We start from the raw sequence: 282,783 nt of genomic DNA, 5'->3' as shown, positions 1-282,783 counted from the left end.
CCATATACACGCAGTCAAGTCAAACTCTCCTCCTTCCTAGATTGCACCCATTTAGTCACAGTCTAGAAAAGGGATTGCATTTTCTTCAATCTCTTTCTGATGGTACTTTAAGAAAAGGATTTCAAATTGGTATGGAAGCATATGAACAGTATCTTGAAGTTCATTACACTCATGAATATGATGAGGATGTGTTCCAGGAGAACTAGAAAATAACTGCATAAGTGGTTTTCATCTAATCTAACTTTAACCATATGTTTTTGTCTCTACTTTCACATCCTTGTTAAAGGTAATGGAGAAAGACAGATAGTAAGGAGAATACACTCTACGATGGAAAAATGTATATCCACATTAGTCGTCTTCTGGATGCACGTAATTCTCTTCACTGAACTTGGAGGGAGATTAGAAGCAGGATTCTTCTTCCCTAATTTCCTTGCTGTTATATATACGTGTCTACATTTCAGTTAGGGTTTATGTATAGTCAAAAGGGATAAAGGAGTGTTTCTTCAAGCGATTAATCAAACACTAAATTAGAGACACAAGTAAGGTGAACGATTTTTTCTTTCCATATAAGCACACTGGAAGGTTATGGTGTTCTACACAGTTGAGATAACTACATTATAGGCATGCAAAGTTAGGTGAAATAGGAATTTCAGTGAAGTGGAAACTAGATGACTTGTTTAAATGGATAAGCTTGATTCCATGGGAGATCAATTCTATACGATCTTTTCAAGTTCCAGTCCACAGTCCATATTCCATACATAAGCAGGTTAATAATATTTGCAACCTTATTTTAACTCTTTTCACAATACTAGTGTGATTATTGATTACTAGCAGAACAGAGAGGTCTGAAAATACTTTAGAGAACACTTATGGAAAGAAAATCCTGTGTTTGAATGTCTGTAGTAAAAAAATAATAGAGTTAGGGAAGGCTATTTGAAGGTTCATCCCAGAACGGAAGATGGAGAGTCCAAATTCCTGCTGTTGTGTACAAGCAACAAAAGGACCATGCAAGACAGACCATGCAACGCAGGTATCCTACTTTCCTTATGGGATGCTATCATAATGAGACAAAAAGTCCTTTATAGCTAATGGGCACTATAAATATTATAGATTTGGGATTACTGTTTGGATCCCTTTTAAATGAGAAGTAAGTTCTAAATGGTAAAATTTGGAGAGGATGCACATGTGGCTAGAGGTGGCCTTTTCTGAGCAGTATAGGTAACTCTCTCCATTGTTGGAAGTCTTCTTTCCTCATGGTAAAAACAGCCCCTAGGCATAACACTGATATGTTAGAGGCTAAGGAAAGGGGAGTGTAAGCAACAGCCATCAGGTCTGGAGAAGGATAGCTAGAGTATATCTACAGTTTAATAAGTGGATTTATCTCTAATACATTTCAGCCATATTCTCTTTCCAAAGATCAGGTTTGATAAGTCAAGATTTTGTCCCCACTGTACATTTTTAGTTATCCTCTTTAGAGGAAAAAAAAACCCCTTTAGTTTGTTCAAAATGCTGATCAGTGGCTTTCTTTTCATGTACAGAATAGGGTTTGATTTGTTGAGAAATTTACAGATCTTTTGGCAGATGTATTAGAGGACATGAGATTCCTGCCTTACATGTCTTTTGGCCCATTTATTCTGTACATCACATTTTTCTACTTAAAATAAAGTGTTAGCTTTTTCTCTGATGTATTCTTCTTAACATAACTTTCTCAATATTTAAGAAATAACATGGTCCACTGGCTGAAATCTGACCAAATGAAGTGTACCTGGATACCAGGACTTTCATGTCAATGACACTACTCTGAACATTTTTTTTTATGGAAAATGCATGATAAGGGACTTATCTGACTTCATTTCATTGACAAATATATCACTTATTTCTACATCAGATGACATTTCTCAGCATCTGGCTAACAGCTGTCAGCAATGAGGGTATGCAATTATTAACATAATGGATTGGTTTCAGAGGAATCCATAGCAGAATTAAAAGATCCATAACCTGGGCAATGAAGAAATAGCTCAAAACTTAACATAATGTATCCATATTTTTCCATAAAGGATTTCTGTTGTTATAATGACTCAATATATAGTTTTGAAAATTGTTAAAATTATCAAGAATTTTCAATTTCAATGTGCAACAATTAAATAAGATGTTTAATTGGAAACAGGACTAATGAACTGAAGCTACCTGAGCAGCTGTGGCTTGCCATATTTTTCCCTCTACAGTTAGGCCTGCTGTGTCCTCAGCACCAAGGAACATTGGGGACGGCAATGGCTTGTCTGGAAATTGCTCATTTCCTGCTAGCAGTTGCCAGATGTTGGTTTGCCAAATCCATTTGTTTCAAAACCCATGGTCACTCCTTTCAGGTAAAGATGGAGTGATACCATGTGCAGGTGTGTTGCCTGTTTCTTGGTGGCTGTCAGCATCATTGTGCAGCAAATGAAACAACAGTGGAGGAAACAGAACCATTGGGAACCAAAACCTCCGTTGGTCAGAGGAGCACATACAACCAGAGACACACTTTTAGGGAGGCACTGCATGCTGAAAGAGGTAGGAACAGCCCCCAGGGGGCTGTTGCCACGGGTCACTCAGTGTGTCAAAGACAAAAAGGGATAAAACAGCAAACCCTGTTTCAGACAGAGTGACAGGAAACTGCTGCTAGGGACAGCCAAAAGCACCCTGCGCACTCCTGTGCTGCCCATCCCCTCCTCAAAGTGCAAAAGAAAGGAAAGTTGGTCTGGGGAAGAGAGAATACAGGGCAAGAGTTTGTGCTCTTTTACTTAATGTGCAAATCAGCTATGGGAGATTTGTACTGGTTGTCAACCAAACAAGAAAAATGACCTGAGCCTAAGCTATTTTGCCTTAAAAGGCAAAGATATTCAAGAATACCTCTACAGTGATTTGAGTAAATATGCTAATTCTTATTACAATAATTGAGATTAAAATATATTTACCCACTGCTGAAAATTTCCAGTCATTTGCTGAAACTTAAGAAAAACATTATGTTGAAATCTATTAGGAAATGGAACATTTTCTAGTACCTTTAGATTCTCTGGAATTACTGCTTTCACTTTAGCTGCCATAGTCCCTGAAATCAAAAGTTTTACTAGCACCAGGTCAAAAAGTAAAGGCACACAGTGTTATTTAAATATCAATAACATCAGTGCAAGGCTCACAGGTTAGCTGCACATGTGAGTTTAATGAATTCTAGTTCAGGCAGATAGTGGATTTATGGATGGTAATAGAGACAGTCATGTGCATCCCAAGGACTGCCACAAGCCAGGAGGGCTTATGAAGTACTTACGACATGCTGACTGAAGGTGGAGAAAACAGAGATAATAAGTATGGGCTCTGATTCCAAAGTCCTGACTAATGAAACCATTGAAGCTCTGCCATCCTACAGTGAAGCTAAAATCAGATGTGAGCTAAGTGCTGAAGGTGTTTACAGAAACTTGCTGCTCCTGATTGCTGTTCTCATGGGTGCTGCCTCCATTGAAAGACGTTTAATTCAAAGATTCTGCAGCACAGTGTCTGAATAAGGAGCAACCATTTTAGCAGTCTCTATAAACAGAGAAAAAAACTTATTGTTACACCAAATACACCAAAATTATTGTCTTCTCTTATAGAAAAGTTTGATTCATTTTGTTTTGCTCAAACTGACCAAGTTTTAGAATGCAAAGAACTTTGCCTAAGCACAGAACACTGATAGAAAATCTGACCAAGTAGAAGACAATGAGTCATAGAAATAAAAAAGAAGTTCTCACTGCAATTTGGTAGATTTTAATTTATAAAATCAGCCTTATTCCTTTGCAGAAAAGTGTATAAAAACTGGAATTTCTGTTCCTTTAAACTATATAAAATCAGACAATTGCAGTATGATAGATCATAGCATAAAACTCTCCACCATGTTGTTCTGTAAGGCAGAACCATTTTTAGATGCAAAACTGATCAAAATAATTTTCTGGATGAAAATTATTAATTTTTTTTTTTTGGTTTTCATCTTTCCCACAAATATGATTGAATATTTTTGTTTACTCATACTTTTGATAATTTTTGAAGTTCTCTACAATTTTTCCAAGTTCTACTTGAAAAATGTCTTCCATGTTACATTGATATCTCATTAGTAATTACATTTCTGCAGCTCTGCTTACATTCAATAATTCATTGTTTATGTACTTATCATTTTCCAATCAATTCATTATTGCCTTATTTACCACACATGTAGCTATCATGGGTCCTTTCCAGAAAAACTGAATCCCAGTGCACTACCATCATTAACCTATGAGAATTACATTTGTTACTTTTATATTCATGTCCTTTCTTATAATTCGTGATTGCACTTCACTAAATGATCCGGTCAGTCAAATATAGCCCTATAGGTAGCTAGCTGTGACTCCAACATACTTTGAAATTATTGGAAAGTTTTACAAGTAACAATTATGTATCTATAGCTGGTCTTCCTCTACTGATTTATTGCATTTTTCTACTTTTCTATTTAATTTCTGTATTTGTCATAAAGATAATAAACCATATCACATAAAAATAATAGCAATATCTAAAAAAATTAAATTACAGAATCATAGATTGTTTTAAGTTGGAATGCACCTCTAGAGGCCACTTATCTTTTTCTTTTCCCAGAGTAAGGCCATATGAGACAAGATTCCTCAGGGCAATATTCTATAAGAAAATTCATAGTTTGTCTGGTCAAGTTATTCCAGTATTTGACTATTTTCCTTCTGAGAAAATTTCTCACAATATTTTCTAGAAATTTTCCCTTTTGTAAATTTTGTCTACTCACTGTAAATATATGAGAACAATCCAGTTGTCATTACATATCTAAAACCAGCCTCAGTTATAACCAATATCAGACAACCAAAATATCAAATTTACACACTATGTAAAGATATAAGTTATTTAATCTGTAAGGAAAAGTATTATCATATAGTCTTATGCTTCAATTTTGACACTGAAATTTTCTAGAGGACAAAACCAAGTGATAGAGAATCCAACCACATCTAAACCTGAGAACTCATTAAAATATTGTCTATCCCTCACAAGTTTAATTGTCATTGTCCTTTTCTTCTGTATAGCTTTTTCTCCTGAATTTTAATTTCAGAAGCAAATCAATTTTCCTTTAGCCCTACTTCAGCAATTACAGACCAGGGTTGTACAATATCCTTTGCATGAGAGACATTGAAATTCAGGATTTGGATACTCTCACACAGCAGGATATCTGTGAAAATCTGGTGCATTAGGTGACCTGCTGAAATTTAAAGTACTATCTATGGCCTATAAAATCTTATATGGTTTGGAACCATTTCACTTGAGAGATTATCATGCTCTCACTGCTGCTGATGTGCGTGGCAGCAATGTTTTACCTGTTTTCCACTCTTTACAAAGGAAAAGTATGCATCCATCTGAACATTGTCTGCAGCATTTCTTGCATGCTCACATTTCTTCAGATTTCTTTCTGCAACAACCTCATTTTACTCTGGAGAAAACTGAATGTGCTAAGTAGGTACACAAAGAGAATAGGTGTTTGTCGGATTTGGGAGCTGATTTAAATGATGATGGGGTGTAATTTAGTCATATTTAGTGTATAATTAAATATCAGACCACCTAGAGCCTTGTATAATGCCTTTATTGTATTAAACTGAAATGAATAAAAAATATAATCAGCACCATTACTAATTTACTGGTGATTTATTGAGGTAACAGCTTTGCAACGCCACAGGTGCACACGCACTGCAGGGAAGTCTATGTAGTTCAGGTCTGGGAGTCCTGATTAGATTGGGAAATATGCTGTGCAGGGTGTGCCCATCTTGGCTGTGCCTGTGGTGCTAAAGAAAGACAGCTGGGGGCTCATAACTGCAATGGCCAAGTGTGGTGCCTAGCTTGTGTCCATAAAAATAAGGCACCACTGTTGAAGCAGAAAAAGATGGATCATTCAAATATAGAGAGTGAGCTATCAGTTTAACTGGCTGATGAGAGTCTGTTATTTCAATTCAGTCACTGGCTCTTTTTTGTTTAACATTACAGGTATATTTCTCTGGATATATTAAAAACTTGATTAAATAAATCCACAAGGAACCTGATGCACTGGATCTACTCCGAGCAAAACTGGATTAGGTGGTCTATAGTAGTCCTTTGTAGTTTAAACCATTCTAATATTCTATGCATTTTATTTCTAATGATTACTTGGTCCTATATAAACTAGTTAGTCATATGCTGGCTTGCTCTTGGGTGTCAAGGTCAATCAAAAGAGAACACTGTACCCACCTAAAATCCTCTTAATCTGCCTGTTGGAGAACGATACCTTACCCATTGTAGTACCCATCTCTGTGCTGTACTTGAGAATTGCTCTGTGATTCTGTGGAAGACACTGGACTAGGTCAAAACACAGCCTTTGAGAGATCATGTGAATGATTTCAGTGAGTTCTCTAGCCTTTTTACTTGACTTCTACTGAAATAGCACTTGCATCTGAAAGTATCTTAGACAGTTCAGACAAGTGTTACAGATCTGGGCAGGCTTCTAGCCAGCTGTTGTATGATTGGTCTTTTCCCTTTTGTGAGCTCTGCCATTGTCTTGAAGTCAGGGCAACTCACAGTGCATTCTTTGAAAACTAAACCAGACCAAGCACTGTGGTTATCTACAGTGGTACTGTTCTTTTAACATGTTGGTATAGTTTTGACCTGGACCACCTCACACTACACAGACAAAGCCAAGTGACCACTTTGGATAGCACTAGCCAAGGGCTGCTCCTGATGGAGGTAAGTTCAAGGCTGTCTTACTCAGAGGACAGGAGAGGCTTTAATCATGAGGGCCTGTGTCTTGTTCTCCTTGCCTTCAGAATGGCCCCAGCCCATTTTATTTATGAACATAAATATAGTTCTAATGTTATTTGCTTAGAACTCAGAAGCGTTCCACACTCATTAGTTTCTTTTCATTGAGAATTTTGTAATGCAGATAGAAGGGCTGAGTTTTACTGAAGTTTAGTATTTCTTGGGATGATTAGTTCAAGAGCTGTATGGTGAACAAGAGAAGTTTGAGTCTTGCAAAGATGTACAGCTCAAAATACATCTCATAATAGATCATTATCTAAAAGATGGGTGTGTATTTCCAAACTTGCAGCATTACAAATCAATGTACACTGGCTGCTTCTGAGATACCTCTTTTCCTAGAACACATTTTTCCTAAATTTTCTTATATTGTGAGCTTGATGTCTTGCAAAATAACTGATGCCTTGTAAAACAACTGATGTAACAAACATCATTGTGCCTTTAAACACTCTCTAAAGCTGTAATGGGTCTTTTCTTTTGGACTTCCTGATTAAATCTTTCATTTTTAACCTTGAAGTTACTTTAAACTGTTCAGAACTCTGTTCAGAAACAGAAATATTTTGACTTGTCCAACAATATTTTTATATTATTTTGACCACACTGTGAGAGATTATTACAAGGTTAAAGTGTTATATGCCTTAAAATTTTTAAAAACCTTCAGCTGCAAAATCTTGAATTATGTTTTCTGTCCTCCTAAACATGCTGTTTAGAGCCCCAGAATAGCAGCAGTACATTTTGTTCCACTTGGCAGCTGGGTGAACAACATGAACAGAGAGTAGACACTGAAAGGGGACTCATGACCGAAAATAGACTTTTTAATTTTTCCTAGTTATTTGCTGCCAGATGGTTTCCAATAGTGTTCCTCAAGTGTTTCCTCTGATATTACAGGGAAGTAAGAATTCAAAGTGCCCTTAGACCAATCTTTGTGCAGTGGATTGATGTGTTCAAATAGCAGGTATGACACATTCAAATAACTCTGAAAATATGTTTACAGGAATCAGCAGTTTGGTTGACTATGCATCATAACAATTCCAATCATTCTGATGTTTATTTCTTACCCCTTTTTTCATTTTTGGAAAGGAGTTTATGAAAGACAATGAACAATTTTAAGTCATTGGTGTGAATATTCAGCTAAAAAGTATTTTACAGAGAAAGTAGTGCAACAAAGTGCTGTGTTTGCTTGCTTATATTTTCATTTAGTTAGACATGGTAAGACACCTGAAATAAAAACTTGCAAGACACTGATTGCTGATCACAGTTGAATTCAAGTCTGCATTATTTACAGAAAACCAAAATGCAACTCAACCAATGAAATTACAAACTTTAGTTTATTCGCTTGCCAAATTTACTTCAATAGTAGATTTCTACAGAGCTAATTGAACCTTCCTAATGTGGATGAAAGTAATGACAATACCAAGCATTCTCTTAACCTTAAAACTGAATGGAGTGATATCTGTAGAAACATAACTCCTGAACTGTAATAACTTGGAATCAATGATAATGACATTTCAAGACAGGAATTGTAATGCTGGTGGAAATATGCAGAAATAATTTAATTTAAACCCATTTCTTCAGTAGGATGTAATTTTTAAGCCCTTCTACATAATGTATTAAATTAATTGAAAATATTTGTTCTTTCTTTTCATTTCACTGCATTTATACTTAATAGATAATATGCTTTGAACTACAACAAAGTCCTTTTTCAAAAGATTTGATAGGGTATTGAAGCACTGTCATATCTGAGGGCAGCAAGTTTCAAAATATATAATATGTCTCTAAGTATTAATAAAACCTAGCAATACTTCAAAGTTTTCAAGTAAATCATAGAATAGTTTGGGTTGGAATGGATCTTTAAAAATCATGTAGTCCAACCCCCCGCCACCACCAGCTGGATCAGGTTGATCAAAAAGTTCCATCCAATCTGACCTTGAATATTTTCAGGGAGAGAATATCCATTATTTCTCTGGGTAACCTTTTCCACTGTCTCACCAACTTTGTTGTAAAAAATATCTTTCTATATCTAGTCTGAATCGACCCTCTTTTGGTTCAAAACCAATACCCCTTGTCCTGTCACAGCAGGCTCTCCTAAAAATCCTGTCCCCGTCTATCTTGTAGCCTCATTTAGGTACTGAAAAGTTGTTGCAAGGTCTTCCCCAAACATTTTGTTTTCCAGGCTGAACAGCCCAAGCTCTTCCAGCTTTTTGCCTTGGGATAGGTGCCCCAGTGTTCCTGTCGTCTTTGAGGACCTTCTCAGAGCTTGCTCCAGGAAGTCTGCTCCCTTGACCAGCTGGTCACTCTTCTTTTCATGCAGTCCAGTGTACCACTGGCTTTCTGGGCACCAGTGCATGTCCCCAGTTCATGCCCAGAACCCCCAAGCCCTCCTTGTCAGGGCTGCTCTAAATCCCTTTATCTATCTCTCTTGAATACCTGGGATTACCCCAACCTACATGCAAAACTTTTACACTCGGCATTGTTGAACTTCATGAGATCCTCATGGGCTGACCTTTTGAGCTTATCCAAGTGCCTCTGAATGGCATCCCGTCCTTTGGCCATGTCAACCAGTCACTCAGCTTGGTGTCATCTGCAAATTTGCAGTGTGTACTTATACTGCCTATGCCATTGATGAATGAATGAAAAGTCACACCAGTCAACTGAAATAGCCAGTGACTGGAAAACAGGATGCACTGTACCCGTTTTCTCAAAGGATAGGAAGGAGGACCTGATCCCATTCCTACACAACTAGTGCATCCCTATACTCTTCCTAGGACACCTGTCCCCATTTCCTCTGCCTGTGCATTTCTTTGTCCCCCTTTAGTTTGACCAAAAGTGTGCTCAAACTGCCTCATTATGCCAGTCTTATCTTCCTTTCCTGATTACTTTCAAGCAATTGGGAGATCTGAAGATCACAAGCTCTTAGCCTGTCTAGAAGATGTCCTTAAAATCTCCTACTCTATTCTACTCCCTTGTCCCTGAGGGCAGCTTCCCAGAAGGTCTTCTTGTCCAGCTTTGCAAAGAATTGGAGTTCTGCTTTCCTAAAATTCAAGGTCCTTGCTTTGTTCTCACCTGACTCATATCCCTCAGGGCTGACTCCACCAGTGCTTAAGACACAAAGTGAAAGATATTATTTAGCATGCACTAATACAGATGAAATGCAAACGTACCTACAAAACTAGAAGAAATTTAGAAAAGAAGGTACATGTGTCACAGTTCCAAAATTTTTACAGATTAAAGAAGGGACATAGTAGTTTACAATGTGTATGAATAACTAGTGGCATTTGGACTCTAATAAGGTGAACTGCAAATAATTTTGTGGCTCAAAATTCAGATCCTGGACTCATAAAAACAGGGTTTGATGTGAATCTTCAGTTAATTGCAGGCATTTTAATCTTCAGTTTCTTGGAAATCAAGTTTGTTTGGGAATAAAGAATTTTCATTGTGTTTAGCTGTCATGTTTAATACCTTTGATTAATACAATTGACATTGATGGTCTCGTTTTCTGGATTCCTAGACAGTAAAATTTAGGTCCTTTAGGTACAACTAAATAAAACTATAGCAAAATTACATCTTTCCTTATAAATATCTACAGTACCTACCCTTTAGCCCCTCAGAAAAAGATTTGCTTTTGGGAAGAGTACTGATGCTCCCCTATATACATAGGTGCATCAGTTCGACCTATATAATATGAGAGAAACATGAAATGAGACAGCACATTGTGAAAAGACATGATTTTTAATTTTCACAGTACTGCAATAAGTACAGCTTTCAGCTACATCAAAGCAGTAAATCTTGAAGCTAGAAGCAGAAAGGAAATAGTGCCATACTAGTTTAAAGAAATAATTTTACACGTGCTAATAGACATACCTTAACATACAAAATTTGTTTGGCTGAAATAATAAAGTAATTAGAAAATTCTTAAATGTAAGGGTGCAAGATTGACTTTCCAGCTATGCAGCTTCCTCCTGTTGTCTGGGAAAAGATGATGCCTAACATCCTGCTGCTGAGATCAAATGGCTTTTCAGCATTGAATTCAATAAAAAGAGGAGTTTGATCACTGCTTTGAGCAGTATTGCAGCTGCACATTCTGTGAAGAATTGGCAACTAAAGGTCTTGGTGATTTGAAATAACACTGTGGCATTTGTATTACTGCTTTCTATTGACTTCAACCAATATCAGTTGGTATAAGGTGAAATACCTAGATTTAAGAAATAAAGTTATAAACTTGTTATTAAGGAGTAAAATCAAAAATTCCCTCTAAGAAACACCATTATCACAGACTTGAATTCCTTATTTACATATCAGTGATACAGTGTTAAAGCCTTCTGGTAATAAAATGACCATTCAGCTATAAACGAGACAGAAGACATAAAACATTTTTAAAAGAGACTAAAATGCTTTTTCTCAAAGAACATTCTCTGTCTTTTAATTGAAATTAAGCCATGATTTCCCCATTTTGCTATCAGCTAATATAAGCAGCAGTTATGAGTCAGTCAGCTACATAATGTGAGCAGGCATAAGTTCATCCAACTAAATTATTTGAATGTAAGACTTTAAGAAGACAAAGCTCTACAAAACTTCACTCAAGCATATGGAAATGTACATGTAGAAGGATATTAACATGTTGTCTCCTCATGCATCATGATGGCAATTATGGCTCTTGTTAAAGTCTTGCAATTTTTGCCAACAGATCTTAAAATGTTTTGAGGTTTAAAAATACAAATTAACAAGAAAACAGTTCTTTATTCTTGCTTTGTATCAATATACAGTACAGTCAGGTCAAATTGCTGCCATTTTGAAACACATAGTTATTTGGCCTGTGTAAGCTTTTCTGTTCTTCCTTTCCTCTTCAGATTTTCTATCATTTTCCATAATAATAATAGCCAAAATGTTCAAGATTGATGTATTGAGTTACATAGGCATTTTAATAACATGGAAGTGTCAGACAATTTATAATTTTCTTCCTCTCATCTGTCTATTAAAGCAAGACATATAATAAATTTAGATTCTTATAGAAGAGCAGTGGTTAAATTATTTAGCAGGCCAGGAGAACTTAGCTGTGGATCACTTTAGCAGAACAAGATATGATATGCAATGGTCTTTTAAAATAAAATAAAAAAAAAAGTAAAACTAAGAAAATTATTAAACTTTGAGACTGAGTGCCATTAATAAGCTGAAAGATTGGTTAAGAAACATAATCAAAGATATTGATTAAAATAATTATTATAAAAGAACATTTTAAATGGATTCAGGATTTTGTGTTATCTTTTCTCCAACAATTTGTCAGAAAGGAACTTCATTATCAATGTCAAAGAGGAACTTAATGACTGATTCAGATCTTGGTAAATCAAATGATAACAAAATAATAACAAATGAAATTAGTAAGAAATTAAAATAAATTAATATTTAGTACAGAACCTCTGCAATCTCTCACAGATTCAAATTATTTTATATGTGTAAGTTAAGAAAAGTGAAGCTTATTAAAGCATCCAGTCTAGAATGTTTAATTTATAGAAACATTATCTAATAATCTAAATACAAACTTATAAAATTTCATCTTTACAGGAGCAACAACATTAAGCATCTTTTGATTTTTGCATCTCATAGTTTATATATTTATTATGTAAACAATTATTATGTGAATTACTGCAGAAAAAATGCTAACAAAATATTGTTCCTCTGTGTATATACCAAACATAGAAAATTATTATTCAAAAATCAAGAAAAAATATTAAAAGTGATAAAAAATTCAAAAGAAAAATATAAATAAAGAGTAGAAAATTAGTATTGTAGGAGAAAAATATTGACACTGGTCTTACTAGCAAAAATTCTTTTTTTGAATCCCTTGTTAATGTCCATTCTCACAATGTCTACTACAAGAATAGGTTTACAGGCTTTGGGGAAAGTATGATCACCTCTTTTTTTATAATTAAACATATTTTAAGTTTAACTTTTACACAACAACCCATGTTTTTTGGAAAAGGTCTAGCAAAATCTAGGGTTTCCTAGTATAATACATTTGCAACAATGAGTAAAGGCATATAAGTCTATATTTCTTCACTTGAATATACTTCCCAAGGCAAAACGAGTGGAGAGGCTGTTTGTCAAGAGTCCTCCCATAAGGTGAAGTTCAGTTGTTTCTGTCTGGGACATGATCCCATGTTTTTAAAGCTTTTCTAATTATGCAAGTATCAATACATAATCTTTTTAAATCTGACAGGAAAAGCAACAGAGGTATGTTTGGATTTAAAGTTTAATTCCGAACACAACAGAGTATTGTGGCACCAGGCCGTGGAGCACAATATGGGATGGCAACATTCACCCTGTGGTAGCTGTGCTGCTGCAGTGGGGAGAGGAGCCCATAATGAGAATCTGAAACAGGGAACTGGGAGGAAGTTTCTATGGCTCTGTAGATGTGCTGCTGGTCTGTGAGAGGGCAGATACAACTTCTTGATCATGCTCTCGGTGCTCTCAGTAGTGTTTTTATTGCACACACATTTGTAATATTTCTGCTACATATTTCCACTGTAATTGTTGCTAACCAGAAGAAACACAGTGAGGGGGCACCATAAGCTCCTGAGCAAGAAGCAGGACAGAGTCAGGCATCATTGTCACAAAGCTGCATTCAAAGTAGAGATATTTTAAGTATTACTGTCTTGGATTTAAGGTCCTACATTTTACATTCATCCCATTTGGTGAGCTAAAGCCTTCTCTCTGGATCATAATCTCTGTAATAATATATCCCATCTATGTGAAAGGCAAAGAACATCTTTTCCTTGCAGCCTTTAAATCCTTTGAAGAAAATTCAACTGAGTACAAAGGGATCCAGACTGAAGATACCTTGAATGCTAATAGTACTATTTGTATTGTTTACTTTCAGTATGTTGATATAATTTTATTATGCAAAACATGAACTAAAGAAGAAAGAACAAAGGAGTAAAAAACCAAGAGCAGAACTGTGAAAAATATCGGTTAATTTTAAATTAGTTGAATGTTTCAGCTTCAGCGTTAGTTTTTTAGAAGACTTGGAGAATGAGTAAACAAAATTTTTCAATCATATGATTCTGTCACATAGAGTTTGATGACTTTTTAAATTACATGGCTCTCTCCGTCTCAAAGGAGAAAATGACAGTTAAAATTTGTTTTCATCATGTGAATGATGTTTTTTCCTCCACAGCATTAACTGCATGGCATCTACAGTACTGACAACATGCTATTTGAATACCCAGCATTTCAGTGCCAAAAGAAAATGAATATGTGTTATTAAGAAAATCCCCAAAGTTCTCTTTACCAATGAGGGACTACAAACATGGATGCTGTAATTATGTAAATAATAATTTATATTCAATATTGCCCAAGTGCCACTAAGCTGTTATATCCTCATGCTTGTAGATATATCTTCAAACATATCTGCATGCAACTCATTCATAATCAGAATATGTATTTGATCAGTTGAAGTGCATTTTTGGAAGGCAAATGCCTTGTTTATTGGTAATGAAATGAAGGCCCCAGAGTAGCTAATAGAGACTTAGCTAAAGCTTTTTTTTATACATCCATGTGCCCACAGAACTCCTGATGAACTGTGTGGTCCAGATGATCAGACAGTGTCACACAGGCATTGACTCACACTACTTGTGATTCTTCCCACAGGCTTGACTTGCTCCTGTATTAACCCTTCTCACAGCCCCAGACCTTTGGGAATTACATCTTCCACTAACATCTTATTGTGAGATATAAAATGAATGTCTTTTTACCCTGTAGATGAAATTTTAAACTTTACCTTCAATAGCATTTGAGAAATCCTTTAGAGAACCTTGTATTGCATACTACATCCTGGCCTGTGGACGTATAATCATGATTCAGTTGAAAATTTGACTATTTAAATGTACCTGTTTAAGTATAACTGTAACTGTCTGCACAGCAGTATTGGGTTTGTGTGGAGAGGTTCTGGTAGCGGGGGATCAGTAGAGGTATTTTCTGTGAGAAGTCACCAGAAGCTGCTCCTTCATCCAACACAGCCAAATGCCAGCTGGCTCCAAGACGGGTCCTCCACTGGCCAAGGCTGAGCCCATTGGCAATGGTGGGAGTGACACTGGGATAATAGATTTAAGAAAGGGAAAAAAAAATACTGCACAACAGCAGGTGGGAGAGGGCAGTGAGAATGTGTGAGAGAAACAACCCTGCAGACACCAGTGTCAGTGCAGAAGGAGGGGAGGAGGTGCTTCAGGCACTGGAGCAGAGATTTTCCTGCAGCACGGGGTGCAGACCATGGAGTGGCAGCTGCGCCCCTGCAGCCCACGAGGCAGCAGAGATCCACCTGCAGTCTCTGGAGATCTCCACACTGGAGCAGGTGGATGTACCCTGCAGAAAGTGGGATCCTGTGGGAAGCTCACGCTGGAGCAGGCTGGAGCAGGACAAGTGGACCCAAGCAGAGAGGAGAGCATTCTGGAGCAGGTTTTCTGGCAGGTTCTGGGATCCCGTGGTGGGAACCCATGCTGGAGATTTTTCTGAGGGACTGCACTGCATAAGAGTCCCCATGATGAAGCAGTTTGTGAAGAACTGGAGGAAGGAATCAAGGAGAAATTTGTGGAGGACTGTCTCATGTGGGAAGAATCCTATGCTGGAGCAGGGGAAGAGTGTGAGGTGGAAGCAGCAGCAGAGACAAAGTGTTATGAACTGGCTAGGAGCCCCATCCCCTATCTCCTTGCACAGCTTATGGTAAGAGGCAGAACAGTCATGAATAAAGGAAGTTCAGCTTGGGAAGATGGGAGTGTTGGGGAAGGGCTTTTTAAATTTTTTCTAATTTTCTCATTATCTTACTCTAATTTACTGGCAATAAATTTCATTATCTTTCCTTATTCAAGACTGTTTTGTTTGTGATGGTAACTACTGAGTGATCTCCCTACATTTATGTTGTCCCCATGAAATTTTGACTGTATTTTCTCCTCTTGTCCTGTTGAGGAAAAGAGCAATGGAGAAGGTTGGAATGCACTCAGCAGTCAGTCAAGGTCATTCCTTGTCTCTTTCACATTATTCTGTATTGCAGCAGTTATTTTGCACTGGGATTTCTGATAGGGAATATGATCATAATATATATAATAGTAAATTTCCCCATCAATTTTAATTTTAATGTTAATTTTAGTGTTAATTACAATATTAAGAGCATGAGACTCTAAAAATACTTATTGCTATTTTTGTCTCTATAGTTATTTTTGTCTTTTATCATATTTTTTCTCTGTGAAATGCTTCCTTTCCCCATGTCCAGTTTCCCTTCTCTCTTCTACTAATCAACCAATCTATCATGCATATTGGACCACTACAGAGTTCCTTCAAATTAGTCTATGGGACACAAGTAGATTTGTGTGCATTTACTTGATCATATTCTTGGCATCCACAAAGTAATAACTTTTTTAAGGATTGCAGTTATCCAAATGACCAAGTAGCATTAAGATCTTCAGACTACGTCTGGATAGAAAGTACATGGAAAACAATATTTTCTGAGAAACAGAGCCACTAAATTCACATCATTGCTGACTGTGGAAAGGAACACCAATGACTTCTAAGTTGAAGGGTAAAAAAAGGAATACCAGTTCAGTAGGATAGTGTCCTATTTTCAGCGGTTTCTCTGAGTTGACCCAGTGAAAATATGTTCTGTGCAAGGCCATGTCTTGTGAAACAGCAAGGTTCTGTGCCTTATGTGTTCTTCTTCAAAACAGAAATAATTTATAACAGCAGAAAAAAATGTATTACTGTTATGAGCAACCTTGTTTAATACTAACCACTTTAAGACCCACAGGGAAGAGGGAAACATTAATTTTTCTTCTCATGTATCCCAAGCATTAATGTATAGCTTCACGACACTTAATCTTTCCCTTTTTTGCTCCTGTCAGTCCTGCAACCTTTTTTAGGGAAAGATGTATTGCAACATCAGCCAGGAAAAATGAGTAAGTCATTTCTTTTCCATGCAAGAGGAATGAGCAATCTATCTGGATAGGCTCAGGAAACAAAGATGAATAATGAAATGAATAGTTAGTTCACGAAAAAGTGTAGTGTTGAGGTCATTGAAATGTCATTATTTCTTGAAATGATTTTTTAATAAAGATTGTTTTGAAAAGCTCACATTTTGATCTTGATCTTTTTAAAACAGCATTTTTAAGCTTTTCATTTTAACATTTAATTTCAGGATTTTGTCAGTTCTGGTTAAGAATGTGAGAACTGATTATAAAAAAATATGTCTTCACATTAAATGAATTGATTTTTTTTCTACATTATTTAAGAAATCAACAAAAAGTTTTAATAATGGCATAAAAAAAGTGTCACTGAATGTATCTCAAGCAAAAGTATGTGTAAATAGCTCACCAATCTCAAGCAAAAGTGTGTAAATAGCTCATCAAGAAGTACTGTAATGCAGTTAAATGTATAATACACGCAAAAATTTTCATTTCTCTAAAATGTTGACAGCAGAGGAGACAAATACATGTAAACAGATAACAACGTAAAAATAAATTATATTGGTTCTATCTTACTAATTTCATAATCTAGTTTTTATAAAAAAATATGTTCATGTACAGAAAAATGGAGCAGATAAAGACCATTAATTCAGCAGAAAATTAATATGTCAGTACAATAATATCTACAGCAATAAAACCTTGGGGAAAAATTATTTGCCTGTATATTGACTTCAGAACGCTTGATAAAGGCTTGAAATGCTGCTCTGTGCATGAAGATTTGGCTGATATTTCTGAAATCTGATTGGAGGATTTCCTTGGTGTGTTAAAATCACTAGGCTTAAATCCATTTAATAAGAGTGAAACATAGCAGAATATCAATGCATTGTTACCATTTTTTTTCTGAATCCCTGACAAGGTGGAAGTGACTGGTCTCTCTGGCCTTGAAAATAGCCTTCTAACTGTTAAAAGAGAGGATGGAGTAATCTGATGTCAGACAAAGCAAGCCAAAGCAGAACAGAGAGAAGGAAATAAATCATCAAGCAGGTCTAGAAACTATGACTTAAAAATACATTGGAGCTGCAAATGTAAACATACTGGAGTTGTTTTCTCTTTTAACATTTACAGCAAAATGTTTTATTTAAATTATTACTGACTGTTTTCTTTACTTTAAAATATCACATTGAAAGTGCTCAAATTCTAGAGTAGTCCTCTCTTGTTTTTTTGGGATTTTTTAAAGGTACTGAAGATCTGATTCAAGCCTAAAATTAATGATGATTATTGTGAGCCTTCATGATTTTACTATGCTTCTGTGGAAACCAATAACACATTCTCTGGTGCATACCATGAGCTACTTTCACAGGCATACAGATAATTATAGGCTTAGTCAACTGGTAAATAGCAACTAAAGAGAAAAACGTAAATAATTATTGGAAACTACTTAAGAAGACTTATCAGCTCCTTAAAATACAGAACTGTCTAAAGTCTTGTGTATTATTTACAATTATTTGCAGAGAATGAAGATCTCTACATATATTTCAATCAAAACACTCAATTGTTCACTCTCACAATATCCTCCTACTCCAATCTAATTTTTTCTATCTTCAGTTTTCACACTTTCAGCTTCACATTTTCTGCTGGAGTGGAAAGTCCACTGTTATGGGTCTCTTTCCTGTAGAATGTGGTCTAATTACCCACTTATGTTGTTCTTGTTGGACTGAGCTCCTCAGATTTTTCCTTCTAAGGCTTTGTTCAACCCTTTAATGAGCCTTGTTGCACTTCTCTGAGTCCTCCAGTTCACCAGCTTCTGAGAAATGCCATTCCCTCAGCCAGCAACAGCAGAATTAATACATGCAGGGACCACCTTAAGTGTTTGGACTGTGCCACCAGAGTGGACACAGATCTTTCAGAACATCATCCACCAGTATTTTAAGTCTTTTCAAGTGTCACTGCTTTCCCATGAAAATCTTCTGTGTGCTGCTGTGAGAGATATTCCAATATTTGGCCACACTGAAACTCAATCCTACACATATGTATATGTTTACATTAAGTTGATCTGTTTTTTGGTTTCTGCATCTGTCTGACTTCCTCCTAGCTAAACACTTCTCTTTGATGCTATCTGTGGATGCCAAAATCTCCTTTTTTTAACTTACAATGATATTTTTTTTCAACAAAAGCTGACAAATCTTTAAATTATTGTCTGATTAATTTTTTTGTTTTCTAGACTCTCTACTAATCACCTAATTGAGGAGTTATTAAAAACTAAAAAGAATATTGACATACAGATCCGTTTTTTTAATACCCTGTTTAACTAGTGTTTAAACCATATGGAAAGCAGTACACTAATTTTGTGTTGCTCAAGTTTCTTAACCCTAAGGTGTGATGTAGAATGCATTACAAAATTCTAATGCATTATCACTTGTGCATCTACCAGATAAACTATTTTCACATAAAAGTGAAATTAAGCTGTTTTGGAATACCTAATTCTCAAAACTATGTGGGAAGTAACATTTATTACATTAACATCTTATTAAGAACCAGATGCTCAATTTCTGAAGCAGCACAACAATCATTACTATTTTCAAATTCAATGAATAAACAGGAGTTAGGAGCTCATCTTTGGAAGTCTTTGCTGACAGTATATATGAGGTTAGATTAGACAGTTGCAGTTACTTTACATTGAGGTTAAGAGGAGCTGCTTAGATGGAAGAATCTATAAAACAGTTTTAAAATTTCTGAGTAGACAGTAAAAAGCCCCTACACCAGGACACATTGAGCATACAAACTATCACTACAGGTTCAAATCACTAGCTAGTGATCATGGGACAAAGACTCTTTCAGGTAACTGAGATGTTTTAAAACAAACAAACAAAAAAAAATCCCAGCTGATTTTCAATGGGTCTTGTGTCACGATTTTACCATACATTAAATGTACTTTCATACATTAAATGTACTACAGTAAAATTAAGTGAAGTTTATGAAGCACTACAGGAAACAGACTTTGAGAGGAGGTGAAATGTGATGTGTCATGACTCCTTCTCCAGATTTTCCCATGGCAGGATACACTGAATACACACTTAAAACAAGATAGTGGGCAAGTTCAGTTTTTTTACAGATCTCCTGGCTAAATTCAGCTCTATGGGTATGACTGAAAACCTATTATTTTAATTTCTGATTGAGAGCAGCAGTGTTGCAGGCAGCTGGACAACTCTGAGCTCTTCCTGTTTTACTCATCAATGTCAATCAAGGCCAAGCACTGGACCTGCAGAAGCTGCAAGAACTTGTGTGTACTGACCAGCTGTGCTTTGGCAGCTGTATCCCAATGACACTTTCCAATGTTTTGGTCTGGAACTTTTGGCCACAAAATGGTTTTGTACTGATAAACTCATAGAGGTTTTTTTTCCATATACTTTTGAATTTCACCAGCAGTCAGAGTGATTTCCATGCATTTGTCCATCTGATGCATTCCAATGCAGTGCTCTGCTACTCTAATCCCAATACATTAGACAACTGCTTTATTACATTAGTGAATATTAGACCCATAAATTTAATGCAAATTTAATTTTTCCCAAGAACAAGCATCTTCTGTGTATTGTCTAACCTAAAAGCAACAGGCTTTCTGCTCAAACTATTTAAAACTTTGATTCCATCAACAATTTAAACATAGTCTTTAATCCATTTTTAAAGTCAAATTATACTTTTTGAACACATTTATGGCTTAAAGGGTTTTTTTTCCCTAACTGATTTCAATTTTCAGGACAGGAAAATTCATTCCTTATGGGCAGTTTTATCTTTGAATCTTCTGCCTATCTGTAAGCAGGAGAGTGTCTCATGGATTTTCTTTAATTCCAATTCCTTACTGAAGTTATACATTTAAACTAAAAACAATCCTTTCAGTGCCAATTTAGATCTAACTTTTCCAGACCTAGTGAAATCTTGATGTGAGGTGAATGTATACTGGTATAAGAAATTAGTCACTTTCTTCAGTATTCTTCCTGACGAATTTTTCTTTGATCCTATTAAGACTTTCAAAGCTTTAACATTAGTTAAAGATCTTCAGAAGAAAGCAATCAGAAATTACATATAAAGGAAAATTATTAGACTTTTTCCTAATTATGGTTTGAGGCTCATTTAACAGGCATCAGGGGAATGAAGTATTTTAAAATAAGCTGAGAGGAATTACAGCACTTAGAGGCTGTATTTTTGCCTGCTAGAGATTTAGTTGTGATTTCAGTGAACTCTTGTGGCAAGTAAGAAGATGTTGCATATGTACCAAAGGGACAGAGAGCCCAGGCAAAATACTTTGGCAGAAATCTTGTGGGAGAATTGTGTATGTAGCATGGGAATGTGCCCTGACATTCAGTGCACAGTCTGAAAAAATCCTTTTTCTTATCTAACCTGAGATTCCTGAAGGAACAACTTCTTCAGAAATGAGTCGTGTCTCTGGAAGGACACTCATGAGATGTACACTGCCAAAAGCTGCAGCAGGGTATCTGTAAGTATCTGGGAGGATCATGGAAAAAGAATAATTTTATGGAAATAAAAAGCTTTACCATGTGAATTTTTTTTTTTTTTTTTTCATGTGCTGAAGACACAAATTTTCACAGAGAAAAATCAAACAAAAAATTAAAATTTGTGGCTGGAACTTCATTATTCTATCAATTTTGCTTTTCTAGACTAATGTCTAATATTGGTCCAGTTATTAAAAGTTAAAGATAATTTTGACATACAAGCTGGCTCACATCTTCTGATCCTGAAACTCCATGGAGATATCTAGGTAAAATTATATTGGTTTTATGTATTTTCTCAGATACAGTAGAATACTCAAGGTGTTTTAATAGTATGCTGTATTTTCAATTTTATTTTCTTTCATCATTATATTTTCCCTGGCATCAGAATTCTATCTCTTATTGAGGTTGAGTTTTTTTTGCTATATAGAATTCCATTTCCATCTTCCGTGTTACTGTTTTTCCTGACCACACCTATGTTTTCCTTTTTCTCATATAGTTTGTAGTTTGCAATCTCAGACTGTCTTTGCGAAAAAAGTTTCAAATTGAGATGACTCTTATCCAAAGATTAATTGCAATATAATATTGTTGCTTATCTTCTTTAAAACATTTGTAAATAATAGTGATGGCATTGGAATGGACCTGGGACAAGAAGAAATACAACAGTCTCCACCCACCTTGAAAGAAACAGTGGATATTTCAGGACAAAGAGAACATACATATGGGACATAAATTATCTGGCATAATTCATGGCAAATGCTTTTTCCTGTTTTAATCATATGTAATAAATTTGCAGTTAATTCCTTATCCTAAAAGTCCTTGAAATAAAGTTTTATTACAGAAAAGAGGAGTGAAAATTACTTACCTTAGCTCCTTTCCATAGTACTCAGCTGCATTTTCTTTAATTTTCTAATATGCAAGGCTTATTCCAATCTCTGCAGCTGTTAGCCTAATTGGATGATTTCCTGTTTGAAATGCAGAATAATTTAAAGTGACTAGCAGTTGTTTAGGGAACCTCCCTTTCTAGGACATAACTTAATCTGACATATTCAACGCTCATCAGAGATTCAACATCTTTTCAAACTGATTGCTGCTTCCTTCATCACACTCCAAGTTCCTTGACTTCCATTTAAGTCCTCCAATTCAGAGTCTGATTATTCAAATGAAACTAAGAGGAAAAATCAGCCCTTTTTTCTTCTTTGAATGTGCTTCCTCAAAATGTATACTGCATGCAGTCCTCTGTAATATTTGCTAGATAGCTCATCTTCTGCGATGCAACAGCAAGCTCTGTGTGGAGGGTTTTATCTTTGATGAGATTAAGAAGAGTGATGTGGGAGAAATTTATGTTGCATATGGCTAATATCCACCAGAATTTATCACCAAAGCTTAACCATCAAAATTTAATTTTTTACAAAAAAGGAACAACAATTTCTCTTGATTCATGAATTTCATTAGGGCATAAGTTTTGCAGGAAGAGAAAGTAATAGTCAAATATTATTTCTTTAATAATTTTTTAGAGAAATTTTAGAGAAATGAAACATAAAAATTTGAGTCTGATTTTCCAGGCCCAAAAATTCAGGTGAGTCAGGTCACTGTGAAATCTGAAAATGCTGATTGTGTGAGAGATTATTCCCCTTACTCAGACAATTACTCAAGCACATGTTCCTCCAAGGAACCTAATTATACTCCTGACAAAATACTTCTTACCTTCTGACTTGTTTGCTTGTTTTAGTTAATTTTTTATTTGATTTTGTATTTGGCTGTTTTTATTATTTTGCTGTATTGTTGATGCCTACAGAATTTTTCTCTTGGTAGGATAAGACACAATTTTTCTTGAGATCCCCTTGAAAAAAATGAAAGATTTCCTTAAGTAATTTTTCATTATTGTGAAGGATGTTACTTGGCTTAAGAATTATACCTGCAGAATAAGATTTGAATAAAGGAAAAGGAAATTTGAATAAAGGTAAAATAATAGATTTGAATAAAAGTAACGGAAAAAACATTTGCAAACAGACTATGTCATAAACTCCAAAGGAGGAAATTAGGTTTCTTCTGTGTGGAAGAATCTGGGAGGCATTTACTGAACCATAATGGGAACAGTTCGCTTAAGATTTCATCTGGAAGATTTCATGCTTTTTAAGAATGTCTGTGACATGAGCAGCTCACTCATAAAAATGACTGGAGGACAGAAGAGACAAGTAATATTTCTTAAGATGTACACTGAATCCATGGATATCATTTGAACTCAAACAAATACAACACATTAAAAATTCAAAATAAATAAGTGCATTCTAATACAATGCTTGCATGTGTGCTCATGGTGGAGGAGATCAAAACACCTCTTCAAGGAAAATTTTCTAGCTGGTAATATTTTCTGGCTGTCAACTTGGCAGACTTATGATGAAAAGCAACAATCCTCTCCTGTTTCAAGCTGCCATTCCCTTTTTACCTTACATTGCTATGAGGCAAGGTTTTCCTCAGAGGTAGCAATGAAAAAGAAGTTCAAAAGTTGAGAATAAAAGCTGCCTGGGGTATAAAATATTGAGGGTGATTTTCTTTGTTATTCCTGATAGGTAGAATGTTTCAACTGTTGGCCATAAGTGGGCGAGTATATATGCAGTTGCACACAATTTTCTGATTATTTTAATGTATTTATTTCTGACTATCATGACTAAATTTTACCAGGTCAAAGCTATAAAAACCCACAAAAACCCAAATTCCTTTTGTTGATGCTCAAGCATAGTGTCTGCCTGAATAATGCACAGGCAGAATGTGTGCAGAAATCTCACTGTCTCTTTGTCATCTTGAGAAGTCAAACTTTTTTATTTAGTTTTCCATTTTTATTGATTTCTACATGAACTCAATTGTGGCATCATGCATAATGAAAGAAAATGTTCATGCAATATTGAGGCATGGATTAAAATGCATCCCATGTGATGTACTAAGTACCTTCAGGCTCCTATGAAGGGATTGCACCTTGCTACTCCAAGAGGAGAAGCACAGAGCTGTGCCTACGTTTGGACACAGTGACAAGATCAGCTGGAATGCACCATCTGCAAGGAAAGCAATTGACAGTGAAGTTCCAGAGAGTTTTTTGTTTGTTTGTTTGTTTGGGCTTTTTGTTGTTTTTTCTTTCTTTACTTCAGGCTAATTCTATTTTGGCCGATGGACTGAGTGACCACTGGTTCACAGAGTGCACCAGCCATTCTCCTGGAGCTCCTCTTCCAGTTTAACTTCCTCTAAGGTGGTATGGTTCCAGATCTCCAAAGACCACTCCTTGAGAATCCAGAGAAGAGCATGAATTTCACTTTGGAAGTGCACTGCTGACCCAGTCTATTTAGATCTAATCTGTTAGTCCACTGTTCTACATGATAGCAATAATGCATTGATACTGAGAACTCTATATAAAATTTCAGGACTGTTCTTGTGAAATAAATCATTCTTTAATACTCTGCTATATTCTCTTTTCACCACAGTCAAGTGTCAAGTGAACTGGATTGATACCCTTACTGATGACTGGGGCTAGTATTTTGGCTTTCTATTTCTGGAAAGGAGATAAATGGCATTTTCTTAGGAAAAATTCTTATAAAATAATTGGCTTTTAAAAATTTTCATAAGTTTCTTTTGTACCTCATAATTTTTATGAAGCATATTTAAGATGTGGTGGTGTCTGGCAAGATTAGTCACAAGATATTTAGAACTAGTTAATTAACACTGCTTTACAGAGTTTTTATTTAGTAAAATTAGAGGGCATTGCTTTAGTGTGTTTAAAGGATCCATTATCTTGCAGCTAGAGTCCAGTAATTTGTCTTACATAAGCAGTTAAAGTGAGTTAGAATCTCAATATAGCAGTTTGGCAGAAGTGTTAAATATAGGTATCATCTAAACTCACTGGAAATGGTGATTGTTTTTCCTAAGAACACAGTCCAAAAGTGAACAAAAATGAAAGGGGAAAATTTCCAGCAGGCCTTCTTGGCTCAAATCATAACAACTATGTTAATCAGAGCTTTGTTTTGTACTGCCTGCAATTGCCTTTCCACAGTCAGTACAAAAGTTAGCAAAGCATAAGCATTCATGTGACAAGAATAGCTCCCCTAGGAGTAGGAGCTGAAGCTGACCTTCTGAGGAGAGGACACTGAACAACTGCAAATATAAGTACTTGGGGAAGGCTTGTAGCATGGTAATTTTTGTAAAAGGCTACAGGTATTTGTGTCCAGTTCTCATGGAGAAGTACTTAATTTGTTTCTGTGCACCATGCAGTCTGAAGAAAGAAAGAAAATATCAAAATAACTGTCACATATTTTTACATGAACACTATTTCAGATACCATTTTGTGTCTGTTTTCCCTCAAGTCTCTGAAGTTCCTTGTTATTACCAGAAATCCCTGACTTCAGAGATTACTGACATCACTATTGTGAGGCCACACAAATTGATCAGAGCAGAGACACAAAAAATCCAAAAAAGACTGGGGACAGAGGCATAGAGTGTTGAGGAATGTTTTGGTTGAGCTCCTTTCTTGTCTCTCAGCTATTGAGTGGGTTTCATAATAAGCTGAGAAAATACTATTTTTATAATATCATAAATATAATAAAAGGACCTTGCTCTGAAAAATCAAGATGAGAACAGTACTGATCCTAAACTGGCTGCTGTCAATAAACTTGTGCATGCCGATAACAAGGTATGCTTCTGAAAAGTGATACATCTCAGTGCTTGAAATTAGAATTTAAAATCCATTGTAAATAAAGCAAAAAGAATCTGCAAGGTAGTAAAATAACACACTCAGAGATGCTTGAATAAATAATGAAAAAAGCAAGTGCAAGATAATAAAATAACCTACTCAGGGACATTCTAATAAAATTAAAAAGGCACAGATAGCAAGCTAGACAAAAATGAGGCATATTGTCTGCAATGAGGTAATTATGTTTTAACATATGAGGTGGGAATCCCTATTCTGAACATGATGGAAGTATTCCAAGTTCCCATAATAAATTCCCTCCTCCTTTTGTGTGTGTAGTTGTTTCAGGAAGGAACATTTCCCGAATGAAGAGAAGGGGATTCAATCTAAAGCAAGTAATATAACAGATAAGCAAGAAAAACTATAATCAGAAATACAGGTTTTCAGAAGGAAAGGTGGTAGAAGTAGAAAAGATGAACAAAGACAAAAGAAGAAAGGTACTCTGGGTGGAATAGACAGCAAAGTTTTACCAAATAAAACAGCTTTCAAAATAAAATTCTGATGGAAAAATCTCAAGAACTTTATTAACTACTACTAGGAAAGGACCTATATTCACTTTACCAAAAATTGTGTGGCATTTATAAGGTATGCAATTTCTGCACTTTATACACAGAGTAACATCAAAAGTATGTAGTGTCCTGTTGATGGTTCTTTACTGCTTAAACAGTGTCTGGTTGTTCTTAGGTGAAAAATAAAAACATGCAGGGAGAAACAGTCCCTGAAAATCACCTCTGAAAGAAAGATGATCTCTTGTGCATGAAACATATTAAACACCAAACTGAAGAACAGGAAGATGTTTGCAGCAATAAGAGTTCAAGAGTACTTCTGTTCATCAGCTTTCTCTGAGCTACTTTCCCAAATAGCACAACAAACTTTTAAATAAGCAGAAATTAAAATATTTGGTATTTTTTTCCTTTTTGTTATAATTGATCCAGGATTTTTTCCTTTTTCTCACTAAGCTATTGGAATACTATATCATTAATGTCTTTTTTGAAAAGCAAAATTAAAGGTTTAAGCCTCTAAATCAAAATTAAAGGTTTAAACCTCTCAATCAAGCTATACATTTATTAATTTACTTAAAGACTGAAATCTCCTCACAAACTTATTTTCTTTGACTGCAATTCATTATTTTCCTAACGGACTCCTCTGTATTTGTCATTTGAAGACTTCCACAAAAAATGTGTCCCTTAGACTTTTGCTGAAGAAGCTACTGAATGTTCCCATGACAATTTGCAACAGCAGGATCTCTTTTGGCCTCTGTTTTTGATATTGAGCCTAAACTGCATTATTACTTAGTAAATGGAGCTATTGTTAGAAATTGCTGGAATATGACAGCTCCTATGACAATTTCTGAGACTTTAAAATGCAATTTTTCAACTTCAAAGAGACAGAGAAAAATCTTGCTTTTCTGGAAAAAATGATTGGTGTAAAAAGGTTTATTTTTGTTTTCAGTTTTCATCCTGACCTCTACCTGTGTCTTCAGCAGTGATCAGAGAGCCTTCCTGGAAAGGCAAAACATTTCTTTGGCTAACACCACCAAAATCTTTGTGTCTAAGAAAAGGCTGTCTTTGCAACCTTTCTTTTTGACAGTCAGAGGAACAATATTCTTTAGCAAAAACATTGCTGCAACTTTTTCACAGTTTACTATTCTTCTGCTGGAAAGCAAGTTGCTTTCAAAACTTTATAGAAATTTCTCTTCAAAAGAAAGACTTGTCAATAATCTTTTAATTTAGTAAAATCAAATAAAAAAAATAACAAGACAAAGGTTTCTATTGCATAGTCTGTTGGTCCCTGGGTACTTGTTGGGGCTAAAAGGAAGCAAGATATACTGAAGGAAAAATATACTAAATGGTTAGTATGAGGAATATCTCAGCACACCCAGAAGGCAATCTCTCTAGGATAATTTGCAAGAGTTCTCCTCTGAGAAAAAAAATCCAGAAAATTAATTATTTATGTTATTCTCAAGAGATTAGGGCTTACTTGGAATGTGGAGCATTCCTGCAAACTCTTTACTATTCAATCAATTGATTTAGACTCCAGTGTGATCATAGAATAAATCTGTCTTCAGGTCTTATGGTATGAGATCAAAAGAAAATCCCATGAAGCAAAGTAAGAAGCCAATTTAAACTCATTCTGTATGGTCAGTTCTGCTCAAAAGATGTTGCTGTGCTGACTTTGAAGTCTCAGGCTTTCTCCAGGAATAAGTTTCAATGCATTATCTCTTTTTCTACAAACCTGAAAATAAAAGGGCTTAAACACTGTATTGTATGCTTCAATGCTCATTTGAAGAAATGCCAGCAAGCCTTCATTTCTGTCCTTCCCTGCCCTCAGTCTGGATAAAATTTGTATTTTGAGTTATCTGGTAGCATACAGATGCAACATTAATGGTTATTGAAACATGCAAGAAAGGTATATAAATTACTATTCTTGCTATATTCTTAGGCTTTATCCTGTTTTGAAAACAGAACTAAGCAAAAGCCTGTTTATGAGGTTGGGGGAATATAGGCAATGATTCTGTCTTGTTAATTTTTTTATATTGCATTTTAGTTTTTATTCATGAATCCTGTGACTTGTCTCATTTGCTTGTTAATGAAAGCTAGTATTAGAATTTTTCCAGCCTAGTGATGTATTTTTTTTATTAGTTCTGCAGTGTCTTGACTAAAATAGGGTATTGTGTATGCCTTCACCATAGTGTAGAAAGAGACAGGTAATGAGAAATGGCCAGCAAATGAAGAAAGAGCAAATAAGCACTGCTGCCAAGCTGACTGCAGAAAAAAAAAATCTCTCTTTTAAAATCTGAGTAAGGAGAAAAGTGGTATGAGTGCTACAGCTGGGGTTGTCAGAGAAAAGCCACTTCAGAAAGTAAAACATACTGCAGAGATAAGGCTTTTTTTTTTTCTAACTCATCAGAAAGGAGTTCCAAAAGGAAAATGCAGACCTCACCAAATAAGTAGTCAAAAAGAAAGAGAACCATCTGTTGTATCCCTTTCTATCTGTCCAGGGGGAAGGGAAGATCTTCATAATCAGAGTCAGAAACCAACAAATAAGAGACCTATGGAAGGGGCTTTATTTCCTACTCCAGCTTGGAGAATTTAAAACAGGATGGGAAGAGAAGAAATAAATGCAGAGGGAGAGCATGAAAAAGTAATGAAACAAAAAGAATACCATAACTATTTTAGTTCCTCTTTACAGATATTTGAAGATGTTATTTATAGAGAGGAGTATTTGCAAACCAGTATCAAAAAGCATATACTAGGAGATGTATCCATTGGTGCAAATTTCACAGGAAAACCTGTAATTTTGCTAAAAAATTAATAAAACCATGGGCTTACCAGTTTACAGTGAATTAATGTCATCAAAGATGGATTTCTGCTGAGAAAACACATTTCTTGATCACAAGACCATTTGAAGATGTAGGTAATACTATTCCACTTGTCTTGAACATTCTTTAAAGATTAGGATAACACATATTTTCTGGAAATAGTAGTCAAGAAAAAGGTCAATATTACTGAAGTGTGAAACAATCAATCAATGAACACTGCAGAGTGACTGTAACCTCCATTTCACCTTGAGGCTTCTGTAGATGAAATTTCAGAGCATAATAAGATTAAATATTTTTCTTGAAGAGCTTTCAGCTTATGTCCCATAACTACAACCAGGTCCTACAGGGCAGCCTGGTTTGAAGCTAATGGAACTCTGCAAGGATGCCGAGGTCACTCCTCGCCAAGCCTCTGGGAGAAACAGCCTGTGTCAGGTCTGACAACAGGAGTGATGACAGTAGACAAAATAACCCCGAGGCAAAGCCTGAATCAAAACCAGGTCGCATGTAAAGGAATCATTGGGGTTGCACTTTTTGCATCAGCTGGGAATCTGGTCCTCAGGGAAAGAAGGTTGATGGCAGATGGTGGAGGTTCTGTGGCAAGACTTCAGAAGGGCAGCAAAGCCACATAGCAATGATAAAGATCTTAGGAGTAAAAGTGAAATACTGGATCTTGATTTGACACACTTTTCATTCTTGTCTTCATTCCCTTCTTGCACAAACCTTTTATTTATTTTATATAGTTTTGCTATTTTTCACTCCAAGATCACTCCAAGATCTATTTAAATGTAAATACTTAGACCGATGTTAAAAAGATGTGATATTTTTCACAGTGAGCTCAATTAATATGTGGAGTCCTTCAAATGCTGCTAAAACAGCAGGAGAAAATATAGTTCTGCTGGAATGGACTTAATAAATGACAGCTCTGCAATGTGGTCAAAATCTGTGCTAAGCTATTTGAAAATGAAAGTTAAAAAGTGGTAAAGAGCATCTATTTTTTCTTCCAGAGCAGAGTAAATTAATATCATATTCCCATCCTTACAAAGCACAAAACTAATGGTATTCAATTAAATCAAATCCTCTTGAACCATAGATGGCTAATTGGCAGGACTCATGATCAAGCAAGTATCTGCTACTAAAAATCTGCATAGTATGGCCTAAAATCTAACCTTGAATAAATAGTGTGTTTAAAAAAAAAAAAAAGTTCAGTATTTGAAATTATATCTAGTAGGAAGATAGAAAGGACACTGGCAAGGGCATGGACCCTGGCAGAGCTGGAGAATCTGGTAGGTAGAACACAGCAGCAATGACACGGAGCTGCTTCCCGACAATAAACCCATACCAGCCAACTAAAGAGATGAATGCAACTGAAAGCAAAATCCTTCTCTATCAGATCTTTGTCCTGAAGAATAATAAAAAAAAAAATTAAAAATTACAGGAAAGCAATTTGGGTCTTGTATGGTGTCTCTTGTGAAGGATTTTCGGATTCAGTCTTCAGTAATAAATTCCTCATAATCAACAATATCTATTTAATGATGAGACTGAGGGTGGTATCAGAGGCATCTGTAAAAGTGGTTTTGGAGTTTTTAAAACTACATCCAGATTAAAAAAAGGACCAATTTATCTTCTGGGGTATGCTGTACATGAAGTCCGAAGCACATGAAAACAATAGGAACTTAACTTTGCAGGCACCACATGATACATTTGTCAAGAGCTCACTATATGCAATCATGCAACAGGAAATCAAGGCCTGAATGAAAAATGTAGGTCTGCCTCAGGAAAACTATGGTACCAAAAATCCCATTGTGAACACTGGGAGCCAGGACAGAATTACAATTAACAACCAAAAAACTGTCAAGTAAGATCTTCTTTTTTTACATTTTTTTCTCCCTCATATTAAGTCTTTATCTTTCCCTTGTGAGATTTAAACTTTAAAGACTCTTGCTTAGAGTCAGCTTCCCACACTAATTACAGACACTAAGCATCTGTCGGAATGTCCTCTGGTTATCACTGGAATTTAAACTACCACCATTCCCTACAGTATAGTAGTTAAATCTTAGTGTTTTAAGTCTATATCCCCTTGTACTTAGTATGCAGTGAACCAGTAGATACATCTGAAATATGCAGCTGGGTTCTAACACACGCTGAAAATGAAGGAGATAAAGCAATCATTCACAGGTCTTTTCAAATGAAATACCTCAATCACTCTATTCAGATATGTAACTTCCAGTTACTGTTTGCCTGAGAATTCTCCATACAATACAAAGTCCTCCTTTTGATTTAACCAAAAGAGAAATACCAAATCTCTATTCAGCACTGAAGCTTCATTCTTCACATCTGTTTGATGTGAAGTCTCTGAAAGTTGTTTGCTTTCATTTTGGAACTGCATACTGATTAAAGAAAGCCAATTTGCTCAGAAAACTCACTGGTTTGTCTTTCTGATATCTCTGCAAATTTTATTCTGCTTTTAGAACTGCAATTCTCAAAATATTCAATCTTGGCTTTTCTGTTTTATTCAGATAGGGAAATAATAAGAGCTCTATTAATTTACTCAATTCCAATTCTATTCCTTGGAGTTTATCTGCTTTACCTGAGCATGCAATCTTTCAAAATAAATGTTCCTAGCTACCAGCCTATCAGGCATTAGACTTTGCATTTTGGACTTACTGTTCAGTTCTCCAGCTTCCTTCACTCCCAGATTGATTCATTATCTCTGCCCTAAGCTCATTCAGATCCTGCCATCTCACTAGCTCTTTCTAGTACACTGTTATGAAATATTGTGGTCTCTTCATTTTATTTTGTGTGGGAGCTTGACTATTACAGTGATTGTGTTGGTTTTGGCTTCTTATAAGACATGTATTTTGAATAAAATAATTTGACCAAAGTAATTTTTTGAGGGGGTGAACTAATATTTCCAACAAACAAGTCCCCTCACTGTATCACCCAAATATCTATCTTAATGGAGCCTTTTCATCTCAGCTACACAGGGTCTCATGCAAAATGAAACTTAGGTTTCCTAAGTCAGATTTCAAAATTTTCATACCTGAATACAGAATCAGGATTTCCCCAACCACTCATTGAGTTGATAACTTATCCTGGGACCATACAGCCTATATTAATATCACACTTTTTAACATTTTTGTCTCTCACAATATACTGGAATATTCTCATCCTAAAAATGAAGATTTTTAAAATGGGTAAGATTGTCCTATGTCAGTTAAACCCTCTGCAAAAGCAACAGCAACAAGCATTTCTCTTTTTATCTAGCTAGAGGAACTTTATTGTGACTGTTTCTGTTCAAGGATCACCATCTGCCTCCCCTGTCCCAGGCAGAACTGGGGGTCTCACGTGTGCCCTGCCCGGGTGCAGCCCTGTGCTCCTCACACCCACCCAGCTCAGCGAGGGGCAGCTTGTTTGTCAGAGGTGCCTGCTTTTAGCTATGAATTTGTTTACTTAAGCCTTGGGTGGTGATACCTACCCAATTACATCCTGCTCTTCACAGCCCTTTCCAGAGCCATCAGCACAGAGATAATTAATTAAAAATTACTTTGAGTAGTTTTGAAAGTTACTTAATCTCCTCACAAAGTAGTGACCTGCATTTTGAAAGCTCCTGAACTTTGCTCTGATTAATTTTATAGCCACTAAAAAATGGCTCTTATAAAATGAGAAATAGTACATCACAGTAACTTCCTGCAGCTAACTTTGACAGGGTATTGCCTAGCTATATTCTATAGCTGGAGGTGTAACTGTGCTTTGCTGTTCCTGTTTCCTGTTCTTTAAAGCCAGAGCTGCTTTTTTCAGTGTTGGCCTTTGGATAATGAATGACAATAATATCTGTGAAAGAATCCTAACCTACATAGTGAGGCCCAAGTTAGGTTTGTTTCTATTTATATACATTTAAAATTATTCCTATTATTTCAGCTGTAAATGAGTGCAAAAAAAAATCCATGGGAAAAATATATGAAAAAAGCTTTTTCTTTAGTCTCTTAATTGTTAAATGAATTTTAAGTTTTGTTTATGAGGTCTCCTAAATGCATAATCTGTTCTCATTTCTTGAAAGCAGGAAGATATTTAAGGTTTAATGACATAATAAAACATTTGATGGAATACTTCTGTCTGTTAAATGTATTATCTTTCTTGTAATAAAATTTAATAGAACTGAAGAAAATATTTCTCTCATACATTTTATGTTTATAGAAAATAATTGTTATATGCTTAAATCAGTGAGGTAGACTGTGATTCAGTGAAATCTGAGCTATCAGTGAGGTTTAATGATGTTGTAAAATTGTCATAAAATGACTGAATCACAGTTAAAGGCATGTTCACAAAACTATGATTTCTGTAATGCTGTGTATATGTGGAAAATGGTAAGTCTATAAAAGAAATCAATAAAAAGAGACAAAAACAAAATATGCTACATTCACCCCTCTAACATTCATAAACAGTTAAGTTTAAGCTGAATAACAGTTTTGCTATGAAATTCAATGGATTCATGGTCCTCCCTGTCAAGATGAAATCAAGGGTCACAAAAATGCCATTTTGGCCCACCACTAAGAGGTTTTTACCACTGAGAATTACAGCCCCGCCAATGTATCACTAGAACTCTGATAGAACAATTTATTTCCTAAATACACTGGGGTTTTGTAAAATTAAGAGACTTAGAAAACATGTGCAGAAGCCTGAACCAGAAGAGAACAGCAAAAGGTCAAATTGTGATGCTGAAGGTGTGACAGACATTCTCTAGGCTTAGGACTGTAGAACAAGCAATTTCTGCACTTCAGAGAGAAATGCATATAGGGAATAGTGGATATTCTTTTTTGTCTTCAGAGGACTAATTTTCCTTATCCTTGGGGAGCAGAAGCTGTTGAACACAAGAGGAAGAGCTACAGCATAGGAGAAGGTGAATGCAGGTGAATCCCTCCTCCAAGTGACTACCTGCACTGCACCTAATTACCCTGGATTATTCTGTTTCCTCATTTTTTGCCTCTGCCACAAAATAATTTGGAAATTTCTGATACACAGAGAACTTAAAAAAAATTCTCATTGGAATCTGCAATCCCCTACATTTAGAGCAGAGAATGAATAGTGTTTGAATCAATATGCCTTATCACACCAGAAAAATCTAAACATTTAGATATCCTCTCCTACCCATCTCTTTAGGAATGAAGTGACGGGAGAATTCTTAGACCCTTTCAGTGAAACTGAAAGGCACTGTTGAGTGTCAGAAATAAGTGGAAAGAGACAAAATGAACCAAATGTCTAGAATGTGTTGATTAGAGAACTCAGCTAGAAAAGGGAGGCAAGCCTAATTGTCTGTCATTTCCATTGAATGCTTACTGTAAAATTAAAATAATAAAACAATGGCAAAATTTCAGGTTTTCCTCCTCCTCATATGTCCCAAACACTTAATTACAATTACTATTGTGCTTATTTTCCCTTGGGTCTGATGCATATTTAGATATACAAAGTAGAGAGATTTTCCAACAGCAGCAACTGAATGTATTTATTTTCACCCTATCCTGACATACCAAACAGTTCATGTACAAAAAGATATAAAAAATTACGAAAGGCCTGGGTAAAAGTAGCTTTCAAGCAAAGCAGCCACCTGAATCTAAGATGTTCTTAATATCGGTAGTGCCCCAGATACAGTGCAATTGGCAGATGGGCACATGTGCAGACACATTTTAGACAGAGCAGAGTTCTTAGGCTAGCTCTGAAACCACCAAACAGAAGAGGCCCTGCAGGCAAGGACATGATGGCTCTGGAGAGAGAGATCTTCACCTTCTTCCAGGGTCAGATGACATTTTAAGAAAGCAAGAGAGATTATCATAGAATCACAAAATCATAGAATGATTTGGGTTGTAATGGACCTCAAAAATAATTTAGTTATAAGCCCCCTGCATGGGGAGGCTAGGAGAATTAGGGTTATGTATCCAGGCTGTTTGCCTTCTGCATAATTTGGGACTTTGTTTGAAGAGTGAATACACTTTCTGACAATCCTAAGCTTTTATTTCAGGTACCTAAAATCATTCAGTTCAATGGCTTCATTCTGAAATAATTCATAGTCCGTCGCAGCAATTACCTATAGATGTTTGCTCTAGGTGATGGCATAGACACTGCATTCAGTTCACTTCCAGAATTCTTTCTCTGGGGGGAAAAAGAATCAAAATATAAATCCTAGGAAATTAAACAATGGATATCAGCTTTTTACCTTCCTGGCTGAACCTCCAGGCCACTGAATCAGGCCCTACTTTCTGCAGGACCATCATACCCTCCAAACTTCTACAAGATGCATTTTATTGCCTACTTGCTTTAGGAATTGGCTCACAAAATTTCAGATAATGGCCAGAAAAGATATGCAAAATGCATAGGTCATCTGCCACCTGTTTGCTCTCTGTCCAATGCAGAACATATCTCATATGTGAGGTCTGGACCTGCAAGAGTTATTGGTTGCAGTTCTGGAGCTGAGCCATCATTTCCATATATTATATTGCACAGTGGATTGGCTCCAACAGGAGGGGTGGAACATGTACTGTTACCAGGAACACAATATAGACTTCATGCAATCTTCTGAAAAGCAAATGTGAGCTGCAATCCACCCAGGAATGAAGACTTCAATAATAGAGTCATTGTATGGTTTGGGTTGGAAAGAACCTTTAAAAATTTTCTAGTCCAGGCTCCCCACAGAGGCAAGGATGCTTTTTATCAGACCAAGTTACATAGACCCCTGTCCAATTTGATGTTGGATACTTCCAGGGATGGCACAAATTTTCTTGGCAACCTGCTCCTGTGCCTCACCACCCTCACAGTAAAGAATTTTTCCCAATATCTAATCTAACTCTACCAGATTCTCATTTAAAATCATTATTCCTTTACCTATAGCTGCATTCCCTGATAAAGAGTCTCTTACTGTCCTCCTGTAGGCCCTCATTATGCAGAAGATTATGTAGAAATTCTTGCCAGAGGCACGCCTGAGCTTTGGTTGAAAAAGGGGTTAGATGAATGCATGGAGAATAGGTCCATTTGTGAAGTGGGTTAGCCAGGTGCAGTCTCCAGCTCAGGTGTTGCCAGACAGGGTCTGGAGACCACCAGAGGCATTAAGAGCCTTGCCTGGCCTCCTCCTGCCTCTGCCCACAGCCCCGGACCTCACAGCTGTTCCTGCAGGATGTCAGGTGTTGCCCAGCAAACCACACAGAGATGGTCCCAGCTTCCACCTGTGCTTGGGCCCTCACCGGAGCCAAGCCCAGCCTGGACTTGACCAATCCCTATCCCTATCCCCAGGGTCCGTGCTGGGGGCTTGGGCTGCCCTGGCTGTCCTGGATGCCCTGGTCCCTGTCTGGGGCTGTGGGACCAATCCTGACTGCCAAGCCCTGCCCTGTGTCCTCAGGAGAGGAGCCACAGATTGCTTTAATTGTTCTCAGATGCTTTGGTGTGACAAGAGAAAAAAAAGGGGATGCTGGCTCTTGTGTCTTCACAGCAAGAACATACTTTTTTCAAGCAATAAGGACTTTTCATGAGTCAGTGGATTTACAGTCAGATTGATTGCCTCATCATTTCAACAAGGAACTATCAAGGTGTGATGGAAAATCTTTTCTTTAAAGAGCTTAACACAGAACTGATCATAATTTACGAAGACTCAGGACTCAAGTTAAATTTTCAAGTAATAAGCTGCCTGTAAATATCCTCAGAGCTCATTCTAACATTGACAAACTGAAGAAATAATAGAAAAATAAAAATCTTTCAAGCATTATATACATGAAATAATGGAAAAACAGAAATTGTGTTAGTCAGATTCTGTTCAGATAGCACAAATCAGAAAGGTTACACTATTTTTCATTTCTCTGAAGCTACCACAGGAAAATCTCCTGCAGAAATAGTCCACAGAATAAGGCAGGCATCACAAGGATTATATGAGCAACAGAGGACTCCAAGGCCATAGCCATAGACAGAAGCATAGTACAAAATATTGCATTACAAGACACAAGGTCATAACAATAATTAAAGTGTTGAGAGAAAATTGGCTCACACAACTATGCTGTAGCATACCGAATTCTTCCTCATCAAATCCATGTAGGAAGGCTACCACTGAAAGTTCACTTCAGTTGAAAAAAAAGTGTTATCTTGCTAATACTGCTATAAGGAATGCCACAATTTGCAGATTATGATCTGAGCCAGAGGGGAGACAGGAAAATATCTAGGCAAAGAGCAAAATGCATCGTGGTAGTGGTTTGATCACTGAAAAATACCTCAAAAAGGTACAAAATCAAAAAATAGTAAAAAAAAAAAGAGAAAACTCTTAAAAAATACTATGAACTTGCCAAAATTATTTGGGAGCCTGGAAAATGACCTGAGACTAGAGTAGTCTCTGATGATTTCTAATAATAATTAGTATTTCCCCTAAGTATTGGGACTAATGAAACTTGGAACCTGGTATTCTCTCTCTTTCCTGTGATTTTACACATTATAAAGGCTTAGTGTCTGAAGGATCTTTCCTCTACCTAACACCCCTTTGCATCTTGACATCTTTGAGACCTCTACCTCTTCAAATTTTGGCCAAATCAGAAGAAAAAGGAAATAAAATAATCAAGAATCATACTTGAGGGAGCATGAAGAAGAAAAGGTAGTGGTAGAAGGGCACTCATAGTCTTTCTGCATTTCCTTAGAAGCTCACGCTTAATAAACAAAGATATTCTGAAGCTTTCTGCTTTTAGTAGGGGAGACTGCCATGTGTTAAATACACTTTCTGTGCAATAACACAAGGATTTTACAGCATGAGTGTAATGATATTTGGTACCGTCAAGATGACCAGATAAATAGAATTCAAATTCCTTATACACTTGATCTGATAGATGGGTGAGAATTACTGACCTGGTCTCTCAGTGTCAAGGGCCACAAGGAACACAGTAATGTTCTGAGCTAGAGAGCACTCAGCATATGCAAAAATCATAGGACAGGAGGGAAATAGTTTGTGAGATTTCCATGTTAAAACATGGAATATTTTTAATTTTTTAAATTTAATTAATTTTAATTTTTAATTTTTAGCCTTACAGAACAAAGAAGCTAAATCTTCAACCAAATTTTTTATGCTGAGTGGTGAATATGATTTTATCAATAAAGGTGTGGTACTTTAGGGTGTCTTGTATGGAAGAACCACCTATGAATAAAAGAAAATCTCTTTTCTGTGTGTTGAAGGGAATTTAGGTTTGATAAATTTGCTGCTCTACTAACTACAAACTCCTACACTTTTAAGAAGGGAACTTTCTCCTATTGCTATCTGATACTGTCAGCATTATATGCTAACTATAAAAGCTTAATATGTGTGTGACCCTACTGAATTTGATTAAGGTGTTGTTTTGTTTAACAAAAGAGGTTTAAAATTGCCTATTTGTGATCTTGCATTGATTTGTAGCATTTTAAGGAAACAAAACCTTTCTTGAGAAAAAGTCAGACTGCTTGAAATAAGACATAAAAGCTTAAGTACCCATAAATTCTTCAGCATTTAGAATCGAGGGAAGTAAGCTTTGTTGCTAGGAGACTGTGACTAGAAGGAGATTGCTTTGTTTTAAAGATTAGAATATGTAAGCAAAATACTTAGGAGATAAAATAGCTATATATAAGAGTTCAGTGCAGACCAGGTGAAGTATGAGGCAAGTACTAGAAAGCTTATGAGAAGTGCAAATCTTAAAAAACTCTTCAGCTATCATGACATAATGGCCTGATAAAAGAAGCTCATTATTTGCCTGCTAATAATTAGGATGAAATTTCAGTTGAACAGTTGAAACGTGAATTAAAGAATAAATATTGATGAATCTGTCAAGAAGAGACTGTGATTTAATTTACTTTTTGTATTTACATGGTACTAATCTGCCAGTCTCTGAAAGTTTTTTTAAATTAATAAAAATCAAACATGTTGCATCTATAGAGAAAGCAAGCTTGTTGACAAGAAAGAAGGAAAAGAAGGAATTATTCTCTGTTATCTCAGATTTGCCAAGTAGCTTCCAATAAAGAAAAGAAGTTTGAAGAATTTTAAGATTTTCCTACCTACAATAAAACACAAATAGCTTTATAATATTTATAGAAAGTTTTGACTTTGTAGAAATTAAAAATAAAAATAATATTTGCAATTTAAAATGTTAGAACCTAATTGAGAAGTAATAATGTATTTAATTTTCTCCTAAAAAAAAAAAGCTCAAGGTTTTTGAGGGCTTTTTTGGGTGGAAAAAGGTGTTATTTTAGTTAAAGTACCTCAGTTCTATTTCAGTGTGATTCAATCAATAGAGAGGCAGAGTTTTCATGAGGTATTAACTATAGAATTACTTTAAAAAAAAACAGTATCTTTAGTTAGTAGCTGTGACACATATCTTGCTGGTGTCCACATCACTTTGTGGCAGAAAATTTTAGTGTGGGAACTCTGTATATGTAATTAATGATTTCTAAAGTTGAAATATTTTTAATTATTAAAATATTATCAAAATAATTTGGCATAAAGTTGTGTTTTAAAATTGCATTGTTTCTGAAATGTTAGAACAAATCTTTTGTTTAATTGTAATTAGGTGGCCTTTTTTCACTCCTACTTCATTTTGAGTTTCCATCTGACATTTCAGTTATTTCACTGGACGATGTTACAGAGGAGTTTGTTCTAAAGATACCATCAGAAAACTTGTTCACATATGAAAGCGCTCCTGAAAGAGCAAATAAAACCTGAGCGTGGCATATGACTTCCCTTGTGCAGTCAGCCATCCTGAAGCACCGGGGTGGTTACTCATGTTTGCTGGTGGGTGGACACCCTTCTGCAATTCCTTCTTCCGTGCCAAGCCAGCCTGCTCAACACAGCAGCCACTCCGCTACACCGAGGCCCCCTCATGTACGAGTCAGAGATTTTAAGTTTGCAGTGTCAAGCCCTCATTCACAGCAAGCCAGATGATTTTCTAGCACCACATGGTAGTCTGGTAGCTCATTTTCAGTTGTGTTGTACAAGGTGAAAGCTCCTCTTTGATTTGTTGTACTTACATACCCATCTACCTTTTGGAAAACACTTGGAAGTTCCCATTAGGTTGAACAATGGAGATAATTGAAGACTAGTGGAATTTACATTTAGTGTTCTTTCATCCTTTCCTATCCTTTAGCATTATTTTTCAAATGTTACCAGTTGAGAAATATCAGAATTAAAAAAAAAAACAAAACAAACTAACAAAAATTTAAATTCTCTGCACTTCTGAAAATCAGAGATCTACATGTCCAAATTTTCTTCTCTGGTCATTAAGTATGCTATGATTTTATGATATCCTCCACCTTCTGCTTTCTGAAAGTATTCATCAGGAGGAGACACATTCTCAGCAAACTATGCAGAGTCAAAACCACTCAGGTATTTTGTCTTAGTGCTAATTCAGACAGTGCTTCTTTACAGTGGCAATAGCACCTAATACCAAAGTGCAGTACCTGCATTCTTAAGGAGGATGAAATGATTGAAAAATATTATTTTTTGCTTTAAAGTGTGGTTCTAGTTGGTGCAATTGACAAAATTGGTTGAGTGTTACAAAGTATGTTTTGACACTGAAATACCACAGCAACTTGCATATATATATATATATGCCACTGAAGAGAAACTATGTTATTATCAGCAATAATAAAGAAACCCCAGTATGGATCAGGAAAAGAACTTATTAAAATCAATTTAGTGGTTTATTTATTAAAAATTTGAGCACTTTTGTACCAATGCAGTGGCTGAACTGTTCCACATTGAAATGTGATTTATATAGAAAATGAGAGACTTGATTTTGGGAACATGTGGTCCATACAGGCTTAGAAAAAGGAAACAACTGTAAAAATAACATAGTTATCCTCAATTTATATGCATCAAATAAGGCACAAGTACACAAATGGCAGGATTTATTCAAGGAGTTGTAGTTTTCCACAGTGTAGATATTCACGTGTAAGCCAATAACTTCAGGGTCCCTTTTAAATCAAGATTGAGAAACGGGCATTTCCAAGATGTAATTCTACTCAACATAAACCAAGTGTCAAAGGTATATCAAAAGTATATAAACTACACCTAAAACTATATTTTTCTCTCCATTGACTATAAAGACAATTTAATTCATTTATCCCTTTTAACATTTACTCTTCACAGCTAGCTGTGGTCCAATTAATTGCTTCTGTATGAGTAAAGTTACCTTACAAAGCTATGACAGACTTGAAGACTGAGTCAACCTTGCTGGAAATACTTGTCAGCTCCCTGTCAAACCCATCTTTTTCTTTGCAAATGATTCTTGATCATTTGAAAGGCAAATTTGACTGCAATGTGTGAATCCCTGTGAATTTTGTCTTTCACAAGATCATTTAAAGATTCTTTAAAATTTTTGCTAATTTCTTAGGAAAACTACAAATTAATTTTTTTTTCTTCATCAGCAGGTAGCTACCAAAGCCAAGATTACTCTTCCTAAGAAAAAACAAGAAGTTTTTTTTAGATTCATTGTGTTTGAAATATTTCATGCTCTCTGCTCAAGGCTCTTAGGCCTTAAAATGAGTACATACCACACGTCCACACTAGAATGTGTTTTTCAGAAACTGCAACTAGACATATAGCTGCAATACAATTTGTCTTTAAAGGTGTTTACCTGAGATAGCATGTTAAATTCAGTTGTTAACATACAGGGCAAAATTCCTGTCATTTTCATTGTTCATCGACTTTTGTGAGGACTGTAGCATTTTGACAAAGAATTAGGGCTATTGACCTGTGCAGACATTTACCAAGAGTGGGTTTTGGGCCTCAGTAAAGTATAGCACTCATAAGAAATCTTTCTGTCTCAGCCATGAAAGCATTGTGTTGTGATCAGCGTTTAAGGCCAGCCTGTGACAGAGGAGTCAGTCTCAGACTGTTAGTGTTGCTGTCATATATGCATTTTGAGTCTGTAGAAGGACAAGTGCAACAGCAAGAATAACAACCTAGCTTGTATGGTTTTGATTGTTTTTGCTTTCCAAAAAACCTGATATGGGGCCCACCAAACAATCAGATATCTTCAGTTAGTCCAGTTAAGGAGGAATTTAAAGAGTCCACTAATTCTCTTCAGTCACTTTCAGTGAGAAATTATGCCAGAGTAATTGAAAATCTGTAGGAGTGAATTTTCCTTCATTACCTCCAATGTACCATTATGTCAAGAAGGTTCTGTCAGGTAGTCTGAAGTAATTGCATTGCAAAGAACAAAGGTTTTAAGATGAATGAATTAAGGTATTAAGTCATCAAAATATATTGTCTGCAATTTCCTAACTTAAAAGTTGTATTTTTTGACTCAAAGGAGCTGAGCTGATAACAGGAACAACTGCAGGTTTATGGCAGTAAGTATTTGTTGCATTGCTTATGTTTGAAATCTAATAAGACTACCCAAGTTGTGCGGTATTCAGAAATTTAAAAAATATAAATTTTGATCTAACTTGCATCTCAAAAGTTTGCTAGTTGATATATTGCTTATTTTATAATTACTTTATTAGAAAATGCTTTGAGGAAAGAACTTCTTTAAGCAAGTTCCCTGGAGCAAAATGCTTCTTTGAGTTGCATTGATGTAAAGTTAATCAACAGACTGCAGCTCAGTAGCTACTTCAGATTTTGTGATTTATTGTAGAGAAATGTTTTCCAAGCCATGTTAGGGGTTTTCTAACTTCTAGAGGACTCAACTCCAGCTATGGATTATATACTAAAAAACCATACCAGTATTATTGCTGTAAGTGATTGAAACTGACAGTCAGCAGTTATCAGAGCACATTGTCCATGTTGCTGCTTTTGTAAGATGTACTATTAATGGCTCTAGGACAAGGATGTATGTGGCACTGTACTGAGCTAATAAAATATTAGTTGCATGAGCTGAGAGAAGCATAGAAGATGCTGAAAAAAAAATTTCAATGGGCAATTCTTGTGTTTCAAAACACGAGATTATAAAGCCTTAAAATGATAAACCCAAAGTGATGAAAAGATCACAGAGCTCTAAATGCAGGTCACAAATGATTGATCATTCCCTGATTGTTAAAGGGGAATTGCAAAACTGGAGAATCCACTTTTACCCAGTTCCTAGTTTGCGTTATTAATGCAACCCGGAAACTGGGTAACACTGGATTTAGGACAAATAGAAAAATAACAAGTTAAGATGATTTTTGCAAAAATATAAATAATTACCTGAAACAGACTTAGTATCTAAAATGAAGACAACATCAGTATGACAGTTCTTTAAAAAGTGCAGTAAGGACTTGGGTTAGAGATGACTCACCCTCACTCCAGTTCTTGACAAAAACCTTTTTCAAGCCTAGGATCTACCGCAGAAGTGAAAGACTGAGCATAGTATCAGGGAAAGAGGGGACAGCGGGAAGTCTGTTTGTACCAATTTAGGTTAAATTATTTTGGAGAGTGGGAGGTAAAAATCAGGTTATTTGAATTGTAAGTTTTACTGTCATTATAATCAGGATAATAATCCTTTTTATAAGACTAGTCTGATTAGAAAAAATTATTGTGTTCATATCCAGGGTTTAATACTGTAGCCTATATAAGTTGTACATAATGTTTGGTATGGTATCCTATCCTTGAGGCCTGACTGTTAAATCTGAATGCAGAAATTTATGGAGACTATAAGCATTCCAGGCTTTAACTTGCATGTAACAGCTGGTGGAGGACATGGGTATCTTCAGCTGATAAAGTTTGGATGACAATCAGGAAGAATCTCTCTTTGGCCCAGTGCTAATCAAGTACTTTACTGGAAACAAACATAAAACTGTAATGAAATTTGCAGATGAATGAAACTGGTTGAGAGAAAATGAATAATCATGTGTGAAAAACAGTTCCTAAGAGCCCCTTGATGTGCTTTTCTCATTTTAAGCCAACTATAAGTCCATATGCCTAGTAACCTAGAATATAGGTCACACGGGCCTGGTATGCACTTTCCCCAGTTGTGGCTGAGGTAATTCCTGGCATAGAAAGGGAATGTTATGTACAGAATTACTAGGCCAATTTCTGTGCCACATAAACTGATTAAATCAATGCTTCAATGGCCCCTATTAAAGGAGGTCAGAACAAATGTAGAAAAAATTCCAATTTTTTATAAATCCTTGTAGGGTGAGACATCTCCCTCCATTTAATTTAATTTAACTTATCAAAGAAGTGATTTAGTAGCCATGAAATGATGACAGTAGTACTGTGCAGAGCTATCTCACAAAGCAAAGGCATACTGGCATCCAAAGGCTGACAAGAGAGAACTAGGTAAGTTCAGGCCAGAAATCAACATCTATGAGACAATCAGTATGATTAACTCCTAGAAATACTGCAAGGAGTTCAGACAGAGGTTCTGCTACTAAAGTTTAAACTAAAGCTATTTGTCTATTTAGCAGAGTAGCTCATCCAGAGATCATAAAATTACTGGGTGAATAGTTATAGTCTGTGTAAAGTAGGAGATCAAATAGATTGTATAATAGGCCCTTTTGTCCTTAAACTCTGTGATTTATATATCAGATTTTTCATTAGCTGCTATGAGTGTGTTACTAGACTTCAATTCTATGTGTCTTGATTTTAATGTATTTGGTTCCTATCATAAGTTTTCATAAAAGTTTTGCATGGCTGCAAATCCTGTTAGACATATACATTTGAATGAAAGGTTTGGCATGCGCTCTGACATATAAAGGTCAAGAAAATGAATTCAAGGTACTGCATGCCAATAAAGACATAAAACCCCCCACAGATTTTCTCAGTAGTCAGAATTAAAGACTATGAATTTCACAGAGGATTCCAGACAATTCACATCACATTTAAAACAGACTTCTTTCAACTTCTAGTAGCTAACCATTAGCTCCCCAAGTCTATTTGTCTTTGTGTTCACTTGTTGCCCAGGAATTGTGTCCAAGTTCTAATTTTTAGTGTCCTTTGAAGGCATTGCAAGCCACCAATTATTCGTACAATGCACACAAAAATTTTGCTACTAAGCTGTGGAAGATTTTTTTGAACACTTTCATGCTTTGTCATCTACAACATGCCATAATTTTCCAAAGATCATCTAATGTATTCTGTAGAACTGCTTCATAAATGTAAACATTTTATTTAAAAAAACGTCCTGTTGATCTATATCCATTTCAATCTAAATTATTGAAGACAAATTTGCTCTTCATATATGAAGAAACTATTTTAAATACCTCCTTCCTCTGCTTTTAGCTGAGATCTATTTACTTTTTAATATTATGTGATGCTGAACATTTTTGAAATACACTGGATCTTGTTGCAGGAAGTATAATCAGCTATACTTCAAAATATGTTATAAAGGTGGTGGTTTTTTTTAATTTCACATTGTTTTGGAAGCATATGGAAAGTCTGGAGGATTGTTTTTGTCATTTGCTTTAAGCTTTTCTGTGGTTAAATGTATCAAATCTCCAGTATGAAAAAATCAACTTGATCAATACAGAAGATCTGATCTGAGTAATGTTGCTACACATTATAGCTTCCATTTAATTTTTGATTTAAAGAAACTAAAATTCAGCTGCTCAAAAATTTCATGTGTTGTATGTATAAAGTGTCATCTATCTTGGCTGATAGGACAGTATGTCCTAAATATAGGACACATCATTCTGGATCCTGCAGACTATATTGGGCTTCATTAAATATCTGACACCTGTTTCAGAGAGGGAGAGAAAGCTAAGAAGGAAGCATAGCATGCAACAACACATGGCTGCTGACATTGCTCATATTTCTTTCCTGTTCCATCAGGAAATCAAGGAAATGTGAGAATGGACCATGGGGTGGACCCTGAATTCTGAAGAGCCCTTTGAACACTATTTTCTTATTCTTCTCTCAAAGACTGGTGATTTTAATGATTACTGAAAAGGACAGGGATGAAGATGAAATTCATATAGCTTTAGTTAAAACAGAGGTTTCTATTCTTCTGAATCTCCTTTTGCAAATAACAGAAAATCAGATCCCTCTGGTGGGCTATTCAAATAATTTTTCTCATTTTTGCCCTTCTGATTGTTGCCTTACCCTGCTGGGGTTTAGCTGCCAACTGTGGGTAACCCTCAGCAGTCCTTTTTAACATGTGGGGGATAAACCCATCCAATTTCAGATTTCAAGAACCAGCAAAGTATTTGAAAAGCTGATAGCCTTATGATTATATTAATGGACTGCAGGAGCTAGGTTCAAGCAGAACTGTTGTGGGAAATTGGTTTGCCCACAAAAATGCTAAATCCAGCAATTTATTGGCTGATTTTCCTTTTTCTCCTGCATATGACCTATTTTAAACCTGAGCTGATCTTGTTTCCAAGATTTGGATTTCATCTGATCAAATACAGTCATCTGCAGTGTAAATTTTAATTTTCTCCTCAAACTCTCTCCATTCCACCCCTTATAGTCAGGGTATGATTATAACAGAACCAACCATATTTAGACTGGCCAATTGTCCACCTACCTCAGGGAAGAGTGAGCATATACATGACCCTTTTCCTGTTTGCTTTTCTGGTCTCTGGCTATTTCAACCAAAAGAGTTTTCATCCTGTGCATATAATTTTGAGATTTTAGCAATTTGCAAATTATTTATTTTATATCTACTTGTACAACCTTCTTTTAACACCCATACACTCTTTAAGCAGCCACACAGCCCTTTGGCATGGAAGGCTACAGATACATTTTTAATTCCACTTCCTTTTGTTCATTTTCAGTGCCATTAATTTAATGAGGCTACAGTCATCTTTGCTTAATGTCTTCTATTTTTTTTTTTTTTTGCAACGCTAAACAGATTATCTCATTTTACCTTTTTGCATTCATGATTTTGTAGGTCTTAAGCATTTCACATCCTTTCTCCCTGTTGCCAGTTTTCCAGACTGAAGAGTACTAATCTAAAAAATTATTCTTGTTCTCAAATATACATCTATAGCAGATAAGACAAATCACACTTCAAAAGTGCTAATTTCTCTTTACTGATTTCTGAGGGAGCCTAGGATGAGTAAACCAAAAACCAGACATTTATACTGGGTACTTTTAAATTTAGATTAAATCAGTCTCTTTCTCTGTTTCTGGGAGTTATCACATTGTAAATGAGAGATAAAATGTAGAAATTGATGAAAAGTTCCCAGCATGCAAGAAATGAATAGACTTGGTAAAAAAAAAGAAAAAAGAAATAATGTAACTATTAAGCAATAAAATTGACTCATGTGTTGTGTACAGAGATATGGAAATGAAAAATACAGGCTCAGACACTCTATCAGCTATAGGTATGTCTTTTTCCTTTATGATTTTTGCTGCAGAATTATTAAAAAGGTTTTCAGCTAAAAATTCAAAATAAATATGAGCATTAGAATAGAAATAGATTTGTTAAGTATTATTCATAACTACTAGATATTTATTTAGATTTACGCTGCTATAATTGTGTTCACTTTTACTCTTCCAGTTCTCTCCCCATCCCACCCAAGGGAGTGAGAAAATGACTTCATGAGGCTTAGTCAGTGTCTGAGATTAAACCCTTACAAAAAGTAAAAAAAAAAAAAATGGAAAAAGCTGCAATTCTCAATTAATGAATCCTTTTATTTAATTTGGGGAGAAATAAAATTCAAGCAAGCTGAATTTTCTTCTATTTGTTTATTTTAAAAAAATCAGTTTCCTAATGACTTAATACTTTCCTTGTCTTCTCTAGTCATTATCTAGAGCTGCATGTGATGCACAGAACTACCTGGAATCCCAGATGTCAGGCGGTGATATATGTCCTACCAGTGCCCGTGTCTGGCCACTTGGCAGAGTCCTACATTATCAGCAGTCAGTCATGCTAGCAACTCTCAAAATTGCCTCTGGGTCAGTCATGTGCTCTTGGCTTTTATTAAATCTGTGAGGGGATTTGAGTTCTCCTGGTGCTGTGTTCCATTTAGATTCATAGATGTTAAGGCCAGAAGGGACCATTGTGATCATCGAGTCTGACCCCCTGCTTAACACAAGCTACAGGATGCTCCTGATTTTATTCCTGTTTGAAGTGTATATATTTTAAGGGAGAAAAAATTCAGTCTTATTTAATATTTCCAGAAGAAGATGCTGTGACCTAAGGCAGGTTATTGGAAACATTATTTATCTCCAATGCTACAGTGTACACCTTATTTCTGGCATGAATTAGCATTGTTTCAGCATTAAGCCCTGGGCTTTTGTTGTGCTCTGCTGGATCAAAGAAGACATACATATTTTGTCCTCCTGATATCAGGTCATGCCATAACTTTTCCTTTGTTAAACTATGCACATAGTGCTTAGCTATGAAGCTGTTTTGTATTAAATTGACATGATGCTCATAGATATTATGCATAGGTGCCACCAAAATCCATACAGAACATCAGTGAATATGATGCTAAAATGGTTGCTGATGGAGGTTTCTCTCTATTTAAGCAAACTGGCTATTTTTTATGTGCAAAATACAATGCTTTATTGTGATACAACACTTAACACCCTGAACCAAAACTTGAGGTTTCAAGGAGAAGGAGCAAGGCAGTGTCAGTGTCATTTCAAAATTCCATTCAGGCTGGATGGAGAAAATTTCTTCTATGAGGACACTCAGATAGTGGCAAAGGCTGCCCACATTGTGCAGTCTGTGAACTTGAGGGCTTTTAAGCCTCAACTGGACCAACCTGTTCTGACCCAACAGCTGACCCTGCTGTGAGCAGGAGGTTGGACCAGGGACCACCTGAGGTCTTTTCCAGTTTGAATGACTTTATGATTCTACAGTGTCATAAGATGCTTCAGGACACAGTGATATAAAAGTCTTTTTCAGCTTTTTATATGCTTTTAAAAGCATAAAAATTATATAAGTACCATAGCAAAATGGTTTCTAAAATTATATTTGCATTAAATGTTTAAACATTTTGGTAGCATTGATAATTTAGTTTATGAATAAATAACAAAATGTTTTCTTACTTAGATTTTTTTATTAAAAAGCAAAAAAAAGTTTATTTTTAATGGTGAGACAAATTTAGCAGCAACATATGTGCTGTTTTCTTTTGCACAGTGTAATGTCTGTATATTGTTATTGATTAATGTAATAATTAAGAAAACAGGAAGAAATTGTTTCCTAAGGGAATATAGGGACTAGTTGATTATAACAGAATAGAACAGTTCAATTTGGAAAGAACCTACAGCAACCATGTAGTCCATTTGTCTGACCATGTCAGGGCTACCAAGAGTTAATTCATGTTGCTGCTAAAGGTAGTGTCCAAATGTCTCTTAAACACTGACAGGCATGGACACCTTTCTAGGAAGACTGTTCCAGTGTTTGACCACCCCCTTGGTGATGAAATATTCCATAATATTAAAGCTTGCCTGATACAGTTTTGAGCCATTCCCATAGGTCCTGTCATTGAACACCAGAGTTAGCACCTTATGTACAACTATGTAGAAATTACACTCCATGCAAAGAAAAATCCCAGGATGAAGTTTCATTATCAAAACTACCTTGTGCCGAAATTTTACTGAGTTTGATTCATTCAAATGAGACTATCAATGCACATTTAAAAATGTTTGGATTTTTGGACCTTGAGGTACGAAAATATCTGCTGAGGTGTGCATTGCAGCTTTCTTCCACCTGTCTTGATTACAATTAACCAGGAGTGGCTTCACTTTACTAAATATAGTGGTAAAATGGAATGTGTTATCTTGATATTTTGCTGTTTAGATGGCCATGGAGGAAGAATCAAATCAGAGGGTTACCATCAGCTGGACATCTGATATATCAGACAAATCCCTTTGAAAGTCCTTTGTAAAAAGTCCTTTTCAGAGCAGACAAAGATGGCTTCATGTTAACTACATTAACTTATGTGCAGACAAACAAATAATCCAGATATTTCTACAATTATAACCCTCCCCTAAATTTGTGAATCTCTAAATTTGATCAATAGTTGATCTTTCTTTTCTTTAAAATTGAATTTAAAAAATTGTTTCTTTGACTGTGGATTTTTATGTGTTCAGTTGGAAACCTTTCCTCCAGATGATTCCTTCTTTAAAATTCAAAGTAAAGGCAAATCAGCAGTTTATTTTGTATATCTAATCTGAATCTCTTAATTTTATCATGTTTTGTTTTATCATTCAATATTTTCTTCTACATGGGAAACAAATAAAGGGATTGCTGAACTTATTCTGATGATTGTTACGCCATATATGTCTATCACATTATTTAGTGGATGGAATTTGCTATATATTCAGAATTGAAACTTCTTCATGAAGGCCTCAATCCTGATAACAATAAATTGTCTCAGGATGAGTCCACAGCCAATATGGGACTGCATGTGCCTCCTGGTGTGCAGAGCCTGTGAGGGATGTAGGAGATGGTTGGAGGAAGACTCAGTGTTTTTGGAGAAAGCCCTGCCCTCCATATACCCCCAGACTGTTCCAAAGGCCTCACAGAGCTTGTACCCAGGGAAGGGCTGAGCAGGAATCACAGCAGGGCAGAATAATATTTTGGTCTCTTTCCTTATGCCTGTGCAAGGCTCTGCCTGAAGGAGAAGGCTCTTTGAGACAAGCTGAAATGAAAAAATTATTAATAGAGTCAGCATTTCTTCTAACAAATGTATTTGAACAATGTCATCATATGCTTGATTGAGACTAAAGCATAAATTTATTGCAGATTTAGACATCATTAGCTTGCTCCAGTGGTATCAAGATGAAGTACTAGATAGCAGAGGCTTAGTACCTGCTGAGCACTTCACTAATTTATACATGTTATTTTCATACTGTAGCTGATTCAATGCTGTTTGCACTTGTTTGTTTGACAGCCCCTTAAGAATTTCTCAAATTTCATTCAAGGGAGTATTTATATTCTTAAATGTATTTTGTGGGAATAATACCTGGTAATTATGAAACACTGTCATTTAAAGTTGGCTTTCAGGGAGAAAGATTGAAAGGAAGGAAAGAGTTTATTCTCTGATTTAGACTTTGGTTGGAAATAAATCTTCACAGCCTCTGTGAGCAACCAGCAAATTAGGATTATTTGGAAAAATAACTGCAATAGCTGACCATACATCAATGTCCAAACCAAGACTGGTACATGTGTGTAAACACATCTGGATAATATTGTAATTTATGTTTCTATGTCTTCTACTACCTTTCTCATTAAATTTGACTGATTGATTTAACTCAAAAGACGATGACAGATAACTGATTGAACTCAAAAGATGATGAAAAGTAGTACCAGGATAGTACAGTGAGGTAGAGATAAAAAAGTACTTAGTTATTTACTAAAAGTAATTTAAATTCTTTCAGAATGATGTCAAAGTACATTTCAATGAATTTTCAAAGGAAAATAAAGACTTTTACTTAGACTGGAGAAAGACAGCTAAATAGTATAAACCACTGTATTTACAAGGTGGGAAAACTGAGCTTTAATGGTGTAGAATATTTCAATTGCTCGAATTAAATTCTGAGAAGCTCTGGTGTTTGGATTTAAAATCTGAAGGACACTATTATGAAAAAAATTTAAATCACCACAGCTGTTTATTTGTAAGTGTCATTTATGCATTTTAACCTGATCTAGATTAATGAATAAATATCTGCGCTGATCTGTCAGATCTGAGGGTCTTAAAAGTCAGTCTGCTTAGGGGTACCCTGCTCCTTTATCACATCCTTAAAACAGTCTTTAAATTTCCTAAAATATTTTCTATTTGATAGCTTATTTGATAGTGGTGATGTGGGCACTTGGAAAGTATGTGGTATGGAGGATATTAAAAGAATCTACACTCATAAAATATAATAGTGCTGTTGGGGTTTTTTCCTTCTAAGATAAACATGTGTCTTTAGTCTTTAGAAGATAATTTAAGGATTTTTTTTTCTGCCTTTGACTAATAAGTCAAGAGAAAATGTACCATTTACCATAATGGTACCTGTATTCAGTAAAGCATCTGAATTTAATTATTTGGATGTTGAGAAACTATTCCTTCTACAGACATCTCAAAGTCAGTTTAGGAGATATTTCTGTGTTTTTCATTTTAGTTACATTTATAATAACATTGCTAGTGCATCAACTCAAACTGATTGTGACTTTCAACAGACTTGCAAACTGGGACATTTTCTGAATAGGGGAGCAAAGATATAAAGACAATTTTATCATCTATGTGTGAATAATTTTTAAAACTCTATAAACTGGAGTGATAAAATTTCATACACATTATTCAAGAATGATGTGAATTACTTTTAATCCTTAGAATTTGTTTTCAATAACAATACTGACAAAACACATTTTCATAAATAAACAGTCACACTGTTGATTTAAAATTCTAGGATGTCTGTTACTCAGATCACCCAATTTCAAAACTCCATGATAAAGATTCATTTTGTATAACTTTAAGACCTTGTACATGCATACTGGGGGTGGAGTGTGTATGTGGAGGAGATAGGGGTAGAAAGAGAGTTTAGATTTAATTGAAAAAAACAGGTACTCTCACAGATAGCTGACCCATTCCTTGCCCACATATTTATAGTTCAAGACGTATCAAAGCTCCAGTGCCTGAAGACTGGATGGAAGTTAGAGGCATTTCTGTGACCTGTGATATAACAATTATTATATTTAATTTTGAAAAAAAATGAAATTGATATGCTGTTAAAAAACCCCAGTTTTGCTTTCTTGGGCCCTGCTTCCTATCCTACCCATCTCCAACACAGAAGCAGCAAGAGGACTCTAAACCCAGACAAGAGAAGTCAGACGTGTCCTTACACATGTAACCAGGTGGCACTGGCAGACTCTTCTCCATTTTCTTGTTTGTTCTTGACATACTGCCTGACTTGGTAGAAGAGATCATAAATTGCAAGAACACTCTACTTCTGAACCTTTGCTTTGCATAGACTAAGTAGGCTAAAATTCACGAGTGTGTCAATAAAGGGATGTTTTCTGGAATTCAGATAAATGTGATCTATTTGCCATTTTTATGAACTATTTCAAATCCAAAAAATACTTATTTGGAACTTAGAAATAATGATATTCCAGTAATGTCACTGACATTAGCAACAATAATATCACCATATAATATGAAATCTTCTTTCTATTATACTTTTGTTACAGATATATTTTAAACCTGTGTGGATGCTCAGCAAAATAAATTCCATGAATTAAATTCCATTTAATTTGATAATTTATTAGATTGCTGCTTGATTTATTTCAGGTTATGGTGCAAACTGAAAATCCAAGGTTTATTTATTTTCTCCTGTCCTTTGCTGTAAAGCTTCCCAAATTTCAAAAGTGGACACTAATTTTAAATACCTTCATTTTTACTTACTTACACTGATATGCCCAGGGGGAATGGGAGAGGATAATGTTAACCATTTCATAATATATTTCTGAGTCTAAACTCATAATTTCCTTCCCCTACAGACAGTAAAGTCAAATAGGCACCTCTAGAGCCTGGAGGCTATAAGATCTAGAATATGCCTGGAAATACCTACATATAAAAATCTTTGTATTTATATCACACATGCAGAGTGTATTTTTATTTAATTAAGGTAGATGAAATTAAGAAATGCTGAGTATCAATAAACCACATCAGGACATCAGGATATGTTCAATGGTTATAAAAATTATGCTGAGCTTTGGTCTCCATAAATAAGCAAATTAACAATTAGCCTATTTCACTATCAAAACTCACAGCTGTGATATTAGTCACAGCATTACCTTCATATTTTAGTTAAAAACAAGTTTACATGTTCTACTTTTTACTTTTTACAGAAACAATGTAATAATACTATATTATTATGAACTCAGAAAATACATATTATGATTACAATATGAAAAATGGAGACTCAGCATCTGAGATCAATATTATCCAGGATGTAGGGCTGTACTGTATCTATCTGTTCTGGCAACAAATCCTTCAATTGATTTTTTAAAATACCTCTGGGGCTGTGGGGTGGGCAGGATAAAAATCCTCTCTTTAACTTCAGCTCAAAATTGCTGGGTCTGTGTCTCAAAGTCCTTTTGCTGTCCTATAAATCAGTGGAATGAATGCTTCAACGACTGTGTGTAAATAAGCCTCACACTGGTTATTTGCTGTGCAGCTGTCTAAAATAATCCCCTAAAGGAAGAATTTGGCCCATATTGTCTGCTTTAGAGAGCTATTTGTTTATAATCTTAAAATGGAGGGGTTCACAAAATAGAGGTACAGTATCACAACAATGTCAAGAACTAGGACATTTTTCATAATAGGAATATGCAATGAAACAAAAAAAAGGATTGAGGTTAGAACATTTCATCATAGGAAATCCTTAGAAGAAATGTTGTAGGTTTGAGGAACATTTACATAGTCAATGATATAAATCAGAAAAGTTCAGCTGTTCTACAGACACACAGCAAAAATATTATTGATTTAAATTTCTCTATCAAATAGATATTACAACAAAGTGAATCATTACAATATTAAAGGTTTTGCTTAAACCTATATAAAACCTCATCCACATTAAAAATAACTATATATACACTTTTTTTTCAGAAAGAAAAACACCTGAAGTGATCAGGCCTTCTGAATATCAAAAAACCCCTGAAGCATCCTTTAAAATAATGTTATTAAGGTACAACAGACTTTGGATCATATGAAAGTATATCAAATTGTGGCTAATCCTGGAAATCAAGTTGGATGTTGTTTTTCATAAAAAATAACTGTGAAAGAAGTAGCTGGCAAGATACCTTGAGAAGTCTTCATATTTTAGAAGCAATTATGAAACAGAATTTTTCAGTACATGAAGGGCATGATTCCCAAAATAAAGGAAGAGTTGCAATGAGGAGAAATTATTCCCTTCATGGTGTGCTCCTCTTATTTACAAGCTCCATGTTGTAGTCCCAGGAACCATTTTTACTGCTGTAAGAATTTTACTGCTATTTCACTCGGTCAATATTTGTTTAGTATTTACAATATAAACACATGCTGAAAAACAAGATGTGATGTTCTAATGAAGATTCTGCAAACCCAACTTTTAAACTTTGCCTAAAATTAGAATACTATATTTTTTCTACTATTATTATTTTTTTTAGAGACCTATTAGTACATAACCTTAATTGGTAATTTTCTGGTCAATATTTATAATTTAGATTATATAACATTGACTTATTCTTTACTTTAGATTAAAGGTCTAAAGTTGAAGCATTCAGCTCTTTCATGGACTGCCAGTAGAAGTAATTACAGATGTACTAATCATCCTTGCTTATGTAAACAGTTGTGACATTGAATATAATTTAACAAGGGCAAGCTTCAGAGCCAAGATTCCTGTAAATACATTGCTAAAATCCAAATGCTTCTAGACCTTCAAAGAAAGATAATGATTTTCCCAAAAAATTTCCCATCATATTTTTTTAACTTTTTACATGTAAGAAAAATGACAAAATATGGTCTCTCATATTCACAACCATTCTTTCCCTGATACAAAAAAAAAAAAAAAAAAAAAAAACAAACAAACAAAAAAAAAAAAAAACAAAAACAAACAAAAAAACCCACAATGTCAAACTTACACCAAATCAGGACTCCTCTCTACAATAGACAGTCCCTTTTGGCCATATTTATACAGTATCTATTTTTTGGGAAAAAAAAAAGTTCATGTGGTATGTAGATGAATTGCAGTAAGTTTAGCTGAAATTAGAAAAGAATGGTAGCAGTTTAAGACAATATGACAAGTGAGAAAAGACTGAAGTATTTGAGTTTGTTTCTCTTAAAGAGGACACAAGGGTTTCTCCTAATAGTTATAAAGGATACTAAAGCAACACCTTTTTCACTGTGTCTGGGAGGAACATCAAAACTAGAAAGCATCCTAACCTGTGACAAATAAAACTTGGTTAAATATTAGGGCAAATGTTCTCACTATAGGGACACAATAGAGGATACAATGAAACCTCTTAAGTAGGTCATTTTAAAGAAAAGTTGAGAGAAAAGTATTTCCAGATGCCCTGTTTAAAGTCTATTCAAGGGATGGACATTGTCAGACATGGACAGGCTTTCATGGGGTCTTTGCCAGCCTGCATTTTTATTTCCCACATTACAGGCCATTTGAGCTGACAGAAATTCAGAGAAAGCCAGGAGACCTTACCACAGAGGGACTAAATGCTGGCCACCTTTTTGAAGGCATTGTGTTGCTGCATTAGATACCAATTTCATACGTTATCCTGAGTCAGCAGCTCAGACAGGAGCCAGGAAGTGGAAAAATATCACCTCCGTTGCATTTTTCTCTTGCTGACTCTTAGAGCTTGCCCTAATCCCAGGTGCATGCTGTGTGAAGTCTCTAGTTGCTGCACTGTGAAGCCAGGATGGGTGGAAATGACACTCGGAGTGAAAGACCTCATCAAATCTCTTGTCTTGCTCCCCTTGTATAATTCGGTGAATATACTGAACAGCAAAAGAAACAAGTGCTCTGCAGATATACAGACTGTTAGGTGGATTGATGCAGCTTCACTTGGTTTTCTCCATCCATGGCCCTCCTAGCCCTGATCCAAGGTTTGAATCTTATTATTAAAGCTGTCAGTTTATGAGATTGAGTATTAAAGGTCCATCCTACCCCTCACTCATAGATATGTCCTAGAGAACCCACTGTGACCATTGCAGAGACAAAACTGTGGTCATGAGGCAAAAAACATCTTTATGAGCACTAGCTCTGGCACACAATAAGTATAACTTTTGATTTTCCATGGTAAAATTGTGTTCAAATCTTCTTTTCTCCACAGTATTTAATAATTTAATAATCCCTTATTAATTTAATAATCCCTTATCATCTGTGTCAGAGGGAATATGGATATAATATGGAATATAAATTCTGCAGATTTAATCTAAAGAGTTCTTAAGTACTTATTTCTGAGTAAAACTTGCAGACCTAAATAAACTTGCTTTTCAGAGGTCCTCAACTAGGAGACAATAAATCAACTCACCTGGGTAAATATTCCATAATGCCGCTGGAAAGTCTGATGAAACCCATTTATTATTTTCTAGGACTTTCACTTAGATCCAGTATTTACTGAATCAAATAAATATTTTGAAATCATCAAAATAAATTTAACAAAACAGCATTTTCTCATGCAGTGGAATTTTGATAAAAAACTCACATCAAGTTGTAATAGCAGAAGCAAAATGGTCTTTGTCTCTGAAGTGCTTAAATGAGCTAAGTCTACCTGTATGGACACATTTGCACTGGCATGGGTTCTGCAAATAGAATGCACAGATTTTTCAACTTCTAAAATGCTATTCTTTAGATACCAGGTTGCATTCTATTGTGTTATAAATGATCCCTTTAACCAATGCTGTAACAACTCTTGAAACATTTTCTTCTGCTTTAATGTTTGGCTGAATTTTGTGCAGATGAAGGCTATGCTATCTTGACTACAAATTATGCCACTTTACTCCATCACATAAGGGTATTTGTTCTATTACACTATTTTAATGCTGTCATACTTTAGGATTTCTTTTCTCTTTACTTCTGACCACTGTTCACTGTTTAAATGCATGCAGCTCTTCCCACCATATTTCAGCTATTTAGTTCTCTTAATGCAATATACGTGTTCACAAAAATTATTTCCTAAATTAGCATAGATAACTTCCAATTGAGAAGTACTGTGATTCCAGTGCAAAGAATTCTCAGTAGAGCTAAAAATGAGATTCAAAGAGGGAGGTTATTTTCTTTTTTTATGCTACTTTTATGAGCAAAGGCATAGTAGATATTACTCAGACAGTATGAAATCTAACAGTACTAGAAGTACATAGCAGGTAATCTAAAGAAAATCTTGGGAAAGGATTTGATTTCTTCTGTCTTAATAAGTTACATCTGATAATCATTCCTGAAGCATTTTTTTCTCACTGAGGGAACTAGATTTAAGCATGACTGTTTCTGTAGTTAGCCTTTTCTATTAGTAATACTCTGAGTTAATGCCACAGAAACTTCCAAAACCGAGCAACAATTACTGGTGGACTCTTCTCACTGTATCTTTGATCCCACCCCAGGAAGGCCAAAAGAGAAAATGACGTGATTCAGGTGCACAGTGAAGGCAACTCAGAGGTCTGGTCCTTACTGGCTAGGGTCACTTATGACACATACTATGTAGACATAAAGGTTTCATGTAACAGTGGTAGTCTGAAATCACATCTTAGCTTCATCTTCAGTGCAGCCAAGTGCATTAATTATAAGATCTGTCATGCAAATTTTTGGAGTAGTTTACCCATTCCCATAGCTCTTTTTTGACAATGCCATCTTTCCTTACTGCTATTTTACTACATTTCAACTCTCTTTAAAGAAGTGATTCCCCAGTGTTATTTGCCCTGCTTGGGAGCAGCAATCAGTTACCTATCTCTTACCAGAGATCTTCAGTCTTGACCATTGAAGATCAAGATTGAAGATCTGCTTCAGAATCAACACCTTCCTTCTCAAATTGCCCCAAGAAATGAGTACTACAATTCTTATTCATTTGCATTTCACTTATATTTTGAAGTCTCAGCCATATACTGGAATCTTGTTTGGACTGGGTCTGTAAAAAATGTAGAACAGCCCCAGGGATTACTAGCCAGCCCAGGACTTAAAGAATTATTGACTCATGTAGGACAAGATTTGTGTTCCACTCCACAAGTCTCAGACAGCATTGTCATCAGACCCCAAGCTCACAAGGAATCTAGACCCAGAAACCACTCCATTTCCCTTCCTAACCTTCAGTTCCCCAGAAAGCCATGTGGGTTCAGAGGCTAGGATAGTCCTTCAGCAAATTCAATCTGAGTTCAGATGTGTACAGGCTTTTCACCTTCCGGGGCACTGAGATGAGAGTCCTGTGGCTGGAACACAACTATGCACAACCACTTCATTACAATGAAGTACAATTTCCTGAGAAATTCAAAACTCAGCAGTAGCACAGCTTCAATTTTGACCTCATTTTCTGCCTCCTTGATCCATCCCAAATCATACTAAATTATCCCAGTATAGGCAACTGGGTAACTTTCTGGTGTATTAAAGAAAAAAATACGTGTACAAGAAGGAGGATGTGCACTGTGTAAGTTGTAGTTAGCCATAAGCGCCATCGCTGCCGCAGATAAAGCCACAGCATCAAATTCTTTCCTGTCACTTCTGGGTTTCCAGGCACTGATTAGCTTGTGTCCTTTTTCAGATAATAAAGATTGGCTTGGTATGGAAAATATTAAGTGTGTTGCCAGGGCCACAGAAAGGTATTTTCATGTAGCAACTTCCACTTAGCATGCATTCATTTTCTCCTACCTGTTTTCCAGCCTCAGTGAAATGAACAAAAGGTTGGAAAAAGGTTGAAATAAGTGGGCATCTGGGACTTTGGAGCATCACTTCTACCACTACAAAGCAACAGTGGAGAGCTTATAGAACGATGGTGAGGGAAATGGTGAAACTCAGGTGCGGGCTAGGCCCTCTCTTCCCTCTAGCACATCTCACAGTGAGCTGCTACTTCAAGTAGGAGGTAACCTCACTATTTCAGACAAGATTTATTCTACTGACATACAAATTTCTTTAGGATTATTTCACCTAAGCGGTTACAAATATTTTTGATTTGCTGGGTACACAGAATAATTAGTCAGCTGTAAAAACAGCTGGTTCACAATGTTCCAATATTAGTTATTTCCATGATTTTGATTTAAATTGAAGGGCAGACTATGGAGACCAGGGTTGTAGAAAGAGGATTTTTTGTTGTTGCTGTTGTCGGCTCACTTGTTTGTTTCACTTCTTTTGCAAAACCTTTATTTGATGCCTATTCATAAATTATATTGCTATATTATGGTATCTCCTTATCCTTTATTAGCAGAACACTACTAAATTGAAGTTGGAATTATATATCATGCCCTGCATATGGAACAGAGCAGCATATGGAGACTATGCCTACTGCAGTTTTCAAGCATAAAAAAGCAGGAAATTATACAGGATATTATACATATTTCAAAGACTCTCTGCCAAGTGCTTCTGTGCTGTATCCTGTAATTCAGAGTAATGTTTATCTCTACTGTGTCATTTAAAGTTCATATAGTAGAAATACAGTCAGGTCATAATCCATATAGAAAGGAAGGAAAGCAAATTATTTTCCTGAACCTACTTAAAATAGAACAAATCCTAATAGAACTGGTTGTTACATCTCCAGCATCAATCAGAATTACTTCAGAGGGTATTTTCCAACTGGTAGGAACAAATTATTTGTTTAATATCAAAGTACTCTGAGCAATTCAGTCTGACTGACAAAATATAAAGGTGGGAGTGATGCATCCTCTGTACTATCATGAATGTGTTCGGGAATCTCTCCTTTAAAGGGACTGTTGTCTCAGTAGAGACATATTCAGTTCTCAAAATGAAAACATTTAAAAGTGTTTACATGTTAATGATCTTGATTAAAGCATAAAGTGAATCATATCTTACGCATTCTGGAAAGGAGTGAGGTTCTTTTCTTTGCAAAAAAAAAACATTTTTGCCAAACAACAAAATTCAAACTTGAGCAAAATATTTCAGTTGTGTAAACATTTCAGATAAAACAATTTTATCTCATAATATATATTTGTTGGTAATTTTACCATCTTAAAATTTTATTTTATTGTGTATAACAGAACATATAACAACATCATACAACTTCCCGTGAAAAACAATTTTCTTTGCATTTCTCCTTTTCTTGCATGAACAGAGAATAAGATTTTATACTTACTGTGAAAAAATACCTACCTTTAAGACAAACATCACCATAACAAACATGGTAACATAAATACTGGTTTCACTATGTCCCATTTCATCTATATTCAGTAGCAGAGACAGATGGGGGAAATATACAGAAAAAAAAAACACTCTGTAGATTAAAATCAGAAGCATCTTAATCCATAGTGACAGGATGTGGTTAATGAATAATGTCAGATCAAATTTTACTGTGCAATGGACTGTCCATCTATTTTTAGATTGATGGACTCACAGTGAAATCATGCAGTACTATCACCTTTTTTCTGAGACAAGTATTCAGTGGCCTTTAGAATAATTGGTGGGGGGAAAAGAATATATATACAAGCAAAAGAAGTAGAAGAAGAAGAAGATGATGACACATGACAGTATCTCCTTTGATATTGGGCTGAAAAGAAATACCAGAAAAATCAGCACCAGTTTCCTGTACTGAAGAATCCTGCAAGATTTTCTATTTTGGGATTCATCCTTCACCTTTTCCCATGACAGTCATAAAGATCTTTCTTCTTGCAGAGCCTCCTAGGGACACCTCAGGGAGCAAGGGTCCTCCTACCAACCAGGGCTCCTCTCCAGATGATTAGGCCTGTGCTGGCACTCACTATTCACAGGGGGCCAGTCCAAGCGGCACATTCTTACTTTTTTCTCAAAAGCCACACTTCCATCTCAGGAACCTTCTATGCATGAATTTTATGTTTAAAAGTAAAAAGCATTATAGGCATACCAGGATAGGAGTATTTCTATTTATGTCAATATGGAGTGAAGAAAAATATGCCTTCTTGACTTGCTCCAGATGATCCTACAATGATCTGCTCTACAAAATGGTGGAGAGCCTTCACTTCTTTGAGCAGTTAGAAGGAGATTAATCTTTTTATCCTCAGGGAAGAAGGTCATCAAGGCCTGCAGAAGAAAATTGTGGTTGAACAACCATTGAGCTCAGGGAACTGCGCTATGACTGTTACTATGGAGTCACTCAGAATTTAAAAGAACATATGCAAACACTATCAGATGATAATGTGAAGATCTTACATTTAATAACCCTAAAATATATGTTGAATCCTTTCATTGCAATCTTTTTTTCTGAAGCCTCTTGCACAATGAGAATGGCCACCACTCCAGTGCTTTCCTTCAGAGAAATTAATCAGCATTCTCCTCTATTTCAGGTTCGGACTGTGTTCTTATGACAGTGGAACAAGTAATTTCTTCTTATAACAGTTATTGCTTATTCAAGATTCTGGAAACTAGGAATTGCAGAATTGCCACTGGCCATTGTTTCCTCAGCTAATGTTTTATTTTTTTTTTTTTTAACTGAGGAAAGGGCCAAGAGTTTCACAATGATGAAAGAATTAACAACTCTTTGGCAAGTGTCAGCTCAACCTTCAGGAAAACAACCCTGCTTTGAATAGTTTCATTTATTGTGGTAACAGAAGTAGACAGGGATGTTTCCTTTTCTCTCAACAGCCAGAGGTATTTTGGAAGAAAAGAAAGAGAGAAAGCCAACATCAGTTTTACAATATAAAAGAAGGAATCCCAAAATATCCAGCAATTCAGCCTATTGCACACTCTAGTGAACAGTGTTTGAGGAAGCTATCTCAGGCTCTCCTGTATCTTCATGAAACCCATCAGCACCAGACCTCATAGAGAGCCTGGAAATATCACCCTCCCAAGTACAGAAAAAGGGCCTTGCTGAAAATGCCTCTCATGCAACTTGAACAGTTAAGATTAATATTTAGAGTGTGGTGATGGGATTTTCTGTAATCTGGATTGTGATTTTAGGTAGGGGCATGACTGCTAGGCACTAAAATGGGCTGCTATGAGGCTAAGGGAGCCAGAAGTCATTGGCATCTGGAGGCAGGAGAAGCTGGAAGCTGTGCGCTTGAGGCGCCTATGTGCTGTGTCAAGGGACAGTAGGTCCCTTTTCATTTACACTGGACAGTGGCAGATAAGCACTGCATACACACCAAGTACAAGATGGAGAGAAAAAAGGAATGTCAAGGAAAATTTTTTCAAAAATCAAGAGAATGTCCTTATAGCACAATATTTTCATGAAAAAAGTCTCAATTTTCATGGGAACTTCTATATATATGATCTTCTATACTGAGGAGGAAAATTGAAATGTTTTTATATTGATTTTGATAATGCTGACATTGAGCAATCATATTCTAGACAGATATAATAGTGCATCTGCAGTGTCCATGAAAAGATGATCACTAAACAAACGAGGTACTTTTAGAGCTAGATGAAGAGGATGCATTTTGTGAGATTCATCAGCCTTTGCCTTTTTATAAGCACAACTCTTATCATGCATGACTTGCATCTGTATGTGCCATTTGAACTTTTGGCCTTAAAATGTCACTCTTTGTGCATTAGCTAGAAACAAGGAGAAAAAAAATACTGTAGTATTGGAAAAGTTACAAAACAGCATCTGCCTGTGATAGGAGCCAAAGACAGTAATTTCACGGCCGACATTTCCCTTGATTTTATTCCATATGATTTTTTTATTAATGAGTTTTGGGCAAGCAATCGCTGAGCTTTTGGTTTTGGATTTACTTTTTGGGTGAGGGCTGAGATTAGCTTCCAGTTCATTCTCTCCCTAATTAATGGCATCTCATACATTTAGATTTAATTGGAATATCTATCCATTCCCACTATATTAATTAAGACTAAAGAAGATACAGACAGTGGTTTGCCAAGATACCTGACATCTTCCAGCAACCACTCAATATGGAAAGGATGTCCTTTAATAAAGATTTTCTTGTGTTGTTTTGGCTCTATGTAGACAGTATTTGGCTATATGTAGGTCAGCAAAGAGGAACTGATGCATTTTAACACCCTGTTTCCTTACTATGGAGCTTAAAATTTTGAAAAAAGTTAAAAATCAAGGTTCAGGAGGATAAGGAGGTTAGAGAGAGACTAGGAAAGAAAATCACAGGGTTGGAATAGACCTTCAAGATCATCCAGTTCAACCATTGATGTAGCACCATCATAAATCACCCCTAAACCATATGCCCAAGTTCCATATTGAGATGCCTCAAACACTTCCAGTGACTTTACCACTTCCCTAGGGAATTTACTTTAATGCCTAACCATTCTTTCAGTAAAAAAAGATGAAAAAATTCTAACATCTAATCTGAACCTCCTCTGGTACAACTTGATGTCATCTCTTCTTCTCCTTCTACTTGCAATGTCCTAGAAGAGACCAACCCCCACCTCACCGCAACCTCCTTTCAGCTAGTGTAGAGAGCAAGGAGATATAACTTGAGTCTCCTCAGTGTGCTCCAAACTAAAAAGCCAGTTCCCTCAGACATTTCTCATAAGATATATTCTCTAGACCCTTCACCAGTTTTGCTGCCTGTTCAGCGGCAGTACTTCAGCACCTCAGTGTCCTTGTTGAAGTGAAGGGCCCAGAACTAGACCCACCACTTGAGGTGTGGCCTCACCAGGGCCAAATGCAGCAGGGCAATCACTTCCCTAGTCCTGCTGGTCACATTATTCTTTACCCAGGACAAGATCCCATTGCCCTTCTTGACCACCTGGGCACATGCTGGCTCAGGTTCAGCTGGCTGTTAACCAGCACCCCCGTGTACCTTTGTGCTGAACAGATCCCAAGCCACTATTCCCCAGGCCTGTAGCACTGCCTGGGGTTGTGGTGATCCAGGTGCAGGGACCAGCACTTGTCCTTGTTGATCCTCATACTGTTGTCCTCAGCCCATTGATCCAGCCTGCCAGATCCTTCTGCAGGACTGAGGGGACATCCAATGCCTTTATCCAAAATGTCAGCATAGATACTGAACAGGACTGGGTCCTCTTGTTGTTGGATCAGGCATGAGCACTGTTAATACTGAGTTTCCAAACTCTTATTTCTTTGTCTTATAATTGGGCTTTCATTTAGAAATGTAGAAGAGTTCTTGTATCATCTTTTCTACATTGTCTCTCTGTAATACACTGTCACCACAGCTGTGGTACAAGAGGCACTTTACATTACTGCAGAGGTGGCAGCCTCTATGCTACAAAACACTTTCTGCGACAAAGAAATCAGCCAACTCAATATCTTATCTGGTTTTAAGTTCTTTGGAGAAATAAAGAAGCCCTTCAGAGATGATATGTATGGCTAATCTTGCTGTCTATCTGAACTGATAATAATTGTTAGAAACATTTTCTTAGAATGAGGTATTTTTATCTGCAGATAGGCTTTGCAGTATCTTTAAGGAGCATATGTTTTTTCAGGGTTCAGAAGGTGAACACAGGCACCCACTGTAAAGGAGGCAACTCACAGAGTAGTCTCATTCTGTAGGAGGTGGAGGATCTTTAGCTTATTATAGTTGTTATTTTCTATTTAATTTGCTAAAGCTACAAGGTTATAATATTTATTTATTATTTTAATATTCTACTTCTTATCCTTATTTGCTTCCTCTGAGCTGATATGCATTCAGAAATCTCAATATTATTTAATGACATAAATCGGTTGTGTTGCTTCATATTTTGCATAAATAACAAAATATGTGTCCTACTCCTTTTTTGCCTTTTATCCCACATACAGATGAGTTAATCATTGAACACACTTTGATTCCTGTCTCCTTTTGACAGAATGTGTAATCTCACAACAATTACCTTTCTTTTTTAGTATTTGGGATTCCTTTTTCTCAGTAGATGCCTCAGGAAATTTTAAAATATACATATGCCCAAATCATGTCCAAAATCTAGCAGTAATCACTGTTAGTATTTTGTCTTTTAGAATACTTGGAATATTTGTATAAATGTGAAACTATTGCATTAATGTTTTATAGACTCAAAAGCTGCTGATGTTACCACAAAACCATGAATTTCTAAGTCTCTACATAGTTTTAGCCTATGACAAATGACAGTGTCTCAGCCAAATGTCAACAATCAGCTTAGGAGTTAGCACAGTGCCAGGACTGCTCCCCACAGGTAATGCAGATAAATTCACCCTTTGCAGTAGAGCTTGGGCCCTGACTCTCTTCAGTTTACCATGAATGAACTGCTGGAAAAGAAGACTCAGCAGAATGATGACACACTTGTTAAAGAGCAGAAGTGGTTTCTATGGAAGCACTTTTGTCCAAAATATATTTATGTATCTCCAGCCCTCAGACCACTAAAGACCTGTTTAGTGTGATTGTAGAGGATAATGCAGCAATCAAGACACTTTGCTGAAATGACTTCTGAGATGTGTTTATATTCTCTTTTCTGAATAGGCTGATATAAAAGTTGGATGAGCCACTTCCTGCAGTCTGAGTGTTGAGTCTGTGGATGGGATTGCAGTGGTACCCACAGCTGAGGGACCTCCCTGTGAGCTTCACACTGATTGTGTAGGGTCAGTCCTAGGGTTCACCTCCCCCTTCCACCCAGATGAGGAGCCCTCTGGAGAGGGACTCTAGGTAAGTGATATTGCTGTGAGGAGAGAAGCACATATAATGCAGGTTCTTCTGTTAATTTGGGCTCTTCTCTCATAAACTCACCTTATGCCAGTTGCTACAACAGCCCATGTGCCTCAGCCCACCACATGTAAGCCATGCAAACACAAAAGCCTGTTACTGGTAACTACCAGCCTGACGTCATTCAGCTGCCTCTTCTTTGTCATCACATCACAATGCATACTCTAGTGCTTAAATCTCACATTACCACTGTTTCACAATTTTCTCTGAAATCCTTACTTAAAATTGAATCCCTTATAGACTATTTCTGAGGAGAAAACAAAGGGTTTTATAAGGCAACGTCTACAAAGGGACTCTTCCTTTTGTCTGTTCTTCTCTGCTTTTTCATTCTGTAAAAAAATGGCTGGTGCTTTTGGCAATTCCAGCTATTTTAAAAGAAATTGCAACTAGCTGTGAAGTAAGTTTTAGAAAGACTTTTTAATAGGAAGTAAAAAGATTTATACATAAAAATATTTCCCTTTTTAAAAAAACCCTCTCATTTTCTGAGATAATTTTAATGAAGAATTCTCTGTTATCATCTGAGCAGTTTTTTAGTGCACTCTACATTAACATGTATTAATGAAAATAAGTCAATAAAATATTCAGGGATGTTAATCAAATATATATATATATACATAGGTACTGAAACTATTCCATTATCTGTGTGGCTACTGGCAATATCTTTAGCTAAGATTATCCAGTCTTTGTTGAATTTCAATTCCTTGTATTTCATTTTGTAGTCTGCTTTTTTGTTTTATTTTTTGTTTTGTTTGTTTGTTTGTTTTGTGACAAAGGTTGATTTTCTTCTTTTTTCTTTTTTTTCCCTGACTCAAGCTTTCAGCAAAATAACTCAGCCATTCCTTAGGATCAAAACTAGGAAAGAAATTTTCATATAACTTTCCAATATCTTATTGGTGGCTAAAAACAAGCAGGCAAAGATCTCAGTCTTGACTCTGCTCAGTAATAAAGATTTATTTATTGTGAGAAGAATGAATGAGAATGACTATTCCCTGATGCGCTAGTTCCAATGAAACCATTTCACTATGGCTTAATTTCATTGAAAAAGTAAGAAATTCTTTTTTATTTTGTTTTGTTTATTGTTGTTTTCATTCCAGGAGTCATCATTAACTGTTACCACTATATTCAATTCTTCACTTTATTTTGGTTTCTGGAGGGAAAAGCTGAAAATATAAGAATTTCTTTCTTTTCATCTTAATGTAGTTTCCCTTCCTTTCTATTATTATGCAAAGAGGAAAGTTTAGCCTGTGAGATAGCATACCTTGGGGAGTGCAAAATAGGTTAAATAAAACATTAATTATACACTTATCTCTGTCAGAATAAGATTTTCAGAAGGGAACAGAGAGCTGTTACAGGGAAGATTTGTCCTGAGAGAGCTTCATGTGAAGTAACCTGTTCAGGGGTTTTGCGGGGGACTACAGACTATTTGTTAACATTTATAAGCCATTCTCAGATTTTACATATTTTGGGAAGAAAGGGACACAAGAAGGTAAGAACACTTGAGTCCAGTCTTCTTGTTTTTGTGCAGGGCTTCAGCTGCTCAGAGAGCCTAACCCATGGTCTGACCCCAGTGGTAGATACCCTGCATCAGGATCCTCCTGTGATCACAGGAGGTCTTGTGTTCCATCATGGCAGACACGGGATGACAATGCATACTACCACAGGCTATTCACATTGAGCAAACCACAGAAGTTCATTATCAAACCAAAAACCCGTGGTTAAGTTTGCAAAAAATCCTTTTTATTTGTGGCATGCTGTCAACCCATGTTAGCCCTCTGTCGATCTCCTGTAAGCATGATCAGGATCAATTTACTCTTTGTATAGAGTAGAATGAGACAAATTAAATTCCCTAGTGAAAAAAGACCAAAACAGCCCAAAACAAAAAACATCAAGGGCTGCACAAAGAACCCTACTAGTGGTTTAAAATTTTTTCTGAGTCAGCTGGACTTGCTGAGCTAGCAGACTTGAATTCAAAGCCTTGGTCTGAATCAGGCAGAGCAGGGATTGGTCTTGTCAGCACTGCCTCCCAAAAAGGTTGCCTAACTGCTGCACTGTAGGATTTCAGAGGTGACACCACTATTACTCAATAATTCTATGAGAGATGACCAGATTTTATGTCATTCCAAAATAAAAATATATTAGAAAAATATTGATAGAATTGATGACAGTATTTATTTATTTATTTATTTATGGCTAATGGACTTTAGCAAGACTCTGACCCTCAGCATCCTCTAGTTAGAATTATAAATGAAAAAGACATAACAAATCTCAGCAGGCTTTGCTGATGTGCAAGAGGGTTGGCTGCAGGTCTAAAACAAGTAACTCAGTAGGAGATGGCTGTAACTAGAAGGAGTGGCAAAAGTAGAGATCTGTGGGAGACCTGGGGACTAGGAAAGAATGGGAAGTGACAAAGGAAGGCAGCAAACAAGAGATATTTTTATTACTTTATTTCATTGAAAAAACTTCTATAGTGAATTTTAATTCACAGGTATTTGTTTGATGCTTAGTTTATTCACTTGCTAAACTTTTAACATCCAGCTAGATTTAATGATATTGGAGAGTTTAATTTATTTGTTTTTCTGAGGCTGAAGCTGTTTCCAAACTAAAATAACACACTATGAAGCTTCTTCATAGAGAATTCTGTTGGAGAAATTTCATATGCTGAGGGTTTTACTGAGGTACCAGTTGTACTTGGAGTACTACCAGATTTGTTTAGGGTTGGTTTAGTGCTATCACTGCTCTTTGTTTTGCTCCATTAGTCTGGCAAAAAATCAGTGATGTGTTTGATATACTTTTTCTAAAACCATTAGTGAAGGCTGCAGTAGACAGTTGAGCCTTGTCCATGGATTTTGGGTGAACAACTACACAGCCGGTTGTTCCTTCTGATTTTAGCATCTCAGAAAGGGCAGGGAGGAACTTGATTATGGTGCTCCAGAAGAAGTCAGTTGCCGCAGTCTCAGAGGCCTCTGAGAAAGAGATGTTGACATCACTATTTCTGTTAGTAAGATCTGGGCTGCAGAATCTGGCATATGTTGTAGGTTTTTATCTTCATGAATTTGCAGGGTAATATCAGCCTCACAGATAGAGAAATTGGTGAATGTATTTTGTCGGGGTATCTCTTTCCTTTGTGGCTTTCCAGCGCTACTTCTGTTCACAAAGCCTGTGTGTTTCCTTTCATTGCTGGCATAGCAAATATTTCACAGTACCAAGATCAATGTACTTGAAAATGCCATTTTCAAACTCCTCTGCCTCCTAAACTCTGTGATGTAGAAAGAAAATTTCTTTCCACACTTTTTTTTTTCCAAGGGATGTAGTGTTTATCATAGATGTTGTACAATTATATTACAGCATATCAAACATTGAAAAAAAAATTGTGCACCAAAATTTTTTGCTTAAAAAATACTTGAACAGGGAATTACACATGTATCCAAGAAGATATACAGTGGTGCTAATATTTCACAGACACAAATGTGCATTTGCATGTAGTTTTTTGGATGTTAAGCCTATTTGTTATCATTCCCTTGCTTCTAGAAACTGGACAACTTCTTCCACTGAGGTTTCAGAGCACAGCGTGTCTACCTTTGTGTCTTTGACTCTTAGTGCAGAGCAGGGAGAGAAACACATTCTGAGAAGTTGCATGAATTATATTGCTGTGTGCATATATTTTAGAGAGATATTCATGACCCAGAACATCTGTTTATGTCTAGAGTGTCTTTGCTCCTAGAATACCCATCATAAATTATCACTGGATTAAGGAGACCATTTTTAAACTTGTAATGCACCTTTGGGGGCCAAATTACATTCAAGTTCCACCAGAGCAGGTATCCAAAAATAGCACATGTAATTTTAAGAATCTCAAGAAATTAAGCTTAGTGGAGATGGAGGGACAATCTGTCCTTCCTAAAACATCATAAGAGTCCTAAGACTCTACAGTGAGTAAATCTTCTCTTTGATCATCCCCACTATCAAACATTTGCATTTCAAAAGAAAGAGATGTAGTCCCCATCCTGCACAAACTTTTTGTATGCTGTAGTAACAGAGAAATTTTATAGGGATTTCTTGTGAAACAGCTATGAATTACGCTCAAAATACTATTTCTTTACTTCTTATATTCTTTCATGAGCAACACTAAGGTTGAGTTGCAAGTATGCCCTGATATAGAAGAGATACACAGTGAGTTTTGCCTTCTTGCATTTTGCCTGACAACTTTGCTCTGACCTTGCAAACAAAGGCACCCACCTGTCATTAATAATTCATGTTTCACCATCAATTTATAGAGGACTAGGCAGTTTGCCCTATGTCTCTAGCTAGGGAGAAATGAAAAACAGCAAAATCCCTCTCGATTTTTTTCGAGATTGTTACTGAAGACAATTTTAATACTAGTTACTTCTTGGAAGCCATTAGCCAGACATTTGGGGAGTACAATTTTCTCCTCTACAGCTTATTTGAAATTGAAGCAGACTTCTTGTGCTTCTCTTACAAATAATTTCTTTCCCACAGGATGGGATAGGATGATTGATGTGGTAGAGTATCTCAGTGAATGATTGGTTTCCTATGGGCATCTGGTATTCTAAGTGAAATTTTCTAAACAATCTTTTAAAAATCCCAACATATGAAGGAGCTGTCAGTAATTTTAGAAATCTGTCATTAAATTTTCTAATTAAAGAGAACTGCAAAGGTGGTAAGGACTAATTTTTCTTCTTGTTTCTTTGCTATTTATTTGCTTGTCTTCCAAAAGTATTTGTGTGAACCGCAGCTCTAATATTTATATTTCCCAACTAAACTAACATTCAGTGTTGGAAACTAGCAGCTTACAATTAAATCCATCTTTAGTATTTCACAGAATCTATGAGGACAAACAAATCTTATCTCTGCTTTAAATTTGGCTCACTTTTCTAGGGACAAAACTAGAAGGAGTAACAATGGCATCAGAAAGCCTAAACCCTCCTCAAAGACCCTTTGGACCAGACGTAATACAGAACAAAAGATGGAGAAAAGAAACAGGAAGAAAACAAAGAGACAAGAGAAAACTGAATTCCCATTACCTAGCAGATCAATGTCAGATCCAAGAAGTAAATCCACATCAACTACTTCCTAATATAGTTTCATATATTAATTGAGGTGACCAACTTAAGTGACCACATGGAAACCTCAAATGACCACATTGAGGTGACCAATCCATACTTTCTCCCCCAAGAGAAGCAAATAGAATTTACTTGGCTAAGACTACACCTGCCCATGAAAGTTGCATGCAACATCCCACCTAATGCATGTTCCCAATTAATTTATTAGCAGTGTACCACAACCTAGTTTACAAAGACTCAGCTAGAGGCCACTTAAGCAGACACTTCTGATTAAATGTGGAGATGAAGGTGCTGCCACTTTCAATAGTCTTGCTAATGGGTGGATTTTTTTAAGTTGTAAAAGGCTGCTTGGAGATTGCTCCTGGACTATAATGGCATCCTTGACAATATTCATTAGAACATGCTTGAGTCTCCCTTGTACCAGATTTCATTCCTTAAAGCATTTAATTCTAAAGCTGGATCTCAGGGGAAATCAGATTTAAGCACCAAACCCAAAAGCTAATGAAATAATATTGTTCTGACTGAAACAACAAAATTATGTCAGGTCAATAAATGTTGTAAACAATTTACCCTTTCTTGAGGCTTCATTTCTGAGATACAAGTTCTGTGCAAATTTCAAGAAGAGAATGAATCTTCTGAATATTTTAACACCTTCCCACATGCTCTCGAAGAACATTACAACTTCACTGGAAAGTTCCATTATGAAGACATGCAGTATAAAATTTATTGTGCTAGAAAAGACCAGTACATCTCTTTACAGAGAGTTTTCAGCTTCACAATGAAAAAAAATTGTTACTGCACATATTTGAGGCACAAGGATGAATAAGCTACTAAAATACAAGTAAATGCACAGTCAAAACCACTGATCCTCTAAGCAGTCCAATAGAAATCCCCCATGTGGCCAGTGCAGACATGCGTCCAGGCACCCACATGAGGGCTGGGAACCAAAATATTACAAAGGTTTATCTGGGAAAAAAAAAAAAAAAAAAAAGGGAAAGCTGAATAATTATTTTCTGTTCCCTTACATATTAAGAATAAAAATCTGGGAGGTGTTTTTAATTTTGTAAAGTTATTACATTTGTCCAGTCCTATTCTTCACTTTCATAAATTGGAATTAAAGATGTTTAAAATCTGGATTCTTCCTTATTCCTCTGAAGTGGACAATTGCATCTGTGACTAGAAAGGAATTTCAGAAGTCTATGATGTGGTCCCAAATTTAAATTTAATATGGTAGAAATACACATGGGTTTGTTGTTTTTAATTTAATATAAAAATTTCTGCTACTGAAATCAGTTTTAGAGTTTTTTAAAAGTGTTTCTGCAGATTCTTCTAGAGTTCTGTAAAAAAATTATTAAGAAGGTGAACACAGTTCAAAGTAAATGTCACAACTGAGCTAGGAAAGATGAAAAGTGACAGTCACTCCATATTGCTATGGCTCCATACTTAAAAAGTTCACAAAAGTAAAGTTTTCTATATAAATTATACTAAAACCACCATGCTTTATCTAATTTATAATTAGAATGTGTTTCCACACCTCTGGAAAACTCAGAGTATAGGAATAGCCTGCAGGAGGAAGGATATCTGCATATAAATAATTGCAGCTATAAATGCATGTCTTTTATCTTGACAGATTCTCAATGGTTTTGCCAAATAAAAAAAATAAAGAAAGTGTTCAATATTAATTGCCAAATAAGTTTGAATTTAAAATTAGATAAGCTAAATTCAGTTTATTATAATGAATTTATCCAGGACACACTACCTCTTGTAAAGAAAAGTCCTTGTTGATAATTATAATTGGTCTGGTTCTGAACTACATACAGTACATGAAAAATACAACACATCCAAATCCAAGCAACTCTCATTCTTAAAATCTAAAAATAGCATGAATTCTCTTCTAAATTTTTCACTGAGAAAGGAAGGACTCTTAATGTCCTGTTCTTTCTAGGTATATTTTGCTTGATTGGCGTCACTTTGCTCTTAGTTGGTATTGGTTTCCTTGCAGTCTTGTGTGCCACATTTTCACAAGCAATTTCTTATAAAGTGGCTTGTAGTTCTGCACAAGTTCAGCCTGTCCCTGGTATTTCACTTCACAGGAAATTCAAAAACAATTGCTTAACATGCCTTTTTTGCATAAACTGCCTGCACAGTGTAGATTTGTTTCCTGTTTGTCTTCCAAAGTCATGCTTGCCTTCTCTGATCCTTTCCCGTGTCACCTTCTCTGTGTCATGCTGAAGCTTCCACTTAACACAGGTTTTTCTGAACTGTATTGTGGCCTATCAAAAAATAAAGCTTGGAGTGATTTGGCAGAACAGGCTGTCACCTTTTCAGACCTTAGTGTCATCTCTTATGTAATTTATTCCACTTGAACTGAGCAAAGATACAGAATGACTACATCTCAATAAGAGCAGCTAATTACATATTTACTTGGAAGACAGCTTGCATGAAATACAATTCACCTCCATAAAGAAGATCTATCTGATTTCACAGACCTGTGAAGTGTATTCTTATCTCAGTGTACAGTGGAAATAAACATAAAATTCCCACACAGCAAAGAAAGATTATGTCCAGAAGTGTGCATTCAAAAAGTAGTGGACTTTTCTGATGTTTCTTACAGTTTAGACACTTATTTTATTATGTCTTCAAGGACAACATATGCATGCATTTTCATTTGAAATGTTGTCATTCAAAACAACTATTAGTCAAAAGATATTCACTGTGTTGCTCTCCCATAGTATTTGAAATCAGCACTCAATTCACAGCGTAGTATGTAATCATAACAGAATGACACAAAAACAGTGCAGAAGTAAATATTTATGATGGTCTTGAAGGTTAGTAAGTTCTTCAGACATTCAGACAAGAATTCAAACTATTTGTGTGCCCTTAAATGAAAATTGTCAGTTAAATCCTAAACCTGCTATCTCTGTCTCTGAAAATAGCAAAAAGCATCAAAATATTTTTTAGATAGAAATCTTGGCAGAGAATTATTCTAAGAAAGCTGAGATTAAATACACAGAGTGTAAATGATATTCACTAAGGCTCTTTTGAGTTCACAGTCATAGTCACAAGGCATTCTGTTCCCCAGAACAAAAAAAAAAAAAAAAATAAAAAAAATTACAACATCTACCAGTGCTTAACTTGTCAAAAATATAAAGGGTTAATTTTAGTTTTTGAAGAAAAAGTTCTTACAGCTATCTTTTCAACAATACAAGGGTAGTTTAAGAAAGCAGAAATCCAGGAAAATAGTTTCCACAATGAAATCACCATTGTGCCCTGTTCTGCATAAACAGGGCTTCTGTGGGAAATGACAACTTTATAGCTTCACTTGCCCCAAGGTGATTGTTCACCTGGCAAAACAAGCTCTATATAAATATGACCTCTGATTTAATGTTGCATGAAGTCAGTGCCCATGCCAGACTTTGGATTGTCTCTTGACTTCCATATTTGATGTGTTGAGTGTTCCAAGTTCAAATTGTAAGTTTAGTTTAGAGCTTTCAGTTTGCAAGGTGGAAAGTAAAACAGCAACTCAGGTTAATAAACACTGTAAACAGTGAAGTAGTGAGTATGTAAAATAGAAAGTCAACATTTATTTAAATTATAGCTATCTTTATACATTCCAATAAATTTTAAACTTTCATAATACCATACAATTTACAAATACTCTTTCAAAATTTACTATATGTGGTTTGCATCTAAGTATATTATTCAGATTAGATGATATAATGTACAATTTTACAGTTGTCTCTGTAGCAGTTTATGATCCTGCAGTCTGAACAGTTTATTGGTTTATGCTTCTTAACATCTTGTTATCAACATATTCAGATGACAATATCCCATTCCTTACCCAGTTATTGGCTCAGATGAGGAGAGGAGTGAAAATGGAGAGGCTGTGAAAGAATCATCATATGTAGAGTTTGCTAAAGTCATGGCACGCGTTTATAGCAAGCATGAAATCATGGAGTTGAAGGTCTCAAGGGGAGTGAATAAGGCTGGAGCAGAGCACTGGCCGTGGAGTTCAGGCAAACACACTTTGGATCGATCAGGGAGCTGTTAAGTGTCATCCCATGGGAAGCAGATCAGAGGAGAGGAGTTGCTCAGGAAAGCTGGTAGTTCCTTAAGGACTGACTATATGTGAGGGCAAGAATGATCCATTCCAAAACAGACTTATCAGCAAACTGGTGTGGCTAAGATGGGAGTTGGTGGTGGAACAGCATGAGGAAGGGGGAAGCAGATTACAAAGTACTTAGAAACCCTTCCCAAACATACAGGAGTGCTATCCACAATACTAATACTCTGCTGGAGGAGATGTTCACAGGGGAGAGAAAGAACAACCAGAAGACCTACTTTTAGCAGGAAAAAGCCAGGAAGGTGGGGCTGTGGCTGAATGTTTGATTTAGTGACAGTGAACAGAGATTAGTCTGAGGTAGTCAATGCCTTCTCTGCCTCAGTTGTCACCACAAGGTCTCACAGGCCTCTGCTTCTCAAAGGGAACCAAGAAAGAGGATAGCCTGGCTGTAGCTGAGTAAAGAGTTGCTTGAGAAAAATTACAGGATGGCTGTGACTGGAATGCTGAAGATGGTCTAGTCCAAAATCTCTGCTCAAAGCAGAGTCACCTGCACTAGGTTGATCAGAACTGTGTCCAAAAAGGTTTTCAATATCTCCAAGAATAGCTACTCCACAACCTATCTGGACAACCTATTCCAGTGTTTGATGAACCTCAAACACTCCCTCCCCCCAACAAATAAAAGGGCTTTTATTTATGTTTAAAGGACATTTCCATTATTTCAGTTTGTGCCTGTTTTCTCTTATACCATCACTGAACATCACTGAGAAAAACCTGTCTCCATCTCCTTTACTTCCTCCCATCAGGTATTTAGTAAAACCACAGAATGAGTCCTCGTAGCGTACATCTCTGTGAGCATGAAGGAGAAGGTGATCAGAAATGGACAGAAGTGATTTATCAAGTGCAAATCATGCCTGACCAAGCTGTTTGCCTTCTGCAGTAAACCAGACACCCTCATCACCTTTCATAATAAAATGAGTGGATTTGTGGACAAGGAAAAATCTCTAGACATGACTTAGCTTGACTTCAGCAATATTTTCTACACTGTTTTCCACAATATTATTGTATCCATATAAAGAAGTTTTGGTCTCTGGGTAAAGAAGAATGGATGGACAGGAAAATGAATAAAGACACAGTTGAATGGTTGGAGGGCAGTAGTTGTATACCGTACCTGGAGACCAGAAACAGGGGAAGTAGCGCAGGAGTCTGTCCTGGGACCTGCCCTGTTTAACACCCTTATTAATGTTTGCTCTTGACTCTAAACAAGGGGGTGGGGGCAGCTCCTAGACTGCCATCCAGAGCAATTCAAAGGGACTGGGGGAATGGTGCAGTGGGAACCTTACCAACTTCAACAAGAACAAAAGCAAAATTCTGTGTCTAGGGCAGATGAACCCCTCCAAGTGACACAGGCTGGGGATCAACTGTTTGGGGAGCAGGCCTGTGGGAAAGGCCCTAGGCTTCTTGGAGGCAGTAGGCTGGACATTGGCCAGAAGTGTGCCCCAGAAGCAGAAACAGCCAAAGCATCTCGAGCTGCATGAGCAGGAACAGAGCTAGTGATTATTATCTCTACTCACTGCAGCACACCTGCATACCATGTCCAGCTGTCAGCCCACAGTACAAGAAGACATCAGGAAACTGGAGACTATTCAGCAGAAACCACCACTATGGTGGGAGCTGGAGCATTTGTGCTGTGGGGAGAAGTTAGGGGAGCTAAATATGCTCACCTTGGAGAAGAAATAACTTCGGAAGTACCTAATGGTGCTGCAGTGCCTGCAAAGAATTCACATAGTGGGCAGAGTTGGGCTCATCACATTGGTAGAATGGTAAGAGACAACTGACATGAATGGAAACTAGAGAGTCACAATGGATACAAGGAGAGTTATTTTCTTATGAACACAGTCAGGCAGTGGCACAGACTGCCCAAGGAGGCTGTGCAGTTTCTGTCCTTGGAGGTTTCCAATCCCTGAATAGATGAATACCCGAGCAGCCTGGTCTGACCTCAGAGCTGCCCCTGCTGTGAGCTGAAGGTTGAACCAGAGAACTCTTGAGGTCCCTCCCAAACAGAAACATGCTCTGATCCTCTGATTTGTGATAAACAAAAGTTTCTTATAATTTGGCAGAAAGGGTCAAATGCAGTTATGGGAATAATTGCTTCATTACTTCATCTGTGGTTTTCAGACATTTTTCCTGTTAGAGCCATTAGAGTTTCTGACTTGTTTGTCTTGTTTTACAGTCATCCAGACATCAAAACAGACTCAGAAACTCACTACAGAATACATAAATAATAACTTTCTACGCTGCGATGACTCGTTGTGTGGCAAAGACTTTCAAGAGGGTACATTACTTGACTATTCTTTACTCTGCTGAACATGTTCACTAGATCCTGAGCATGGAAGCTTTGAAAACATAATTCAGAGCTCTACTTATTTTATCAGACATTTCATTATTTCATTCATGCATTTGCGTTAATTTAGTTTGACATTATTCCTGGCAGACTGATGTATCACAGTTGCCATTTATACTAAAGGTGGCAGTCTGTCTTCTCCTTTTCATGTGATTTTACTACTCGGTACAACAGAATTTGACTAGTCATTGAAAAGAAGCACAATTAGTTAACATGGAAATAAATAAAATCACATCTAAATAATATCAATGAAAACAAATCCCTGTATTTTAAACAACAAAACTTCAAGCAGCCTTAGGAAAATACATATGGACGAAGTCACAAGGTAGAATGTGAGCAGTGTCCTGCTAAAGCCTTGCTTCTTATACACCAACACAGTAACGTTTTGTTCATTGTTGCCTTTCAAAGATGAAACAGATGAAAATAGTACAAGAGTACACTTATGTAACACCATGTCTTCTGAACATTGTCATCTTGTTCCCCAAAATTCTGAGCTTTAATACTGACACGCACATGCGGATTGTGGGCACAGTGATTCATCTGTGCAAGAATGAAGAGTGAATCATCCCAAAATTATCATGGAGGAGGTGGATATGGTGGTACAAGAGGGCACACCAGAGGAAACATGCTGCAGTCTCTGAAAAACATGTGTAGGAATGATTGCACTCAGAAGAAGTCTCTCTTTGAGTATTAAAATTAGAGCAATGTGATTTCTCTATAAATCTACCATGTAGAAAAGTATGTTCTACAAATAAATCCAAATCTTTGGTCCAGAAAAGGCATCTGGGAATGTTCTTACATTTCCATTTCTCAATTGATCTTGGTTTTAAATAAGAGTATAAGTGTGGAAGTGCCACCTATGATGTCCAACAGTCTTATCCTGCACCACGCAGCATGAATGTTGTCATGTAGTTGCCCTCTGTTGTAACTAACAATGACCTTATAGCATCATATCCAGAGAAACCTGATGAATAAACCATTTTCAGCTGTACATTTCTCTTCCTTACATCTGTCAAGCCCTAGAAAGAAACAGTAATATAAAGAATCTGGTCTCATGACCTGCTGTTAGTATGGGTTCATTTAACCTGATTGCCTCTATTACTGCATATTTATTTCTTATTTCCACTTCATCTCTCTGTAAAGTGCCTTATAACTGACAGATGTAGTAAATTACAGTGCACTTATCCCTCATCCATAAGCATTTTCATCAGTTTTGATGGTTCAGGTCAACTTTTGTGACATACAACTAAGACACAGATACAAAATTAATACAGAGTAATAACATTGTATTTTGACTCAGAAACATTAGAATTTCTTTTGATAGGTTTTTTTTTAATTAAATAGATTCAACTACACTCTTTTATTTTTTTTTTTTATTGAAATAAAATGCCAGTTCTGGGCAACCAGGAATTTACACTCCTTGTGGAAACAGCTGTGCCCATTATTGATCCTGCCAATTGTTCTGGAGTGAGATGTGAAACAGAAAGTGTTTCAGGAAATGTAAGTGTTATATTAAATGATACCTTGCCCTAATATTCAGCACCATGTTATTTGAGCATCAGGGAACACATTAAGTCCACTTTTAATGTGTGACTATAGTCCACACAACTAAGAACAACTAAAGGGTATCTGCAGTAGCATTTCATACAAAGGCCTGAAGACTTTACAAAAAATTTTCTCACTGAAAGAGAGGGGTAAAAGCATCTCAGGAGGGCAACTGATAAATTAATAGATAAACCTGGTTGCTTTTAACTCATTTTATTTTTAACAAGCCTTAAACTGTAACAGACAAGCTCCATTTGAATTTGTTTTGGCTCTGCTCATAGCCTCCATCCCCAGGTGTTTCCCTCCTCTAATCTTTCAGAACTACACTACAGCAAAGAATATAGCAAGCCAAATTATTTTTTAACATTTTTGTTTCAGAAAATACTGCTTCACATATATATGTAAAATTCTCAAATGGGATGTGTAGATGGGAAAGATATCCCAGTGTAGTTAAAAAGCCTAAGGCAGAGACAAGTGATACCTAAATCAAAGTCCCTACTCCAATCCTAAATTGCAATCAGGACTTAAATTTCACAGTCTACTATTGCGGTGGTGTGTTTTTCTTTAATTTGATATTTGTTCAATATCTGTTCACGCCCCCCATCCCCAATCTCCTCCTCTCCCCAGTTGTCAATCTTCCCTAGGTCTCCCCTAACCCCCTCATCTCCAAGTTGTCAATCCTCCCTTTCCCTGCCCCTTTCCCTGGAACCTTCCCTGTCATTCATCCTAGCCCCCTCCTCTGCTTCCAGAGCATTCCCTGTCTATTTAGTGAGGCTCAACACCCTATTGATTACTTTGTGCTATTCCACTCCCTTGCTTCCCCTGATAGGTTTGTCATATGTTAGTCCTGCCCTAAACTCCTCCCCTGCTATTCCCTTATTGGTTGCTGTTCCTATACCCCTCTTCCTGAATTCTTGTATAAAACCTCTGCTCCCGCTCCTGAAGAGGTCTTGGGGCTCACTGAATAAAACCAACCTGTTCACCCCCAAGTCCCGTGTTGCCTTCGTCTGTCCCTGCGCCACCGACTGGGACAGCAGAGATTCACCGGGGAGCGGCTGCCCGTTCTCTTCCCTCTCGCAGCCCAGCACGGCACCGCTCGGGGAACTGCGGCGAGGGGAGTGTCTGCCGTGCCACAACATACTATATTAGACAAATACATGCAAGGCTTCTAAAATGAAGATGTCTTCTGGTGTCTCTCATTGTACAAGTTCAGTTTAATTCAGTCACAGAAACAAGAAATAGATTTTCAGAGCAGTAGCTGAATTTTCTGGGCTGCAGTAACATCAAATAGTGAGAGCATCTGAAAGAGTCCATGCAGCCCAGCCTGAGAGCATCTTCACAGAGCTTGGCCTAGGCTTGGTCACTGCTCATCTTGGTCACTGCCTCATCCTGTCCCGCTTAGGACACATATGGTTCTCATGGGGTATCCTACACATACAGCAGATCAGTAAAGAAAATAAGGATTCAAGGTTTAAAATTATTTAATCAGTCTCTCATCTAGATGTTCATGGTTTGAAAGTTTTGTTTCTTACCTCATTGGGGAGATCCAAGAATATGGGATAAAAAATCAGTAATATGGGAAAAGTAGCAAATAAATTAACCTTTAAACAAATAAATGTAAAAGAATGGTGGTTATCCTAATAAGGATACTTTAAAGGAAACTGTTTGTTTATTTTAATTGTATGTATCCTACTATTCTTTGTTCTCTCTATTAAAGGGCAGCCTCAGCTGGTATAGAGAGAAGGGCATGCGGGAACCAAAGGAAATGAAATGCTCATCTGAGTCATGCATGAACTTTGTCTTTCAGAATTACTAAGACATTTTTATCTAATCTCTCAGATACTTTAAAGGGCTTACAAAAACATTGCTTATATACTCAGAGCTTTAAAGAAGCTTGCATTAGTTAGAAACCCCATACATTATTTAGTCAGTGAATGTTATTTATAATAGTAGAGCTATCATCACATTTATAGAGCTTTCCAGCCATGAATATGTTATATACTATCTCTCTGCCCAAGTACAATGGCTAGATAAATGAGGCCCAAACCAATGAAAACACAGTGCCACCAGGAAAGTTTGGTACTTTGAAATCAGTGACAAATTGCCTGTTCACTTGATTTCACTGGGACAAGGACTTCAACTAGAAGTATCATCACGGATCAAAAATCCATCAAGTACCAATTGAAAATGCACATTAATCATTTCTATTTGTGAGAGAAGTAATTTCTGATCCATTCGTTTGGGCATTTCTACAACATATTAAAATTAATAGCATGCAATGTTTCAGAAAGGCAGTAAAACAGAACCAAAGAGCTTAGTCTGAATCTGATAATTTTAAGGACAACTCATTCATCCTACTCCTTGCTACATAATAACAGCATGGCTAGACAGTCATCCCTTCTCTCTTTTTCCCATCTGCATGGCTGTATTTACCCTGTGAAGGGCCAGACTGTTGAATACACACAGATTAGGTTAAATAGTGAGAAAATTGTTCCAGTCATTATCCAGCTCCTCAGATGTCACAATTATTCCAAAGATTCAACAGCTGCTTCATGTTTACCAGTTACAGCTACAGACTGGTCAGTGGAAAGAAAAACTGTGTTAAATTTCTTTTTTTAAATTGTGGTACATTGCACTTAACTAAATAGCCAATCGGAAGCCTTAGCTAAAATACTGAAGTAAAGAATGGAAGAAAGATATTATTCTCAAACTTGACATTCAAATCAAGTGTTTGGAAAAAATTCAAAACATTAATATAGGACTCAGCAATTTGGTTTGAAGTTAACGTAATTTCCAGAAGTGCCCTGACTTTCTTAGCTGTTGAGTCAAAAATCAGTGCTTGGAAACTGAGCTAATCCAGAGAGACACAGCTGTTAATGTTAAGTTGCTGTCCTACTCTTTATTGTTTTCAAATTACTTTGTGCATCTTATGGCCATCCTCTAAATATTTTTTTTTTTTTTCAAACATCATTACCATTTTGAGTATCTCTAGGTTTTGGGTCAGTCAGCTTAATTTTCCCACATGTCAAACTGTCAGGAAGAGGCAGGAGCATTTTACTGTGGCCGGATTAAATATAAGACAGCCTTGTTTGCTCCAAGCAAGGTATATATTAGAGTCTCTTTTTAAAAAAAAGCAGTAGGTAGATTGTTTAAAGGGAGGGAAAATCCCTAGAATTGGACAGCTGAGATTTCAGTGTGGCATATGCTTTTGGTACAGTTATTTCTGTACTGAGATTTTCAAGAAAGTTAAACAAAGTGCATTTCCATGGTACACCCAAGAACCAAGGGGAGGACATGTACATACTGAAACTCAGTAATTCCTTCAGGCTTTCCCAGGTGGAGAGCACTGTATTAGCCAATGCCACTGTACCCAGCACAATTTATGGAGCTACAGCCTGCCTCATTTCTGCTGCCTTTCCTGACCTTCCCATGGATCACAGCAGATGTAGCTGCTGCATGGTGGTTTGTGTTTTCATGCCATTTTATTCTCTGCAAGCTTCAGCCTCAGCTATCAGACCATATGAAGGGAGGGTGGGGTAATTCAGATTTATTTACTCTGGTACTTGCACTACAGGGAGCCCTCTGGCTGGAGAGAGCACTTGTAGGTTGCTCTGCTCTGCAGCATGGAGTGAGTGGGATGGGGTGGGTGTGGGACCTTGCACTGTCTTTTAAACTGATTGTGCAACATTGGTTCAATGTGGTGTACTTCCTTGCTTTCCTGTCAGCCTCCCAAAACACTCGTTGCTCATATACCATTTCTTTTTCATATTTTGGTGTCTAAATATGAGTGATGTTCAAGCTTCCAGGACAGCTATCTAGCTCTACCTAATATGGGTGACAGACTCTATGGAATCAATGTAGACAAGTGAAATAGTCTCTGAATCCAATAATTTTAACCTAACATTCACTTCTAAAATATGGTCAGAAAAATCCTACCCCATGACTCTTCCAAATGGTTGCCAAGGTTGCATATCTATAGCTTGCTACTTTGATATCTAATTTAGGAGCTTTATTTTGAACATTTTCTCACAGCAGATATTCCTCATGGGCAAAGGCTATATGGGAAGTCTATATAGGGCAGCTAGTTCTTTCCCATGCTTTTAACCAAAAGACAGTTTGTTCAGATATGATTTGGTAGGCTAGTTCCTCCATAAGCTCACTTTAATATATCTTGAAGCAGTAGAAAATACATTACTATATCATATTTTAATTAGCACAAATAATTGTTCATTTAATTGTCAATCTCATCAGTAAAGTGCCTTTAATGAGAAGATGTAGACAGTTTCAAGCTTGCGTGCTCTTCCACAGTAAAATTCTCAAGGGATATTTTCAATTAAATATTCTGTTAAGTATCACAAGGCTTTCTGAATCAACTGTTTTTGCTTTTCTGTCCCAAGGTTAGATGTAATCTGTGCTTTTCCCCAGCATTCAAGTTCCCTGTAAAAGGTATAACAGGGGAGTAAAAGACTCAATCAAATCAGCTTAATAGATTTTGAAATTAAAGAGAACATTATGATCTTTAATAGCCTGACTCCCTAAATAACACAGGCTGAAGAAACTCTCCCAGCAATTCCTGCATTCAACAAAAAATATCTGTTTAAATTTTAGCATATCCACAGGATAGTTATCCAGTCTCAATGTAAAAACTTATTGAAAGTTAAAATCTAGCACATCCCTAGAGATGTTCTATTTGTAAACTAGTCTGAAAGGTTAAACCATGTGCCAGATAGATTTTATCAGGTTTTCATACCACTTTACATGGCAAGCAGAGATATTGAGTCACTTCCCATACTGTTGTTATTTGTAGATCACCAGCAGATCACCTCTTAATTCCTTTTTGATCCTATTACATGCACTGATTTTACTATTTTCCACACTATAAAAATTATTTTTAGATAGACATAATTCATTAAGTTTTTCTCAGAGACTTTTTCACTCTTTTTTTTTTTTTTTTTTTTTATTCTACACATCAAAATGGGATAATGTATGCACAGGTTAAATTTTCAATCTACTTCATCTTAATACTGTGCAATTTGTATTTCAGAGATAACACTTTCCTAATTATGACAATAGTCTGACAGTTTCCCCTAGTATACCTATGAGTACAACTATGATCTCAGTACTGTCATCAAATTCCCCTCTCAACAGGGGGATTTTGTCTATTGTTCTTAGACATATGGAGCTCTACTTACTACTGTTAATTAACATTTTTTCAATGGAGATCACCCCAGCAATTGTTCCAGACCACTATGTAAAAACAGACATGCATTAAAATTTTTTTATCAGTCTAGAAAATCTAGACAAACTGCCATTGATTACATTGATTTTCTCCCATAAATTAGTTATAAACATAGGATTACTATTAAGGAAAACTCAGATCTCTCTGTCAGGATTGTATATGAGCTATGAAGATGCATTGGCAAACTGCTCTTATTTTTGCATGTAGGTAGTTATCATCCAGTTTTAATGATCTACTCTGATTTAGTGGAATTCTTTTTTTAACAACTGTGATATTAAAGTAAAATATCTTGTCAATATCTGTCAAAATTTCTGAGGGGTTTTTTGGCATCCAAATTTTTTATATCATGGTTGTTTGGCAGAGTTAAATAAAAGTTACATAATCCCTTTTTGATTGTCATTAGTTATTCCAGCATCCTTTTATTTTTAAATGAATGACTTCTATATTAAACAGTCAACTGGTCTCACTGGAGCTTTGAATGCCCTATCTTTTAATGATTGGGTGCCGGATTTCTAAAAAGTGTAAGAATGACTGATTTTGAGCATAAGAGAAATCAACTGAATATTCACTACAATTAGCAAGAAAGCCATCAATATCTTCACTATATTTGGGGGGTAAAGGACTGTTTCAGAAAATGAATACATTAGAAAAAGTTCTGCTATTTGACTACAATTTGGAAAGAGGAAAAAGAAATGCTTTTCCATAGCTTTAACAGCATTAGGCATGTATGTGACCAATTGATTTATTATAAGTATTTGGCATTTTCACAAAAAAACTCATTACTTTAACCTATTTCCAGACAAAAATTATGAGTGACATTATTACGAAGACCAGATTTTCTGTATGCTTATATAACATCAATGCCAATGTAAGTAAAAACTTGTCCATTCTTCATGCCTATTTTTTAATACCATTTTTTTCTTTCTGTTTTTTCTCTGGGAAAACTGGTTAATTACAAAAGCCACTTTTAGTCACTTCACTGGCCATGTTAGCAACTCTGATCTGATGGTTTGATTTGAGACCTGTAACTGCTGCAGTTTCTCAAAAGGCAGTGAATTTCATCAATTGTCTGGGTTGCAAAGTGTATGTGTAGGTTTATATTTTGTAGAGGGAAATAACACCTCAATTCTTATGATAGCGCCACTTTTCTACAAACTAGTAATGGGAGAATTCCTTTACATCAAGTGATAGAGGATTATGATACTTCTTTTTCTGTTTTTATTTATGAGTTGTAGGCAGCTACTGAGTGAAGAAATTCAAGAGTGAAGAAATCCTGTAGGTCACTAAAGACTGAAACAACAAACTATCCAAGTATTTAGACTATTTTTTTTTTCTTTCAGAAAACAGTGTTACGTGAGAAAAATATAGACTTTTAAGACAATAAAGTAGTTTCCTTCATCATTGTAGTGATTCCTGGTTATTTTCATACAAAGTGAGAAATTAGGTCCATTTTTACTTGCAAAATGTCACAATTTTGCAATATAAAATTTAACTTAAAAAAACCTTTCCCTTTAACGTTGCATTTTTTCACCCAAAACCATTCTCATAGTTTTATTTAAATAGTAATTAAGAATACAGCATATGTGTCATTAGAGGTTATTTTAATCAGGTTCAAAGACAGAATACAAAAGCCACACTTTTACTTCAAATACCAAAAATAATCTGACAGTCAGGGTTGTGTATATTCAGAGTTTTCAATTTCAAAGTGATCCTTCTTTTGGCACTTATTCTTACTTAATTATTTCTTACTTGAGAAGAATTATGCTTTCTCCAGCTGAGGCAGCAGCTGCATCATATTGATGTAATCCAAAAAGGGGGAAAAATTAGTTATTTTTGCTTGGACAGATGATTTGAGGAGAATCTATATAGAGAATGTCATGTAAGTAACAACGTTGTCTCTTGCAGGCAAACCCATCTGCCACTGCAATTACTAAGTTTCTTCGACACACTGAGCTTTCTTTTGATTTTTTTACATTATAAACTTGTATTCTGCTAATTATTCTTACTAAAAGCAGAAAAAGACCTACAAAAACAACACAAAATAAATCTAAAAATCCCATGTTCTACAGGTAAGGTATTTCATACTATCCAGTTTTCCCAGAACAGTAGTTCGATTTTTTTCTCAGGGGAGAGGGTATGTTGTGATTTAGAGAACATGGATTTAGTGCTAAAGTATGAAATTTTGAACACAAAATATATTTTTGACACCAGGAAGTTGTTTGGTAAATTACTTTGTGTTTGGTTTTGGGGTCATTTTGTTCTCCTCTCCCAGCATTTCTTTGTGACACCTTAGCTGTCAAGTCTGATGTCCTGTTTCCAGTGGTGACAAAAAACCAGCTGTAGTTGAAAAGCACAAAGCTCTGTAGGAGAACTTGATCATCATAGCGATTGCCACTTAATTTCAAGCTTAAGCTTTTTATTCTCCTTCACATAAAATAATTTAACAGTAAATATTCATGCAATCTATGTGAATATCAAGTAGGATTTTGAATCCCTGCTTCACTCTTTGTCTTCACTTTCAGAAGAAGCCAGGTTCCAGATACCTACACTTTCAGCTACTGCCCTGAAAACGAATGAAAACAAATAATTTAACTTCCCAGCAGTACCTAATTTCCTTATTTGAAACTTTAAATTCTCGGTTATTGAGCCAATTCACTGCCTCTTTTCCAAACTCTTGAGTTTTATTAAGGAAAAAAATCTGTTTTATATCTCTGGCTATTTATAATAATTTCAATCATCATAATTTAGAATAGCTTGCAGTAATTTAAGCTGCAGCCAATTATGTTCACTAGAGATATTTTAGCTACAGCAACCTCATATGACTTATGGTTAAATCATATCAGTTTACTTTTTACCCTCCAGGTTCCTCTGTTTTTTGTTTTTTGTTTTATCACAAGAACATAGGTCTTACTGTGGTATTTTTGTTAGGTTTATTTTCTGTAGGCAAAGATTTTTTTACTTTCCATTCTATTTTACTTTATTATTTAAGCTTGATTCAGCTTAAGCTCAGATTCTCTTTCTGAGGTTGATTAAGCTATCTCACATGATCTTAAAAAGAACAAAAGGTATACACAATTTGCTACTGAAGACAAATTAGTGCCCTGTAAATTTATTGCATTTTAAAATTACTATTTTGACTCACACTGCAACAACAACGGTCTGCTCCCTTCATCTCCACTCTGTGGAAATTTGTGGCTTTTCAGAAGGAAATGGAAATGGATGATCTAGATGGTGGTACTGCACAACCACAAAGACTGTCAAAATTGGAGAAAAATAAAGATGTTATAAAAGAGGCAAATACTTCTATTATGCATTAGCATACTTGCTAGTGGTATACACAATCTCAGCAGCAATTTTTAATTCAATATTTGTATCCCTCATCATACCTTTTTCATCCTATTTGTTTCAGAATTTTGTCTTAATTAAGAATTAAGACAAAGTTTCTTTCCTTGTATGTGTTATTTCTCAGACTGTATCTGTTTGGAGGTCACCAGGTATAATGAAATGATCCTGTTTGCTCTTTCTCTGATACTTCTTCCTAGCCTAGTTTTCTAAAGAACATTTCATTTTAGGATTAGAAAAGGATATTTTCTTTCTTATCTTCTCAGGAATAAGCACAGTGGCTTAAATATTTTATAAGTGGAGTTCCTGCAGTGTTCAAGAAAAATGTTCTGCAAATACAAAATGTGCTTTTGCATCTCCTAATGTATGAAAAAAAAACAATTTCTTGGATTTTTCACAACTTCCATTATGGTCTTCTTCCTTTATGATGACTGCATAGCTTAGCAGCCTCTGCACATACCATGCTTCTGCCTACACTGAGCAGCTGAGCCATTATGTTTGGAATCATGAAAGGCTTCCCACATCCTCTGGATCTTCATCATGGTACTAGATTGCACCTAATGTAGTTCTACTTAGTAGAAATAATATTTTAGCACTGTCACCCAGAGCCACACTGTTTGCATTAATTAACTGCTTATACTGCCAGTCGTCCACAAGGTATTGAAAACTCTGTGTAAGGGTGAAAAGATATGGTTCTATATAAACCAGGTATGTCTTTAATTTAGAAACAATAACCACAAATTAGTTGGATGTCTTTAATTAGTGCCCCTTGGGCACACACAGAAATGCATACATCAGGGTCATGAAGCTCCAGCAGGGAAGGAGATACTACCCATGTGGTGGGCCTGACCATTCAGGATTTGAAAGCTTTAACTCTGCTCTTCCTCCTGCCCACCACATAACTACAGAGAGTTTTGAACCCCAGGTGCTGCTTCTTTCATCCTCTGTCCATAATCTTGCCAGCAGTTTTCTACCACTTTCTTTACTTGATACCTCCTAAAAGAGAAAAAAAAATCTTTTCAGCTACTCACAGAGCCAATGTATGATGCAAAGTCCACTCATGGCATAAACATACAAGAAGATTTTAGGTAAATTATATGTAAGTTAAAAATTATTTTATAAAGATTAATGTCTTTCTACCTTACTTGATTAATGAGACTACTTGCTCTTTAATTGCAGGAGCTGGCTACTTCTGACAGCCTAGCTGCATACTTTGTGCTGGCACCTGCAGATTTGTTAGGTCACATCAACTACAAATGCTTTTAATTTTGAGTCTCAAGCATTTCCTGATGCATGTTCATGAATTTCCAGAGACTGTACAGGAGGCACCATGCTCCCTGGGTGTGTTAGCTGGAAAAGAAATTACATTGCAGTCCAGTTGCAAACACTTAATTTTTGTGAGAAATACACACAGCCAGCACTTGTTTTCTTGAACAAAAAGGAAGAGACCATTAAAAAGTTAGATACATGCACAAATGATCTGTAGCCCAGCATAAGTCATCACTGTTCCTTTGTGTGTAGGATGGAGAAGAAAACAAACATGGAAATGGGGAAGTGGGGAAACTGGGAAAGGGAGAGTGAATAAAAAGAGAGAGTCTTTTTTTTTCCTTCCATCTAACCCCATGCCAGAAGACTCATTTCCAAGTGATTATATGACACTATTTAAAATAACATATGTGCCTGCAAGTAGAATAGGGCTCTATATAAAGTAGGTCTGTTCCCAGAGGAAGCCATACGAAAGCAAAAACTTTGGAATGGCTGTTCCTTGGCAGATGGATCTAGTGCCACTTGCTAGAAACCACCTTTCCTGCTCAATATTACAGAGTATCCATTTTGCATATGACACTACTAAACTTGCCATGGAAAACTATGAAAGTCCTACCTGAAAATAAAAAATAACTTTTCTAGAATAAACTTGCTAATAAAACAAAGAACTTGATCATTGCACTGAGTTGGTGAATTTATAATGCTCCAAATTTTAAAAAGAATACAAATATGTGGAAAAATTATTTTAAAATAAATCTGAAATCCTGACAGTTAGGGGAAAAGCAGTGCCCACAATACAAACTTAGAACTGATACTGAAGTCTTTATAAAGCTTCCATTTTTTCCTCCCCAGTATGTGCCCTTTTAACTTTCAGAGATAAAAAAATTCATCTCTTTTCATAGAGGCTAAAAGTTTTTTTAGGGCTAGTACAGGGAAAAAAAATGAAGAATCCTCCTGACTTTACTTTCTCTTGATCTCAGACACATCCAGATTCCTCAAGTATTTGAAGGAGAATGAGGTGGGACTGGCAGTTGATAAGTACAAGATACAAAGGAAGAAGAATACAAAAGCCAATACTTCTATCAAATTACAATTTGGGTTCTGTCATTTATATATCTCTGAAGGGTAGAGCCTCATGAAAATGGACCATTTTTGCTTAGTTTTTCTATCATTTTTTAAACAACCTATCAAGGACTTATGAGATATCTTTGAATTTCAAACAAATGAAACAAAGTTATTGAAATACATACAACAATCACTCCAGAGTTAATAGAGCTAATTGCTGATAAATAGTGGTCTTATTTTAATTGTATGCATTTTTTCAGTGTAATCCAGTCACCTACCTTCTCTCACTACACAGCTTCACCTGAGAAATGGGAATTTTAACCTGTAATCTCAGCAGCTGAATCCTGAGCAGCTATTAATATTATTGGAATATTTTTGTTTCAGCAAATCCCTTTCATTGTCCCATTGTCCATTTTTGATTTTTAACAGGAATAAAAAAAAATATTATGCATTACTAACAAGAGTGCTTGCTGTTAGTAGAGAATAGCACAGCAGAGCATGACAAAGCATAAAGAAAGGTGGAAGAGACCTTGTTAAAACTAGAGTATAAAAAGGCACTGAATTGTTGATTGATTCTGTAATGGATTGGTCTGACAGGAAAAGTTTCTCCAGGAAAGAGGCTGTGGTCAGTCAAATTTTTTCTCCATGGAGGAATAGTACCATATTTAATAGAAGCCTCAGTCTGCTCAACCACCACATCTCTGGGACCAGAGGTCCCTGGAGCATTTGCAATAGCCATGAGAGGAACTGCAGCATCTTGTGAAATCTAAAGTGAGAAGATGGGAAGCTCCTAAGTTGCTTCAGAACTGTGTTTTATACCCTCAACATATTTTGGCCAATAAGCATGCTAGAAGAAAAAACTCTTTTTTTAACTGCTGCCTTCTGGAGAATAATTGCATACTTTTATGTTTATTCTTAAAGGTTTTTATGTAGACAATTTTTTCCATTTGTGACCTGATCCAGCGGGTAGTTAGTTCATGTTGGTGTAGCACTGAGCACAAGTTAACATATTTCCTTTTTGGCAGGGTCTAAAATCACAGGTACAGGTGTATACAAGCATGATCCAGGTCCAGAGAGAGCCCCTGCAGTAAGACAGTTGTCTACATTCCTTTACAGATGCATTTGCTAGGTTATTCAGGTTTATGTGAAGACAGTGGAGAAAAAGAGCAGTTTCATGTGTAAGCAGATGGGTGGAAATCTTAACATTTGCCATTGGATCTGAATTTGTTAGCCAATTTTTTTCTGACAATTTAGGGACAGTGTCCTCTCTGTAGGTTTCTTATAAACTTAAATATTTCCCATGAGACTTTATACCCATCCGTGTGAACATTAAGGTTATTTTGCAAGATTTGAGACAGGTTTTTCTAATGGAGATAAAAGTCTTGGTGTTGCTAATGCTTGCATAATCATCCAGTGAAGATTTTTGAAACATCTTTCTTTATGCTTTATGACTGTTAGTTCATGGAAGGACTTTTTATGTATTCTTCAACACATAACAATCAACTTCTGACCAGAAAAAAAAAGTTAAGGAAATTCAAACTACAGTCAAAATTCTCTCTTTTTATTTAAATTCCCAACATCACTGATTATTTAAATTTCAAACATCACTCTTTTCAATCTATGCTTAAAAAAATGGAATCAGCATCATATATGTCTGTGGGTTTTCTGCTAAAAATAATTGGAATAGTGCTATACTTGGTCATAGCTGCAAAGAGGAACTATAACATCTGCCTCTTTGAATCTTGAAATATCTGAGCAAGCAACAACTACTATCTATTGCTTGACTATTGAATGAGATGAAGTGCAAAAGGAACAGGAAATTTGAACATGGTATTTATCATTATACTTCCCACCCTCTCTAAATCAATTGTGATTCTAGTGTTCTTGCTTATTTTCTTAGGTAGGCTGTAAAGACTTTCTTTCCCAAAGAAGGAGCAAAATTAGTCATCTTGCTTCTAAGATTCATTCATTTTCTAGTATAGCTAGATTTTTCCTTGCCTGACTCAAGTCTGTAATTTAGTCCAAAATGCCATTTTCTTCTCCTAAATTTTGTGGATATTTTAAATTTTATTCCTGAGTTTACTTCTGCTACATGTCTTACTTGTCATATCTGTTGTGCATACACTAACAAAAAATGCAGGAAACTGCATTGGTTCACCAGAGAAAATATTGGATAGGAGAATCTGCATGGCTTCACAAGAGAAAATCATGGATAGAATCCTCTAGGGGATATTGCCAAGTCAAAAGAAGGCTCACAGCAATGCAATAATTTCTTCTCTTGCCATGGATCAGTAATTAAGCATAAATGGATAAAAGCATTAGCTAGAAATGTAGAATTGTCTCATTTTGCATTTTTTTCAACATTTGGCAACTACGGATAATCCATTCTTGTGAGATTTAGTGCATGTTTCTAACAATTAATTGAACTTGTAGGATTTTTTTCCCAAATGCTAAAGAGAGGGTGCAGTCACATAGGAAAAAATTTACTCCTGATTTGTGTTGGTTTTGGCTGGGGTAGTGTTAATTTTCCTCATGGTAGCTGATATGAAGCTGTGTTTTGCATTTATGCTGGGAGCCGTGTTGGGAAGACAGAAATGTTTTAGTTACTGCTGAGCAGGCCTTTTACTTACACAGAGCCAAGGCCTCCCCAGCCTCTCCCCCTGCCCCACCAGTGAGTGAGCTGGGGGAGCACATGGAGTTGGAAGGGGACACAGCTGGGAGAGCTGACCCCAAGTGACCAAAGGGACATTCCAGACCTTATGGTGTCATGTTTAGGATATAAAGCTGGTTAAAGGAAAAGAAAGGGGAAGGTTTGCAGGGATGGCGTTTGTCTTCCCGAGGCATGTGATGACAAAATGTGATTTTGTCACATGTGATGGATCCCTGCTTTCCTGGGAATGGCTGAACACCTGCCTGACCATGGGGAGGGGTGAATGAAATGAATTCCTTGTTTTGCTTTCTTTATATGCACAGATTTTACTTTAGCTATTAAGCTGTCTTAATCTCAACCCATGAGTTTTCTCAATTTTACCTCTGATTCTCTCCCTGATGCCATCGCTGTTGGAGAGAGGCAGGAAATGAGCAAACAGCTGTGTGGGCTATTTGTCAGACAGGAATAAACCCTGACATGAACAATAAGGAAGCATAAAGAAAGCCTTGTCCTACAAAGTCTTACTTGCACCTGCATTCCAATGATTTCCATCAAATTCTTCTCCTTATAAATGATGCAACTCATCTAGTAGGTGTTACATATTAACACTTCTTAAATGTATAACGATACCTGGAATTTGTTTAATTTTTCCTGATCCTATAACCAGTAAGTACTCTCTACTCTCTTTTTATACGTTCAGAGTTTAAACAGGTTTCATCCTGAAAACCTCTGTAGTTCTGTGTCACAGGAGATACTGTGTAAATCTCCTCACATAAAATTTTAAAATGCAGTTTTTATGAACTACATACATAATTTCAGCACACTAGTTTGAATTCACCACAGTAAACCTTATATACTGTATGATTCTGTATATCTGCAGTCCTACAACATCCAAAATAACTGTCAATAGTAAATTTGACAATAGTCAAACCTGTATGGGCCTGGTGTCATGATTAAAATTAGTACAATGAACCTGGCACATACTTTCACTTCTTTGTTCTACAGAGTTAAAAAAAATTATATATAAATGTCCTATGGCAGTAAAATAATTTTACATGATATTAAGAGGAGTTTCTCTTGGTGAATATTTGTCTGCATTCAGCAACAGTAGTACTAAGCAAAGAATACAAGTAAAGAGATGCAAGGAGAGATAGGTAAAATATTTTCAGTGATATTGTTTTTTTGCTTGACATCACATTTGCCAGTTATTAGGGGTTTTGTGCAGTTGGAGATGATAACTAGACAGTGATATTAGATTTTCTTCTGAGAAATTAAAAATATAAGATTTTTTTTTACCTAAGTAATATTTCTCCCTTTCCACTAGGTGTTGACTATTCTACACCATCATTAGACATTATTGAAATCAAGGAAAATTATGAAAAATTGTATAATTTAGCATAGTTTAAGGTATAATAATTTAATACAAGATACCTTATTTTTTAAGAGAAGAGTAAATCCTTATGAAGAGCAGAGTGTTTTTTATGGTATTATCTTATTGTGTCAACTGTTTAAATATTTTTTAACATTTCTTGAGAAAATGTTTTATTTTTATACATATCACATTGCATGTGTGAAAACAGTTTATGTACTTCCACACCCAGGAATTTATTTTAAAGAAAAAAAAATTCTCAGCCCTTTCACATTCAAAAAAGTTTTATTATTGTATTTTATTAAATGAGACATACCAGAATTGGAACAGAATAAGCTGAATGCTCACCTTCATGTCCTCTTTAAGTAGTGAGTGTCTGGAACTTCATTACCAATTTTGCTCTCTGGTACCTTTTTTCACATCAGTTTCTTTAGAGTAACTTTTTCTGTTGTTTCATCTCATCATGACATTTCAAACTATGGCATCACATCCCTTTCTTTCATCGTGCCCTCTTTCTGGCAATTCTCATTTGAATTAGAAAAAGCTGCCTCTGCTGTTTTCATAATTTCTTTTTGTTAAAAAAGATTTCTTTTTGATAACAAGTTATTTTCCAGATCATAGTCGCTATATCAAACTTTAAAGCACAATTTGCTGAGTTCTAGTTCTTACATTAAATGTAAGTTAAGCCAAGCCACTTAATGTATTAGCAAAAAAAAAAGCAAGCAAACAAACAAACAAACAAAAAACAAAAACACCAGCACCTTAACACCTTAATACAATAGGTTCTTGTATTGGTTTTAATATCAAGGCCTCATTTTTTCTCACAATGGTTACAATATTGATGCTATTTTGTAGAATAGCAGGTACTTAGTTTTTTGCTTTAACAGATGGCGAAATAAGTTACAGCAGCTTGACTGATGCAAGTGAGAAACTGTACCAAAATCTATTAACTGCAGGTGTGGCAGGGTGGGGGCTTGTTTAATTATATTTAGTGGATGAACAGAGACAAACACAACAGTGATTTTTTCAAATTTCTTTTTTCCAGAGCAATTAAGATGACATTTAGTTTGTGCATGCCTTATGGTTTCTTCACAACTGAAGTGATAGGAAAGCTCTCCAGAGCATTATGGAAGAGCAGGAGTTATTAACAAACCTAGCCTTTGAGAACAGACTGTCATATCTGCTGTGAAATTTAAGTTTATCCTCACCACTCTGTCCACAAGACTGGGAAGGGTTCCTGACCTCCTGTGAGGTTTTCATTTGAACTGACAGCTTCAAAAAAGCTGTGCTTATGTCCCAATGAAAGCAGAGTTTACCATTTTTTTGTTTTTTTTTTTTTTTTTTCTTCTGTAATAGAAGCGATGAATTAATCAGGCCTGTTAGTGTTAGGGAGATTTCAGAAAGTTAAATTAGTAAAGGGAATTTATTTGAGCTGTTAAGTGCCAAATTGCCATCTGGAAAGCATTACTACACTGTCTATAATGATTGAGGCACCTTGCAAATTAGGTCTTGTCTGTTCATGATTAACAGTACAGCTTTATGTAAAAAATATGGGGTTGTTAGTTATATAATGTTCTCTGATATAACTGAGTGGGATCATGAACACATTCCTCACAAACAATGGACTTTTTTGGACAGAATTGTATACAATAATGTGATCATTTCCTTAAATTAATATGTCATGGAGAGAGTTTGAGAATTGACTTCACAGAATCACAGAATTAACTAAGTTGAAAAAGATCTTTGAGATCTTGAAGGTCCAAAATTTGTCACAAAGGTTGGTTTAAAACCATTCCTGAAATCTGCTCCTGGGAGCTTTCCACATGACCCATTTCTATCATGCTTGGGGAAAATATTTCTGTGTCTGCTGCATGCATGGAGCCCTCACAGCTCAAGCACCAGAAAAGCCTTACAGTGCTCACACCAGTCCCTACCTGTGTGCAGTCTCATGGTGGGTCCTGGCAACTCTCAAAGCCCCTTGCTGTACCTCATTCCTTTCTCACTAGCATAGAACAGTCACACACCTCAGCAGCCAAGGATAATCCATTAGGAATGCATCCATACATTGGACTAGGGAAATGGAAGATATTGTCTAAAATAGCATCATGAAAAGCAACTCATAAATGCAAGCTTTTAAATAAAAATATCTGGCTACAGTTCTTCCATAGTAAGCAAAATTTCCCATACAGTTTTTAGCTCGGGACATAGCTGGGAAACACTACAGCAGTGAGAGCATATCCATTCAATTAATGGAAAAGCAGTTCAGCAGTTAAAAAAAAATAAAAGATTTCTGGCTATCAAACAGAACAAATAATAATATTAAAAAACTCTGGTGTATTTGGCAACAGATTCCTGCCTCTGAGCCAGGAGCAATACTGTCAAACTTTATCATGTACCACTGCAAACACTTCAATATTTGGAGTCTTGACTGCTGGTGTCATTGCTGACCTGTTACTCCTCCTGATCCCATCGTCCTCTTCTCATATATGGAAACAAAACAGTTTTCATGATAACAGATCAGTCCAGATTTCAAGAATGACTAAAAGTGTTGTAATAAACCAGCAGGGAAAATTTCTATTGATCAATTAAATATCAGTTAAGAAACTTCTGCACATATTTTCATGGATAACTAAAAATTCATTCATGCTTCAATTCATCCTAGGGACATAACCAAGAAAAAGCTGATTCCATAAGGACAAGTGTGGCAGGTTAGCCTTGTCTGGCTGCCACCCAGATCTCTCTCACTACTTCTCCTCTCCAGAACACAGAGAGAAGATGGAAAGGTCATTGGTTGAGATAAGGACAGGAACATCACTCACCAGTTACCCTTATGGGCAGAAAACTCTCAGGTCAGAGAAGACTATTTTAATTTATTGCCAATTAATAACAGAGTAAGCACAGAGCGATGTGGAATGGGTGTTGTGGTCAGACCACAACACTTTCTAACGGAAATTCCTTCCTTCCAAAGGACTGTACACCATGGAAAGACCTTATTCTGGAATAGGGCCTTTCCATGGTGTACAGCCCTTTGGGAAGCAATTTATTCAGTATGACTCCCCCATGTGTCACAGCTCTATCCAGAAAACCTGGCTCTGTGTGGACTTCTCTCCATAGGCTGCAGGTGCTGGCAGGAGCCTGCTCCAGCATGGGCTTCCAATGCACTTCAGCTTTCTTCAGGATACATCTGTTTGCAGTAGTGCCGTGCCCTCCAGGGGCTGCAGGTAAATCCCTTTGCACACCTGGGGAAATAACACAATGCTTATTCTTCAAAACCTGCTAGCCTATGGAGCTACACGAGGCTTAGTTTGTACCATTGTGTTAAACATTAACCAAGAAGAGCTGGAGTAACCAGCCCAGTTCACCAAGCAGTCGAGGATGACTTTGGGGTCACCGATCACCAGGGACCACCAAAGAGACCCCTGAGACAGAAGAACACATGTGCTGATGGGAAGGAGCACATGCCAGTGACTTTGGGGAAATGATTATTAAATGTGTGTTTCCTTTGGAAAAACCTAAGAATATGCATGTAAAATACAGTATTTAAACAAGAGCTTGTTATGTGCTCAGTACACACAGGGTTTTGGAGGAGACACCCCCATGTGCATCCAGCTGAATAAAGAATGCCTCCTTCTTAATACTACATTGGTTATAAGGAATTCTGGTTTTACTGGGTTTTGGTAACAACCCCTGACTGGAATAACCTGGAATCTGAGAAGAAAGTTTTGGTCTTGTTTTACCTCCAAATTTGTTCCTCCTGAGTGATGTCTTTTCAAGCCCAAAGCCTGACAGTTGGAAATGTTTATGTGGAAAAACAATCATTGTAATTTTTTTCCCCTTTATAAATAATGTATGTTCTTTAATGGTCTGATGGCCTTCTTTAGTTTATTAATTAAACATAACATTGTTTTAGCCCATATATAAATATTGATGGAATTAGAATAATGTAAATAATTTACCTTTTTGTCAAAGAGTGTTCTACAGTATCTTGCTGGAGAAAGTGAAGTAATTTATGACTGGCAGAACTTTCAATTTATAAGCCAGAATCACTCAGACAGATGGAGAAAATAAAGAGAAATTTTTGTTTGTCAACAAGAAATTTAAATTAAACAAAAGTAGAATACAAAGTCAGGTAACAAATTATCCCTTTAGAAAATATACCAACTGGGATTGTTCACCTTTATGGTGACATAACTGTAGCCTTCCAGCACCTGAAGTGCCTACAATAAAAAAACTGAGAGAGACTATTTATAAGGGCATGTACTGACAGGGCACTGGGGAATGGGTACAAACTAAAAGAGAATAGGTTGAGGTTAGATGTTAGGAAATTATTCCATAATGTGAGGAGGGTGAGGCACTGGAAGAGGTTGCTCAGAGAAATTGTGTATGCTCCATTCTTGCAAGTGTTCAAGGCCAGGTTAGATGGGACTTAGAGAGCTTGAATCTGGTCTAGTGGAAGATCTCCCTGCCCACAGTGGGAAGGATTTGGAAAAGATCATCTTTCAGATCTCTTCCAAACTACATCGTTATGATTCTGTGATTCTGTGATTTCCATGATTCTATGACAATGACATTATCATTATTGTAATTTATGCATTTTCTCTGAAGATGACTTCAGGGTTTAATTCCTGCATTTTGAAAATAGGAATGAACAGAATAAAATTCACACATAGAAACTTTTATAAAAGGTTAGCTACTTCCAAAAACCAAGTTTCAAGTGTCAAAATCAAATGTGAAATTATTGTGCCAAAATTGAGGACAACATGAAATCTTCCTACACGCAGTTAATACGCATTTGTCATTTAAGCTGCTGTACTAATGCTTTGCATTACTATTGAAATTAGGTGATATGTCTTTTGAAGGAACATTATTACATGCTTATTCTTTCACATCCCTGGAACACTGTAGGTAATGAAATTAGAAATATTTCTTGGTATTCCTATAATTAAACATAAAAAATAAAATCACATGCAGCTTTATTTCAGACATTTTCCCTTTTTTTACACTTGATTGTGAAAACAAAATATTTTTTCCCTTGTTGTTGGTTATCTTATTTTCTCTTGTCTTCTTTTTTTAAGTGCAGCTAAGTACTTTTTCCTAAGTCTTCAAATAATCTAGCTTAAAAAAAGAGATGTCTTTATATAAAATCTTACTAACATCTATGTGGACTGATCTCCAGTGAGAATGACATTTTTAGGTACAGCAGTTTGTCTGGGGCAGCAGCAAGCAGCCATCATCTGCATTCTTGGCAGTAAAGGGAAAATGACAAGAGGTGAAGATCTGAGCATTTGATTTCAAAGGAGGGAAAGGAGCGTTCCCTAATAAAGAAGGAACTTTCTGCTCCACCTACCCCATTTGCCCTGAAAGTCGTCCTGGCACTGGAACTGTCTCTCAGCTTCAGCTACCTTGTTTTGTGGGATTATTAAATTAAATAGGGCCAGAACTCAGGTCTATAAGCACCATCCTGGGGCTGTCTGTAATGATTTATTGCTAGCATTCTCTCTGCCATATTTTAGACAGACATAAGACCACCATAAAGAACACTCCCTTAGGGTTCAAGGAGCAGTAACTGGAACAGGAATATTTCTGGAAGCACTCTGGATAAAGCCACTCTCTTTAGAATGAAAAAGTGTCTATTTTCACATAATGCCTTACTGCTTTTCTCCTGGGCTAGAGGATGAATGCAGTGCATCTTTCTAAAGTGCAAAAAGCTCGTTTTATAAACCACTACATTAATTGTGTTTTATTTTAGACAGGTTGGTGTAGGGAACACTCACACAATTAAACATATGTGGATCAGAGGAGAGGGTCGTGTGTCGTCTGGGAGCTGTAGAAAACAGTTAACAATAACCCAGTTGCTCAGTTACCTCTCATTCCAGCAGATCCCAAAAATGAACATCTATATGTAGGCTAAATTCCAAGGTGTAGCATTTATATTTGAGGATTTTATAGCTTTTAGAAACCAATCCATAAATTGAATATTTACCAAGAAAATTAAGTGGTGTTTCCAAAGAGCAATTAAGTTGTTTTTTAGCCCATGAACTGTAACTTTGATCCTGTGATCACTTTAACATTAACATTAAAGAAATAATCAAGTAGTTTGCATTGTCTATTATTCAGAAATTGTCCTTAAAGGTGGCCTGGTATGCAGGCCAGCTACCTAGAGTTCTTACTAAATATTTATTTTTTGAAATTCATAAAAATGTCACTTACTACACCTATTTATGGTTATTACTGACTGGCATGTGTAATAGGAGGGACAACACACAACTCTACATTGTTATTATTTTTATTCAATGTGTAACCTGTTCAAGATAGTAATTTGCAAACATATCATTATGACTCATATTGCAGGGTCTCCAGAACAGCTGCTTTTGAACTTTGATGTGAAACCTCAATGTTTCCATTGATGTAGGCTAAACCAAAAAGACCTGTATGCACTGAAGAATTCTTTCTTTTGCTCATTATTCTTACAGGGTCTCCTGTCCATGAGGGGCTTGCTCTCAGTAGCATTGTCAGGAACTCAGAAGGAAAATGAAGGATTTAATACCTTTTTCCTCACATGACCTGCTTTAACCATGCATTTTGTCTCTTTACTTCAGAGATGGACAGTTAAGGGACCCAAATAATGTGTATGTGTACAAGTATAAACATGGGGAACAGCAAGCATATGATAGGGAACACTTCTGAATGCCAGAAAAGTGAATGATGAATGTAAAAGTCATACTAATAATGTCAGTCAAAGTTAGATATGCAAAAAAAATTCATAAAGCTTTATTTTCATCAAACCTTATCATGAGCATAATTGAAGACATTTAGCTGCATAGTATAGGAAACAGTCTCCTAAAAATAATTTGTTGTACAGATAGTTACCACTTGCTGAACCATTGTTTATGGCTATTAGATAATTACTCAAGTGTACAGCCTTATCTACATAAATGTTCCATACTTCCTGATGAAGAAGATCAGGTTAAGTGCTAAATATGCATAATACAATATTTAATTCACTTACTGTATTCTGGAGTGGTAATAATCTCCAAGAGAAACTGTTGGTTTTCTGCTTTCAGTATCATCTTTTTTATTGAAGGAAAAATATATTACATTATTCAGCTTCACTTCTTAACTTTAGGAGTGACACTTTTTCCAAGGGATAACAGGTGACGCATGAAGTAATAAAAAAATATGTCTCAGCTAATCAAAAGATCTGAATGAACAGCTGCCAGTGAAATAAAGTACTGATTTTTCTTTGGCAGTCATGTTAGCCCCTCAGCCTTCCTTTATTGTTACTTTTTGCAGCTTATTAATTTTATATTTTTTAAAATGCTTTACCTCCAGTTAGAAATCAGCATCCCTCAAAGGCATTTCTTTATTTCAAAGAAACTATTTCTTGGTATCTGTGTATTGTTCTCAGCCTGTTTGATAGGATTCTCATTTTTCTGTGCTACCATTCAGGTGTGATTTTTCTTTACCCTCAAACCTGGCATCAGGTGGTTGGCTGAATTTCAAGACAGATTCAACTTGCATATTATTTGGTTAGGTTTTCATTATACAAAGTAGTAACTATTATTTGGTTAACCAGTTGATGCATAAGACTCAGTCAGGCACAGAAATCTTTGTAATACAGACATGCCTGAGAGTTTATATCTTCATGATTTGTGTTCCTGCACTTGAATTCCAATTTAGTAACTCCTAAGGTAAAGCATATTTTTAATCGTGTAATCATTGAGGAGCAAGGAAGAGTAGTCAACACAAACCTACAAATACCTACAAAGTAGAAAGTTTAGATGATCTGCTCGTTTAATAACTGTTGGCTTCCTCCTTTTCCTGTATGCAGACACTCATGTGAGCACACATCCTTCAGTGTAGGAGTGGTGAGTTCAGTTATCAGCATCCTATTCTGCAGATGTCACTGAGCTGCTTCATGAAATGCTCCGTATTTCTCCAGGTATCATTCTCAAAAAGACATCCTGTACAAAAGCTGCAGTTAAAACCACAGGGTCATAGAGGTCTACCTTTTCTACAAGACAAACTTAACCATAAACGCTTTTTTGTTAGGTTTTTGAAAAAAAACTATAAACTTTGTGGAAGCTAGGAAAACTCATTAAAATGGAAATGTAAACATTAGAACAAATTAGCATGCTTGTCTTAGAAAAGCACGTAATTAGCTGTATTTCTCAGCTTCAGGCTAGCCATACTTTATTTGCATAGCATCACAGTGGTTTAGTTTTTTGAAAAGCTAAATAGTTAGGAAAAAGTTGCACCATTTATTTTATTGTCTTTTCCCTCATCAGTAAATGTTATGGTATGTTATAGTATGGTATGTTTCAAATCATTCAACATCTAGCAAATCATATTTATCTCATCTTACCACAAGAGTTGTAATATCTTCTTGTTCTCATGCTTATCTGGCACTGAGCATTTTTTATAAAAAGAAAATAATTTTACTAATTAGGATATTTTTGTCCAAAATAGCAAATACTTTTGAAAGAATTTTCTGTGCTATATTTGAGAACAAAATTCACAGCAATAATCAGAGATCAGTAACATATATCCTATTTTCTTTTCAGATTAAAATCTTTTCTTCATCATCAAAGGTCTCATTGAACACAACAGAAATTGTAATTTGAAAAAAGAGGGAAAGGAAAATAAGGTCTGGAATGAGGAATTTGTTTAAGGTGATAATAGTCAAATAGAAGACATTCCTGAGAATTTGCAACTTTTTTTTTAATTTGTAACTTGATTGCATGTAGAGGAAGGCAGGAATGAATGAACAATGCTTTTGCAAGGATGTCTTCCACCAGCAGTAAAATCAGAGCTGCTAGGGCTGAAATGGACCATGACAGACTAGGAAGGAAGGTCCTCACAAGAGAACTTTTACATCAGGAGTAATATCCTCTTCCACCTGTCATTTTGTCCCTCTCAGCTCTTTCTGCCTGAGGAAAGTAAGAGGAAAAGGAGTAGGAAAAAAGCAAATAATGGATAGATTTAGGATAACAAAGTTCCCTAAATCCATAATTAGGGTGCACCAATGCATCTTGTCTGCAGGTACAAATGACCAATCTAAAGCAAGAGTATGGAGACAATTTTTAGCAGTGGCTTAGCTAGCCTATGACCTAGACTTAGAGTGCAGTATGTGGCAGTGTAGAAGTGATGAACAAAATGACTGCCTTTGCCCAAGCTAAGGACAAATCTTGAATTCTTACAATGATAAGCATCCTGGTTTTCAGTCTGGTAAACTCAAATCAGTATGACACTTTCTGGGGAAGGCTACTTATTTTGAGCAAGTCTTGGATCTGACTCTCAGGAGTATTTCAAAATACTGGTTATAAAAATCCCAGATCTTCAGCTAACACTGCAATATTTTTTCAGCCACATGTAACCACACATATATAAAATGCTAATCTCTTAACCTCACTTTAACAACACACTACTTTCTTCTTCTGCTTCACAACTGCTCCCTTCTCCATTATTTCAGTAGAATAAGTTAAAGCCATTGTTGTCAGCTTCCAAGCATCTTGATCCTTCCATTTTCTACTTCAATTTTGTGTTTAAAAGTTCTTCATGTTTTCTACCTTTCCTGCATTTTAACTAAAGCAAATTACTTCTTCTTGTAAACCTTAGCCCAATGACAAAAATGCTAGAGGTCTGAGTCCTAAAGAGCTGCCTGAATGAGTATAAGGCTACACTGGCATTGAGAATTTCAGAGTAAGGTGCAACGTTCTGAATGAGAATTGAAAGGTCTTATTTGAAGTTAATTGCTTGGAAGTAATTTGAAATCTACATCTCCCAAACAATATGGAAGGATATATCTAGTTTGCAAAAGTAGTACCACAAACTCAGGCAATCTCTTTGCATCCTAGTGTATCCATGTCATTTGGGAGTGTAAAGAGAAGAATATTACAAAACTCTGATTTTATCTTCTATTGTTAGCTGCACTACAATACTAAAAATAATCACATATTCTGATATCTGTACTATGAATTGTTCCTGGGGCTAATGTTTTGGAGGCTTTTTTCCTCATGGCTAAGACTTACCCATCTTTTGGTAAACCATCTGTCAAATGAAAGAATATTGAGCCCTTTCAAACTGCAGGGATAGTAATTCCAGTAGTTAATAACAAAAGATTAAGTAATATATATACTGAGCTAGGCTAGCAGAGTAATTATTGCCTCTTAATAAAGCTAAAGTAGAGAATAATAGGCAACTTATTTAAAATGAAATTATATATTTTTCCACCAGTGACAGCTAGTTTCTGGACAATACCACTACATATGAATCTGAGTACATTTGTCCACATTCTCTTAAACATTAATCATTGCTGACAATGACAATAACCATATAGTAGGAACATCTTCAATCTGCTTAATGGATGAAATTCAGTTTGTGCAGAGAGTCTGAATGGGTCTAGGCAAGAAATATGACCATTGCAATTTTAGATAATGAAATAACAAGGAATTCAGAATATGCTCAGAGAATGTGTGCTCAAAGTCCTCTTGAATCTGACACAGTACTAGTGAAACACTTCCTTTTTTTTCATTAATATTTTTCAGAACTTATAATGTGGGCATATTGCCATCAAAACAAAGCAAATTAATTGTTGTATGTTACATGTTTCTGTAAATGGTCCCAGAACATCAGGACCTGAGCACACCTATGTCTTCAAAACCATTATTTTTCCTTCATGGAAGTTTATTTTGATTTTGTCACAGTTTTTCCATCCAGGAATTGCATATTATGCTGAGCACATCATATAAAATTTTGAACTCTTGTTGAAGCCAATGTTTTGAGATTACTCAATAGAACAGGGAAGTGCAGGTCTTGGCTGATTCTGGGAAGGGCATTTCTGAGCAGACTCATCTGCCACTGACCTCTTGGGCAGGTGAGGACATGGCTGTGCAACACGGCACAGACCTTTGCAGGGAGCAGGACTGTGTGTCAGGCTGAGGGAATACTGAAAGATATGGAGAATTTGGCCTCAATTTGAGGTGCAAAAGGGAGCTTTGAAGTAAGTGCATTGGATGGGCATATTTTCAAATATTTTCCCAATATTGTAAAAACTGGGGATTTGTAGATGTCAAAATATAAATTATCTGCTACAACAAAAAAGTCAAAAACACTGACCTCATTATAATGTGGAGTCATAAGTTATATGGAGGTTTGAAAATTAGAAAATATTCATTCATAGACTTGTGGTGAAACAGATGTAAAACCTAAACTGCAGCCACAGAAGAACACTTCCTGCATAACTCACTATATTGATATTTCCCTGCATGAACTCAGCCAGTTTCTTTCAAAGTTAAGTCTAGGATAGACTTAATTCTGATTGACATCAAATCTGTTTGTGATGTATCTTGATTAAGTCAGTGGAATTATGCTAGGGTAAATTTGGTGCAAGAGCCCTTAAATTTAAGTTCTGATACATATAAACAGTTTTGGAATACTGTGTCTAGATTATTTATAAGGGACTTTTAAGGATATTTTCTTCTAAAAAATATTTCCTTTTCAACACTGATGTCAAAACTTTGTGGCATTTGTAGTCTTTTGAGCTAAAACTCTTTTATTAATGGGCTCATATATATTAAAATTCTGTATTTCTCTTACAGGATTTTTTTTTAAAAGATCCTATCCAAAGAAGAGTTCTCAGTAAGAAAATGGCTGAAATTTAATTCTGATTGGGATACAGGAATCAAATGGTAAGGAAACTGCTTCTTCCTGTTGTATAAGTACTGGCATACCATCTAATCTTTTTAAGGACGACAGAAGTTATGTCCAACTACAATCACTACCTTTTGTCAAAATGTTGAATACTCTTACTGAAATACTCTAAAATGTGTGATCTTTTCCAAAGCAGCTGTTATTACACATTGCTGAAATGCTAGGATTTTGTTTTCCGTAAGTATTCACTTTCTATTTAAAGTTTCTTTTTTTTTTTTGATACCTATACTCATGTAATTTCAGGCTTCTACTTTATTGATTCCCAGGGCAAATCAATGCCATTTGTTTTAAATTATTGCAGAGATTATATAATTCTTTCCCATGCCAGCATGTTATACATTTAAAAGAATGGGTTTATTGCCCCATTTTCTTTTTCATTTTCTTTCCTTTTTTTTAAACTTTTTTTATATTTTTGAAAACCACACAAAGACTATTTTAGTCCTTATATGAAAAAAGCTCAGTTCTCTTATAATTCTGACAGTTCTCTCACGCAGTTCTCCCAGTCTGAATTTTTTTCTTCCTGAACAGAATGACTAAAATTTCACATGATATTCCTAAGGATGTACGACCACTGTGATGTGACTATTTCTGTATCTCAAATACAAATGTCCCAGCTGATGCATTCTGCAATCTTTTTTTTCAGTGTCAAATGGATGGTTTGGTCTTGTGATTGTTAATGTACTTTTATTTCCTCCGCAAATTCTAAAACTGAATTCTCAATTTATAGCCCAAAGTTTTGGGTATGTATGAACATAATGCTTATTCCTTGAGCTTTTGCTCTATTTACATGATTCCTATACTTGAAGGTGTCTATTTTTTTCTCCTAAAGTGTATTATGATTATTTGTCTCCATGTTTTCTTCCACAAAGGCATTATCAGGCCATCACATTTGCACACTCTATTGTTGTTGCTGTTGTCATCATTGTGAAATTATATGGAGAACTCCACAGTTTTGCAGCATCACTTCTCAATCCCCATGTACAGCTTAGCAAAACTGACACAAGCTGCTGGCAATTTGAGTGTTTGCATAAGAACAAAAATGTCTTGTTGAAACATATACAGCAAAATTCTTGAGAATCCCTTAAGAAAACCTCCGTTGAGTATTAGGAATAATATTGAAAACCATTAGCTGTGAAATGTTCTCTGTGCTCATTTTTCTTCTAAACTGTTTACATATTGTGCTATATTTTGTTAAATTGATGTAGTGAATAACATAATAAATATAACATAGCAGTATTAATATTTCTACTGGGAATGTAAAGCTTATATTTCCTGCTTAGAATTTGATGAGATATGAGCAAAACATGTGCCTCGTTCTGCTAGAAGCAGTTCTTGCTTTGATATGTTGCAGAAACAAAGTAATGATATTTTTTTGTGACTGGAACTGTCTCTCTCATTCACGACTGCAATAGTGAGCACAGACTGGGGCTTCTCATAGAGGAGCCAAATGCAGATCTATCATATTAGAAGTCGATATATCCTGTTGCTGTTCAGTGGGTGTCTGGGCTGTAGAAGAGATCCTCAATGTATTAGAAACAGAAGCAAACTGCAACTAAAGCTGCCTCTAAAACAACTGAGAGGTGAGACCTGATGTACTCCTCACACCACTTCACTGAGTGTGGAGGCACCTCTTTTCTCTCCACGTAAAATCACCCAAGAGGAGACAAGTAGAACCTGAGCAGGCGGGCCAGATTGGGAAGGTCATAAACTGACAGTAGAGATGGGGAAGGGAAGAATAATTATGTTTCTGATAAATAATTCCCAGATAGATGAAAATTCAACAATTTCAATCCCATCTGTCACTTGTAGTTTTTTGTGTCTAAGGCAACAGAGAATGATGCATAATCACTGATCAAAATTTTGCTGATATTTCCTATTAAAAAACCCCAAACTCATGGCTTGGGAGATTTTGAAGAACTAAAGCCAAAGGGAAGATGAGAATCACATCAAGACTCACAAAAATGTTTTGCTTTTCTCAAATTCTGCACACTAAAATACATACCTAAGAGAGCAGTCCAGTGTCTTCATGGTTAATTTGAAATATTTAAATCCCAGAACCCATAAATTTTTTTCAATTTCTTCACCCCAATTAAAACTTATTTTACCACAGGTTTATTGGGAATAAGCAATTCAGAAAAATATAAGAGCCTGAGTTTTTGGGACTGGATTTTATATTCTGTTTTGCTCTCTCCTTTGAATAGAAAACGGCTTCGTTGACCACCAAGAATAATGAATAATTCATGTGATGTTATGATATAATGACTATCACGACGCACAGGTCTCACCCTTTTGCACCCCACTCCATTCACTATATTGTGCACACTTTTGATCTAGCCCATAGAAATCAGAATGAAAGTTGGCCTCCCTTAGACTGAGCATGTCCTCCAAGGTGCTGAGCTCAAGATTATAGTGTCCCCAGTATGGCCCCAAGTTTTAGGGCTAAAACACCCAGTGATCCAACAGTGACCAGCAAAGTTTCTCATACTTATCATATCTGCCACATTTGCCCCATTTTGTGCAGATCAAAGTTGCATGCAGTGACTATGTGGTTTTTCAGGTTTTTTTGTACAACCCAGCATTCTACTTGTTGTTTTTACACATACTCTTGGTTTGGCAGCATGGTATAGTGTTCCAAGTAAGACTTGACAAGTAGTAAAAAGAGAACAGTGTGGCTGCCTCATTTTGTTTACATGGACCATATCAAAAAAGTAGAGGCAAAAATAGTACTTGCTTTTATGAACCTGTATACATCTCATACCCTTTTTTTGTTAACAATTATTTTGCCTTTGTAACTTTTCTGATTTCATTACTTAAGGTCTATTTCAAAGCTAAAGGGTTTGCTAGCTCTCTTTTGTACCCACGTAGTATCAGCTGCAAAGAGCATAAATTAAACCTTCATACAATTTGCTATTACTATAGAAAATATCAAATAATAATAACTGAACTCCAAAGAGTCATCCTAGAGCTTTTAAGGTGTCTTGAAACATTGGTGATAAGTATATGTTTTCTGGCCGCCAATTGCACACCACCAACCTGATGAAGATTTCATCTTCACCTCACTTTCTCAATATGCTTCTGAGAATCACACAATTACAGAAGAATCATATCTGAGAATCATAATCACAGAAGTCAAGGTGTCTTACATTTACCACCTTTTCCAAAGCTTGTTTGGTTTGATTTACTCTGGAAGAACTATAGTTTTTTTCACTGTTTTACCTTTTAGATACTTAAACTGATTGCCTAATGAATTGTTGCAGGGATTAAATTTAAGTGCCTTGAGCTATAATTTTCCAAGCTCTCTATACTCTCTCTTTCAAGAATAAATAATATGTTTGGTATTCAGTTTTTCACAATTCTTAAACATAACTGCTATTTATTTAACTATTACATTGTGTAGCTCCTTTATGGCCCTGAGGTCAATCAGGACTTCCTCACTTTGATACATCTATTTCATCTAAAACACATTTAGCCCAAGTGGTGAGTTTTTGCACATTTTATTAAAAAAAAAAAAAAATGATCTGCAGTTGTGCATCCTCGCATTTTTTTGAACCTTTTATGCAACAGAAAACAGCTTAATATGCAATTATATAGACATCACTGTGTCTTATATATTTAAAATTAACTTCTGGACCCCACCCTTTTTCTTTGTAAACAGGGAGCAAAATATCTACAGGCTGAACACAGTACAGTTAATAGCGAGGGTGACAACACTAATCTAACAACACTTCAGAATTTGTACAGCTGTTCAACTTAAAAGGCAATGAAACCCTCTGGTTTTCAAGGTACATAGAAAACTCTGACTTATAAAGACTAGACTTGCCAAAAGGCAAATCAGAATATGACCCCATTACTCCAGCTGCTGGCTTGAATACCTCCTTTAATTTCTTTTGGGTGTTGTTTATTTTGGTGTTTTTTTTTTTTTTTGTTGTTGTTGTTGTTTTTTTTATTATTTTTTTTTTAATCTTTTATTCTTATTCTTTCTGACAACAAACCTCTTGGTGCTATCACTGTGTTTTTCTCAGACCACGTGCAATGCTGGTGAGAAGTTGTATCCAGAAGAAAAATTAAACAGTTAAGAACACTTTCTTTAAAGCTCATAAAAGCCTTAAATACATTTTATCCTTGGAGTCAACAGTTTAAAAGCAAGTTTACTTGAAAGAGTTTGTATAGATTGCTTCCTTTCTTTTAGCAGATGATAACTATATGACTGCATAAGAGTATTACAAATGTTTTTCATAAACTGAAGGTTTCAGCTATAAATATAGAGTAGGTGGTGTGAACAGGATAGCATGTAGCTACACTGAGTTATGTCACTGGCATATCTGAAGCCCACAGCATCAGATGAAATTATTTGAACCCAAATTATAGAAAAAACACATATCTCACTTAGGTAAGAAATTCCTCCTTGAACCATATGTGACATTCCAAAAGGCTATAACCATTTCTTGTCCAATTGAATTGACAAGGGTGGAAGTGAATGTGATAAGTCAAGGTACAGTAAGCACTGTTCGTGCTGTGGAAATGTTACAGATGTAGGTTAAATAATGACCTACAAAAATGACAAAGGCAGGGAAGATTCAGAATCACGCACTCAGCAAACTGAGAAGATGCAGGAAAAATACTTTTGCTGTGTGGACATACAAAATATGCTGAAAGCTACAACCTACTTCTAAAGATGACTATAGTGAATTTACTGCTTAAAAAAACAGTTTTTTCCCTAAGAAATGCTGTAGCTTCTGATAGGAATAAATGAATTAAGCTATTTTCTCAGATATTGCTGTTTTCAGTGTTGCAAAAAAAAAACCTCAAACCAGTTCCAAATATTCAAAATATTTCTTAGGTTTCTGCTGTACTGGATGCCTAGCTACAGTTGAAGGATTTTATTAGCCATACACACAGCAGCTATTTATTATTTATTATTATTTAAATCTACCTGCATAACTCTTTAGAAATTTCTCTTTTACATGGTCTGTGTTCTGAGCCAGCTACCTGATAAACCAAAATCCCATGAAAATGTACCTGTATACTGATACTTTGTAGATTAGGAATGTTACTATAAAATGAAAAATAAAAAGATTGTAATATAACATTCTTTTCTACATAAATAATTTGCTGATGACTATGTTTCATTTATATCCAAAGTAAAAATATAAAAACCCTTGAAGACACAGGATTTCCATCTTCTGTGAAGCTCTAGTAGCAATTATGTGTCTATCCTAAAGAGCTAAGTCACCTTGAAAAAAAATCTTAGAGAAGACATTAGAAAAACAAGGAGTTCTGTGTATAGAATATTCCACTTGCTATAGAATATGGTATCTCCATGTGTTGCTAAGTGATGAGTCTGAGCAGAAGAAAGCTTCTTCCTTATCTCCCATCTTATTTTTGCAGAAAGAATCCTGCTATTTCTCCGCTACTGCTCGGGGAAAACTACTAGCATTAATAGGTAATACCTGATAACATGATAGGCTATATCAAGCTATTGCATAGTATCAGTCAGTGACAATATTCTGAAAGTAGGTGGTACCACATCCTGAGCATGCATGATCAGTATTTTGCCATTACTTAATGACTACAGAAAAAGGGGAAATCACTTTACAAAGAAAACCAAAGTTTAATATGAAAGAGGGCTTTTCAGGGAAACAGCTGTAAGGAAAAAGTGCACCAGTGTGATATGTTTTTCTAAGAGTGAACCCACTTTCTATATTTCAAAAGGAATATGGAGAAGACGTTCATGCATGATAGAGAAAAAAACCCAAAACTGTTTGTGTCTAATGTAATGGAAAATTTGAAATTATTCATGCATGTGAGTATGTATGCAAATCCGACCCTGGTGATACTACCAAGGTCAGTGCATGATGATCTGCTGAGTAAGTGCTAATCATTCAGCTTGAAATGTGACTTTACCAGAACAGCAATTTTGTACAAAATCTCAAGCCATTCCCTAGTCGTTTTTCTCCTGTGATCTCCATGCCATGTTTGCTCATTTGTCAAGTTTACATTCAGGACTTTTCCAGCTGAAACATCTCCTTGTCAATCAATTGTATTTCTGCCTTGTGCACTGTTAATGCATCTGAGGGAACAACTTGAAATTACTCGAGCTCTACTAGGGGAGTGACATTCTCTGTAATACATTAGCAGCTAAATCAAAGTGTGGCACAGTAGTTAAAATATTATTTAAATTTCAAGACCAAGGTCTATACTGAAAATGGACCATAGAAGGCCAAAATAAAACTGAATGAGAATGATCATAAACTTCTTGGTACCAAAAAGAATTGGATGAATTTTTCCTTTAACAACAGAAGAAATTAAGAATTGTTTCTTTAAGAGCCCTAGAAACTTCATGACATTACAAAGCACATAAGCCTTAAAAGCTCTTATTTTAGACCCACTGCAAATGTGTTGGCAAAACTAGTGGGGTATGGTTAAATTAATTTTCTCTACTGTCTGATTAGAGCAGGTGCACCTGCAAGCTCATGATTTACTTGTCATTGCTGTTTCCTTGGCCCACTTCAAAATCAACCTCCAGGAATAACTACAGAGACAATAAAAAAGGCTGGTGATATTTGTTAAATATCACCTTTTTCATCAAATAAATTCTTTTCCACCACTCAGAGATTTATGTTCATTTCTAATCTGAGGTCCTAAGAATATGCTAATTTATTCCTGATAAACCTCTTCAGTGATTCTCATGAAGCAGGTGATGAAAATGGAATTTCTTACTCAACATGAAGTGACAAAATTGCAGATTTCTGAACTGACTCTGAAGGCTGTAATGTCTGGAAGAACTATCTGATAATTTTAAAATGGAGATAGAGATTTGGGATACTTCAGTTCCAGATTTTTTACCAGAAATGTTTACAGCTTTCCTATTTATTAACATCCAGAAAAGACTGTAATTATTGATTTATTAAAGACAAAGACTAGAAATTTGGAATAATTGTGGACTTTAAGGATATGTTCACCATACCTAATATAAAATATTAAGCACCAGATATCTGAGCAGTCATCAAAATTAACCTCAAACACAAAAATCCAAACAGTTGCAAAAATCCAAACCGTTTTTAATTTTTTTTTTTTTTTGCTATTGCCATTATGTGGACTTGAAGAAACTGTGTGAGATTAAAAGGATTCTGAGCTGAACAATGAACAGAGAAAAAAGATGCTCAGCCAAGGCAGCAGGAACAGAATCAGAAGCTCTGATTCTTTAGCCCAAGAAATTGCATCTTTCTTTATCTGATTTGATTTTCAGCTACCACCTTCTCCTTTTGCTGTGGTCTAGCATGATAAGAGATGTAAGCTGAGTGTTGGAGGTTAAGTTTATACAATGAATGAAAGGAAAAGGTTGAAAATGTTTGTGTAACATTTCCTTTCTGTGCAGTTACCAACACTCTCCTTGAAAGAAATGCATCCTCCGGTGTGCAGTCTACAGCCACCACCTGTGCAAAGGAAGCATTTAGGGAACAGGAAACAACAGGACATTATTAGAATACAGGTCATACAGCCACTCTACAAGGCACATTACATTTTGTTGTTCATATTGACCTGAAAAGAAATTAAAATTAATAGAATAACTTAAGAAAATATTAATTTGTCTAGGTTAATTCTGTAAGTAGCAGAAAATGCTGATTCTAACTATTAAACTTAGACTAGTACTTTTGGCTGTAAAACTAATACCTGTACAATATTTCAACATAAAACATGCAGAGACTTGAAGTCAAAATGTATTTGCACTATTTGGCAAGATAAGCTATAACACAAATCAGTGATGTGAGCAAAATACTTATTTCAAAGAAATCATTGCATTGTTTTTACTGTAAAATATGGATAGTATTAAAGAATAAAACAACTCTAAAGTCGGGTGGTACAGATGAATAATGCAACAGTTCTAAAAGATGAATGCTTAAAATAGTAAAAAAGAGGAATGGAAAACCTTTTTAAGCCTCCTCACTGTAAGAAGGTTTCCAATAGAAATAAATATCAAAATTAATTTCTGGAAATAGTTTTTTCTAACCATTTGTAAAAGATTATTTTTAACAGAATTGGTTTTGATCACATTAAAAAAAAAGAAAATAAGAAGTGTTGGATTTTCTGGTTTGGGAGAACTAGAAAAATGCAATAAATTACTGTTCTAGAGAGCATGATGGAAGGCAACCATACACAGGGAGAGATCAGAAAGGTTCTTGCCTCCCTGAAGCACAAACTTAGACTCTTTCTGCCAGACAATTTCCCCTGTACAAGAGAGCATCAAAAAGTAAATGCTTTTTTAATGTGTTGCTCTGTTTTCAATTATATAGGAAAAGTGCATTTCCAAAGCCCATTTATCTTGAATATGACATTGTCACCCTGTGCTGTTGGTTGCAGGGATGCAAGGAAAATATTGATTAGAAACCAATGTAAAGTTTGTTTTCCTTGGTTTAGGAAGTTTAGATAAATAAAGTGAAGTGCAGAGGGAGAAAAATATTTGTATGACTATGCTCCATGAAACTGATTAAGTGAAACTTTATCAAAGCAAACTCATTTAATTAACTCCTCACCTGGTTCTTAGTTAATCTGTGCAAAATCAAAACCTTTTAAAGTAAGATCAGAGTATAGATTATGCATGAGTTGGAGATGACCCAGAAATCTTAATAGAGCTATTTTGTCCCTGCTGGAATGGGCTCACAGCATCGTAACTGTCCTTAAAAATGCAAAGGAGAAAGGACATAAAGACACTTCATTCCGTTTCCACATATACATACATTCCATTTCACTCACGATAATGGAAGTCTTAACAATGTGATGGTGGTGCTTAGTCTATACATAGGTGATTGATGTGCTCAGGAGTGTGATTATCTAGACACTTAATGGTAGTCCAGTTTGTGAGCAAGTACTCCAGATATTTCAGCTAATAAAATTGCATCTTTGAGATGACAGCCCTGATGTGTTTCACGTGGGCACACATGGACACTATTTACACTCTATGAATTGTTTTCAACAGATACCTAAAAAGAGTAGATGCAAGTATCTACTAAGTGTGAGCTTCTTAGTTACAAATGAAATGTCTCCTTATATTCCCCTAGGGACACTCTAAAAGGAGTTTTCCAAAACTGTCCTCCTCCAGGAAAGTTATTTCTGGCCAGAAGTAGCAGTGCTCCTGTAGTCCACCAGTCCAAGAACTATTATGAATAGAGATCAAGGAAGAAGGAATATTAGCAAATTAAGGATATCATGGCTTAGATAACAGCATGGAGAGCAAGACATGCAGACATCAGAGGGTGAAAAACCTCTGGTCTAATTCTTCTTGCCATGCTTAATTATTTATATGAAATTAAATATCCTTATTAAGAACATATTTCTAGTTCTTAATAAATTTGTTCTTAATAAGAATTTCTAGTTCTACGATAAATTTGATTGGAGCCCTAATGTGGGTGAAATCCTTCCCAGAAAAGAACTTAATTCAATGGGAACCTCCCACATCCCACATTAATTCTCTATTTGTGAGACTGTGGAAAAAAAAAGGAGATGATATGTAGTCATGGGATGTTTGTGAATCTTCTGTTTTCTTCCCTCTTATCTGAAACCATCAGGCCAATTCAGGTAGTTTACCCACACTGCAGTATTTTTCCAGGTGAAACAGGAATAACTTTCCCAGATTTGCTAGGCCAGTACTACTAGGAAGGAATATATTTCTGAGATACTGCTCTTGCCTTGGAAGAGTTGTTGCTTGAACCTGGTTTTCTCGGAAATTAGAGGAGCTAATAATTGCTCTGAATAAGATGTTTTATTAAAAACAACTAACCAACCAAACAAACAAACCAATAACAACCCCCCAAAACTCTCTTGCATAATTACATTGAAGTTATATTACAAGTTACAAACTTTATGTGCTGTAAACACTTTTCAAACCTCACAAGAAAATATACTCCATTAAACCCAGCCCTTTTCCTTAACATGGCCACTATCATAAATGAAAACAGGGAAGGAAAGGCCAAACCAAGTGTACTACTCAGCCAGTGGTCTGACTGGCATAGAGTACCCTCATCCCTGGTGTCACTAGTTGCCTTTGTCCAGGCTCCAGCACACCTGCCCATCACATGTAACACACTGGACATCAGCTCTGACAGCAGGGCAGAAACACCAGCCAAAATAGGAATTACCCAGACCACTGTTATAGGGAAAACTTCAAAGTTTGTCACTTAGGCAGAGTTGTAGAAGGGTGATGATTTTTCCTTCTCCTTCCCAGCTTCTTGTCATCTTTGCCTGCATGTAACACCAGGCTCATCCTGGTACCATACTCAGTGGTTAATGGTAACAATCCCTGCAGGGTCCAGAGGTCCATTCTGTAGCAGCCTGAACTGCTAAAAGTAAATTCCAGGGTAAAGAAGCAGAACGGGCCTTTGCATGGTATCCACAGATGTTTAATTCAGCCACCCAGTGAGATATTTAGAGTTCCCCAGCACACACACACCTCGGCTCTCACAACCCTGTCTGGAGGGGTCAGGGGGTGAACCTGGTCTCTGGGCAGTACAGAGAGGAGGGCCAATCAGGAAATAGGGAGGGAGTGCCTCAGGGACATAGGAATAGACATAGGAATAGGGGAAGGAGCCAATAGAGTTTTAACAGCTTTGAGGGAAGATTCTTGTGTCTCCTTAACTTAGGGGATGCCCTCCAGAGTCCTCACAATGTTCCTCCAGCTGGGTGATATGCTGGAGGTCTCCTGGGCTCATTAGACTCTGTGATGGCAGTGGAGTGGAAGAAATTCCTAGAATTCCCTCAGTGGATAAGCAGTAGAGAGCACAGCCTTACTATGGCTGTAGTGTTGTGTGACAAGTTGTCTCCTTGGCTCTGTCCCTATGCAATATTACTGATGGATTCAACACAGCCATGGCTTTACATGGTACAAATGTAAGAGGAGAACTGGATGCAACTCTTTCCCTTCCAGCCACAAGAACCATCCAGCATGACACAATTCATGTCACATAAGAAAATGAACCATAGAATCACAGAATCTCCTGCAATGGGGTGGGAGGAACACACAAGGATCATCAAAGTCCAGCTCCTGGTCCTGCACAGGACATCACGAAGAGTCACACTGTGTGCCTGAGAGTGTTGTTCAAATCTTGAACTCTCGCAGGCTGGTGCTGTGCCCACTTCCCTGGGGAGCCTGTTCTAGTGCCCAACCACCCTCTGATTGAAGAAACTTTCCCTAATATCCAACCTAAACATCCCTTGGCTGATCTTCAGGCCATTCCCTCAGGTCCTGTCACTGGGCACCACGGAGAAGAGATCAGTGCCTTCCCTCTGCTTCCCCTCACAAGGAAGCTGCAGACTGTAGTGAGGTCTCCTCTCAGTTTCCTCTTCTCCAGGCTGAACAGAGCAAGTGACCTCAGCCACTCCTTGCATGGTTTCTCCTCTAGGTCCTTCATGGCTTCTTTGCAGCACTCTTAACAAATGCTTTCCAATAGTTTTATATCTTTCCCATATCGTGGCATGAAAGACACCAAAGCTCATCAGAGCTCTCAAATCAGCAATGTTGGAAACCCTAGGCTGGAAACCCTAACCTATCATAGCAGCATTTGATTCCCATCTTATTCACTCAAATAAATGCTCAGCCTAAATGTAAAATCTACAAAGCTCAAGGTGATTTAGACACTGTTTATGCAAAAGAAGTGCAGAGAACAGCACTGTTCTTTCATCTTGTCTTTTATAATCCTTAAATCTAATCAGATTATAATGCAGACTCAGCCCTTCTCGTTCATTTATTTTTCATGTAAAAATTTGTAGCTACTCTGTACAGTGCAAAATAGTACCTGAAATTGTAAATTTATTTTGTTTTCATGCTTCTTACAAGTTAAATTTGAGAAACAAACAAGGTCCTTAAAAATCGAGCCTGCAATATCTCGTGTGCATATTTTAGTAAGAAATTAATTTATCACAGAAATTATGCCACAGAAGAAATAGCATTAAAACCACACACACTATAAAAAGTGCATTTCAGACCTCATCTACCTGCAGGTTTTTTTAACAGAAAATGCATTTTCTATGTCTTGCATCTGTACGGACCAGCTGAGATATACTGGACTGGCAAACATTCTACCTCCTTCTGGAAACAATACCAAAATTCATCATTGATGGGCAGTTGGCTTCCTTTTTACTTCTGTCCCTAAAAATTTAATCCTGAATTTTGGCTGAGCACTCTACAACTCTTCCCACAGAGTCATCATGAAATTGTGAACTCTAAGGAGGACAGTGAAAAAGGATTGGTAAATGTACAGGTGTGCTCAGAAAACTTTGGAGAGGTTTTTCTGAGTGAGAGAAAGACTCTGTGTGCTGTGTCTGAGCAGCAAAAAACTGTAATTGTGATAGAAAGACTGAAATAAAATTCCATTCCATTTTAGAGGAACAATATTGATGAAAGAGTAAAGGAGGGGACAATTGGTATATATAGAACATAAGTAAATAAGAATACTAAAATCACTCGCAGGAAATCTTTCATTTTTTCTCACATCTGATGAACCACAGCTTTACCACAGATTAATTTTTTCTAACTGCATTTTCTTTCCCCCACCATTCCTTGACTATAAAGGTAAGAGTAAAAATCAAGGTATTAATGAGACAGCATGTATGCAAAGGAGAGTCAGAAATCTTGAAAACATTGCAAAACTCTAAATCTGAGTGGATCAAAGCCAGTATACTTGTTACCTCTTCCATTATTTTATGCAAATAAATTCAGATCAATGCAAATAGATGAATTTTATTATGTGCCCCCTTGCTCAGTAGTGTAACAGATGTGTAAATAATGGAGCACAGAAATTTCTCATAAGCTACTACTTCTTACAAGTGTCAAAAGAATCTAAAATGGTTTTGCTTCTTAAAGAACAGTTCAATAATAAGAAACTTTCAGGTAAGTGGAAAACGTTCTCTCAGTGGAGACTTTTCTTCTACTCATCTCCATATCTCTGCTTTTCCCCTTATGCCTCTGCTGCTTGAAATCCCTCTTTAATATATATTTTTCCACCTCACTTTCTAGAGATTATCCACTATAAATTGAATATCTACCATGCACCCTATATTTTGACACCTTGTTGAACAGCCTTTTGCTGTTCCACGGGAAATGTGTGTGCTTGTATTATATCACCTAATATATACCAAGCCTCTCTCCTGGGGAATGGTATGTTTTTGACACACAGTCAACACTCAAGAAATAACACATTTTTCCTTTCCATCTTTTAAGGTTTGCCAGTAGCAATTTGCAGACAAGTCCCTCAAGAAACCTTAAAGTGCCATAACAAATAAAAGTCCCGTTTAAACAATGCATTTGAACAATACGTTGCTTCACAGGTCTTTAAGATAACAAACAATATATTTCTGGAGGCTATGGATTGTAATCCATATAGATATAAAACCAGGACAGTTTCAGCTTATGGTTTCCTTGGCAAAGAAGGTTGTTTATTTTCACAAATTGTTGCAGGCACATTTCCATATTTCACAGGGGAGGAAAAGGACAGATCTACCATTGCAGAGAAGCTTTCAGAAGAGGAAATTAATCTTTTAAATGTGTTACTACTACAGCTGGATAAGCAATTTCTTTATTGAGACAAGTATTTTCCTTATATTTTATGCCTCAAACTCTCTTGGAAATTATGTGATTTGCCTTAATGTATTTATGTGTAAATGTCCAGATGAATTGCCATCCAGTGTCATTCATTATTTGTGGTATATGCTTTGGTCATTTTGCCTCAAGAAACTCACTTAAAAGCCAATATCTTTTAGCATTATAATGTCTTTTTTGGTTATAGGCATGGGAAAAGAAGGAAAAAAAATCATGGGAGAGAGCCAAGGAAAGCACACTTTTTGATTTTTCCTTGTGAAAAGTGGGATGATGGCATTTTCTTTTTCCTTAAACCAGGTCTTTTCAAGGAATAATTTTAGAGCACAGATGCATAAGCAAGTGAGTCAGCACCATGTAGGCTGACCTCAGGCAGAGGGAAAGAGGAGTGGCAAGAGAGGACCAGCCAGCTTCCAGTGGGGAGAAAAACAGACATGAGGACTGATACACTGGTGGAAGAATTCACACCACACCCTATATAATGTGGAATCACTGCATTCATTAAAGTTCCTGTTCCTCTTTCTAGGATTCAATACCAAACAATAGCCTTGATTGTCTGGCCACTTAATTACAGACTTTTGTTTAAGAAAGGGATCTGTTCTTTGTAGCACTTTCCTAAAACTTATGTAAAAAAATTAAAATTTCCAAACAGCACCTAAGAAAGCAGGTCCAATTCATTTGTCTTCTACTTACCATTATTCATGAAACAGGGTTGTTTTTTATTTTATTTAGGAATTAACTTCTCTTCAGAAAAGTCTTCAGAGAATTAAACCTTCTTGCTACTTTTAGGCTATAGATATTCTAAAGAAAGGACATTATTTGTGCAATAATGATTATATGTGCAAAAATACCCTGATTTAATATTAATAATTTAATATTTTAAATGGCACTCACACCACTTCTCAAATAGCAATAAACAATGCAAAAAATAATCCTCAAATGCATTTTCCACCTAAGTGATTACATTTTTTCCTAGTGTTACAATTCAGAAAGCTTGATGACAGTTGCTAATAAATAAGGACCAAAAAATTATTACAAACACTTTTTTTTTTTTACCATTTTGAGTATAGACTGAGCCATTTCTCAAAGAACATATCTGTGGCCTGTAAATTTCAAGGTGCTGTTTTGTATGTCTTTCACACCAAGTACCACAGCATATATCCTAAATAGTGTCTGCTGTGTATATGAACAGCAAATCCCGCATCTTTCTACACCACCTAAATGCTCCTGAGCTTCTCCCTATCCTGCTTTCTCCTAGTTTTTGTGTATGTTGATGCTGCCTAACCACTTTGTTTCCTTCAATAACTGTCTTATTTTTCTCTCAGAATATACAACAGGTATTTTCCTGGATATACAAATCTAGCAAATAGTTGGAGATAAATATAAGAGCAATTTTGACATGAAAAGCAAGGATTGTTTTCTTCTGGCTAATGCATTTCCCTGTTAGTCAGAGCTGTTTGTGTATATGGAAGACACATCAGTTGTTATTCACATGAAGCACCTCCCTGCTCTCAAGGGATTTCAGTCAATTTTATATTTCCTTCAGTCAATCAACAAAAACAGTGCATGAAAATATTCAGATGACTACTGTGGATTAGCAGCCCTAGTTCCTAAAACCTATACAATTCATTCAAAGTAGTAAAACTAAAAACGCTTGCCTTCTATCTCCATATCAGTTAACTGTCCTTTGCCATTAGCTTCCAGAAGACTGTTTGTGGGAGGCTCATGAGAGGGAGAGATTTGGTGCAGATCTGAATTTATTGGAGGGTGTGAATAGAGCAGAAGACCTCCCCACATCCCAAAAATAGCATTGACAAATGTATTAATGCCTCAATATCAAGTGAAGCAGTGAAAAATGTATTATAGCCACCTTGGAGCACACTCACTATGATGGAAAACAGGAATGGATAGTGGAATATGCCAAAGATTTGTGGCAGGATGTAAAGAATTTGCATGCCTCTGAGAAGAGTCCCAGGAAAATGTATAGGAAAGGGAAAATATACTTTGTACAATTTCTCTTTCTTTCAAAATGAGGTGCTGTGCTCAGAATTCCAGATATTTTATTTAATGACTGTATGCATAAAATTTATCATTTTCACATATTCAACAAAGAATCGGACTGGAAAACCCCCACAAAGTTAAGACAGCAATAATTAAAATAAAGGTAATCCCAAAGACTGAGAAGCAGCTAGACCTCCCTGAAAAAAAAGACAAAGATAAAAAAAACCAGCCCACTCCAGAGAAGCCTTGCATGCCTGCTGGCTGATTGAAAGGTTTTTCTCTGAGTCAGATGCATCTACTTGCAAAAGAAGAATCAGGCCAACCAACAGCTATGGAAAGACATACAGAGCAGAAAAAGGAATGGTCAGCTTGGAGGTCACCAACCAGGTGCAGCTATGAGGTTTAAATGTCCTCAGGTCTCCCCTCTGTAGGTCCAGCAGTCAGGGGTCAGTTCCTGCCACACTTACATCCTGCACATCCATTCAAAGAAACATGAATGAAACATAATCTAACCTAGCTTTGGGAAGCCTGAGCAATTTGGACACCATGCTTTCCAGTGAAAATAAACAGATGCTGTGCTCCTTTTGAGAATACTGTTTGACTCCTATCATCTAAGATGATAAGATTTGCTGTAGTTCAACTAGAAGAAATTTGAACTAAACAGTACCAGTCATCACTTATGTTTTATGTTCTGAAGAGCTTTTTTTTTTCTGGCAATTTAACTTGTTGAATCTGGTGCAAAAACCAAATGCTTTTCACTTCTCATTTTACAAGCCTACAACAAGTGAAGATTATGTTAAAGCCATCTGTTTATTTCAGAGAAAACTTAGTGATGCAAGTAAAATTTAAATAACAAAATCTTTCCTAGGTACCAATATAAAAATAATAAATTATTTTTTTATGCCTGGTCTCATAAAAATATTGTATATATGTGAAAAATTTTCGCAGGAGATCATCTTGACAAAATAAATGATTCATTGATAACTTCTCAAAGAAAACCATATTTGAGGATCCCATTATTTTCCTAGTTTTTCTATTACAGATGAGGAAGATGGAGAATTTTGCATAGACAATGATGCATTTCTCTTGCTACCAAACAGAAAGAGACTAAATAATTTTTACTAAATAGAAAACAGGACTGTGTGATTCTCATAAAATCATAATAGCACTGAATTAAGTCTGTCCTGGAAATCCTTAGTTAAGAACCTGGCTCCTCTTCTAAGTGGGAAGCAAGTTCAGAGGTATATATAGAAATCTACACCTGAGTTAATGATCTCTTGTCAATGCAGACAAGAGGTACTTGTAGAGCACAATTCATCCTTTTAATAATTTCCTTTCAGCTGGAAATGCCGTGCTTAATAAACTGTCCTTAGAAGTACTTGTTTGTCTTTCTGTGGACAGCAGAATGCTCATGGGTTGCTAGCTGCAATGCAAATGTCACCTGAAAAAGGTCCCTAATTCTTGCTTTGCCATGGTTTTTGTTTGTTTGTTTGTGTTTGGTTTTGTTTCATTTTGTTGTGTTTTTTTTTTCTCAGAGTTTTAGCTCTTAGTATATCATCTGTTCTGAAGATATTTACCAATAGCAGTTAGGAACACAGGACTCAAGACCAAAGCCAGCACACACAGTATGCTGCTAGTCAGCTAGCAATCTTTTTATCCATTTCTCAACTTCATTTCAATTTTCTGCAGTGTCACCAGGACTTTTGTCACATCATTCTTCTCTCATGAAGAACAAGTGGAATAGCATCACCTTCTGGTGGCTGTGAGCATCTTGAAAGGAACTGCAGGTTATTCCATAAGTTCCTAGACTTGCTTGTGCCATTTTTCATTCCCATGCTGTCACCATCTCCCTGACTCCTGGATATCTCCTTTTTATCTTTTCTTGTGATATTTTCTGATGTTTCTTTCTTTTATACTACAGCATGACTGAAGATCAAAATTTAATTCTGTGTCCAAGAATTGGCATTTTGGATCTTCTTGTTCTGGGTCTGTCTGCAAATCTTCAGAGAAGCCTCTTCACACCATCAAGTTTTATAACCCACATATGGACCGAATCACCACCACCAGCCTTATCTCTAGTCTTCTGACTCAATACCCCTTCCCTTCCCTTCCCTTCCCTTCCCTTCCCTTCCCTTCCCTTCCCTTCCCTTCCCTTCCCTTCCCTTCCCTTCCCTTCCCTTCCCTTCCCTTCCCTTCCCTTCCCTTCCCTTCCCTTCCCTTCCCTTCCCTTCCCTTCCCTTCCCTTCCCTTCCCTTCCCTTCCCTTCCCTTCCCTTCCCTTCCCTTCCCTTCCTTATTCCAAGAGCTTGAAAAAAATTACTTGAGTATTCCATAAAAAGTTGAAAATTACTAATGAAAAACAATCTAAAATGTGATGGGCTTACACTGTTGTTTTAGGCCAGTTTTATGATTTTTTTAATCAGCTTACTCACAGCTCTTGAATACTTACAGATGGGAATACCTTCTGTTTCAGGGAAATGCAGAGAGGCTTGGATATCCATAGTCAAGCTTGATGGAATAGTCAACATGAGTAAGCAACACATAATGTCTATATCCTCCAATTTATGGATTAAAAAAATCAGAAGGGGTTTAACTACTTTCTACAGAAAACAATAGCAATAAATTGAAGAATCTGGGAAAATGCAAGACATGAATAGAAGAAAATAGATGAGTTTCTTTTTTGTCGTTTTTCCACCCTATGACTTTTCAGGATTGCTGCTTATAGAGCTTTAATGTGACATCAGTGTAATGTTTTGCATATTAAATAGATGAAACACTGCTCTACATTTCCATAGATTCAGGTTGGAATTCAGCTGGCATACATGACTCTGTATATTTTGTCATTAAGTCTAATCAAGAAAAGGCTGCCCCATTTTCAAAAATTCGAAATACATTTTTGTTTAGGTGAAAACCTACTGTATATTTGTGTATGTTTTGCTAAGCTGAAATTAAGAAGGCCCATTACTTGTGTGATAAAAAGAAGATTGAAGCAATGAGTTCCTTAAGGTCAAATCCACTTGCCATTATCTGAGTGTCTTTAGCATTAAATTGTGTAGTCCTATCAGAAGCACTGTTTTAATGCACTCATCTGAGATTGATATTTCAAGATGAAAACAAAAGAGACTGACAGGCTAATTACTTCATTAGAATGATTTTGCAAACAAAATTTATGTATTTTTTTCTAATTTCTGAACTGCTTAACTCTTTCCTCATAAATATCTATCACATTTTGTGGGTATCTCAGCTTGAAATGTATTTCAGTTTGTAGCTTCTCTAGGATAGCAGAGCACGTTTTATTTGACATAAGAATCCACAGCTTTTCCTAGTTTATATTATCCAGTTAGCTCAAAGTTGCGAAGATGAACTGTGATGATCCTAAAAGCAAATTTTAAACACATAGCGACGTTACTATCCTTTAGTACTTCCTCACAACATTCAGTGGTTCTTTTGTGTGAAGAATACCAAATTATTCAAATCCAGACATGGCATACACTTTACAGTGAGTACAATATCTCAGAGTTTTCTGAGAAATATCCAAATACCCTGCAGTCCTAGAAAAGCACTGCTTTGTGCAGAAACAATAGCTTGTGAAATGTGATTAAATGTGATAATGCCTCATGGCAGACATTACATGCTTTTGCTAAAATCTCCCAGAAACAAAGAAAATAATCTCTGTCACAGATGTCCATCCAAAAGCTTGTTTATTACTTTTATTTTTGTTATGTAGTCTTTTATATCCCACAAACATCTTTTTTAAGGAAGAGGCTCTACATTTTGAATCAATATTTCTTTGTGTCCTTGGGGCCCTGTTTTGCTCCTTTATTGTCACTTTGCTTTGCAGATATTAACCTCCCACATATAAACTAAAACAACCAGGGACACATTTATCATTCCATATCTAATGTAAAACCTTATGTGTCAAACTGGGACACAACAGTAAAAATAAACATTTTACATATGCTTGAAGTAAATAAATGTGTCCCTTGTCACAGCTTACAATGTTTTTATCATTCTTGTAAACACTCACCAGAGCAAATATGAACAGATTATAACAGGGCTGTGATATAGCAATTACTGCTCTATAAGTTGAGTAGATATTAGCTTTGTAGTAAAATAGGGGGAAAAGAGTTTCATTAAGCAGAAATTCTTCACCTGTACTGGTTGAGTTACATCAAGAAGCTGTAAATACACAAGTTTCAAGTTGTAGGCAGCGCTCAGGTAGGGAAGGCTTGGAGTGTGGCACATGCTCTTGCCCTAGGAGGGCTGACAAAAGAGTAATGATGAGAGGGATTTATGTCAAGGCAACAACAATCTCCTTCCCACATCTAAGAACATGAGGAAATGTGACTGAACCCATCAAAGACCACCAAGAAGGCAGAACTGTTAGGAGGCAACATGCTTAGATAACTACCAAACCAATTTTTTCACAAAAACTATTCCTTCAAATCCCTAGGGGAAAAAAAACCCACATAATAAAAATCCCTAGAAAATAATTTAAAGCAGATCTTCTTAAATAATGCAACTCTGCCTCCCCAAATGAGCATTATTCTTTCTCACACTGGGAGGACAAGGGTACTGAGAAGTATGCAGAAAGTTACAAATAGCAGATCTGCTCATTTCTGGCCTTGGACATATTGTGAACAAATCATGCTGGTTGCCTTCTTTTTCTCTTGGGAATGTTCACAAAACCTTTCTGGTGCTGAAACTTGAGCAATACCACTGCAAGATTACACATAAATCTTAATCCATCTAATAATATTGGATTGAGTTTTCTCCTTTGATCTTTCTCCAATGTTATGCTCTCCCAGGAGGAGTTTGCAAAGGCTTTGTTCTTTCTCAGAAACTAAGCATACTTTGCATATCTAAACTATGTCATTTATTTCTTCTGGGGAGATTGTGCAGAGTTGATTATACAGATAAATAATTAAATAGACTTAAGTGAAAAGCTCAAATAACTTGAAGAGAAATGTCACCTATGGGCAAGCTGATTTCTATAGATTTTTAGTTTATAGTGAATAAAAAGAGTAATGTAAAAGGTATATGTTCTCCTCTCAAGGGCAACAGGGGAGTCTTTCTCTCTGTCCAATTGCAGTAGAAAATCACTCTCTTCCTGATATAATACTGATTACTTTGAAAATAAAGGTGGAATAGAAAGATAAAATACATTCTTCTCATAGTACTATGAACTTTTCGATTTGTCCTACCCAGAGAAATAGGACTACATATTATACTGCCATAATTTATTTAAATGCCTGCAACAAAATGGTCAGTGATTATAAAGAATACACTAGAAGAAAACAAAATATAAAAATGCACAATACAGATTTCTGTAAGATTGAGGAATGCAATTTGCATGTAATACAACTTTAGTGTGATCATTTAGATTTGCTTTCAATCTGAAACTGCAGACTGTAAAATTTGAGTTTAAGATTACCTTGGAAGATAGAGGTTCCCCCTCAGCCTCAGAGGTATCAAACATAGAGGTCTACCCAGCAGCCAGGCTTCCCTAGACATTAAATTACTGCCTTGGTGGAAGGAGTCTGTGTGCATGGAAGAAGGGAACAATGTCCTGCCAAAAGCAGGCAGTCTGTCGAGTCAGGACTAATAGATCAGGAGGAGAGCAAGCACAGCTGCAGCAGCCCAGTGCTGAGGAAGCTCAGCTAGGAGTGAGGAGATCGGGGCTCTTCCTGCAGCATTGCTGTTTTATCTCTGAAGGTCTTGCTTGGGCCTTCGTTTCACTGACACAGGAAAACAAGAAATAAAATATCTTTCTTGTCGAAATGGATTTCTTCCTCAATGGAATGACACCACTTGTTGACAAACAGAAGCCAGGTGGTATAATATATGAGGTTTTACTGTGTGCATCATCTCATGAAATTTTTTTTATAGACTCATATTGCCACTGACAGTAGTATTGACATGCATGCTGAAAAACAGTTGCTTGGTGGAAACAAGGCATAATGAATAATGATAAATATCTATCCTAAAGGCAGATGGTACATGTCAAGTGCTATGTGAGTCACCTTTCTCTGTGGACTTCCTTAATACCTCACTAAACATATTGAGAAATGACATGAATAACATGGCAGGCAAGTCTGCAGATGATAGCACACATGGTTTTTTAATGAGAATTAAGCATTTACAGTTCTGTGAAGGTCATGGCATGGTGAAATTCATTGTGAGGAAAATGCAGGTGAAGTGGGAAAACATAAATGGATATTCATGGCAGGAGAGAAACCTGAAAAGTCAGTAGTGCACAGAGATATATAAATTCCCATTCAGATTTCTACTAATGAAACATGCTGTGCCTATTCTCTTTCACTAAACTTTACCACATGTCAACTTCAAAATTATTCTTCCTTTCATTTACCTTTGCCAAATTTTTTGCTGAAGTCATACTATCCTCCTTTCATGTCTATTCTTGCTTCTTTCCCTTCGGTTTCTTTTCTACCCAAATGTTTTTCATTTCTAATGCCAGAGCTTTCATATGGGCAAAGAAATTATTCCCATACACCAATTCAGTGGTCAGCATCCTCTATAATGCAGAACTGTGCAGTGCTTCCTCTTCCCACTATCTCCTTTGTTTCATTTGTTAGGCTGTGTTAGTGTGAAATGGAGGGAGAATAAAAGCATCTGGACAGAATGAGCTCCCTCCCTCCAAGGGAAGATATTAAATCATTGAATGGCTCTAACTGCATCTTGGAGGTTTTAGATGAGGCTGTCCCATCTCTTCCTTTGGCATCTCTGACATGTTCAGTGTCTTGATTCTTATGTAAGATTGAAGGCATCTGCTCCTCTGATTCTCCTGTCCTTGCATAATGATGCTCTATCTTCAATCACACAAGCTATTTATTTCATTCAGGTGGTCACTTTTCAAAGTGATTACCAGTGATAAATGGGGATTTTTCATTTAGTGTTACAACGTACTGAGAGCTTACACCTTCTTTGCTTAATCCTAGAAAAACGAGGGCTAGATCAGGTTTTGGCTTTGTTTCAAATGTTATTCATCAGGAAAAGCTGTTTTTATGACAGCAGTCATAAGATAAAATCAAGTGATTTCACAAAATAAACATGAAAAAAAACTACATTATGTTAAATAGCCTGAGCTGTGATAAGTTAAATTCCTTACAATGTGCATATTATTTTATGATTTGTTTTTCTTTCACAAGCATACATGTGGATCTGTGATCAGTGACAAATATACATTTTAGATTTTTTTAATTTCCTCTGCTTGTAGGCAAATTTCTGATATTTTCTGACCTTTAATTAGCTCTTATTTGAAATTATTTCATATTTGCTGTCTTAAAGTTTTTTACAGATGGGAGGTACTATATTCTGATACAAAAAATTGAAAGTCATATCAGTACCATTCTTTTCAAATCAGTATCACGATATGTATTTCAGCAGGTTATTTTATATTTAAAGGGCTGCACTGAAGATATAACAGGAAGGGCAGTAGGAACATAGAAAAATTTCTAAATCATAACAGCAGGAATCCAGTTAATGTTTATGAAAATGATGAGATAATTATCACCATCCCATAAAATTTCCCATTAGGGAATAATTCTGTAGCATGTGTTGTGCCAAGGTTGTGAAGTTACCTGTACAGATCAGGAGTGGCAAAACTGCAGAGGTTAGGAGAGGATGGGCATATAACTGTGCACTGCACTACCAGAATTTTACTCATCACTTACTAAAACCAGAGCTCAGCAGTGTCATTCTGCTCACTGCCATGGGAGAGCAGAATTAGGGAAAGCAAGATCAAAATTTCAAAGTAAATAGTAATGGCTTATTTTTATTGTAAGTAATTTTTAAATTAATAATTATTTTGACACATTTTCACAGAGGACAAAAAAAACTATGAAACTACCCAAATCTATCATTTCAGCTGTCATGGGACACTATTCTTATGCCAGTTATCCTATCCTGAGTCCAACAAACAAAGTATGTTTTGCTATGAAGATCAATGTTATTTGCCCTTTAGAAACAGCAGAGTAGTGTGAGATGCCATCAGAAAAACCAGGCAGTATTATCAGATGTTCAGAAGTAGCCAACATTCAATTTAGAAGAGGAAGGGAATACATAGGTAATATTTTCTGATCTAATGCAAGAAAAATCTCCTTCCTGGCCCTAAATCCAGCCATCAGCACAACAGTAAATTTGTCAGGCTGTCCAGCCAGAGCCATGATAGAAATTTTGCTCTGCCTCATAGAACGGGTAAGTACCCTTCCAATGTCCTCCTTCTGGCTCCTGCCAGTCCTTAGCACTTTGAAGGACCTCAGAAATTAATGGATTTGGCCCATAAAGTGTATGGAAAAGCAATCCTTTTTGATGCTGGCAGCGGAAATGACTGAATCCCTGGAGCATTCAGTGCCTCAGTTCAGTGATGACAGTGTTCTGGGTGATGCAAGGCAAGGGCACAGCTTCCTCTCTTCCTTGGCTCTGCGTTAAGGACACGCAGAGCTCATTTGCCAAGTTGGAATGGTGTTTTGAATATGCATGTGGAAAAAAAATATTCTGAGTTTGTTTGCTTTCTTTTAATATTGCTTTCCCAATATTTCATTTGCATTTTCCTCACATTGTGGTTGTCATAATGCTGAAATGCTAAGGAATATCTTCATATAGAACTTCAAGAAATAAGAGAGATTAGTTAGAGGTCAGTGATTGAGTAGTTTTGTACCTTGAGAAAAATAGAAAATATGACAGTAATAATTATGATCAAATCCAAATTGATGATGTGGACTGTTAGCTTTACAACAAGCAATATGGAATGCCAAGACTTTGCACCTGGATGAAAAGTCAGAGAACTCAAACAAGTCAAAAACGGTAAAGGAAGAGATATGAGGCTCTGTAAACATTTGGAAGTGGTTTTTTCTGAAGCCTGACTCAGTTCAAAGGCCTGCCTTCCTCTTCCTCTTCCTCTTCCTCTTCCTCTTCCTCTTCCTCTTCCTCTTCCTCTTCCTCTTCCTCTTCCTCTTCCTCTTCCTCTTCCTCTTCCTCTTCCTCTTCCTCTTCCTCTTCCCCTTCCCCTTCCCCTTCCCCTTCCCCTTCCTCTTCCTCTTCCTCTTCCTCTTCCTCTTCCTCTTCCTCTTCCTCTTCCTCTTCCTCTTCCTCTTCCTCTTCCCCTCCCCCTTCCCCTTCCACTTCCCCTTCCCCTTCCCCTTCCCCTCCCCCTCCCCCTTCCCCTTCCTCTTCTTGCTCTTTTGTGTTTTCCATGGCTCTCTCAGAAGACTGTGTAAGTAATGTCTGATGTGAATTATCCAGTCTGTACCCAGAATGATGCAAGTCTGACAGAATTCCCAGCACATTCCTGTTCAAGTGCAAAATAAGAAGATCAATCTGTGCTGGAATTCTAGTTCAGCTGATCTCATTTAGGAAAGACTTGCATTTTTCAAGTTCTTCTTCATCTGGCAATTGTGTAGTATCTCCCTAATGCTGTGAACTTCACCTTGTTCATTGAGAACATTGTTTAATGATTAATGCATTTTTGGTACAGTTGTGCCCCAAACACATTTTGGCATTTTTGACATAGGAATTTGAGGGTTGAATAAAGTCCTCAACATCTCACTCCTTTTGCTTTCTATTTTCTGTCATCTCTCCTGAAGTCCCACTTCATATTTTGCATTTCATCTGTGTGGAACTTATCCCCACCAGTATGTCATTATCTTCTCCAGAATTCACCACTTCTAGAGTTTGCAAAAGCCCTTCTCAGCTATGCTCAAGCACCATAATCATGAAAAAAAAGCAAACAAAAAAAAGGTTCAAAGACAAGCCAAATTTTCCATAGATGAATACGACCACTCATAAAGCAACACAGTCTTGTTCTCCTTTTTCTCATTCTTAGTTTCCCATGCAACCATTTGTTATGTATTATTCCCTATAGTTTGACCCTTCAATTCCAGCCTCTTTTAAATAATTTTACTCTATGCTCCCTGTTTTGTCAGGAGCTCTGTGCATTAGGTCATGATTCTTGGCAATGACCACAAATTGGGCACTCTGAGTTTTCTTGAGGGAAGATCATTGCTCATCTGTATTTTACTATTTCCATCCTTAGTATTTGAAAACTAATGATATTATTAGCATTCAATTCGCACATGGCCATAGACAGTGTGATTTCAGATGACCCATCAAATATAGAAGTGTTAAATGTTACTTTGAACTTTTTCAATAATATTGATTCTTCAGCATCCTTCAGCAGCTGCCTCCATTATCTAACCATTCTTAGGCTTTCAAGAATTTCTTATTATTGAAACTGTCTTTTTTTCTCATACAAAGTAAGCCAATTATTTCTTATTCTGCTCTATTTGACAAGAAAGGAAGGTGAGGTATGTCTATCTATATTCATAGTGCACTTACAAAGGCCTTCTTTTCCTACTGCTCTCTTTTTATCTATTTTTCTGCTCTCTGTTACAAAAAATTCTCCTTCCTCTTTCTGTCCCTAAATGTTGATAAAACAAAAGATTCAAAGCCAGCATGCCATTTTCTGAACAATTTCTTGAATATCAACTTTCTAATCCCCAATTTTAAAACTACTAGGCGAGCAGAGTCCACTGTGAAAAGCAACAGGAAACCAGGAGGATATTTAGGATCTAACTAAAAAGTTGGAATCATAGTTTTGAAGTGTAAAACCTTCCTGTTTCTAAAATAGCTTTTCTAGCAAGATGAAAAATGAAACAGTCTCATATCTGATAAAATTAAATCTTAAGCAATGCAGGATCTTGCTAGGAATTTTCCACAAGAATCACTAGACTCTTTAATATATCTATTCAAATTTCATCATGTGTAATGCCTCACATGATATTTTCTACTGAATGAGTTTTATATCATGAGGCAATAACATTATCTCTAAAGTCTTGTGTGACTTTAGATGTAGAAGGAGGTGCCAGAGTGATACTTGGAAAATTAAATTCAGTTTATCTATAATGGAGCAGCAAAGATAACTTATAGATACTGTCCCACCACCATGACTCAGCCCTGATCTGTGGGAACAGACAAGCTCTGCTAATTTTCTTGGCCCATACAGTTGCTGTCCTCACAGCAATTTGAAAGAAAAGGAAAATACAGCATTTTACTGCTCCAAGGAATAAGTCAGAACTGAGAGCTACCAAATTCATTACATGTATGGGACAACAAATTTTAAAATAAGAGGAGTTTTTTTCCTCCTAGTGAGATGATTAAGGCAGATGGACTGCACGTGCAAAGATGCATCTCAGAGAAGCAATTTGAATTATTTAGTTCTTTGCTGTTATTCTGACCAGTAATGTAGATGGTGGCAGGTCTCTGTACTGGACTCCTAGACTGCAAATAAAATTCATGGTGGTTTATGGTGTAAACATTTTTTTCAGCATTTTTTGAGACCTTGACTTTTTTCTTCTTCTTTTCTTTCTTTTTCCCCTTCTAGAAAGAGTAGAATAGGAACCTCACATAATTCACAGATCTTGGCTGCAGCTGCACTCAGGATTCTTCTCATTCTAGAAACATCAAACAAATCTTATCAAACTCCATTTCTCCTCCTCACAAAATACTCTACTGTTTCGCTCATCTGCACTTTGTTCTCCCCAAAGAAACTGTGATTGATGTTTTCTATCAGTTTATGCTAAACTACCTCCTAGGGTAATTTATTTTCTTAATAAAAGTTAAGAGCTGGTGGTTTGCTACTGCTTCCTTTGTGCTGCTAATCATCTTGATGAGTAGGCAGTCAAAACCAATTCTTTCCAAAAACAGGGGAAAAATGTGGAAAGCAGATACACAGACCTGCAGATAGGATGTTGGCAGACAATTTTTATTTTTATTATGCTTATGATGATTCAAGAGAACTGCATTGAACTCAGAAGGACTAAGAAGGCTTTGAATGAACTTCATGGTTTACCCAATTTGTGAACGTCTGTCCTAGAAAATATTGAGTATCCTTGCTTAAATACCTCTTAATAGATTTTATCCACTTGGAAAAAAAATAGAAGAAAAAAGTTGAATTTATAAAGAAGGACTAATGTTCAGTGTAACATCAATTTAACCGATTGATATTTAAGAAATACAAACATCTCTGTAGGTGTGTTTCTAAGGAGGAGTTCAGTTTTCTCAGTGATTCATGAGGTGGACCTACTAATATATAAATTAAATAATGAAAATTAAATGCTGGATGAAAAAAAGGTGAAATTTGCTGATCAAGAAACTTTAGATTATTAAATAACTATGATGGCTGCCCCATGGGTAACATCTTAAAGTGTGAGAAAATAAAAAGAAAATAAAAACAAAAATATAAGTAAGGAATGGACTTCAGGAAATTCTAGGGGTTTTTTAATTATAATTTTTATTTTTCTTCCAGCATTTCTCTTAATGATCTCATGAAACACTTTTATGCAAAATACAAATGACCATAAGCCCTGGAATTGCCAGTGAATGGACGATGAAAAATCCAATGACAAGCAAAGCAAGGACACTTAAGTCCATATGGATCACCTATATCTTTCCTTAATTAGTTCTGTAAATCCTGCTTGTACCAGAATAACCATTTCAGAACTGTTTACTGGCAATGCAGATACAAGAAGTGGAATGGGAAGTGTTTTTACTTTCAGGAAAGAGTTATATGTAATGTCATGTAAAAGCAGCTTTTATCACTTAATCATGAAGTTCAGATTTATAGAATCACTATTTGTCAAATTGTGTGTGTTTAGATTATTATTAGTCATAGAATTGATACATTTTCAGGTTGCATAAGACAAGATTTCCTTCCTCTGGCAGTGTAACTAGATGAGCATTTTGAGACAAGTCTGCCCTTGACCAGGAGTTTAGAGGGTGAAAGGGTTATTTCCAGTTTAAATTTTTTTAATGATTCCATGAAACATTGATCAATTTTTCAATGGAAACTTGGATGGATATGAATACAACTCTGTGTGTGTGTGTGTGTGTGTGTGTGTGTGTGTGTGTGTTTGTTTGTTCATTTTTTGGTTTTTTAACACACATGACTATGTCCAGAGGTAATGAGCAGACACCACTCCTTATCTTGTGTCAGAGTATGTTCTCAGTGCTGCCTTGGTGCTTCTGAAAAATGACTTTGAGATTTGCAGAGTGTGCAGATGGAACTCAGATAGTGATATGTATTTTGTAGACTGTCTCCTCACTACAGGGAATAATAACTTGCTGCATTCACTTTGTGCATTCTGGATTGTAAAGGTGGGTCAAGAGAAAAATGCTTCTGGTACAATTTTTCAGGATGCAATCCATCCTGAATTTAAAATCAGCATTTCTTTCCTAAAGATTACACTATTTTCTCTCAACAACATTCTTCCAGATATATTCTGCCAGTCATTAAATGTACAAATAAGGTGTTTGTACAAAAAAGGCAAAAAACCACCATATTTTCAGTTTCTCACTGATTATCTTATCCTAAAGTTACAAGAACTGAAAGGCATTATGAGAAATAAAACAACTTGCATAGTTCTGCCTGTACTGTATTTCCCAGGAATATATCAGAAGGATGTAAACAGTATTTTCTAACCATTTAAGGCTTGCAAATTCTGTCTCATAAAAGCTTTGTAAATAATTAATTAAAAAATCTGCTGTTCTCTACAAGCATTGTAGAAATAAATGTACCTCATTCTGAAAGCAAAACATTTTCTTATGCTTTAAACAGTACTTCTTTGAAACAGCACAATGCTGAACTATATAAAATTGTCATTTAGAGACCAATAGGAAGGATGTGCCCTGTAAAAAAGGGTTTACTCTTCAGTAAGCCAGTTTTTACATCTAAGATGTTAATGTCCAGTTGGGTACTTGTTTAAATTCAAATCAGCAGTTTCTTCTATCTTGTTTTCCCATCAAAATAAACTAGAAATACAATCCACTGTCCATAGAATTTAATCTTCACCTCTTCATGCCCAGACTATGAGTGAAATTAAAGCTCATCATTGACATTTCTGTTAGCGGTTTTTAATTGTTTTGAAAAATTACTGTAGCTGTTCTGTGCAGTTTAAAAACTATATAGTGGAATTTTATATACTGGTTGTAGTGGTGCAGCTTGCTGTTTCAGTTGTTCAGTTCACCTAGACCAAACAGCTGTGATATTGTATCATTTCCTAGCAGCTGACTGAAAGATTCAAAGGAATTTAAAACCAACATAGATGAGCCTATGCATTTAGCTACAGATGTGTGTATAAAGCTTTTTCCCAACCTTCCATCATCTCCAAGTAATTTCAAGGACACTGAATATTGGGTTAGCCAATATTCTGCCATAATGACTGCTGCAAAAGGAAAAAAAAATCCTTCCCTAAATAAAGAAAAGGTCTTCAAAACTTCTTGGAACTAGAAGTGATTTGGCTTTTTTTCCAAATTATGTTTTGGTTAAACATTACTTCTTTAGTGTGAGAAATACTGGTTTATATATGGGCATGAGTAATCTATATCAAGTCAGAGGAGAGGATAAAGAAGATAAAGGTAATGAAATTCCAGATTGAGCCAGGACTGAATAATAGATAGAACATAGAAGACAAAAGGATTCTTCTTCCTTGGTGTGTCTTTGTTTCTTACCTAATATGTAAATTTAATCCCAAATAATCTCAAACCAGTAAATAATTGTATGAAGAGTGACAAAATATATGAAACTGCTTTGACTCAAGCACCAGGACACCACAGGAGGAGGGACATTCAATATGTGATACAAGAACAGCCTTGAAAACAATGCATAGACTGGGAAAGCTAAGGACAGGTTGATTATATCACCTTCACTACAAGAATTCAGAGGCATTAGTTGAAGTCAGCAGGTGACAGATTCAAATGAAGTGAGAAGATATATTTATTATATGGTGCATAGTTACCTTATAGGCCTCTTATAGACCTGGATCTAAATTTCTATATGAGACCAAGAAGCACAAAAAAGAACGCGAAGACTGGAATACATCAAGAACTCTAAATGCATTATTCATTATAAATGCATAAATAAATTCATATATTAAATCCCTCTAGTGTCACCTGTGAGCTGTTAGCCCTTGGAAGAAGGAAGAGAGCTCAGATGGATTCCCATTGTATCAGTGTCAGTACCATGGTATCCTGCGCCCCTTTCCTGTGTTCTTTAGGCATCTGCCACTTGTCACTACTGGAAAAAGAGGACTAGCATTCATAGTCCTAACTAGACATCTGATCTCATCCAGTTCAGCTTTCCTTGTGCTTATACTCCTGGAACATAGAGTGGTGTTCTAAATGTGTTTGTGCATTCCAAACTGAAAAATTAAATTTTAATGCACAGAAAACAAGCTGATCCACGAACTGCAAATTGGTGCAGCCAGGGTTGCTATGAAATTGCATCCTTTTTCTCATCTGCCTCTGGGATGAAATAGAAGGCAAAAGATGTTTTCAAGGGTTTAAATGAATACAAGTGCTGCATGCAGTAGGTGCAAAGCAAATTGACCTCTGGTCCTTCAAAGTAAATGAAAAGTGATGTATCAGCCTGTGTAACCTGTAAGGACTCTTTCCATTACTCACACCAACCTAATGCAATGCCACAGTTTTGATACCTTACATCTTCTGTTAAATTTGTTTGAAATGGTCCTATTACTGCATAAGCGATTAGTGAGGTAACAAATAAATAGGCAAATGAAGATTAAACAAAAGGACAGAGATCTTGACTCTTTATTCCTTTTGTTTTTTCAGAACTTGCTGTGAAGTAGAATTACCCCTTTCCAGTGAGATCCATAGCTTTATTATGTACTTTCTCTACTGATGTATTAGGAACTACATTACATGCAGTCCCTGAATTACTGTGCTTCTTAGATGTTAAGGAGAGTTGTAGAGAACAAAGTTAGCTGCCTCATTTGTCATGTCTTTCTTCTATTACAACCTGTTTGCTGCTACCCATCTGTCATCCACATGAAAAAGAAACTCCTTAGTCTCTTAAATCTGCCCTGAAACACCAAAAATGAGACCTGCAAGAACAAGAAGAAATATACTATTGTGTATAATCTGGGATTCCAGAGAGTCTGGAAACTCCAGAGTCAAGGTGTGTTCCTTTCCAAGGTCTGAATATCCTCTCCCAGTCATAAACATCCCAAGGTAACAGAAGAGTTGGCAATATCAGATGACAAAATAGTTGTCCCTGGAAGGTCCGTAAGGAAGAGAAACTATATCAGAGAAAGGTAAGGCTGTTTCTGGCTTTATTAAGAAGACAGACCTTCCTGTGGAAAGCCAGTAGTCTGTAAACTGTCATGCTTCTCTAAAATAGTGACATGTGAGTTTATTAATGTCTACCTGTCACTTCCATATTCAGCTTCAGAACATTTCTCATACTGGTAGATTGAAGGAGCTGTGAGTGAGGGATCTGTCAAATTGCAGCACAACAAGCTATTTATCCTGTAGGAGTCAGACAATGAGAGTCTCCTCCTTCAGGGGATATCACTTAAACTATCTGTAAGCAAATCCTCACATACCACAGAATCACAGAATATGCTGTGTTGGAAGGGACCCACTAGGATCATCAAAGTCCAATTTCTGCCCTGAAGAGGACCATTTCCAAGAGTCACAACATGTACCGAAGGTATTGTCCAAATTCTTCTTGAACTCTTGAATCCTGTCTCTTGCTATACATGCAACAACCAGCACACATTTCATAAGGACACAGCATGAACAGCAGCTGATCATCTTATTCAAGAAATGTTAGGGGCATTTTTTACTTCCCCCTTGCCCCCTTCCCTTTTTGTTTTTAAATATTCTTTTCATTTCCATTCACCATTTAGCTGCCTGACAAGGTCCTGGTCCCAAGTGCTGAAAAAGATTATGTCCTGAGTATCTGAAATACATTAGCTAAAGTGGAGATTTTAGTAAATTAAGGAGTACAAGAGACAGCCTTAACATCCCTACTATAGACATCATGCCAGTGCACATATACACGCTCATGCATATGTCTATTCCCTTGGAAAATAACCTCAGCCTATGCTGTGACCACAACAGTAGAAAATAAAGCTGCTGTGCTCAAGCCATAACCCTGCAATTAATGCAGCAGGGAGCAGATCCAGCATCATCTGTCATCTGTGCAGAGTTAAAAGTGGAAGAACATTTGCTGTAACTAAAGTATTGGTTGAGCTCCTCTCATCAGAGAACAGCAATTTCCTTTTAAATGTTTACAGGGAAGGAAAAGTTATTATTTTCTGTTTTCATTCCTTTTTGAATTTTTTTTTCTCAAAGGACATAACATTTAAGCTGTAGCTTAAATAAATATTGTGAAAAATCTACGTAGCATGCTTTAGCTCTCTTGTTTCTACAGAGCTATCACTACCAGCTGAAATATCTTACCTCAGAAGGTAAAAATGTTTCATGAGATAACATTTTCCCTTCAGCCCCATGAAGGCCCAGTGGGCATATTTCTGGATGCACTTGAAAGCAGCAGAGCCAGCTGTGTACCTCTATATGTGAAAGGTCTGATCAGAGCAGCCTGATTTAAAAACCAACAGAATTGACAGAAAAATTGTTTTGCTACAACAGAACAATTCACAGCTCCAGTACAGTTTAATGCCAAGTTTTTAAATGCTTTAATGAGTCAAGTGGGCTAGGAGTCAGAACATGATGTAGCTGTGTGGCTTTGCGGCAGGGCCTGACATCCCCAGTCAGCCATAAATTAATTTTCACAAAGGCTAGATGAAGATATGCATAAAGGAGTAATGTGCCCTAATACTGTCAATCTTATCAGTGTGATATTGCATACACATTCTAACCATTAGCTATGAACCTGGGTAATGATTACAAATTAAGTAATAGAGTGAAATTAAGAAAAAATAAATTTTGGAACAAAGAGCTAAAAATGAGCGTGGTCTGCAAGGCAGGAGCAGTCTCAAATATAACCGTGGGAAATCTGATTTCCAGGACTACACTGGACAAGGAGCTAGTGCATATCCTGAGATATAAACCCTACTGTGGCAGGCATTTGGCCTCCAGCTTTAAAAGTTGTACAATATTGCTATAAGAGTGAGATTAAAATCTTTTAGAAAACCTTTTGTTTTGATTTTTTTTTTTTTTTTCTGGAAAAGTCTGGTTTGTATACACCAGAACTTTTTTTTCTGTAGAAATACAGCATTTTTTGTGAAACGTTGCCAGAGAACTGTTTCTCATGCCTAGAGCAGAATCACAGGCAAATACCTGAAATGGTCACTTTCTCAGTACAGGACATGGGGCCACTCTGTCTTTGATGAAGCCAGACTTCTACATAGAAACAAATGAGTGAGGCTAGAAAGAAAACAAATGAAAGGGGGAGCCTGTGCCTGTAGGCTCCCCACTTACAGGGATGATCCTACTGGGACTAGAGGTCTCAGTGTCTGGGCCTTTTTTTGACTGACTTATATGTTTTCTGTAAAGGTGAGGTGTTAAAACAAGACACTTTTCACCATCCAAGAGAGATTGAGGTTAAGTACCTTGGAAACATTTTCAAAAAAATTGAGATAAGGCTGTACTTCAGGACTTGGATTTAGGCAGTCCTGAACTATAGGGAGTTTAAACAGCATCCTGACACATAAATACTGCATAGATCCTTCAAAAACACTGCAGTCTCAAGTGGTTTGAAACCAATTGTTTAGTTTTATGGACAGAAACAGTCATTAATTAATTACACTATTTATCCCTCACCAAATTAAGCTGGTCTGTTAATGGTGCAGAATCAATATAACCCATATAGCAAATTAACTCTATTTTGTGCATGTTTCCCATATTTTCTAAAAGCAGGGGAGCAGTAACTTGTTTACTTCTAAAGGAATTAGTAGAAACATGCGTTTCTTATAAAATTGTAACTCAAACACCCCCCAGTGAATGTGGGTGTGCTTATGAAATTCTAAAAATATGTATCTTCCCAGAAAGTATAGGGCATTATCAGTGATTCTTCTTTGCACAAAGACATGCTCATTGCTCCTTGGTGGCATCTGGCATCTTACAGAACAGAGCCCATCTGCTTGTGAATCATGCCATGCCGGTAGTTTGGGAAAGTTTAATTTCTTGGTTATTCTTGCAAAAGTGCAAAAGCCCCAGGGACAGTTGGGAGATCACTGGTCTGATCCATAAGGACCAGGCTCAAGAAGCAGCAAAACCCTGCCTAAGCCCTATCTCTCATTCAGCTGGAAGGTGGCTAGAAACAAAATAGTCATGGCTTTTTAGAGTCCACACACCAGCTGGGATCCCTACAGGGATGATAAAGAGGACACCAGGTCTCAGGGGCTCACTAAAAGGTGCCCCAGCCATTCAGACTAAATATGGATTTGATAGTCCTTCTGGGTTTGTTGCTGTTCCTTAAATGTCGTGTTGCTCTGACACCCTTGAAGTCAGCATGCCTTGCAATGACAATGTCTGCACCAAAGCAAGGCATCTGTGGGGCACCTCCAGACAGAAATTCAGTCACTCCTCTTAGCAACCTGTCTTTGTAAGAGTAAAGCCAGACAACTACACGACACCAAGCCCTAAAACTGCTACCTTACCTGAATGTCCCTCCAATGGAGAGGGGTATCCAACTTTCTTGTATGATACTTTTCTTCCTTAGGTTCCTTCCAGATCTTACACAACTCCTATTTATAAGACTCCATCCAGTTCAAGTTCATAGGGCTGAACTTATTCCATAACTTTAATAAAGTTCAGAGTGCTATGGATAATGTAACCTCACAGACATAATTCGAATGTGTGTTTTATGGAACCAAATAAATGTTTCCACTTAGTCCACCTTTAGCACTACTGAAGATATGACCCTTCATTATCCTGAACTGTAACTGCTAATATAAATAATTTATACATCCATTAAGAGAGTTTTCATAACAAAAATAGGTTTATAGTGCAATTCTATTATGTACAGGCTATTTGCAATTGAGACTGTAGGGTCAATAGATATTTAGACTTTTTATGAGCATCTCTTCAGCTAGTGCAGAAAGTTAATGTTTTTGTTGCCTTAATCTCTAATAATAAAAAAAGGGTAAAGAAGAAAATTATTCTTACTGTGAGTTTCTAGAAAATAACAGATTTTTTCCTTTAGTATTGCTGCAGAGAAAATGAAGAGAAAAGAAATTCCCTGCTCTAACACGTCTTTAAAAGTGTGTGCTGCTTTTCAACATGTGTCATTAAAGCTCCTTCTGTCACCGGTTGTTGTTTACACAGTTGCACTTCTACAAAACTTGAGTCACAAAAGAGAAGATACAAATGAAAATTTAATTAAATTAGGGAAATAAAATGAAGTTCAATCCATCCCCAGCTGGATGGCACTTATGTGTTTGTGTGGGTGCACACATGCAAGTTTGTGTGCATTTGCACAATTTTAGTGTGGGGTTTTTTCATGGCTCTTATCAAAATGTAGAGAACAGCTATTTCTGACACACTTCAATAGGACCATAGGAAGATTCTGCCTTCTTCATTGGGATCTAAAGATCACAGTCACATAGAAAAAGCACAAAAGATAATTTCCTTTCAGTGTATTAATGAGAAGAGCTGTTTTGTACTATAATGCATAACACTATATGTACATGATTGCAAATTTAATTTTTAACTAACACACACAAAGCTGAGGGTTTGCTTAATTAATCTCTGTATGAGCCTAATTTTTATCTTCTGCAGATGTTAGAGCAATGCCAATGGACCACACAGCACACAAGCTCTGCCAGGGATACAGAGGATGGACTTGCCTTTCTTGTGATGCACTGTCTGAAATACGTTCAGGGCACCTAAGACACCTGCAAAGAGCTGGCTGACAGAGCACCAGCATGATCCATGCCCTGCTTCAGCAGCAGCTAGACACCTTTTGAAATGGCAATAAAATGGTTGAACAGAGCTAAAGGAGAATTGGGGTGAGAATCAGTTTAGAAATAAGTCAATTTAGGTAAGGTAGGTGCCTGTATATCAGACATTCCTGTGGTCTCACTGAAATCAGTTCAGTCAGTGCAGATATGCTGCCCAGCCTTTAATTGCTGCCTCTGAGGCTTGTGTCTCCTTAAGATCCTGCTCATGTCCCATCTGCCAGTTACTTACAGATATCCTGCTTGTCCTTTGGCATCAGTAACCCTCTGTGTTAAGGAAGCTCTTTGCTAGCTATAGGGGCAGCTTAGTTATCTATTTGCATAGTCCCATGTAGATACCTAAAGGTAGGTCTGTGATCCAGCTGTGAATTCCTTACACTCTTCACAGAGAAACCAGCTAGGTTTGCATGAAAAATATTCTTTGGATTCTGAAAATTATATTTTATTATTCTGTAGATTTTGAAAATTATATTTTTTATTATATACAGTTCCTCTGATGTATGCCAAGTCTGGATGTGCAAATCCTTTTCTATGATGGAAATGCCTTGCAATGCCAGTAAGCATGGACTGAAGGCTTAGTATCAAAAATAATCACGGGATCTCTCCTGCAAAGCATATAACGTGTTTCATTAGAGGAAAGGCATTGCTAAGACTGAAAAGAGACTGCAGAGGATTATCAACACTATTTAGGGCTTTCAGCTTCTGAGTCATGAGGCAAGATTAGCGGCACAAAAAGAACAGAGATTTCACAGAACTCCATCCCATCTGGAAAACAGCATAACAGAGTCATGTTCAGAAACTCTTTGTTACTGTAACTAATTCAAAACCATGATGCCTTGATGTTGGCCTGCATTTGGAAAAGTGCTTTTAGCAGAAGTTCTGCAAATCTTCAAGTACCACAGTTTATTCAGACAGAAAGGAATCATCATTTTTTCAGTGAGGGAGAAATAACTACAAGGAAAAAATGTCCTCTATTTGTCCTTTAAACCTTTTGATTTTTGAATTCCATAAACCTAGGCTGGAGAGCTGTCAGTTTTACAGGTAAAAGTGTTTTAGTCTGAACTAAAAGAACGGTTTGGTTCTGTTCAGGAAGATTCCTCTACCAATACATTCCTTTGCCAGCATTATTTTTACTTTCCCTCCTGTAGACCGTGTTTCTGCAGCAGTATTGGCAGAAAACTCTTAATTTTTTCTTCTTTGTCTTCTGTTTTTTTCCTGTTTCTGGGATTCTTGTGCATAGGTGCAAGAAGAGACATAGACATAAGGAAGAAAAGTAAATTTAAAGAATCCAGAATAAAATGGGATATGATACAAGAGGGAATGAAGTTTTCTTCCATTCTTCATTACTCTTTTTCTTTAAGTCTGCAGTGAACAGTGATGTCCTTGAATGTCACAGCTGGGTGTTAGGAGCTGTGCTGGAAGGAGCTAAGACATTAAGTAGTATTTTCTCCTCCTGTGGTTCTAATTGCCAAGCAAAGAGAGCATAAGGCCACCTAAAATCATAAATGTAGGAGTTGTACAAAAAAGAGATTGCCAGAACCTGTTCATTTTTGTGCAATTCCACTTTTTCAAGTTTTACAAATTGTCACTTAACTGGCTAAGTTTTCATGGGTTTTCTGTCAAAATTACCTTCATTGTCTTTTACAATGAATTACCTTCATTGTCTTACACCTGCTTCTCCAGTAATGGATATTAGAGGCCAAGTCAACAACATACTGACTTCTTTCTTGCCCTTTGCAAGCCATGAGGTCCTCTGGTAAAAGTCTTGGCTTGAGGAGTTTGGGTGCCATACCTGATCAGCTGTAGCCATCATTCTGTGTACCCCTGTGTACATCTGAGCCATTTGCACAGCATAATTTCTCTTCTGGCACAGAATATTTTCACTGGAAACCTAATGGGAGAGATTAAGGTTAAAACATTCTAAACATTCTAAACCCAAAATCCATGGTCCTGGATCTGAGTATAAGAGCTGTCATTGTTTCAAAAAGAACTCCTTCAGGACATAAATAGTTCACAACCATTCGTTTTAATGACGTGCATTTTTCAAATCTTGACTTAAGGGAAGAGATTGCCAAGTTTATTTCAGACCATTATAGACCAGAAGCAATTTTGAGGACTTTATTGAATATTGCAGATTTATTCTGCAAGATGAATTTATGCAGATTTCAATAATAACAACAATATTGGGTAATTGAGAGACTTGGAACAGACTTGATGGATTATCACATTTTCCTGTCATTCTATGGCACACTACAGAAATGTATAAAATTATTAAATTGAAGTAAGATGTAATGGAGAAAATTTCAAATTACAAATGCAGCTCTTACTGAATGTTATTCAAAAGTGCAGTGCCACACTCCTGGGTCCTCAGGTCTGAAGTGTGTTAGAATTATTGATAAACTCCAATACTGTTTACATTGTTCTCATGGATCTATCAGTGTGGCATGTACTGAATGCATTAAAAAAATTGAAGAGCTGTCTCATCTGTCTTAATCTCTAAAACAACGTCTTTCTTGAGAAAAGTTAGGATTATACAAGAATGACAAGAAACTATACAAGAATTACAAGAAACTTTTTAACCCCAACTCATTCTTTATACCTCTAATTTTCAGAGTTTTGTATTACCCAAAGCTTAATCTCTATTCTCTGTATAGTGAGAAAGTGATTGGTATGATGTCCATTTCAAGTAGTCAGTAAGTGAAGAACCTCCCTTCTATGATGGACTGTCACATCTTTCAATATTTTCTTGACTGGAATTTAACAGAAGAGGTGCAGTCTCAGGAACTAAGGATTCTATAGCATCAAAGTATTAAAATTGAAAGAAAAATGGGATTGAACACTCACCTCCAGTTTAAGACTGCTAGACACTTTATTTGGAAAAATAGAGACCTGAGTAACAATAATGAGGAGAGGAGAGGAGAGGAGAGGAGAGGAGAGGAGAGGAGAGGAGAGGAGAGGAGAGGAGAGGAGAGGAGAGGAGAGGAGAGGAGAGGAGAGGAGAGGAGAGGAGAGGAGAGGAGAGGAGAGGAGAGGAGAGGAGAGGAGAGGAGAGGAGAGGAGAGGAGAGGAGAGGAGAGGAGAGGAGAGGAGAGGAGAGGAGAGGAGAGGAGAGGAGAGGAGAGGAGAGGAGAGGAGAGGAAAATAAAGACTATAAGTAAAAGAGGGAAAAGATCAGTATTGCTGCTGAACATGGTGCAGTATCGAACCAGAATTTCAGACAGTGATGCACAAAGCTGTAAGAGACTAAATTGGTATGAATAATCTCAATTTTTCCAGCATTCACCATTAAAGACTATCTCACCATTAAAGACTATCAGTATTCTGACTGAACCCAGAGCTCAAGTAACAAGAACAGCTTGATAACACAACATTATCTCTTATTCACTGCACATGTGTTACTAGTGTAACACAATCAGAAATCCTGCTGTTGCCATCACATTAAACCAGAGAAATGTATTTCTAGATGTCTGTAAGGGAGACAAGCCCCTCTCTTCCTCATGTGCTTTGGTCTAAAGCAATACAGATAGTGGGTGCTGGATTTATGGAAACAGTGTAAACATCACTGTTTTTGTGATTCTCATGTAGAAGTCATAGCAACCAACTAGCACAAAAAATAATGATCTTGTTTTGGTTGCTCTCAGAGCAAAAGTGTTTTGGCACACATAAGGTACTCTGCACAGAGGTTTGAGATACTGAGTTTAAATAAAAGTCATCATAATTACTTTGACTTCATTGAAAAAACAGGAGGAAAATAATAAAATCTGCCATGTGGGAAGAAGAGAAACAAGTCTGTATGGGGAAATTATTTTCAGGTTTCTTTTAGGCCACATTCAGTCATAAAAAGGAAAAAGCCCCAAACATAAATCTATTTTAAAAAATCACTTGAGAACAAGCTTTCAAATTAAATTATTTAAATTCCTTTCATAATGGAAGTCTCGTAAAATTAAAATGCATTAATCTCTTCCAGTTGTATTCCACAAAGATTTCCTCTTGACTGATGAAATAGACTTCGCCTTGAAGGGCTGTCACATTAACATTCTCATGCATTCTTTTTATGGGAACATGCTGCAGAAACAGCCAAAAAGAAGCAGTTCTGGTCTCTATGAAGATTTAACTAATGTACACAGAGCTTTAATAAAGCCCTGCTGATGTGAGTCCATACCAAGACTAATCAATTTAAGAAAAGCAGTATTTAGAAATGAGCAAACCCATGATGGCTCAATCATTTGTGCTCTAGTTTGCTTGGTGTGTAAGTGCAGTGTTCCTCATATAACCTCTGTGCTTTGCTCTGGAAATTTGCAGAGGTTGCTGTGCCAGCTTGCACAGTTATTCTCCACATCACCCCACTGACAAGTCTCAGTTCATACAGGTTTTCCATTTCTACACCAAGATGTCCCTCCTGCAGTGATGCATACTTCAGTAAATCATTTCAGATTATTATTCTTATTCAGTGAACTTCTTTCTTTCCTTTCTCTTTTAAACTAATATAAAAGTAGATACTATGCTTTTCTAGCTCTTATATTTTCCTTTCTGCATTGTTTTACTGCAGACCACAATGACTAGAACAAAATGCTTTAATACAATTCAAGAATTTTTTTCTCATCTTTACTTTTATACAGAGGCAAAATCCCCCCACTTACACAATACATTCAGGAGGCAGTAAGTCTTTTGAAAAGAATTAAATGCTCAGGTTATAATTGTCAAAATTGCTTATACCTTATATTAGAAGGAAAGTAAGGTATTTTGGTTATTTTTGTTTATTAAAAGCATGATAACATATGTCTTCAGAGGACGTATGTCTTCAGGACTCTATGGAGATCCAGAAAAGATAGTTCCAAGTCTGTTAGGAACCAGGGATTCCCAGTCAATGTCATCCATGGACTTCAACATGGGCATCCCCAAGACGTGTCTCTGCTGTTGAACTGCCAAGACAGATGCTTTCAGGTGGAAAAATTCACTTATCATCCAGCTCTAAATTCAAGGTCTGATAAGTGTTTCTGAAAGAGGCCACCAATGTTGAGGAAAACTGTGACCTTGTTTACACACAGCACCCACACAACTTATTAATGTAATCATTTCATAGGAGAGTAACTGTGTTATTTAATTCCAGGAGTCAGACTCAGGGCCTTTAGCATACAGAGACTTCATTGACAAGCTAATTAAGAAAAGGACAAAGGAAAGCAGCCCCCTACCTCCAATATGAATCTTCACCTGAAATTTTAAATGGACCCTGGCAGATTTGCCCTCCCTCTGGAAGCTGCAGACACTCCTGCCTCCTCACAGTTAGATAGCCCAGGTGTTTATTTCAGCAGGATGGTTTCAGTGGCTAACTGAAAAGCTAAATCTGCCAGCTCAGCTGTCTGGATGCCAGCTTAGGACCCTGACTGGGGCACCTCGGTTCAGTGAGTAAATCTCAGCAGTAAGCAGACTGTGACAATAGTATCACTTATTGTTTTCCTCCATTATATCTTCTAAGTGAGAGAATTTTGTCTTCATTTTCTAGTGAAAGTTTTTTTGGTTTTTTTTTTTTTGGTTTTGTTTTTTTTTTTTATTCTTTGACATCTTCTTTGCCTTTTATCTAATTTTTCTCTTGTCTTAAACATAATTTTTCCTCTTTCTGAAGTGCCATGTTGTTGCCTTCATGGGAAGGCAAGGCGACCTGGTTTCAAGGAACAGCACGGCAGCCCAGTCTCCCCTGGGCCACTCGGGCTAACAACACGCGCTGGACACCAATGTGGTGGACGGTCGAAAAAGCGTTTATTATCTTATCTCATGGGTTTAAATAGTCTTGGGGGACTCTGCTACGTCAGGGGGGGTTGGTAGGGTCTCTAGGGTTAGTCAGGAGTGGAAAACTACTGGGTTAGGTGTGGCTGCATTCTTTGGGGTAATGGATAACGTGCTGCAGGAGGAGAGGGGGAAGGGGGTCTTTCTTTCCGTCACATCCCGAAATCTTCCAATCGCCTGTCCCTATCTACTACACATATTAGTTTTCTTCCTGGATATAAAGGCTTGACTTCAGCCACTTCATTAGTGGGCTATAATTTATGCTTACATAGTGTTTTCAATCCTCAGCTGCCATAGGAATACTACTTAATGAATCTTTGCAATCTTGCCTGTGAGATAAGTCTAGCAAATCTTATTACTGCATTATTTCCTCTTTTTTTCTTGCTTACAAAGGGAGGCAATATGTAACATGAGAGTCCACACAACCCTTAATCTCAGTTTATGTAGGTTCTGTTATTTTACTTCATTATTACTACTCTTCTGCCTTCTCTTTTTTTAAAAGCTTATTTGAATCTCCATCTTTATTTTAATTCAATTTATTTTCTAGTTGTCACATACAGAGGTGACTATTAGAGGTTTATTTTGATCAACTTAATATGCACCTGACTGACTCTGTGGTTGAAACCTACCTGTTATTATCCATAACCATTACAATATCTTCACTTGGCTTGAATTACTGTGTTTCAAAAATTGCTGCTATTCTGTCATTTTTATCAAAGGCACTTTTTCTTATTTCATTTTAAAATGCCAGTTCTTTTATCCTTTTCAACTTTCATGTCACCTTTTGAGCTGCAAGGCTTTTATAAATTGAGTTTGAAGTATCTCCTTAGAGATCTGTTATTAGTCATACAGCAGAATCATCTCTGCTTTTTTGTCTTTAAACAGAACAGTATCTCTTCACAGCAGTACTTGATAAACACTTCCTATGACAAATAAAACCATACTACAGCACCATGGACTTTTAATGATCTGTTTTGTTTTCTTTTGGATGAACCAGAAGAAGGACATAGCCCAAAGCTGGCAGAGTCAGACAAAGACACATGTAACTTGTTAGGAATGTTGCATTGTGGAGTGTTTTCTTCATGTTATGCTTCCTTGGCTAAGGGAGCCAAGTCACACTTGCTCCATATTTGCCAGAAATAACAGAAAGAAACTTCACTGTTGATTCTTTTAAAAGACAAACTGTGATAACAAGATGACTAAAATTTTATTCACATTTTTAAAAATAAACAGCATGAAGCACATGTGGATCATGTTGGTCTGAAACCATGCAATTTTGTGTAAAAACCATATTGTTTTACTATTTATATTCTTCATTGCACTAATGTCAGCGCCCATGATCAAGATAAAGTCTTATCCAAGGTTTGTCTGGAGTATAAGAGAAGACAGACAAAGAAAGAGCAGAAAAAAATTATGTAAAAATGAAGTGACTCATAACACACAGGTCAATGAACACCTCTAATTTCAGCAGAAATAATATTTTTTTATCACAGCCTGACAATTTATTGTCAAAGCTAAGGCTGCTAAGGGCATGAAGTCCAAAATTGTGTATCTCCAGTGTAGCTGATTTTCCTGCATGCTGTGTGCAGGGATCATGACTGTGCAGCCCCAGTCCTTACTATTTTTGGGTTTCAACATAACTAATTTTTAATTTTTAGTTTACTTGTTTATTTGTATTTAAAATTTCTATTTAGAAGTACAATATTTTTGTGATTAGGTTCTTTAACTTTATTAACGGAAAATCTCAGATGTGACTCTACAACCACTTTTTTTTTTTTTTTGGCTGCAAATGTGGGTTCTTAATTATGTAACTAATAAATTTTAAAGATGCTTGGCCTAGGTTTTTCAGTTAGGACAAAGGACTTTTGTTTTAGTCTTCTTTAATTTTGATAGAAAGGACAGAAGGATTGCCATGTCTATGCTGGACTTCTCTTCCATATGGTACCTTTGCATGCAAGAAGCTGGAAATCTTGAATAAATGAAGCATTGTTTAAAAGAATAAGGGGGAGAGAAGGATATAATTTTGTATTTTTCACAGTCTCTTGCCACATTTGAAACACAGGATTAGAATTGAACAAGATATCATGATTTTCAAGATATCAGATTTTCTGGGAACAAAATATTTACAAGACACATCACCTGTTAGATGGTCAAATGTTTTTGGAGTGAGAATGTGAGTGAGTATCTGTATGAATGTTCTGTTATTTACCCTCTTAAACTCCTTGTTTATAGTTCTAGTATGGATTTTTCTTAAAAAGAGAAAAACAGACAAAAAAAAAAAAAACAAATGAAAACTTCACAGGCACTTGCTACAAATGCATACACTTTTGAGACAGGAAAGATTGTAGGCATTGACAGAGTAATTTCCACAGAAATCGGTGGAAATACAAAATACCAGGAATTTTTTCCAGAATATCTTTTATGTTCTTTGGAGGTTTTTCCTGAATGTCAACTGATCCCAGAAGCAGCTGCATTTGTGGCCAGTGAGCACATTAACTTCTTCCTTTAGGGACTCCCAGCTGCAGTCCTCAGCACCACTTCCTGAGTGTTCCCAAGCCCTCTCACTATAAATGCAGCTACACCAATTCTCCTCCTGTCCTGCCAAGACCAGTGCTTCATGACATTTTTGTATGAGCAATGTCTTTTATAAATTTTATGAATACATCAATTGCTAATTGTTCAAATGCTACGTTGAGGGGCACAGAAGTGTCTTTAAGAGACTTTGCAGCTTTTACTGAAGCAAAACACCATCTGGAATAAACTATATGCTTGCCTACACAAGCCCACTCTGCTTGATTCTGTCTCCTTGTAAAACTTTGGTATCTCTGTCACAGACATTTTTATTCCACCTACTATCTGTGGGACTATCTTGCTTCCCTTTAACTGCCAAAAAGTTCAGCATCCGGTCTGAGCTGGCAGGCTGAGTTCCCCTTGAATTCAGTGAAGAGTAAGGGTTCCTCTGGCTGTGGATGGCTTGGAGAGGAGTTTCCTGGAAAGATCTCCCACTCAGGGTCACAGAAGTAGCCTGAGCATCTAGCTCAAACACAGCCTGCATTAATGGATCCCATATAACACTGCTTTCCAAAGCATTTTGCAGTTAAGAACACTGACTTTCTCTCCAGTGATAAATTGATGTGAAAATTGCATTTACTTGTTATAGGAAATGGTGGCATAGAAAATCTCCACTCAGTAATATATGCTGCCATTTTTCGTATGTTTTCATAACCACCATGGAGCAGCAGTTCCTTTGTCTAGGGAAAGAAATGACAAATATATTAAACATCTTCCTCAGAGCCCCTGGGTCTTCTGTCTCAGCAGACCATTTCTGCCAGGACACCTCAGGCTGAGTGGAGAGATGTGGCATACTCCCTTTTTAGCACAGGCATGGCTGTTCTGCTGTTATCATCGATAGGATTTGTGAATGCCATCCTTTGCTTTATATCTTCTTCGTTCTTTCTCTGCTGAGGCAAAATACCCAATTATAAAAAACCATAGAGAGTTTTCCATGGCATCTGCTACACCTGGTTTTCAGGTGGAGTCAGGCTGCACAAACTGCACCCCAATGTCACATGTAGTTGAAGGCACTTGGGAACACAGAGAGGGCTATCAGCCACGTGAATCTCACTGGATTATATTTCCCAGCATGAAAATGTTATATATTCATACCAAGGGCTAAAGAAAGTGCTAATTAAGAAATATTATCTTTTAAATATTCAAATTTTACTGAATAAAAATGTTGGTCTGTTAAAAGATCAAAGGGTTACATTTATTTTATCACTCTTTATGTTAACTTTGTTGTTCTTATTAACTATATATGTGTTGCTATTTTTTTTATCCTGAAATCATATTTCCTCTCTCCTTGGGAGAAAAATATGTTTTATTTCCCATCCTCTTCTTCCTGGGTGATCATTTGGAAAAGGCATCAGCTCACAGACAGTGTTTGGGTGCTCTGCATTCTCCTGGTCATTAAGCAATGAGTTATTCCCTTACACTTTAGAGAGTATTACAGTGTAATCCAGGGGACACCCATTCATACATGCAATCAAGGAAGATTCATGTTTGAGAACCTTATCCATCGCCCTGAAGGTGGTGAGACCTACACCCAACATCTCCAGCAGCTTTGCGCCCTTGGTCCATTAGAGGCAAGCTGACCTCCACACAGGGCCAAGTACCCCTGCCAGGGGGTAGGCTGGGGTCTGGCATGAGAGCCAGCACCTCTGGAGGAGAGAGGATCTGTTGGAGCTCAGCTCTGAAACATCTCCTCCCGTCTCCACAACAGCTGTATCTGCCAGAGCCCAGGACAGCCTTCTGGGATCCACCAGAGCAGCACCGTGTCTCTGAAAGCGAGACTTTGCTCCTATAAAGCTGCGCTCTCTGCAGTCCTCAGCCATGGGGATTTTTCCCTAATTTCAGTAGGAATGATTCCAAGATTTGGTGCCACAGTGGAAGAACATGAAAAAAGGAGAATTCACAAATACCCTACATTTATGCATTGTGTTGTGCATTAAAACATGCAATGACACTGAAGGGTTTCAAGGAATTTGACAACAAATAAGGACCAGTTGTGTAATAAAAGTGCAGTAATACATACCCAGCCACTGCTACATCTTGTCAAATTTGTTTGAATTCAAAAAAAATCTTCCAGAATATTATGACTTTGTTCAAATGCATGATTTTTTTTTTTTAAGTATATTCCTTAGAAATTTTCTACCCTGTGTGTTTTGGCTGTTCTACCCATGAGCTGCAAGACATTAAAAATGGTTCTATACTTAGAAAACATCTGCAATGAGGGAAAGGAAGAAAGAAAGAACAGCATGTTGGATTTCTCAACATAAATATTCTCATTATGTCTAACTTGAGTTCTGCATATCCAAAAGATTTTGGCTCTCCTAACAACTAGAAGCAGAAACAATTGCAGAAAAGGGATCAAATCAAAATATTTGTGCCAGAAAACTAACTTTTATTTTTGAACAACATTCTTCAAAAATCATAATAAAATGAGAAATTTAAGAAAGCATTTCTGTGCATTACAGATGCTGCCAAATAACTTCTCTTCCATATGAGATGCTTCTGTAAGTTTTTGATCTGAGTAGTAACCACAGCCATTACAAAGCTGAGTTACAAAATAATCAATGTCCAAAAAACAGTAAAAATTATTTCATAATTAACCACAAGTTAATTTTCATATAATATCATTTAAATGGGTTTGATCTTTAAATAATTAGCAATGGTGGCCTATTTAAAATAGGGCTTACTCATTGATTTATGCTACACATTTTTATTTTAATTTCTTATGGTTCTATTTTTTTTCTTTAAATTAGGAAATACATTTCTGCATTTGAATATTAATTATTTTTTTAAATAATAAATAAAAGTGTATTTAAGGTAATTATTACACAATTTTAAAAACCTGTTTTAACTGAATATATAAATACTCTTTATGCTGCTTTAAGACAAGTTTAAACTTCAGGCAGAAATCATAAAGATTTAATATTCATGCTATGTATTTAATTCTAAGAATTAATTTAATTCTAAGAATGCTTCAAGTTCTTTTTATGATTGTTAAGCAAGTTCAATAACTAGATTGGTCTGGGATACTTGAATTTAAAATTTAAATTTTTTTGTTAATTTTGCAGTGACAGGCAGTACATTTAAACACAAATATGATGAAGAGAAAAACCTCATTTGAAAACCAATACCTCAGGCAAACTGCCTATTGCATACATCTATATCTTGCTGGACCAAAATAGGAGTTGCACTTGATGATCCTTTTAGGTCCCTTAAAATTCAGTATATTCTACTAATCCATATGCACTTACAAGAAGTCATTTGTTTAAATTGTAAGAGAATTTCACATCAATCCAGAAATATTATTGGAGACTACTAGTCTACCCAGGTAAAAAGCTCATGCTGAAGAACCTCATCCACTAATATTTTCCCTCAGGTTTTACATTCCATTTAAGATACAACATATAATCTAAAAGAGATCTAATTTTAATCTACAGATACAGAAGAGATGAAGTCCCTGGTTGTTCTCACCACTGAAATGTCTTCATTTCTACTGTGATGGTTTGTACTAAATAAATTTGGACTTTGTTAACATGAATATTCTTGGACAACAGAAGCTTCAATGGCCCTATAGATAAGAATAAATCTCTGCTGTTATTGAAGTAGTATTTGCATGTAGTGAAAAGTCATAGGATAGCATATAAGAGTCTGAGCTACTCAGCCCATAAGGGCAGCAACCAGCATTAATTGTTATACTTCCTCTGCTCTGAGGGCTTGCAAACTATGAATGTTTCTGAAACACATTTCAAAGATGAAATAAAGCCAGTAATGCTTTTGGACTGAAAAAATACAAGGATGATCATTAAAAATTCTCAGCAGAGACTAATCACTTTTCAGTGCTGTTTTTTTCCAGGTTTTCACAGTGTCTCACTTTCACCACTAAATCTTTATACATCTGTTTTCCCTTTCAAAATTAGTATTGCCTATCTCTCAGATTTTAGTTTGCAGAATCACCCAGACTCCGAGCATTATTTTAATATTGAACATTTAGTAATTTTTATAAATAGCAAGAGGATATAGACCAAGAACTAGGTTCATAGAGTTCTGGTTTGCTTATTTTTCCCCTATTTCATACTTTCATATGAAGTCCTAAAGTCATGAGACAAAAAGAAGAAATTCTACTAAAGCTAATTGTACAAAATTATTAAGTGTCTGGATTTATCAGTGTTAACCTTGATGTATTTGATAGATTCTCTGACTGACCTTAGCTAAGTCTCACAAGCATCTGGAAGAATATATTATGAAACTACCAGACTGGTATAAACCACAAGGCTTGTTCATATGCAGTCAGATAAACAAAGGAAAAACAAAGGAATCCTGAGGTTTCATTAAACATACAGCATATCTCCACGGACATACCACAAGCTGCAGCGGGAGGCTGCACATGATTTCTGGTTAAAAGCCAATTCCTGTGGTCTTCTTGCAGCAGTAATATTCCTTTAAGAAGTAAAGTAATAAATGCTCTGGAATTGCCACAGGAGAAGGATCTATACCTTACAGAGAGTTGATGCACTGAGAGGACTGTTACAGTTTCTGGCCACAAGTGACAGCGCTGTATGAAAGGTCTGCTGGGGGATGAAGCCTCAGAGGTGACCCCTTTCAATCCTGCTTTTCTTATGTAGATGTGGTGACCTGGAGGGAGAACAGAGCAGCTGCAAGTAGTGCTCTGCCTGCTCAGCAGGCATAGTTGGCTTGCTACACAGAAAAAATGCATTGTTTATATTTAAACATGTAGAAAAAATAATTGAAACATTTATTGGTACATTTTTACCTTGTGTTTTTCAAGCAAATCAAGATATTATATCAGAATGCTTATGAAAAGCCTATACACTGCTAGATTGCTACTGGTGTAACTCAGCTATTTAAAGTATGTAAAGGACATCTTTACAGAAATAATTCATAAAGAGATAATGGGTTGGAATATTTTTGCCTGGTTTCTAAGGAAATTAAGCTTTTACAGTCTCTCTTCCCATTAGTTCCCCCACAGTCCCCATAACTTCTGGAGCTGTCAGGCAACTTCAACCACGTTTGACAGGAACAGATGTCTCACATTTAAGAACATAAGAAATCCCTCTCAGCTCACTGCAGTAGCACATCTACCTATCCCAAGTCCACTACTGCAGGAATGTTAGAGGGCTCATTCCTGCCTGCATCCCACCACAATCAATAAATATTTTCTTACATATTTTGATAAAACCAATATGAGGGCAGAAGAGCGACCTCAAAATTAATGCCCTCTCTGACACCCTCTTTGCAATTAAGTTTGATTAGACCTTCCTGGCAGCAGCCAGCTAATCAATAGATGAGTATCATGAGCCAACTACTGAGTGTACATTTTGTAAATGGTGCCTCTGTCAAGCTGGCAGGGCAGAGGAGGACAGCTTAAGGGAGGATGGCTGGTGGACAGGAGCCAGAGTAAGTATAACAGAGCTGGTGTACCTTGCCATGTTTGTTTGCTCATGCTTTCTGTGTTACTCTTCTAAAACATTTCTGGTACTGACTGGCTTTATAACTAGGCAGTGGCAGTACTTTCAGAAGCCAAGCTAGTTTGCAGTAGGTCATCCTATCTCATCAACATTAAAAGCAGAAGACAACCCAGCCAAAGCACAGTGAAATATATCTTCTAACCCACTTGTCTGAACACTTACTCTCACCAAGCCCCAGGAAAATTAAAACAAATAAGTATTAAAAACAGCAAGTATAAAAACAAGCAACTTAACTGTGAGTTGACTAAGAGAAATGGTAGATGAGAAGTCTTGAAACTTGGGCAACAGAAGAAATACTTGATATGAAGAAAGAAGGTAGAAATCTAATGAAGACAGATTATATGACTAGAAAGCCATTTTGGAAGTTATAATCTTTACTTCCTTGTGGAAAAGAAGAAACATCAAGGCTTCAGATGGATAATTAAAACAGCACCAAACATGGAAACCTGGACGTTAAATAACACTTGCAGAAAGGTAAGGAGATGCTGTGGGTGTATGTGTTTCTCTTTTCAATGGTTTTATATGGGGCTTTATCCATGTGAATTTGCTTTTTTCCTTTTTTTTTTTCAGATACAGCTTAGAGAAATCTTGTATTCACATAGAATTTGGGAAGATGTCATTAAAGTTTCAAAAGGACATCCTCTTTGACTTAAATCCAACTTTCTGGTGGTCAAGAGGAGGAGGGATTTGTCATCTGAATTGGAAAAATTAGTCATCATCTGGTACCCCATGTCATCTGCCATGACAGCTGGTGAGGGTGTACGCAGGAAGGGGTGCACAGGGACAGATGTACCACATCTCAGTGTGAGTCAAGCTGGTTTCACAGACAGGCATCCATAACCAATCTCACTTCCCACCTGCCCCACACCACCCTCTCTGCATAGTCAGATGCTGCTGTGCCTCCTCAGGAAAGTTTTCCTTTCCCTTCTCCTTCTCCTTCTCCTTCTCCTTCTCCTTCTCCTTCTCCTTCTCCTTCTCCTTCTCCTTCTCCTTCTCCTTCTCCTTCTCCTTCTCCTTCTCCTTCTCCTTCTCCTTCTCCTTTTTTTCCTGTGAGACAATGGAGGTCCAGGAAAGGGGAGTGGATGGGGCTACACTGGCCACAGACTCACTACAGTTCATGCTGACACCTGTGATAACTCAAACCTCAGACAGAAACAGCTCAATTATTTCAGTCAGGAGTGGCGCTTCTCCTTGTTTTCCAACTGTTTAAAAATATTGGTGGCATACATGTGACTGCACCCAGGCCTGAGCAGTGTTCTCAGAAAATTATTAATTAAACACCAATTATTTATGTAAATAAGAGACTACAGGATTTGCAAATTGTTGTGCTTGCCATGTAAAAATGTCACCCAAAATTCAACACTTGAATTCCCTCACCAAGGATACAGCTAAGTTCCCTGGTGTTTTTGATGAACACACAGCTTAATTGATTAGGAGAATACTTTCCTATTTCCTGCCAAGTTTTTCTTTTCCTTAAATGCAGTGCACCAATTACCAGGTCAAGGCAAGAATCACATTGAGTGTGAATTTATATTACATTAAGCCAATACAGTAATTTTTTTTCTACAGCAACCTTCAGAGCTGCTCAGAAGTGAATATTGGCCAGGTGTGAGTGATGCAGTAATAATGTGGCATTCCTCAGCATTACTGTGTGAAGCAGTACTGTGTTCTTAGCAGGCAAAGCCCCTTCTTTTTTTAATAGGTGCAGTTTGAGTGGCTGATTTTGAACTTAGAGGTCATGAGGATCATTGATTTTAGTGATTAATTCCATATGGATATCAGTTATGAGAGGTGATAGGTGGAAGTATTGAAAGCACTGTCTTCTTGCTCCTAATGGCACTCTTTCTTTTTTTTCACCATCACAATACCAGAGATTTTTAGCCCAAGGTGCAAAATTGACCTGAGAAACTGGGAACTGCCTGTGGGTTATTTACTGGGCAGAGGAAATCTCCCTCCATATGGATGGAAGCATATCATTCCCCAGACCACTCCAGTAACATCAGAACTGAATCCCAACCTTAGGTTATGAGACTTTTGAGAGGCTTTTAGGAGAATTAGCATTTGTAAGTAAAATGAGGAGTTGTGTTTTTATTATAGGCCTTTTACTATGTCTGTGGGGCCTGTGGAAAATTCTGCTTGTAGTGCAATGGAAATACATATGAAATAATATAATTGTATTTTGACATGTTACAGGCAGTAAGATATGTTGATAGTTGGGTAGTTATGCATCACTGTAAATAAATGTCTTCCATCCATCAAGTAAGCGTACAAGCAAAGTGTCACTGGAAAAATACACATTGCATTAATGCAATCTCTGATGAAATGTTTTTCCATCTGTCACAAAATTTGCCATAACAAATGGGAACTCTGTGCAAGCTTTATTTTAATGTATGATTTAGCACCAGGCCTTTTACATCATAAATAGTTAGTAAAAACAGTATTTCAATGAATTTTTATTGACCATTTATTTCAATGTGTAAGATTTGATAATATCTCTTTCCTCTTTCAGAAAGATTGGTGCAGCATTCTATCTAGCTGGCATGACACCAAGAAAACATCTCTGTGCTCTTCAACAGCAGATATGTTCTCAGCAGAGGTTCAGGCATCACAGTATAAGTTACCACATTATTAGATATAAGGAAGAAGTATTTTACAATGATGGTGGTAAAACACTGGAACAGGTTGCCCAGAGAAGAGGTAACATTCCTGGAAACATTCAAAATGAGGTTGTTCAGGTTTCTAAGCAACTTGATTGAGCTAAAGGTGTCACTGATCATTGCAGGAGGGTAGACTACATCTTTAAAGGTCCTTTCCTGCACAAACTATTCTATGATTCTACAAATTCTCCTGGAATATCACAAAGTAATGTATGAGGCAAAGAATCCTCTTTCTTTAGTCAGTCTAGGTGGAGCAGTTAAAATGGGAAGGTAGACTCTCACTGTAGGTACAATGTCCAATTCCCTCTCATCCCTGGGCTGAATGGTGGATGCCCTGCCCCTGCCTCTATACCAGTGTCTTCATGTGCTTCGCTGCTAAATGAGCTACCATATGAAGAAGATACCAAGCGCTTCCTGCGTTTAGTTCAAAATGCAAAGGAGTTGGGGCACATTTCTTCTGGTTTGTCTGGCTTCTCTGCACTGCAAGAAAGTATCAAGTATCTACAGCTGCACTACAGCACCAGCGCATCTTTCAATAGATTCATTTACAGGAATATTTCAGTGTTTATGATTAGACTGTGACATGGGCAATAACAGTATGGCTGACAGTGAGAATCCTAGAACTTCAAAATCTCCAGACCTAAAAATCCTGAAAGAATGCTTAAAGATCAAAAATAGTGGGCAAACACAGCACTACAGTAGTGGCACAAGAGTTTAGTTTAATCAGGAACATTAAACATTCATGCTGTAAAAGTCTGGCTTGTGTTAGAATGTGTTCTACATGCACAGACTGTAACAAAAGGCTGGTGGGTTGGTTGTAATGTAATCCCTACAGATGCAAAGAAAGTTAAAATTTAGGATTAGAGTATATATTCAATGATACAGAGTTGCACTTGAATCTCTTTGGGAGTTCAAGCCAGAAAGTGCATTCAGTTTTCAAAAGAGTTCCAGATAATGAGACCGTGAGAAAAAAAAAAAATGTTTTATTGTTTTTCACCTTCTTATTTATGTATATTTAAATATTTTAAGCAATAAGCTTTTTTTGGTATTTGAATATAGTACTTCTTTGCTAATATCCACTGAATTTACTCTTTGAGTTTGCATAATAAGTTTCTGGCTCTATGAGGGAGGCTATAAATTCAGTATATTCCTTTTTTATTTTTAATGCTTTTTCACCTCTGTAGTAAGTATTCTTGTTGAGAAGTCTGGATGCTCTAAAGATTAGAGTAGGTTATATATAATAATTTAAGGAAGGTGCCTGTTCTAGACTCTGGGAAATCCTTGTGAAGAAACTCACAGATTCATGCAAGGAACCCACTGAAGGATAAAAACTGTTGATTCATTTCTCTGGTGAATTCTGCACTGAAGAATACAAAGTGAAGAGCTGAGAGGGGAAAAAAGCCAGTTCTTATCTACAGGGTAGGTACACTTTTTTCAGTAGAATGCCTTAGTTCTACCAGAGCAAATCAATGATAAATGTGTGGAATTCCTATAAAACCACTATTAGTTTATTTACAGACAGAAACAGATGCCCTAAAATCCAACAGGTGAGATATTTAAACCTCAGTTCCTTTTTATTTGCTTATGTTTGCTGGAGATCTTATTAATGCAAAATCATTATTTTTCTGGTTTTCCTCCTTCTGGGTGATATGCTCTGAAATTTGTTACTGGGTTATAACTCTTCTTGAAGAACTTTTCCATATACTCTTCCCTAGTCATTGAGTGTGACGTAGCTGTCCCTACATATTTTTATTTCATCCAAGTGCTTCATTTCATTGAGGCCCCATGAAGGAGATATTTTGAGGAAAGACAATGCAGCTGGTGGTGCAGTGTGCACTTCAGCCCCAGTCTCACATTTGGGTGTGCCACAGCTCCCCACATTGCATATGTGCACATGGCCTTTTAAAATCAGACAAGCTTCTGGAGAAAGCCTTGTGAATAAACAGTCCTCTCCCGATCTGCTCTGGGTACACAGTCATAGAACACAGACAGATCTGGGACCTGAGAATCCTTCAAAATCTTAGTTTAAAAAGCTTAGGGATCTTCTGCAAGTGAGGTCAGAATGGATTTGTATGGGACCCTGGGACAAAAAACCACTGAGCTATGTGCTCTGCATACATCTTTACCATTGCTGTTGCCATTGCAACAGCTCAAAGCTTCAGTACTCAGTTCATAGATTTTTTTCCTGGGCCTTTTATGAAGTCTAAGATATAAAAACAGCCGAGTGAGCAAGCAAACACCTTGTGAAGAGAAAAACCAACTGGCATATTAAATAAAACAATTCTGTTAATACAGCCCTGGTGACATTTGCACAATGCACGCAGTGACACCTGATGCTGATGACTCGTATTCCTACACTCTTGGTGTCTTACAGAAGTGGTTATTTCTTGTGTTAGGGTGATGTTTTTGATTACCTTAAAGCCAGTGCTTTCTATTTGCCCTTAACAAATGTCATTGCATTGATTTTTAAGTATTCTCCAGTTCATATTATTTGGATTTTGACTCCACTCTTCAAAAGCTTTCCACCCTTTCAGACTGGTATCATACAGACATTAATGCAAATCACTGAATAAGTAATTCCTTGAAGTATTGAGTGTGAGTAATCCTAGGACATATTCTTCCTGAACAAACCAAGACTTCCCAGGAAAACAAGCCGTTGATAACAGTGCATTGAATTAGACATCTACAAGTAGCATCACAGATTGAGGAAGGATAAGAGCTATGACTCAACAAAAGACAATAGCTGGAGCAGCACCAGGCTGCAAAAGGTTTTAATGATAAATATATTTTATTTAACAGTAGGAAGTCTATGTGAAGAGGGACACACCACTTTGGGCTTTGGGGTTATTTTTCAGCAGTGGCATATGGAGAAAATTCTTTTCAACAACAAAGTGACTCGAGTTCAGAATGAGAAAAGAATGTACAATGGTCAAATCAACAAGGTAAAATGGAGTTGCATGTGAAGCTGTTGTGTTTAGAAAGAAAAAGTCTAGATACTTGAGATACTGGACAAGAAAAACCTATTTATTGCCTAGCTACAAAGTAATACCTAGGATGAAGCAACCAGCTCTCTACATGTACTTTGCTTATAAGCTCTTTAATAAAGATACTCAACCTAATTCCAGATGGGTGTTTAGTCATCACAGTATCATGTAGAGATAGTAACTTGCATGGTACATTTAGCTGTGGATATTTTTTGCCTCCTATCTGTAGAGTTTTTTAGCTGCCCGAATATATTTAACTACCCAAGTGAGTTACCTCTGCATGATTTTTCATTATACAGGATAGATTTGCACCAAACAACACAGCAATTGCAAAAGAAATACATGCTTTGAAATGCAAACACAAAATTTCAGAATTCTTGCTGAAGTCACTGAAGTAAAAGCAGCAAGAAAAGAGTATTAAATTCTCAGTATTAGCTTAAGAAGAAATGTAACTCCATTCTTTTCATATATTTGTTAACAGTGAAATCATCTCTCATACAATTAAAATTTTGGGATGTTTACCAAGACTGTACCCTCAGAGAGTCAAGACATTCATACTCTCCCTGTCCACTTCTGGCAGGATAATTTCTAATCCCTGATTTCAAAAGGAGGATGAAAATTTACTTTTTTTAACAGGTAAAATTTATAAAAACTTTTGAAATGCTGTAAATCCAAAATCTATATCTGCCAGTTTAATCTGGCAGGAGAATGAAGGGCAATAAGAAAGTTTTCTACAGGTACAGCAGCAGCAAAAGACGAAGACTAGGGAGACTGTGGGTCTGTTGCTGAGTGAGATGGGGACCTGGCAGTGCAGGACACAAAAAAGGCTGACATACTCAATGCCTACTTTACCTCTGTCTTCACTGTAAGACTGGCCATCAATAACTCAAGACTCCTGAGGCCAGAAGGGAAGTCTGTAGCAAGGATTACTCCTTCTCAGTGAAGAAGGATCAGGTTAGGGAACATTCAAACAAACTCAAAATATACAATGGGACTTAATGGGATACACCCAGCAGTGCTGATGCTGCTGCACTATGTAATTGCAAGGCTACTCTGGATTACCTTTAAAAGGACTCAGTGATCCTGGGAGGTTCTTAAATCCCAATCCCCCCTGCCACCTCCCACTAGACCAGGCTGTTCAGGGTCTTGTCCAACCTGGTCTTGAGCACTTCAAGGACTGAGGCATTCACAACCTCCCTTGGCAACCTGTTCCAGTGCTCACCACATTCATAGTAAAGAATTTATTTCTAGTATCTAAACTAAATTTCCTCTCTTTCAATACCCAGTATTCCTTGTCCTATCACTACAGTTCCTGACAAAGAGTCCCTGTCCAACTTCCCTGTAAAAATTTCAGATGAAATGTTGCTACAAGGTCTCTTCAGAGCTTTCTCTTCTCCAGGCTGAACAGCCCCAACTTTCTCAGCCTGTCTGCATAGGACAGGTTCTCCAATCTGTTTGCTCTGTTTTCTCCAAGTTCCATCTTCTTCTTATGCTGCTGGCCACAGAACTGGATGCAGCACTCCAGGTGGGGTCCACAAGAGCAGCATAGAACAGGATCACTTGTTTGACTGGCCACACTGCTTTTGGTGTAGCCCAGGATGCCACTGGCTTTGTGGCCTGCAAGCACATATTGGTGGGTCCTGCTGAGTTTTTATAAGCCATCAGCCCTAATTCTTACCCTGCAGGATTACTCACAATCCATTCTCTGCCCACCCTGTAGGTATGTCTGAGTTTGTTACATCCCAGGTGCAGGACATTGCGCTTCACTTTTTTGAACTTCATGAGTTTTGCACAGGCCCACCTCTCAAGCCTGTCCAGGTTCCTCTGGATGGCTTCCTTCCTTCCAGCATGGGAAGTTTCTTTCCAGCATGTCAACTGCACTACATGGCTTTGTGTCATTGGCATATTTGCTGAGGGTTCATTGGTCCCCTGTCCATGTCACCAACAAAGGTGGAATGCTGAACAGATGGAATGATGAACCTACATCAGTAGGTATCAACCTCTGAGGGACACCACACATCACTGGTTATGTGGACAGTGGGGTCTTGATCACAACTCTTTCCACAGATTAGAACCATAGGTGATTATTCTTAATTCCTCCTGTTACAGAAAAAATCCTCAGCATCCTATTTATCAATAATTCATTGTATGTGATTAGTAGGTTATCTCACACTGCAATCTTTAATATCTCACTGCTGCTAGTACTAGAAAAGCTGTGCAAAATGCAGCAACTGGTACAGTGGATAGGCTGCAAATGATGTCAAACTTCTGCAGCTCCAAAATACATGATGTATATTTAGTTGTCTGAGGAGACACAGATGTAAAGTCATTCTTGACTGCTGTGGGTTAAATATAATGCAATTTCACTGAAGGCTTTCATTTATGATGCCTAATACAACATGAGCTGTGACCTCTAAACTAGTAAAACTAAATTGTTCATCTGAAAAAATGTTGCCAAGCATTGCATGGAAAACATTGCAAAATCAATACTCTTGGTAACATTACTGCCACTTAACAAATCATACCCGGGCCTCATACAAAACAGCTCTAAATAGGCTAACATAAAAGTTTTATGTCAGAAAATGTGTAATACAGAGCAATTGCAAAAACAGAACAGTTACTGGTAAGTTTAAATGTGGATATAATTCCAATATTACCATTTTTTCTATGAAATATTTTAATGTTGTTTAGGCTCAAAGACCTGAAACTTCAATGTCTTGAATATTTTTAATTTCTTTTAAAGCACTGAATCAAGTACTATTTCTTTAGCCTTTAGCTACTAGTTTTCCTCTACATCATGAATGTAATGGAAATTATTGAGGAACCAGGTAGTGGTATAGTAATACACAGCCACAAAACATATAAATAGGTGAGCCTAGGGAGTTGGGCTGATCTCTGGATGCATAGATCAATAGGAGACATAATATCAGCAATAAACAGGTGTAAAGTATAAGGAACAAGCATAACTTTTTCAGTCTTGCTGCCATAGTGACTAAACTTAAATCTGCATGCCAGCTTTATAACAGTGCTGGATGTTCCCTCTAGTGTGTATGCAGTGTATGTTAACTGTACTTAGTGCTGTTCAAAATGGTCCAGATTGTGGCAGAACAGAGAACTGGAACATAGCTTGGAAACAGCAAGTGGGTCACTGCATATTTCCAGCTCCCCCTCTAGAGAATTTCCACTCGCCTGGCTGGCTGCCCTGCTGCTGCCTGCCCAGAGCAAAAGAGACAGGAGGGCCATTGCAGAAGGTGGAGAGAGCTTCAACCCCTGTTCCCATGAGCCTACTCCTTAGGCAAAAAGAGGAGAGAGAGGAAACAGAAAGCATCTAGCAAAACAACTTAACTCTTTCCTAGCAACACCGAGTGGAGAAGGATGGGGAGCACAGAGAAGGAGGCAGGAGGAGCAGCCAGGACTTCAGTTGGTGCTGAAGGATTGGGTGAAGGGAGCAGACTGTGAGGATGTGGGAAAAAATACAGCTGCATGCTGGCAAGCTATCTAAATGCAGTAATGGCGATCGACCTTATACACATTTTTCAGGTTACCTTAAACACTGAGTTATCTACTTTAAACATACACCCAGACTTTCTATCCTGCTCCTCCCTCCTCCTGTTTTCTCCCTTAATCACTAAATAGATATTCCCATTAGGATCTGTGGAAAACAGGTTGTTGTCAAGGTAGCTGAATATTTTCTTCTTCCTGTGTGGAATTTTAAGTTTTATATTCAGTCTCTTCATCTTTTTCCTCTGGCTCCTGTGCAATGTTCCACTTAATCTGATTTTCTGTCTTAGTAATTTTTATTACTCTTATATTTTACATCAGGGCTCCTATTTATGACTCAGTCATCACAGTCATGGTTAAATACCGGTAGTCCTCGCCATATTTATGCAAGAAGGGAATCAGGAACTTACTATTCAGGAATCCAAATAATAATATGATGAATTTATAATGCCCTGATTAGTTAAAATTGTATGCCTGTCAACAAGCAGAAAGTCTGTCTCAGCATTCAGAATACAGAGGACTGTTGTGTTCTGGTAAGTGAGGCAGATTGATGAAGAGCCTTTCAGACAGATGAGAGAAATCCCCAAATTCATACTCAACTACTGCTCCTAATGGATCCCCCAAACACTTGAGACTCTGGAAAATAATGGAGGTTCTTTTATTTCTGTTGCTGCAGAGTATGAGAATTTATATTATTTTTAATGTCATGAAAGCAATGTTAGCTTGAGAGACAGACTATATTCACTGAATCACAGAATCTTAGAAATGTTAATACTGGAAAAGATCATGAAGTCCAACCATCAATCCAGCACCACCACATTCACCATTAAATCCTGTCTTCAGAGACTTATCTACATGTTTTTTGAACATTTTCAGGGCTGATGACTCCACCACTTCCCTATGGAGCTAGTTCCAATGCTTTGAAACCCTTTCAGTGAAAAAAGTTTTCCTAATATCCAATTTAAACCTCTCCTGGCACAGCTTGAGGACATTACGTCCTGTCCTATGACTTCTTACCTGGGAGATGAGACCAATTCCAATTTGGCTGCACGCTTCTTTCAGGCAGCTGCAGAGAGCGATGAGCTGCTCCCTGAGCCTCCTGTTCTCCAGGCTGACCCCCCCAGCTCCCTCAGCTGCTCCTCACAGCCCTTGTGCTCCAGCCCCTTCCCCAGCCCCGCTGCCCCTCTCTGGACACGCTCCAGCCCCTCAATGTCTTTCTTGCAGTGAGGGGCCCAGAACTGAGCCCAGGGTTGGAGGTGTGGCCTCAGCAGTGCTGAGTGCAGGGGGACGGTCACTGCCCTGCTCCTGCTGGCACAGTAGTGCTGATCAGGCCAGGGTGCCATCGGCCTCCTTGGACACCTGGGCACACCCTGGGGCACGTTCAGCTGCTCTTTGCCAGCAGCCCCAGGTCCTTTTCTGCCAGGCAGCTTTCCAGCCACTTCCCCCATCCTGTAGTGATGCATGGAGTTGTTGTGACCCCAAGGGCAGCACCTGGCACTTGGCCGTGTGGAACCTCATACAATTGCCCTTAGTCCATCTATCCAGACTGCCCAGATCCCTCTGCAGAGCCTTCCTGGCCTCCATCACATCAACACTCCTACCCAGCTTGGTAGGTGCACTTGCTGAAGGTGCACTTGATTCCCTCATCTAGATCATTGATAAAGATATTAAACGGGGCTAGCCCAAATACTGAGCCCTGGGGAACATCTCTAGTGACCACTAGCACTCTCTGGGCCCAGCCAATTTATCCCAAAAAACTCAGAAGGTTAGCCAGATATTTGTTATTAGTTATGTGAAGCCTTGCACTGGTGGGCGGCACTTAGGTTCTTTTTACTAACATTTCTGTGTGTGGCATACAGTATATATAAAATGAGTCTCAATTAACCAGCTTTAGAATTTTCTCCAGACATCCTGCATTGCTCCAAAATTGTCAGAATACACATTATGTATATGTTGGGTAAAGTTGTATTGGAATACATCACTTGAATATTTCATAAAGTACATGTAAGTTGATGCTTAATTTAGCTCCTGCTTGTCACACAAAGTAAAAATGCATTTATTTTATTTAGAGAGACTCCCTGCTAACCAGCTAAGTCAGCTGAAATTGGTCATTTATTTTTAAAGTAAATACGGTGCTCCTTCTATCCCTATTTATTATTTATTTATATATACAGATATAATTATGTGTCTAGATGAAACTGTAATTGCATTTTTCTTTGATTGTGAGCTTTAAAATTCTGCCATCTATATTTTGTTTCTGTGATGTCACTTCAGGGACATTTTATGATTTCAGTAAACATTGCCTTGAGGTTCTTGAAAATATACGGCCTCTTTAAACCAAGATGGAACAGACGGAAACTTCATTGCTTAAACAAATGGCTACAATTTTCTTCAGGGCAAAAAATAGTATCATGAGCTTGACTGAGAACCTAGGATGCTTCCAGAAGCTTTTAGTCTTTTTTTGCTGCCAAATGATAGAATTCACAAATTTTGTTCAAGAAATATTTTGCAAAAATCCCCTCTGTCATTCCATTTTCTTGTTTTACTTTTTTTTCTTTTTTTTTTTTTTTCTGCTTTGAAAATGAGAACTGGCATTCCTGATTCAGATGACCTTTTGGATTAAATTATTATGAGATAGATTTTGCATGACAGCACAATTTTCTTCTTAGCTGTAGAAATTACACTGCAGGTGCAACAACCTAGACTATTTTAAAAGACTTCACATTACTCAGTTGCCAATTGTCACAATTTAATCTAGCAAAAAAGTGCTGTGAAGTAGTGATATGAGCTGCCAAATAAATTTTCTTTGTAGTATTTTTCATCCTTGAAAGAAGGCATAGAACTTATTCTTGTACAGCCTACCAGGCAGAAGCAGGACTATCATTTTCCCATAATACACATTAATGTAAATCTCAACACATCCTCTGAGTCAGGATCTTTATTGATCTCGGTTCAGAACATGCTTGTATCTTTGTGTGTGAGAAAGAATAATCCTAGTGCTTTTACAGCTGTTTTAATTTAAACTCCACTGATAAAACACATCTATAATAAGGTCTGCTGGAAGAGTTCCCAGCCCTGACAGTTATCTATAAATTAATGTAAGTCGTATACTTGGGCTTGTTTGGAAAATATGTATGACAGCATAAAGCAGATAACAGAAGTCACATCTGCTGGAGGATGCTTGCAACAAAGGTAAGCCCTTGTTACAAGTTTCTAGTTCTGGCAACACAGTCATGGCATTAATACAGTCAAGAATAAGGTATGAAGTTTAGTTAGAAAAACAAGTTCAATATATTTCCGTGAATCAAATATAATGAGACTAATTACCTATGGCCCAGTGTCTAAGTTGCTCTTTATGGTATTGTAAGTATTAACTTGATTTTGGCAAAAGTCCAGACTTTAGTTTTTTGAAGCCTCAAAACATTTGCTAAAGCTCTGTATACTTTACATTCTCTTGGCATTGCTTCAGCATTTGCAAATTAGTAAAAACAGATGAATCCTTAGCATCACATAGAGCAGATTTCCCAGGTGCGACTTATCCACCAAAGGTTTTTACATCCATTAGTTAAGTTTTGAGGGTGGGGAGTGTGGTACAGCAGCTATTTGTACCACCTGTGTTTGTATCCTGTAGGCTCATTTCCTAGAATTGACAAAGCAAAGATAACTATGCTATGCCTCAGCTGTGCTTATAAACCAGGGCCAAAGTGTGGAGTGAAAACTGAACAAGGTGACACTGACTGCAGGCGTTTACACAGAAGATAACAGGAAGGCACTAAGGGAGTATGAAGTAGCCATGGGACAGTGCTGGTGAACGTGCTGGGGAGTCATCATAACACAGTTGCAATCTAGTCAAATATGTGAGTTTTGTTAACATCTCTACAGGATTTTTGTGAGGGACTGGAAAAAAGATAGTGAGTCAGCTTTGTTTAAAGGAAGTTGTTTCCAAGCATGAAAGGCAAAGTTGGAGGAAAAGGTATGTAGGGTTGTTTGGAAATTAACCCAGTGCATGAGAGAATGGTAGCATAAACTGATTAAGAATGACAATGTGACCTCCCAAAACCCTTAGGATTACGGAGAAAACATTGTGTGAAAAACTGAATGTGAGGATAACCTAACTAGGCTGAATGCAGTGGTTGTTGCTATTGGAAGGGCTATCTATCCAAATATAAGGCTATCACTGCAATGGCATTCTGCATCAATAGCAGGAGGACAAACTTCATTTATTTAGGGCAAGAGAAAAGGATATTGTAAGAATTGAGTCATCAAATCATGTTAGTCTAGATAAATTTAGCTATGGAGATGGGCTTTAACTAGAATTTCAGGAAATAAATGAGCATGCACACTGCAGATAAGTCAGAGTCTGTGACAGGGCTTCAGCTTTGAGTCCAGATAATGGGCAGGTTGATGATTTCCACACTGACAAAGAAGACAGTCGTTAAAGATATGTTGGATAAAGACAAATTAATATGAGTTTAGCCATTTTTGAGATTTAGACTTTGACTACTCTCCCTGTCAGATGTGGGAAAGGGATTGAGATTTTTACTTCAGTAGATTTGTGCTTATTTATATAGGGGATTATCTGGCTCATTAAGATAAAAATTGGATAGTGTTAATCTTTCCTTTGAAATGCCTACATGTAAGTTCTGTACCCCATGGACAACAGTTCAGTTTGAAACGCATTGAAATACATTAGTATACACACATGTGTTTATATAATAATTGTGATATAAGGCTCTGCTATGCAGAGCACCTTTAAAAGTATCTCTGAGTATTCCTTTAAATGCCCTCTAGTAACAATTTTCATTAGCAGTTAATTTGATGTTTTCTTTAACTCAGAGGGGACCTAATTCCAATCTTAGTTTGTATAACAACCTATTAAACAATCCTGAGTGTTGTGATTCTCTGTTCTTTGCCTCAGTTTCTATTAGCATGTATGAAGAGAACAGCAGTGCTGACTCCACTATTCCAGCATTCTGAGAATAGTTGAGAAGCACTATGTAAGATGTAGGCTCATCATTAGCAGCTTTATCCACACATCAGATTTGCATTTTCACATGAGGCGAAATGTCATAGAAGATGAGTTTGTTTCTCATCTATTTAAAAATCTTATAATAAAGTACATAAAACAGAGTTTTTATTGCGGTTTGGACATGGAAAGAAAAACAAAACAAAAAAAAGCAATAAAAACAGAAGCCTTAATCTAGTTGATGTACTTCTTTCTTGAAATGTAGAAAAATCCTAACACTAAACTCTCTGGTTTATCAAAGCCAAGTCTCAGTCATTTCTAAAATATTCACTGGTCAATATTCTAGTGAAAAATTTCATTTACATTTTCAAATGTTACCATTTTCTCTCCCATCAATCAAAATTTCCCATGATCTCAAGACCATTGCCTGTGTGCACAATTTCAAGTCGTATAAGCATTTTGGGGTTGTCTAGGTTGTATGATTGAGGCCTTATAGAATAATATTTATCACTCCAAAATCAAAACAAATTTATCATTTTGACAAATATACTGTTTGAAATGGTATGCTGAAGAATATATAATAGTGGATGTTATATTCATTCTGTTTCAGTCTGTTGCCTGCATGAGAGAGAACACTGGAAGTTGAACCAACAGACTCGTGTGTGTAGGTGGTGATGACAGAAGGAATAGAAAGGTGGCAAAAAAACCCCACATTTTTTATTTTAAATAACAATTCAAATTTCAGTTTTAGGGAATAACCACAATTGATTATACTGCCTATAATTTTGAAAAATGGTAGATGTGTCTCAGAGAGAATTACAGGGTTTATCCAAAATCCAGGAAGTCAATGAAAGGACAACTGTGTTGGGGGTTTTTTGTCTATTAAAAAAAAAAACCACCCAACACTTCAGATAAAAAAGGGTAAAAAAAGGGTAAAAAAGGTAGCACTATCAATCCTCAAGCTAATGTGTAATTTTCATTATAGTTGTACAAAACCTTGTCAATAACAGTTATACGACCTTCAGAGTCTATTCCCTTATTACCTGCCACGTACTCCACACTAACACAAAGTCTTCATCACCATGCAAATGTTCTCATTACCCCCTGAAACCATTCTCCTGCATAAACATGACAAAAATAGGGTTTTTACTGCTTAAGAACAGATTAGTTAGGAAAGCCAAAAGCCCACAATATCTTTACAGCAAGAATTGTACTCACAGCTGTATCCTGCTATCCATCACCCTAGGTAACACTTGCAAGCACTTTCTATCCAAAGGCAACAGCAACAGTCACCCTACAGGCATTTCTGACTCTTCCCTATTCATTAAGGCATTATGTTGGTGGGACACCTTTGGAGAAAGAGGCCAATGATAGCTGCTCTGTGACAGCCAAAGGATAAGAATCCCTTAATTCTTCATGAGATGTGACTAATTTTGGCCCCTTCTTGTTTTCCACTGTGGCAAGTAGAACACAAGATTTTGACACAAAATTTTGAAAGTCCAATCTCTTGCTTCACCAAAGCAAAGAATGGAGGCATGTTTGAGGCCTCTCTTTAGAACAACCATCACTTTTTCTCAGAGACAGGGAATGAGTAGCAACCTTTCAGTGTTTATCTTGCTATTATGTACTGAGCGTTTTTTTTCTTTCAAGTATTAGAAATTGTGAATGTAATGGTTTTCGTTTCATTATATTTGTAATAATTACATTTGTAATAATCCCGTGCATTATTCATCAGCTAGTGAAGAGCTCAAGTTCATCAAAGAAGGAAGTAAATAATAACAATTAGTCTGTTCAATGTTACTTAATAATAGCAAATCTACTCCATGAAGCCAGGAGCAATCTGTATAGCAGCTGAGAAAAACTGATTTATAAACCCAGATGCCAGGCTGCAATCTAAAGCTGTAGAAAGCTGTAGTAATCTGGAATATGACCCCACTGAATATTTTGGAAGAGCTTGCTGTTATCAGTAGCAACATCTACACTACTCTTTCTATAGTTTTCAAGAGCTGTCCCCCAGTCCTGGCTAATGATTTTAACTTCTGCTTCACATATGCACTCCAAATGAAATGGTCTTGGGGCTGTCTGCTCTTCTGCAAGATTCTGCCTTCTAGCTTTTTGCTGCACAGGATCTGTATCTGCCACAGTCTCTCTGGTAAATGTCACTGTCTTTTTTCCAGACCTACCTACAGAAAAAGGGCATCTTTTGGCATCCTGTCTAACATGGCCTTTTAATACTTGCACTGGAATGGTCCAGGTTGCTAAAAACTTTGAATCCTTAAGGCACAGTAGAAATTTCACTCTGTTATTAGTCTATTACAGTAGAAAACCCTTCCTTTGGAGCAAAACTATCATTCAAAGTCCAGAAGAAAGTGAGTAGTGTCATTTTTGAAAATTAGCTATGCTATACCCTTAGATGACATGGTATAAACATCTGATGTTCCCTCTCTGCCTTTACCCATCCCTATCACTGCTTTATCTTCCAACCTTCCCTCCAACCCCTCTTTTCCCCACAACTCCATTTGTGGCTAATGCTATGAAGCTGTAGTCTCCTCTGAGCTAGGTGATAACTTGGGTTCTTTGGCCAGCTGACTGTCCCTGAGTATTACTCCTGTCACATGTAGCAGCTCTTCTTTTTGGCCACTCACTTTGCTTTTTCATCTTCTTCAACTCCTTTAAACAGATTCTCCCATCTGGAGTGTCACTCTGTCCCTGGCAGGGCAGCCCACTCAGGGCACAAGTATGATTATGCACATTTTCTTTACCATCTTTGGCACAATTTCAGGGCAGAATGTGCTTCCTGTGGAGACAGGCTAAAAGTCTGCCAAGGAAGTGGCAGGTGTATGTCTCTACCCAGACAGATCCTTCCTGCCCAGAACACCTGAGCACCCATTTGTAGCTCCTGGAGGCCAGCAGGGGACAGAGCAAGCCATACTCTGAATGGCACAGGTACATGGAGACCTGCTGTCCTGTGTACCTTGTCTATGGCAAAGACCAAAGTTCTGAGTTCTGACAACTGAACTCAGCTGGAAAAGGTCATTTGTGTGGCAGCAGTCTCCTATCAGCTTAAGGGCAAAAGAACCACTTCAGTCTCCTCAAACAACAGTCTGTGGCCTGGCCTAGGCCATCCATTTTTCTGTCTATCTTTACCAGCAAGTAGTGTCCTAACAGTGTGTGGTTTGGCCTCCTGGTATGAAGAGGTCCTGTAGAGTTATTCATTTAGCTGTAGCCTCCCCTATACAAGGTGTTCAGAAGATGGGTGTCCAAATAGAACTGGCTGGCCATAAAGAGCATTTAGACACTATTTAACAGCATGATTACAATCTTGTAGGCTCATCACAGTGCAAATCAGTGGATCATTTTTACAGTCATGGATGGACAGGCCACAACCACTACGTCATCCATCCAGAGTGGTCAGGTCTTCAGTGGCACAGCTGGCATCTTTCCTGGCTGCTGGAAGACAGTATATGAGTGATACAAAACAGCTTCTGAGGAGCCACAAAGTGTAATTTGGCATTATTTCCTGGTTAGGTGGACTGCAGAATCCATGACCATCTTTCTGGGAGTTCCTTACCAGAAAGCAAGGCCAGGGGCAGTCAGGGTGAACATGACAGCTGAGCAGTGGAACAGATGTTTGGAAGGTACTCCTGTGGCTGACCAGCATGAGCAATTGGCAAACTTGAGGTTGTTTCTACAAAGCAATGTGAATGTTTTACTTCTGAAGGTGGTATTACAAACAACTGATGAGGAACTACAGGGCCACTTTTAATGACTAAAAATAGATAAGCATTGATCTCTTAGTCTGTGGACACAGAACATACAGAAAGACACGGCAGTCATTGCAATGTGACTCATTTGTGGCAATAAGGAACAGAATAACATACTTTTCAGATAAACCAACGTTATTGTTGTTATGCTCAAACAAAAACAAACCTTCATAGGGCTTATTTGGGAAAGGAAGCCTCTTGCTTTCTGATGCATCACTAGGAAAATGTTGGATTAGTTAGAGGTCTATCAGACTAAATGGCCAATATGACATCTTATTGTGACAATTTTTAAAAGATCTCATTGGCTGTTTCACCTCTTTTTTTTTTTTTTTTTTTTTTTTTTTGTTCCTTCAGTTCTTTCTTGTTAATGGTGCCTTTTGCTCTAGTTCAAACCCATTTTTACCCCACTGAAATACCTGTGCTGAAGTCCATGCTATCTAAGGCAGCAGGGTATGGTATATTAGCAGGAAGTTAGGAGACCTAATTTCCATTCCTATAGCTGCTAATACCAGTTTTATGACCCAAATCACCGGCTCTCAAATTCCTTCACACATTCAGTCTTTAAGGGAAAGTTTACATGAGATATAGTATTTTTTTCTCTCTAGTATTTTCAAGTATTTTGCATAATATTAATATAATTTAGAATAGGGTCAGAGGTTGCCTTCCTTCAGCATCCTCATTTCTTCCATGCCAATCAAGAGACATCACATACTTTCAAATCCCTGAGTTTTCTCTGTAAGATTTCTTTTGTGAGAATATGCGTATTGATATTACCTCTTATCAGTAGCTCCCTCATGTGGGGATCTGTTAATACACATGAGTGTATTATATAGTAATATAGTTCATATAAACCTTTGTTTACATACCATGAGTAAAATCAAGAGTTTACAAGCTGAGGATCCATTTTAAATGCAAATATGGGTAGTATGAGTAACTGGGTCTCATAAATGTTATTGCTCATTCCCCTCAAGTGAGCCACCCTGCTCCACAGCAGAAGAGATGCTTTGCAGTAACGATAGGTCTGGGAAGTCTGCAAACCAAGAAGTAAGCAGAGTGTTACTGTCACTGCACATTGTATTTGGGATCACAGTGTGGCTATTCTTGCTGTGTTTCCTGTAGATGTGGCACTGAATTGTGGGTGTTACAATAAAAGTTCCTGGTCTCATCATTCCGTCCCATGTGCATATCTGATAATGAACAATAACTGGTATAATGTTTTGTATTCCAGATTTCTAATTGCAGTATATATGAGAGAGATTGTCAAATTTCAAAGGAAAAAAAAAAAAAAAAAGCTGTGACTGTAAGATTTGCTCAAATCTATAACAGCATGTCTAGTGAGAAGTTAGGATTAAACAGACGGTATGACAGGCCAGGGATGAGTATAATTTAGTCATTATTTCTGACCAGTGTTACCCTGGGCCCAACACATCAACTTCTTTCTGCCAGATGCACCTCTGATTGCTAGCACTGATCCACCCTGCATCATACTCCCATATCCTAAGCATGCAAAAATTGGTTAATTCTGCCATTGCTGATGTTTCAGAAGGTTTATCATATCATGGAATCACAGAACGTTTTGGCTTGGAAGGGACCTTAAAGATCATCTCATTCCAACTCCCCTGCCATCAGCAGGAATGCCACCCATTAGACGAGGCTGCTAAAAGCCCTATCAATCCATTCCTGAACATTTCCAGGAATGGGGCATCTACAATTTCTCTGGGCAACCTTCATCACCCTCACAACAGAGAATTTTTCAATAATATCTAATTTAAACCTTTTCAGTTTAAAGCCATTCACAAATTTCCTATTACTACAATGCCCTTGTAAAAAGACCCTCTCCAGCTCTTCACTCATCCACCAATGCTGTAGCCCCATCAGAAGAACATAGCATTTTTTGAGCACACTTTTCCTTTAGTGAAGTCATGTTGTTTGTCACCAATAATATTGTTATTTTCCATGTGCCTTTGAATAGTTTCCAGAAGCATGTGTTCCTTGATCTTTTCCTTCTTTAAAAACGGGGATTATGTTTGCATATTTACAGTTTGTGGTGACTTCATTGCCACAGTTTCTCAAATATGATGAATAGTAGCTTAGGCACTTTATGTGCCAGTCCCTACAGGACACACAGATACATTTCATCATGCCCAATGGACTCGCGCACCTTGAATTTCCTTAGATGGTTCCTCTTCTGCAACTTCAAAAGGTCTGGCTTCAGTCTTGCCTAATGGGTCAAAACTTTTGCTTTGCACCCAAATAAGCAATATGAGTGATTTCAAGCATAGTTTTAAAAGGCCATTTACATTTTTGCTTTTTTTACTCCTTTCAAATGTCTTTAGATTTGGGTTTTTATTTTAGTCACTAGGTAGATCTCTAATTTGTAGACTCAGTCCCTCTGGGGTTTTACTTTTCTATAAGTGGTATTTATTTACAGATGATTAGACAAAAAATTAATGAAGGCATTTTATGCACAGCTTCATCCCATTGTTTTAATAAGGCAAGTCTGGTGAGGGATTAGATAAAAAAATCTTGAGTATTGAGGTGAACTCCCACGGGTATAGAAAACATACAAAAAATTGGCTTATAGTTAAGGACACTGAAAGTATACTATGTCCTATACAAGGATATATTTGACAGACCTATATTTCTATACATCTCAGTGTCTTGTATGCACTGGCATATAATCAGTAACTTATATATGCTAGTAAATTACATGTATTACTTTACATATAAAGACATAAAGTAAACTAGAGATTTTGGTTATATTAAAGAACCTTGATTCTGCTATTTACCAGTGTTATAAAAAAGAATAAAATCAAATCTTATTTCACCTGGCAGGATATGTAACATTGACACGCTGCATGGGACATTTCAGCTTCATTTATGTGATGGACAGCTCATATGAAAATTTCTCTCATAGATTGAACCTGGACATTTTATTGTTCAAGTTGGAAAGAGAAAACTCAGAATAATCTTTGAGTATCATATCTTCTTTTAAAGTCAGATTGATGCCTTCCCTTCTTTTCACTCTCCTGTGCCTTTTTCTCAGTAACGCATAAAAGCCTGGAATAAAATCTCCAGTGTGTAATGCATAACTAATTTTATTTTTTTACTCCAAACCCTATCAATTCAAAGCCAAGTAAACACCAGCAGCCTGCATTCACTTACACTATGCATGTTGATGCTAATTGCAGTTCCCTAAACATTTTACATTGTTTGCACAAAATAGCATTGCTCTGCCTTCAAACAGTCAGTTCAGTGACAGCTGGAATGAGTTTATCTCATACTGCTTAGTGTCAGGTGCGTTCTTACAGCTTTCCTGTCTCCTTCTGAGGGCTCATTAAAGCATTCTTCTCTCTTGTTTAACATTTACATTTAAGCAGCTGCATCTCATTTGGATATAATGCAAAGATGGGCACCTGGCTTTCTTTCCCTGAGATAATTCTGGGAGGTTTTTTTGCACCCCCTCCCTTCACGGAAGCTTAAAAATGGTTATTTTTGTGCTTATGTAGGGAAACAAACCAAAGTGGCTGTAAATGGAAAGAGCTGCTCTTCATTCACAAACAAGGGACATCTTCCCAGGATCCTTCACAGCCAGTCTCCGTAGGATACTCAGGATGAGAGCAGAATGCAAAGCAGAGTCCTTGAGCCTTTCATCAGCCTACTGCCTTTGGCAGGCTCTGGTCACCTCAGGGGCTTCTCTGCTGTTCCAGACCTTTTTGCATCTTGGGTTGTTTGGTTGTTTCTTCCCACATGAACAAAGAGTTCACAGGAAACAGGAAAAAAAGAAGAAAAGCCTAGACCTTATCCCAGCAGAAAAACATGGCAAAAGTAATGATAGCAGTTCCATAAAACCTCATTCCATGTTAGCAGGCAGGACTGCAGAGCTGCAGCCTGTTGTGATTTCAGATATCCACACAGGGCCAAGTTCTCCAAGAAGCACACCAAAAGTGGCCAGGACTGCAGCCCAGCCTTCAGGCACTAAGCATTTTGACAGATTCAGCAGCACTTTTCACAACAATCTTGATGCAAGGTACAAGCCTGTCAACCACCTTTTGTGGTTCTCTCCATATCCACAGGTTTCCAATAAGGTGACTTCTTAGGATTATGAAAGAATGTTTCCAAGAAGTTATGGAAGATCCAATGGCAAAGGTCTATCTCCATACATCTCTGCGGGACAAACACCATCATCGTTGCTCAACTTCTGATGATTTTTTTTGTCAGAAAAAAATTACTAGTAACATTATATGTTAATTCTGTGCTTTAAAGAAATGGTGTATTAGGCTGCAATAATCCAGATAATAATAATAGTATATATACACATGTAAGAACTAATGAAATAGGAAAACTAGACTGTGATCATAAGTTTAAGGGCAATATGTTTACTGATACAAGCTAATGATTTCATGTCCTATTTCTATGCAATTGATCTTCATTTCTCAAAAGGAACAGGGCAGGAAAAGCCTTCATTCCTTGGAAAACATTATAATGGGAAGCAAAGTAATGCTGGAGGTGTGTCACAGCTGTGCTGCCAGGGGCCAGCAGGACTGTAGTGCTGATGCTGCAGCCTTGCCCACTTGGGGACGAGGGATAACTGAGGGCAGCAACAGGCCATGACTCCAGCTGTATAGGACTGCACACAGAGAAGTCTTCTTCTTTCAGAAGACCTAACTGTGAAGCTATAGCAAGAATCAGCATGTGTAAATTGTATTTTTTCCTAAAAGGTTTGTAACTGGGCATATTATTGAAAAATACAAATGGCACATCTGGTTTGAGGCTAGACACCTCCAATAAAATTTTAAAGTTTGTATATGAAATTATGGACACTAGAGCATCTAAAGATGAAGAGGTGCCAGGAAACATTCATCTGACTACATATGAATGTCTTAACCTGAACTTGCTGTCATTGAGCATTCAAAGTATTAAAGAAAGAAAGAGGCATGTCTACAACAGACTACTAAAGTAGTACAAACATTCATTATAAATGTGTCCTAGGAGAATTATCTCACATAAAAACATCTAAAGTATCTGAAATAAGGTGAAATTGATATCAAAATTCAACTTGAGCAGCTTCCTTTCCAACCTCTACTTAAAAACACCCAATGGATATTTACTGAACCACTCTGTGCAAAGAAATGTGAGTCCTGAATATAAAACATTACTGGAGCATTGCATATGGAATGCACCAAGTGATCCTGAGAAGACAAGCTTCTTCTTACAGCATAGAATTTCATTATAAATTTTTTCACCTAAAAAAATCAACCTTTTATGTTAGCAGAAGTACACTGTCTCTGAGGAACAGGACTGCACTGAAGACAGATTGTTGTTTCTCATAACCCATTTCTGCATACATAGGTTTTCTGTTCCTCAAATATATTAATGATTTAACCACAGGGGAACTATCTACATTGATTGCTGTGTAAAAATTGAAGCTTTTTAAACAGCCTATCCTTGCACAAAAGCTTATTATCAACTTGGACAGTAGTGCAAAGTTAGGAACAAGTACCTAGGTTATTGCCAGATTTTATCACAAGAAAAAATGAAGACTAGATGAGCCAGTTGTCATTTTGTTCTGGTTTTAATAGAATATTTTTCCACTGGAAGAGTCAGCTCCTTCAGAACCTAAACTTGTCTCAGGAACTTATTGATTTTAAAAAACAAGTATCAAAAGGCAGTCTTTAAATCTCTCAGTTTAATTCAAGTGTTGTTAAAGTGCTTCATGAAGACTAGATGAATAATTTCATGGAATTTGAGTAATTGCATTCAATGAAGAAGTATTTTACTTGGGTTTGTAATTTTTTTTTTAGTTCAAATTCTAAATTATAGCTTTCATATTGTGGCTGTGCTTTGCACTTTCCTCTATCCAGCCTGGTTGATATCTTTCACTGTAAATTCTTTTTTCATTATTAATAATGGATCCTGACCTTTTCTCTTTTTGATAAACAGTTTAATGTGCATTAAGGATACAGCTGGGAGAAATAATACATGATAATATGTGATCCATATTAAAAGATCATGGTGGTGTTTTCTCCTGATGTTTTCTGAGCCACACATCACTTCCCCACCCAGCATAGTTGTCCATTCCTCTCACCAGTACAGGGCACAAGGATTTCCACGCTATGACTAGAGATCAGATGAGCACGTGCATACCAGCAGGAAATTGGCATTGAGTTTGAGACGTATTTTGTCCTTACTGTGAATGTCTCTCAGGCACCAGAGTTCTTCAGATGGAGAAGCCGTTTTTGAGAATACAGAAAAGCAAAAGCGAGATGGGGAAGAATGTAGAAAGTGGAAGGCTATTCAAGTGTGAAAAGAAACACAGATTTGGGCAGAAAATAAACTACTTTTAGGCATTACAGGAGAGGAAATTGGTCAGAGGGAGGAAGAATATATATTGGATATGCAAACTGGAACTAAAAACACTGGAGTGATTCTATGACTAGCAGCTGATGAAGGTAGCAGAATACACATGTGGTAGAAAGAAACCAAGCAAAAATCTCTGGCAAGTCATACCCTCTTATAAAACACATGGGCAAATGGTCAGGGAGTGCCAAGGAGGTCAATAAAGCCACAAAGAAACAAGGGAGAAAATGAGTGTGATGGAGTAAGACAAATATAGGGTTTGGGCCGTGTGCAGGGAAGAAGATGTTAATGTCAGTAAAACACTGACAAGAGCAGTCTGAGAGGAACATGAAGGTTTCTTGTGTCAGGAGACCTATGCAAAGACTAGGAACTTCTGTGGGGTTATATGATGACAGCTTGTAAGGATGATAGATTCTGTGGAGGCAAGTCCCTCATCTGAAGTTGTGTATTGAGTTATGGTTTCCCTGCAGCAAAAACAGTACAACAGCAAAAAGGTGGTTCAGAGAAAATGGCTTTCAGGAACTAAAAAAACCCAAACAAACAAACAAAAAAAAGTGACACTTTATCTGACTGAACGATAAAGAGAAGATAAATAAGAAGGTATAAATTAGAGACATGCTAAACTAATGAGAAGCATTCAGGTGGTAAATTGAATGGTGCTCTGTACCTTCTTCATTACTTCCCTGTAACAAGGGGACACCTGGAGAAAGGCAGAAGATGTAAAACCAGTAAAAGGAAGTGTGTTTTTCCTGCTTGGGTTCTAGAACACCTGCTCATGGGTCAGTAACACAACCAGGAGCTCAGTATGATTGAAAAAGGGGTTGAACATGTGCATGGATGAGGCCATGCAAAGTAACAGGTTTATAAACTGTAAACAAATAAAAAAATTGGAAAGGATAGAAGCCTCCTGCCTCAGGCTGTTTCCCAGCTTTTAACAAAACAATAAGAAAGATATTTCTTCCTTAGGGGCAGTATTTGAGATTTCCAGTCTCATATAACTCAAGACAAGTTTATAATATAATAACATCAAAATATTCTTCTCTGATGTTGGTGATTCTCTGTATTTACTGTCAATAATTATATACTCTTTTAGCTGGCTGACAGTCACATGCACATTTCTGGCTATGTTTGGGCAATCCCCAACATGTGCCAGTCGCTGACATAACTCTTGTCTAAATGTGTGTTTACAGAGTCTTCTACCCCTGGTCACTCTTGCTAGGGAGGGCCTTTAACACCCCATTTGAACCTGGCTTGTACCCAAAGGTAGAACTGCTATTGTTAGCATTCTGGAATAGGTGTCAGTCATGTATTAGTTGCAAATCTGATCTCTCTCACTTAAATTAGGATCAGCAATCTCATGCTGTGGACAGACATTGCACATCCATCTACTGCAGGGGGTGCCTCTGCTGTACTCTGGGGAAGGCACAACACCACTGCAGGCAGCACGTGGGTCTAGCAGGCTCCCCGTTGGTATCCACGTCTCAACATATGGCCAGATCCACAGTAGGGATAGATAGGTGAGGACTACCACAGGAAAGCATTTTTGTAGATGCCCCAGCCTTTAAAAGTCTGAACTTTGCATGGGTTCAGATTCAGCAAAGAACTAAATGTGAGCTCTAGGAACAGTATATCCTCAGGTACTTTATTAAATCAATGTCTTTCATTCCAGCTCTCCCACCTCTATTTCTAGCTGCTACTTGCAAACCATAATGAAATAAGACTATTCCTTGCTGCTAAAAACAAGCCAGTGAGTGCTTCAAAATGATATATGAGCTCCTCAGTGTGCGCCAGTACAGGATCTTCTGTTGAGTTAGAAACAGTACATTCCATCTCAGTCCCAGAGGGGTGCCTATTTTGGTGTTTCAATTTAAAGGAAGAGTGAGATTTTGAAACAATTGCCTATTGTCTCTTTTTGTTGTGTTTTGATTTGCACCTCAAAATGGTCTCAGAGCAAATGACCTGGATTCCTTCCGGATGGAACTAAACTGGAAGATGTGCTCCTGGGAGTGTACTTAATGCACTTCAGATTTAAAGGACAGTCAGGTCATGGGACCAGTTTAGTCCTAATATAAACCCACTGAAATATCGCAGATGTCAGGCCCTAAACGTCAACATTACTTCTACAGATCTTACCTGTCCACATTATTTAATAATATAGACTTAACAAAAGTCACCAAATGACCCAGAGAAGTATAAGAGAAATGACTAGATAAAAACTATTGTTCTGTTGCTCTTTCAGATTCAATATTCAGGCAAAATGACCACATATTGATGATCTACTTTATCTCAGAGGTACCAAGGCATTTATCAGCATGATATCTAAGCACTCTAAAATACAAAAAAAATGTTGTGAGTTCCATTTTAAGACTCTAGTTTTTCTATTTTTTTTTCTCATCCTTTTTTCCCCTTCTCCATCTTTTTAAAGTTTTTTTTTAACTTACAGACACCTGCAATTATGATTCTTATAGCACTCCCTTAGCAGGTATATGCCTAACTACTAAAAAGGATTCTCAATTTAGGTACAGTGCTTGGGGGATGTAAAACATTATGTGACTGCTAAGTATTACTGAGATGAAGAGAAGGCAGATTAATGAGGAAGGCATTCTGCTCTGAGATGAAAGGGGCTGTATTAGCTTTCATACAAAACCTTGTCGGGAAATCCTGTTTTTGTGAACATCACAAGCTCTGATAATTTGTTTGTATAATGCCATCAGAACCAAAACACCTTCCCTGTTCATCTTTAAGTCATTAAGCAGGTTACAGGAAGATGTTGAGGTAGATGGATGGCCTAGTACTTCATGAGACAAACAGAACAGGAAGTACTGATTCTCTGGAAAATAAAGAGAAGAGCCTTGACTTGAGTTTATTTCATTATTGATGGCACTTAGGATTATCACTGAAGTTTTGAAATTTTTGAAATTTTGAATTTTTTCTTAAATTTACTATTTATTTATGTTCTACTTTATTAAGAACAAATTTTAATATTACTGTTTGCAAATACAATTATTTCAAAATATTTCAAATTTACCAGCATATAAAAACCAAACCAAGTTAAAAAAAAAAAAAAACCCAGACATTTCCTTTAAAACTTTGTGATGACCAACCAAATATATTTTCGACCAAACTGCTTGTGAAAGAAACTACAATCAGATGGCTATAAGAAAAGAATTTTAATAAACTTCTTACCTTCTGATTTATCTTTGGATTTCTATAAAGCAAAGTTCTGCTGTAGCTCAGTTCTCAGCCCAGCTTTACGAAGGCACAGCTGGGCACTGTCTCAATTAGCAGGTCAGAACCAGACCCATGGAGCTCTCTTTCAGTTTGACCCTAATATTTTCACTGGCACTGTGGAACCTGGCATAGAGTGAAAATGCCAGGGAGGACCAGAGATGGGCTGCAGTGTACTTTTAAATAATGTCTATTATTGAAAGAAGAATCCTTCAGGACATATGAGTATGTGCCTAAAATATGTCAATATTTAGAGATATCACAATATTAAACTGAAATAAAGCATTTTCCAGATATATCTGCAAACAGAGTTTATTATTCATAAGTTACCCAATGTGCAAACATTCTTATTCATCAGGGAATATACCACACAGAGATTCTATTCCCAAGTATCTTCATGTAGGCAAGAATTTAATGAAAACATGATGGAAGCCTCGGAAAAGCATAAAAAGCTGTGCCTAAATTTAATAATTCCATTTCAACTCAGTGTCACTGGGTCTTAAAAAAACAATCCAAGTAATTTTTCTCCATAAAGATCAACAACTCATCTGCTAATTGAAATGGTATAGGGAGGTATGGAGAAGAATATAGTCACATGTTTAAGGCCAGAAAAGACTTTTTTCACACAGTCCTACAGTACCTCAAGATTTTCCAAAGGCACTCTTGCGTTGTACCTTTCACTTCCAATATTCTCTTATCCTTTCTACTAAGAATTGATTAGATAATCTCACTCTGAACTGATCTGACTTCACTTCAATGGAAACACTTAAATTCTATTATCAAGTTGCTCTTAAAATTTCTCTCAGATTGGCTAAAGTGCATTATGACTCTGACTGTAAAAAGAGCCTCACTGGAGCCACACTGTAGGTCATTTGGGGAGCCTTTAATTCAATGCATCTCCTTGCAGCTCTTGGTCACAAAATGGACCCTGGGCTCCCATCCCATTCCTAATTTCTCCCCTGCAGAGTAGAAATACCAGATCTGTACTCCTCCTCAGTCATACTTTCCCTATGCATGTTAACCCTGCTGACTCTTTCAGGCTGACTCTTTCCAGGCTGCTGCTTTCCACAGCACGGTCTCCCACACTGCCAGTACAGCCTGTGCTGCTTGCAGATGTGTGATCTAGCACGAAACTGTTACAAGTTTTCAAAACAAATAACTTTCCTAGCAAAGGTTTTATATAATTTTCTAGAAGATATCTCTGTGACTATTTAATGGGTGTTAATTTAAAAAAATAACTTAATTTTCTTTTCCTGAAAAACATTTTCTTTGGTGTCTCACCTAAAATGTTTTATTATTACATTGTAGAAATTAACTTGAAAGTAAGTAATTTGCAGTAATGTCCTGCTGATGCTGCCAAGATACATATCCTTAAACAAATACAGGTTTCATTCCAAACCTTATTTTGAGATTTCAGACAATCACGAGTCAGATTTTCCATACTGATAACACCCAGGCTGTTCCACTGGTTCAAACCTTGGACACAGTATGCAGCCCAAGTCATAAAGGTTACATTTCTCAACTGGACCAGCATTATACCATTTCCTATTTTATATATCTGACAGGCTGCGACATACCTGCCGTAATGCTGGTATGGGCTTTGTGTCATTGTTGATATGCTTTTCCAAGAGAAAAATAGTTTTGCTACACAGCATAGCTTCTGATTATTCAGGCTTGATAAGACTCAGTATTGTGTACTACAAATGACTGCTTCTGGCAGCTGCTGCGATCAGTTCTTAAAAGTGCTGGCATTAGACGGGAAAATAGGCAATAAGAAAAAACAGTTTCTCTCACCCACATTAACACAGCAATGTATTATAGCAGTGGGACATTCTTTTTGGCCTTAAAATGATAATACAGAAGAAATATTAGCAATTTTCTTTGAGCATTAATTGAATTGATCTAGGTCTGATTACCACAATCTGCAAACTGCTTCTCCAATGTACAGAGGATCTAATTATTCCCAGAAGAAATGTCCTGTAAATTGAAGGTATAGTAAGTATGTGAATGGACTAAATATTCTTGCAGTTTATAACCCTGTAGATATCTCTCTTCTTACATGGCAGAAAAGCAAACAGAAACATTAGAGGCACAAGCAGAAAGAATAGCTTTAAAAAAAGGGTTGTATCTAGCAGAAAAATGTACACCATGTACTCCCATGTGCTTCTCTTTGAACTCTAAAGACACTTGAGGATTTCAGAGCATTGTAAGGAGAGTCAGAACAAGGACACCAGGGCACCTCACAAGGCTTCAGTAAAGAACAGATTGTTAAAAAAGAGGTTCCAGACTATCTCCTGCTTGACAAAGACAAGACTGTTTTGTAAAGACAGCATCAAATGCCATGTGGCTGAGGATAAAAGAACATTACCAAAAGAAACAAGTCATCAGCTTTCTCAATATGCATGTCCGATCCTTTAATCATTTACCACACACATGCATCTTAATGGGAATTCTGCCAAAGTATAAACTGTTAGATTAACTGCTACAATATCTTGAAAAATTAGAGCAAATGGTCTCTACAGGAATAGTAATGCACAAAAATATCAATAGCTTTTGCATTGTCAGCTGAGCCAGAAAAGCCATGAGCAAGAAAACAATAGGAAAGCCACTTGGTCATGCCATTTACTTCACTAATATACTCACTTTATGGAGTATTTTCTGAGATGTTGCTACGATGTTACCTGATAAAAGAAACCCACCCTAAATGTCCTGGGCACAATATCAGGTCCAAAAAGGCACAATATCCTGAACTTGTCAGAATTTGATTGGCAATAGATTCCCAAACTCTTTGTTGCAGAATAATACCTGGCTGAACACTGAGCTGAGATCCCGTCAGCATCCACCTCATCATATACTCCAGATTTCTACTTCCCATATTTGGAGATTCAGATTTTCCTTCTATGTCAACAGGGTCACAGACCACTCCTAATTTAGTGAGCCTACAAAATGATAAGCAAAACAATATTATAGGAGCTTCCCTGCTAAGCTTAAAACAAATTATACCAATACTTCTACTAAGTGCCTCCCAAAGGGACTAGGATCTCACAGAATCTATAAAATGCCAAAAAGCAATGCTGCTGTAAGCACACTCATCTATGCTTTTGTATGCTAGATTACTCTGATCAACAGCAAAGAGAACATTCCTGAGGCATATGGAGGGTGAATCTAACTAAGGTAGTCTATTTCTAAACATCTGGCCTTGCCTTATAACCAGTAAAGCAACAAACCATTTTAGGGAGTAATTGGTAGAATTTAGGCTATTAGTATAGACCAAAAGTATTTCACTGTAGAAGTGGCTATTTCCATCTCCTTTCTTGACCTTGGAATAGTTCCCTGGAGCAGTACCTTGCCTTCCTCCCCTTATGCAATGATGGGCTGTTTTGTATCTGTCAAAGTCTCATTCTCACTTCAACAGAGTTAGAAGAGAACATTAGATGTGCTGACTGCTGCTTCTCTTGGTAAGCCTGAAACACAGTTACAAGCCAGTTTAGGGAATCTTTGCTCACAGCTGTAACTTCTTACAGCCTGTTCTCCCATGATCCAAAAATATCAGTCAAGTGTTTGCTTAGAGTTTAATAACTAGCCTTAAAATAATTCATACAAAGGATCACTGGCTGAGGAAGAGGTATAAAATAATTTCACTCAGGAGATTTTGGTAGTTCATTTTTCCATACAAAAGCAAAGTTTATAATAAATGTAATTCATACTCAGTTTGATGTATTCTATTCATAAAAGTGATTGGTGTGCTTTTATTTCAATCTATATACACCCCATAGAAGTCTCAATTAAACACACCAACTATAAAGAATTTCCTGTGCTGTAGCAAAGTGTCTAGTTAGTTCTGTAAATAGGGACTTGTGGTAGTGATGACAGTTATTTCAACAGGATTTCCTCAAACAGTGAGAGCTTTCAGAACTATTTCTGTATCTCAGAGCTTTCAGAATTACCTCTGTAAACCCATAACTTCAGTTTGGCTACAATTGATGCCTTCCCATCCAATAATTCCTAGGCTGATAGGAAGATATTTTTTTTTTCTTTGCCTCCCCAGAGGCCAAAGTATGGTCATGTGAACTACTTTAAAAACTTTTTAAAAAACATTATATGCACACACTCTTTATTTGGGCATTAACTCAGTAGTATGACTGCTGCATGCTTTTCCATTTCTAAAGTTTTGCTTTTCATTCACCTCTGTCTCTGTGCTTTCATAGGTTTCCAACAGGTACATTTAAATGGCTAAGCAATATATCTTATGGATGCAAAACCAGCTTGGTATAGTTATCTCTCAAAACATCTTTTCGTGGACAAAGACAATCAATTTAAAATAAAAACAAAATATTTATTCCTTTCTAGGCATTTGTCCCATATATTGAATAAACAAAGTTCAAATCAGTGATATCTTATATATCAAAAAAATTGGTAAAATAAACAAGTTACTTGTAATTTTTTTTTCTGAAAACAGTACAAGTGGAATAGCAATCCAGATCAAAATGGGACAAAAATGGAGTACTGAAACAGGTAGCCCAGATTTCATCCTTTTTGATTGAAAAGAAAAAGCCAATTCATCCAGAAGAAACAGGGAGGGAAGAAAGGATTGGAGGGGCAGACACTTGTGATTTGTGCCATTGTAATAGAGACTTTGAAGTGTCTGATCCACTTATAGCACCTCACATTAAACTTAAAGGAGATAAAGAATCCCTCCTGATATGTTGTCTCATCTCCCAAAAAAGTGGAAACCTTTTGCAGAAAAATCTTACACCAGGTCCTGGGCAAGAGAAAGAATTTGGGGCTACATTTGCTCACATCTCAGCTGGAAACAGCCCACTGGCCTGGAGGGACTGAACTGCTGTCACCTCTGATGACCCAGGGACACCAGTTTTTTCCCCAGGCTTCTGGTCTTGAGCACTTGCCTCCTTGTCTTGGAGAGCTCTCCTATGTTCAGGGAGAGTATTTTCAGTATTTTCTTAACATGTCCCCCTATTCTGCCTTGCTTTCTCTTCTGCAAGCTCTGCAGCACAGGCGTGGGTGGGAGCATGGCCTCTGCCAGCAGCACCAAGAGTGAGCAGTCCTGCCTCCTTGCAAATGGGAAGTCACCCCTTGTTCATAGAAGGAGACATTTCTCACCCAAGAAGAGCACAGACACATTATTTATGCACATGTGGAATTCTTGCATGGGTTCATTTTTTCTTCCTCTGCATCACTGAAAAAAATCTACTTTTTTCTAATATCATGCCCAAACAGTAATTGCCATTTGGGGTCCAGACAGATGTAGTGTCTCTAATTCTTAACGTTCTCAAATTCTTCTTTCACAGTGCCAACATTAAAGATCAGAAGATTAGCTCAAATACTTAGAGTAGCATAAAGGGCAGATGAATACCCAGAGGTACAAGGAGAGGCAGTGGGAAAAAGAAAGGAGGAATATCTTGCTTCATAGCAGCATGGTTGAAGTGTTTGTCTTTAAAGTTTCAAAAGTATATAATGGTGATCTAATGAAATTTCAGTCTTACCTTTCAAGTCCTCAAATATACCCTGAAGCAGAGTCAGCTTTCTTTATTGTTAAAGTAGCAAAATAAATGTTGCATGGTTTTGTTGGATTTTTGGATTTTTTTTTTCCTATTTTTTTTCTCTAAAATGAACGTTAGTTGTCAGTGTACAAAACTTTTTCAGACAAGGCCTCACAACTGTGCTCCTGAAATTTTTTTTATGACTGTGTTCTCCAGATTAATTTTCAAAGGTTGACTTGACCTTCAAAAGACTGTGTTATCTGTCCTTTTTCTTGTCATTTGATCAAAGAGGCTTTGCCTCTGTCTGGACAAGCCAAGCCGAAATCACATAAATGTTCCTCTTTTTTTTTTTTTTTTTTTTTTTTTTTTTTTTTTTTTTGGTGTCTTTTCTGGGAGCTTCCACCTTAAATTTTGCTTTCTTCTCTTGCTAGACAAAAATTGGTGTCTGCATTCTAACTGCTGACACGGGCTTTCACATCCCTCCTGAAATTTATTCAGCTAATCGTGCCTTTTCAGTTAATACACTTACATGGAACTAATAACATAATCAAAAGACTGAGAGGTTCCTTGTAATAAAATATACCCTGCCTCACTGTGTTTCTAGTCTGACCTTGACAGTGAGTTTTTTTTGCTTAAAGTAATTAGTTAGATGGCTACTACTCCCTCCAGAAATTACATTGCCTTTTGTGATCTGAGAGGTGTGTGAAATATTGCTTCAGTGTTTTGTCAGTTTTTGAAATCATTGCCCAAATGGGCTTTTTCTTTTCTTCATGGGCAGCTAGTGTAAGAACTAATGCCTAATACAGATGAGAGCTTCTGGGTGAAGCTAGCAGGATCCATGGCAGTGGTCACCAATAAACTAAAGTCATAAAAACCCAGGATATTCAAATCCCAAAATGGAAAGGTGCACCCAAATAACAAGAACCTGAGACACGACTAAGAATGAAAAAATAGAACTTTTTCCGTGCAACTTTTCTTCTAGCTAAAAGTAAAAAAAGTGTTGGTTAGAAAACCAAACGATACACATTAATTTATAAGGGTTTGTTTTTTCTTATGGCTACTTAAGGCCAGTAAAAGGAAATGAGTCACAGTCCCATTTTCTTCTACAGTCTGGACCTCCAAATAGGAGCACACTTTCCATTAAGCACTGTGAGAGAAGACAGTTCCTCACAGCTTCAGAGCCTCAGAACTCATGAGGCTGTCACGGGATGCAGATAGGGACAACTAAACCTCTACCCTGACATTCTGTGGCCACAAAATATTTCAAATAATCTGTGCTCTTCTATCATGGAATTTTTTCCCCCCAAAGGAATATAGTGATATATTCTATGGAAAATCTGTCTAAAACTGTTTACTGTATAAACAGTTCCATCATGTTTTTATCTCTCTACCTTAGTCCTTTTCCCCTTTCTCAAATTCCTCAGGGAAAAAGATCCTTGAAAATGGAGAAGATGAGCAAGACTCCCTGATCATAGTCTCTTTTTTTTGTGCAACAAAACTTGAATTTTCTTTAGCAGCTGCTATTACTTCCAGCTGAGGGTCTTTTAGAAATATATTAGACCCCAAGGAAACTGTATATCCACATACAAGATAAACATAGTATTTTACATTCTTGTAAAGAAATTTGCAAAAATAGTCATTGTCTGAAAGGACATCCTCTAGAAAATCAGATGTATGTATGATCAAGCTTTAAGCTAAAGTATCAAAATGTGATATTTTAGAAAATTTTGTCAGGTTGGACTAAGCAAAACAGTACCCTTCACTTGTAAAACTTAGAGCCAGGAAATAGCATCTCATTATTTTCTTTCTTCTTTATAAACCTTTTAAATTTTAGAATATATTTAGAAATGTGTGACCCCATCATCTAATGTTACATAACCTGAAGCTATCTCTTTTTTATATTGATCTTCTCTAGCCAAAGACTTGAGCAGTACTCTCTGCTGTTGGATCTGCAATGTAAATGACCTTTTTTCTTTTCCTGCGCTACATTTCTGATACAGCTGGTTCAAGTTCTGTGCAGACAGGAGAATAGCAATCTGTTCTTATAGAAAAAAAAGGCTGAGAAATGGAGAATATTTTCCTTATTATTTTACATGAAAATGCTACAGTATTAACAACAGGATAAGTCAGCATGCACAAAGACTCCAACACCTTTAAAATTTTCCTTTTAAAAAAACATTTTTTGAAAGATGTTTTCCACCACTGAGCCTTTTTTGAAAGGATCTTTAGAAAGGAAATCTAAAATTGAGTTTGATCATGCATTTCAGAGAATATAAGGCAGAAAAAATTCCATATGCTGCATTTTCAAAACGGCAGTAAAATCCAGTTCATACTCCATTTTTCATTAAAGATATATAGAAATGAGTAACACTAGAGAGTTATATAAAGGTTGTGCCAGTAAAGCTTTTTTCTGCTTTTATCACTTATTCTATGTAGGTCATATAATTTACAAAAAAAACCTCAACCCAACTTTCAAAATATGTCATCTATCAAAATACTTATCAAGTTTTTTCATATCCTTCTTCATTTAGAGAGATACCTGGTACCCTAGGTCTGCCTAGGTACACCTCTGGGAGACAGAGAGAAAAAAACAAAATTTAAGTTATATGCTTTAAATATTGTGACCATCCATCAAAAACTTGTGTTATCCAAGTAATATACGTGTTTAATTTTATTACAAGCTTTCATAGGATAATTGTAGCATTGGGAAGCTTTTGAGATGTTTCATTAACCTGAAAACAGCTTTAAAATCTCTGATACGCACAAATGTTGACTATTGTTACAGTGCTCACAACATGCAATAATGCCCATGCTTCACATTTCTGTGGTTAATTTGGACCAGAGAGACTAAACAAAGCAGCCTAAAACTAAAGCTAAGGATAACACTATTGTGAAATCTCTAGAAATGCCAACAGGGCAAAATTTATGAAAGATAGGATACCCCAAACTCTTGCTCCCAGAAAAGATTTTGGTTTGTTTCAGAATTTCCACAACTTAATAAATATGCTTCATGGAGTTTGAGTGATTGATTTCCTAGCTTTAGCTTTATGCATGGTTTCACTTTTCAGCCTGCCAGTCTATGATCATTACATAGAGTACTAACCAACTATTTGCTTTTTAGTGTAGTTCCTGCCTGATAACTCCTTACTGAAAATGTTCCTGCTGTTCCACTTGGCATATAAAGAGAGAAACTTACCCAGTCCCAGAAACAACTAAGAAATTCACAATATCTTAGACCGGGACTGTATCTCACAGATCTTACAAATAATTTGAACTCCAAGAAATGAAAAAAAAAAAAATCTAAACCTTACAGAAGAAACTCTGAAGACAAGCTGACACTTTCTTTTTTATAGTGGAAGTTGCCTCTGCACTAGCTGTAAATCATCCATTTCTTGTGTTGGATATGGTGTGTAATTATTTATATTACAGAAAGTCCAAAAAGTAATTCTAGATTGAGCTAAGCCTTCATCTATTTTAAAGGTATTTGTGCTTCTCCCTCCACCTCCCAAAAACCTTGATTTCAAATTTTAATTATTATTTTATTAACATTGATAGCTCGGTCAATCTGAAATACTATTCCAAGAAGAGTTGAGGCAGCACTGAGTGAACAGAGTTAGGAGTCAAAATCATCTGTCTTCTAGCACAGGCTTATTCCTGAACGACAAAATTATCTTTCCTCTCTGACATTGGATGTGAGGTGAAGTGGACTCTGCTTTTTTGTCAAGCTCTGATTAATTAGCCTGTGAATTTTGCAATTCCAGAGGCTCGAGCATGTCTATGTAATTTGCACACAGTATACATAGTAAATAGAGAGTACACTGAGCTCATCAGCAGGCTCCTGTTATTGTTGCATAAAGCTATCTCAATAGAGGTGTTTTTTTCAGTGCAGCATTATTAATTCCTTCCCTATTATTGTGTAACATGAGGAACAGAAGGCCTTTATCTCCTTTGTTGGCTGCAGGCTTTCAGCAGAGTTAAAACATGTACTCTGTTCTGCAAGTACAATCTGGCTCAAAACTAAATGCAAACAAATGAAGGTTGAAAAAATGTTTTTCAAAAGAAACTTTCTCTAACAACCATCCTTCCCCATGACAATCGGTTCCTGATTAGGAGTGATAGTCTTCACTCTTCATTATGGATTTTGGAGCCTGTTCTTCCTCTGCCTCAGTATTTTCTGTCTCTCTTTCTGCAGATATGCCAAGCTTTCCTTTTCAGACACATCCTGGTACTGCTCTCCTCCCACTAAAAGCGGCGTAAGGCATGCACAACCCCCATGTCCCTAGCCCTTCCCATCAATCCAGGCAGCTCTGGTCCCACTGTCCCTGTCCCTGTCCCCAGCAGTTGTCTCCGTTACTGGAGAAGCAGTACTATGGGTCAGGGCACCAGCAAGGCTCGAGTTCTTTGGGCACTCACCCAGCACTCACCCACACACGTGCAGATTTGAGACAAACCTCTCTGTGCTGCTGAGAAAAAGATGAAAGGGAGTAATCCTGCCAGCACAGCAAAACAAAATGGGAGGAAGATGCAAAAAGTATTTAAGGGAATAAAAAATAGACAATAAAAATTTTTCTTCTTCCACATAATCCTTTTCTGAAGGCTTTACTGTTGAACATCTGGATTCAAAGCTATATTCCAGGTGTTTTTTTGGTCATTTGACCTTTGTGCATCTCACCCAGCGTCTTGCTTGGTGGAGGACCTTCTGTTTGTCTAATGGGTAAAAAAAAAGTAAGTGGCATTGGCATGAACCTGAAATAACTGCAGATACCACCAGTACTTGTGAGAAACCACATTAAAGTAATTTTAACCTGTGATCCTGTCCTTTCTCAATGGAAGTTCTCTCTCTGCTTAATGAGGTGTGTGCCTAGAGAAATCTGCAACAAACCCCTTATCTGATTAACCAGGCAAAAGGTATGGGAATTAAATACCAGCAGACATTTCTTCTCATGCCTCAAGCTTAAACATCCTACTCCCTACCCTGAAATATACACTTTAATTCTGTATTTGGTGAGAACAGATGACAGCTATTGCTGTAAGACTGATAATCTTGTTAGTAGCATAATGCTTTCAAATAGCCAGGAAGCTGCCTTCTGTTCTGTACTGGTGAGTAGAGGACTCAGTGGGCTGACATACATTTCACAGCTCTGCATATTAGAACTTCAGATTTCAGTTATTACTTCAGGTACACATGAATGAGAAAAGAGGGCAGAATTGTAGTGAAAAGCTCTTGCAGGCATAATTTGTGCTTCCTAATGTGCTTGGTTATGAAAGAGAAGTACAAATGACCTACACAACACTATTCAGCAAATATGTGACTAAAATGTTGGTGTGGTGATTAGCCCTTGGTTTTCTAGCAAAGAAAAGTCTCCATTACTGTGTTCTTGTATATTTTTCTTAACACTTTCAGACTGTACCGGAGATTCAGATCAACAGCCATAAACATGTACTAACCCTCTGTCACAGATTTTACCTCAATGACCATCAAAATCAAAGCTCAACACTGTGAAAGAAAAGTGAGTACAGAATGAGGCCCTAAGAATTTTCAGCATTACTTCCTTTAAATTACTAATACTCTGAGCCATAGATATCCTTTAATCGCTGATCCAAGTTTGTCAAACTTCACCTTTGAGATCAAGGGTATGGATTTTCAAATTTTCATTTTTTAGTGTAAGAGAGCTTACACTCAAAATGTCTCATAGGTAAGATGTGTAACTATATATGTACTTCAAAGGGAGGGAAAAGTTTGAATATGTCTTTTGAAAATTAGTTGTTTGCATATGATGAGATTAGATTTCCTCTTTGTTTCCATGTGACTGCTGGCATACCATAATACAAGAATTCTAGACTAATTTTCTGTGCTTTGTTGTTTGCAACAAAAGTTAAAAAAAAAATTTAAATTGATTAAATTTTTTTTCTTTTTTTCCCTTTTTCTTCTACTTCATCCTATTCATACTTTGAACTAAAATCCTTAAAGAGACAACTGTTGAACAGTTTTATCTTACAATATAGGCTGCCAGAGCTAATAAGCAAAACAAATGAGGAGAAAAAATAATATAAAACCCTATTGTTCAAAAAGTTGGCAAACCTCATTGTTTTCCATCAGTTGGACATAACTTTTTTGGTGCTACATATCTTAATTTTTCATGTGAACGACAGTTATGTGTCTGGCTCCTCATCCTCTAGCAAATACACTGAGAGCAGCCATGATTTGCCTGACTCCCTCTGTACACCCATAGTGCAGGCAAGCACATCTGAACAGAAATCAGATATTTTACTGTCTGAAAGATAGTATTGAAAACAGAAGGATATTTTACTGTCAATAGAAATTGAGTTAATGCAGTCAGTGGAGTATAAATGCAATACATTTTCTGCCAAGGTAGTCAATAAGTTTGTTTGATTAGACCTTCAGAACAGGGTGATTATTTCAGCTACAGATCCCCAGCTAACAACTTCAGTTACCTAAGTATAGATGTCTCATGTCATGTTAGGTGCCGTGGTACATCTCCTGGTGCCTCTGTTAGCCATTTCAGAGAGAAGCAGATCTATTGAAACTCTTGGCTCAAACATACCATCGTTATTTAGAATTTCACGGCAGTGTACAACAGCTTCAAACAGACTTAGATGCTGCTGGCCATGGAACTGCATCAGGACCCTAAAGAGAGATGAATCCCAACTGTCAGGACTAGAAAGCAAGAGAAAATACAAAAAGGCTTCTTCAGCTTAACTCCAAGCCCCCAACAGAGTTTTCATGTGTCACACAAGGGCATTCAGACCTGAGCCCATGTCATACTACTGGCCTTTGGGAATTTTCTTACCAATGTAAAAGAAACCATTTTCTTCTTTATTGGGTGCTCTTGTTGCTGTTGTTCTTGTATTTTGATATTTCTAATAAAAAAGCTAAGTATTAGATCAGCCGAAAGCACAAGAACCGAATCTGGCTTTCTAAAATCTGACCTGAAGCCCAGGCTCTGGGCCACATGGATTCTGTTCCTCCTTCTTCACACTAGTTTCCTATTCTTACTCTTTTCCTGAACACCACAGCAGTGAAACAGCAGCAGAGAATTAGGCCCATTCTTCTATTATTCTGACTTTCTTTCCTGACCCTAGATTAGCACCTTTCTTATTTCCAGGCTGGGACACATTTTTTGTGAAGCCATCCAGCTCTCCCTCTCCACTGAGCCCTTCCTGTCTGCCTGCTGCTGTGTTTGCCTGTAAAACACACACCCCCCTGCTGACTCTTAGCAGGCTACCTGCTGGCATAGATTTTCACATTTTCTCTATTCGATAATTACATGGAAGGACTCCACACAATTAAAATTACCTATCTCTAAAGATTCTCATTTTTCTGGGGTGCTGAAGCTAAAGCTGGACTTCCATCCATGATCCCACAGAATGAATGACAGGTTTTTTTTTAGTCCCTGCCCTTGTGCAATCCAGGCTTCTCTTGCCGCATGCAGATTCTAGATCATACCCTGGCACACTAGCTATGGGAAACCTCAGACAAGCTCTGTTCCATTTCTAGAAGAAACATAGTTTCTTGAATGAAATTGAAAAATTCAGCCTAGAATTGAAAATATTAATTGGAAGTCCCCAGGAGCATGTACAGGAGAACTACATACCTCCCTCACTCCCAATTTAGATGTCACTCACTGTCATAACTGCTCTAGTTGCTACAGTTATGCACACAATGAGGATATCCTTGGAATCATGGTGGGAGAATATGGAAAACATTGACAGTCCGATACAAAAATACCTTAAATGTTTTTGTATTCCTAGATTTACCTGTGCCCCCTAATCTGCACAGTAACTGTGATGTACAGAAGGTTCATGGAAAATAAGGAGGAATTAATGTTGGGGTAGGGTTGCTCTGTAGAATTTTCAATCTCAGAAAGGAAGCTGAAGCATTTAAATACTAAATTGGGAGCAGACGTTGTCTCCCTTGAAGACTGAGAGACACTGGAGAAACACCTTGACAAATTAGGGAGCTGGACAATCACCAACCACATGAAGTTTCACAAAGACAAGAGCCAGATTCTGCCCTTGGGACAGGGCAACCGTGATTGTGTGTGCAGACTGGGCAATGAGATGCTGCAGAGCAGTGCTGCACAAAGGGACCTGGGGGTTCTGGTCTGTGGCAAGCTGAACATGACCAGCAGTGCCCTGGCAGCCAGGAGGGCCAGCCCTGTCCTGGGGGCATCAGGCACAGCATGGCCAGCCGGGCAAGGGAGGGGATTGTCCTGCTCTGCTCTGCACTGGGGCAGCCTCCCCTCCAGTGCTGGGGGCAGTTCTGGGTGCCATGATGTAAGAAAGATAAAACTATTAGAGGAAGACCAGGAAGATGGAAAAAGGCCATGATGGGAAGCCATATGAGGAGCGGCTGAGGTCACTTGGTCTGTTCAGCCTGGAGGGGGTAAGACAGGGGAGACCTTAAATTGTCACAACAGAATACACACATGATCCATGTTGTGTTCTGTGGGGCATAATCATGTCGAAAGGTCACTGGACTGATAAGTTTTTAAGATTCTCCTGCTAAATAATCCTGTCTTGAGTTCTCCTTAATAGAACAGATTTACATTTCATGTATGGAACAATGACAATAAAAAGATGGTCAGATAAAGAAAGTTTCAGGAATATGCTGATATTTTTATAACAAATATCAAATAAATCAATGCACTTACCCTTCTCTTGATATGCCTTGGATAACTACCTTCAATATGTCAGTTGTTTAAAAGTTGTGTGACCTTGAGACATAGTAATCCAAGCATTCCACAGTTTCATTCCACCCTCTTTCCCCCTGCTTTTTGCAGCATTGTGTTTGGCCATGCCTGGCTGTCAGATCAGTCAGATCAGGGCAGAAGGCCACAGATAAAGTTACCAAAGGCTGGCACTCTTGGCTTGGGCTTCTCTACTTCAGTGTTCCTTTCTGTACATGTTATATAGGCCTGTGGCTAAAAAACAAATATACTGGATATCATGGTATTAATAACTCTGATACAATGTGACATTAGGCACATTCAGAATCACCATATGGTGTCTGCTCTGACCACATTGCTCAGTGTCAATGAGGCTTTCATTCTTTACCTACTGAAGTATTAAATATTGATCAAGAAGCGTCCTTGTTAGCTCCAGAGGCTCCAGAGCTTCTGAATAAGGATACACTAGGATCTCTGCACTCCAAAGCCTATTAGGCAAACTGAGAACATCAACACCAGGATCTCAGCCTTGTGAAAATTTTCATTACAGATCTTTTTGTTTTGAGGAGTATTTTTGGTGATTTTTTGTGTTCCTCCAGCTGCACTTTTCTTCACCCACCTTAAGTTAATTTCTGTATATGTTCATAGCAAAACAAATTTCAATTTCATGCATCTAGATTTGCTTCTGTAACTGTTTATTTGATAACTGCTGACATGCTTATCCAATCAGAGAAAAAATATAATTTCTTTTCAGTCTATGAAATTAAATGGTGGGGCCTAAATAATCAAAATGAGCTAGTTTCAAATCCCTGGTCCTGTTATCTTTTGAATCAAGTACATTAAAGTGAAAATTAGTACAGTGAAATAAGATGTCCAGAGATTATATGAAGTAAAAAACAAAAAAGACTGCTGGCTAACATAATACAAAGTGAGTGTAAATGACCTGGTACTTTTTAATAACTGCTACTGCTATTCACAGACACCACAGAATCACTGCGATACTGTGCAGACAAGACAACTACCTAGCAACCCATCATGGATGTTTCAGTCAATATTACAGTACTGATGTCATGCAAAAGAAGTCCTTTATAAATCAGCTGTTTGGTGATTTGAAAAACACAAAAAATAATTCATGTCAACCTAAGAAAATACTCTAAAGGATTGGAATAAAAACATGCCTCTTTGCTTAATGTTTTTGACAATGTGTTAAAAGTGTGGCTAATTAGAGACAGATTAATGTAATCTATAAAATTTTTAGCTCTGCACTGGAAAAGAGACTTTTAATTTAGACTGAAGACACCGTTTGCAGAGAAAACTGCAAAGAGATGCAGTAAAGCTTATTAAATCATCACTGATTTCTTAGACAATTAAAAAAAATAATTTTAGCTGGTTACAAATGTCTTGCTTTACAGACTAGTAATATTACTAGTAATGACTACCTGTTTTCACAGGAATAAATTCATTTTTTTCTTTTTAGAAATTCCTACAATTTAAAAGACATCCTTCTGACTGGCATTCTTGGAAGAAGGTTTATTCAGCACTTTGGAATTTATAAAGGCACATGTAGATTATCCTGCATTGCTAGATATTTTACAAGTACCTGTGGATCCAAATTCCGAAGGTGTACTGGACACAATAACCTAAGGGAAGTACCAGAATTTCATATACAGTCACTAGGTTTCCCTAGACACCAAAAGAACTTCCAATGTCAGCTTTGTGTGTACTAACAAGAAATGAGAGAAAATATTTTCTTTCTCTACTACTTCTTTCAATGCCTATGAGAAAAAAATTATAGCTTGAAAACCTTTCCTGAATTTCCACATCCCTTCTCCTTAATCTCCCTCACAGCCTACTAGCCACACAGGTAGCAGAAGCGATCAATTTATTGCCACAGATCAAGCCTGTAGCTCCTCATCAGCACTCTTGTAGAAGAGCTGAAGGCAAATCCTAACCCATCCATTTTCCATTCAAAAGTGGAGCCAGAGACCAGTAAAGAATGAGATTGATTTTGTAACCTTGCAAGGATGACACCACCTTCCTACAAAGGAACCTTCTCTACTCCTGTTCTACTTTAAAATGTAAAGTTCTGATCCCATTAGTCTTAAGAAATGCTGCAGTCTCTTATCCTCAAACAGCACCTTCAACATTCCTTCTACCTTCAAGGAGACTTGTAAGGTCACTCATTGCCATGTCAGATGCTAGGGGAAAACACAGGGAGTGGCAGGAAAGGAGGCGAATTGAGGGACATCATTTGTAATGTAAGATTTTTGCATAGGGAAGGCAACTTCATCTACCCTGATTACCATGATGAAGTAGATAAAGCTGGAAGTGGTGCAAAGCAAACACAAAATGGGGAGTGGTTTTGCATAGTTACAGGGCTGGAAGCTAATTTTCTCAATAAAGAAAGGGCTGCAAGAATTTTTAAGGAATTGTGACTGAATCTGTCACAGACATGCTCGAGAAAGCACTTATCTTTCCCAAGAAACTTAAATTATTCTTTGGACTGTTGGGAGTTGGATTGTTATTCTTTTCCAGAATGATTTCCTTCAACTCCCCAAATTCTGCAGTGTGCTTTTGTGAGTGGTCAGGGCTGGATGACAACTGTGATTAACGGTGGCCTTGAAATCTGTGAGGTTCAGCCTCTGTCATCAGTTTCATAGATAAATAGATGCTGTTTTCAGCCTTATCTGTATTTGATCAACACTTGCATTTTCACTTATGATAGCACTTCTAATATTGCATTCTTCTCTGCAGTAGCTGTTCCTTAGCTCATTTCAAACATTTCCAATATCGTGCTTTGATGAATGACTAAGCTGTAATGGGTACAACTCTTTGAATGAGGCTCTTTAACTGAAACCAACTGGAATTTGGCACTTTCAGCAAAACTCGACCTGACTATATTAGTAAAGAAAGATATTTCACAACCTGATGAAATGTCATGATCAAGGAGTCAGAAGATAGCCTGACTTATGCTTGGTTGATTTTGGCACATGACTCTCTGTCATGGACTTCTGTCAATAAAAAGGATAGCAGTCCCTGTCTCCAGAGAAAAACAATACTGCAGCATGAGATATTCAAGGCCCTACCTGAGACCTACAAAAACACCTAGAATATGTTGCTAAGAAAAACTTCCTTAAAAAAAAAAAAAAGCAGTTGTCATTAATTCTTTCCTAATGTCCAAGTCAGCTTGGAGATTATATAGACATAAGGAAAACCTAATCAAGAGTATTAGCAGTTTTTATCTGGAGCAATCTAACAAAAGTGTCAGAAAGAGACTTTAGAGTGTTATTTGTTATCTGAAGTCAATTAAGGTCTGTAGAGATAATATCTTTCATTAAACAAACTTGTATAATCTTTAAAAGGTAAAGATATTTAGCTTGGGACACCTGAGATGTTCTCACATTCAAAAAAAAAAAAAAAAAGCAGCATGAGACCACAGCTGTGGAGTGGAACAACTGCTCCAGTTCAAAGCAGGTATGTCAATCAATAAGGTAGGGCATCTGAGGGAAATAAAAATTGATACTTTCTCAACAAATTACAGGAAGGTGAGAAGTGATTTTGGCCACTCCCATAAAAAGCTGTTGACAGAAGTCTTCTATGCTCTTTAAAGGAGAATTCAAATACAGAAAAATAAAGTTCCTGTTCCACACAAGTGTGTTTCTCAAACATAATGTTAAAGCAAGCTTTTCTGTACTGACCAGCAATGTTTGCAGCCCCAAAGATGAATCAAAATATTCTCATTACTCTCAGACACAACTTCATATTTCATGTATGAAATCTGAAATATCATGTTTTATAAGTTATAGTGTGACCTAGAAACCAGGCAGTAATTTGTGAATTTGGGATTAGAAGCTAAAACAACTTTTGTCCATATTTTCCTTGATATGATCATATTGTAAATTACAAAAAAAAAATCACTGGGATATCAAATTACATCTTTTCTAACTAATATTAATTAGCCCAATAATCTGCTTCACAATTACTATGTTAATTTCACACAAACTGCTAAAATTACTTTCTCAAAAGCTGTTCAAAACATTGGATTTTAATTTGCTAATCTATAAAGGGCTCAAATTTTTCCTTTTTGAGCTGGTTTTCTCACTGTTGGGATGCCATGTGTTATTACCACCCTCTTTCATTATCATCTCATAGCACAAGATCTTCCAATCCCACATATGCCTATAAAGAGTCCTTCCCTTTAGTGCAATTCAACAATAAAAGTAACTGAAATAAGAGGATGTTTCCCAAGCAAATGATTTCAACAGTCTGGATCAGGTAATTCTAGTTACTACAGCAAAATATCAGCACGAAGTATAAGCACATTTATCTATCAGAGAACCAGATCTGAAGAAGACAGAGCAATGTTACATGTGCATAGCGCCAGTCTGTGCCAAAACTGTAGGAAACTAACATATAAGTAGGGAGGAAAATACTGAAAAGCATTATGAAAGTGACAGATCTTTATGATTTTTCTAACATAAACTCTTGCACTTTCAAAGGCAACACCTATCTTCAAAGTAATCTCAAAATCTATTGAGCATTCTTCTTTTGTGTTCTTTTAAGAAGCCTAACTTTGTTCCTGTCTGGCCTGTTTTAGCTGTTCCGAAAGACTCACATACTGTGTTGTAAGTATTGGATACAGGTAATATGTGAGCCCTGCTAGTGTTCTGGATCATTTACACTGATTTAGACAGGCAAAATGAGAAGGGTTCGTGTATGTAGAAAACATTGGTTATAGTCAGCTGGCCTTCATTTTCTTATTCAGAAGCTCCTATTTTCCCCTTCTGCCTCCCTGAGCTTAGTGAGACAAATGGGATGCAACTAAATTGTGTTATCAGGTCAAACAGACTAGATATGATTATTCATAGGCCAGACAAATGTTCTGAGAAAATTTCATTGACATCTAAGCCTGGGAGTTTTTACATTTCATTTCACTTACTTCTGTTCTACATAGAAGAGAATGAATATCACTCATTGACAGAAAGAGCCATTAAAACACTGTGGCACAGAAGTCTCTTTCACAGAACTGTCAGGAGAGACACAAGGTAACTGGTAGCCCTACCTACCCAAGGCATCATCTCTCTGAACCAAGCAGGCTACAAGTCAGGATGAAGTGCAACCTGGGGAGGCAGAAATGAGGTAAAACTGTCTTGCCCAATCCTGGCAGCTACTGCAGCAGGATGCAAACTAGAAGAAAGCAGAAAGTCCCTAAACTTCATTGTATGTCCATGCCTAGTGGTGAAGTAGCTATGAAAAAGTGGAAGAAGCACAATCTCTAAGTTTGCACAATAAGAGAGGGAAAATTTCAAGCATCTCTACTCTTCTTCCTTCACTTCTCAGATACAAATGCATTGCTTGCTCATGCAAAGATACAGTTCTATTTATCCAGACCCCTCCCACAGTTCATTATTGTTCCTAAACACAAATGTATTGGGTACACATCAGAAATTGTATTATCTTGAAATAGCTACAATTTTCATCATCCTCCCTTCTCCTATCTTAGGTCTGCCTTAATTGCTTCAATCAAAATAGCTCTTAGAAAGAAGCATCAGCTAGGCTTAAGGTATTTAACAAGATTTAGATCTTTCTGTTTCCTCCCACATAATGTAAGAGGATGAAAATAGATGGCTTTCTACAAACAGATGATCTGTGTATTAACTGACATAATATTCCACTTTGTGACCAGAATGGGGCTGTTTGAGGTTTTTTATTCCTAAAATTTTAAAGAATGCCCCTTTTTCCTGAATCTTGGATTTTATGAGTGAGTTACCATTCCCTTAGGTCAGAAAAAGGAAGTTTGATAGCCAGAGACATCTGCAACATAGCTGATATAGTATATCCATTATGAGTTTGGTTTAGTCACACATAAAAGTTCTGTTTATTTAAGTATTCATGTGTGTGTAATCCTGCTGCATGAGACAAAGTTTTCAGGCATCTGTGTGCAATATATCTTTCTATTTACCTTCCATGTGAAAAGGGAATAGTTTGTCAGTCTTGATCCTGATTTTTTCCTCTGTAGTGTTCCACTTTGCTTTTTGCCACACGTGTATCCCTGCATCCTATTTTTCAATGCAACTTTATTTTGACAAGGAAAGCACCTCAATTGTCATTTACAGATGATAAGAGGACAACTGACACTGAAGTTTTTCAATTTGCATCACACAGGGCTTCTGGAAGATTTACAATTCCAACTTAATTTGAATCACATTTCCTAGAGATCAAGTAAAATTGCATACTAGTTAAGGGGGTTCCAGGCTTCTTCTAAGCCCATGCAACTCTGATAAATCAAACCAGCTTCCCTAAATTTAAATTAGCTGAAGCCTTGGTCCTGACTTTTTCTACAACAAAAAGCTAAGAAATGGGATAAAATATATATATATGAACAGATTTCTTGCACAACCAGATGGAATTTTTAACCTTTAATCTATCCAGGTGTTGAGTAAATTCTCCTTAACTCATGTATTGTACCTATTTATGTAGAAAAAGGAGCTGGAATTAACACCACTCATATTGCAAAGTACACTACAGGATCCATCACATCATCTAGCTGTATCTTGGGCACTTGAGAAAAAAAAATGAACTCATCCACATACCTAAGATTTCACACTAAATTTTATTATATTCCCCATGAAATCAGTGCAGTTATTGGCTTTGATAACTGTGCAGTGGGCATTTATATAAACAATGGTTGTAACTTAGTAGCAGAAATACAAAGAGGTCTCTCAGAGATCTGTTGGCTGAATGACACCTGTTAATATACCAATAATTGCTAATTAATTGCAATATATTTAACACAGCATCTTACACAGCAATAGGTCAGAGACATATAGCAAGGCTGTGGAAACTGAGCAAAGAATTAAGAAAAACATTAATAAAATAATATTATATATAATTCCATGCATGCTAGAGAGAAGTTTCAGACATTGAGAATAAATGTAAAAATAAAAGTAAAAATATGAAAAAAACAAGATAAAAAGGGAAGGCAGAAATTATCCTAATTAACATTGGTTTTGTTAAAAATAGGATTTCTTTGTATAGCAGGAATTGAAGAGAAAAAGAAAAAGACACCATATTTGATTTAGAATAGGCCATACAGGAAAATCCTGAGGTAGGTGTTAGACATACAGAATGAAGTGAGAACAAGTGTATATGGCACCTGGTACTTCCTCCAACACATTGCATTTGAACCTTCTCTAGGCAAAGTAATATCTTACCATGGATGCTAAACATAGACTTCAAAGAGGCAATCATAGAACAAGAGTTCTTCTCTTACACAGCCTTTGTTTTTTTTAATAACATTTTAAATTAATTTTGACTTCATGTTGTCTGCAACTTCTATGCCTTGTGTGCTTTTTCTAAAACTGGCTCAGCAAAAATATGCAATTTATTAAAAAATATTTTAAAATCTCAGAATGTCCTCTTAATAATAACCATTACATGAAAAAGTAAGTGCCTTTTTAAGGAGACAGTCAACAAGGGCTTGATTTTCACTTCTCTTTTTCTCTTTTATGGGATGAAAGTACTAAAGGACCACTAAAACACATTTGCTGCATGAGAACTGTCTACTTTACACAATATGAAATGGTGCTTAACTTAGTCATGAGATGCCCTGGATACTCTGCTAAAGCAATACAGTAATACAGGACTGGGTTCATATGATGCAAGAGTTTGCAGAACTGCCTTGCTACAGCACCATGGCCTGACACTTAGGGTTAACAAAGTCCTTAAGTCCAGAGATATTTTGTGCACAAAGTTAAAAAGCTTGAGAAAACCTTCCAAGTCAGGGGCTGTATTTTAATTGATAAAAATAAATAATAGCAGAAGAAATCAAAACAGTACCAGTAATAAAAATGCACATTAAACCCTAAAAAAAAAAAAAGTCTTTTTAAAAGTTACTGTAAGGAAGTATTTTCCCTTGTTCAAGAGAAAGTCACATAAACATAGCTGAAAGTGAATGGGATTGCACATAGGCCAATCCTGTCAGCCCAGTAACATATAGGAATTGTTTTTCACAGGCCACTTGGAAAGGGAATTATAGCTTCTGCCCCTATATTCTCTTAAGAACTGATGCACCAGAAGATAAAACCTTGGGTCAGTCTTGTCCCAGGGATAGCTCTTCATCCCTTGACTGATTAAAAGACTTTAATGAATCAAGTTCTTGAGTGGAAATTTCAAAAAAGTATTAGACTTTCATTCATTTCTTTAAATTGTCATTTTCTGGCTGCCTGATTTCTCATATGGAAGACTGTAGAGAAATATATATGCCACCTGGTAACATGTTATACTGCATTTTCCTTTTATAATGTTCTCCAATAGGTGCTCAGATTATGGCCTACATCCAAGGTCAATGTGTAAATCATGAGGTCATTTTATGTGTATATATATATATATATATATATATATATATATATATATATATACACACACACACATATATATATATATTTAATTAATACCATTTATAGACTTTGAAGTTAAGACACAGTATCCAAAGCTATTTGGTGTGGCCAGTAGAATTGTATGCATTCATCCACAAGAGCTGTAAATTGATTTTCTACTTGAATTCCCAAGGTTGCTTACTAATTTCAAATTATTATAGAAATATAATTTTCATTAGATTTTCAAGGATCTCATTAAAGAAGAAATTTGATTCTAACATCTTGCTCTTCAATTTCACTAAGCATTTCTGTGAAACTTCTGTTGCATTTTTAAAATGTAAATAATATGCACACTAATGTATAATTTTTGTACATATTGTCCATAAGTATGCAGCTGTGTGTGAAAAGGAATAAATTAATTACTCCAAAGCTATAGTTTATCTGTTAAACTTATTAGTTACATATGGATCCCAGAACCAGGATCATAATTTTGTGTGAAATTTGTCTCAATGTTTTGCAATCCCAACGGGTGGCTGCCATTGTTAACATTCCGTCAATTTGCATCTTCTGTTTTGAACAGAAAAATTTTCTACTCTTTTTTTTAATTATTATTATTTGTTACAATCAAAATAACATTAGACAATCTTTTACCTATCTTTCTTGCAGCCTCTCCAGGAAAACACGCAGACTCCCACACACTTACAAACAAAACCAACACAACTTAATCAAGCTGTATTTTCAGATGAGAAAGCCGCAGAGATTGTCACGGCAAATGCGTTGCTGAACTATTGCAAAGCCACGGGGAGAGCATGGTGAGTTATGCCAAGCCATCGTCATTTAGGTCAGAGAGTGAGCACACACACCAAAGCAATCCTGAATTCAGGACTGCAATCCTAAATCCTGTCAGCAAACAACTCATTGCAGCACAGATCCCTGTGCTTTTCACCGGTATTAATCAGCCTGGGTAGACCCTTATTCTGCTTAGCCAGACTGCCTCCAGCTAGCCAGAGTAGTTTAGTCTCATGCTCACACACCTCTCGCCTCTGCAGCAATGTGTGTTACAGTCTATCTTTAGAGGAGCCAGAAAGAATGAAAATTGAGAAGAGTCATGCGATGAATTTATTGCAGTGATCTTTAGAAGCTCACCACAATTAAATTGCTGTATGATTTTTTTTTTCAGCATATAAATGAAATGCAGCTAAGTGTCTGAGGTTTTCTTCTTTAAACTTCCAAGGAAAAATGTTATTTACATTCAGAGATATCTGCAATTATTTCTGTGCTGAAATTATGAATCTATTATTTAAAAAAACAAAAGATAAATATCATTAGCAAACAGACTACACCCTGTAATAATAATTTTATCATTTAGATGAATCCAAAGCAAAACTAATAAATTTTCTCCCCTTCCCCAGATTTTTATATCCTTCTGTCAGGATAACTTTCTCTAAAATCTGAAATACAAATCAAGGATTTTGTTGCAAAGGCAGGAAAAATACAATTACTATGCACAGGAAAATTACCTTCATAGCATAGACTCACAGCTAATAAAAGTTTCTACTTAAGATTTGCCTCCATGTCTATTAATCAGTATTTTCTACCTTTTTTCTCCTCCTCTTGCTTTTAATATATTTTTTATTGCTACTAAGTGGTTTAAAATACCGTTCTGCATGCAAGCTTGTGCATGTGAAGCATTGATCCTGCAAGTGATAGCAAATAATTGAAGTATGTACTGCCAAAGTCCTGAGTAATTTGTATGCAATGTAAATCCATACAATCACTTGCAGGAGTCTGTCATGGGGAAAAGCAGAAATCTAAAAGCTATTCAGAAGCCTTTTTTATCAATCCATCTACCTATCTGTCTGTTTCAACTTTAGCTTGCAGCAGTGTTCAAAATTATTGCAATAGTTAAATCTGTGTCTTAGCTCCTACTTTAAATCCCAGTCTTAAAAGGATGAGAACTCAGAAAAATTCCCTCCAGGCTGGTTTGACATATGGTTTCTGACAACACTGCCAGTGCAGCATGGTGGAAGAAAGACCAGTTAAAATAATTTTCAGGAGGAATCTTGTACACACGTAATCCCACCTAGACAAGCTCAAAACCTGGGCTCATGGGAATCTCATGTGGTTTAAACAAGGCCAACTACAAGGTGCTGAGCCTGGGTCAGGGCAAACCCCAGTGTATCAGCGCAGGCTGGGGATGAATGGATTGAGAGGAGCCCTGCTGAGAAGGACTTGGGTGTGCTGGTGGATGAGAGGCTGGACACGACCCAGAAATGGCACTCATATCCTGGAAAACCAGTGGTGTCCTGCACCCACTGGAGGGCAGCAGGGCCAGGGAGGGGATTCTGCCCCTCTGCTCTGCTCAGCCCCACCTGCAAGGCTGCATCAGCTCTGGGGTCCCAGCACAGGGAGGACAGGGACCTGCTGGAGTGAGTCCAGCAGAAGGCAACCAAGTTGATTAGAGGGATGAAGCACCTCTCACATGAGGAAAGACTGAGATGGCACAGTTCAGTCTGGAAAAGAGAAGGCTCTGGGGTTACCTAGCTGCAGCCTTCCAATACCTGACGGAAACTACAAGAAAGATGGAGAGAGGCTATTTACAGGGGAATGTAGTGACAGGACAAGGGGAAATGTATTCATACTGAAAAAGAGAGTAGGTTCGATTAGATATCAGGAAGAAATATTTTAGTGTGAGGACTGTGAGGCACTGGAAAAAGTGGTGGATGCCCCATTCCTGGAAATGCTCAAGGTGAGGTTAGATGGGGCTCTAAGCAACCTGGTCTAATGAAGTGTCCCACCCCTTTCTCTCTATTGCATCAAACATTCTGTTTCCTTTTCCTTATGGTTCAAGACTATTTTTCACTTTATTTTCAGAGAAGCATTTTCATGCCTTCTCCATGACTGCTTTTTCTTTTAGAAAGAATTTCCTGAGAAAGGTGCTTCAAAGGTGCTTCCTTATCCTTCAAAGTTTCCAAATCATGCCTAGGTATCTTCTGATTGTCATTGTAAAATGTCACTGCTTTCTTGCACCCTTACACTTTGACTGTAGAGCTCTTTGGAGCAGGAGCCAACCCTCTGCTGTGGTGGCACTGCAGTTGGGATCTAGAATAATCAGCAGGTGTTTAGCTAATACCACCAGCAAAAATATTATCACTGAGCAGAACCATTTTGGCAGAGTTTCTAAGAAACTCCCAGAAATTAGCATGACATCCTCTAAGCCTTCACAGGCACAGAAATGTCACTGAAAATTTAACTGAACTGCCAATCCTACTCAGGGTAAACATGCATTTGCTCCCTGTATTTCACTGAGTTTACCTTGGTCTGAATACATTACTTACTCTGTGTACTTAATGCATTAGAAAAAGAAGCCCGGTTTAGTCAGAATAAACTAAAGGAGGTTGAAAAGCAACAGACAAATTATCAGTAATTACAACTTCATATCTCATTTCCTCTAGAATAACAAATTATTCCTCATTCTCATGTGGCCTAACAAGCCTTCAAGTTGACTCTTTATGAGCCAAACTATGACTTTCTTTCCAGTACAATTACTAATTTCTTTGCATTGTACCTGGAGCATCACCAAAAATGATTACTCTTTCAGCAATCAGAATACTGTAGTCATAAGTACTTACTTACTACATCACCTTAAAATTTCTTTGAGATACTAAGTCCTTACTACACTCTAAGTTTAATGAGCTCACCTCCCTGCCCTAAACAACTTTCAAGGAAAGAAAGAAGATACCAGCTGCAGTAGAACAAATCGAACAAGAAAATGTTAGAAGCTCCCTCACCCACTGTTTTGAACAACACATTTTAAAAGGTTGACAAGGCTTCACAGAGATAGATCAGGTCAGAAAATAAATAAGAGACTGTTGGATATTTTACACCAAAACTTTTCTTTATTTTTTGAACTGCCATGGTCCAACCCCATCTGGCAACTATGCACCAACCAGCCATGGACTCAATTCTCCCTCAGTGGGTTGGGGCACAGGATTGGAAAAGTGAGAAAATGGGTGGATTGTTATAAAGACAGTTTAATAGGCAAACCATGGTGTGCAGCCATCCCCAGGAAAGCAGGACTCCATCACACATAAAAGTTACTTAGGAAGACAAATGCCATCACCCCAAACATCCTTCCATTCTTCCTTCACCCAGATTTTTATTACTAAGCAAAAATACCATATGGTCCTGAGTATCCCTTGAGTCACTTGGGTTCTGCTGTCCCAGCTGTGTGCCCTCCAAACTCCTTGTGCAGCCCCAGCCTCCTCAATAGTAGAATGGGGTGAGAGAGTGAAGGGTCCTTAGCTCTGTGTAAGCCCTGCTCAGCAGTAATTAAAACACCCCTGTGTTGTCAGCTCTGTTTTCAGCACAAATCAAAAATGCAGTCCTGTAGTAGGTACTATGAAGAAAAATACTTCAGCCAAAACCAGCATATTAGCCAAAGGAAATAAATTCCATTTCTCCGCAAAAATTCTTGCAGACTTGGCAACCAGTAGGAAAAACTAAATAAAATTACAATTAATACCCCCCGCTTTCCATATTTAACCATAAAAAAAATTAATGAAGTTGTAGCTATGAGAAACCATTCCACATAGCATAATGTTACTAAGTTGTCCTCCACACATCAAAAAACAATTCAAATCACATGGGTCTGATTGCCATTTGCACAAAAGCCACTAATCACTACTTTGGCAGTATAAAGGAGCTTTGAAGTGGGTACAAATTCTTGTTTTGAATTCTTATTAAGCTCCTTTCATCTGTCAGAAACATCTAAAAAAATACAATTGTCATGTCTGTAAAAACTTCCCATCTCATTGTAAAACACAATCTCATCGTAGCTGTTTATCACAGTGTAAAATTCAGGGAACTACAACTCAAGAAACTGCAGCAAAGTAACTGTGTCTTGTCTCCTCTAGCACTTTACACTGAACTGTCTGTCTATAAAAGCAGTGCTAATAGAGTTTTCAGATAAGGATATAAAATCCTGCATCTTATTAGATTCTATCAGATTTGAATAGGGTACCAAGTTGTTATCCCTGGCTCTGGCAGTAATGATCACTTTGTTGTACAAACACAGGCATTTTAATAGGAAGGGGCTCTGCTATTTCACTCTCATTTTAATCTTCCTGTCCCATTTCAGAAAAACAGTTTTTAAAGAGGAACATGTGATCAAATCTTTATGAAGAAGTCCTGAATCAGAAATATTTGTAGAGCGATTCTTGTTCTATTACAGATGTTGTTGGTGAGGTGCATGTATGGATATATCTGTAGATATGAGGGACACACCCATATAAGCAAAAAACACTTTCAAAATATTTTGGGCATACAGTGAATAACAGTTGATTTCACTGGAAACAGTCTCAGCATACAAGCACAAATAAATGCTCTTGCAAGAATCACAGAACTGACTGTGTTCTGACTCTTATCTACCTTATGACCTTTGCTATGTTCTCTAGTCATCCTGTAAATTCTACAGGTCACAAAGCTCAGTGCTGCTTCCAAAGGTCTATTACCATCCAGAGTAAGTTTTTTTAGTTGTACTGCATCCCTCCACCCCATGTCATTCATGGCTGAGACACCATCAAAACATGAAAATATTAAACAGGAGGGGAAAATGGTTTATTTTCATTTGCCCTTTACTTCAGCAGTAAGATTTGTTTGGAAACCAATCTGCAGTGCACCAGCCTAACATTGTACCAGGAAACCACACTAAGATCCACACAAGATCCACACTAAACATTTCCTAGCATCACTTATCTAAAACAAAGAATCAATCCATTCATTTAAAGAAACACCAAAGGAAGGAAAAAAAAACCCAAACCAAACAAACAAAAACCAAAATAATCCACAATGACAACAAGAAAATCCAACCTCCACAAAACAACGCTGGAATAAACCAGATGTAATTTTGAGCAGCAGTTATATTTGAATGAACCCTGACACCATTACAGTGTTTGAGAGAGAGCTCTGTCTTTGTGTTCTTGCATGATGAATAGTTTTAACAAGCCTGTTTCAGACAGTAGAGTGGGGTGAATTAGCTCCAACAGTAGCCTGGGGAGAATGCCAGCAGTCAATAAGGTCTAGGGACAAGCAAACAAGTTACTCAACTGAGAAAACTCAGGAAATTATTTTCTACATCTTAAACTGGTCTGTTTTGCTGTGTTTCTCCCCGTCCTTAGCTATAGTTTCTTTGGCTAATATTAACATTTGCAGATGATCCTTCTCGAAGAGATTATTGATTACTACTTTGAATATCATCCACTCATAGCTGACTAGTTACTGTGCCTGCCTAGCCGTGTGCTTTCTGTGCAATGGGTTTCAATCCTAAGGGTTTTTATGCTGATCTTTAGCTGCTGCCAATATAAGGAGGGCATCTAGGCACACAAATGGTATGGTCAATTTGTAGGAATATTCTGATATGAATATTCTATGAAATTACTTGTCAAGGAAATTGGTTTTGCATGAATCTTAATTTTAAGTGACTAAAGGGATGACAAATATTATCTTTGTGATTGGTTTTGTATCATTCTTGCAGCTATATTTCTGGTTACATAGAAGTTTTCTAGTCCCTGGATAACACTGAACAATTCATCTCCATCCAAAGAACATATGCTTCTCAAATAATACCTGTAGATCATTATTAAAGGCAGAGTAATAGTAATTTAACTAAGCAATATGTATAAAGTTATTTTAATCTTTTCTCATAAATCATTTATTCTAGCCATTTAATCAATTAGGTAGAACTCCACTAAAGGCCTGCTAATTTGAGAAAAATCTGCTGGTACAGAGACTTGCAGTACTTCAAAGTGTCCTCTACACATTATTTTAGGAGTGGCAGATTGAAAAAAATGTATTTCCCCCAAGTAAGAGAGCTGCTCTGTACTTCTTTCTAGAGAATTTGGTTGACTAGCCCATAGCTATATCACAGCAAATGAAATTGTGGGGAACCAGAACACTGTAAAACTAGGAATTGTGGTCTTCCAATGAACACCAGAAACACAGACAATATATCCAAACAGCACCTCACTAGCCATATGCACTGCAAATTTCAGTTCCTGATCCCAAATTAGTTGGATGAGCTCTGACTGTACATAAATGTTCTTCTACTCGTTAACAAGCATATAATCTTATACTTGGAGAATAGTTTATCAAGATAGACTGAATAATATTGAATGACTTTTTAATTATTCAGTATTTTTTTTTCCTAAATTTTGGCAGGCTATTCTTTACTCAGAGATTTAGTAGTGCAACATGACAAGTCTTACCATAGTGAGGGTAAGTTGCTTTTAGCAGCAGTGTTGAGTTACTCAGGAGAGAAATCTTTGATCCATAATCAGGGAAATAGAATTCTTTGCTGTCAAAGCAGCACTGGAACATCTCACATATTTTGTTTAAACAAATGTGTGCCACTTATGTCATAGGAAATCTACCTTTCAGTTTGATCCTTCTGGATGTTTGCCAGCATAAAACTTGAGGGCTTGAAAAGTAAATCTCTTAGTGGTACATAATTCTGGCACCTGGTTTCTTTAAAACCATTGCCTGCCAAACCAGCAAGAACAGATGTTCCTGTCTGCTTGGCAGTGCTGTTGCAGAAGGTTAAACTGTCTGTATCTCTCTTTATAAGAAAGAAAATCTTTAAATTTTTTCTGATAATTATTTTTCTAATAATTATTAATCTGCTTTGCAGTTTATATAATACAGCAAATACATGAGCCCTTCTCTTATAATAAATGTGGTAAACATTCCTTATAGTAATTATCCTGAGCGCTTGTAAGGAGAACTGACTTCAAATGATCTTCCACTCTTTACTTCATTCTCTTTATTGTCTTTTTTTTTCACTTTTCTTTCATGAAGTGTGGATGGACTTAGTACAACTTGCAGGTTCAGCCAAGGTTATCAGTCTAAACTATAGTCTCAATCAATCAAGATGGTAAAATGCATAAATTTTTGCCTCTGGCTAATAAAAAGCAGCTATCCTAAGAGGTGCATTAACTATAACCATGGTGATCTACAAACACAAAATCTCTGCACTGTCTTATAACTGTGGTATTACAGTTATCTGTAATATCGACAGCAACCTTCCTTCCACATTCATATTTTGAAGAAAAAGAAGCTTCAGCCATAAACTCCTGTTTTAAAGATGTTCCATTCCCTTGATCATACCAGTAACTTTTCCCAGCACATGGCACTATGAATAAAGAGAATTTCACAAGGGCTATCAGGGCAGCCACAGCTTTTATGCTTCTTTGTCTTTACAAAAACAGCAGAACCTAACCTGTTCCACTATGTTGTAAATGTATGATTGCATTTTTGTTGCGTCTTCACTTAGGAATACAGATTCATCCTGGTATCAACTTCTAAAATCCACTGACTCCAACCTCACCCAGCTGCTACTAAAGTTTTGTATCAAATGTACATTCATTAGGTCAAATAAAATTAATTCAACAGGACCTAAAGAAATAGCTGAAGCAGTATCAGAGCCATTAATGTTTCTCTCTGAGAAATGACAAAGTGTAAAGGCAGCAAAATACTTGGAATGTGAAAAAAATAATGAATATTGTGCTGTTTTAAAAATAAGGAGCAAAATAAGAGATGAACTCTATGCTGACATTTTTATTTAAATTCCCAGCAGATTTTGTAATAAATAAATAATCTAGACATTGGCAAACAGCTTGCAAAAGACATGCACGATGGCTATCATGTACTTTTCAATAACACTTGTGTTAAATCAGTCTAATTATCTTTAACAAGCAAGAATACACAGATAAAAAATACTCAAGTCTGGACATGAGCTATCTGATGTTTAGGAATTTTGACTCCAGGTAGCTCAAATAATGCTTTCACAATCAAGTTATGAACATATGACCTAGATTTAAAGATCATACTTTTTGTTGTTTTTTTAAGATAGCATCTTTTACCAGCAGTCAAATAGAAGGATATCTAGCTTAAAGTTTCACCTGGGTTTGGGTTTATCTTTCCCTTCATGACATGAATTATGAAATAGAGTTTATGCTCATGAAATCTGCAAGAGATGTAAAAGTGGGACTGAAGGACAGGATTCAAAGTAATATTGACAAACTGGACACATGGAGTAGAAATAAAAAATGAAATTGAAAAGGTGATAAGGGTCAAGTTGTACACTTGTGCAGGAACAATCCATTTAAACAGAATACAGAACAACTGCTTAGGAAACATACTTCAGAGTAGGGTCTGAGATTACAGCAGATGACAGCTGAATATGAGTCAACAGTGCCACACTTGTGAAAAAAAATTAGCATTGTCTGCAGGTCATACTAAAAACAATAAGAATCTGCAGTACTTGAAGAAATTTCATGCTGAGACAGCTGCAGCATTTAGATCATTTTTGATCAAAACTTTCTAAATAAGAAAGTCCAAGAGGGAATTAGCAGTATGATGAAAAGACTGCAAGTTCACCTGTCATTTGTTAAGATCATGGTGGGAGCTAAAATCAGGAAGACTGAAAAAAATTAAATGGTTTTGTCCAAAGAGGAGAAGATTGAGAAGGTAGCTGATAACTAAGTATGGATGCCAAACAGAGAGAATTTCATGCTAATGAGAGCTAGGATAGCTAGACAGAAGATCGAAAATGTCCTAAGAAAAATTCAAGAAGGACTTTAAAGGCATTTTTCCTTTGGGAAAGACAGTGAACTGCTGAAATAAACTGCAAAGAGGAAAGGGAGAAGTTGTTTAAGAATAAGCTAAATAAGCATTTGTCAAGATATATCTTAGAAGATACAGTGGATTACCTCTCCCCCTCCCACCACCAAAAATACCTTCTAGTCTTATTTTTCCATTATACTTTTTCCTCATTCTATTACATTTCCTTTGTCTGGATATGGATTGGACTATTTTTTCATTTGCTATGTAAGTGTTTTATGATATTATCTAAATCCCATTAAATCATCCCTTGGGATGAGTTATCAATAATAATATCAGCTTCTATAAAGTTAATAAAATGTCCATTTCTTTGAAATATGTCATTTCAGCTTTGCAGTTAACCATCCTGCACATTTGAGCACTGCTGAGCTGTTCACTGTTGTATCTTTGGGATTTGACAGATTTTATTTGATTTTATTTTATTTAATAGATGGTGATTTATTCTTTCAGCATATCAATATTATCCATTTAACAAAATAAATAATACTACAGATGAGTATTAAAATATCAATGTCTTACACTGCTGAATGGATGAAACAATACATTCTAGCAGGCCACATTCTTGATATAAAAAGAATAAATTATTATCATCAGTTCCAAGATTCCTAATAATTTAGAAAATATATTCTGTGTTATCATTTATAGGCGTAACTCGAACAAAGTTTCACTATTTTATGATCTGAAAGATCATAATGATCATAATGATTATAGTGCACAATGGAAATACCAATGAAAAATAAAAATAACTACCTCAAAGATGAATTTTAAAACCAAACTATTTGAGCAGGAGTTTGTGATTTAGAATAACAAGAGATGCAGTATTGTTTCTTGTGCAGATCACTTCTTTCAACATCAATTGTCTATTTTATTGGTACAATCACAAATCAGTGCAAAAAGGCAATGATGCTATTTATGCCTATAAAAGCATTGCTGTAATAAGTTTAAAAAGAGCTAAGTACTGGTCTCCAGGGAAAGCTCTAGTGCCTGTAGTCCAGAAAGTAAAATGTAGGCATGAGTGGTGCTTAGATGACACAAAAGTCTATTTGTTGGCGTTTGCATCACTTATCACACACAACATTAAACTCCCCTCTGAAGGCTCCCTTGAGGTGGAAAAATTTTTCATGTATGGAATTAATTGTCACTCCACTCCCAGAAATGGGGTGGCCAGAGCCAATTAAGCCAATGCTTATTGAGGGTGATCCCCAGCCCTTGCAAACTCCAAAATCATTCTTGCCCTCTGTCTGGAAGATTTCTGTTGGGCCTAGGCCCAGGCTATAATGGAGTCCAGACTGACTTGGAGCAGTGCCCTGTGGCTGGCACTGGTACCTTGCCTATTGCAGTCTTTACCCAACTCCTGTGGCACCAGTCAGGACTGGACTTGGCGTCTGATTTCTGATTTCCAGATTGAATCTAGTTTAACTGAGAGATTCACTGAAAAACAGGAAATGGACAGAGATAGCTTATGTACAGCCATTTGCAGTCACATATACTCCAGGACATGAGAGTCCAGACACCACTGTAGTGCCATCACTTCCTTTTATTTACCTGAAGAAAGCCCCAAAACACATACGGGGCTCCTCTGAAAACCTCCAATGTTCACCACTGACTGCAAAAGAAGGTTAGGGTTGTTTTATAGATCCTCTATATCATCTTGCAATGCAATGCCCAAGTTAGAGGCTCTTGAGAAAACACTTCAGGTCTTTCCTGAGACAAATTATAGAAGAATAGTTACTCCATAGTTCTGAAGCAGCAGAGAATTTGCTTTAAGGACTACTTTAGAGTTATGAGTTCTTTCCTTTGAGGATGGTGTGACACTGGAGCAGGTTGCCCAGAGAAACTGCAGGTACCCAGTTCCTGAAAGTATTCAAGGCCAGGATGGAACTTCAAGAAAACTGATCTAGTAGAAGGTGGACACCTTCTGCCCATGGGAGGTGGTTTGGAACTAAATGATCTTAAAGGTTCCTTCCAATCCAAACCCTTTTATGATTCTATGATCCAGTTTGAACAGAAGATACCTGAGAAAATTGAATAAATTTTCCCTGGATGTCTTTCCCTGTTTGCAATAACTACAGAAGCTTTAAATGTAGCTTTAAAATGACAATATATGGTTATATCTACTCAGTTACATCTAACAAAACAAATAAATTTAACTCCTACACGAAGGCCTTGTTCTACCTATAGTCTCTCTGTACAAACCTCCTCTGACATCCTTGGCAGATCTGTTATGGACTCAATGGAATACAAAGAACTGAGGTACAACCTGTTCTGAATCAGTGTGAAACCCCTGCATTAATGCTATAGTTCCAGTTTACCCCTAAAGTACTGTGATTTTTCCCAACTGATTTCATGGAAGTTTTCCTGATAATCTTCAGCACTTGGGAAACAATGAGCCCTTTCTGAGCACTTCATAGTACTGCTTCAGTATGCAAACCTCACACTTGCCATTCCAATCTTGCTTTACATATCGATGAATATCACATTTCATTGTCCAGCCACTAATAATCCACAAAGATTTGCCTGCCATCAGTTTGGGTTTTTTTCAAAATGAAAAAATTCTTTTAAATCTGGCCTTTCTTTGTATGCCTCTCCTTTAGTCAACACTTATATACAGGTGATTATACAGCACACTATGCAATCATTTAAGACTGCATTACCCATGGGTATGCACAAAGGAAAAGTACTTTATTATGAAAAATGAATGTAATATACAGTAGAAATAATCTCTGAATCTCAATTAACTTGTCTTCTGAGGGATTACAGAGCAAAAATCAAATTTTATTTTATTTACTAATTTATTGCCTCTAGTTAGCATGTGCTGTTCCAAGAGGCCTTGGAATTGCTGTCAACAATAATCGAAAATTTTTTCTGTTCAGAGTTCTATTAGGTAGCAGTGTACATGTTGGGGCAGACTTTTTTTCCAGAAAAGACTGTCACACTGGCAATTAATCTTTTAGCTTTCTGAGTGGTCATTCAAATAATAAAAAATATTTAGGAGAAACTGATAACCTGACAATATCCACTCATGTTCCTCCTATCCCTGACACTGCTGCAAGTTCCCACTTCTTCGGAAAGGCCATGAATCAGAGTGGCTCATAGTCATATTTGCAGAAATCCCACAATTACCTAGCTATAGGTTTATTCAAAGAATGAAGCCCTCATTAAGATTGTGTAAGGTTCTAAAAATACAGCAGATGCCATCACTACTCATTCAATGCAGAATGTCAGTTTGGTATGGCATGAAACAGCCTTGTAGAGAAGATGCACTTCTGACTGGCTTTATATGTCTTTTTACCACCATGTTTGAAAACAGCCTGGATGCTGTACAAGCAGCTTTTTGGTTTCATTCTTTGCAAGATGAAGTCCAAAGGGGACAGCAGTAACTCTGAAATGCAAATTCATAATAGCCACATGGAAAAAATATAAACTGTATTATAATGTGTTAAAGATATCTTAACTCGCTTAAGTGAATACTCTACCAAACTTTTAAATACTGCTGGGAGTTGGAAGAGCATATGAGAAGCAGTGCAGTAGTCATTTATTGCCCTGTCAATCCATCCTCATCCTCACCATTAAGTCTTCAAATTATTCAGTTGTCTTGGTGAGTCACTGTAAGCCTTTTCATAAAATGGAATCCAGGGATTTTTCAGGCTCAATTTATCATATAGTAGAGTTTGAAACATCATATCTTTCCCAGTAATTTATTGCTGTGTGACTAATAACTTTTTTTCAATGACAGTGCCAGCCCAGCCAAGATAGAAATATCACTAAGTTATGACCACTTGTCTAGGATACAAACCTTCACAAAAATGAGTTGATGGTTTCAGTAGATCACTGTTCTCATCAAGACCCATTACAATAGACACTAATAACTCAAAGATTAGACTGGGCTAGCAAAATTATATTCCTTAGATAGTCTTCTTATGATTCCACATCACAGACATGCCACACCAGTTCTATCAATTTGAAAGAATAAACAATTCAGGCTTCATGGAAGTGTTATGAAGACATGGTCTTTCAAACACTGTGGTTTTTTGGTTTTTTTTTTTTTTTTTGGGAGACATTATTTTCAAAGAGAAGTTGCTAATGCAAATGTTATATTAATGATTTTAATACAGATGTTATTTGTATGCATAGAGGCAGAATTTTTCATATATTTCTATGGCCATGTCAATAATCGGATATAATTTCCTTGATGTCTTGGTTAGACAAGACAGGAGTCTGTGAAAGAGGGCAAAGCCTCCTGTGCAATGGAGAACGGCAAACCCCCCTCCCTCTGAATTACGAGGATCTTTAAATTAAAAGGCTCTCAGGCAAAGATATGGGAGTGGGAGTAACAATTCTTTACTAGGAGAAAACTAGACAACAATTTAAAAAGGAAAATGCAATCGGTACAAACAAAACTAGTGAAAGAAAAAGTCTAGAACCTGAGGAATGCCAGTATCAGGTTTTGCTGGGACAATTGCTTTCCCTTGCAATAGTTGATGAGTTGCAGCTGAAGTGGTGATCTTTAGAAGGGTATAATTTTCCTCTGAAGATCTGGTGGCAGTGGGGGCCGGTCTTCCTCTGCGCCGGGGTTGTCTCTGAGCTCCGCTGCCGTCGCCTCTGCGCGCGCCGGCTGCTTCGCTGCGAGTGCCGCCGAAGAGAGAGAGAGCGAGAGCTGCTTTTTCTGGGAATCCCGCGCAGAGAGAGAGAGCTGCTTCTCTCGGAGTCCCGCGAAGAAGAGGGAGAGCTGCTTTCCCCGGGAATCCCGCGCAGAGAGAGAGAGAGCTGCTTCTCTCGGAGTCCCGCGAAGAAGAGGGAGAGCTGCTTCCCTCGGAATCCCGCGAAGAGAGAGTGAGAGAGCTGCTTCTCTCGGGAGTCCCGCGAAGAAGAAGGAGAGCTGCTTCCCCCCTCTGGGTGGGACCCCTCACGGCGTTACATTTTTTCAGCCTTTCATTGAATCAGTCAAAGGTGTATACACAAACCATTGTCTCTGAGAGAGATAACAAAAAACCTGTCCAACCGGTTCGCCTTCGACAGATGGCAAATGGAATACAAGCTTATCTTACAACCCAGGACATTATCCACCCCTTATTCTATTTCCATCTGCACACCATGAAATCTTACACCCAGTTCTCTCTTAAGACTAAGTTTCCCTGTGGTACACAGCGGGTCTCCCCATCTTCCTGCATTACCCACCAAGTGTAACCAGGTCCTTGAGCAAAGACAATCCCACGAATGGGTTGGTCTTTGCCTGAGGTGGGATTAATCCAAACAGTTTTCCCTAAAATACCTTTCATATGTACTACAGGGACCTTATCTCCATCTACTGCGTGTAAGGGTTCTGACTGAGCAGGGCCAGCTCGATTGACAGACTCCCGGGTGTTGACCATCCAGGTTGCTTTTGCCAGGTTAATTTCCCAGTTTCTAAATGTTCCCCCACCGAGTGCCTTCAGGGTAGTCTTAAGGAGTCCGTTGCACCGTTCAACTTTGCCGGCAGCTGGAGCATGATAGGGAATATGATATATCTATTCGATACCATGTTCTCTGGCCCAGGTGTTGATAAGGCTGTTCTTGAAATGGGTGCCGTTGTCAGACTCAATTCTCTCAGGGGTGCCGTGTCTCCACAGGACTTGCTTTTCCAAGCCTAAGATGGTGTTCCGGGCAGTGGCATGAGGTACAGGGAAAGTCTCCAGCCATCCAGTGGTGGCTTCTACCATGGTCAGCACGTAGCGCTTGCCTTGGCGTGTCTGGGGCAGTGTGATGTAGTCAATCTGCCAGGCCTCCCCATACTTGTACTTGGACCACCGCCCACCATACCATAGGGGCTTCACCCTCTTGGCCTGTTTGATGGCAGCACACGTCTCACAGTCATGGATAACCTGGGAAACACTGTCCATGGTTAGATCCACCCCTCGGTCTCGTGCCCACTTGTAGGTGGCATCTCTGCCCTGATGACCTGAGGCATCATGAGCCCATCGAGCCAGGAACAACTCCCCCTTATGGTGCCAATCTAAGTCTATCTTTGACACCTCTATTTTTGCTGCCTGATCTACCTGCTCGTTGTTCCGGTGCTCCTCATTAGCCCGACTTTTGGGGACATGGGCATCTACATGACGGACTTTCACTGTCAGCTTTTCCACCCGAGAGGCAATGTCTTTCCATATATCAGCAGCTCAGATTGGCTTTCCTCTACGTTGCCAGTTGGCCTTTCTCCACCTTCCCAGCCAGCCCCACAGAGCATTGGCTACCATCCATGAATCAGTATAAAGGTAGAGCTTTGGCCACTTTTCCCTTTCAGCAATGTCCAGAGCCAGCTGAACGGCCTTGAGTTCAGCGAGTTGGCTCGATCCACCTTCTCCTTCGGTAGCTTGTGCAACTTGGCGTGTGGGGCTCCATACGGCTGCTTTCCACTTCCGGTTCATCCCTACGATGCGACAGGAACCGTCAGTGAAAAGAGCGTAGCAGGTCTCCTCTGCTGGTAGTTGGTTGTATGGTGGAGCTTCTTCAGCTCTTGCCACTTGTACCTGCTCCTCATCATCAGTGAGACCAAAGTTTTCACCTTCTGGCTAGTTCGTAATTATCTCTAAAATCTCAGGGCGATTCAGGTTTCCAATACGGGCGCGTTGAGTGATGAGGGCAATCCATTTGCTCCATGTGGCGTCAGTGGCATGGTGGGTAGTAGGAACCTTTCCTTTAAACATCCACCCCAGCACCGGTAGTCGGGGTGCCAGGAGGAGTTGTGTTTCTGTGCCAATTACTTCCGAGGCTGCTTGAATTCCTTCAAAGGCAGCCAAGATTTCCTTCTCTGTGGGAGTGTAGTTGGCTTCAGACCCTCTGTAACTTCGGCTCCAGAATCCCAGTGGTCGGCCTCGAGTCTCTCCAGGCACTTTCTGCCAAAGGCTCCAAGACAACCCATGGTTCCCGGCTGCAGAGTAGAGCACATTCTTGACCTCTGGTCCCGTTCTGACTGGGCCAAGGGCTACAGCATGAGCGATCTCCTGCTTGATCTGGGTGAAGGCTTGTTGCTGCTCAGGGCCCCAGTGGAAATCATTCTTCTTTCGGGTAACCAGATAAAGAGGGCTCACAATCTGGCTATACTCAGGAATGTGCATTCTCCAGAAACCTATGGCACCCAGGAAAGCTTGTGTTTCTTTTTTGCTGGTTGGTGGGGACATAGCTGTGATCTTGTTGATGACCTCAGTGGGAATCTGGCGCCGTCCATCTTGCCATTTCACTCCCAGGAACTGGATCTCTCGGGCAGGTCCCTTGACTTTGCTCTTCTTGACGGCAAAGCCAGCTTCTAGTAGTATCTGGATGATCCTCTCACCTTTCTCAAACACTTCTGCCGCTGTGCTCCCCCACACAATGATGTCATCAATGTATTGCAGGTGTTCTGGAGCCTCACCCTTTTCTAGTGCAGCCTGGATCAGTCCATGGCAGATGGTGGGGCTGTGTTTCTACCCCTGGGGCAGTCGGTTCCAGGTGTACTGCACGCCCCTTCAGGTGAAAGCAAACTGAGGCCTGCATTCTGCTGCCAGAGGAATGGAGAAAAACGCATTAGCAATATCAATGGTGGCATACCACTTTGCTGCCTTGGACTCCAGCTCGTACTGGAGTTCCAGCATGTCCGGCACAGCAGCGCTCAGCGGTGGAGTCACTTCATTTAAGCCACGATAGTCCACAGTCAATCTCCATTCTTTGTCAGATTTGCGCACAGGCCAGATGGGGCTGTTGAAGGGTGAGTGGGTTTTGCTGACCACCCCTTGGCTCTCCAGCTCCCGAATCATTTTGTGGATGGGGATCACGGCATCTCGATCCGTCCGATACTGCCGGCGGTGCACTGTCGAGGTCGCAATTGGCACGCGTTGTTCTTCCACCCTTAGGAGTCCTACTGCAGAGGGGTTTTCTGACAGTCCAGGCAAGGTGTTCAATTGCTTAATGTCTTCTGCCTCTACAGCGGCTATTCCAAAAGCCCACCTGAGTCCCTTTGGGTCTTTGTAATAGCCGTTCCGGAGGAAGTCTATACCTAGGATACACGGAGCATCTGGGCCAGTCACTATAGGGTGTTTCTTCCACTCCTTCCCAGTCAGGCTCACCTCAGCTTCCACCAGAGTCAATTGTTGTGATCCCCCTGTCACACCAGCAATGGAAACAGGCTCTGCCCCCACATGTCCCGATGGTATCAGAGTACACTGTGCACCAGTATCAACTAAAGTATCATATTTTTGTGGCTCTGATGTGCCAGGCCATCGGATCCACACTGTCCAGAAGATCCGGTTTTCCCGTGCCTCTCCCTGGCTAGAGACAGGGCCCCTCTAACACTGGTTATCATTCCTTCCCTGGGCATACATACTAGAGGTTCCTTCAAGGGGGTCTGACAGATCGTACCCACAAGCTTGGTCACGGGAGGTTGAGGCTACCTTCACTTTGGTGGAACTCCCCCGGTTAGAGTTTCCCTCCTTGAGTTGACGGACCCGTGCTGCCAGGACAGAGGTGGGTTTCCCATCCCACCTCCCCATGTCTTCCCCATGGTCACGCAGGAAGAACCACAGATTAGCCCTTGGGGTGTACCCTCTCTCTCTAGCTGGGGATTGTTGGGTGCTGATTCTGGGGCCTGTGACTCTCACGGGTGCTGTATTAACCTTCCTTATCTCCTCCCTCATCTTCTCTTTAAACTCTTTAATCACAGCTGAGATATGAGCCTGCATTGGGCCATTAATCATACTCTCATAATTCCTAAGTTTGTTGGCAACAGAACCTATTGTCTCCCGGTGGGTGTCAGCATTGATCGTTGCAATGAAGGTGGCGTATTGAGATGGCCCAAGATTTGCCAGACTCCACAGCATTTGTCCCGTACACCTGACCTTGTCAGGGTCATTATTGTGTCGTCCATCCCTCCCAAAGAGTACCTCCAATACTGCCACTTCTCTCAGCTGTTGGATCCCTTCCTCGAGGGTCTTCCAGCGCATTCTATGATGGTGCTCTTGCATTCTCTCTCTGTGGATAAACCTCTCCCTGACACTCATTAAGAGCCGCTCCCAGAGAGAAAGGGACCCTGGTTCTCTTACAAAAACCTGATTTATACCCGAGTCCTGGGTCAAGGGTCCCAAGTTCCTTGCCTCACCACCGTCCAGCTGCACGCCTGTACCCATAAGATCCCAAACCCGGAGTAGCCAGGTAGCATAAGCCTCACGCCCTCGTCGCACAATGTCTTTATGCAGATTGCGAAGACTTTCGTACGTCAGGGACTCGGTGATGATAGCAATCTCTGGCTCCCCTGTGGGTTGTGAGGTTCCTCCATTCCTGTCCCTATCTGCAGGGTGCTCTGCTTTCACCTTAGACTTCCTTGTTTCTACCGGGGCCACTGCTGCTGACCGTGACTGCCCTTGTGGTTCAGCTGGAACCTGGACAGTTGTAACATTAGTGGGTTCCACAGCTGTACTATTAGACTGTCCCTCCTCAAGGCAAAGGGCCGGTTTCTCACCAGCTGGGGAAATGCACTCCTTCAGCATCTCTCGTATCTCCTTAACCAGAACCCTCACCCAATCTGGGCGGTTCATTTCTGAGGTGGGCTGTGGGGCAGGGTCAGGCTCTGGAGCAGCAGCATCTCGAGTCTGTGGTGTAGGTGTGAGGGTAGTTATCCAGGTTAATCTTCCCTTATCTCTGAATGCTAAATATAACAGGACTATCAGCAACACCACCCATTGTATGGTATCATTAGCACTTATAAAGGATCTTAACCCTTTGAGAACTGGTGGAACAGACCCAAAAAGATGGTTAAAAGGTTGAGAGAAAGTTTGCCCAGGTGCTATTTCCTCGCAGTAGGTACCGTTATTAAAGTAACCCCAAAAACATACAGTTAACGTGTGATAGCTATGAATCCATGTACCTGCCTTCCAGAGGAAATTAAAGATCCATGAATTCCTCACCCAATTAACCCAGAAGCCAAACTTGATAACAGACACCGTAGCCTTAGTCATAGGACCCATTTTTAGATAAGGGTCTGCAAATGGGAAAAGTATAGCTACGATCACATGCCACCCAAACCAAGGTAAACTAGACCACATGGTGATGCTGAAGATGTTTTTACACACAACAAAACCAAATTACTTAAGAACTGTTAATCCTTTTTCCCTCTCAATGCCCTCGGGCCTCACGTTGATGCGCCAAATTCTGTCTTGGTTAGACAAGACAGGAGTCTGTGAAAGAGGGCAAAGCCTCCTGTGCAATGGAGAACGGCAAACCCCCCTCCCTCTGAATTACGAGGATCTTTAAATTAAAAGGCTCTCAGGCAAAGATATGGGAGTGGGAGTAACAATTCTTTACTAGGAGAAAACTAGACAACAATTTAAAAAGGAAAATGCAATCGGTACAAACAAAACTAGTGAAAGAAAAAGTCTAGAACCTGAGGAATGCCAGTATCAGGTTTTGCTGGGACAATTGCTTTCCCTTGCAATAGTTGATGAGTTGCAGCTGAAGTGGTGATCTTTAGAAGGGTATAATTTTCCTCTGAAGATCTGGTGGCAGTGGGGGCCGGTCTTCCTCTGCGCCGGGGTTGTCTCTGAGCTCCGCTGCCGTCGCCTCTGCGCGCGCCGGCTGCTTCGCTGCGAGTGCCGCCGAAGAGAGAGAGAGCGAGAGCTGCTTTCCCCGGGAATCCCGCGCAGAGAGAGAGAGAGCTGCTTCTCTCGGAGTCCCGCGAAGAAGAGGGAGAGCTGCTTCCCTCGGAATCCCGCGAAGAGAGAGTGAGAGAGCTGCTTCTCTCGGGAGTCCCGCGAAGAAGAAGGAGAGCTGCTTCCCCCCTCTGGGTGGGACCCCTCACGGCGTTACATTTTTTCAGCCTTTCATTGAATCAGTCAAAGGTGTATACACAAACCATTGTCTCTGAGAGAGATAACAAAAAACCTGTCCAACCGGTTCGCCTTCGACAGATGGCAAATGGAATACAAGCTTATCTTACAACCCAGGACACTTGACTAACTAGATATGTGACACAATGAATATGTATACTGTAAGTGCTTGACGTCTACAGCATTGCATGTATTGATACAGGTGGCATTGTGGTTTCACCTGCTAACATTTCTTGTGCAGTACTCAGTGCTTGTACAGTCCTTCACTGTGCAAAAACATTTTATGTTAACTGTAAATACCAACCAGGTTAATTAAACCTCATATGCAGCATACTGAACATTGACTTGCAATACAATTAGTAATCAGCACTTAGATCTAGGAAACATTGGTTTTACTCCTGACTGCTCTGGATTCTGTGGTTCTGGACTATGTCTCTTAATGTTTAGTCTTCCTGAGTGACATAATTACAGATTTATAACTGACTACATAGGCCTTAACTTTAAGGATGTGAGTTCAGCTGGTTGCAAGTTCTTCTAGTCACAGATACTCTCTGAGATGGAATCATATTGCCCCAAAAACTCACTGTATCCCATTAGAGTTAAAGTAGTCAGTAAGAAAAATTAAATTGCCTAAAGCTCCAAGGAGAAATATCATAAGCAAAGGGAACTGGTAAACATAGAGGCAGGACAATTAAATATTTAGGTTTTTATCAGTAATTTCATCCATAAAAGATACATTATTTAATCTAATTTAATCATTTTAGTGCACTTTCTATTATCTTTAGCTTCTTAAAAAATATTTCTATTTCTTCTGGAAACTTTTCAGTTTTATAGATGAAAAGTTGCTTGATATACATTTTGTTCTTCAAAAAACTAAGAATAGTCACTTTTTCCTTCCTTTGGTCTCACTAGATAAATTGTTTTGCAGAAAACCTGCATGAAATCTAAAGAAGCACTAAGTTTTCCAAAGTGCAGGCATTAATGGCTTATGTGCAAAAGAGTTTGACAACTTTTCCCACGTCTCCTACATACAGTTTATTTGTTTATGGCTTATCAGGAAACTAAGCTTTCTGAAGGTGCTTGAAGTTGGGTTACTGAAGACAGGCAACAGCTGACAGCAAGCAAGCTGACAGATTCTTTCCTTAAAGTGCAAGACACAGCTTTTCAGCTGAATGATGGAAGTATCTGGTTGCAGTGTTAGCCTAGAACTCTCCACCTCAGCAAAATGCTTTAGTTTAACCCTCTGCTGTGAAGCAGAATGCTTAATTCCATCCAGGAAATTCAGGAATCAAGCCTACATGCATATTGCCAGAGAATGCTCTAATTGAAGAGCTCTGGTGCAAAGAGCAGGAATTGGCTTGTTCTCCCATAGAGTGTGCTTTTTACACACTTTTTACACTCTTGTTCCTGGCTGTATTGGCATGGAAATCAAGGAGAAAGGTGATTTACTGGATATAGCCCCTTTGTCATTTCCTCTTTGTTGTTTAGCCATTCTCTGTTTAGTCTATTAAACACTGCTGCAAATCTCATCTCTTGACATCCACCTTTCCCCATTCACTGTCTGTCAGTTTTGCCTCAGTTGTATTCTTGAAGCCAGGCAATTACATCTCTGTGCTGTCACCCTGGCTGCCAGGGCAGGAAAGGCCTTTGGGGGCCCTTAGGAAGTTGCATTGTCCCAATCTGTGTTTTTCTCCTTTTTCTCACCATTAGCTTTTCTGTTCACTGACTAGTTTCAAAACCTATTTAATGGAAAGGTCAGCTTCGGAATGACATCTGTATATACAACACCAGTAGCAGTGATCAAGCAGATGATGAAGCAGAGAATAAAGAACCTATTAACATTCCAAGTAAATGTATGGTGATGCAGGAACTAAAGATGTCATTGGTACTAGTAAACATAAGGGCAATGAAGTTCCTCATTTTTCCTCTCTTTTCCCCTATGAACTAACCATGAAAAAGCTTCACTTAAATCTCACAGAGACAAACCAAAATCAGTCATGGGACACAAATCTGCATGAAGCCAAGATTTTTAATTTCCTATATTCAAACTCGGATCGCTCTATTCCTGATAACACTTTCACACAAGAGTATCAGAAGCAGCCATCATGTAGGCACAAGGATTAATTGTCAACAGATAATTTATGGGAAAGGTTTTGATTTGTTCTGCTCTCATATTGTCGATTCACAGCCAGATTCCTACTAATGAAGTAATTCACCAGCTATTTTTCACTCTTTAAAGGTGCATAGAGAATTCATGCATTCACACTAGAGTAAATGGTTGTATCTGTTATCCCACAGTTAATTGTAGCTGCTCCTTTGGATAGAACAAAATCAAGAACAAAATGTTCTAAAAAGACATGTACTTTATAGACTCAGAGATTATCAGGGTTATGGGAAAGCAACAATTGTTAAGAAAAGTTGTAGCTTATATAACAACAGCTTCGGTTTTCTATCTGGAAGAAAAAGAAGTAGATCCATAACTGAATTTAAGAACAAGACCAAAATGGGATTTTTGACAGCAAAAAACTAAAAGAAGGTTACTTACTTCTCACAGCAAAAATAAAAATAAACAGAAAGAAAAAAAGAAGAAAGAAGACAGAAGAAGCCGTCATATGAAATACCAGAGGAAAAAGGAGGTAACATTTCAGTTTGTTGCAGGTATAGAATCATAGTATCATCAAATGGTTTTGCTTGGAAGGGACCCTTAGTATAATCTTGTTCCAACCCTGTTGCCATGGGCAAAGAACCTTCACAGGACAAGGTTACTCAGAGCCTCATCCAGTCTTGAACACTTCCAGGGATGGAAAGGTCACAAAATCTTTTGATTGATAGATTTTTCTTTTTTTTGAGTATAGGTGTATAGTAGAGGATGAACAGAGAAGACATGAAGAAAAAAGGAGCTGTCTAAAAGTCATGCAGCTATCACTAAATGTCCAGGGGCTTGACTACACCTCTTCTTTTTAGGTTGGCCAAATGGATAAAGCAGTGAAAGGCAAAACTGAAGCAACAGACATACTCAATGTATACCCTAACAAGCTTGTTTACAAATAAACTTAAAATTTCGTTTCAGCCTTGAGTGGTGGAAAGCAAAAATTTAGTAAAGAATGATGCTTTATCATTGCCTTACTTTGCTCATTAGTAAGTCTAGCAATTACATACTCTGCCTCAGATTCACAAGGAATGTTTTAGTTTTATTTTCTCAGCCATGAAAATAAATATTTATTGAAAAGCAATATAATGTTTCCTTTCAGTACTTAGGATTTTTTCACCTCTATGTAATAATTGATAACATGTAGAAACTCATCACTGTTCCCCTGCTAAGACATGAAACAAGGCCTTAAAACTCACTATATTGAATTTTCTAAAAGACACCAGTGGCAGGCTGATGTTTCATTAAAGTGGAGTAATGTAAAAAACTAAGGAATTACTCATTCCGCTGAGGTACTGCCCATGCAGTGCAGCAGTTGCCTGTAGTGCTTTGTTTAAAGATGCATCTTGGCAAAGGCTTTCAAACATTCAAAATACAACTCCTTTTTCAATTATTTCAATTTCAGCAGGATCTGCAGTGCTACATTTTCTTCCAAAATCAGAGGAAAACAGGGTTCTGCCTATAAGAAATCTACAAAAGCCAACAAGACAAGATTCCTCTGATGCTGAATTATATTGCACTGGTGAAGTTATGAAGTTATTACTCTTACTGTGAAGGACCAGGCAGACTCAGAAGTGAATAATGTAGTCATCATTCATGATGCCCATACAGGGGGATGAGGAAAGCAGTAGCTTGCTTATTGGTGTGCTACTCCCAGAGGTCAGAGACCAGCTGTACCTAGTGCCCATCTGAAGAGTTCTGGGCGTTGGCTCAGACTGTGAATGGCAGCCAGTCCAAGCAGCTCTACCCAGCAGCACTTAGCACCAGCCCTCTCTATTTACCTAGGGCAAAGCAGGTGAAATACCACCAAACCAGGCCATTGAAAGAACAAACAATTGAGCAGTACAGATGATCAAGGTGCTTCAAGTAATTTTCTGGTTTGCTTTAGTTCTTGAGTTACCTTGACAGATGCACTGCCCCAGCACTTTGCTCTCTCTATCCCTGTAACCTCCTACAACGGAAGCAAAATTAAGAGCTCATAAAGCACATTGATTATGAGCAGAGGCTGGAAACACAGGAGTCACACTTTTTTCAAAATGCATGCTGAGAACTACCAGTCCTTGCAAACCAGCAAGAGCAGATGTATGACAAAGTACTACTCCTTAATGTTAGAATACTGTTGAAATTTTTTTGTTTTGTTTTGTTTTCCCCAAGGCTTCTTCTAAAGGAGTTAGGCCTACCATATTTCCTGGAAGAAAAGACTGCAGTTTTACTGGCCTTTGACAACTAAGTGGCCTACTGAGAGGATGAAAATAATAGAGAGGAACCTGGTTTCCATATCTCTTTTATCAATTTATGGACTCAATAAATTTCAATTTGCAGCCACAGCTGCAGAATAAAAAGATGCCTGTTTTCTGTATCAGACATCCTTCACCCATAAATTGTTCTAAAGCTAAACTCAGTAAACACAAAATGAAAGGAAAGGTGCAACAGGAGGATTTCTACTCATGAATTTAACGTGAAAAGCTTTAGCCCTATTGCATGTATGTTCCAGTCTGGGGGCCCCAAAGTAAAGCTCTGCCAAAGGAGGAGCCCTCACCTCAAGATTTCTGGGAAAGCCTAGCTCCTTCTTGAGATCATCTGTACAACACTGAGGTCATTTAAACTCTCCATCTACAATAACATACAATTAGAAGTACTATAGTATCTCATAAGGGCAGCAGAAAGAACAGGCCCTCTGAAGCATCCAGATCTATGTGATCATACAGAGAAAGGAGAAGAATAAATTTTGGATTTTATTGTCAAAAAATTAGAAGGGAGTAGAATGAGGTTTTCTTTTTTAGTTTTTGGGTTTATTTTTTTTCTTTTTTTTGAGAGTTTGTTGGGTTGTTTTTTTTTTTTTTTTTTTTTGACCAAGCATAAAGTTTTTTCAAGTTCTTAGGGAAACAAAGCAAAGAAAAAGTCTTTCCAATACCACAGCTAGACAAGCTCAAACTTGATAAAAACGTCAAGCCATGTAAAAATTAACTGAGTCCTTTCTCTATTACAGTTTCACAGTGAAACAAATCATGAGAGCAGTGACCTAACTGAAAACCACATATTTTGGACAGTTGAACATATAGCATTTGAACTTTCATTTTTAAATATCTCCTTACTGCTCTACCATTTTTTTAATCTTTTTTTTTTTTTTTTTTGAGGGGGGGTGTTGGGAGTGGGGCAGGGGGGAAAAACATTAGAAGTGCCAGTGGCTTACTGGTGCAAAGACTCAGGTGAACTCAGCTGATATCCTGGGCATGCAATCCCCTTATGGGCATCACAGAATGACTGAAAAATACCACTGGTCTTATAGCTCAAATTCAGCTTCTCAGCTCATCTTTCTCCCTGTGCATACTAATGTCAGAGACAATTTTTTTTCATGCCAGAAGCCCATAACTCACCCAACAGCTATTTTCAAATTTTCTGCATGGGGTGAAGAAAGGAGTGTTGAAAATACAAGTTAATCATTGGAGGGGAAAGCAAAACAAACAAACAAAAAAATGGAAGGGATGTTTTATTCAGTGTTTTAGGCTGAACAATAAGTGTTTGGGCTAAATTGTTTCTGAATAATTCTAAATATGTTACAATTAGCATCTTAGACAGTGTTCATTTCATGTGTTATGCAACTGATTAGATATAACTTCACTGAAATAAAATCAAACCAGAAATTTAGTTTATTGTAACAGATCTTGTAATTCTCAAAGGACATTTTCCAATGTTTCCAGCCTATTTGATGTTCGTGTCTTTTTGTCATTTGGTATAGGATGACCTTGGCTACCAATTAACAACTGAACTTGTCTACTTAACAGAGCTGACAAAATGCACATAAAATACTGTGAAATATCCATAATACTTACTAACTATGACTAAATCCCACATGGCACAACTTTAAGAAAGAACACTTGTGTTCTGTAATCTTTCATTATGACTGGGCGATTTTATTTCTCCTATGGTGTCACCAAAAAACTGGCATGCAAAGCCTCGGTCTCAATGAAGTGTATAAATCTAAATGAAATTTCCTTATACACTGAGATTACAAGTTAGGAAAAAAATTGGACAAAACAGACAACATACATAATGGAAATTTAAAAGCTAGACAAGCTAAGAAAATGAAGAATGTAACTCTTGGCGGTATTTGAGAGAAGTCACCTAGAAAGATGGTGTGGAAAGTAGACTAGCAGAAGAAACTTGGCTGCACCACAAATTCTGGCCTTGCAAAGGCAGATATCACTTCTCAGTTCCACCATAATAAATGCCACAGTACACAAATTGATAAATGTTATTTATACATATTAAAAAAATATTCAACAAGAGGGAAAATAATCTGCTTTGTGAAAGGAAAGGTTAAAGGATTTCTCTTCCCATTACTTCACATTATTTGACCTGTGTGAAGAAGTGCACTTGAGTATTCCATGGACTACATTTATGAAGGGAAAATAAATATTTTGGATGTAACCCCAAATAGAGAAGGAAAATAGAAGGTACAGCTGGCTGTATGTGACCTGGCTTCTGAATGTAGAATGGGGGAAAATAACTCAGAGACACCACAGTCTTCAAAATCCACATTGTTATACCTGAAGATATGATTCCTGATAATTCAAATTTTGGTATATCTTCTCTGTGTCCAGTGAGATCCAAAGAAGTCCCACTGTGATATTTTATAACCTGAAAGGTAGTACAATATCCAGAGGTGCCGATGGCAGTATCTGACATAAGAGCTGCAGAAGCTTGTTTTCCAAAAACTGTGCATAATTTAACCAACTATTTTCCTGCACTCTGTTTTCTAGATGGAAGATTTTTTTTAAGCTTCAGACAGAAAGCGAGCAAAAGTGTATATTACATCTGAGAGAGACAAATTCTTTCCTACTAGATGACCTTTATACTTGCACGCATATATTGCCCAAAAATTAAAGTGGGAAGATACAAATTATTTAAGCTGAAATATAACCAATATAATTTATTTCCCTTCCCTAAGAGTTGTTGTTAATACTACAGAAACCTGAAGCAGATACAGAAATGAAGTTAATATTAACAATTATTCTATGGCTCAAATGAGTGAGTTATCACATTCCCATAGGCCCAAAGTCTTCTCTTTTCAGAGTTTAAATTTTCTGAACTCTATTTCCAGTTCCATGAAGGCTGATACATACATAAAAATTTAATAGTTGAATGATTATTTGCATGTGTAAAGCCTAAAATGTAGCCTAAGTGGAGTTTGACATTACACTCAAAAGGACATTGCAGTCAACGTCTTTAAAATGCCTGTTTTCAACAGTCTAGACTTTGATAGCATTTAAGACCTTCTTGTGGAGCAAAAAGGGGTATTTTCCATGAGAAGCAGAAATTTTAAAAAAGTATTAAAAAAAATTAATTCCTACGCAATCCTTGTTTTTTAGTATGCTAAGCTATGCACATGAAAACATGCAACTTATTTTTTTCCAGCTTGCTCTTCAAGGCTGGCACAGTTACAGGTTTAACTTCCTCTCTTAGACCAAGACAAATTGTTCTATCATTACTATTTTATTTTTATAGTCATGCCAACCTAAAATTTTGTCTCAGCAGTGTGGCTTTTTATTAGCCTTTTGAAAACACTGGGTCAGAAAACTCAAACTATAAAGCAGCCATTACTTGATTATTGATGCTAACACTTTGATAGGTCTGAGGACGTCAGGTACATCACGTCTGGGCCTTTGAACAGTTTTTTCCTTTTCATTTCAGCAAGCATTAACATCAGAGACATCAAGCTAATCCTTTCAGCTTCTAATCAGTGTTGTGGACACTTTTATTTCAGCAACTGAGCCTCTCTTCAGCTACTGAGAATTTCAAGTTGAAATGTTAATGATTCTAAAAATGTCACTGAGTTGACATAGTGTCCCTTTCTGCTGCCTACAGTTTTGTAGGAAAACAAAGTTACTGGAAGAAGCACTTCTTTGTGCCAGGGAAGTACAACACTACTGCAACTATCTTAAATGTGTAAACTGACTTTTTAGAAAAGACACTATCCTAAAGCAGAACTGTTAGTAGTCAGCATCGATCTGTCTGCTCTGGTCAGTGCCCTCTTTACTCATCCTCCAGGAAGTGTGTGTACTTTCCTATATTCAATGGTTTCACTAATCACGTCTTTTCTGGTGAGCTTCCCTGATGATCTCTGTGAGATTCCCTGAGAATCTCAGACCTCAAGACTGGACTTTTCCTATGATGTTATTTTTACCTCCTCTAGGAGATATCTGTGTTGTCCGCCAGAGAGATGCCACAGAGAAGTCAGAGTGAGTGAAAGAGTTATTTTCTGACCAAACATGATGAAAATTAGCATTTGTTCTTAAATAATCAAGCTTAGCTCTGCTTTCTATTCTTCCTCTCTTGTGACCAAAGAGCATGAAATAAGTGAAGAGAGTGCTTTTAATTTCATTTTGAGCAACATGGATTACACATTTTGAGCTAGGGATCACACTTTAAACGCCCAGGAAAAGGAAACAATAAAAATAAAAACAAACACAAATACAAAAACAAACCAAAACAAAAACAAAATCCTTTGGTACAAGCCAGGATTTTCATATAAGTCCCAAATTCCCAGATCTCAAAATCCAAAGAGAATATTAAAGCTTATTATGATTACCCCCCCCAATAATTTACAAAAATCACAAGACTTGATAATACTAAAAAATGCAAAACTTTTGTCCATTATAGAAGTGCACTAAAGAATTGAAAAAGTTTTCTTATTTTTTCAGGAGAACAAACACTCTCTTCTACCTGCAAGAAAACTTTGATTCAGAGTGTAGGGAGAGACAGCTACCGATGCTTGCCAACTAAATGAGGCAGAGCAATTACTAATTGTTCCTACTCATAAAGGCACAGACACTGCTAGCAAGAATATGAAAATAATAATTGTTCAAGATTCCTAAAACCATTAATAAATTTCAAAATGTTACTGTATTCAAATATTGGTCAAGTCTTTTCTGCTTACTACTCCATTTTATAATAACTCTAGAATACTTGAGTACTGGTGGAATATTTTGACCAACCTGGCTGGAAGTATATATGCAGAGCACTAAATGCAGAATTATGGAACCTAGAAACCATTATAAACTCAGGATTTTTATCTCTAATCTGTGCTGCTAAATATTTTTAAAGGCTTTATTAATAATGTCTACAGTCAGAATCAGCAGCCAAACCATCTTTTACAATTCTATTACAAATTAATTGGTGTAACATCTGCAAAGTCTTGCTAGGACTGAGTACTGATACTCAATACCACTATCCCTCCATCAGACCTTTCTATACAGAATCAATGTTTAGCAAAAGGAGTGGGATTAGTGAGGGTTATCTGCCATATTACAGGCCATGTTGATATATCATGATAGGTCAAGCTCTTAAAATAGACATTGTGCTTCAGAGTTTAGAGACTTCTACATTTTATTATAGCTTCGATTGACATGCTCCTAAAGAACCAAGTCCCCTTCATATCACTGATTTTATTATATGAACAGGTGGGGCTGCAAGCATTTTACTGGAAGGGCAAGTCAGGTACATTTCTACTAAAACAAGGGGGTACTGGTGTTTAATTCCCTTCCACTCCACACTGTATATGGTCTACAGCAAAAACTGCCCTCATTTTGTCTGCATCTTTCTAGATGGGTGGTGGTGTTAATTTAAAGACTAAATTTGGGCTTTCTCATTATTTATTTACAAAGAGTTCTCAACAAAATAGTCATTTTTATTTCCAAGACTTTCCTGCAGTAATTGCAAAGGAATACATGAGCACAACCCACAGAATTATTTTGATTGTCTCTAGTAACATTTGTCATTGGTAAAAGTGTGTTTTAGATTTATTCACAAGTTCCTCTCTAAGTAGGGGCAGGCCTGGTTTCACAAACCTCCTTGGCAAAACATAAGACACAGAGACTGGATCTTTCTGGATTCATGTTTGAATTTTCGTGAATTGTCACTATTCTGATTTAAAGACAGATCCTGTGTTTTTCCCAAGATGAATAATATTGGATAGCTTTTTTTCTGCCATTTTTTAATGCACCATGGTCCTCTGCTCATGAAACAGTCTATTTCAATTACATAAATATGTGCATACAATGACCAGCTTTTTCTTCAAAGCATTTTGAGGATATTCCAGCCTTTTAGAGCATTGGCCTTCTCTTGATTAATTTGGAATTCCAGTATTAACATTTGGTTTATTCTTTTTTAAATAAGGGAAAAAATTCCTCAATGATCACTATTGACTGAAGTTTCCAAAATAATGTTTACTTTCCCATCTTTGAGGTTAAATTAAAAGTCAGTACTAACATAAGCAATAGTTTGCCAATAAACGCAAGCTACTTTGGCCTTTCCTGGGTTGTTCTAAGACAGCTGACTCCTAGAATAAATGACAGCAGCATTTTCAAAGCTGCTAAATTATTCCAATCCTACTGAAGCAGATACTGTCTGGCATGAAGGATCCCAAGACTGGTCATTCTGAACAGACAGGAGTAACTGAGTGAGCAGAATTCACTGTTAAAACTGTGATAAAGAGCTTAAGATAAAAGGAGAGATTTATATTGAAATAGCAGCTTACAGTAGCAGATCAGTTTAATTTACTCTACCATGTAGTAAGCAAAAAGCGTGTAAAAGGTGGGTAGACAGATTTGACTTGTGGATCAATATTCTGTTGATCTCTGGCCACAAAACAATTAATCTCTGCAGTGCAGGACAAAAGTAAAGGGGAATTTAATGTCAAATCAGTTAACCACAATCTGAAATTGAAAAAGCAGTATTGATAATGATGGTTAGCACAAGTTCCTCCTATTAAGTGATATCATCCAGTGCATTCATTGCACTGTATTAATTACACAGTGAAGTCAGCTTGATCTCCAATGCTAACATCATAGCAATCAACTGCAGCAGTGTCTCCACCATTCTGTTAAGAACTACATTTCCTTAGCTGAACTTCTTAGAGAAAGATTTAATTTCAGCTATCTGCCATAAGCTCTTTTTATCTAGCAAAAATGCAGCTTGCATTTTGGAGGAAACATAAATCTTTGGAAAATAAATTTAGACACAATACCATCATTATTTTAATATATTTGGAAATTCCATTTGGAGACCAGCTTTATTTGTCAGGTGAGACTTTAAGAGACACAAATAATTCAGTCTTCTTAAAAAAAAAAATAAAGCATGCAGGGATTGATAGCACAGGGGATGATAGTAAAAAAGAGAAAATGAGAGGAAACACAATTTAGCTCTCCCAAAACCAGGATAATTTTTAAGGAACAGATGTAGACACAGTGTGCATATTAAATTAATAAAGGTGATGAATAGAAGAAACCACTATGCAATTGCACTAAAAGAAAAACTGTTTGAAATTACAGGAATATTCCAAAGACTAGCATTCTTACTTCTAGCCACCCCCTCAAGCAGTTGAAAACTCATCTCTTATTTTAAAAAGTCAGACCTTGTCAGTTCTCTCTTGATGCTTTGCAGTTTTACCATGAGTTGTTCACATGAATAGTTCAAACATTTTTTCATGTTCCTCATCAGAACCAAGGTTTTTCAGTTTTCCTAATGAAACAGGAGTAGCCAAACAGACACACTGACCATGTTGGACTGAGGTTTATCCACTTAATTTCAGCCAGCTACCTGAGCTACCTGATCAAGAAGTAGCACTGAGGTTCCAATGCCACCATGGGACACGGCACTGCCTTCCCACGCAGCTATAAATCAGATCTGATGGCATCAGTGCACTGCAAGAGCCACATCCACTTGGGTGAATTTGGGACAGAGCACCTTCCCTTTATCACAGCCACTGCTGTAAAACTAAGCCAGGTAACATCAAGACTCATGTGATGGGACACCTCAGTAAATGTCTGCTCTGAAACCAGTTACTCAAGGATCTCGCTGTAAACAGAAAATGTTGGGGTTTTTTTTAAGGTTTGGTTCATCTGATCTATTTGAGCTCTAGAAGCTAAATCTCAGAAGTTTCTATTTCTCTCCAGTGACAACAAAACAAGGTTCAACAGCCACCTTAGGTGTAAGAAACCACAAGAAATATTAATTTGTTCAGATAAATGCATTGCCTCCTCCTTCCATTGACTCTCCATGTATCATCCTGTATCCCACTGCAACTTCTTAAAAAAATCATTCTTCCCTATCATGTACTCTTTTTCTTTTACAGAACCAGTTATTTACCTGCAACCTCTGCTATTAGTGATCCTTGAAATGAACAGGATAGAAAAAAATTATTTCAGGAAGGCTTTATTGCATTAGTTAAATGTATTTGTTTTGAAACTGCTTCAGATACATCAATTATATCAGTCATTAGAGATTAAAGAATTGTTCTTAACCCACTTGTTTGCCTCTAAAATCTGTCTTGGTGAAGAAACATGAACTAAGCTACATATACTTGAAATTTGAGGTGGAAAACCAGCAGAAAGGAAAAAAAGGTAATAGATAATGTAAGTATGTAAAGGGGCAGTACTGTCAATTACAACTAATTTTTCAGTGAAAAACCCTTTCAGTGTAAATATTCACACAACAAAAGGCATACTGCCTCAACTATTAAAGAGACTATGTTCATATTTGTAGATTCACTGGGAGAGGTAGAGAAAAAGAATTGTTGATCCTTCATCATGATCTGCCATTATTGACTGTACTAAAAATGAATTATGCCATTTTAAGATACTTACGGATATTGGCAAAACTCTTCCTGAATGAATCACTGCACCAGAAATCAGAGAATAACTATTTAATCAAGATCACTGGTCCAAATGCAGACAAAACCCAAATGAGTAATTTCTAAACTGAAGCATATTGGTAAGCCAAAAAATTAATTACTCCTGAATGAATTACAACTTAAAGTAACACTACTGAGTACCTGCAAGACATGAACATTCTTTAGTACACCTCGTTAGCACGGCGATATCATGACTCTATTCCCACTTCAGAGGCACTCACAGCTCAGCTCTGCAGGGCGTCTTTTTTCCCTGGTTGCCTCAAAATGTTAAAGGAGGTGTCAAAGTATAAGTACCTCCTCCAAAATGCCAAAGGAAATGTTACAAGGGTGTCTCTAGAGTCGAAGAGTGATATCAGAGAAGTAACCAGGTTAACTCAGGCAGCTCTCAGCAGAGAGCAATGCCAAACAAACTCTTTTACACCAGCTCCTGGTGTATAACCAGTGGCGATTAGCTTACCAGTGGTTACAGGCAATGTAGGCATTAAAACAGCTGCAGCCATACCTCTGCCAAAGGGACTTGGGTCAGATGTACACACGGGGATGTCCACAGAAGAAATGGACAAAGCAAAAAGTTCAAATCCAAACCCGTCTCCAATGCTTCATTTTCAGACTATATCTCATTGTTTATATTCCAGGTGTTTTCCTTTGTTGTCACAATGTGAGCTGGAGACATCAGAAAACATGTGGATTGTTCAAATATTCAATAAAATTTAGTGATGGATGTAGACTTGTTTTCTCTGAACTATTACAAATTTGATGTTACATTCTCTGCTGCTGTAAAGACAAGTAGTTCTACTTAATCCCAGAGAGTTGCACCCACTCAGACCTGTAAAACAATCTAGCCTCCTTCAGTGATGAGTTTGCCTGCATATCACTCAGGTCAGAAGCACTTGTCTGTGTTTTCTTGGTTTCTACCTTTTAATGGCTGCACTTTGCCCGTTTTGCCAAGAGGGATCTAGCAAGTGAACTCAGAGCAAGATATTTATTTTTAAGTATGAATAATATTTATGTCACGCTAGTCCAGCAACGCTTCCTTTTACACCAATGAGCCATTAAAATCTGTGTTAGAGGATCACTAATCTTTCAGGAGGTTAACATATAGCTCATCCAATTCTAACACTTCAATCACAGAAGCAGAAATTTGAGAACAGAGCATGTTTTATTAAAAAGAAAAGGAAACACATGGAAAGAAAAATCCATTGTTAAGACTTAGGAGTGCCTGTGTTATTTCATATATTTATACAGGAATAAAAGCTTTCACTCGGACCCCTTTTTTTCCCACTGTTTTGTCCTGAAACACCAGCTTTCTGACATGATTATAGTCATGAAAATGCACAGTAGCGTAAGTCAAGGATGGGTCAGAGAAGCAAATGTTAATAATAGCAGTGACCTATCATAGCAGCACCTCGTAAGGCATCTGCTGTGCATCTACAAGACAATAAGCATGAACAGAGACAGGCCCCCTTTGGCACAATGGAGGTCACCAAGAGGCCCCCACGAATGGGGGTTCACCAAAAGCCCAGGTCACCAAGTGATGCATGGTAGACATAGGTGGTGAAGCTGGTGCTCAGACTCTGTAACCTGAGTTTTAGCCACCAGGAAGAAAAGTATCTCTAGTGCAAACATGAAGCTCAGAAGGCTCATACAGTGCAGCATGCAGAATGCTCAATTCTCAATTCTCAGCAATTCCCAATTCTCAGCAGTATGCAGTTCAGAAACCAAATCTTCTGCAGAGATAAAGGTGGAATGTGCCCTTGTTTTCAGCAGGAAAGAGAGAAGTGGTTTGGTCTCCTGCCCTCTCCTGGTGTTAATACTTGTTTGTCCCTTTGGTGGCCTCAGCAGACATATTTATCAACAGCCGGTGAAAAAATAGCCTCCAGGTCACAGCATCCCACAGTAATATGCACTAAAACAACCTTTCTCAAATGCAATCATTTCTTCTTCGGTTACATCTCATCCTTTGAGATGGATCTTTACATTTTAATTCACCTATGAAATTCACTAGAATTATTTACAATATAGAAGAAAGTGCAGGGTACCCAGCTACGCTGCACATAGTATAAAAAATTGAAAATCAAATAGGCTTACCAACAGCTCTCTGCTCTCTACAGTAACCTGTCAGCGCCACTTCTCTGCAGCAAGTGACAGCAACAGGAAATGATGGGATGCTGAGTGCTCTCTGCACTGCTGGGACCCAATAATATAGTATTTCCTTTGTGGTACCAGAGGACCTACCTAGACCTCAGAGATAGATTCTCTAAGGAACTTGCAAAATAGTAGCAGCCTCTTTCTAAGACATTTGGAAAAACACTGAAAAAATAATTGAGTGATCTCCTGCTGCCTGTAGCTGATGCACAATCTGGTGAGCTCTGCAGAACTATGCTAAACAGAAGCATCTGTACATTTCCTGCTACTGCTATTCTAGCTTGGCTATTTCACTGTAGCAGTGCAACAAAACACATACCAAATGGGAAAACTGACTGTGGCTGTTATGGAGACTGTATTATATCCTCACAAATTACTATTAGCAGGTCATGGAGTTTTTTCAGTGGTCCAGTCACTACTCAAATTCTTTGTTAGATCATTGCCAATAATCTATTCTGAATGTCAATCAGCAGTGTTCAAAATAGGGATGGTTTTGGCTGGGTGATGAGCACACTGTCTCAGTTCCTAAACAACCTGAATTCAACTGGAATATTTTGCAGGCACTAATCAGAAAAGATATGGGTCTTTAACTTCTCAAAACTTGAGTTGAGCAGTGGCAATCCAACTCTGGAATGCGGTAAGAAAAGCTCCTCGGGCTTTTCTCACTGGCACTGGTGGTCCCAGGTCCTAGTGGGGCATCCAACAGCTCTGGGCTCCCCAAAGATCAGCAAAAGAAGCCAAGCACAGCAAGCTCAGTCACAGTGCTGAAGCACAATACAACAACCGCCAACAACCAAAAAAATCCTACACACAAAAAAAAAACCTCAAAAAGACAACAACAACGACAAAAACCCCCCAAAACCATAGAGAAACAGGCAAACCTCACAGAAACAGCAGGATCCCTGGTCAGAGATACTGGCTGTGAGTGTCCAGTGAAACCACCTGCTGGAAGAGGGCAGACTGCCTCTTGCCTCACACCCAGATCTCCCTGGCTCAGCTTCCATTGGTCGCAACAGCCCCGGAGCCAAGGAGGCTGGGGCAGGGACAGCCGCCAACCCTGAGCACCAACCAAACAAAACTGATCAAAGACCCCAAAAATGGGATGGGACAATAAACAATCCCTAAGACACATAGCCTGATTTATGCAGAAGAAAACCAAATCTCTTTATGTTGCAGAATAGAGAGAAAAAGCATCAGTTCAAAAGCCACTCTATGCACTTCCCATATGGATATAGCAGTGAACAGTGTGGTAGAAAGAAATCTCTGTTCTGCTGTGTCTTGGTCTCTACAAGTAAAGAGAGGCAAAACACAAGGACAGCATATAGATCAAAAGTCCCAGAAACTCACAAAGAAGGATGAGTAGACTTACCTCAGAGGAAAAAAGAAACAAGAGGTGTTCTAATAATGCCATGCAATCAAGGAGGGTTAAAATGTGTGGATTAAACTTTCTGATTTGTAAACAAACATGTGAAGACCAAGTCTTTCCTTGTCCTCCTCAGTGTCACCTGAGAAAACAAACCAGGGCTTCCAAAGCCCCTTTTGGTCCATGTGCAGGACATAGTAACAGCACCCTGCTCTTGCCTCTGCTTCCAAATAAAAACACATCATTGTTTCTGCAAACGCCCTAGAAAAGGGTTATGGAATAGAATGCACATTAATGTCCAGACTAAGCCCTGTCCAGTAGTTGCCCAGTTGCTCTGGCTGTATTATTTTGCTGTTAAACAGCTCTAGTGAATCTTTGAGAGTTGCCCAAAATAATGAAAATAATTCTTAAAAAACACTAATAAAATAAAATAAACCCTCAGAACAAGATTTTTTTAAAAATATATTTATTTTATAAGAGATAAATAAGACTACTTTGTAGGCAGAAACACCTTCCATTTTAGAAATATTGTTTACAAAGCAAGTAGGAGTTTCAGCCATTTCTTATCAGTAACTGAAGCTGACTAAATCTCTCAAAGAACATCTGTTTTAAAAATGCCCTACATCATATTGTAGACTTCAGTGAAAAAACATATTTTAAAAATCACTTGCAACTGGATGTCTAAGAGATTAAAAATCTAAGGAGACACATACAAGGAGAGATAACTGGCTATGGTTTAATACTCTAGCTAATTTTGTCAAACTGCCCATTTTTTTGACACACATTCTACTAGTTGTTGAGTTACAGCTTCCTCAGTACATATATTGATAAGAATCAAATGATTATTTCAGTTCACTCTAACTGGCATTACTGTTGAAAGACTGTGAACTTCAGTATGACTGAAACCATGATAAATTATTAAACTCTTTTCTTCTTATTACATAAATGTTCAGATGCTATTCTTACTCCTAGACTTCAAAAATTTTAGGAAAATTCAGTCAAAAAAACCTTTAAAAGTGGAGTATGGAGATTGAGGGGGTGGGGTGGTGGGAAAGGCAACCTGTCTAATCTGTCTAGCATATCTAGAACACAGACAAATGCAGTGAGCTAGTAGCAGTTTATAGTGCAACTCCATAAACAGTTGGCATGTAGATGGCATAACAGTACCACTAGTCAAGTGTAAATCTATGAGCACTATGTGCAGACCGCAGCTAAGAAACTTCAACTATCAAGACTAGAATGGAACGATTAGCTTTTACTGAAACATAACCATCAAAACCCTCTTTCTCCCCATGAAGAAAAAAATCCTGATCCTTATATTACATTTGATATGGTTTACAATGCCTATAGTTGCTTTTCTGTAATTCCAGCAAATGCACTAAAGAAGACTCACATCTGTTTTAAGCCCATACACCTCAATTTACTAACCCACCTCACTTATTTGGACTATTGCAGAAGAGGCTGGATCTGTATTCGATATATTGGCAGAAAATACTTCCGTTTACAAAAAGTCATTAGCTTTTTATCAGAAGCATGTGACAAGCGGACTTGAGAGGCATGCAGTAAACGAGCAGTTGTTACATGTGGATTAAGTAAAGCCAGAACAAGATGCGTTATCCCCTCTTCCAACCTTTTCTATAGTTCTTCCTATGACTCTGCTTCCCATTATTTACCTGAAATAAAGTATACAGACTTTCAATATCCATAAAGATGAAGAACCCACCACTTCTCAGGGAAGCCACTCACCAGTTATTTGGTCAGAAAAAAGTTTTAAACAAAGTTGTCTTTGTTTAAAAACAAACACAGCCTTTGGCTTTTTACCTCTTCCCTACATTACTGATACACATTAAAGGTGTCTTCCTGTCACTGCTCAAAAACCATTAGTAACATTCTGTCATCATCTGCTTAGCTCCTGCAACCTGCCTGGAATTGTAATTTAACAGTAGGCACAGGTGTTGGGTGCTACTGAAGAGCAAGCTAGCGGGAGGCAGGCAGACATTCAAAGCTCTGGCCACACAAACCATCAGGCATTTTTGAGGAAAGGAACTTTGAAACCCTCAAGTGGTGACACCCAGGCTGTGCCTTCAGCAACCAATAGGTGGCATTCATCCTGGGGCTCCTGCCTGTAGATACCTGGCTTTTGCTGAAGAACAACCATCCAAGTTTCAAGGTGTGATTACTTAATCGCTTACTATCAGAAATAGTAAAAGATAAATGTGGCTTTGGACAATGTTGCTACTCGGAAATATGTATTTTGTCAAATTTTCCTGCTTTTCATGGAAAAGATACCAACAGGGTATCTGAAGAGATAACAGCAACCCTACTGGACTGCAGAGAAACTTCCAAAATGCTATACAGAGTCTGAACCCATCTACTTTCAAATTCATTATATTTATACTTTCTTCAGTAATAATTATTCTCATACTTCTCTAATATTCCTCCTAAAACACCTTTAAGTTATACTGGTTTTAAGTCTGGACATTCCATGTATTTCATCCTACTGTAATACTTACTTCTATACTTTTTTAAAAGAATAGTAACTATTTTCTTAAAATGCATTGAGGACAGATGTTTCTAGTTTATAAATTCAGCTAGTAACTGTGTTTGGTAGGGGGAGGGAAGTGGGAGAATGACCCACCTAAAGGCATAGGGAAGGGGGGAAATGCTCATTTGAGTAGCAACCTTAAGCAGCACTTAGATGTTTTCAGACTTCTGGTCTTGACATGCTAACAAATGTTAATGAGTTCAATTGCAGACAATTTTTAAAAATCTTTTTGTGTTTTTAAGGGGGTGTCTATGTCAGGCGGAGCGAGTGTAGTCTGAAATACATCTGAGAAAAAATAGCAGCACCATTAATTTTAGTCTGAGATGCATTTAAAGAAACAAAGTAAGGGGGGTTGATGCTATTCTGTGTGGCTAGTAGTATTTTGATAACACAGATTGTCTTTTCATAAGATGTATCATGATCTCTTAGCAGACAAAAATAGTCTCTTGCAGTCACTGAGGAAGGCAGATTTGATTCAAGAGATATATCACAGCTTTCCTCGACACAGCCCAGGAACATGGTGTTGGACACATGCAGCTGGATATGAAGAAAACTTCCTTTAACCAAGGTAAAAGAAAATGTATCATACTGTGTTCATTCTTAGTAAGAAAACAGAAGAGACTACATGAACAGCACACAAAAAGCCTGACTTGAAACCAATTAAGAAGTAATATGAAAATATCTGTCATAAACAAGTTTCAGATCTCACCATAAGTGTTTTTCAAGTCCTTAATTAGAGTCATCCCTGAAATTCCAACAAAAAGCGAACAATTGTAGTTTTTATAAACATATATAAAAAAACTATAAGCGCTTCAACTTTTTTGCCAAAATTTATGATTACTCTCTCATAAAAATTACAGTGTTCCCTTTCTAAAGTGCTTATAAAATACAAATTCTGTCATAGTCTTCTGTAGACATGTTCCAAAAAAAGGCACTATTAAAATAAACTGCAGCTATACTGGTAAGTCTCAATAGGAGCAATCATTCTCTATACTCAGATGATTCCTGGACTCCTCAAAGGTCATCAATAAAGACACATATAATGACATAATTCACAAAGGGAAGTCATGTAGGATATCCTGTCCCTGAGCACAATTATTTCTGCCTACATCACTCCTGACCTATGTTTATTTATTTATCCTAAAAAAAGGGGATGAAATCTTGCAATTTAAATTAGGATTTATTTGACAAACTCCAATGGTGGTCCATTTCCCTGCTCTCCACATCATTACATTGGCTTTTCTTGTTTTTGCTTTGTTCAGTATTTTTTCTTTCTATTGGTGGTATTTAATTTCTTGAATTTTCTCTCTGTCCCTTTGTTTGCATTTCTTCCCTGATTTTTGGCTTCCAACGGGAATAATTTTGGCAAATTTTGGTCCTTTTCCCTGCACCTCCTTTCATCCTATTGTAATTGCTTTTGGTCTCTGCATGTTAAATGTTTTTTGGGGTTTTTTTAATTGTATTTTTATTTGAGCATATCTCCTTTCCCTAGTGTTTGTTCCCCTTTTTTCTTGCAATTTAAGAAGAATTTCCTTTCAGGAAAGGGAATGAAAGCTTGTGATTTCAATAAGGATCAACTGGGCAAGTTTTGGTCTATTTCCCTGCTCTTCACATCATACCATTGGCTTTTCTTGTTTTCCCTTCATTTCAGATTTTTTTCCATCTGTGGTATTTAATTTCTCCAGTTTTCTCTTTCTCTTTGATTGTATTTCTTCCCTGATTTCTGGATTTCAGTGGGAATAATTTTGGCAAGTCTTGGTCTTTTTCACTGCACTGCATTTCCTCTCAAGACATTTAGTTGTTGTCACTTTTTAAATTTTCTTGTATTTTTAAACTTTATTTTTATGTGATCATATCTCATTTCCAGAGTGTTTGTTCCCCTTTTTCCTGGAATTTAAAAATTTCATTCCCTTTCCTGAAAGGAAGTTCTTCCCTTCAGGAAAGGTAACATAATCTTGTGATTTCAATGAGGATCAATTGGCCAAGCTTTGGTCCAGTTCCCTGCTCTTTGTGTCATCTCATTGGATGTTTTCACTTCATTACCTAATTTTTATTTTTAGATTTTTGTGCTATCACATTTCTTCAGATTCTTCTTTGTCTCTTTGTTTACATTTCTTCAAGTTTTGGTCCTTTTCACTGCATGTCATTTCATCTCAGTACATTTGGTCACAATCGCTGCATTTCAAATTTTCTAGTTTGTTTCAATTGTATTTTAATTTGGCCATATCTCCTTACGAGAATGTTTATTCTGCTTGGTTGTCTGATTTCAGGATTTCATTTCTTTTCCTGATAGGAATTATTTTACCATTTCAGTTATTTTCATAAGTACTTCCGACACATTGCAGAGCTGTTAACATGTTAAAGTGAGGCGTTTGTTCTCACCTCATCTCCTGTCCTTAAGATTTTCTTTCTGTGTGGCTTAGGATCAGTATATACCACATCTGGTCCTGTCCCTTTTTGTACCTGGAGTTGTAAAAGGCAGAACAGGCAATATTGCACCCATACTTACTGGCCTCTGGCAACCCATTCCCATGGCTCTACAAGCCTCTCCTTAACTCGGTGTCTGTGTCAGGAGAGAAGATAGGGAACCTGTGACTGTGTGGCTAAGGACTTAGGGCCAGAGCCCTGTGTGAGCCTCTGGCTCTGGAGAAGGAAGGGCAGCTGCATCTGTCACACCATGGGCATCCCCTGTGCGATGTGCGGGCTCAGGTAGCTGCCCTCCCTGCCCCTCTTCCTGCCCGCTTGCCTCATCACCTCCCCTCTTGACCAGCCTTTTCTATACTTCACACAGCCTTTTCTATACTTGTCCTGGGCCCCTCTGTCATAGCAGCCACCAGCATTCTCCCTGCTGCCTCCATATCCATTTAGGGAGCCACAGCCAGAGGGAATGCCCAAGCCTTGGCTGCCTGGAGAAAATGGGCTGTCGCTCTTCAGCCTTGTTAAATGCTGTGAGATGGATAAACCCCACAGCTCAGGCCCGTGGGGAAATGGCCAACATGGTGAGCTACTGTCAATTCTGTCTCCATGGACAGCCTCTTGGGCCAGTGCTGTGGTCACCTTACAGTAGTTTAACACTAGCAATGACCCTTTATTCTCTAAAGAGAGCATTTCATCTCACAGGTCATAGTTATATGAATGAGTGATCAACCATTTATTACAGAATTCCTATCTTTTAGTAAATACTGAAAATGGAATGACTGCCATGTTGGCTGTTACTGCACAGGATGAATTATAGTCAGTTGGAGAATGATGACAAAGTATTATTCAGTTCACAGCCCTCTAAGTTGCTTCTTGGCAAGGCACTTTTGTCCTAATCCAAAGCTAAGTGCACATTATTTCTTCTCTGGTCTACCTGTGATGATTGTCCAAATTATACAGATTTACAGACCTTATAACTACCTTTCAAGGTAAAACAGCACTAATTTTACTCACAGGGATAAAGAAGATCTTTAGGGACAGAAAGTTGAAAGTGTCTGCAAATTTCTGATGCTCAACCTCAAAATCTTGAGGCCTGGTTTTGCAGGTCTCCTAGCACAATATATATCATTCAGCTCATAACTGACTTTGGTTTTGTAACATCTGTGTACCAGCAAAATCCCTAGGGATTGGAGGGATTGGTATTTGTCTCCTCTGACCGCAGGAAAATACACTACTGACGTATATAGAGATGTCTGTCTCTATAGGTATGTAGACAATTGAGTCAATGAAGAGTGATCAGTACTTCTGCAGCAGATGACCCCTTTGATTAAGATGAATAGCAACATTAAATGTTCCTGTTTCTCTCCACTGACTGTAACAAGAGTCTAACACAATCAGTCCTAAGGACAAAGGATGCCTCTTCAGCATCACAGACTGGTGGCTGTGGAGCAAGTCCTCTAACTGCATGAACTGATCTGCTTCCCAAAGCCTTGATTCTGTACACTAATATTTTAAACACTCACACAAGAGGGGGAAGTTCTGGGAGTTACCAGGGGCATTTATGCAGTCTGCATGGGACATGAATTAAATAATACATGAAAACAGGATCATCAAAAGCCTTTTTTCTTCTAATTTAGTATTTCTTATTCTACTCTAACGTGATTCAGGGTCCCAAACAGTAAAAAAATGCTTCAGTTCTGTGTTTATAGCTCCCATGGGTACTTGTACCATGTAGCAATACCCTTCATTAAGGATAAAATCTGAGCAGGAAAGGAAAAGGTCAGGACTTCATTATGAACATATTTCCTCTCTGCATAATAGTGAAAAAATATTCTTTCAGCAGCAAGGTAAATGCAAAGGTCAACAAAAATAAACAATAGTTTGCTTCTCAGACTTGCCAAATCTACTGTTCTCCCCTTACCATGACCTCACCTGAAGAAAAAGAGAACCTATTCCAGGTTTTTGAAGCCAAAGTTCACACAAAGTGATTTAATGGAAAAGATCATTTTTCCTAGTAGCTTTAGTCCCAGAAAATTTGACTTTTATTTTCCTATTATCTCTTTTCCAACAGCACCATTTAGAGCATCCAAATCCAAGTTTCTTAGATTGTCGTACACATGTCAATAAAAAGTGTTTTTTCTCCCCAGGTATGTATAGTGCATCATGCACCAGACATGAAGCAACTCAGTATCCCTTCTGCCCTTTGCATGGCACAAAGAATGTTACTGTGCATGGTGCAAGTCTTACCTGTTCCCACCTTTGCAAATCTTGGCAGAGAGGTCCCTGCAGATTCTGCTTCTCTGCTGCTGGCATTCATCCCCTTGCACAAGAACATCAGCCTAACTGTCTGTAACCTCTGTCAAAAGGATGCCTGATCCCAAAGAACTTTGAAGATAAATACAAGGGCCAATAAGAGATAGTGTGTAGGAAATTATATCACTCTCTCTTTACAGAAGTCCACTTTTCTACTGTACCGTATTTGTCTGCAGTTCAACATGGGTCACAAATATTTCTCATCTTCTCCCTCCCCATGGTTTTTCCTTCCCTTCAGGAAAAACAACATGTGTTAGGAAACAGAAAAAGTATGTGAAACCCAATAGGTCTCATAGCCTTCTGACCTAGAGTAAGCCATTTCCCAGCACCTTCAATTCAGGTCTTGCCATTTAATTAATGCACAATACCAGTAGAACAAAACAGTCCTCTTCACCATTTATTGCAATCAGTTTGTGACCAGTTACTTGCAACTTATTTCTGGCAAGTTTATGAGCAAATGTTGGCAGAGATATTTCGGTAGTAGTCCTCAATATGGAGGACCTGACCCTGCACTGAACACCTAAAGAAACACTCTATATGCCTGAGAACATTGTCCAGACACTCAGACAAGCTGGGTGCTATGACCACTTTGCTGGGAAGCCTGTTCCAGTGCTCAGCTACCCTCTGGGTGAAAAACCTTTACCCAGAAATCTAACTTATACCTCCTTTGACTCAGCTTCATACTGTTTCCTCAAGTTCTGTCCCTGGTCATGAGAGTGAAGAGATCAGTGTCTATCTCCCTATTCTTCTACTCATAAGGAAGCTGTAGACTGCAGTGAGACCTTCCCTCAGTCTTCTCCAGACTGAACACATCAATTGACCTCAGCTGCTCCTCATAAGACTTCCCCTCAAGGCCCTTCACCAACTTTGGTGCCCTCCTTTGGACACTCTCTCTAGTTTGATGTCTTTCTTATGTTGTGGCACCCAGAACTGCCCCCAGCACTGGAGGTGAGGCTGCCCCAGTGCAGAGCAGAGCAGGACAATCCCCTCCCTTGCCCGGCTGGCCAGGCTGTGCCTGATGCTCCCCAGGACAGGGCTGGCCCTCCTGGCTGCCAGGGCACTGCTGGCTCATGTTCAGCTTGCCCCATTTCCTTTTCATGGCACTTTTTCTCCAGCTTCTTACCAGTACACACATCCAGGCTTCTTACACACATCCAGGCTTGATCTGTTCCAGCTGCAGAACCCAGCACTTTCCTTTGCTGAACTTCATACAGTTGGTGATTGCCCATCTTTCTAATTTGTCAAGATCTCTCTGCAGGGCCTTTCCTCCTTTCAGGCAGTCAACAGCTCCTCCCTATTTAGTGTCACTGACAAATTCAGAATTCCTTCAAGCCCTGCATTCAAGTTGTTTATGAAGATATTAATGAGAACTGGGCTGAGGGTAGAGACCTGTAGAATCCCACATGCCAGCCTGATGTCACCCCATTTTCTGTAACTCTGTGTACCTGACCTGTGTGCCAGCTGCTTATCTATTACAGGAAATTAATTATTACAGGCTTTTTTCATGTCCTTGCCCCTCAGATGTATTTCCTTCTTTGTAGACCAATATAAGACACTCAATGAAAAGCTTCTAGTAACAGAAATAATTAATAATTTCTACTTCTCTAGCATATAATTTCCTCTTCTTCACTATTCCTCCCTATTCCCTAGTTAGCTTGCACATCACTGCAAGAAAGAAATATATAGACAATCAGAAAGACTGCTCTTCTTCTATTTAAATTCTTTAGGCATACTTATATTCTCTTTCATTCAGTTTCTTACTCTTTCCTGATGGAATATTTGGACTTGCTTAAGGGGAAAAACAGGAAACACTCGATGCTATTTCATTGCATTAGCAACATCAAAAAAAAATTCATCTTTAACAATTAGTCTGTTTCCCTCCCTGGAATACTTCTGGAATTTTTTTCTCCTGGCTTTACTAGAAACAGTGCTCTGAAGAACAGGCTGAGAGAGATGGACTAGTTCAGCTGGGAGAAGTCTCCAGGGTTACCTTATTGTGGCTTTTCAAAATGTAAAGGGGACTTACAAGAAAGACAGAGAGACACATTTTAACAGGACCTGTAGTGACAGGACAAAGAGCTGGTTTTAAAGAAGGTAGGTTTATATTGGACATAAGGAAGAAGTTTCCTATGATGACAGTGGTGAGACACTGGACCAGGCTGTTGAGAGAATTTGTGGCTGCCCCAGCACTGCAAACATTAAAAGTCAGGCTGGATGGGGCTTTGAGCAGCCTGAGCTAGTTGACGGCATTTCTTCCTATGGCAAGGGGGTTGACTAAGTTATCTGTGATAGTCCCCTCCAGTCCAAACTATGAAATCTAGAACTCCATCACATTTTATGGATTCACCTGTGTAATGCAAAGTACAATGTATCAGTGCAAACTCTGGCTGTCTTTGAGCACATCTCATCTGGAGACCTATTTATAAATTTTGTTACAAAAATTATGCATAATGCTCTTCAGCTTCCCCTCAGAAGATGTAAATGTCACTACTGCCATGGCCAGCATAAATTCAGTCTTGAAAGTACTAAACAACATTTTAGAGAAAGCCTGTGCTTTTTCAGATTCTCAAACTATTTCTGCTCGTCTGACTATGAGAGCTTGAACTGGCAGAAGTGGGAAGTCTTGAGGACACATTCTGAACTGAATTTCACACAAAGTAAAAAATAAAATCCCAGAATACTTAAGGGAAAGATTAGAGCTACATTTAACACAAAGATCTGGAAAATTGTTCATACTGTAATAATTCTTTAAGTAAAAAAATAAAACTCTGGCTCTTCTATTTGTATTTGGCCTTTGTTACCACTATGGATATTCCAAGTCCTGCCCAGAATTTACCTGCCTATCTCAGACAACATGAAACAGCTTCACTCAAGTATCTGGCTGAGTACCCCATTCAGGAATATCTCTAATTTGCATAGGCAAGACACTGTTACAATTCCCTCATGCGGAGGACTAAATTGAAGCTGTGTTTTACACATGTTGGATGAGTACAGTAACCTAAGAATCTTTGAATGAAGTATGTTGGGTAGCTCTTTAGCTATGTTTTGTGAAAGAAATTTGAGAGAAGCACTTCATTTGATGATATTTTAAGATTATAAGTCTCTTTCTTCCTGATGAAGGTTTCCTAAAGCCTTGGGGAAGAAAAGTATAGTTTAAAGCAAATTCGTCTCTTTAGAGAGGGAAAATCACATTCTTGCTTTCCATAGGCAAGTTGTTGATCAGATATGGGCTTTTTCCAATCCCTTTCTTGTCCACCAATCACTACATCTGAGTATTGTTCTTCAATGGTCATCTACAATCTTGGCAACTAAATTTCATAACTAGTGGAGTCATAGACTGACTATGAACATGGGTTCACAACACTTTACAATTTTCCAGTCTCTTCTTCCCTCTGCCCACAGTCTGTTTTTTCTCTGGTATAAAAATTATATCCATCTTAATCTATCACAGCTGCAATTTAGTTTGATACTGTTTTACTCCTAGTAAAAAGCTTGTTCCTCTGAAAGCTTGTCTTCCTTTAGATGCATATATATAGATATATGTGTATATACACAAAAGCTAGACAAATACAAATATTCTTCATTCTCCCAAATTTTTACTAAGTGCTTTTCTGTCTTTTTTCATAGACAAATGAAAAAAGGCTTTATTACTCAGTGATTCTTTATCCTTTCAGATCATTCTTGTCAGCACGATTCATTGTCAAACTGACCCTGCATCAGGCTGTAATTTTGTTTCCTTTAGAGTGCTGGTTTCTGCACAAAATGGGCATTGCTTGGTGTAGACAGGAATGCTCTTGCTCTGAATACCCTGTGGATGAAGCATGAGAGCGATCCACAAATTTGTACATTAATATAGTTTTGTTTTCTCTTTTATCCCTAATAATGTAGTTCCAGGATGTGATCTGTTGATTTTGGTTTGGCGATTCTTTTGTTTCTGTTGGCTGGTTGTTCTGTCAGGTACTTGAGTGCATTTTCCCACTGATTTGTCATAACCACAAGTCTTACTTTTATATCATTAATGATCACCTCAGACTCCATCATTCACTCAGGAAACAGAGTGTCTTTCCCCTCACATGCATCACTTCACATTTATCTACACCAAATTTCATCTTTCATTTTACTGCCCAGTCACTCAATCTCATAAGCTTCCTATGTAGTTTTTCATAGTGATCTCCTGTCTTTTTTATTTTGAATAGATTCATATCAGTAGACTTTTGATCTCAGAACTCGCACTCTTCAGCTCATTTATGAGTATGCTGTCTGGAGAAAAAAAAAATGTATGCTGTACAGAGAAGAGCTCTCAGTGGAAGGTACTGTGAACCTTCAACACTTGGACTTCGGTACAAAAACATCTACCTGGAGATCTTGTTGTAGTGACTGTCAAATGCCAATGGTTAGAAGATTGCACAAATTGTCATTTACATGTTCCCTATGGCGATGGGTGCACTAGGCTGCAGTGACAGAAGAGAAAGATTTTCCACTCAGACATATCAGAGGAGGTAAGGAAATAGTACTTCCTAGATAACATGAGAAGGTTTGTGCAATATAATGACTACATTCATGTTTTTTTAAGTGCTGTAGTTGCAATTTGTTAGAGTGAGGAAGATACTCTGACACTATCCAAAAGACCAGAGCCACTGAAACCTCAAACAAGACAAATCAAATCAAAACTAATACTGATGCTTGAAATGAAGTAATAGACTGTTGGGTCAAATGGACTGCATTACTTCATATATTTTAGTTTTGAGTTGGTATTTTTATACAATGATGATCTTACTGAAACAAGTTACCTTCCTGTTACAAAAGCTGGTCTGTAGTTGATATTGCCTTTGTCTATTTTAAAACCCTATGCATGACAAAGATACAGACTCTGCTTCAGACATAGGAGTAACTGTGTCTGAACTAATGTTTATGGAGAGGAGTTCAGAATAGATATATAAAAAGTATATATATGAATTTTTTAATCTATAATTCTATCTATATATATGAAATTATACTGGATATACATGCTTTATGAAGAGTCAGGATGTTAACAGACCTTTATTTCTTCATCTCCGTGGTCAAACTGCAAAGTCATCTTATCACAATTGCATAAAGTTCTCTATCCATTTTAATCACTTATTTGGTAAATAGTTCCATATTAGAATGAACCTCTATACCAGAATTTTAATATCTAAGAATAATTTTATGCACAGTGTTAACTCTGGTACACTTCAAGTTAGAAATATCTTGGATATAACAAAGTAATCATTAGTGGAACTTTATTCTGCTCTCAACTCAGGATCCAGTATTTTCATCTTCTGAGCAGAAGGAAAGATACAGTTGTTGGTCTTACTATAATGGCTTATCTAAACAATAACTGAGAGCTTCATATCTCACTATTCCTTAAGATTTCAGTATTTCATAGACCTAAATAATCTTCTTCCTGATGGGTCAGTTTGTATCCAACAGTCCCAGAACCAACACTGCAGTATCTTTCCCAGACAATCTCATTTGAAGGACTTGTTCCATCAAACTATTTAAGCACTGCAGCTTTAAATGCTTAGGTAAAGTTTCATAATTTCACAATTAGTCCATTAACTCTTGTGTTATATGATGTACTTCTTCTGCAAAAACTTTAATCCTAAGGTATTTTGATATTTGTATTAATATAATGGCAGTATGCACAATTTTGTCCTTGTCGTCAGTATCCCACTGAAAAGTGCCATTTTGGAATGCATTGATTAGGTTCAATCACAGACATGGATTACTAAATACTGCATATAAAGCATAAACAATTATTTTTCTCCCTGCTATTTTATGCTGGTCATGAATAATGAATAATTTGTCACTATTTGTGGTGCCAAAGGTAATGTTTTTTTTTTTTCCACACAAAGACAACTGATCACATTTTTCATTGCTCTTATTAGTACCTGCAGCAACTTTCCAGTTCTTACTTTTGCTTGTGAGTGAGTTTTAATGTATGTAATATCTACTGTGCTAGGTTATCACAATTGCTTTTTTTTTTTTTTATCCCACAAAATAATTATTCACATGATTAAAGCTGTGTGTTTAATGCTTCAGGGTGTCCAAGGGCTTTCTCAGCCACACTTGCCACAGCACTGCTTTTCAGTGACTCCATTTTACTTACAGGTCTACGCATTGCCAAACCACAACCTTTTTTCCTGTGTGCATTATTGGCTTTCCAGAGCTAGAACCAGTCTAGGTAAATTAACACAGCTCTTCTTATTTCAGTGGAAAATTTGCTTTTACTGCCTAATCCATTCTTTCTTACTGTTAAAGCTTAGTAAGGTCATCTAGTGATGAAGATCCCATACAGAAATCAATTCTCCAGCACAGTTACCAAAAACTAGGGAAATAAAACCCCAGTCACATAAAAGAACTCTGGTAGACTCCAGCTGTTCAGAAAATCTTTTGTTATAGTTTGATTATGTGTTATTCCCAGGTGACATTTAGGAGCCTCATGTTATTTTTTAATGTCTGTAATAACCCAACAGAAAGCGCACTTGAACAAATTCCACACTGCATTTTAGATGATGTTGCTTTTCTGGGAAAATTGTAAACTATGAGGAATGGTACAATTTTTCTGATATCTGTTGTTTCCATTTTTTGGTTCTAAACTGATACCTGTGAACTTTGTGTCTTTTTTTCCACCCACACATTTTCTCTGCTTGCTTTCTGCACTGGATCACAAATTCAATGGTACAAAGATCATGGCAGTGCTACTTATGCTTTGGGAAAGGCTGCCAACAGTCATAGGCAATGATCAAATTCAAATAGCCTTTTTTCCACCCACTCTGTAGGAGCCATGCTACCCAGGATACAATTCAGTAATGGGTAGTTTTGTGGTCACAGAAAAGCCTTTTTCCTTCTTCTTTGCATGTGAATTCCTCTACTGAAATGTATGTTCATTTTCCAGTGAATCCTAAACAGACATTCTTAAGGACAGCTAAACCCATGCCTTGCTCCTCCAAGTAAATGCAATTTTGGTTCAAAGTATAAGAAAGTGAATGCTTCCTATGAAACATATAAATGACATTAATAAAGAAGAATCTGTTCAGAAGATACAAGGGAATTCGTCTATTTATCTATTGCTCTTTCAGGACCATGCATCCAAGGTATTCTAATAGAAGTCTTTTAAATACTGAGATCCTCTATCAGTAATTCCCAAGACGTTATGCCACTAAGAATAAGATTTAAATCCAAAATATATACCACAATGTAATTTCATGGGAATCTATTAGTGTCTAAAAAATAAAGCACTCAAGCTCATTGTTCAACAGTGATCAGAATGAAACTCCTATGTGATTCACCAGGAAGCAATTTACATGGATATTGTAACAGCTTAGAATTGTTAGAAGTTTTTGTTTTTATTGTGAGAGTAAATCTGATTAAAGAAAGTAACTTTATGATTTAAAAGTGACTGATTGGATATTTTGCCCCAAAATCTGCCCTGCGGAAGTGGTGTTTTAGTGAACCTGTGAACTTTGTGCCCTTTTTTCCACCCACACATTTTCAACCCAATGGAGCTTGTTTTCTAGAGGATTTGGTGCTACTTAAAATGCCTTCTGTATCCTGTTGGGCCCTCAGATGCTACTGCACAAGGGAACAGACTTCTACAAGCCCTGAGTGGTACCAGTAGGCTGCAATGAATTCTCTAGAACATTTCTAATATTACACATATTTTAGATAACCAAATCATACTATGTATGCTCCAAATAATTAAAAAGAATTGGTGTAACATCCAGAACATCTTCTGCATCATTGCCATTTCTGCCCTGCCAAGGTGTTAAGAGCATCAGGTCAGCTGAGTGCTAAGGAGAGCCTCAGACTACTTCAACAAACTTCTCCAGGCTCTGTATCTCTGTCTAATTGCAGACATATACTGGGGCAAGTTGCAGATCTGAGAGCTATAGAATTGCACAAAGTACTCCATAACATAGAGCCACAAAATGATTTGGGTTGGAAAGCAATTTAATGAACACCTAGTCCCAACATACCTGCCATAGGCAGGGACATGTTTTGCTAGATCATGCTGCTCAAAACCTCATACAACCTGACTTTTAATATTTCCAGTGGTGAGGCATCCACAAAGTCTCTCAGCAAACTGCTCCAGTGTCTCACAACCCTCATAGTTAAAAACAAAACAAAAAACCTCCTTACATTCATTCTAAACCACCCTTTTTTTTTTTAAACCATTGCCCCTTTTCCTGTCACTATAGGCCCTATTAAAAAGTCCCAATTTTTCTTGTAAGACCCCTCTACATATAAAATTCTTCAGACTGAATAATCCCTGGACACATTACTTCCTGTGGTGTCTCATGAGAAGAGAGATGACTGCTAAAATTTTGTACATACTGTTCTTCCCTCTCTGCAGCAGCATCAATGAAGGAGTTGGTCTGTAAAACCCTTTCCACTACTTAAAACTTCCATTTGCCCTTTATTTGATAACTTCTTCTTTCCTAAGAAAACTTGTTTTTTAATTGTAAAGGATGATAATTCAGAACTGATCAAGTAATTAAAGCCCCAACCTCTTTGTTTTCTAAGTCTTGTCTTTTTATTTTAGAGGGTACAATGCACCTCTATAAATATAGCCAAGTCAGTAGATTAGTCTCAACTCTTGTTGTGGGAAGACAGAATCTGTGCTGATTCTGTAGATCCTCTTAAGAGAAGTTGAGCTGGGCTGCTTATGAGTATGGACTGTGGGAATTCCTGCTCTCTGCAAAGGGCTTTTTACAGAGTCAGGAGCCAAATATTTCAGCCCCCACAAAAGAGTGATATGTGTCTGGTCCTGCCCAGGACAAGAACACAAAGCATCTGCTGAACTTTACCATTAGAGGGATGGGATTAGTACCTGCATTTCTGCACTGGAATGCTTAAATTTTATGTAGCCCTGGGAAGGTGTCCAAGACTTCCATAACTTGATCATTAATATTTCCATATATTAGCTACACCTGAAAAATACTCATGTTCTTCATTTAGAACCCCCATGTTCCAATGCTGTAGAGGAGGTACAATACTGACCTGAGGATATTCATAAAAAAAAGATAACAGGGATGGATTTTCTCTCTCATAGCAGTGAAGCAGCCCAAAAATTTGGATCTTGACAGTGGTATCAATCAGCCACAAAAAAAAAAAAAAAAAAAAAAAGGAAGTTACCACTTTTTAATCACATATCAAATTTTCTAAAAAAATCTATACAAAGACTAAACTGAAAAATAGCAGAGATACACTTGGCACATCTAAAAGAGCACCTGGTAGGTTTTCAGAGGAATTTGGAATTGGCTTAGCTCTTTGAAAATAGTCCATTTTTAGTTACTGTACTTTTTAATAGCACTTGAAATATATTTTCAATACCTTCATATTTCTTAAGAGAATTATGTTTCATATAAAATATTTGAAAAATAGATTTATACATATTTTAAGCATTTTTCTTCACAGCAACTGTATAATTTTTTTTCCATTTATTTTCTCCACCAGTTGTTTTCTGGGTGGTTTGTTTTTTTATTGGGGTTGGGGGATTTGTTGGTCTACACCCTTGGTGTTCAATATGCTGACAAGCTAGGACACAGAGCAAAGCTCTATTAAAAGCTTCCAGTAAGATTTCCCTCTCTACTGCTCCTGTGGTTAATCAGCATTTCCATTCCACAAAATAATTAAGTGGGTGCTTATATTTAGGCTTGTAAAGTGGTTCAGTTTGAAGATGGATGCTACAAGGTTTAAAACAAGGCTCAAGACATTTTTCAGACTCAGGGCCTCATTATTTTCCTTACATCTGAGGCATGCTGTATCAAATGGCCACAGAAAATCATCCAGCAGTAACCTAATCATAGATGCCTGAGAAGACAGGCATGGAAAAGTCTGTAAATAATGGCAAAGCTTTTCTTTAGTTGAAATAGTACAGCTGGAAAAGCCTTTACATAGTCTTTTGCAATTTTATGGCTTGCTAGTGCTGTGGGATTTCTGCCTCCCTTGACTGGATATGTAGTGAAAGAGCTAAGGTGACTTAGCCATCACTTACTGGAATGCAAGCTACTACATTTGAACAGTATGCACAAACTTTTACAAATTATATATGGCTTTCCTTTGCTTACGCAAAAAGTTAAAATAAAAATACTTTCTTTGTGAAATTGTCTTATGCATCTTGTATAATTTATACAGTTCAGAATACCATTTAGTATTCAATGATAAGGTACTTTGCAATTGAGCTAATGTGTAATATCTCTTATAGAAAGTGAAAAAAAAGAATTTTATATCTTTCCTATTTTATTTTGTATCAAACTAAATTTTACCATATCTAAGCTTTATCAGTGTCTTCCTGCTGTGAGCCATAAAGCAAAAAAATCTGCATAGAACAGCTCCATATTCTCTGGCAATAAGGATTAGCAACTCATTGCACAAAAGACTGAAAATTACACCCAATAGCTAAAAAGTCACAATAAACTTTGGCAGCGAGATGAACTTCAGAAAAATATCATTTACTTATGCCTTAGGAACTCATACTGAAATTCATATCTATATTTCATTTGCTTTGACTTCTAGGAAACAACCTAGGTAGTGAATCACAAGTACAACAGAATACTACAGATAAATATTTTAGAGATTTGCAAGTACAAGGAATTTTATAAAAATGCACATTTTAGGGGCTTTATATAGCATATATAGAGACAACTCCATAAAGAAATGTGGGCTGCAGAGGACTAGAATTTAAATCTGATAGATACTTGACACAGCTCTTCCACTATTGTGCCTCATCATCAATTTAGCACCTTTGAACCTGCATGGAGTGGTCTTTAAAACAGCTGTCCAAAGTCTGCCAAACTCAGAGGGCCCTGAGAATTTATTAATAATATTTGCAAAGTAGATTCCTATCTTAGTATTGGAAGTGTTTGATAGATTAGTATGACTTGATTAGCAAAGATACTGTAGGACAAGGGTAGGAATTAGGTGCCCAAATACTTTCTCGAATCAGTCCCCTGCACTATATGCATATTTAAATATAGATGTTTACATAGTGACTGAGAATGGGAGAGTGATTGTTATACCAAGTGTGAAAATTTAATTTCCCAGAAAAATCAGCCATGCTAAACTGCACCAAGGGAGGAAGGAACCTCTACTTCATAAACAGCAATTTGTTTTTATTTTCTTACATTGTTCTACTTTAAATTATACAATGAATGTGATACTAAATCTAAGCTTCTTCTAATTAGGAATATTTTCTGAAAGGCCAGTTCAAGCCACTATCTTTTTGCCTCATTTCACAGCAGGAACTAATTTTATATAATAATTCCAACAGATCTTTTGCAGTCCTTTTCCACAATATTTTGGACACATCCTATCTTCATAGAATTTTTGCTTTAGTTTTGTGTACTAATAGTAGGTCAATTGATTAATGAACTGAATCAACCATTTTTGACTCAAAAGAGAGCCAAATTCCTCACCTTTTTAAATCTTGAATGGAAATCAAAGTCCAGAGAAAATTTCTAGATGGAAAATACTATGAAAGCTATGTTGTGAGACATAAATAACACTAATACTCAGGAGGTCTTACAGAGCTTGCAATAGAAGTTTCTTTCTATGGTGGCTTCAGATGATACTATACATTAAACTTCATGGTGGATAACAGTGCCTTTTTGTGACTTATCAGTCAGGAATCACAAAATCATGGATTCATTTAAGCTGGAAAATATCTCTAATATCATCCAGTCCAACTGTTAACCAAGCATCACCAACTTCACACTAAACCATGCCCCCAGTACCACATCTAACCTGGCCATGAACAGGAATGAGGCATCCACAACTTCTCTGGACAACTTTTTCCAGTGCCTCACCACCTTCTCAGTAAAGGATTTCTTCTAATACCTGATCTTACCTTGACCTCTTTCAGTTTAAAGCTATTCTCCTCTGTGCTGTCACGACATCCTTTTAAAATCCCTCTCCAGCTATATTGTCTTTAGGTACTACAAGGCTGCTGTATGCTTACTTATGAATCATTCAGTATTTTCTGTTTCCTCTTGAACTCTTAGCTTCAGTACATTTTGTAGCAATGAGTTATACTGGTAGCTCTCTTGCTTATCTACTTTTTTTTTTTTTTAATGTCAGCTTCACTCAGTTTAGATGTGCCTGCATCTATACTTACTTCAACATCTCTTCAAGTCCTGTAAATTTGGAGTCAAACTCCTAAAATTCTCCACAGAGTATGAGATTAGCTTGGGGAAAGAATAAATTATGCACAAAAGCATTATATTATTCTCTTGTATATAATAATGCTAGCATGAGAGAAAAATTAGCTTATTAATGTCATATGAAGTCTAAGAGTTTTAAGAGATAGCCCAACCTGGTATCACATTCTCTTCCTCTATTTTTGCTGAAGAAATGGTGTTCTCTGATGTAATGCTGCCAATCTGCCCTTTCCATTTTCTGTTACAGCCAGACTAATTTTTATGTATCTCCTGCCCTTTGGGTCTAAAATCTGCTTAGTAGTACTAAGAAGCCAAGTTTCTAGGTGCCTTTGAAGTACTAGAGAAGAGAAAGCCAGAAAGATTGTCCAGGGTTCCATTTACCTTGTATCTATTTTAAAAGCACATTAAATCAAGAGCATATAGCACCCTTGCTAATTACTACTCACTATAGTCAATCATAGGACAAGATGGTAAAATAGCCTACTGAATCATTTGGATAGACTGCACAAGCATTTGATCTTCTGTGGTGCTATGTCTTGAATTTCAAATTGCTCAGAAAATTCTAACCCATGATCTAAATCAGCTAAACACTACAGCCTGTGGGTTCAAGGCTAATACCTGTGTACATAGGATAATAATCTCCTGCCTTCTCAAAATTTTTGAACACATCTGGCAAGTATAAGTTGCTTCAGTTATAGGACAGAAAGACAAATATCTATACTATTACAATGGGATATGGTAAGAATTAATAAGATATTGTCCTTGTAAGAAGTTAGAATGAGGACTGACTAAAAATTCCACTCTCTCTTATAAATGGTAAATCAGTACCTTCTGAGAATTTTGTTCTCTTCAATGCATGATATTAATCCTGTGATGCCACTGCAAAGTTTGGCAAGAAATATGAAAACAGCCAGACACATTCTGCTGGGCTGGATCTGCTGTCACAGCAGACAGCACCTCTGATGCACTTTACAATGCAGGAGGTACTAGAAATTTTCCTACTGTGTACAGCAGCTGGCTTACCCTAAACTTGGCCTTTGCATCAATGCCTCATAAATAACAAGAGCACTCAGAGAATCTGCTTTCAAAGAACAGCATAAACAGAACCTCTGTTCTCCAGTTCTTCTGTACACAATGGCAAGTTATAATTAATAATGTATAACAGATTGTAGAAATGAACATATATTGAAATTGGCTCAGATACTATTTTAGATAGGGAATGATTGTAATTGCATCAGTTCCACATAATATATTACATAAATTGTATTAAAAACATGGTAATTCATTATTATTTTTAGTACTAATAAAAGAACCCGTACACAGTTACACAGAGTTATCTGCATGTGCATAATGATATTAAAGGAAATCTAACACTCCAGAAATGCATCCAAGTAGTGCAATCTCTAAAGCATCGAGATAAAAATCCTTATATTTGCTGGAATCAAATCTCAAAATTCTATGCCTGTGTTCTCTGGTATTTACAACCTTAAAACCATACACAAAAAAATCGTAATTTTGCTTGCAAAAAGAACACTAACTAAAAGGTTTTTTTACTCTCTTACTCAAATACCTAGGATCTGGCTGGGTTCATCCATTAAAACTTTTCTATATGTAAAAAAACTGGGTCTTAGAGTAGTAAAAAAATTAATCACTGATGATGTCATAAACTGAACACAGGAAAGGTCTTCATTAAGTTGGTGATAGGCATCTGGCTGATAATAAGTCCAAAAAAAAATAAAGAAAGTTTGCAAAGCCCTCTTCTCCAGCAAATTTATCAATGTCAACCTGACATACAGCCTACTGATTATATTAGTTCAACTGACTGACTTAGCCACACATTTTTGGCTAAGGAAACGATAATGCACTGTGCTGAATAAGGTTGCTCTATCAAGGATTAATAGTCTGAAATGACAAATGGTTTGGTTGGAATTTGAATTTAAAAGTAAAAAAATGTGTATGGAGGATATTGGTTATATGCGATTTTCTCTTGGCCCACACTGAAACTGAATTTTACTTTTTTTCCCTCTAGGTTGCTGCTGAAAATTCATAGCAAGATACCGTGAACTAGTTTTCTTCTACATTATCTAGAGCAAAGCTCATTTTGCAACAGATGACACATGAAGAAAGAGCTGGACCATGCAAAAAAAAAAAAAAATCAAATATAAGCAACACAGGAATTTTCATTTGTCTAGGAATAGCTTCTTTCCTTTAATCAAAGAGAAGTCATATATGTTATGACCCTTGTAATGAAGATGAAAACACAGTGATGCCCAGTACAAAACCATGATGATTATCCATTGCATTAAAGCTCATTATAAAGTTACCTATTTAAAAACATGTTTTACAGAAATCATCAAATTGTTTAAGTTGGAAAACATGTCCAAGATCTCCAAGTTTAACCCAACACTGCCAAGTGCTCTACTAAACCATGTGCCTGTGTGCCACATCTACACATCTTTTAAATACCTCCAGGGCTGGTGACTCCACTACTGCTGTGGGGAGCCTGTTCCAGTGCTTGGCAACCCATTTAGAGAGGAATTCTTTTCCTAATATCCAATTTAAACCTCCCATGGCACAACTTCTGGCCATTTCCTCTTGTCCTCAGCACCTGTTACCTAGGAGAAGACACTGACCCACACCCCACTGAAAATTCCATCCAGCTCCACAGACTTATGTGTTTCTAAAGGGTGTAGCAGTTGCTGACCATTTCCCCCTGGGTTGCAGGGACTTCACTCTGCTCTTCATCCCAGTCTTCCAGCTCAGAGGAAACAATCATCTTAGAATTATCGACCAAGGCAAAGAAGGCATTAAGTACCTCAGCCTTTGTTGCTAAGTGTTCCTCTTCATTCAATAAAGGATACAGATTCTCCTTGGCTCTTCATTTTTTGCCAATGTATTTTAAAAAGCATTCTTTGTTGTCTTTTATGGCAGTAGAGTTGGGCTTTTGCTCTTCTAATTTTCCCTTTCATAGCTTCTCAACATCCTCACAGTCCTTGTGAGTTTGCCTGCCTCTTTTTCCAAAGTGTTCCATAAACTCTCCTTTTCTTCTTGAGTTCCAGATAAAGCTCTCTGTTTAGCCAGCCCCTCTGGTTTATCTTTTGGCACAAGGGGACAGCCTTGCCCAGTGGTTTTTAGATCTTCTTGAAGAATCTCCAGCCTTCCTGAAGTATTTTGGCCTTCAGGTCTGCTTCCCAAGGGACTCTCAACTGAACTCCTAAAAAGTTTGTGCCCTATCATGACAGGTAGAGCAGTCATAGAGGAGCTGCCTTATGAGAAATCTATATGGGAACATAAGAGTACAATGTTCTGATTATGTATCTCAGTCTTTTCTTTAATGAATCAAATATAGTATGGAAAATACAAAGTAAAATGCTGAGAAAAAAAAATTAAGGCAATGAAAATAAGTTCATCAAAGCACTAAATCCAATTAAAATGAACTAAATCTTTAAATGTCATTTTAGTAACTATGTGCAACAATGGCCTTAACCAAAAAGAGTAAATATTAGAAAGGCCAAGCATGAAGATCTCCATATTTGGAAAGATTGTCCTTTGTACCTTGTACACTGTGAATTACAGGGAAGAAGGGGCAACACTCAAAGGCTAAAAATATGGTCTCTCAGCACAAAAAGAGCAAAAGGATAAAGAGAATGCAAAAGATGACAGCATTTGGATAAAAGCCAGTCATATAAAGATATCAGCACAGAATAATAAAAGAGACTGGCACACATCCCAAATCAATTATGGAAGATTAGTGCAGCATAGGCCAATATACCTGCCTTCAGAAGAACTAAGATATTCATAACAAAGTTCAAGAATAGCTACAGAAAAGGGAAGAAAAAGTGAATTTTGGGAGATAGCAAGAAAATAAGGCAATGTTAATTATAAATCAAAGGAAGGTACAAATGTATTATTATTTCACTACACCTGTTTGTCACCTCTGCACAAACTATACAGGACTGAATTTACTGATCACGGATTCTACCCAAGACAGTAATTCAGTGGGTAATTCATCCTGTTACCAGGTAGATTGTCACATCATATTCAGTACTTCTGAAAATATACAAATTGGTATAAGATCCCAAAAGCTTAATTTACTCAAAACGTGATATATTCTTAACAAACCAAGCATGTCTAATATGATGCATTTCCATTTTTAAAATTAATAGTGTTTTATGGAGATGAACAAAGAAAGTCACAGACTACTGCTCAGGAATCAGCACTGCTTGTAAGTAAGCCCAAGGTCCTTTGCATCACTCCCTCAGAAAGGAAAAAATTATCACCTTGGGTATCTTAAAACCAGGGTAAACATAAAGTAACACATAAATGCTGTGCAGGGTAATTCAACATACATTAATAAGTGGCTAGTGGGGTTACAACTAACAATTACTTACCTGGACTTACAGGCTCAGCTGTCAATCACATTGAGACTGTGACTGAAAATTCCAACAGGCAGCCAAGCATTAAAATCACCTACTGTTCAACTTTTATGAACTACCATTACTGATTTACTTCTTTAAACTTCCTTCCTCTGCAATTATGTACTAAATTCCAAGCAAAGTATGCTCATCTTCCTTGGATTAATTTTTTTTCCTTTGTTCTTCTCAAACACCTAGCATAAGAGCAAGCCTTCAAATTTTTCATCTAAATCTCTGTTTACACTATTTAAAGCATAACAGACTTTGAAGGTCATTTTCAGGCAAACAGAAAATTGCCCCTTCCACCTCATTTGCTTTTTTCCTGTGTTCAGGAAAAAAAAAATTAGAATAATGCATTATTATTGCCTCTGTTGTTATTGTTATTTTGTTATGAAAACACTAAGAAAACGTGATTGAAAAATAGATTATAAATCAGACTGATTACCTGCCTCACTGTCACAAAGCTATATTACTAGAACTGAGGTCTTTGTCATTACTGATTAGATCCAATGAAGGACATAGGATCTTTCTAATGCAAATTTATGACTCTGTGTGTTTGTGCAGGTGTGAAGAGGTAAAAGTGTTGCCTGTGAGAATGCAATAAAAATAAGCATACAGCTTCCATTTCAATTACCTAAACAAATTCATTCTCTGTTAAAAATTTGATCCGAGAGATTTGATCCGAAAACATTGTTTGGATGCTTTTGTAAAACCTGCAGTAAACCTCCTTTATCTTTTAATCCAAGAAAGAGACTGATCACTTTCTTTTACAAATTGTTCATTCCAGATATCAGTGACACAGCTGATTTTGCTCCTGATTAGTTTATTTTGACACCAGACTGAAGGCCAGAGCTGCAGATTCTGTCGTTTAAAGCAGGGACATTTCTTTCATCAGTAAATATCTGTAAATGACTTTGTTGAAGTTTTTACTTGGTGTCAGATCTGCACCAGAACCTTGATGTGCTCAGTCTAAAACAGCTGTCTGTGTATAGCATCACTATGTGAGTTTTCATCCTGCAGGTCTGCTTAGGGTAAATTCAGATATCAAAATAAATTCTATTCATTCCTTCCTCCAGTGATTTTTGATATAAACTAGCTGCTGGTATAGCCACACAAACAGCAGCTCTCCAAAAAATCTTGGTCACTCCATGAGTAGTCCCATGGTCCTTATTTAAACTGTGGGTAGGAAACAGTAGTAATGCAAATATATCTAATATTGTGCTGATTTGGTCAGTGTTAACAGAATGACTAAAAAGTTCATGGCCCATTTCTTTTTTTCCTTCACAAGCAAAGCTGCAACAACAATAGAGATACAATAGTAATGCCTGCATATCTACTCTACTGTGGCTGAAGATAACACACTCTTCTGAAAATCATATTTCCAAAATTAATAGACAGTTTTGAGTTTGACCTTTATTTAAAGGTCAAAATCAGTTTTCTGGTGTCCTGTGGTAAACTTAATCAAGTCAGACTCAGAACTGATGCCTCCAAAGCCCTTTTATAGTACATTAGATGTTTATGCCCTGCCTAGGAAGGTCACAAATTCTCATACACTGTTCAGCGGGTTCATAATGGCTACTAAGGAGCTCACATGGCATACCCGTGCTTGAAGTAAGTTTTCATTGCAACGCAGCCAGAGCAACCCTACAGCGGAGCCTATAATGCCTGATCTTACCAACTTCCCCCATCCAGGGCAGCTTCTAAACAAGCAAAGTACAGATGAAAAACTTAGGAAGGAAGTACAGTGGTATTTAATGCTGTTTGGCAAGATTGAAAGACTTTTCAATGCTCATAAAATATCCAAGACTTATGCCAGGAAAGCACATGAAAGATGCCTAGGTAAGCTTAACATAAACTGTGTCTGAGGAACTGTGAATCAAGCAGTACAACCACCTCCTACCAGACACTGTAATCCCCGAGCTGTTTTAAATGATCATATCACACAGTTTTCAGGGCTTAGTCAAGGTTCTTCTCCTTTTAGACAAGCCTGTAACATCAGCATGCAAAGTCATTGCCCATATGCAATGGGACAGTGTAGCCTTGTCAGGAAGCAAGAGAAAACTTTTGGAACGCTAGCTTAATGAGCTAAACACTGACTCATACTTCCATTTGTTACCTGATAATTTTGTGCAATGTGACCTTGGACAAATAATTGCAGTCGATGTTCTCCCTATTTCTACAGTGTGAATGTTGACAAACATCTAGATAATTTTCAGTTCCTCAGGATTAGGCCATTTTTGTGAAAACTCTTGAAAATTAAGTGTCCTTACTAACTCTAGAGGAATGCTGAACATAGTCCTAGAGCCTAGTCATGCACAGGCCTACAGGGCTGCCCTGAAAGCTCTGTTGCATGACACAGGATTGAGAAATAATGAGGGCTTCTCAGGGAGAGCTGGTAAAATTACCAATTATCAATTTTTTCTCTTTTCAAACTTTAACCGTTTGAACTGAAATGCAACATTCCAAGTGTCTGCCTCAGGTTGATGCCTTTTTATTCTCACTGAATAAGTATTATACTGCTATTAAAATTGCCACACCAAACCTTCAAAAAACATTCTGTGCAAACTTAGTTTGGTCCCTTGTGCATAGCTATTACAAAAACAACTCACAAATAACATGATCAGAGACTATTTTTTCTTATAGACTCATTCAGTGCCTAAAATGGAGGTCAGCACCAAAGGCAGGATTCACCTGTACTGCCTCCAGATACCTGCAGCCCTGATGTCTACAGCTAAGTAGACAGTTTGCATTTCCCTTAGTTTCACTGAGAAAAAAAAAATGTACTTCCAAGGTGCAACCCAGTTTATTCTTCGACACATTAGCCCTGTTCAAAACCAGTCAATTTCTGTCTATGTTACAGAATATCTATAGTCAGAGGCAGGATTTTATTTGGCAGATCATATACCAGTCTCTAATTTGGGTGATACAGTGTATAGTGAAGTACATCATCCCTTTTCTCAAGTGGGACTGGGGTGCAGAAAGATTAAGTTTCTGTTAGTTATAGACACTGAGATTGATAATGCTTGGTATTATATAGTACTACACATATTCAAGATACAGTGAACAGCAATTGTTAACTTCAACTACAGCTATGAATGCTCTGAAGTTTTTCTACCGAGACTCTACTGTCTTCAGCTGGGCATCCAGAAAATGAGAAACATAGAGCTGAAGACCAGCTGTGAGAAATCTGTTTTGTGTCATCTGTGTAACAACACACAGGTAGAAACCCTTCCATGTCACTCAACTGCCTCAGAGATTCAGTTTGCTTTTCCATCCACCTCCTGCCCTACTCACTTCATGACTTTAAGCACTACAACAAATAAAGTTCTACAGGCTATCTCCCTTTATACTGCAATGTCATGACTTATCTCCAATAGGTATATTTAATCCTCTAAAAAAAGTAGTTTTCACACATAGTAATTACAACATATGCCCTACATATGAAAAATGGTGGCTGAATTAAGTTTCATAAAGTGTTACATTTCAGAAAAGTTCTAACTTAGTTTTTCTTAACATAAACAAGAAAACAAGATGATTGGTAACTAGGGTTTTCTTAAGATAAACATCTAAGTCTGTGCTAATCATCTGCATTTGTCTTACTAGGCAAAAAGGAAGCCATTGGAGGTGGGTGAAGGGCAAGGGGAACTCGACACTTCCTAAGTTAATTAAGAAAATGGCATATTTGATCAAGCACCCTCTAGTGGCATCTACTTTTCTCTCAGACTGCAAATGGAATATGCCATGTCTGCATCAGATTTTGCTCTCGAAGTTTTGTTTACCCTTCTAAGTTTTGCTTTCTAAATCTATGTTTAGAGCAGATTATTCTGACATTTGTTTATTGAGTACATCAGTATTTTAAAATGTCCACAATTGCTGTAGGTGTGCACAAATCTTTCTTTTCCTTGTATTTTTCTACTGCATGTTTTTATCTTGTTCTGCCATTCCAGAGGTCTCTGGAGAGGCCTTGGTATTTAATACTTCTTGAATTCAAATAGAGATCAGTAAATGACAAAATGTATTTTACTGTACATTCTACTTCCTAAGAATGCATTGAATTAGTATGCCTTGTTGGATTCTCCCCCAGGAGACTGATTTAGTCTAATGATAGCACAAGGTCATTAGCACAGTATCAGCATAAATTCTGCTTAACCAGTGCCAGGTGATTAACTAGTTTGTGTTAATATGTTGCATGCACAAAACTGTGAACTCAACTCCTTTGTATGGCAATCTGATCTCCACAAAGATTTGGGCAGCCTGAAAGTATCCCCACTAATCTGGAATCAGACACAAGTCCTTCTCACTGGTGCTCCTAAGACATGTTGAAGGCTCTCATTGTCATCCAAAGCAGATTCAAAATATTTTTTCTTAGCAAGCTGATTTAAAAACTACATATATTTAAAAAAAAAAATCTTATGTATGCTTTGTGTGCTTTCTCCAATATTTATAAAGCAATTCCATATGAAATCTGCTTGTATATTTTTAATGAGTTGTATGTGGGTTCTGGGTTTCTTAATGATCTAAAACACTCTTAATTTAAAAAAACCAAACACAAACTGTAAGTGCAGAGGTACATTTTACAACAAGGGTGACTGGAAGACTCTGAACATGGGTCAGAGCAATGCCCAGTATCAGTATGGACTGGAGGAATAAATAGATTGAGAGCAGTCCTGGGAAGATGGACTTTCCTCCGTGGATGAAAAAATGGACATGACCTGTCAATGTGTGTTGTGGCGCGGCATGCGCTCCTCTCGCCGCGGCACTCCGAGCCGTGCCGTGCTGGGCGGTGAGGGAAGAGAACGGGCGGCCGCTTCCCCCTGCAAGCTCTGCAGTTCAGTTCGTGGCGCGCGGGGACAGACGAAGGCGACACGGGACTTGGGGGGTGAACGGGATGGTTTTATTCAGTGAGCCCCAAGACCCCCTCGGGCGCAGGAGCAGAGGTTTTATACAGAACTCAGGAGGACGGGTGTAGGAACAGCAACCAATAAGGGAATAGCAGGGGAGGAGTTTAGGGCAGGACTAACATGACAGGGAAGGTTCCAGGGAAAGGGGCAGGGAAAGGGAGGATTGGCAACTTGGAGATGAGGGGGTTTTTAGGGATGGGGGGGGGGAAACAGATATTAAACAAATATCAAATTAAAGACACACCACCGCATCTCCCTCTTTTCTTTTACAAAAGGAAGGAGAATTCTGTGGTTTAAGCAAATTAATATAACATAAAATTATATGATAACTTTGTAAATTACTTAAAGGACATGAAAGACACATTATTGCATTTATAGGGCAGGAAGAGTAGTAACAGCCTAAATCAGACATAAGACTGTACAAAACTTGCTGTTTTGCTGCTCTGAGTAACAATCTAAAACAATGTAAATAATTGAAACTATTGAAATAGAATAAAATAATTGACAGAAATTAAACTAAAAAATTTAATTAGAATGATTAAAATTACAACTATCTAATTTAAATAAAATAATTAAATGGAATTATTGGAATTAAATATAATAAAAGATTAACTAAATATAACTAATAAATTTTTAAACCTCGCAGCAATGCAGCAAGCCTGAAGCAATACACTAGTTATGCGATTCCTGTAGCAATAATGGTTAAAAACATAGCCTTTAAGTTAAAAAATATTAGAAAAGACTGAATTAATTATAATTATAACAAAACAACTTAATATAAAATCAAATTGTAACATTACATATTATTAAAAAAAACATAAGTTGAAAGACATCAAAAAATGATAAACTAATTGTGATTATAACATATGAAACATATAAAAACTTCATCTGGAATATATAAAATTGTCCTAAACGAAAGTCCAAATTAAGGGTACAAAGCACAGCAGGATTTGTGACTTCATCTGATTTAGAATTTGCTTCGTTACGGCGCTTGCGATGTTCAGCTTCTTAAATTCTTAAAGCAGAGTCAGCGGATAACGGCGCTTGTCTTAAAGCAGAGTCAGCAGACAGCGATGTGGTTTGTTCAATTTGAATGTTTGTTTGCGAGGTGGGCATAATATCTTGAGTATTAATTAACTGGGATGGTATTTCTTTCTATAAAATATAACTCAACAAATAGATTATTCAAAAAATAATTAAAAGCAAAAAGAGGAATTCGTAGTTAAATAAAAAGGAGTATTGGGTAGGGTACATTAAGGAATAGGATAGGGGAATCAGACAATCACTTAATTAGTGATTGCCATGATTAACAGGGGGTATCGGTAAGGGGTGGACCGGGGCGCCGCCATTTTAGGGGGAAGACAAAATGACGGATCCCCAGTCCCGGGTTTCGGCTCCATTTCCTCGGAAGAAGATCCCTCCCGACCTTCCCCCCGGAGGACGAGCCCGAAGAAGGATGGGGGAATATCCAACCCCGCCTCCCCCAACAGGGACTAGCCTCGTGCAGGGACGGTGCAGGGCTATTGGGAGAGAAATGGGACTGGCGGGAAGCCAGGGGTGGAAAAGAAGGGTCAAGGCAGGAAATGGGTCCCGAGCGGCGTGGCCAGCGCCATCTTGGGAGGGGGTGCCAGATACACTGCACTTGGCCTGAGCAGTGTCTGGCAGGGCACTTGGGGCAGCTCGGCCACAGCAATCCCCAAGGGAGGATAGGAAAGGGTTTTAGGAAAGTCCGAGGGGATGGGGATATAGGGAGCTTCACAGAAGCAAAAAGGGGAAATTTATAGGGGGGGGGGGGGGGCCCAACGCAGCTGGATGTCGGCGCAATGCGTGGGTGTAAAGGGCCCCTTTTAACAACGCTCCTATAGCTAACGTGTCGCCCTCTTAGCTGTTCCCTACTGGTGTCTTTTCTACCCCCTCCGTCCAGCCCAGAATGGGGAGGGGAGGATAGAGAAGACAACATTTTCGAGGAGAAGAAAAAGCGATCCAATCTAGGTCCCCACAGAAGACTAGGCGAAGAATAGCACTCAGTGCTAGCTTCCCCCAGAAAAGGAAAACCCACCCGACATGCAAGGCTACAGCCCCAGTCTGGGCGCAGACGGGGGTTAAAACGCAAAAAAAAAAAAGTGGCAGACCCAGCCGCCCGTTGGGGCGACCCCCACCCCGTGTAGCCTACCTTACCTTGCAGGCTCGGACGGAGATGGCTTGAATCTTCTCCTCGACTCGATGGAAAAGTCGCGCTAAAAACTGGGGATGTTTCCTCTCGGTTTGGCCCTTCCGGAGGCCTGGGTGTTCCCATTAAACCAAGACTCGTCCCCGAAGCCTTGGTTTCGGCCACTATCAGCCTCCGGTGGTCTCGCTGCAGATGCTGACCGAGGAACGAACCTCTTCTCGGTCTGCCCCTCTTCAGGCTCCCCCGAGCTGCTGCCAAAACCGCTCTCTCTGTTCTCGGGTAAGTCTGCCTGCCAAAAAGCTCTGCAGCCCGGCTGCCCGTGCAGCACGGCTGCTTCCCGTGCGGGTAGATGGCGAGAACAAAGAGGGTCCCGGAGCCTCAATCTTTTTCGCTCGGCGCTCAGCTTCTCATAGCATCCGGCAGAGCTTCTACGGCCGTAGATGTTCCTCTTCCCCCCTTCTTCTTCTGTGAGGCGGGCGCCCCCACGAATTTGCCCGTTTTTTCTACAAGACGAAGGAGGGAACCATCCTCTTGCTACCATATGTTGTGGCGCGGCATGCGCTCCTCTCGCCGCGGCACTCCGAGCCGTGCCAGGCTGGGCGGTGAGGGAAGAGAACGGGCGGCCGCTTTCCCCTGCAAGCTCTGCAGTTCAGTTCGTGGCGTGCGGGGACAGACGAAGGCGACACGGGACTTGGGGGGTGAACGGGATGGTTTTATTCAGTGAGCCCCAAGACCCCCTCGGGGGCGGGAGCAGAGGTTTTATACAGAACTCAGGAGGACGGGTGTAGGAACAGTAACCACTAAGGGAATAGCAGGGGAGGAGTTCAGGGCAGAATTAACATGACAGGGAAGGTTCCAGGGAAAGGGGCAGGGAAAGGGAGGATTGGCAACTTGGAGATGAGGAGGTTTTTAGGGATGGGGGGGGGGAAACAGATATTAAACAAATATCAAATTAAAGACACACCACCGCAAATGTGCACTCATGGTCCAAAAAACCAACCATATCCTCAGCTGCATCAAAAGAAGCATAGCCAGCAAGGCAAGAAGTGTTTCCCCCCTGAATTCCCCCTTTGTAAGACCCCACCTGAAGTGCTGCACCCAGCTCTGGAGACCCCAGTGCAAAAAAGACAGCAACCAATTAGAGCAGGTCCAGAGATGGACACTGAAAATGGTCCAAGGGCTGGTATACCTCCCCTATGGACAAAGCCTGACAGAGCTGGCAATATTCAGCCTGGAAAAGTCTCAGAGAGGACCTTATTGACTTCATTCAATATCCAAACAAGGCTTATAGAGAAGATGAGGGAGACTTTTTACCAGGACCTGCAATGCCAGTACAAGGGACAATGGTTTTAAAGAAAAAGAGGGGTAATTCAGATTGGATGTAAGGAATAATTGTTTTGTTTTTTTCCATTGTGAGGATGGTGAGGTACTGGAACAGGCCACTGAAAGAAGTTCTGGTTATCCCACTACAGTAAATGTTGAAAGTCAGGTTGGATGGGGATTTGAGCAACCTGATCTACTGAAAGATGTCCCTGCCCATAGCAGGGAGGTTTCCCTATGAGATCACTGCTGTTCTCTCCAACTCAAACCCTTCTGTGAGAGTCTATGATAAAAGCTCTGAATTTTGAGCCTCAGAGTTTTGTATTTTTTACATTTATGTTCTGGATTTTCCCATTGAATGATGTCAAATTATTTATTGTGAAATGACTGAAAAGGCTTCATTTTGCCATGTCTGTGAAATACAGGCAAATAAAGATAAAATATGACAAATTTGCTTTCTAACAACACAACTAAACTCAGTACACCAAGAGGATCAGCAATGGAAAAATGGTTTTCCATTCTGCATTGCACATTTTTCACAGCAAGGCAGAATCTTCCCGATTCATAAAGTGGTGTTGGAAGATTCTTGAGTGGGAAAGGAAAACAAAAAAAAAGTTGAGGTTCTTGCATGGTCAGATTTAGGAAGTAGGTCCACTGCACATGTGTGCCTAGACCTCAAAAAGGGATGAAATTACCCATGAAGGAATGCAAAAAAAAAAAAAAAACAAAAAAAACCCCAGCCTCATGGCTTGGCAGTTGTTTTAAAACATTGTCAACAATATGAGTCAGTGATGTCCTGTTGAACTTAACAAATTATTAAAGACAAGCTATAACTCAAGAGAAAAAGAACTTCACATAACAAGAAGGTTCAGTCCTTATAAAATCCTTAAAATATTTCAATAAACTTCTGATTATCTAGGTGGCTGTGTAGAAGAATTTACATAGGACCCATATGTATGATGGCTGCTCAGAACTTCAGCCTTGTGAAACTGAGGGGGAATCTTCAATCACCAAAGGAAGATATTTGATCTCTTACATGTATTCAGAATTGAGCACAAACTGCAACACAGATGACAAAAAGCTCACGTGCCATCTTGATTGTGCCAAGACAAGTCATTGCTCGCAGGCTTCAGCATCAAGATGCATTTCAGTCTTTACAAGAATGCTTGGGTGGTATCTCCTAAGTTTTTTACAAGATAATTTACAGAATTTGAAAAGTGTTCCTATGCTGAAAACATGCTGAAGAAAACAGATGCTGAAATCAAGAGAAGGTAAATGCATCCTGCCCCAGAGGAGAGAACACAGAGCAGTCCAGAAGGAATGTCTGGGCAGTATTACAGAGGACCTACACCATACTGTTCTTTGTCTTAGTAAAACTCATTGCTTTGTTTGTAAAGTATTATGTGCAACATGCAGACAGAAAGCAGGAATTATCATGAAAAATTCCAAGTCTGAAACCTCAGATCCTTGCAATCTCATACTACCAGTAGTAAAACATTCCTAGAATTTCTCTAAAATTTTAGATGTCAGTTTTCCAATTCAAATCTATCAAAGACAAACAAAATCTGACATCATTTTGACAGGTGCAAAGAAATTGATCACAGAAATAGCACAAGCGGTTAGGTAGAAGATATAAGGATTTGAGGACAGCTCTCTTACTAAATCCAAACCAATAGTTTCAGATTACTTACATCCAAATATTTAAGACCAAACACAGGATCCTGTGTGTCACTAGTCATTCACAGCACAAGATCCAGAGGGGAAAAAAAAATTAAAACCAGTCATTAATCACTTGAATTACCTAACACTGGTGGTGGGTGTTTCACTGTCATGATACTGTAAAATTGATTTCCTACTATTTTAAAATCAAGTTTTTATCTTTCCTTTTTCTAAAAGATACCGCACTTTAAGCAAACAAAGCAGGCAGACAGCAAAACGGTTTGGCTTATTAATGCAAGAAGTCAAACATATCATGACAGAAAGGTCTCTTTAAATCTACAAACATAGGAACACGGCTACAGAAGAAATGCAGTCTTTTTGAAAGTATTACTTTCTTACTATGAAACACTTATGAGAAAACACAGCCCAATATTTTTAAACCTGAACTTATGTCTAAATGCTGGTTCCACTGATATAAATAGGGGGTCAAAATCCTACTTAACCTCAGGAGGGCAACATTTCTTATTGTGGATTATATTCAGTTTTTGAAAGCTTGATTCTGAATATTGCATTCACACTATATGTCAATTTGTACTGTCACTAGGTACCAGGGAGATAAACTGAGTGATACGGAAGTTTCTCAAAATTTAATATATCAGCATGTTTAGTTTGGGATATTGTTTTTCTCTCCCGTCCTATGTTCATATTGGTGCAATATTTGTCTCAACATTTGCAGTTGAAAACTATCTAAAAGTTACATAAAGCCAGCAAAAGTCATTTAAGAGTTGGGACCAGAAGCAGGTATACGAAAGGGAGAAGGGCACAGAATCCTGTAGCAGTGCAGGCACAGAAAGGAAAATCAGAAGACTGGATAAATCAAAGCTGCCTGCAGCTGTTTTCAAGATTGGGCCAGACAAGTGACCTTGCACATTTGGTTGCAGGAGGAGGACAAACAGCAGCACCACTTGCAAGTTTGTGGCCCAGATCTAGTGTTCAGTTTTTTAACATGAGGTTCCACAAATCAATGCTATGCTGTAGTGATACCAGGCAGCAGTGCTTGAGCTTGTATTGATAGGTCTGGTCACCTAAAGTGATCAGTTTCACTGGGGATTTTCTGTGTGTTGTTAAATCACTGCCTGTAGGCTCAGGTAGTATATCTGGCCATAGATCCCTGTGCTGCACTTTTTTCTTCATGTCACAGAGCCTGGGGCAGTTTTTTTAGTAACATATGACTCTGCCTGTGTTTTCCAATTCCAGACATAATGGCTTTGGTTTAATTTTCCTTACATTCTTTTGGTCTTCCATCATGGTTACAGTTGCTTACTTAAGACATATTTTAGCAATTTTGAGATGTTTCTCCATCCCACTCTGTGTACCTCTGCTCACATTCTTACATCTTTGTCACAGATTATAAACTAGGGGATGAGGTCATTGCCCTCTCTTGACTGACCTCCTACATAACAAAAATCACAGTGCCTAGAATTAAACCTTGGAGATTTATTTTTTTTTAGTTGTTTTCTAAGAAACTGCAGAATGACTTAAAATTTTTTCTATGGCTTGTAGTATAGAACGTATGAACATGCTTGCATGTGTTGCCTTCATAGACTTTCTAGAAGTGATCAAGACACCCCAAGAGTCCATAAGCACAGCTTGAAACCACTTGACTAGTTTTAGGAAAACATCAAATCTTGCCTTTCAGATTTTCAGTGGTGAAGAACTTTGATACTTCCATAGCTTTCCACAGAGAAAAACGTGCCTTTTACTGCTAACCTTAATTTGTCTATCTCCAGCTTTCTCCTTGATATGTCATGGTCCACTAGACAAAATAGCCTTCTAAAATCAATATCCTACCTCCCGGAGGTAGCTGTGACCCCTCCGATTTTCTCCTTGACAAGCTAAATGGCTTGTGATTTTTTAAGCTTTCCCCTGAGTGACATGTTTCTCAACCTCCAGCTAACCCTGTGGTTTTCCTCTCAGTGTTTGTCACTTGATTATGATCCTTTCTAAGACTTTATTCATAACTTGAGGCAACAGTCTAATAATAACAGAAGAAGGCATAATGTCCCTACTCTAACCGATATTCTCTTCTTCAAATAAATATTCAAGGATCACAGAGAAAACTCAGAGATCTTGGATTTTGCTACTTAATCAACATAGTTCAAATGTTCTGGACAAACAGTGCATTTGTGCTCCACAGACAAACCTCATGACTCTAGAGCATCTCCCAGTCAACAAATTATAACAGAGATCCATTGACTTTCTTGATAATCCACCCCCATCACTTTTTTTCTGCATTAGTGATTAAATGTTCTATCCTATAGCTATAGAGGAATTTTTTCCCTATATTCTCACCATAGTCAGTAGAAAGAAACTGGACCTTCCAAACCACCCCAGCATAACTGCCTAAAACCTCTGGGCTAGAGGGTCCTCTGATAGGAGCCCCATTCTGTCCACAAACATTGAGAACCTGTGTGACTAGCTAACACCAGGCACTTTCAGAGGACTAAAACGAGGCGAGGTGGATACCACAGGCACCAGGCAGCATAAGCTGGGCCAGGGCTCAGCTTTACACTTCTACCCAAGAACTACACACGTGCCTCAGTGTATCACCAATGCTATAAGTGATGCTATTATTACTCCCCCAAAGTTTTTGTCACCTTCAACAGTAGGTAACTTATGGAAATTTGCATAGGCCATTGTTAGAAATGTACATCACAGCATAGCCACAGTTGAGACAGTCACAACACACAGGTGAGCACCATAGAATTTCAGAAAGCATCAACCCATACAGAGTAACACCATACCTCTCCAGAAGGCTTCAAGCATCTGCCCATACAAAGCAACAACAGGCCAGTCAAAAAAGCATCAAGGTCTGCTCTTTATTGCTCTTCAGCCCAACCCTTTAAACCCCTGATTGTTCATGCATTGCACCTCTGTGCCTTCTGTTCCCTTTGTGATTGGTGAGTGCAACTCAGCACTCCAGGGCTCACTACCTTCAATGTTGCTCATCTGCCCTGCACAGCTGTAGCCCACTGGGGATGAAGCTTGGCCACAGCCCCACTCCCAATTTTCACAAACTGTGTGCCTACAAATATAACCAATGCAGAAGTGAAAAATTAGCCTAAGTGGCATTCTCTCAAAGAGAATCCATTTAATAATGTTTCCCTTTTTCATAAACATTTTTAAGCCTGACATTTAAGTTTTGAAAATACTTAGTATGCATGGCTTTCATTTCATGTGATTCAAATAATGCAGTACCAATTGGGATATTATGAAAGCCATAACTGGATGCTATTCTGCTTGTCAACCAGATTTCCAAGTTAGCATGGTAAGATTTTCCAGGTTTATAGAAAATAATTATACTAGTTTCTTTTTAATTTCTATTAATGGACTTTTATGTGAAGACTTTTTTATTAGGGTCCCAGTTGAGCTGACAAATCTATAGTTACCTAGGTTATCACACTTATACATCAGTGTGTTCTTTTATGCACCAGCCATGACTTGTTATAGGTCTTCCTATAGAAGCCACCTGATGTTTTAAATTATCCCAAGCACTTAGAATGCAGATTAGCCAATGTGCTAGAATTTTTGCCAAAAAGTAAAGATCCAGTGATATGCTTATAAAACTGAGTATAATCCAAACTTCTCTCTCTTTGATGGGGATTCTATGATGCCTTATTATAAAGATACTTTCTGGGTTTTAGTGCGTCTAGTGGTTTTAAAAGTGATCTAAGAAGCTGAAGCAACAGTCATTGGAATACAGGCCTTTCCTCTAACAGTCTACCAATGCATGTTAGTTTTGCTTCTCTGTCACAAAATCTTTCTGTCCACCTGTACATCAAATTGGAAAATGTGGGTGGTTGGTTGAGACTTGTCTGCTACAGAAATGTTTTTGCTTTAAGAACAAAGAGTGGCACTATCCCAGGCTTTGCACAGGGAGAAACAGAAATGTATTGTGAGCGTATGATATGAGTTATACAAGGCTCCTCTTAGTATGTATCAAAGCCACAGGTGCTGGAATATATCCACCACCTATACTTGCCTATATCCATCATCATCTAGTTTATGAAGCCTCATGCTGTTTTGCTTGAGAATTCTCTAAGAACCAGGTATCTCTGCTCCATAAACAGGAATTCCATCTTATGCACTCCTAAAAAAATAATAAGGGGAAAAAAATGTGCTGAGGAGACCTCACTTCTGTGCCCTGGTCAGCTTGAAGTTTAAACTTATAGTCTCTTATAGTCAAGCCAGGGAGCATGTCAGCCAAACAGTTGTGGAGTGTTTAAAAGTCTCTTTTACTCTTCTGTTAAAACTGGACCTTTGCAGCCAGGGAGGCATGGGGCCAGAGAAACTGTCTCTAGACCCAGGTCTTGGGAAGACATATTAATTTTTTATAAGCAAATTTATATGGATGAATTTCAATACAGAAACAGCCTGGGAAATACTGCCATTTCTTGACTGAATTGTGCAATTGCTCAGATGCTGTCAAAATATCTTTCGTCTGACTTTTGGCTGGAAGATAATCTGTCCTTTCTCTTTCTCTTCCATCTTAAAATGATCACTTCCACAAAGAGAACCAATTACAGGTTCCAGCATCCTGAATCTAAAAGAGAAGGAGGACCTGAAGGCACTAAGAAAGGCAAGACTTCACCACAAGTTGTGGTTGAGGTTAGAAGTGAGCTGGGAAGCAGGGATTATATTGGCAGTTTCTGGCAGTTCCTTGTAAGGTAACTGGAGAGAGGCAGACACATTGGATGAACAGAGAATCTCCCAAGCTCCCCCACATACTCATTCATTCTGTGTCCTCTATTTGACATTCTGTTTCTATTAGGATGATTGAATTGGCCACCTTCCCTCGGTTCACCCAGTTCCCCCCTGAAATGGGCACCTAAAATATACACATCTGCTCACAAATGAAGCACTGTTGGAGCCTTTCCATTATCTACCACATGGGAGCAGGATTAGGTTCACTGTCGGGTTTGGGGAACATGAAAGGGATAAAGGAAGATGAATTATGCATAACAGAATTGCACCCTACTGGTTTCCTAAGACATACAAGATGTTTCAGTCCCATTGTCATCCTAGCATACTCTTGGAGAAAATGCTTCACACAGCCAGAGGCAGAGCTCCTCCATGACTCCTGATACAGCACCATATTGACATTCTTCTGCTAATGACGTATGTTTCATGTTGTTAAAGATCTGGCAGCATGTAACAGTTTGTTAGACTGGCTAAGACCGCATAAAATATAAGAAATAAACTGAGTAGGGAAAAATTTTTTAGAGAACTGTTAAAACCTGAGTGGTTTGGTTTTTTTTCTTTTTTTTGCATCCTCCTTTTGATTATTTTCATTGCAACTAATGGAAAGGAAAAGAGTATTAAACTAGCAATCTGAATACAACCCTCACATACTTTTGGTTTAGACCTAAACTCTTGCAGGCAGTAATACAATCTTTTAATACCAGATCTAATTTAATGAGGGTCTAAATTAGTAAGAACTAACTTTTTATGAAAAGCTTTGGAGAGTGCTTGGCATGACAGGAGAAGCCCATATATTTCTCCCAGGGACAACTGCGGGTTATTCACCAGCTGTCCCACCAAGTCTCCTCACCCGCCCTGGCACAGCTCGGAGA

At 37.5% G+C, this 282,783-nt stretch overlaps 1 long non-coding RNA gene across 2 annotated transcripts; it reads right to left on the bottom strand.

Moving 5' to 3' along the window:
• Positions 1–88,855: 88,855 nt before the first annotated feature.
• On the bottom strand, positions 88,856–241,850 carry LOC116183739 (uncharacterized). Of its 2 annotated transcripts, none has more exons than XR_004148426.2 (2): positions 241,808–241,850; positions 88,856–89,108 (listed from the first exon to the last, which is right to left on the bottom strand). It is a non-coding gene; the product is annotated as an uncharacterized LOC116183739 (long non-coding RNA). The 2 variants fall into 2 exon arrangements; XR_004148425.2 differs by lacking the exon at positions 241,808–241,850 and adding an exon at positions 144,296–144,381.
• Positions 241,851–282,783: the final 40,933 nt, after the last annotated feature.

This window comes from Lonchura striata, chromosome 2, assembly GCF_046129695.1.
Source record: "Lonchura striata isolate bLonStr1 chromosome 2, bLonStr1.mat, whole genome shotgun sequence".
Lineage (NCBI taxonomy): Eukaryota > Metazoa > Chordata > Aves > Passeriformes > Estrildidae > Lonchura > Lonchura striata.
The sequence above is the reverse complement of the archived record's forward strand: the minus strand, read 5'-3'. Positions and strand labels throughout refer to the sequence as shown.